At 44.1% G+C, this 284,294-nt stretch overlaps 3 protein-coding genes and 1 long non-coding RNA gene across 16 annotated transcripts; all 4 read left to right on the forward strand.

Moving 5' to 3' along the window:
* The first annotated feature begins 9,059 nt into the window (after window positions 1-9,059).
* Window positions 9,060-88,091, forward strand: BICD2 (BICD cargo adaptor 2). 6 transcript variants are annotated; one of them, XM_032699355.1, is made up of 9 exons: window positions 9,060-9,420; window positions 45,245-45,457; window positions 63,477-63,629; window positions 66,338-66,790; window positions 67,322-68,341; window positions 69,396-69,547; window positions 81,533-81,743; window positions 83,272-83,335; window positions 88,075-88,091. In XM_032699355.1, exons 1-8 carry the CDS (start codon window positions 9,181-9,183, stop codon window positions 83,305-83,307), a joined length of 2,478 nt encoding a protein of 825 aa, XP_032555246.1. In that variant the 5' UTR covers window positions 9,060-9,180; the 3' UTR covers window positions 83,308-83,335; window positions 88,075-88,091. The 6 variants fall into 6 exon arrangements, with proteins under 6 accessions (XP_032555246.1, XP_032555245.1, XP_032555243.1 ...); XM_032699354.1 differs by lacking the exon at window positions 88,075-88,091 and adding an exon at window positions 84,853-86,886; XM_032699352.1 differs by lacking the exon at window positions 88,075-88,091 and having other exon boundaries at window positions 83,272-86,886.
* Window positions 88,092-92,724: 4,633 nt separating this feature from the next.
* On the forward strand, window positions 92,725-98,401 carry LOC116792443. Its single transcript, XR_004359126.1, has 2 exons — window positions 92,725-95,372; window positions 95,676-98,401. It is a non-coding gene; the product is annotated as an uncharacterized LOC116792443 (long non-coding RNA).
* A 1,638-nt stretch (window positions 98,402-100,039) lies between these two features.
* On the forward strand, window positions 100,040-209,217 carry FGD3 (FYVE, RhoGEF and PH domain containing 3). 8 transcript variants are annotated; one of them, XM_032699344.1, is made up of 20 exons: window positions 100,041-100,241; window positions 158,967-159,137; window positions 165,075-165,243; window positions 166,388-166,985; window positions 173,671-173,760; window positions 174,849-174,985; window positions 176,303-176,459; window positions 180,865-181,003; window positions 181,787-181,845; window positions 184,510-184,656; window positions 185,321-185,413; window positions 186,376-186,455; window positions 186,868-186,898; window positions 187,381-187,482; window positions 191,061-191,123; window positions 197,381-197,503; window positions 199,234-199,386; window positions 201,343-201,483; window positions 206,203-206,297; window positions 207,861-208,061. In XM_032699344.1, exons 1-20 carry the CDS (start codon window positions 100,106-100,108, stop codon window positions 207,937-207,939), a joined length of 2,763 nt encoding a protein of 920 aa, XP_032555235.1. In that variant the 5' UTR covers window positions 100,041-100,105; the 3' UTR covers window positions 207,940-208,061. The 8 variants fall into 8 exon arrangements, 7 of the variants coding, with proteins under 7 accessions (XP_032555241.1, XP_032555235.1, XP_032555238.1 ...); XR_004359125.1 differs by having other exon boundaries at window positions 100,042-100,241; window positions 206,199-206,297; window positions 207,861-208,081; XM_032699350.1 differs by lacking the exon at window positions 206,203-206,297 and having other exon boundaries at window positions 100,040-100,241; window positions 207,861-209,217.
* A 40,195-nt stretch (window positions 209,218-249,412) lies between these two features.
* SUSD3 (sushi domain containing 3) lies at window positions 249,413-280,171 on the forward strand. The gene is made up of 5 exons (XM_032699358.1): window positions 249,413-249,519; window positions 265,197-265,385; window positions 266,818-266,965; window positions 269,829-269,996; window positions 279,502-280,171. Exons 1-5 carry the CDS (start codon window positions 249,441-249,443, stop codon window positions 279,707-279,709), a joined length of 792 nt encoding a protein of 263 aa, XP_032555249.1. The 5' UTR covers window positions 249,413-249,440; the 3' UTR covers window positions 279,710-280,171.
* Window positions 280,172-284,294: the final 4,123 nt, after the last annotated feature.

Genomic DNA, 284,294 nt, shown 5'->3' on the forward strand with positions numbered 1-284,294 from the left:
GGGTATTTAAGATGTGTAGATGTGGAAGTTGGTGGGCTTGGCAGTTCTAGGGGAATGGTTGGATTTGATAATATTAAGGGTCTTTTCCGACCTAAATGATTCTATGATTCTATTCTCAGAATAAATTGTCATTTTTAAAGATGTTACACAGCAGCACATAATCAGCTGGTCAAGTAAAATGTTAGGTTTAGTCTTCTTTCCATAAAAATGCCTTCAGGAACAATGTGACATTACTGCTCATTAGTGAGCAGGGGAAGACAGGAAGAGAGAAGAGCTCGGGAAGATAGGAAAGAAACAGAGGTTGGCAGAACAAAACAAATGGGTGAAATACTGATAAATGCTGTACTCTTAAAAACCAACAGCCATAGGCACAATGGCATTAAAAATACAGCCAGTTTTGGTGACATGGTGCATATGTGGAGCATCTTTTTCAAGAGTGACAGATGTGGGATATATATGGGATATATGGAAGCTGTGCTTGGATGGAAACATGCTCATTATGTTCTTGGCATGATATATGACCTGGGCTTTCATTTATGGTGGCACTGTGTCAGCAGACCTTCTGATTGCAATAATGTGCTGTAATTACCATATAATTTGCATTCATTACCCCCGACAAGAATTGCAAGTATTCCAGTCAAGCCTAGGACCATTAACACCTCTTATATTAGTATTACATGTTGAAGTTACCCATATAATAGTGTGGCTTTCTCCCTGACAGGGTGATCGGGGTTGTGGTTCTTTGGATCAGGCTCTCTCTGGCTTCTTCCCTTCCAAATCTTTTTCTAGATCTGGTATGAAAGATACAACTCATGCTTTGGCCAGTCTATGGTTTTTCCTGATAGAAGAAGAAAGCAAAAGTCTAATTCTATTTTTCGTTTATATTTTTGCTAAGTTTTCTTTTTTTTATGTGTTATAGACACCCCATTATCAAATGGAGACATGTAAAACTGCAGTAGCTACTGAATGTGCCCCATTAAGGTCTAGTTCCTTAAATGGCTACATTTAACAAGGGGCAGCTAAATTGAAATGAGCAGTGAGCAGTGAGGCATTTTATTATGTTTTATTACCTTTTAACTGTGGATTTTATAACAGTGAAAATGCTGCCCATTGTTAGAATGTGTTAGAGTTCTCTCTTTTTATACATCAGATGTTTTTCTAGTCTCTTGGTGTTGCCTTTTTTTTTGGGGGGGGGAGCTGGTTGGTGGGGTTTTTTGTTAGTTTTGCTTTGGTTTGATTTGGTTCTTATAGCAGGTGTTTTTAATAAGTTCTGGCAGTGTTATCTGAGGATCAGAACAGAGGGACAGACATCACAGGATAAGGATGAAGTCTATTTCTAACCAGATGCATAAAATAGAAACCTACTGTTACAATCTTAAACCCCCCCAGCAGTATTTCCAAGTGCTAAAGTTGAGCCCTGCCTCAGTGACCAGCTGCTGACATCGGTCACTGTGATACATTTTGCTTCTTTAAAAATTTTAATAGGAACAAATAACAGATATTTAATAGGAATTCACATAGTTAGTAAATAATACAGGCATTTTAGCAAATATTGGTGAAATCTGTGAATTCCCAAACTGTGTAGGTGGAAATAATGTTCTCCAATACCTCTTCCCAAACTGCAGTAACTCTTCTTTGCTGCCAGCCTGCATAGCTTCTCCAGGCCTCTGCTTTTCCTTTATTTAAACCTGATGGGCTTGTCATGTAGGGCCCTTGTATTTATGTAACAGAGGAAATTACCAATGAGCTGAGACCTACTGTGAAGTATTTAGCTGATTAGCTTTCAAATTAATGAAATTAATGCCACAGTTAGGTTTTGGGTTCTTGCCTTTTTTTTTTTTTTCCCCACATTTTTCCTTAATTTAAGGTAGAAAGTTGGCACTGAGGAATGTTTAGAAAGGGCAAAAGGAGTAGAGAAAGACTAACAGCCTTGATGTGCTGCTGAGCGGTGCCATGGGGCAGGAATGCATCAGCAGGAGATGCCATTTACAGCTTGGCTTCCCTGATGGGGAAAAAAATGTCCTGTTTTAAATTTATTCATCACCTACAGAGTGGCATTAAGACCTTCAAAACAGATCAAATTCTGGCCCAGACTGGAGGTGCCACAGAAGTGTGTTTGCTTGGAAGGAAAGAGAAACTTTTGAAAGTGACTTTTCACATGAGCCTTGTCTTGAATCTAAAGCAGATCTGATGCACTTGCCAGAAGCTTGCTTTATACTGGGAAAACTGGCACTGCCAGAGAGATGTTCTAGCAGTGAGAAGACCATCTGACTGCAGAAGTGCTGCCCCACTGTTTCTCTCAGGGTAGCTGTCCAGCAAAAAGGGTGGAGGAGGAGGTGCCAGCAGCATGCTGGGACTCTGGCACATTGCAGGGGGTTGCAGAGGTGATGCTCAAAGGCATCCAAGCTGCTGTGTCCCATTGGTATTAGGAGAACATCCTCTCTGGGGCCAAAACTCTGACGCACTGAGTTTACCCACGCCACATCAAGGTGGACTAATTCAACAGACTCCAGTGAAATGCCTGCTGCATGTCACACTGCAGCCAAGAGCAGGCTCTGACTACACCTGTCTTATTCCAGAGCTCATGAGAAGAGCTAAAATACACAGAGTTCTTTTCTCACACTGGTGGAAGTAAGTAGGAGTATTTCTTACTTCTCCAGAGAAAAGCAAAATCAGTCCCTACTGCATTTCTATGTGCCTACATAAGCTGTATTAGTCCCCTGCAGGTGACCTTTGGCACCTGTGACTCTTTCATGCTTTAAAAAGAAAATGAAAATGGGAAAAAAAAAAAAAAAGAAGTAAAAGAAATAGCATTGCAATGATCCACTTGGTTATACTGGGACACCCTGATGTGCAGACTCATGGCTTGCTTCAGTTTAAACATATGCCTAAATGATTTATCTAAAATGAAACAGGCTTGGTTTAAATCCAAGTAAATGTGTGTTCACTCCATCAAAAGAGAGTAACAACAGCTCATTTATTGCTCATCAGTCAAATTTGCAAAGATGATTTAAAAGGGAACATTGATGGTGAGGAGGAAAGTTCTGGATGACTGGTTACCAGAGGCGGTGCGGGTGCAGTTTAGGGTTGTTTGAAAGACTTAGTAGCTGAAGATGTCCCTGGACTCTGGATTAGATGACCTTTAAGGTCCCTTCCAACCTAACCTACTGTATTATTCTATTCTATGATTCTGTGATTTTCAGCAGCAAGAAGCATAAGCATGATCCTTTACTGCAGTTCCACTGAGAAGATGCCAGCTCCTTGGGCTGACCTGGCCCTTCCTGCAGAGGCTTCTCCAGGTGAACAAGATCAAGGGGAAAAAGTGCTGAAGAGCAAAAGGGCACAGCATGGTCTGCAGAAGCTGCTGGTGAGTCAGAGGGACATGCAGGGCTTGGAGTGCAGTGGGGAGGAGGGAAAAACAGGGAGATGTTTGAGAGGGGAAAAAATCCTCCCTTCCTCTCTGGCTTGTTCCTTCCTGGCAGAGTAAGGAAGTATCCTGAACATGTATTCCCTGCTACGCCTCCCTTGCAGATGGTGTGCCAGACACACTCTTATTTGGATTCTCCAGCCATTCCTGCTTCACATCTCTTGGCAGTGGGCCAAGCACTCTCCAGATCAGTATGTCCAACTGTTCTGGTCAAAGAGCAGCCCTTGTGGCTGTTGTAGGCTCCCAAATCCAGCCCAGACATTCCATCAAATGTCCGAAGTTTAGCTGCCTCTTTCTCCTGATGCTTAGACATCTTAAGAATTTGGTTTCATGGCAAACGTCTCAATTCCTCTGCTCATTTCTTGCATGGAGATGTTACCTCCAGCAGCTTTCTGCCAGGAACTCACCAAACTCCTGCAAATAAATATTATCAGGGTACCTGAGACTTTCAGATTCTTGTTTTGAAGTACGTTTGGTATAAGAATTGTCATTACCACACCTTTACCAAACATCTTAGCAATTCCAAAGTGCTCTAACTCCTAAAGTAATTTGTTTTTTCTTAAATAGAAAACAAGAGAAGGAATTGGGAACAGCTCACCAGGGTTTCTTATGGCTGTTTTAGGGCCAATCTAAAGACCTTCTTGTTCTGATGTTTGCTATATATGAGCTGTACACAGTGCAGTGGCTAAAGGGAGAATGAAATTATGACGTGCTGTACCACCTAACTGTTGTACATCTGAACTATTTCAAAGTAAGCTATGAAAAGAAAGGCATCTTTAAGGATTCTCATGTCTGCAATGACCCCAATTTTAAGCACAGGTTAGGTGGGCTTTCCACAATCAGATACCTCAATGTTTTGCAGTGTTGGATTAGAGTGGCTACCTGCTTTGGGGTTGCCACTCAGGTTAAATAAAACTAACCTTGCAGGGCTTTGCCATTCCTATGACTTGTCCACTGGCGAAATTTTTTCTGTGTGTTAACTCTCACAAGAAGAAACACTACTCAAATTTATTTTAGTATTCAGGATGATTCCTGTGTATCCTGAGCACTTTGTTCTCAGTGGTTAACTCTAAAATCTCAAAAGGAAAAAAAAGACCAATAGTGTCCTCCTTAGCTTTTGAAATAGCTATTGCAATATTTATAATTGCTGCTGGATATTTGCCTTTGCATCTCGGGCAGTTTAGCAAAATAACAAAGTGTGAAACCTAGGAACAGGTTTTTGTTTTAGGAATGACCTAGAAAACTGATAATTACCCAGTGAAGTCCCTTGTGTTATGACGAGTTGATCAGCTTGTCTCTATCAGTCCCGCCCAACTGGTCAGGTCTCACAATTCACTTGTAATCCCAGAAATACTCAGGATGTGAACTGAAGCTTCGTGTCCTGAGAGCAAGCTGTTACTTGCAGATTTCAGTTTAGGAGAGGGAGGAGCACTGAAGGGTAGCTAATTTGTGGTCAAGTTTGGAGTTGCAGAGAACACCCTGAGCACAATGAAGGCTTAGAAAGTATGAAGTGGAAGAAAATAAGCCAGTATTTATTATTAAATATATCTTATTGATGAATCAGTTGTGAATGGGGGAGGGGGAATTAGCAATGCTACCTACTTGGGCAGACAACAGAACAACATAGAATCAGCCAGGTTGGAAAGGACCTCCGAGATCATCAGGTCCAGCCCTTGATCCACTACCACTGTGGTTACTAGACCATGGCACTGATGCCACATCCAGTCTCATCTTAAAAACCTCCAGGGACGGAGAATCCACCACTTCCCTGGGCAGCCCATTCCAATGCCTGATTACCCCTTCTGTAAAGAATTTCTTCCTAATATCCAACCTAAACCTCCCCTGGCACAGCTGAAGACCAAGCCCTCTTGTCTTGCTGATGGTTGCCTGGGCAAAGAGACCAACCCCCCCCCCCGGCTCCCCCCTCCTGTCAGGGAGTTGCAGAGAGTGAGGAGGTCTCCCCTGAGCCTCCTCTTCTCCAGGCTGAACAGCCCCAGCTCCCTCAGCCTCTCCTCACACCACTTGTGCTCCAGTCCCTTCCCCAGCCTCGTTGCTCTCCTCTGGACCTGCTCCAGCCCCTCCATGTCCTTCCTGAACTGAGGGCCCAGAACTGGACACAGCACTCCAGGGGTGGCCTCACCAGCACTGAGTACAGGACAACAATCACTTCCCTGGACCTGTTGGCCACACTGTTCCTGATCCAGGCCAGGATCCATTGGCCTTCTTGGCCACCTGGGCACACTGCTGGCTCATGTTCAGCCTCCTGTCAATCCACACTCCCAGGTCCCTTCCTGCCTGGCTGCTCTCCAGCCCCTCTGTCCCCAGCCCGTGGGGCTGCAGGGGGTTGTTGTGGCCAAAGTGCAGGACCCGGCACTTGGCCTTGTTGAACCTCATCCCGCTGGAATCAGCCCAACTCTCCAGCCTGTCCAGGTCCCTCTGCAGAGCTCTCCTGCCTTCCAGCTGATTGACACTCCCCCCCAGCTTGGTGTCATCTGCAAATTTGCTGATGGTGGACTCAATCCCCTCATCTAAATCATCAATAAAGATATTAAACAGAACTGGGCCCAACATTGATCCCTGGGGGACACCACTGGTGACCGGATCCCAACTGGATGCAGCTCCATTCCCACCACTCTCTGGGCCCGGCCATCAGCCAGTTCCTGACCCAGCACAGAGTGCCCCTGTCCAAGCCTGGCTGCAGCTTTTCCAGGAGAATGCTGTGGGAGATGGTGTCAAAGGCTTTGCTGAAGTTCAGACAGACACATCCACACCTTCCCCTCATCCACCAGGCGGGTCACCTGATCATAAAAGGAGATCAGGTTGGTCAGACAGGACCTGCCCTTCCTAAACCCTAAACATTGAGAGGAAATCCTAAGAGTGAAAAACAGTGAGGAGGAGAATCTGAGAGACAATGCTGTCATCTTCCTCACTTGGATTTAAAATGAATCAGAATAGTTAAACCCCCTAAAAATGTTCTGTGATGGTCATGATGGTACAGCAGCACAAACCCAGTGCAAGAGAGTGAAAATGCCTTTTATTGAGAATTCAGCTTCATGGAAATAGCATTAAACTTTTCACATAACTTCATCTGGAAATGATGGGTTGCAGTTTACTGCTGTTTTATTAATGTGGGCATGTCTAGACAAATCCATGGAGGAAGCACTGTTTTAAAGAACACCACAGCTTGAGCAGACCAGGAGCAGGACATGGCTCTGCTACCTCAGCTGAGTGTGCCTGGGTCAGGATTTTGCAGGTGAGGTCCAGCAAAGGTCCTCTGCCAGGTCCAGGGCTGGCTCTGCATCACTCACCCCCCTGCTGGGTTTCAAGGTATTCTGAGCTGGTGCAAGATTCCCACCACAGAGCTATAGTATGGTTTGAGTTGGAAGAATATGATCTTTTTAATTTATACCTCATTTATGATATATTTTTCTGCCTTTCTAATATGTTGGCTACAGCACATTAACTCCCAGGGACATCTGATTTGGGGGATTAAAAGTAGCTCTAAGGAATTATTGCTGATTTTAGGTGACTTAATGACACTCTGCCTCTTTACTCTGTCCTAATGATTCCTTTGGGTTGTAATACTAGAATTTGCCAAAGCAGGATATTGCCTGAAAAAAAAAACAAAAAACAACAAAAACAAAAAAACCAACCAGTTGAAGTCTTAGGTTTTGGGTAGAAATGGGGTTTCATGGTTTCACATGAAATGGGGCTGCCTGGGGGTTTACAGTCCTGCATTGTCCTGACCTGCCGAGGGCAAAGGTGTGTTTTGCCCCTGTTGAAAACAATGTAAGATCACAGGCAGCCCGAGGTAGTGCCCAAATGTAACAGATGTGGATTTGAAATGAGCTTTGGTACATGCAGCTGATATGGCTTCACAGGAACATAAAAACCTGACACTGACCCAATGCTGACATATTAATCACTGAGTAGGTATGTGAGTATTTTCCGGCTTAGGCCAACTAGATATTTGCTACTGACAAAAATGATTTTCCTGAAAATAAAAAACAAAAGAAATTTCACATACACACATAGGCTGAGGACATTGATTTGCTACTTCTTAGGCCCAGGTGACTGAGTCACATGGGACAAACACATCCCTGCACTCCAGGCAGTGTCAGGGTGCTGAAGAAAAATTGACTGAGGCAGCTTCATGATTCAGAGGCAGCATTCAGCCATTACACAGCTTATTAAAGGGCTAAAGGATATGTGCACCAGGACAGAGCGTGATGAACACAAGCAGAAGTTCAAAGTAGCTTGGAAAAACCCCTGCAACTGTAAGCAAATATGTTGCTTTATGTTTGAAACCTTGTGGAGTGCTCAAACAATGTAATCGTTTTTCTTGTGTTTGGCATTTGCTCACCAGTTCATTACTGATTGGTTTTGACTCTGGAAGAAAGTCTGAGCTGCACTTGCTGCATGAAGGGAGGGTGACAACGGGGGTGAAGCTGCCACCTCCCCACCCCACAGGGCCGTACCCATGCCACCTTTATGGGGCTGCTTAGGAATTGCAATGCTCCAACTAGGAGAGGTTTGTCTGTTCAGTCTTCACTACACTTTAGAAATTAATTAATTAATTTAGACATTCTACCTGTGGTGTCCCAACCCCTGCGCCTTTGCCACCAAATGTGCCCAGGGGTGTAACCTGGAGCACAGGCTGATGGCACCAGCCCCACAGGCTGGCAAATCCTTTCCAGACAGCGCAGCACAGCTGCCCAAAGTGCCACTGTCACACAGCAGTTCACGGCAGCGGGTCTCGCTGCCACCTATCCCTCCTTCCAGCAGGCAGCGGTGCGGGATCATCTTGTCCCATGGCCCTGCTCATCCTCAGGGTGACGCGAGGGGCACGGTTTGGTCCCCGTGGGTGGGCGGAGAACGCCTTGTAGCAGAGGTTGCACTGGAGATGTAGAACACCGGGAACGATGAGGTGCTGGCAGCTCCGGCTATGGCGTGGGGCTGGTGCCAGCCTTCCCCTGGGACCTTTTGTCCTCTCCTGGGTGTCCCGGGGTCTGTGCCCGAGGGGATCCCGGGCTGTGTACCCGGGGTCAGTGCCCGTGGGGGGTGCCCGGGGGTATCCTGGGGTGTGTGCCCGCGGTGTGTGCCCGGTTTGGGTACCCCGGTGGTCCCGCGGTGTGTCCCCGGTGTGTGTGTGCCCGGTTTGGGTCCCTCGGGGGTCCCGCGGTGTGTGTGCGGTGTGTGCCCGGTTTGGGTCCCTCGGGGGTCCCGCGGTGTGTGTGCGGTGTGTGCCCGGTTTGGGTCCCTCGGGGGTCCCGCGGTGTGTCCCCGGTGTGTGTGTGCCCTGTTTGGGTCCCTCAGGGGTCCCGCCGTGTCCCACGTCCCCGCTCCCCGCTGTCTCCGCTCCCCCCGCTGCGCTGCCCGCTCCTCCCGCCAGGGGCCGCTCTCCTCCCCGCCTCCGCCCGCCGCCACCGCCCCTCGCGATGCACGCCGGGAGTTGTAGTCCGCTGTGGCCAGGCGGGCGGCGCGGCGCGCGCTGGGGCGGCGGGCGGGGACTTCCTTTCCCAGCGGGCCGTGCGGCGCCGGCCCGGCCGTGCCTTTTGAATGATTTCACTGCGCTCGGCGCTCGCGGCGGGAGGAACCGGGAGGATTCGCGGCGGGAGCAGCGCCCGCCCGGCCCGTCGATGGCGGCCCCAGCGGGCCCTGCCGTGGCCGCCCGCGGCCCCCGCCGCTGTTAGGGAGCGGGCAGCTGGGCTGCGCCTTCGCCCCTTCGCCCACCGGCCCCCCCCGCCGCCGACATGTCGCTGGCCATGGAGGAGGAGGAGTATTCCCGGCTGGTGATGGAGTCGGAGCCCGAGTGGCTGCGGAGCGAGATCAAGCGGCTCTTCCAGGAGCTGGGCGAGACCACCCGGGAGAAGATCCAGGCGGCGGAGTACGGGCTCGCCGTGCTGGAGGAGAAGCAGCAGCTGAAGCAGCAGTACGAGGAGCTGGAGCTGGAGTACGAGACCATCCGCACCGAGATGGAGCAGCTGAAGGAGGTGAGGCGGGGCCGGTTCGGGGCCCGGGGGTGCCGGGGGGACGGCCGGGAGCCCAGGCCTTCTGCGGGCACGGCGTTTGAGCGCTGCCCCACAGTGACAGCGCCTGGCCGCGGGCCGGCCGGGTGGGGAAGGGATGGGGTGGGGAAAAGAAAAGGCCTTTCTGCCTCGAGCCCCGCCGCTGTGCCGGGGATGTGCGAGGGAGGGGACTGAAGGCTTTTCTTTCTCTTCCCGTCCGGCCTGGGGCTCTGGTGGCTGTGTCAGGCCGAGGAGCCGGGCCGGGGCTGCCTCCCCAACCCTGCCCGGGGCCGGGACCAGGGGGAGGTGGCAGTGCTCTCATACCCCGGCTTTTGTGTGGAGGGAGGAATCTTGTGTCGCTGTTAAATCACTTCCTCAGCTGGGGACCACTGCAAAAATAAACCAGCAGGCTTTAGTTCGCATAATGTTTGGTTTGGTGCAGTTCCGTGTCGTTGGCGTATTTTTTTTATCATTATTTTATTTTTTTTTAAAAGGAAAATCCAGATCTAATCTGTACAGTAGAGTAAGGTTTGTCAGGAGAAACGCTGTATTGGTCAATTGACACATAAAAATTTTTCTCATGTAGAACGTGGGAAGAGTCACAGCACACACAGACTGGTGGTTTGCTGTCCTTGTGAGCTGATCCCCTGCCAATCCACTCCCTACCCTGTCCCTTGGGAAGTTGTCTGACTGCCTGTAGCCTTGGTTGGTCCGGTGATTTGCTGTGCAGGAAAACCTTGTGCTGCTTTTCAACTGATTTAGGCCTTGCCTTGATTGCAGCCTACATGGATTTATTTGGACCCTGCAAACCGTATCCAGTGGGGCTTTACTTTACCTCATTCAGTTGGAAATGGATTTCAAGTAAAATCAAAATACACTATTTCAAAGGGCAAGTAAATACTTGGAATGGACTGGTACAAATTCAGTTGAATCTGTGAATGCTCTCCCTTCCTGCCTCCTGTGGTCTTTTCGTTTTGTAAATAAAGCTTTATTTTGTTTTTATTATGTTAAACCAGCATAAGCAAAGAGGTTAATAGCTTTGAATTACATGGCTATAAACTTGTTAGCTAAATATGGGAGCTGAACTGATTGTGCTGCTGTTCCTAAAGCCACTTGAGGTAGCAGGGTTGCAGCAGCATAACAGGAGTAGAGGTGTGGAAGCCAAGGGCAGTGGCAGTCTTGAAAAGAAGGTAAGAGCTGTAGAGTTGAGCTCAAGGGAACAAAAAGTCAGTAAACTCCTTAGGTGGGTGGGATGGGAAACATGGCATGGAGAGGTGAAGAGGCTGCCCCAACCTCAGTCAGCAAGGCAGTTGGAGCCAGGTTGCCTCAGTCACAGGTGGTGCTTTAGTCACTGGATTGTGCTGTGTATGTTTGGGCATTATGTGTTTTGGCTCTCAGGTAGAAAAAGGCTTGATGATAACGTCTTTTCATCCTTTTAGGGCTTGCACCACTTGAGAAGCTTGTAAAAGAGATAAAAAAAAAAGAAAGAAAGAAATGGCAGGATCAGCAATGATTCACTCCTTTTTGCTTTTAACATGTGGAAGGATTTGCTTTGTGTGTGCATGTCCCATTGTAATTAAATCAAAACCTGGGAGGCAAACAATTCTGGGAACAGCTTGAAGACTGTTAGTTATCCTGCACAGGGAAAGAGCACTGCTCCTCTAGCTCTCTTGTGATGCTGTGGGGGAATCTGATCTTGTGAAACCTTTAGCAGATGCACGAAGCACGCTCTCAGAGGGGGTGTTTATCATCTTTGCTGTTTATGCAACGTCTTGTTTTTCCCAGGCAGGGCTGGGGGAGTGCTGCACGCCAGACCTACCACATGGCAAACTCCAGCCTAAAGGGCCTGGGTCACCTCTTCTTGGGGGATGCAGGGGATTGATGGTGGCATGTCAGCCTAGAACAGGAGTGCTTTCACCTCTTGCTTCTTAACTGTGACTTCATGCAGCCTTTGAAAATACAGCCCTTTTAGTCTCTAGAGAGCTTATTTTGTTCCTCTACGTTGCGAGACGTCGGCAGCACGAGGCCGTGTCAGGCAGGGTGCAGGGCAGGCACGCAGCAGTTTCCTGTCCTGCTGGCTGTTGTAGATTTGGATATGCTTTATTTTGTTTCATCTTATGAAGCACCCTCATGTCATAGCCCTGTTCATACCACAGGTAAATGGGCTCTGAGCATGGGAACTCTGTAGCACGGTTTGTTGCAAGGACAGGCTTTTCCGCTACAGTCATCATCAGGTCTTTCTGGCCAGGTTCTCCTCCCTGCCCCCCATCCCTGATTGTGGCAGATACACTGTTGTATCCCTCTGAGAGCAAAAAAATCCTCAGAGCTGTACCAAGACATCTGTGTACACCCATTGTTTGCAATCCAAGTTGTCCTGGTGAAAATGGAGAGCTGTCCTGTCCTGGCACGGAGGCTCCACACCAACTGGGATTGAGTCTTCCCTAAGTTATTTCTTTTACTTGTATGTGTGCTGACTTGATCTCATATCTTTTATGGTAATTTGGGCTGCGTTTCTTCTATCATTTTCATTTGAGAGAACAAAATTTAAGTACAAACTGTCTCCCCATGTAAACTTACTGGTTATCTTCAGTACCACTTTTGCTTTTGTAAAAGGGAACTGATTTCATACTTCATTGAAGATGATGATAAATGTTTTCCCTAGTTCAGAGAAATGAGCTACTGGCTTTTTTGTAGTGAAATACTACACATCACGTTGTATCCATATAATTTCCCTGATGGTTTGTGGGGGAATGTAGCATGGAAGGTTTGCTTGGAAAAGGGGTTATCTGCTTCACTTGGTACTTTGGAGTTGCTTCGAGGTGTCAATCAGATTTAGGACCAACTACTAGCTCAGCTATGAAACTGGCTGCTGTTCAAAGCTCCTTTCTGATTGCTTGGTTATGTTGTGTTGGTGGTGGTAGAATTGTGTTTAAATCCCTAGGAAAACATAGGCATTGGGATTGATTATTTCTGTAATAATGTAAAGGTTCACAAGTAGACTGTGTCTGTTTTTAAAGTCTAAAAGCACGTGTCAGTGCATCACAGTGTGATATATATGGTTTGTATGTGGTTTTTAAGAGAGGAACAAGCTTACAAGAACACTGGCAATGATCTGCACCGGGCTCTTTATTTCTTTTTAGGCTGACAGTGACTCTCAATTCTGTTTTTCACCTTTAAGGATCATGCATTGACTTTATGCCATGCCATGACATCTCTGTAGGTGATTCCTGGGTAAACCTGGGAGCTGTCTTTGAAAGAAACATTCAAATAACACTCTGCTAAAATGGCTAAGCTGAAGTTACCTAACCAGCCAGTGACAGACTGGGGTTAGACCCTCTGTGCTCATAGTTCAGTGCTGGATTGACTAAGGCTTTCTGTTTAATCATGGTAAATAATGATGTTCAGTAGCAATACCTCTAAGGCCTCAGCTATGCCTCTGCAGCCTCCTAATAAATATTCAGCTGTAATATTGATTCCTGCTGAAAGAGAAGGACTTTAATGACATTTGAGGTTACTCCTAACCTTGCAGCATAGTTAAAATCAAAGGGTTTAATGCATAAAATAAAGGAAATGTTTCTTTAAATAGACCATCTGGGGAGAAGTTTAATTCTGGTAAATCTAGAATAAGAAAAGTGCAACTGCAAATTGATGTTAGGGGACTGATACCAGTTTTGCACATACTAATAGAAAATGCTTATACTTCTGTGAACCTGTCTTGGAGATTTAATGGACTCCAACACCTGCCACACTTAAATGTTAGAAGAGAACACAACTGCTGTCTCTAGTGTCAAATCAGATTGAAAACTATAGGTGGGATGAGCAAGTTATTCCTGAGTAAAATAAACTTCTTATATTTTGATACATCATAGTTGGTTTACATGAAGAATAGAGGCACCTGTAAGTTTAATCTGATATTTGCAGTGTTATAGACACTTAGTGCTGTGTTTTGGGAAAGCTGCTTTTCTCACAAATCCTTCTTTTGCAAAAAAGTAAAGCCTGAAAAATTAAACATTCCAGTTTTTCCTGCTATACTGGAAACAGTAACTTGTAAGGCTTCATGTTACTGGCTTAATTTTCTTTACCAGTGTTCCTTGAACTCCCTTTCTTAAAAATAAGAAATAATGTTGTTGAAGTGACGATTTCCGATTACTTAATGAAACTGCTGAATGTTCTTCTTGGGCTTTCTGTGATAAAAGTTCACTTTACCTTATGTGATGGGACATCCATAAATATTTGGGTGAATAGCAAGGACTGCCAGGTGGAATTAATTTTTTATTTTTTTGTTTAGAAACATATTTCTGGAGCAGTGGTTTTCCGTGAAGCTGCTGTAGCCTCAGCTGGGAGAAACATCATGTTTCACTTTTGGTGCCTTGTCTGTGCCTTGGGCCAGAATAAAGGGCTGGCCCTGACCCTCCAGCAGACATTAGATAATTTGTTTCTAATTTTCTACATTAGAATAAACTCAAGGTTTCAGGAACCCGAAGTTTGGAAACAGTAGTGCAATTTGCTGCCTATTTTTCCCCCGGATGTGTGGCAGCAGTGGGTGTTTCCTGTCCTGTGGAGGGGATACAGTTAAACTGCACTGTGGAACCGAGCCAGATTTGCTTTATTATTTTTCTTCCTTTTGTTTCTGTCTTTGAATTAGGTCACTTCCCCAGTTGGGGTCACTGTACGTGGTTGTGCAGGTACCAGCTCCCCAAGGGCATGTTAAAGCAGCACCAGAGGGGTGATGAGGAGCATCTTAAGCTGCTCTTGGTGCTGAGCACAGTGGGGGACAGCTGTGAGTGTTTTCCAACAGCCCTGAAGGGGAGGGGTGTGCAGCCCCCACTGTGTCAGACATCCTACCTGAAAGTCTCAAACCCACAGCCACTGGTGTTTTGTCACATGGGCTGTTGTGGTTTGCTCCTTACAAATCTTGATTCTTGGTTGTTGTTTCAGCATTTGTGGGAAAGCGCTTGGTGGTTTCGGGGGTAACACCCAATTTATCCCTTTGGATTTAGGGCTATATTTCTTCTAATCTTCAAGAAAATTCTAATGATTTGGAAAATTGCCTGATTTCCCTGGGAGGGGGCAGGCAGGTGGGAATAGCAGTTCTCAGGTCTCTGTGCTGCCCTCAGAGGTAATGGATTCACCATTTCCTCTTTCAGTCTCTGCTGTGTAAGCTTGTGACTAATCTGTAGCAGCGTGGGGCCATAAGATGATTTCCAGAGGGTGATGCATCCTCCAGGCATTCGTTTGCTTGCTTTCTCTGCTTTTGGCAGACTGCAGAGAATTGTTTGTTCAGATCTGGTAACCCAGCAACAGAGGAATATAATGTGGGTTTGAAATATGATCTGCAAAACCTCAGCAGAGGGAAGTGACATAAATCAACTTTGCCATGCAAATGAATGGAGGAGCCTCCATTTCAGAGAAGAGCTGAATTTTAAGTGTAATAGCTGCAGACTCTGGCTTTTTTTCTTAGTTCCCCCTTCTTCCAGCTCTTGTCTTTCTTCTTTCCACCTCCTACTTTCCTCCTCCTCTTCTCAGCTGTTTTCCCTGCTCTGACTGGAATTTCCACCAGGCAGTGGAGTCTGCCTTTACACCCCAGGCTTACCCCTCTTTGGAGTGGGTAGATGGGACTTACCTGAAGAGTCTGCTAAAAGCTGTGGTCCATCTTGCCCATAAACAGATGGATTTGCCACTGGAGCTCTGGGCAAGCAGGGACCCACATGGTGTGTAGAGAGACCTTTACCCAGGACTGGCTTGGCTCTGGACGTGTGCCTGGGCATGGGGCTGATTGGGAATGTTTGGCCCCAGCAGAGCTGAAGCTCAGTATGGGGATGGATAGGGATCCCCTGCAGTCCTGTGGCCATGTTGGGAAGCTGCTGTGCCATGGGAGGACTTGTGCAGCTCTCACTGAAGTGAGTGGTGTGTCTGGTGGGGTGCTGAGCTGTGCTGGATGGCCTGGGCTCTGTGGGAGGCTGCACTTCTTGGTGTCCTTTAATCTTCTCACCCCTCAGTTGCTGCCAATGTGCAGTGTGGAACTTGGCAAGCTCCCAGTGTGGTGCAGAGTGCTGTGCTGTAGACAGGGAGACAGTATTTGGTAAGTTCATTAGGAAATCCCTCTGCATGTCCAGTCTGTCAGTGCTGGACAGAACTGAACCTGCATTTTGACTCTGGTTCCAAGGCAGAGACGTGTATATATATGCCATCACTGGCATCTGACCTGCCCAAACCAAACAAGTCTGTGCACAAAGAGTTTGTTATATCTGATTTTAGTTTCTTAGCAAGGTCAGAATCCTTTGTGTTTCCTGATAATCAAGGATGATATGCATTCAGGGTTTATTCTGTTGTAAGAGGAGCCCCGAAGAAAAGATACAAGGATTCCCTGAAACAACATCTCAGCCTTGGCCACATTGATCATCATAACTGGTCTACTCTGGCCCCCAGTCAGGAGCTCTGGAGACACCCCATCTATAACGCTGCTGATGCCTTTGAGAACACAGCAGGATCACCCTTGAGGAGAAAAGACAAGGCAGAAAGAATCATGTCCTGCAGAATTTACCACCTAAGGAGTCTTTCTGCTGTGCCTTTTGCAATCAGACATGTCTATCTCACATTGGCCTTTTTAGCCACCAGCGTGCCTGTAACAAATGTGGATAGAGCCCTCCCCAAATCTTCATTCACGAAGCCCAGCCATGATGATTCTGTTGTATGAATGGGTAACTCCAAGGCAGAAGGGATTTTCTCACATCCTGTTGGATAAAGCTGTGTTTGTTTGGAGGGAGAAATTTGGTTGTGATGCCCAGCGTGGCATGAGCATGACATGTCTGTAGTCCACTCAGCCCTCTAGCTCTGCTGGTGCTGGGCAGTAGGTGCCCTGCCAGAAACTGGGGATGAAACTCTTCGACAGTGGGATGTCAGGAAGGAAAGGGAAAGAATGTGTTTTCAAGCAGTCAGTATATAATTATATAGTGTTTTTCTCTGATGTCATTTGGAAGGGGCATTTGGCCTTTGAAATAGAAATTGGCTATTGTTGGATGAGTGTGACTGTCCCCAAGAGGCAATGAACAGATAAAAGCAGTGTCATGTAGTGTGTGCCCTCAGCTTTGGTACATGCTATAAAAAGAAGAAAGGCTATTTTGCCAAAACATACTTCCCTAAATAAATTTTGGTCTCTGACTTAGCAGAAATCATCCAGCAGTGGTCCCGATTGAAATTTTTCTTTGACACAGTTTAATCCAGTAGCTTTGTGAGACTTGTATCCATGTGAGCAAAAGCTTCTGTCTGACTCGTGTCTTGGTTCACTGTGTTCAACAGCTGTGCAAAGCAATTCCCCTCGGCTCCCTTTTGGTGATGCTTTCAAAAAGTGTTTGGTTTGAACCAAGAAGTGGTTAAAATCAAATATTCTCACCTGTTATAACTGAGATTCACATAAATAATCATTTCTCACATAAATGATTTCAAGTGGAGAACAGGGATTGATCTGTTTATTTCCAACTCAAACTGTCTTCTGTCCCTTTTGAATTTTGTATAAATATCCATAATTTAATACCTGTAATGCCACTAATGACAAGGCTTGACCTATAACGAGATGTTATTTTCCTTTCAGTAAATATCTGTTGTTCCACATGGTTCTTTTTTTCCTCAAGCTTTTGTGGCCTCCATCTCTGACATTTCTCACTCCAGAAGTCCAGTTTACACACTTGATAATGGTTTTCACTCTGTCTCTCAGCAGTGCTTGGATATTCTCCTACATATCTTAGCAGTGGTGGTAGGCAGAGGGTTATAAAGAAGGATTTGCATTGGGAATACAGCAACATATTTAGTGTGATGAAAGGAGTAAGAAAATGCAAACCTTTGTGCACTCTGAGTACCCTTAAGAAGTCTTTGTGCTGGCCTTGTCCTCTAGAAAAATATACTGATTTTCTTTTCTCCCTGTTATAGTGGAATGATAAACTTTGTGATCTTAAATCAATCCAGCTGCTCTAGCTTTTGTTGGCTGGCTTTGTGGTCTTTCATAACAATATGGATGGTTGCTTTTAAATTTGAATGGCTGGTTGGTTTTGGAGATGAATGAGATCTTGTCATGTTTTAAAAATCTGTCTTATGTGTGCACAGCAGGTAAGGCTGAAGTGAAAGTGAGTTCTGTAGCAAACTGTATAGCTACATGAAATCTGCTTTTAAACAGTGGAAATCAGTTAACTTCAAGTGCCTGACAACCAGAACACTTTTAAGTTGAAAAATCCCCTTACCACGGCAGGTTTACTAGACACTCCTTTTGTGTTTGGGGAGGTGTTCCTTTCCTGATGGGAAGGAGAAGGAATACAGTGCAGTAGATTGCAACTTCAGTCATTACAAGGGGTGAATTTCTTTCATTGTGTATCTTTATTAAGAATTTTACTTAAATACAAAGTTTGCTAGTTTGCTGATTTTCTGTACAGTCATGAGTAAGATCCCTCTACCATCTGATTATTCAGTTGTGACAAGATCTTCTGGGAATTCAGTGGGAACAGAGACCAGTCCAGTATGACTTTGTTTCATAGGTGGGTTATGAAGGTCTTGCCAGAGAAACTAAATGAAGTGAGAGGGACTTAAGAAATCATTTTGTGCCGTATGCTGGGCTTGCATGGGGTCTGTGCTCTTATTTGTGCAACAAATCTGTTCAGGGGAGACAAATGTAAGACAGCTGCCCCTGTAGCCTCAAATACAGGTTTTCCTTGCCAAAATCTTGGCTTTGGGCACTGCTTATTTATTGACAGTGTTGCCAGTCTTAAATGCGAAGATATCAGGGATTGTGCCTTTAAAAACAAAAAAATTACCCCCTGGAATTTTTTTTGAAGTGAGGATAGAGGAAAGAGGAATTGAAAGTTCAGGTGACTTGTTTCTTATGTGTGCCCAGAGAGGCTAGAAAGTACCTGAACTGCCCTTGCATTTTCCCTTCCTCCCATCCTGTAGAGGAGGAATTCCCTGACTCCAGTAGTTGCATTTTGAACGCCGAATAATTTAAGACCTCTGATACTCATGGGACAGTTCTGTATCTGGACATGTGAAGCGTTAACTAAGCATCTCCCCTGGTACAGATGTTTGTGCTCCTAAGCCCCTGGCATAAACAACTGCACCCCCAAACCAAGCCCATAATTCTGCAGCTGCCTCGGGGTTTATGTGAGTTAAGGTTTGCGTGTTCAAAGAGCCTCTGGTGCAGCTTTTCTAAGACCAGCAAAAGAGCATAGTCTGTACTGTGCTTAAACTGCTTACAAACTGGGAGATCTTATGGGAATGCAGTTGAAAAGTAATGACCAGAACTGCAATGACTTTCTTCCCCATCAGCAGGAAAATGATGTGCCAGCATTTCCTTGGAGCTGTGCCCCAGGGTTTGGTAGGAGAGCAGGCACTGCAGCCTGGAGAGGAGGTTCAGCGAGACACCCTCATAAATACTTGGATTTTGATCTGCAGTAGCAGCACCAGATTCTTGTCTTGCTTTCCTCCCTCCTTTATTTTAACTGGGTTGAGAATGTTTTGTGGGCAGAAAATGGGAATGTCAGTTTTGTGAGCACAGCTGTTTTAAATAAACTTAAGCCAGTGGAAGTGTGTTGAACTCTCTCCTTCTGGAAATGGCCAAAACTGTCATGGAATTGGAAGAGCTCATTTGGTTTTTGAAACAGCAAACTTTTAAAACTGTTGCCTTGTGTCCTTAGTTTACAGCATCACAAATTTCCTTAGTGTGTCAGTGAGGCTATTAAGGATGTTTCTCTAGTTCAATTTGTGAGAAAGTAACTTGAAGGAAAGGGATTTTAGATTTTATGTTTTGCTACTGGACTTTAACCTTAAATTAACATACATTCCTTCTTCAATCCTGTTTAGGGTATGAATTTCTAATTCTTGTTACTCTTGTGGTGAAAGGAAATACATCCTGAAATTCCAAAAACCTATTGTCATGTAAAGTTTAATGTACTTAAGCAATTCTTGATGAAACTTCCTTAAATACAGTCCATGAGTCAGTGCTGTCTCTCCCAATTGTGCTACAGTACAGGCAATTAAATACTGAATGGATGGACTTGCCTGCTTTAATGTGACCTTGGTGAACCACATTCAGAAATCTCTTTGAGCACATCAAACCTAATTGTGAACACAGATTTCCCCATGGCACACAGTGAACACAATGCAGAATTCTGCATTTCACTGGAAGTTAATAAAGCATAAACACATGCTGGAATATCTTGCAACAGGAGGCAGCTACTTCTATTCTTATTCCTTTCATGTGTACCTACATATATGTCTGGTAAATTCTTGCGTGATGAGAAGACTGAACAAGCTCGAGTCTCTTTTTTGCATATGATAGCTAAACACAGGAAGAAAACATCTTTAATCTGCTGCTCTTTTTAAGAATGGATTTTGAAAGATGCTTCTGGTCATTCACTTCTTTATAATGAGAGGTCATTCTCTTCTGTAGACCCTGGCAGCTGAGCAGTGGGAAGGGATAAGGAGAGCTGGTGACTGGGCACAGAACTTGTGTACCCTGAGCATGGTCAAAACATTCCCGACTGCCCAAGGAGCATCCTTCCTGGAGCTGTGCTGGGGGAGGATGTTGCAGCATTCCTGATACCTTTTGCTGTCTCACTCCCCACCTGTCTCCCCCAGCCTCCCTACCTCCTTGCCCTTCTAAGTTTTTGACGAGGTTGATGTGTCTGCTTCCCAAATAACATTTCTTGGAGAATTTCATTGGATCTGTGGAAGGCATATTTCCCAAAAGTGCATTGGGTAGTTGTAGAGGTGCCTCTCTTTTTTTGGCTCTTTGTCACTCCCTGCTTGCCATTACATGGAGGTTTAGCCCTTTTGTTCAGATCCCTTCTGATTACAGAAACCAAATTCAATCTCCTAATTTAGTATGTATTTTTGAGGAATTCTGTTTGGTCTTAAAATTGCTTTGTGCTCAGAAGATAAAAGGGAAGGAACACATGGAAAAGACAACAAATCTTTTTTTTTTTTTTGTAGTTTTTTTTTTTCTCAGAGGATGCTGTTTTCTCTCAGCCTCCTCTGCCTGTAACCCCACATGTATTGTGCACTTGAGAGCCACAGTCTTCATGGATTTGAAAGGGAATCTCTGAGATTGGGGGATAACCTAAGCCAGACAGGGTGGAGAACTTGTAGTATAGCAGGTAGGTGTGTCTGAGTTCCCCACTCCCCAGTGGAAGGTGAAACTGGAGTTGCTTAATTCCTCAGCCTCCTTCCTGCCTTAGGCTGGATGCTCCTCTGTAAACCCTTAGGGCTTTGGGGTTGTTTTGGGACTGCTGCTGGTTGTGAAATTGCTGCAGCTGGAGAGCAGGAGACTTGACATAACCTTTATAAAGTTCCTCCTTTTTCTATTCATGAGAGGGTTTTTCCGAAAGGTTTTCAGAAGCGAACACTTGTGTAAAAAAAAAAAATTAAAAAGTAAAAAAATATTAGGAGTTTTATTTGAAATTTAACATTCCTGACCTGTTACCAGCCTGTCATTCTTAAAATGTTAGCAATTACCATATGGAATTGCTTTCAGTTGTGTATGTATGCCAGGTTTTGTCTTGCATGAGTTTATTTATATAATAAACATTACATGATAATTTCTGTATTCACTATATTAATGTTACAGCAATGCCAGGTGTAGAAGTATATGCACAATTGGCTTTAAAAGTAAATTATAAGTTCTGGCCCGGGATACTTTGTCTAAAGCATAATTAGCAGGAAAGAATGTTGTTCTGCCCGAGGACAAGTAATGTCCAGGCAACAGGGCTGCTCTTGTGACTAAATACTCTGAATGCTATCTCTAAATGCTAATCACTAAACTCCAGCTGATGGTGGTCTTACACCAGATCTGCCTGTTCACAGCTTGGGGGTTGTGTATCTTCTCTTATGTCTTCTGGCTCTTGGGTGCAGTTTGAGGGCCTGAGTGTAACATCTGCTGGCTTCCACCTGCAGCTCTGTCAGGGGCTGCATTTCAGGCACAAAATGCAAACTATAAGGCAGCTATTTTTGCAATTCTCTTTTAGAGGTAATTAATACTTTTTTCTTTTTTTTCTTTTTTTTTTTTTTTATGACTGCAACCTATGTTCTCTACTAATTGAGTCCAATATAAAGGTGGGCTGAGGCTAAAATACCCAAACTAATCCCTGGGAAATGAGACCACTTGCACTGAACTGGCTAAATTAGAGCAGCGTTTGGGGAATGGGGTTGTTTTAAAACATTTCCCTCCACCCCCACTGGTTACAATGAAGTCTTGTTCTAAGATCATTCAGTAATCATAGAAATATTTTAAGAGCACATTGGAGTCACTTGGAACAAATCCAGCTGTGGAGTTGTTTAGCTCCAGCTCAAGTGTTATTTGTGTTGCTACAGAACAGTCCATAAAAACTAGAGACTGAGCCATAGGACATACATAAATAACCACAAACACATTGTGCCATGTTGAACTTACTTTCTCATTTTCTATTCTTTGCCCATAGGTTATGGGCTAAAGAATATCTTTGGAGACATTCAAATCCCAGCTGGACAATGTCCTGAGCAGGTTGCTGTTGGTGACAGGTTGGAGTAGGTGGTCTCCAGAGCTCCCTTCCAGTCACCAGTCTCAACAATTCTGCTGCTTCCATGTGTATGTTTCTTGCATACTGTATTTCATAATATGCTCCACAGTTTAGGATGCAGTTCTGAAGTCTGAACTGGTTTTTGTGGCTCACCCCTCAGCTATATATAGTCAGTGAATACTCACTGAAGGGCTGAGTGGCTGAATCGAGATTTTAGCAAGTGGAGCATGTGAGATATGTTACTTGTTTATCTGGATTTCAGGAGGGCTGAAGGAATGCTGACTCCTGTGACACTTGCAGCATTACATCTTAGGAAAGGAATGCAGGGAAGAGTTGTCTCTTGTCAGTGTCAGGCATTTCATGGGCATTATAGTTTTATTCCTACATGTGGGCTTTTGTAGTGATCCTACCAATGGCTCTCACGTTCAGGAGTTTTGAAGCCCTCCTCTCATCCCTGCATGTGTTCTGCATCATTCTACCCTCTGTCCTTGGGAACTGCTAATATAACTCCTAGAACAGTGTGAAGGAATTGTGGTTACCTTTAACTTCTGTGGCGTTCTGGGATGGGAAAAAACCTGTGTTCCAGGATTAATTTTCACTCGAGTGAGCCACTGTGCTTTCCTGTCCTCCTGGGTTCTCAGTGAAGGAAAGCACAGTAGTGAATTGGAGGGAAACTGTAGCTAGAACTGTTTGTGTTCCTCTCTGTGGAGGGATACAAGGAAGAGAAATGCCTACTCATTTCACTTGGAAAACAGGTAGAAACCAAACAATAGGAATACAGTAGGGAATGCAGTGGGAGAGAGCTGCTGGTATCTGCAGAGAATTGTAGCTGTGTGGATATATAGGCATATATTCACACATATATATGTGGAGATATATATAATAATAGCTACTCCACTGGTTTGTAGCTGGTTGTTCTAATCTAGCCTGTGTGGCCAAGTGCCCTAAAATATAAATGAGTTATTGGGACCGAAGCAAATGGACCCTTTTAACATGACACAAAGCTTGTTAATGTTAAAATTGGTCTGATGTTCCCTTTGACCTCCCTATTGTCAGGGGTTTTTGTGGAGCATAGTAAGGCATTCATTCCTTTCATGCTCCTCAGCGTGAGGAACTGCAGCTGGGGAATGTCTCTGAATCTGCCTCATCCAGGGAGGCTTTTGGGGCTGGCAAAGCCCCTGTGAGGCATCTGTTCACTCTTAAGGTTCTTGGCTCTGGGAATTTTGAGAACTGGCCTCAAAGAACATTTATCGTGTCCACCATCACTGTGGCTGTGTTTGCCCTTTTTTCCACAACAGGCCTGTCCTGTACTTGCTCACAATAGGCCTGAAATAGCATTCAGGTTGACACTATATTTCTGTGTGTGCTGTACAAGGAATGTATTTTCTTGTCTTATCATCATTGTTCTCTGTGGCAAGGTCATCTCCATAGAAAGTGATTAATTTGATGGAAGTATTTCCTTGCCCTGGGCTCCATTTGCTGCCCAGTACCATGCTGTGCTGGTCATGTGTCAGCTTTGTCTTACTGCACATAACATTAGGCTTTGTATGAAGAATGTGACCTTAATCTTCAGTGGGGGAACAGAGCTTCCATGAGATGTGGAGTTCAGGCACATCTGAGTTTTGTTCCATTGCCTTGGTTCAAGGAGGCTCTAAAAGCTAGATTTTACTTCTAAAAGAGCTATCAAGAACAGACCAGTACTTGGTGTCTGCATGCACATGAATGCTCTCCAGTGCTCAGACTCAGATTGTTTAACTCTTGGATTGTTTAACTCTTCTTCTTGTGTTTTAAGATCTGTCTTAATGCTGCCTTTGGAACTGGTGTTGCAGCAGAGTGTAGTTAGTGTTGTCCCGTTGGATTAGTGATCTAGTGTCTTGAAATTTCAGGACTTTGTATTTCTCTTCCTTTTTCTTCTTGGAGTGCAGAAAACTGCTGTAATAATGGAAAAGTTATGTTTGAGGAATTTGGATAATATCTGTGGGGATGGCTGGAGTTCCTCTTACTCTATTTCTTTCATTTTTCTTTAACTTTGTGGCCTTCATGTGCCTAAGAACAGTGTCCATTTGTAATGCAACAAACCAACTTGCTCAAATTCCAGCTCTGAATGTGCAGTGGGCTCCTGGAAAGATAGAGAATTCTTCCTTGCAGTCTTAAAAACTAAAACTCGTCTGCATCAGTGTGTCACTGAGTGCACGATGGGACTCTCAGTTCTGTGCTGGGATCATAATTTGATTTTGAATTAATTGTGCTTTAGACATTAGTCCTGTAAAGATATTTGAGAATGAGCAGCAAGGGCAGCAGTGGCAATGAACACAAAGAAGTGTAATACTGTTCAAGGGTATCTAATAATATCCTTCCAAGGCATTTTTGGGTGCAATGCAAGGTTACTTGAACAGAACTTAAATGTTTAGGAAATAATGCCCTGAGCAAATGACGCAATTACTGGTTGGGTTTTGTTCTCCACTAACCCACAGTATTTCAAACAAGTGTGTGCTTCCTTGCTGAACCTGAAGTCTGCCCTTCCACTTTCTCTTCTGTAGCTTTTGCTGCAGCTGAAAGAGGATCAAGACCTTCTGCTTCCATGTGTGAAAACTAGACATGGAGGGTAGTTCTCACATGCTGTTAAGTTTAAACCAGCGCTGTTCCTTGCCCCTGCCAGGATGGTTTCTCTGTCCTGTAAAGTCTTAGGCTGAAATAATGTCCTGAGTAGACTCGTGTCTCTGACAGTTGCTGGTTAGCTAAGTTTGGTTAATATGTGATTAATTTTAAGGACTCTTACACAGCTCTATGGGAGGCCATGCTTTGTGATCTTTACCTTGGACACCAGATGGGAGACAAATTTCAGCCTTAGGCCAAGGGGCTGGAAGCAGTTGGCTGCCCATTCATATCTGAAATGGTCAAGCAGCTACAGGCTCATACCTCTTCTCACTCCTACTTCCTCCTGCACTTGGTTTTGTTCCTCTTCCTCAGTTTCCTGCTGAACCCCATTGCAGTCTCTGATCTCCCTCCTTCCACTGTTCCCCTCTGCCATGTCTTGAGTGTCTTCTTTTCCCTTGGACACAAGCTCTTTGCCTCCTCCTTACAGGATTTGCCTCCTCCCTTGATACTGTTCCTTCTCATGGCTTCTCATCTAATCAGTCCTGTTCTGACAGCTTTCTTCTCCAGCTCCCAGCCTCCTTGCTGGAGAATTATTTCTTCCCTCCGTGGTTCCCAGTAAGTTCAGATGGCTCAGCAGCTGGGCAGTGGCTTCATCTTTCAGGCCTAAGGCCGTGCCAGGCCTTAGGCATGTCTTCATGGAGGGGAAGAGTGTTAAACCTTGGTTTAAGGCCTTATCTGTGCACAGAAATCATTACTTTTCTTTGAACTTTTAAAAATAAAGCTGAGTTGAGTTAAACTGCAGTAAGATCTGGGATGTCCTATGCCAGCCTAAACTGGGATTATTCCAGCACAGACATTGCACAGGTGTTACTGCTGCAGCAAAATCTGTTTGAACAAGGATGACATTTTCCTGGACCCCAATCTGGAAGAGCATTTGGATTTGCTCCAAATTAGATGACATTTTTAACAGGTGACCGGGTGGCAATGAGACTGGGTGGCAATGAGCTACCGGGTCTTGGCAGGGATTTGGCAACCCTGCACTCTGCTTTGGCAGAGCTCTAAAGTACTGCATAACACCTCTCTGCCACCTGCCCCTGCCACCAGGGAACGGGAGCTGTGCCTGTGCTGACCTAGCCAGACTGATCCCCAAAGGAAGGAAGGGGGCATCTCCCTGATGCCAGCTCTCTGCCCAAACCAGCCGGGCCCCGAGCCCTGGGTGGCACTGACAGCTGAGTCCTTGGGAAGGCTGTGGCTCCTCTCCTCTGGTGCCCTGTGGCAGCCCCACACGCCCTCCCTGATCCTCGTGCCCATGAATGAGGGGTTTGTCCCCGCAGCTGCCGGGTGGCCCCGTGGTCCAGTGGCCTGGAGCAGCCAGCTGGGGCCAGCAAGGGCTGGCTCTGTGCTGCTGGCCTGGGAGCTGTCACTGACCGCCTGGAAGCTTTGCAGGATAAAGGCTTTTCACTGCTGCCAGTGTCTGCCAACTCCTATTGCAATTAAAGGGTAATCTTTTCTAAATGGTGCTAAATTAAGGCTAAATCCCTCCCTCATGCCACATAAGAGGATGAATCCCTGGTTTTCTAAAAACAGCTTATTGTTCGGGCCAGTGTCCAACCGACCCGTGCAACAATGGTCTGGATGGTTTGTCTGTGGAGAGGACTCACACTTTTTCATTGGTCTGCCTCTGTTGATCCAACTCTGAAGTCCCCTTTGGAGAAGTAGAGTTAATTACCACTTCCTTGTGTTGCCTTTGGAGTGAAACTTGAGAGAAGGTTTTCCCTTGCCGAAGTCCTTCTCCTGGCTGCCTTGGCCATGTGTGCTGTGCAAGGGTTGTGTTGGAGCCATCAGCCCTGGCAGCTTGGCTTGGTTTGTTTTAATCCAGGTGACTGTGTGCATGAAACTGTAGTTTAAATTGTTGCTGTTTGACATCAGGCTACTGTCACAACATAAATCAACGAGGAGGGGCTTAACTTTTCACCTCTCTTGGAGTTGATTATCTAGATTAATAAACATGATATGCAACAAACTTCACCCTTGGGGGCAGGGGGGACTTCCTTTTGAGCCTCTATGCCTTTCCTTAGGGGAATTACTGTGTCCATAGAGCAAGATGCAGTCAAAAAGTTTATTTGCTTATAAATGTGTGGGTTTGTTTTTTGAAAGGTTCTTAAGTGAGAAAATGCGGTGAAGTAGTATAGAGGGAGGGGGCAGGAATGGGGACACTAGTTTGTGCCCAGCTCATCAGTGGAAAATATTCAGAAGCTTGTTTTGATTCCATGTTGTAACACAAGTTCCTTGGAGGGGGAATAACTTGGGGAATTTTGGTGGGATAATTCCAGCAGTAGGATCTGAAATATACTGTTATATAAAATCTTCTATTATTATGTAAGACTTTTTCCCATCCTGTTCACTTAGGATCTGACATAGCAACGTCTGTAGCATTCCTACAAAACTCAGACCAAGCTCAGGACTAGAAGGCTTCTGAATAGTCTGATGGTACAAGTCTGTAACAAACATTCCCTGTCTTGGAAAACACAAACGGAGGCAAAACAGAAGAGCTGGCTGAGCAGCTGTGCTGGTGACAAGTGGCCTTTGAATGAATCCTTGCAGCAGTTTGAAAGTCACGTTCCCTCACATGTCCAAAACCCCCATGAAGTTTTTCTGTACGTATTTTTTTGAAGATGATAATGACATTTGTTTCTTTTCAGTGGGTCTGGAAGTCAGTGAAAGCACTGCTGAGGAACGTAAACATTCCTCCTGCTTCCTGCTGCTCAGCTCTGCTTTGCTCCAGTCTCCTGCCCTGCTGAAATCAGGGGTGTGATGAACTTGTGAGCACAAGAAAATAAAAGTAGATCCATTCAGAGGAAGAAAAATACTTCCTTTTTATTTTTGAGCAATACTTTAGATATACATACAAAGTCTCAATCGTATTAGTTAGAAATTAATTATTTCATGAAATACAAGATTTATTTATGTTTTGGCTTAGCTTTGGAGAGGTTTATTCCACCTGCTGTTTTAGGAGCTCTAACTGTGATCTGTTTTCAAAGTCTCCAAAAGTCATGGGCTTGATTTGCTGCCTTTTAATTCTGAGTGTCTGGGGCTGTGGAATAAAATAACAATGTAGATTATTCAGGTTCTTGTCTTTGACAATCTTGAACAGATTGCTGGAGCTTGAGCCAGTCCTTTGCTCTGTAATGTTTTTGGTGGTTTGTCACTGTGTGTGAGTCCATCATGCTGTTTGAACATCTTCCTTGCTCTTCACTGGCTCCTCTGAAGCACTGTCATCATTTCAGGTTTCAGATCTTGGCCTTGGACTCCCAAGACAGAGGTTTTTCAAAGACACTCTTCTGGAACTCATTGTAATGATCTGTATTTTTGTTAATTTCTAACTGTAGTTAACTACTCTGCGTGTATTAAATGTCTGCTAAGCAATTCTCTGAAGAGTTTGGTAATTCCATCTTTTCTGTGTTGAATCCTGCAAGTTTCACTGCATCTTTTAACTTTCAAGATTTATTTTTTGTAATGGTTTCCTTCTCTGAGGTGCTTTACAGTTCAGCCAATCACTTAAAAATCAGTATGATTTCACAGTCTTTTAATGAACAAAAAAACCCCCACCCTTTGCCATTTCCAAAAATAATCAGGCTCTTGTCCTTATCATTCAGTCATTTTTTTTAACTAATTCTGCTCTCTTTTCAGTAGCCAGTGGTTGTGTATGACTGTTATGCAGTCTGAAGGCAGTTTTCTGTTGCTTGCTTGCTGCTGCATTGCTGGCAAGGACAGGCTATGGAACATTGGAGGGTTTGTTTGTATGTTTTCTGAAGACCCTTTTTGGGGTTTCAGTGTGAATTTTTTTATTTTGTATTTTTAATGGATAGCTCCTGTGAAAGTTTTCAGAAGCTAGTGTTTATAAGCCACCTTTGGGTTTCTCAGATTACATCCAACTTGGAGAATTCCCGAGTTTATCCTGGTCTTGCACACTGGGCCTTGCTGAGGTGAGCTCTCCCATTGCACTCAGCAGCTCTGTCTTCCAAGTGATGAGACTCATTCACTTCTTCCCCTGGGCAAAGCTTAAATCTGAGAAGCTTCTGTATGAAGAAAAGTCTGGGTTTTACACAGCCCTTATTTAAAATCTTGAGATACATACCAGGTTTTAATTTTCTTAGTGCTGTAGCTGCTCTCAGGTAGAGCAGCTTAGACCAGGCCTCACTTGTTATAAAGGCAGTTTTAGCATTCAGTCCTTATCCTGTTCTTCAGCAATTTGCTTGGAGCTGACAGTAATTCTGGGATTGGACACAAGGGGGAAAATTGTTCACAAGGAGAACAATCAGCCATTGTAATAATCTCCCCAGGGAAGTGATGGATTCCCCAGTGTTGGCTGTTGGTTTCCCAAATTTGGCTGGACAGGGTGCTGGACAACCTTGTCTAGACTGTGCTTGAACCAGATGATCCTTTGAGGTCCCTTCAGACCTGGTGTTCTATAATTACAGGTATGATTTGGCATTTCCTTGCCTGAGAGCAAACCTGCAGTGTGTGGTGTTATCAGTGGACTTCCATCTGTATAAACGTGTGCTGACTAAACTCTGGGACTCAAACTTTCAATGCATGGACCATGCTGACTGGTCTGTCTTTTGTTTTAAAAAAATAAATAAATAAAAGGAATTTGGAAAGCCGTTGAGAAGATGAATTTTATTTCCACTGGCATCTCTCAGTGGAAGGGGGAAGTATCTAAATGAATTAATTTTGCCATGCAGCTCATGAGGACACATTCTAACTTGTATTTGACTGAGAAATGGCATCTGATTTTTTTTCTCATCGGTTTTAATTATGGTATTTATACAGTTTGCACACAGATCAGCTGAAGTGGCAGAAGTCACTTCTCTTGCTGTTTGTATTTATGGGGCTGAACTCCAGGAAGACATGTCCTCCTTCATAAACACTGAGAAGAGCAGCTCTGAAATCAGCCTTTGTCATGGAATTACTATGAGTGTGCTGATTTTTAATTCACCTTCTCCTTGTTTCCAGGCTCACTTGTCTGGCACCATTTTTCTGCTTACTTAATGGGGGCTTAAGACTGCTGTTGAAGGGTGTGGTGCTTTGATTGCCAGCTGATGGCTGTTACACAAGATTATTCCTGCTGTAGCTGTGTTTCATAACGAGAAATTTAGTACTGCTGATGAGCTCTTTTCCTCTGTAGTGCACCCTGCACCTGGCTGCATGGGTTTTGTCTGGTTTGCATTCCAGCTTGCAGCTTCCTCAGCTGTTCACCTGTAGTCTTCTTACCCTGACCTATTTGTCTTTCCAGCAACCTTATTCCCTTGCATTTCAGGCAGGATACATAAACTAACACGAGCTTTGATGTCTCAGTGCAATCCGTTGGGATCGATGCCATGCTGCTGTGTTGTCAGGGAGGAGGGCACTGCCTTTGGGCTCGGTTTAGCTGCTGATCTCAGTGTGCCAGGGTGGGCTCCTGTCACAGGCTGGACATTGCCTGCAGCTGGTGACTCCCCATTGCTCCAGCTCTGCTTTTGCAGTAGCTCTGTGCTGGTGGAGATTCTCTCGTGTTGACAGTGGCAGTTTTTGTGTGTGAGTCAGACTAAAGCCTTGTGGGGAGAGCTCTGCACTTGGGGTAATGGATAAACTGGAAATTCATAAGACTCTGGGTTAAATATAGATCCGACTGAAGAAACATGAATTGGCCAAAGGGGCTGCAAGATTCTATAAAGCAACATGGTTTGGGTTGTTTGGAGAGTTCTAATTTAAGGAATGCTTGACCTTTAAACACAAGGGCCTTGGCACAGTGCAAGAGGGGCAAGCACTAAAGGATCAGTGCTCTTAATGGGGATCTGTAATTCATAGCAGCAGGACCTTTGCAGTCACTGCCTGGAATCTTTTGTAATTCTGAACAACACGTGATGCTTATTAAAATCATTAAGAGCTGAAGAATGAAGACTGTTTTGAATTTTTTTTTTCTTTAGCACTGACCATGGGAAAAAAATTAGTATCTGTATTGAGTGAGGGGTTTTTTTGTTGTGTTTGAGTCGTTTTACTAAAAGCAGCAATGGTAGAAAAAAGTGTAAAGAAATCCCCATCAGAGTGCCATACTTGCACATCTGGGAAAGATTTCAAATGTACTGATTGCTTGGTTTTTTTCTGTGATACAAACAGAATCTAACTGTAGCACATGTGATGGCTTAGGTGTCTCTTCTGATATGGTCCATTTTCTGTACTTGTGTTTATCAGTCAAAATCTTGACTATCTTCCACTTACATCCCTGTAAATGAAAGAAGAACTTAAGCCCTTGGTGTAAAATTTAGGCCAGATAGTGGGAACAGGAAAAATTTTGTTCTAAAGTTGCGTTTTTGAGCCAGCAAATATGGCTGGAAATGGCAAAAATGGGATTTGTCAGTAGTTAACTCCAAGGCTCTTGCTCTTTGCTCCTGGGAGGCTGTGGAGTTACTGAGCAGACTGAGAAGGAATGCCTTTCCCTCTCATCATGACACAGCTCTGACAGCCATTAGGAGTTCACAAAGGTCTTGTTTGGGAATGCCAAGGTGGTTCATGTTAGGTATGCCTTTTGTTCTGGCTTCATGTGGAATTTTGTGGCTCCTTTTGATGCCGTTACATGTCGGGGCACTGAAGCTTCGATGTCAAGGAAATAAAAGAAGGGGCTTGTGTTAAAGTATCATGGTGTTCCTAAACAATTCTTTAAAGTTCTACAGAATTGCATTGGTTTGTCGTAATTGAATGTTTCCTCAATATTAATGAGCAAAGCCCAGTGCTGGAAGGTTGGATTGTTTGTGGTTGCCTGAGTGATAACAGGAAATCAGCTTCTCCTTGTTGCTTGGTGCCAAATGTGGACATATTTTTGATTTGAGTGGAGTCTGTGATGAAGTCAGAGGTCTGGATATAAGATGGGTGAGTACCTGATTATGACTTCTCAGGTAGTTGGAAATACAGTGGTCACGGATGTATAAAATGGAAGTAAATGCATGTATAACTGATATAAGAAATTTTCTTTTTTTATTTATAGTATAGAATAAGAATTTACTTTCTATCCATTTCAAGAATGGCCCAGGAGCATAAAAAGCAAGCAGGAATCTTTCTGATGATAATAATTGCTAACATTCTTTAATTATTAAAACAATATAGCACCTAAAAGAATCTACATAAGAGGTGCTAAAGAAGCCCGTGGTACCATCAGGTCTGGGCTTTGGGGACTCTGGCTTTGCTCATAAGCTGGAAAACAAAACCAGACTTTAATCACGAGAAGTATGAGAAGTATTTGAATGCAACTTAAATCATGAGAAGTATGAGAAGTTTTGAATGTTTGGAGAGAAGAGGCACTTGCTTTGCAGCTGATAGTGTCACGAGAACATGGTGATTTAGGACCCCTCAAATGGCCACAGAGCAGTAACACATCCCAGGACCTGCAGCACCCTCAGCACGTGTGGTGGTGTGCAGGTCTGCCTGTTGTGCTGTCCATTTTAGCAAGCGAGGACAATGCCTGTTATTTCTCTGCTTATTTTGGAGCAGAGTGCTTGTCAAAATAGTGACTGCTGTAATCCTGGCAGGGCTGTGTAAAAATAGCTGCCAGCGTGGTTGTGCTGCCATAATCTGGGGACTTCCTCCTGGTCCTGGTGGGGCCTTCACTTCCTGTTTGCCAGCATTCAAGTCATGCACCAGGGCTTCTTTCCTCCTGTGTTTTGTAATTCTCTCTTCCCTAACCCTCCCCTTTCCTCCAGAAAGTGTCTCATAGAGTGGAGCAGATGGAAATGCATTTGTTTTCCCTTTTTTAAGTGGTGGTAGAATCCTGTCCTTGCAGTTTTTCTGACGCTCACGCTGCTGGCAGCCAGAGAGCTGAGGGCATGGGCAGCACCTTGGTGGCCACATCAAGCACGGATTGACCTGTGTGCTCCAGATTAACTGGTGCACACCAGTGACTTGCCCATGTGGCTGTTGCAGCTCCCTGCACTTGCTCTCTACAGTCTGTAGAAACTGGATTACAAGGAGAAGGCTGGATTTTGTCCCTCTTGCTTTTTAACTCAAACCTTGAAATAGAGGCCCTAAAATGTCTAATGCTTATTTTTTTTTTAGGCAATACACAACCATAACAGACGATGGTAAGAGGCCATGCTGTAGTTCAGTGTGAAGCCTGGGTGTAGGCTGCAAGCAGAACACGTGAAATGGAACTGAGAGACCCCTCTGGAGTTTATTGTAAATACTGTATTAGCTGGACACAAAAGAAAGATTAACTCGGGTGTAGTTGGATGAAACTCTCTGGACCTTTGCTTGGGCTCTAAGGGGAAAGTAAATTTGCTATTCAGGTGTAAGGAGTTCATAATGGAAGGGCAATTAGATAACAAGAAAAAGGCTACTTTAGCAGTGCAGAAATAAGTACTGATGGTACTTTTGATGATATGCCTTATGCAGCTGTGTGTCTCAGAATGACTGAAGACCACTAAGACCAGAAAGGCTGACTTAAGAAGTTTGGTTTTTGTAAAGCTCTTTGTGTACAAGGCACATGAGCAGCCAAGCTCACAGGTGACTGACATACGCAGGAAGCCATTCCTCACTTACCATTCAGTCTCCTTCAGTGATTAAAACTCTGCTTAGGTATTTTAATTAATTAGTCTGAGATTTTTTAAAATTTATTTTATTTGCCCCCAAAGTGCCTCATGTCTTGGTTCATTCTAGTACAAACAACACGCAGGTGTTTACATGGATTGGGCTGTGTTTACGCAGCCGTATTTGTGACTCCTCCTAGAGCAGGGTTTGTTCATTAAAGCCTCTTGTTGCCACACCAGAGGAAGCCACCGTGCTGGTCAACAAGCAGGGTAATGAGCTTTACATTAAATATGTTTTGCAGGATGCAAGTTACTTTCTTACGTTTTTTCCGGAGTGGGTGTGCCCACACAGCAGGCAAGTGTTGTTCTTAGTCAGGAGAATCCCCGGTGCAATGAGATGCTAATCCTGTTAGCTATTGTATTAAAAAAAAAAAAAAAAAGGAAAACATTTACTTGAGTGTCACTGGAGGATTTCATGCTCACTGTCAGCCACACAGATAAAAGGCCCTTGGCTAGGAAAGAAACCCTTGCATGAAGAGAATGGAAGGAGACTTTTGTCCCTGCTCCCTGTGTGTGGGTGGCCCTTTGGTTACCAATAATTAAAGAGTGAGTGGAAGCTGTGTCTTCTCATCCCTATATGCTCAAACTTGCTCCCAGTTAAAACAATCATCTTCTCAGTTCTCTAATTGCAAATGCTGGGTTGGGGCAGAGGAGGTGACAGAGAGGTTAAAACTAATTTCTTGAGACTGGCTGCTGAGCCAGGGAGCAGTTCCCCTGGCGCCGGCTTAAACTCTTGGTCGACCTCTTAGAAACCTGCAATTAAACATTGGTTGCACAAGTGGATTGTGTTCATATTTAATAAGTAATCTTTCTTGTGTGGGAACAAGGACGTTAGATCTTGTGCTTTATTTCTATGCTAATTTTATAGAAAAAATTTTTTATAGTTCATACTAGTGCAGCAACTTCTCTCAATTCTAAAGTTAAGGCCTAACCTTGATGGATGTTCAGCTTTTCCTGGAGTAGATGGGCAGCCTTACACTGCAGATTTCTGCAGTGTCACTTTGTTTCCTTGCAGTCTGCTACTTTACAGGCACCTAAGGCTAAATGAGCTGTGCTGCGGGGTTGTGCTGCAGTGATGCTCTGGAAGGACTAATCCATCTCCAACTGAAACCACATTTTATAGAAAGGCAGTCTAGAATTATTTTGTGTGTTAATTGGGCTTTCACCAAAGAAAGTGTAAACCATTATTTTTAACAAAATCAAAGCCAGATCAAGGGCTGGACTCTTTCCTGGAGCGGGCACAAATCTTCACTGTTGCATCACCTCTTGGAAGAGGTTTGGTGACCTTATGGGGTGGGCTGACATGGTAGGAGGTGATATAATGCTTTGAAAAGCCTCACAATTTCTCTGAAGGTATCAGATCTACTGTGAGCTGTGGTGGTTGTGAATCTGCTCCTGCTGCTTAGCTAAGGATTGCATTTGGCCCTTGGGGATATTTGAGTGTGGGAGAAAGGGCCTGCTCCCAAACTTGTGGAAATGTAAGAGCTTTTGTGATGGTGGGGAACAAATGAGGAGCTCTCTTAAGTATAAGTTGGTTTTTATAAGTTTATAAGTTGTTTTTTGTAAGTTTATAAGTTGTCTTCCTTAAGTATAACTCCTCCTAACTTTAAATACAGTCACACACGTGTTTAGAGGATCGAGATCTCATTTGATTTTTCTTTCATCCCCTTGCAGAAGCTTTTAGTGGTAACAAAAGCCCAGCTGACTCTGGAGTAGCATCATGGTACCCTACACAAGGCTCAGCGTAAAACAGCAAATTAACACATGCACAGCAGGGGAAATGCTGGTGTTACTGAATATTAGTAATTACCTCACTGTCAAATTCTGTGTAGCGAGTCAATAACTACCACGATCCCAGTGGAGGCAGAAAACTAAAATGCTTTATTGGACTCACAAGTTCATACTTAAAGGGTTTAGGATCTACATATTCAACAGGGGGTTGTAACTATTACAGTTATTACAAACGGGGTTTCAGGGGATGACATAAGGGAAAACCCCAGGTTAACAAATCATCATAGGGGAAAACCCGTCTTATTTTAGGGGGATTACATGGGGGAAAGAGGTATTCAGGTTTGCAGAATGCACAGGAACCAGGGAACACAAAGGGAGAGATAAAACACAATAAGTCTTCTGCACTGACTAGATGAAATCAGAGCATGGTTTCTCCGGGCTTGGGCAGGACATTCCAAACCTGTGACATCAAGGGATCCTTGTCCAGACCCTAGGTGGAGGTTTATCCCCAGTCTCTGTTAGTCCAAGGCTTTTGTTTAAACCTAGCAGTTTTCTTTTTCTCATATCCAGATTTTGGAACCCAACAGTTATGTGCATAGGTTGAAGGTGAGGGTAAGAAGGAAGGCAGTGATGTCAGCAGAGGTACTTCCATGATGCATTTGCTCATTTTCCAGTGATATATTGATCATGCTGAATAACAGTGATTAATAACACTAGATGAAAGGTTTTTCTTCTATGAATTATTGTAGCAAGGCTGTGTGAGGCAAGTGCTTAAGATACTCTGCATTGTCCTTTATGAAGTGTGTAATTTCAGTGTGATCTTGTTGAGTTTGAAGGTTCATCACATACCTTCTCAGGACTGTTGGTGGGCTTCACTGAGTTACTCTTTGAGGTCAGCTGCCAGAGATCTAGTGTAATGTTTACAGATCACTGCTCCTGGTTTTCAGTTTCTAAAAATTATTTCCTTGTAGGTAATACATCAAATTTCTGCACTGTCATTTGTAATGCTCCTCCTGGCAGTTGTTCAGCTCGAGTGCCTGCAGAGTGGTGTCAGTCTAACAGGACACCAGCGTTCAGAATCCGTTTGCAGTCACTTCTTAATCCATGTGCAGAGGAAGATGAAGACACAGTGACCTGCTTAACAGGGTCAGCCTGATGTTGTGTACTGCCCTGTACAAATAAATCATTCCATCAAATTTAGCAGAAGGGTTTAAAAACCAGCAATCAATGATCAAAATTTCTGTAGTGTGATTTCTGGAAAGAAGGAGTTTGAGCTGTGCTTCGATGCTGCAGTGGGCAGGTAAGGGCACTCTTTGCACTTTGAAGTAGAAGTGTCTTGTCTCCTCTGCTGTCAAGCTCCTAAAAAGTGCTGATATTCAGCAGCATTAACTCCTTCTCCCACACATCTCCATCTTTCTTTCTTTTGAGGCCCGGTCCGGAGTGTTTGCTGGCAGCACACAGGACCATTAGTTCATTGATCTATTATGATGTACAGGAGAGAAAGATGCCTCAGGATAGCTTGGTTTATGTTTTTCCTTAACCCATCAGACCTGAAATTATCCTGAAAGGAGTATTTTCTTTCTGTCGACTTCTGTGTTGCTTCCTCTCACCTTCCTGCCACCACATGCTCCTTTTCTTTATTTATAAGAAAGCACAAGTGTATGCTCTCCAAAACCCCCATTCCTCTCTAATTTAAGCTCAGTAGAATGCACTTGGGGCCTTTTAATTTTTCTTCCCTGCTGCAGTTGCAGCCATTTTTCTTACCAAAAAAAAAAAAAGAAAAGAAAAAAAAGAAAAAAAAAAAGAGAGAGAGAAAAAAAGAAACCCCAAGCCTTGGCTGAGTGCCCATTGCAGTCACTGAGAACAGCTGGAGCAGCTGCTGGTTAGCACTAACTCCAGGACAGGCTGGGGAAGGCAGCAGCAGGTTCTGAGGTGGCCATGGGGACACCACCCTGCCCACTGTGTCCAGCACAGGACACTGGGGGTGAGGAAATGCTCCACACTGTCAGCAAACATATTCTTGATGTCAGTAGTTACATGTGCTTGTGAGTGACAGTGACCACATGTTGGGAGGATGTGTATTTAGCTGATTTATAGCTCTGGCTGTGAAACAAAACTAGGGTTCACATCTTCAGGGGCAACTGATGCCCGCTGTCCTTCATGGCAGATGAATGAAATACCTTGTGACTAATGTCCTTTGGCTTTTAACTCCAAGCTCTCCAAAACCTCCCCTTGGAAGTCAGGGTGGACAGTAATGAGTCCTGGCAGGGCTGGCTTTGCTCAGTGACACCAAAGGGAGAGTGTGTACTGCCTGCAGCTGGAGGGTAGGATGTGTGCTGATCTCTGCTAATCAGCACAAAGCCTTGTGAAGGGAAAAAAGGCTAGAATCTCTCTTGAGTTGTAAAGAACAACTGAAATAAAATGCCTTGTTTGATGTTTAGTCTTATGACTTTTACCCTTCCTTTTTTTAAAAAAGGACATCTTGATTAATGACACCTTTTCTTATTGGGGCATTGGGTTCTGTTTAATTTTTGATGGATAAACCACTTTTTTGCTGCAAGAGTAGCTAATGATAGCCTTCTAAATGGGGAAATATCTGCAAATCATTCTTGATTTTCAGGAATGAATAAGCAGGCACCTCTGTGTGTGTTTCCTCTGGTGAAACAATGGACATCACTCTGCTTTTCAGACTTGATTGAGCAAGGCAAGGGATTCTTTTCAGACAAGCTCTCCTATATTGCCTTTCTCCTGTATTTATGCCAGCTTTTCTAGTTTGAAACTAATTCTTCTTCTTCCTAACATGCCTCGTGGAGGAACATGTTGTGCACATTCCGTGGCTGTGATAACAAGAAGGGCTGAAGCAGCCCTTAAACATCACTGGGTGAGTGAAGGCGAGGGTTAATGCCTCCTGCTGCTTCATCTGCTGAGTACAATTAGCATCATATAGCAGTGTTTCACTGCAGAGGAAAGGGCAGCATGGCATTTATTAAAGACTGCCCCTCACTGCTTGACATTTGAGCATCACGTGTGGCTGGATGCACAGCCTGGAGGATGGGGAGGAACACACTTCTGGCTGGGTTAGTGCTGCTGGAGGACAGGCACAGGCCAGGGAGGCTTCACGTGAGAAGAAATGAGCACGAGGGACAATGGTGTCCTATTTTCACTCATGATTCCTTTATGGAAAGGTTAAAGAAGAAAAATATGCACACTTGGGTGTGTAGGCTGCAGGCAATCCACCAGTGATACCCTGCCTCTCACTTCCCAGTGACAGTGCTTAATTAGAGCCTGCTGGGATGAGCCCTTCTGACTCTGAGGCATTTGTGGTTGGGCAGGACTTGTGGAGTTTGCTGCCAACATACTTTATGGTGTTGGATTGATCCTGTTTTCATTGTGGTTTTTCAACCCCCCTCATATACTTTTGAAGATTACCTTTTAATCTCAGAAAATTGGTTATTGAAGTAATTGCCTGAGGAATTACTGCTGGGGAATATGCGTTGGTTCCCATGAGCATTATGGTGCTGTTTGCAGGACAGAAGATCCAATTGAAATGAAAAAAATACTCTCTTGTATAAGTGCTTCTCATTCAGTCCTCTGACTCTGGGTGTAATGATGTAAACATGCTCCTTCTGTTGATTACACTTCTGAAGAGACAGCCCTTGCCAGTGGTGTGATTGTGTGAAAATATGTGGGAAATACTAGTCATGGCTCAGAGTGCAGGTCAGGAGTGTGCACAACCTTCTCACGTTCATTATGAAGTCCAAAAGTAAGTGTTCTTCCTGGCAAATTGGGTTTATGACAATGTCAGATGAAGAAAAATTTACCAATGCAGGGATTGCCTTGAAAACTGCTGCAGAGCATAAAAGTGCTGGAGTGTTGTCGCTGTGAAGTTTGTCCTTCCTCCTGTATTGGCTGGATAAATCTCTGCTCAGGATAAGTACATTTTTGGACTAGTGCTCAGGTTGATTTCACCTGCTTCTTCATATAATGGGAGAGTGGAAAAGGTGAAGTATAAAAGCAAAACTTGTTTATTGTGTTCCTGACTAGTTGTTTGGGGTTTTTTAGATTTACTACTATTCCGTATTTCACGGGACATTGGGACTCTCATGTCCCTACTGTAGGTCAGGAAACTGAAGCAGAAAGTGATGGAATGGCTTTTCAAACAGTCATACAAGAAATTTACTGAAGAGCTGGGAATAAAACCAATCTCTGAAGATTTATGGCTGCTAATACTTAACTTATTTAACAGAGACTGCCTGAAGGGAAGGAATTGCAAAAAATTAGATTCCACATTTAATATTAGCAAGCAGTTTATGAGTAAGGGTACTTTAGTTTGTTGTTTGTTCCCCTTGTGCCCAGCATATTTTCTTTAATCTTTGGGAGGGAAGAATTTGGAATGAGAACAGGAAAATTCTGATCTTTTCAGGCAGGATGGATGAAGCTTGTGGGTTTCCTCTGTGTCTGCACCAGACCTGGCTGAGAAAAGACTGCACGACCAGTGTAGGATGACTTTTTTTCCCACTCTTCCTTTTGTTCCACTCTTTCCCTTTCTAGTGCAGATCTTTGTACCTGTGCTAGTTTGGGGTTAGATATGAATTGGTGATCTGGTTTTGTGCAAGTTGGTGTTGTGACACTGTTGACCAGCCTTTTCTCCTCCCCTCTCATGCGTGTCACGCAGTCTGTTCAGCGCTGTGGTGCCCAGGCATGGGCAGGATAGCTGGATCCTGCTGTGCAGGACAGTGTGGAAGCAAGAATCAGTTCCTGGTGGAGGTATTTGCTTGTAGAGAGGCGGAGTAATGAAGTTGAAGGTTGCCAGGTCAGGAAACTCTGCAGGCTTTTGGTTTATTCCTTCTCTCATGTTGATGTTTGATCTTGGGTAAGGCCTTAAATCTCTTTCTGTCTCTGGTTCCTTCATGGAAAATGGGCTGTAACTCCTTTCTATGAGAGGTGAATTTCCAGGATTAGAAAGAGCATGAAAATGTTGCAGGTAGCTTCCAAAGCCATAGTAAACAGCTTGTCACTTCACTTGCTCCAGCATCTTCTGAGAGCAGCAGCATTCCAAGGCATGGCAGTAAATTCCTGCCAGGTGTTCTGCATGTGGATTACAATGAGTGCTTCCACATGGTTCCCTCACCTCCTGCCTTTGTGTCCCCCTCAAGGGAATGGTGGGGCACGAGAGAGGCCTTTCCAGGTTGCATCATCCCTGCTGGTATGAAGGTACAGTTTCAGCAGGATGTGGTGAACCAAGGGGTAGTTTGAGGTAGCTGAGACCTGTGCTTCTCTTTCTGTGTGAGCAAAAGTGTTGCTCTTTGTGATGCCTGTGGGGCCATTTTGTGGGAGGACACGTTCAATATTTTAAATGAGAAGAGAGTAACCTTTTCAACTCCTTAGCATGTTTTATCTGTATACCATGGAGGAGCTGCCTCAAATTTTAACTCAGCAATGGGGTGATGGGCTGGGACAGCCTGAGACATTTCAGCATGGGTCAGGAGTGTCCAGAAATAATTGCTACTTCATACCTGTTGAGTGGCCTTTGTGAAACAAAAGGATGGTTTTGCCATGGGCAGGTGTCCATATAATGACAGCTTTGAGATTCAGAAAGCAGTTTGAATGTCTGAGACTAGTGAGGGAGTGCCAAAGAAGCGGAGCTGCTCGCCTTGTCCAGGAGAGAGTGGGCAGAGGAGTAGCTCTGTCACACCCAAGCTGGGACCTGCAAGGGCAGGTCTGGGAGGGTGTAGGGAGAGACTAATGCTGTGGCTGCTCCTCATGCTGGGTCTTGTGTGTGCCTCTAAGACTCAAGAGCTGTCATGTTAACACCTTTTCTCATAATTCACTTTGGAAGCAAACTGCTTCTTAGCTGCTTCAGCAATTTCCACACCTGAAGCCAAGCTCTCAGCTTCAGTAATCCCTTGGGTCACGCCTATAAGAGGACCCTACATACCAAATCACAAAAGCAGTGGAAATGCAGCAGTTGTACCTGCGAACAAAGAAGTCAAGTGCTGGTGTTTTTAAGTGAAGTGTCTTCTGCATTGCTCTGAGCCATTTCCACTGTCTTGATTTAGACTGTGTTTTATCCCTCAACTTTTTTTTTCTTTTTTTTTTTGAGGGCTCATATCAAAAGAATATTGACTGAGGAAAGAGGCTGCAGCCACTTGCCAGCTGTGTCTGGTATGGCCAACATCTGGCCACTAGTTCTTGTAACAGTATGTGGAGTTGCTGCTTAGCCACTGATGGAGGCACAATTGCTTTTAGCCCTCCAGTGCAAGTTAATGCAGTTTAAGTGTCTAGCTAACTAAACTGACAGGCTAAATTAGACTTTTATCATCAAATCTTTTTATCCCAGCGGCAGTGCACTGAAGCAATATATTCTAAATATAGGCTCCAGTGTGTTTTTACCATTTAAAAAAACGCCATCAGCGGAATGTCTCTCTAATCTGTGAGGAGGATATTGTGATCTTATAAGGCATTTGCATTTCTTCCTGCTGAACCTGAAACCTTGTTAAATCTCGTGTAAGTCTGATGATCACACTGGCTTAGCTCGAATGGAAGGAAAGGAGCATCAAGAGCCAGACCATGCTGCTGCCATCCTGTCCCTCCTGGCATTGCCAGAGCATCCCTGCTGGTTTGCTATGGCTGGTGGCTTGGGACAAGGGAACTCTACAACCAATTTCTCCTCTGCTGTGCTGCCCTCAGATCTCTGAGAACACATAGGAGCCTGGTATTAATTCAAGCAACACAAGACTCTGAAGTCATCTGAACCTTGTATTGTGGTATCAAAAACCTCTTGTTTGGTTTTGGGAGGTTTTGTTTTCTTTTTCCTCTCAAATGGCAGTCTCTTAAAAGCAGGGGCACTTTGTCCTAGCATTATAATGGCACAAAAATGCCTTTTGTGTTTTAGCTGCAGCTTCCCCAGTGCTGCTGAGGACAGTTTGGCAGCAGTGAGGTGTGTGAGGTGAAGCAGTGCTTCAGTGAAAGTTGAGAGAGTGATTTAGAAGCAGTGTGACTGAGCTCAGAGGCCTTGCTGATGTCCAGGACTTCAGTCTCAGCTGTCAGGAAAGGAGGGATGAGCTCTGCTGGCCCACACTGATGCTGTCAGCAGCCCTGGCACCCAGCTGGAGAGAGCCAAGGAGGACTGAGTCAGTGGGAGAGGAAGGTTAGGTCATGCTCAAAGGATTAGGATGTTTAGGGGAGCACATGAAAATGCCTGTGTCTCACTGCAATCCAAGCCTGGTGCATTCATTTGAGGACTTTGCTGAGAAACTGTTTAGTCACAGTGCTGGTCTGCTAACTGAAGAATGCAAGAATGACCACTTTACAAGAAAATTTAAAATGAAAATATATGAGTGCAATGCACGAGAGGAATATACTTTCCTATATTACATTCCTTGTTCCCTGTAAAGATGTGCCAGTCTCTTCAGAGCAGCGTTTTTGTGCATGTTGGTATTACTTTGTTAGATCATTTTGGTCATGATGAATTTGTTATTTTGGAAAATGTGCTATGCTTGGTGAAGCCATGGAAAACATCTCATATTTTGAATCGGATTGGTGTCTTGCTGTAATTTCCTTGAGGCAGCTATTCAGCAGAACGTGGTGCTTTGCAACCCTCAGGTCAGAAACTTTTATTTTGTGGAGAGATATCTAAAGCATATCATTCCAGTGTAACTGTGAGCAGTTTGCTTCCCTAGTAGATGGAACTGGAGTTTTGGAAGAGAGGAAGAGCAGAGTAACTTTGACTTCTCCTTCTGTGTTTTAGGTAACGTTAAAGCAAAAGTGGATGGGTAGATGCTGGACTTGGGGATGTGTGAAGGTTTAGGAGTTTCATGCATAGCAGTAAAAAGTCAGTTTTTCTTTGAATAGCTTGATTTAAAACAGGTCTGAGCTGTAGCCATGGCAAGTAATTGCATTGCCCTGTAATTTTGCACAATTTTGTTAAAAGTTTCCTGTTCTACCTAGTCTGTTGTGATGGAAGTCTCAAAAACAGTGAATGGTTGACAGCAGAGCATGGAATTAACAATGTACCTTCAAGCCTCTGAACAAAAATATGTTCTCTTTTATGAAAACTTGTAAACTGACAAAAACCTATCAGGTAAGGGTAGGATTTTAAATACAGACTTTATTGTTGTAGGATTTTATAGAGGCAAAAAATGCATAAACCTATGAAAAATAAAGAGATGTTTTACATGGGTAACTCAATGTTAATAACTCTTCCAAATTCACATTAAGCATTCCACATCAAGGCTTAAGGCAATCCCCAACTCTGGGAGATTAAGTGGTTTCTTGCACCTTTCTCTGAAGCATCTGGCATAAGACTCTGTAGGAGACAGGATATTGGATTTAAAAAAGCGCCCAGTCTCATCTGCTGTGGCAGTTTCTGTGTTAAAATACTCCCTGTCAATTGTGACTTGGGCAAAATGATGACACTCTCTTTTTCAGCTGTTAAAGGAACCTGAGGCCCAGCCTCTGCATCAGAAGTTTTAAGAGCAAATGGTTCATTATTCCCAAGAATCCTTCCCTTAGTGGCGTTCTGAGCTCCTCGGTGGAATCATGCCTGGACCCTGTGGTCTGGCTGATCAGCTCTGGCTTTGAGTGTGCTGAGCTTCCCTGTGCTTGTTGGCATCCTGCAGCCAAGCAAAGGGGGCCACTTCACTGGGCAAAGAGGTGCCCAGAGTCCCTTCCTCTGTGCCAGCAATTGGTCATAAACGCTGGTCTGTAAAGGGTGGGTCTTGATTTGTTATGGGGAAAAAAAGATAGTGTATTTGAGAAGCTGGCATGATTTTTGTTATCCCTTTAACATTTATGGAGATCTTGGGTATTAGGCTTTTAAGCTGCTTTGTTGAAACTCATTTGACAAGGACTTGCACAGATGGTGCTTTACTTTCTGTCGGAAATGTGTTGCTTTTTATTTCCCTTGGGTCATCTTGGTGAATCTGGCTAGAATTTCTTCAATGGACATTTGCTTATCTGAAATAAAATTCAGTCTGATAGGAGCAATATCTGGGTGTCTTTAATCATAGACAGAGCTAGCATATTTGATCAGCTGTTTCAGCCCTGGTATAGACAGTAGTTTCTGTGCTATTAATATGCCTGCTCTAATATACAGAAGTAATAAAATACTGAAATCTGTTTCTCTTCAAAGCAGATTTTTTTCCTGCACTGACAGTATTTTTTCTGAAGAGCTGTCAAAAGATGATCAATTGAAAATGCATGATTAGACAAGGAGTTTGAGATGCAGCTCTGTCCTTGACCTGGCCTGATATTAATGTTGGCCGTGAAAACTTGCCACATGGACAGTGGCATCCCAAAAGATCTTGTGGCACCTGAAAGCTCCAAATAGGCCTTGGGTTGGATTGTGATGGACGCATGTGCAGCACTTAAAAAAGATGCCATTTGTAATCTCATTGATTTTGGCCCATCTGCCAGGCAGTGTGTTACAAATAAAACTGCTGGAAGTGGTCAGCTCTGCTCTACATCTCCCAGGGGCTGTGGGAAGGAGCTCGCCCATGGCTGTCCCCTCAGCAGGGTTCCCCACATGTGGGCTGCTGCTGCGGGGAAGTGTTTCCAGCAAAATACCCCCCCCCCCCCAAAAAAGAAGCCAGGAGAAGGCAAAATAATGCCATTGTCAGGTCTAGGCAGAGCCAGACTGTGCTGAAGGTGTTGGGTCTGTGACCTGCCTCTAAGTGCCTTTGCTGGCACGCTGCTGGCGATGACATCTCGGAGCAGGGAGTGCAGCCGGCTGCGGGAGCGTCCGCTGACCTACTTCAGCCAGCGTGACCCCGCGGGCTTAGCCTGGTTCTGGAGCAGCCCTGCTGACCCCGGGTGGGAGGGGGCTGTAATCCTCAGCCATGAGCAGCTGCAGGGAGCTGTGTCAGGGCGAGTCAGTGTGGAACAGGCTGCTAATACCGACTGTGTTCGCAGGGATTCCGGTTTTGCGGAAGCGAGTCTGACCCTACCATAGAGAACATGTGTGTGCAGCAGTGTCTGGGCATCTTGCAGTCATCTGGTTGAAAACCAGTCTTGTTTTAGCAGTCAGTACATCGTTGTTCCCTCCCACAAAGGTTCTGTGTGAGCATTCTGTGCATCACAAAATACCTTGGATTTTGGATAATGCATAATTCAGGTGCTGCGGTTTATTTTCACGAGCCCAGTGTTGGCCACTCAATAGCATTTGGAAGTCTGACCCCAGAAGAGGAGAGTGTAGGAAAAGTTTACATTCCTTTGCATCAAAGAAACGTATGAGGGTAAATATTTTCAACTATTAAAAACTGAAGTTACTTATGCAAACTTCTAGGTTTACTAATAAAAGATGTGTTCTCTCTGACTGTCCTCTAGGCTTTTGGACAGGCCCATACCAACCACAAGAAGGTAGCAGCAGATGGAGAGAGCAGAGAGGAGACCTTGATCCAGGAATCAGCTACCAAAGAAGAATACTACATGAAGAAGGTTATGGAGTTGCAGACAGAACTGAAGCAGATCAGAAATGTCCTTGCCAACACACAGTCTGAAAATGAACGCCTTAATTCTGTCTCACAGGAACTGAAGGAGGTGAGTGAAGGTGTGAAGGGGTGCACCACAGCTTGCATTCTTATGTTTTCTTGTGCTATGTAACACAAAAAAGAGGAAAATTCTTGAGCTGAAAGGTGATTTGACAGACAGGTGGCTGCATGTTTTAGCAGTGCTGGTACTGTGAATACTGCACATCAGTTCCCTCAGTCCCAGAACTGCTGCCTTGAAAAGCAGAGGAACCTGTTTAGGCCAAGCACAGGGATCCTTGGATGTACTTTTTCTGCCTCACTCCCAGTGCAGATTTTCTTGCTGCAGAATATTTGTGGTATAATTTCTCTTTATATCAGTTTTTCCACCCTAACTTCTGAGAGTGTGGGATCATAGCAAAACACTGAATTGCATGAAGAGACTGATAGTAAAGTTTATAGTCTTGTGTTTTCTCTCATGAAGTGACAGCTTTTACTTTTACATAGGTTGCTTAACGTACTACCTCAAAGTAGGTTTGACCTTTTTTTTTGTTTTCCTATTGAAACCTCATATTTTTAAGGGGAAATAATCGCTAAGAAATTGACTTATAAAGTTTAATTACTTAAAAAATCTGTAGCTCAGCACAAGTCACTGTGGCACTGGTGCAGAAAAGATTGTTTTGAGAGCTCAAACCATTGCTTTAGTTCAGAGTGGTAAAAGCTACAGAGACTGTAAACCACAGATGGATGGATTAAACAGTCAGCAATTATTACTCCTGAGCTTTCTTGCATCTTCCTTTGAAGCACTGGGGACTAGTCTGGTCTAGTCCTGAGCTAATTGACTGGGCTCCCCTGCCCTGAGGGGAGGTTATCCAAGAGCTCCAGTCTGAATCTCAGCTTACTCCACGTGAGCACAGCTGGAAGTGTCTCATGTAATTTCTTCTTTGTATAGTAACAAATACGTGGATAATATTTGGTGATAAAAGAGGAAATGTGGGCTACTTCTGTGGAGATGTGGTGGTTCCCTAGTACCTCTTGTTGGGGTATGACAGAGAAGATTCCTGGTGCAAGCTGTCACAGGTGATCAAACAGGCCAGTCAACTTCTCCTTTAACTTCCTGGGTCCTGGCTGTGGGATAAGAGAACTGGAATCAGGCTTTGTCATTAGACAGGGAACCAGTTCCTGCAAACACACACAACTCTTGTCTATATTTCCTGACCTTTAAGACTAGCTTAACAGAAAACCTTCCCACCCCAGAGGCAGCCTGGTGTCTCTGAGGGATTCCAGACCCTGCTCAAAGAGTGCTGAGCTGCAGAGTCCCAGTCTGCTCCCAGTGTCACTGCAGCTGTTTCCTTCCAGATACTGCCACATTCCAGTCACTTTTGCTTGGAGCTACATTTTGCTTTATGCAGCCCTGAGATGAGCCGTTTGCAAGGTTTTAAAGTAGGTTTTGTCTTGTGCTTTGTCCTTCCACCTCCCACATACAGCCTTTTGCACAAAGACCCCAGTGAGGATGGAAGAGTGCAGGAAGAGGAGAAGTGGGTGATGGCAGGTTTCTTGAGAAGATTCTGATTTTTTTTTTTTAAGCTTTTCTCTGTTGAAGGGGGGAAGAGGCATTTAGTCACTTGACTAGAAATAAGGGCTGATGATAATTTAACTGGCTGTGACTGACTTCAAATGGAAACTGAGCTCAGTTAAAGAAAAATAAAAATCAAAATATAATGTGATGAACAACTGGAACCATGCAGTTAGGGGTTCCTCTGCCTGTTGCATTGTGTCATGGTGCTACATGTATTCATGCTCCTTTTTAGCCTCACTGTTTCTGCTCCTGCCAGTAAACTGGGGTGGGGCGAAGGGGCGAGAAGGAAAAAAGAAGTGGCATGAAAGCTTTAGTGTTAAAATGAAAACATCTGGGCCAGTTGACCGTGTGTGGTTTGGGATTCTTTTCCTCTGAAGATGCCCCATGTGAGTGTTGCATTCTGTTTTGATTTGCCTTTTATAATTACTGGTAGGAAACAGTGAGGCAGGGGATGTGAACAGAACCTGTATTGGCCTCCTTATGGCCCACAAAACAGCCAAGCCAACGGGAGCAACTTGAGGGACTTGGCTTTTCTCATATGGTGCATCAGAAAGTGGTTCAAACAGTCACTGTTTCACCATTGCTGTCCAGTAAGTGGAAGCAGGAGGGTATGCACAGGCCTCTTGTGATAATGTATAGGTCAAAATTTTTAATTGGAAAGCTTTGTGTGAGAGAAATCAAGGAGAACGTGTGGCTGTAGTAAGCTAGTTAGCAAGAAGAGCAGTGTGGTTTTCCTCAGTCCCTGGTGCCATGCTTAGCTTCAGCCTGTCTCCTGGTGGAAGTTTTATGTTGATATTAGTCCAAGGAGACACTGTGCTGGAAAAAAGGCTGCTGTAGTCTGAAAGTGTTGGGGATGGAGGTGGAATATGATCTGCTGGTTTATACTGCAGAGTGGAAATTCCTTCATTTTTTTCTGACTGCTGGTGAAAGAAAAATTACTGTAGCTCTTCTCCATCTTCTTGTAGAGAATGTTTGTGGACAGACCTAGTCTTTACTGTGTGTGTTTTGGAAGCCCTGTGTTAGTGCCTATCGAGAGCACTGACTTGCAGGATGTCTGGGGGAACAGGAGACTTTACTTCCATTGCAACTGTTCTGGATTTGATCCAAATAAGAGGGAGGATGTGGAAAGTGCTTGTCTGTGTGTCCTCTGGCCAGACAGAGGGCTCTTCCTGTCAAAACCTGAAGGAAGTTCAAAAGAAAGCAAAACAAAACCCCACAGGAAATACCCTACAGGAAATCAACTGAGGCTGAATCTCTGCTTTATTTTCAAGGAAGATTTACTTGTCAGGGCTGGCTGCAAACATTTTTATCTGCTGTTTTGTAGCTGTCTGACAGGATAGCTTTACTGTTGCTAGGACTTTGAAAGAATCTGTTCAGTCCTTAGTAGTGGCACAAGGAGGGTGGTCGAGTTCACCAGCTCCCCTTGAGATGCTCCTGGCAGCAGTGGTGGGTTGAAACAAGATGTTGGCCTGCATCAGTTGGAAGCACATTCAAGCACATCATTCCTTTTGTGACCTCCCAGGACACTTGCACAGAAGCAAGGTGTTGTTTCTGGAAGGAGAAGAGTGATATTTGGCACACCTGGGGTTGCTGTAGCAGACACAAGTGATTTTGATGCCTTCTGTTGAATTATCCAACTGAGGCCTGTCAAGGCAGGCCTACGGGGTGGTTACCCAGGGCGAGTTTCAGTGCTGTTATTAACCAGCTCAGCAGCTCCTGTGTCCTGGAAGAGTCCCTGGAAGGAGAAATTGTTAATTGCTATTCCTTTTTAGTCTGCTTTTGTCTCTACTGTGTTTTAGTGGCACAAGAACAGATTTCACAGGGTGATCGGGCTGTGAAGTCATGAGGCGGCTGTGGCCAAAACAGAGAAGCTGAAAAATAAAGGAGGGATTCTTTACCAGGAAAGGAAAAGGTGTTCTGATCATGTAAACTAAGGAAGGAAATATACTCTAATGTGTGTGCTTTTATATATGTCAAGCTGACATGACATGGTACAATATAATATTAAACGGTATGTTTTAAACCCCCTCAAGTTATCAACCACATATGAGCAATTTTCTCCCTCCAAAGTTGTAAGATGGAAACTGTTTTTCTGAGGTTTGTTCCAAAGAAACTTTCTTGTTCTTCGCTAACATCTAACAGGCTTTATCAAGTGTCTAGACCTGAAGGATAACAGGCACCATGCAGTTACCTGGCCTGCTGTGTGCAGGGGGCTCTCTCTCTTTTTTTTTTTCTGAACACAGACATACAATTGTTTATCATGGGGGGTTCTTTCTTTGCTTTTAACTGTAGAAAAATAGATACCCAGCACATAGACCCTCCATTCTATTCTCTAAACCATGTCTCTAAGCACCACACCCACATGTTTTTTGAACACTTCCAGAGGCTGTGATTTCACCACTGCCCTGGGCAGCCTGTTCCAATGTCTGACCACCCTTTCAATGAAGAAAATTTTCATAGTATCCAATCTAGACCTCTCCTGGCACAACTTGACACTATTTCATCATGTCCTGATGCTTGTTATCTGGGAGAGGAGCCTGGCCCCTACACAGCTATGACCTCCTGTCAGGGAGTTGTAGAGAGTGAGAAGGTCCCCCCTGAACCTCCTTTTTGCCAGGCAGAGCCCCCCCAGCTCCCTCAGCTGCTCCTGATCAGACTTGTGCTCCAGACCCTTTCCCAGCTCCCTTCCCTTCTCTGGACACACTCCAGCTCCTCAAAGTCTTTATTGTCATGAGGAGCCCAAAGCTGAACACAAGTTTCAAGTGGAAGCAGATCATCAGTCACTGGAAGCATGAGATGTGCTGTCTTAAGTCAGGCCACTGGACCATGGCAGCCTTCCACATGCCTTCCCCAAAATAATTGCTAGTAGTCATCTCTCCACATCCTTGGACATGGAATCTGCAGGTTCTTGTATCAGCTTTCTGGGCCTTGCAGTTAAAATACTGCAAACAGAGGTGGGAGAGGTATTGCTGGGGGGCCTGGGACACAGTCTGTCCACAATATCTGACTGCTTAATTGCTAACAAGTATTTATTTTTTGGAGCCAGTGTTTTATCCATGGTAGGCCATTAAGTTGTTTGTTAGACCTACTCTTCTCAGAGTGCTGATGGCTGAGAGTTCTTCTATAAACTGGTAACCCAATTGCTAAAGTTCTCTAGGTTTCCTCAGCATCGTCAGGGAAGGAAGAGTGTTCCTAACAGGTCTCTCTCCCACGAGGATTTATAGCTAAGATACTGAATAGTCCTTTGTATTGCTTTCTGTTCCCCCCCCTTGAACACACTGATAACCCATCCAGGAACACGCCCAGCAGCTCTCCCCTGCAACCCAGTTGGGAAAAGCCTCCGTGTTCTGCATTCCCTAAAAGTGCTGTCGGGAGCCATGCTTAAAGAAGGCATGGGGTTTGTTCCAGCAGAGAATATATGGAAGCAACACTTTATTGTGCTGTAAATTGCACACTGTGCACTACAGGTAAGTGGCCAAAAGTGTTTTCAAATAGTTTATTATAGTATATTCTAGATTTGAAGCCCTCTGGTTCAGGAAGTCTGACCTGTAGTTCTGTATCAAATTAGGAGGACTCTTCCCTTTTTAAATAAATGGAGGAAAGGGAGGATACATTTTCGGTTGAACAAAAATCATATTAAATTCTCAATGTTATTTCTGTGATATTTCTGGATACATTGCACACGTCAAAGAAACTTGAGGTAATGTTAATCATCCAGCAGAAATATGCTTGTAGAGTACTTCTGTACACATTCACATGGTGCAGAGTAAACCCCTGTTCCTATTCTGAATAGTGTCTAATCTGTAATGCTACATATAAAGGTGAATAGCTTAGAGAAAGGGAACTGTTGAAAGATTTATTGTCGTTCATGATAAGAATCTTACAGAAGAAAGGAAGAAAAAATTACTTGATCTCTAGAGATGTTCCTTCCAAGCAAAAAAAAGATAGTAGCAGAGCAGCTTTTGGAAGCTGAAGTGGGAAGACTGGAAAAAGAGGTCAGAGATGTGAATGGCATTAAAATGGTGTCAGATGCATGAAGTGAGGAAAAGACATGTTTTTCATGGAGAATATGACTTGGAGTAAGGGGAAGGAAGATGACTTTAGTGGTAATATTTGAATTGGTAGTGAAGGAGGCTGGAAAGCTCTGAAAGTTGATGGTAGAATTGGCTGCTAAGGAGTGATGGAGCTTGGGGTTTTGGCAATGTGAGAGTTTTGATTGTGCTGAAGGGAGGGGTGAATAAAGGCTTTTCTAGAAACCTTGTCTCTGGAGGTGTAGGATCCCCATGGAGGCAGAATGAGTTGTGAGAGAAACTCATCATGGTCACCAAAGAAACAGGAGCAGGGTTGTTGACCTAGAGAAAGAGGTGAGAAGAAAGTGGAGGGTCGGGGTGGGATGTTGGCAAAGGGCAAGGAGCTCCTGTCTAAGGAGTTAAAACAAAAATAGTAATGTCTTTGTTGCAGAATATGGTGAGCTTTGCTAGAACACCCCTGTAGCAGAACTTTGTGGGTGGCTTTATGCTTCAGCCTGGGGTACCAGAGGAAGCTGCCTGAGGACCAGGACTCGGGTGCAGTCTGGAGGCAGCAGAGTGGGAGAGGTGGATGTAGAGGCAGGTGAATCAAGTTGTTGGGAAAAAATACAAGCAAGCTGAAGTTGTAAGAGAGCTGACTGCTTTAAATAAACTTTTATAAATAAACCAGGTTGTGGGCTGGTGAGGCATGGAGAAAAGGGCATTTTGTTTAAAAGAAAAAAAAGTGTGCCAAGAGGGTCACTCTGCCGGGTCGTGTTGGGGCTGTCTGTGGGAGTCTCCTGCCAGTCCCTGGAGCTGGAGAGGACAGGCTGCAGGAGGCAGGTGCATTTACACATTGTCCTTTTTGCCCTGAAATGTCACAGAAATCGATGTCTTTAGCAGCCCTGAATTTGAGAGTAAAGCAGCAGTGTGACACAGCTTTCAGTGTAACACTCAGCGGATAAAAATGGTTCTCCCCCATTTCTCCTTGTTCAGGGATTCCCCAGCAGCCCTTATCTTCTAATGGAAAAGCCTCTGAGCACACAGGCTCTTGCAGAACCAATTACCTGTGGGGTTTTTGTTACCTTTTGGGCCTTCTTGGCCCACATGTAATGCACAGCAGTGTGGAAGATATTTCTTGGTTCATTGCTGGTTATTTTTAACTATGTGTACAGAAGCGTATAATAAAAATAATAATGCTAAAATACACTGGAAGTTATATCTGAACTGAGCAGCATGGCTGGAAGTCAGCTGCTGGACGTGCTCCAAATGTAAAAGTGGTTCTGTCTCTAAAAGCTGGACAGCAATGACCCTGGTTCTTGAAGGTGCTGAGCCCATCACAGTTAGTGTGCAGGGTTGGATTCCTTGTCCGCTGATGTGTTGAAAGACTTAGAAGGGTCACAGTGTGAATAGGTGGGGTTTGGTTTGGTTTGTTTTTTTTTTTTTTTCTGCAAAAACCTGCCCTCTGTGCAGTGCCAGAAGTTCAAAGGCAGTTGCTCATGGTGTGATAGCTGTGTGCTGGCTCAGCACACTGGTGATGGCTGCGGGTGGCAGCTGCTGCTCTCTCACTCCCTTTTTATTTACAGTGAAGTTGGGTTTTATTCCTTTTTGGTAGTGATTCATTTTTAAAATTTTTTTTCCTTTAGCAAGAGCATAGTATTTCTATGAAAAGGCAGTACTCTATGTAGTTTGTAGCCATTTGAAGCATAATAGAAACCCATTCTGAAGAAGACAAATTGTCGTAGAAACCTGAGTTGATGTGCTTTGCACGTACTGAAGGAGGCATCTGTTCATGATTTCTCTATTGTTGTTGTGCAGTGATATATTCCAAGGAAAGATGTTAACAGCAGTGTTTCCCTTGATGTGGTGGCTGCTGCCTGGAAACTCAGTGTCCAAAATGAACTAATGCTGACAGCGGGGACATTGAAAGTCACCGTTTGAACACTGCGTATTTTCAGATTTTAAAGAAATATTAAAATAAACTCTTGCTCTTCTGACATTATAACACTCTAAATATGATCCTCCAAGTTTCAATCAGCAGATAAGATTCCCAGTTTTCCACTGTTTGGGAATTGACCTGGCAGCACACTTGCTGGGGGAGCTTTTCATAGCTGTGTTATAACAAAGTCGCTGGGCATCTGTGGGTGCCACAGTGATGGCAGGATGAGTCTGTCTCTTCAGTCACAGCTCCTGGTGACCTTTGGTCTGCCCAGGGTTTCTGAGAGTGTGAGCAGTGGAGAGAGAAAGCCTCTTGTAATCTTCTAACAGATGTAAAATCAATCTGCGCAGTTGAGGGGAGCTGGAGACACACTAATCAGTGAAACAATGGCTTAAAGTCGCTGTGCAAAGTGTTAATTAAAGAGGTTTGTGTCGTGTTTGTTGTGTGTGTGGTTCTCCCCCCCAGTGACTGAAAACTTCCTCTCTGCTGGCAGTGGGATTTTAGGATGCAGAAGCAGGAGGTTGCTTTGTTTCTCCTGTGCTTGGCACTGCTGCCACTCAAGGAGGTGATCCTTGGCAATCCATCCAAGAAGGGTTTGTGTGGGTCAGATTGGCATTTTTTGAAAATAGGAAAGAGCATGTGCCACAGTGTGCCTCAGAGCTGTGCTGTGCTTGGCAAAATCCATCCTTTGTTTCATCTTGTGGTGCTGTACAGATGGACTAGTTCAGAGCTGCCCCAAGATTTATTTTCAGGTAACATTTGGAAGGTTTTAAGAATGTGGCTGGTGACAAAATACCTCTTGGGCAGAAGCACAAAGAGCCAGCCCGGGGACGTGCCTACAGTGTCACAAATAGCAATGCTCTGCTGTTGCTGCCCTTGTGACTCTATCAAAATCCATTCTTTTTTTTTTAACCTTATGGTTTGGTTTTGTTTTGATAATGCTCTTTAGCCTTTTCTTGTTTCGTTTTTTAGGTGAAATAAATTTGGGTTGGTAACAAGATCAACTCTCCCTCCATAGCTCCCCATAAATGCCTGCAGATGGAGGGGGTCCAGATTTTTTAATTGGCACTGCTTAGAATGATCTCCCTTTTTTCATTAGTCAGTGGAGCTACTCATTAACCCCTGCTACTTGTTAGCATTTGATTGCTCTGAGGGAGGTGTCTGCTGCTCTAAAGTTGAGCAGATGGGAGCAGCCCAGAGAAATTGGTGTTTTCCTGGACCAGAGCTACCTGTGTGTCAGTCTGACTCTGCTCTAAGCTGTTCCTAATGTAGCCAGAACTGAAGGGAAATGCTGAACCAAATAACACGATCCAAACTGCTGTGTGGGGTAACTCAGGTTAGGGAGCCAGAGAGATGACCTTGGTTTTTCTTATTGGCGTTATCCTGGCCCTCCATTGTTGTGGAGATTGAAAAGACAACTGATTGCAACCTTATAAGTAACTAGTTTTGATCTGGAGTTTGAGACTCTCTGAGGAGGTTCATGGTGTTACAGTTGTGTGGCCGCTGTGAAAGTCGTGAGCAGCTCCAGGAGCAATGTTTGTCGGGACAACTTATGGCTAACTAGCAATATATAGATAGCCATGTCAGCACAACTGCTTCCACCAACAGAATGCCACCACTTCTACTGCTGTGATAGATTCTGGAACTTGCCCTTTTTGTGTCTTAATGATGGCAGTGTATGTTCCCGTGGTTATTCTAGCAGAGCTGTTTGATGTTCACAATGTGCCAGGCATTTGAGTTCAGAGGAGCAAAAGCTCTCGTGGCAGGAAAAGCCAGTGTGGGGTCAGTGACCATGGCCTTTCTCATGGCAAAGGGACTCTTCCATTTCTGCTGCTGCCAGTTTTACCTACCTGCAGGTTTTTATACAGTGTGATTTTAATGTCATTAATCAAAACAGTTCTTAGGAAGATAATCCGTTCTATAAGAAAGAGGGCAGTGTGTTACTCTTATATGGACAAAGACTTTTTTTTGTGTGTGTGTTTTGGGGCACATAACAGGCACAGACCAGCACTTTGTGAGTGGACAAACCAGTATCTTACTAATGCCTGGTATGCAGCTTCACTGTGCTGTATTCTGCATGCAGAGCTTGGCTGCTTCCTGCAAGGAAGGGGATGCTGTGGCTTAATTATATTCAGCACAACTGATCCTGTGGTGGTTTGGGCTTTTCGAAACCTCTTGTAGCTGTAAGATAACAGTCAAGAGGCAAAGGAAATCTCTGGAAACAGTGTTTAGTCATTATTTGATGAAGATCCAGTTGCTGTGTCCCCACTTCATCTCGTTTCTGTAGAATACAGGCTGGACATAACACCCTGGCTGAAGTACAGCTGAGAAAAGGGAAGGAGCTTCCAGCATTTAGTCATAGTACATATGAAGTAATTGTATTAAGTCATCAGAAAGTTATTACAGTCTGTCATGCTGAGTGGTAAACAAGGCTGCTGAAAGAAAGTCTAGGTCCTGCTCCTGTTGTAACCTACAGTTTGTCTGTTGGAGAACAGAACTGCAGGCTGTGGAACAGCAGTGCTGGGGTTACACCCACACTGATCTCCCTTTCTGTCCCTTCTCACTTGATCTTTTACTCTCACTTGGTGTTCTGTCTCCAGCTCAATGTAAGTTATACACAGCAACTGCTTTAAAATAGTTTGCACCAGAGACATTGCAATTTGCACAGTCCAACAGTGTGCAAGTTGGGTTGTTGTGTGTGAAGAGTTAGTAGAAAACATTGCTGCTGGATTAGAAAAACACAATTTTGGATTAGGAATGCTGAGTGGTCCCAGTTGGGCAGCATGAACCTGACAGCAGTGGTGTTTGTAGCTGGTCCTTCAGCCACTCAGATGATGACCCTGGCTGAAGTTGGCTGTTGGTGTGAGCAAAGACTGATAGAACTGTACCATTAGCAGATCCTGCTCAGACAGAGAGTTAAGATGATGGTTTTTATCCAGGATCACAGGACAGAGCTCACTGCATCCATCACTTGTGTGGTTTCTCTTAGGTGATGAGTGCTTGGTGTTTGTGAGCACCCCAGGCAGCAGAGGGCAAGTGGCTGTTCCTTTGAGTTGTACTGGGGATGGTGTCACTTTGTGATTTGTACCAAGTACCTCTCGTTCTTTGGAGCTGCCAGGCATCTTCTTCACCCCTGCTGTGCTCCACCAGGAATGCTATGCCTGTACAGGGAAAATACTTTTCTTTTTTTTTTAACCAGCTTCCATATGATACTCTTTAGTATTAGAGTATTTTCCTTTATTCCATGGATTTTTCTAGAAAGAAGTACCTCTTCCATAGTCTAAATGTAAGCAAAATGTTTCATAAGCCTCAGTTACATATACAGTGGTACCATAGGTGTCATTAATTTAGATAGAGAACTCCTTTGGAAGTCAGTTCATTAAAATTGGCTGAAGTAGTAGTGGAACTGTGAGGCAGTGGCTTTGAGATGATTGTATCTCAGTAGGATTGGGAAGTGTAAGATAGGCACATTCCACATTCCGGAGGTGTGGCACCTTGTGAAAATAGGACACTAATGCTGGGAAGATAAATCCAGCCAAAGCTTTCATCTCATGCTTTATATGTAAATTAGTTCTGGCCAAATTAAGTCAGTAGGAGACTTCTAATCTTTGATAGCTGTACTAACCTCGGCTTTTTGTCAATATTATTTTAATTGTAAATTCTTTTAAGTCTGACAGCTTTGTGGTATCTAGAGCTGAAGTCCCATGAACTTGCAGCTAGTGTTAAGTCTGGCCAAGAAAAACTGTCACCACTGGAAGCAGTTAATGGAAGCTTTAAAATAGGCCTTTAATATTAGAGTAATAAAATAAAGGAGCCTTCAACAGCCCTTGTAACAGAGAAGGGCAGGCTTTAATTTACAAGACAAACTTGTATTTATGATTATTGAAAATAGGTGGTTTGTGGACATTTCTGATGACGCAGGCTTAGCAGGGATTTGACAGGGGACAGAACAGACTTGAATTCTTCAGCGGTTTTGGACTGCAGGCAGGAGGCATGGAGCACAGTGTGGAGCAGTTGTTCTCTAGAATCACTGAAGTGGGAGTTTTTTGAACAGTAATTATCACAGATTAACAGAAGGATGTTAAAATCAAAACAAAACAGAAGTAGCAGCAAAAAGACCGGGGAGAGAAGCACTGAGAAGTTATCAGTCTGTTAGAAAAGTGATTTATGGAAACACTATAATGTTAGCCCGGGTTTAGCTTGATTAGGAAAAAGTGAGACTGTTCAGGACATTGACTGCTATGATGACAAGGGCAGGTCCTTTGGAATTTGATTCCCTGCTGGTCCTTCACCAGGCTCACCCATTTTCCAGAAAGGGAAGTGGGTCAGTTCTGAGTTCGCTACCAAAGCGTCGCAGTGGATTGCATGTGTTGGAGTCTCCTAAGACACCTAGTGCATCAGAAGGATCTAATTTTGGTTCAGGAAATGAAACCCCAAGAGCTTTCAAGGGTCTGAAATGAATTGCAGCACATTACTGGTTCAGAGTTTGCTTTGTGATCTCTCTTTCTGTAACTCCTCTGAGTCACCACGGCTTCCCTGGGCAGAGCCTCACTCACTGGGGTGAGTTTTGTTGCTGTTTGCTGTTAAGAACTGCAGACACAGGGGTGAATGATTCTGGTTATTAACTTTTTAATAAGCAGCCTCAATCTGAAGTATAAATAAATGTGTTTGATGTAACTATATGCTTTTTTTAAAATTAAATGTGACTTAGAGCTACTAATTGAAATACCTCTTTGGTGTGACTTTTTTTCCTGTGCATGTGGGCTGTAGACAAGCCCACAGAGGAGGCAGTGACAGTTCTGTGTGTAAGTATGGCTGGTTTGGTTTCATTTTGTTTTCTGGAAGCATGTTTAACCTTTCCTTGCTGGTTTGCATCCATAGGGATAACTGCTGCAGTCAGAGCTTGAGTTCACAGGTTTATCAGAGTTCAGCTATCCCCCAGGGAACAACATCCCCATGTCCTCCCAAACCTGACAGGCCATTGAATGCAGAGGGCTGTTGTAATCCTAAAGGCTTATTTGGCAGGCCTTGGAAGGGTTAAATGTTTTTCATTGTGGCAGGGAAGGACATGGAAAGCTGCCAGGCATTTAGATTTGAGATTTGAAAAGCAGCTGGAGTTTAACTGCTCTGAGCAAGCAATCCTGTGCAGGAGGGGAAGGCTGAGTAGCAGGGTTACACAGTGCCTTTCATAACACTGCTGTTAGGCTGGGTCAGCATTTTCCACCCAGACTGCCATGATCAGCTGAGGCCCAGGTGCCCAGCACAGGCCCACCTGCTGCCTGAAGCTCCAGGAGGACACACCCAGGTCTCTGAAGAAGGAGGATGGCTGGAAATGCACAGAGGGAATGGGCTCCTCTCTCGTGCTCCTGGAGCTCAGAAATGGCTCAGTTTTATAGGTGATGAGATCACTGTTTGGAAATGAAACCAGTAACAATAGCTGACTTATTCCAGTTTTAAACTGAGTTATTTCAGATGGATTTAAACAGTCATCCTCTGATCTCAGAGCCCTTCCAGTGCCCCCAGCTTCTGATCATAAGGCTCACCCCAGCCCTCCCAGCTTCTTCTACACCATGGATCTGTTTGGTTCTGTAAAGATATCACACTGCTGCTGCTGCCTGTGTGGGCTGCACCAGTGCCAGACACCTCAAGTTTAGTGCCCAGCAGGCTCCTGGGCAAAGATTGCCCACTTGGGTGGGCAGCTACAGCCTGTGGCTCAGGGTCAGGTGTATTTATCCTCACCTGGGGTTCAGCTTGTAGTTGGAGAGCATCACTGGAGCAGGGAGCTTAAACAGAAGTAAATATTGGGACATGAGCCCAGGTGTTAACCCTCCCTTCTCACACAAAACAGCATTGACAAAGGAAGGGTTGGGAGGGTGTGCTTTTGGTTTGGATAAAATGTTTGAACAGGTAGCAAGCAATGAGTTGTAAGTAAGAGGACATATGTGTTGTATCAAGGCTTAATACCGATTTAGTAGTTCGAAGATTTAACTGGCCCCAGGATATGCTGTGGTATCTGTCAACTCTGGTCTCGCTAATATTGTGCAGAAAAAACTCCCTGACAGTGCATTTCTTTGTTCTCCACTGTTGTGATAAACTCACCTGTAATGTCAGGGCTCCTCAAAGGTTTTTATTTAAAGATTTGCAAAAAAAAAAAAAAAATCAGTAAATCTTGAGCTGAGTACATTAATAGAGGTGTACCCCAGCATTAATCACAGATAAAGAGAATCCTGAGACACATAATAAGATACTTTGTCATGGGTACAGAACACAGCTATAGGTGTAGCTGTGTCTGGCTGTAGGTCTGCACCAGCCTCCCTGCATTTAGTGTGGGAGGGGGGTGTGATATACCCTGAATTTTATATGGGGCTTGTGTGGGAAATAAAATTGCTTCTTTTCCTAACTTAAGGTGGTCTGAGCCAAGGTACTGACAGGTGTTTTGTTTCTAAATCTTTCCTCTTACCAAGGAACATCTTATGCTGTAGCAGTATGTGTGTGCACAGGATCCTGGTGTTACTGGGGGCAAGTTCTTCTGTGATGAGTGGGGCAGCAGAGCCAGGCCACTGTGGCACTTTCCTTCCCTTCACGTGGATAAACAATTATTTTTATGCAATTTTATAGTTTCTCTACTGTAAGAACAGAGTGGGTAAAATTTTAAAAAGGAGAAGCTCTTGAAACTCCCACATCTGAGGAAGAAGAGGGAGGGAAGGCCATCATCACGGGGTGCTGCTGTTCTGCATCTGTGCCCCAAAAGATTTGCCCGTTGCCAGGAGCTGCAAACAGCTGTGTCATGCAGGTGAACTTCACTGCAGTACTGAAAGTTCAGGTTTCCAAACCTTTTGCTGATGTAATAAACAGCTGGATCTAATGGAATGGTTTATCTTTTCTTTTTCTCTCTCAAATTAGTGTTTTGATTAGTATCTATGAGAAAACGAGAAAGAAAAGAACTTGTAAGCTTGTAAGTTGAGAACTAGGGGAAGATTTTTGGGTTCTTATGCAATCTTAATTCAATTCTGGTTCTAAAAGTATTTTATATCCCAGCCCTTAATTACACAGTTATGTGATATGTTGCCACGGGGCCCCAGTCCCCACATATGGGGAGGAAATGCCACTAAAGTCAGATGGGCAGCAGGGAATTCCTACACGACTTGCAAACTGCTGGTCTTTGGAGCCTAAAGAATGTAACTTGTTAGCTGTGGTATTGTCTAGTGACTGACCTGAAGCTTTCTTTTCATGCACAGGAAAGCTTAATGGCCCAGGTTTTGACTTCTTAATTTCACTGTTCAGTAGGTCTCTGAGAACGGGACTAAGTTAGGTACCTGAGGATTAGTCTTTCCAATTTTCGTACCTGTATTTATTCAGATGTCTAAGAGATGTTTAATTGATTATTTTGATGGACTTGGCAGTTTTGTTAGTGATAATGATATTAGGGGTCTTGTCCAACATAAATGATTCTATGATTTTATTCTCCCCACAGCAACAGAATATATACATATGAGTTGTTGTCCTGTCTGACTGCACTGTGTTTATTCCACTGGCAGCATCCTTTTATTGTGACTCCTTCCCATGAATAACACAAGAGGGAATGATCATATGTAGATATACTTAAAAGAATTAAATCTAATCCTAGAATTAGTACTACATTTCAGCAAACTAAGCTTTGGCTCTTGATGACGATAGATAAGTAAAATCAGGCATGAGCATGTTACTACAGCAGGGAACTCAAACTGACCTCATGAGCTGGTGAAGTTCAGGGCAACAGAACCCCTGCTAGTGACACAGCTTGGCTTGCAAGATCACCCTCTGGCTGGTGACCTGGAGGCCACTATGCAGTGCCCAGGGCAAAGGAAGGAATCAGCTACCTGAGATTTTTCTCTCAATTCTTATAATTCTTAGGGTCAAATTACACGTAACGTTTATATGCTGGAGTGTCCTAGAAAAAGCAGGCTTCTAGCAGTGTTGCAGGACAGTAGTTGTGCTTTTGACATGCAGGCAAGGGTGAATTCAGACTGGTCCTGAAGGAATTCCTGCTCTTTCTAGTACCAGTGCTACTCAGAGGAGTCTCTTGCAGAACCCTTCTGAGGCAGAGCTGAGAGGGTGCAAATGCTGAAGGCAGTCTCTCTAGCAGCAGGAACAAGGCAGTCTGTGGCCTTTAGATCAGGCAAAATCTCTTACAGATCATAGTCTTTTCTTAGGCAGGATGGATGGGAGGGTTCTGCATAGTGGGAATGTTCTCTGGGTTGAGAATCTGAGGGGTTTGTCAGGTAGAATAACACTCAGAGGGATTTTATGGCTATGAGTTCTCCACACAGCAGTTTAATATATCATTGCCACTGTGTGATCTGCTTTGGGTGGAGGTGTGACCTGCTACAGCCAAGTGCCTGGCCAGACATTCCTGTGTGTTCCAGCCCCTCTTCTCCCCTGTGCTCAGAGGGTGCTCAGGGCAGAGGAGGAAGGAAGATGCCCCTGAGCCACTGAAGCAACAAGGGTCAAAGGAACGTTCGAACTCCCCACCTTTTCTAGAGACCATGTGAAACACCACCTGGGAGAACATATGCAGTGTGTGTGTGTCTGTCTTAAATCACACAAATACCACTTTCTGTATGGGTAATAGAAAAACCTGATCAAGGAAGGATGTAGTAGCTTTAGCTTCTCTATCCTGCAGAAAAATCCCACCATTTGGTCAGTCATACAAGATCACGTGGCACCCAGTTGAACCTTGCAGCTTGCAAGCATGCACATTTATTTGACAGGAGAATGCTGAGAGCAAATTGAATGCACAGCTTGCTAAACAGCCAATAAATCTAGGTTAGATCTCCCTTCCCCGGTCAGGAAACAAGGGAGCTATTTTTAAACCTGGCCTTCCTACACACATGGAAATAGAATGATTTTTCTTGTGCCAGACAAGCACAACAATACTTTCACGTTAAATAATGAGCTCTTGCTGTTGCCTTGAATGAAACAGGCAGGCTTGGACAGAAACCATTCTTTCTTTAGACCAGACAGTTTCCAAAGGTTTCTTCAGGCACTGACCTCTACAAAGATTAGCTCATCCAAGGAGGAAGAGGAGCAAAGCAGCCTGAATGGTGGGGAGAGAAGCTCGCCAGTAGCTTTGTGGGAGGTCTTCCCTTGGGAATGGGGAAAATAGTGGGATGATTTGTTTGATCCAGCCTCTTGCAATCCTGTTAAACAGTATGGATTATCTGGCTGGAGGCTCTTTCTGCCAAAGGCAAGAGGTCTCCATTGCAGTTGTTATGGAGACATAAAGATGTGAACTCATGTCAGCCTTCAGCTTTCCCTGCGGCCCTGGGTTTGTGCAAAGGTAGAGCCAACACTTACTTAGGCATGGAATGTGGGATATAGCAACTCATCATTTGCCTTGGTGTACTGCAGTGTCTGGTTGCAGCAGTTTTGGCTTCTCAGTCTGCCGGGAAGTATTGCTCTGCTCTTTGTTGCTAAAAATAAACAGACAAGTTTATATAATCTAATCTTTAAATGACATGTGAGGGAGCTGTAATTTAAATTTATTGGTCTTAACAGTTGCAGGTGATTCTGTGTCTGTGGACATGCCAGATTCAAGTCTTGGCACACGCTCCTGCTGCAAACATTCCCTTATCTCCATGTGCTGTAGGTGCCTGTCAGTACCTGTGTGGTTACTCGTGTGGATCCCTCCTGTAAAAACAACTGTAGTGCCTGTTTGCCTATATCAATAACTCTGTTGATGTTTTAGAACATAGTTTTCACTTTGTTTTAATGAGGTGTTTTGAAGACGTGGCTTGAAGGAAAATAATACTGGAAAAAATAAAAGCTAAGTACAGTGAGCCATTCCTGTAGCTGGATATGTGCCAGCTCAATTTATTCAAGTGTCTGTGTATATTCATGAAAGATCCAAAGGTCATACTACACCAGCATACTGGTTTTTACTTTTTACCTATTTTGAAACAGTGGTGATTTTTTTAAGTCTTTTTTTAAGGTCTTGCATAAGTCTTGGGGCTGAGGGGAGGGAAGACTTTATAAGTCAACCAAAGCTTCTGTTTTTTTCTACCTGAGATCTTGGATTTCATTTGAGTTTTAACTCAGTGCCTCTCTCCGAAAGAATTCCTTAGAACTCGTTTTCAAATTATTGCTCTGGGCATAAAGAAAATACCTGTTGAAAAGCATCAGCAAATACATGTCCAAATAAGAACATCTAGAGTCATCTGAATCTGTTTTTCTCTCGTGAAAAGGCCGTTCTTGTTAAAGAGGGAACAGATTTAGGCACTAACTTCTGGTCTGGAAAGCTTTTGCCTGTCCTTTGCAGCCAGTGGGACGACACAGGTGGGAATGCTGCTTTCCGTGCTTGTTTCTGGACTTTTTTTCTGAGTCAGTTGTAAGAGAAGCAAGAAAACAAAAATCTAATTATGTATAAATACATAAATGGCTTAGTTTTCTGTAATTTCAGGGGTGTGGGGAAGAGTTTCTGTTTCAGTAGAACATAACTGATTAGTGCACATAAGGAAAGATATAAAATTTTGGAATTCAGTTGAGCTGACCAAAGCACCATCATTTGGGGGTTTGTTTGTTCTTCCAGGTCAACCAGAATGTGGAGATCCAAAGGGCCCGTCTGCGAGATGATATTAAGGAATATAAATTTCGAGAAGCACGCTTGCTGCAAGACTATACTGAGCTAGAAGAGGAAAACATCTGTCTCCAGAAACAAGTGTCTGTCCTGAAGCAAAATCAGGCAAGTTTTTCAACCAGTGAGGTTTGCTTTGGTAGCACCAGTTAGTTCCTGTGTTACATTATGGTTCTGTCTTGTTTGAACATCCAACCACTTCTTTAGGTTTGTACTACTTTTGAGACTAAAAGCTCTATATTTTAGCACCAAGAGTTGTCCCTAAATGTTTAAGTCCTTTCTGACTCTGTTTTATAACAGCCATAATGCTTTATTGCCTCTACTTTGACCTCCAAGTCCTTCCATTGCCTTCTCTCTCTCTGATGAAAGCAAAGTCTCTAGCACTCTGTTTTGTTACTTGGTTTAGTCCTTTTGCTACACTAGTTTTTCAGTGTCTCTTTACAATCCTCTCCATCCATCTATCTGTCCATCCATCCATCCTCCCTCTTCTACAGTATCTGGAAATGGGGGTGTTTCTGAACATATGTTTTAATTATTACTTAATCCTTACATTATCTCTCCAGTTCTGTGCTACTTTCACTAAATTTGCACCACTGTTGTAGTTGCTCTACACTGTCCCACCTCTGTGACTGCTTGTCTGAAAAGTCACATTTAATTGCACAGTTCCACCTATTTTCAGAATTTTAGGAAACTACATTCTTGGAACTTCTTAAGCATTTCCCTGAGTTATCATTTGTGGAGGTAATTAGATTTTATGTGGTCTTTGGCACAGAACACAAAGATGCTCCAAGGGCTGGATCCCCTCTGCTCTGGAGACAGGATGAGAGAGCTGGGCTGATCAGCCTGGAGAAGAGAAGGCTTTGGGGAGACCTCAGAGCCCCTTCCAGTGCCTAAAGGGGCTCCAAGAGAGCTGGAGAGGGACTTGGGACAAGGGCCTGGAGGGACAGGGCAAGGGGGAATGGCTTCCCACTGCCAGAGGACAGGGTGAGATGGGATGTTGGGAAGGAATTCTTCCCTGTGAGGGTGGGAATGCCCTGGCCCAGGTTGCCCAGAGAAGCTGTGGCTGCCCCTGGATCCCTGGGAGTGTCCAAGGCCAGGTTGGACGGGGCTTGGAGCAACCTGGGCTGGTGGAAGGTGTCCCTGCTCATGGCAGGAGGGTGGAACAAGATGAGCTTTAAGGTCCCTCCCAACCCAAACCATTCTTTGATTCTACAATTCCATGATAATGCTCGAAAACAGCAGTGTTAATACCATCTGTTATAGTCAGCACATAGTAAAAGCTCTTTAGGATTTGCTGCAGAAGTCCTTCAGTGTTCTGAATGAAAACTGCCCTGCCCAGCCAGATATTTGGGACATTGAATGCATTTTATTCATCTTCAGGTATAATTCTATTTTGCTGCCCAAAATGGGGTTCCAGGGTGGACCTGTTCTCATCTGCATATATTTGGTCTAATTTTGGGTGCCCTGACATCCTGCTATGGGGACAAAAGGGTCTGTCGTGCTCTGGATGAAGGCTGGAAGAGAGAGGGAGCTGGTAAAATTGAATCTATGTAGTTCTTTTGGGTTTTACCTTCTTTGTCTCGTTCATCATACTCAGAACAGCGAGTGAAAGTTCCCAGCTCCATGTCCATGTTCTAAAATAACAATATTCATATTCAGATATGCTGCCATTCTGGGCTGAGCCAAACCTGACCTCAGATGCTATCCTGATAGTTGCTAGTAGTTATTGACTGCTGTGTTTGTGTTCTGGAATCTCTGAAAATAGACTGCAATCTGAAATATTTTATCTTAGTGGCTGTATACAGAATCCAGAGCTCATTTGTTTCATGACAATGGATTATTTAATTTTCTACCTCAAAGAACTTTATTTGATGAACTTTTAATTATCCTGCTGACATAACTAAAAGCAGCCATCAAGTTTTCCCAGGCTTAACTTGCATCACTGAATTAACATAACATGCTTGATTCCTGGTTTGTAAGTTGGGTGTGGTACAGCACTCCCAGATTGCTCTATGTTGGCATCTAAAATTCATGTAGCAATTGGCAAAAATAAATAGTGTCATATATCATGTGGTATGATTTCCTTTCTTTCAGGGCAAGGAAAAATATTCTTTAAGCTTTCTTCCTCCCTACTTCCCCCAAGTGATTCAAAATTTCACATTAATCGTTGATGTTCATAATTTCAGTGCAAGAGAGATTTTTAAAAATGCAGTTTTACAGGTAAAAACATAATAGCATGTCATCAAACTCATCAGTGTGAGTCTGAAGCGTAGAGTCTGAACTGTAGCCCTCTCAAGATGTGCTGAAACGATGATGAGAAAAACGATAAAACATTTTATTTTGAATGTATAAAAGCAGAGCTTGATTGCAGTTTTAACCCAGTGCTGTGTTCTACTGGCAGTGCAGCACAGTGTCAGAAGCATAGCTTTGCTATGCTGGGTTTGGGAAATGTGGAGCTTGACTTTGTGGGAAGGTTGGCCAGGGAATTTGTTAATTAAACAGAGAAAATGTTTGCATGCTGTGCTAGGAAGGCCTGTTTTGGGATGCCTCTGTATCACACACTGTATCTCCCATCTGTCCTCATTAAGCTGGAATAGATCAGCTCATTTGACAGTTTGCTTGGTAATTTTAGTCCATGGTCTCTGTGAGGGTAAATTCCATAAGCCATGTTTTTTGGCGCAGTCACAGTGCCAAAACTAGACTCCAGAAATTAAAAAAGTGAATTTCACATTTCAGTGAAATTCAAAAGCAAAATGCCTTGCAGGCAGGCACATTTTCTTTAAAGGCTTTTTCCCCTCCATTTGTGGTATCTCCAGGTGGAGTTTGAAGGCCTGAAACATGAAATCAAAAGGCTTGAAGAGGAAACTGAGTTTCTCAACAGCCAGCTGGAAGATGCCATCCGCCTGAAGGAGATCTCCGAGCGCCAGCTGGAGGAGGCCTTGGAGACGCTGAAGACGGAGCGGGAGCAGAAGAACAACCTTCGGAAGGAGCTGTCCCACTACATGAACATCAACGATTCCATGTACAACAGCCACCTGAACATCTCTTTGGATGGGCTGAAGTTCAGCGACGAAGCCACGGAGCCCAACAACGACGAAATCATGAACGGCTTTGAACAGAACTGCCTCAGCAAACTCAGCAACGGCAAGAACAGCACTTCAACGCCCAAGAAAAACGAAAGCTTCCCTCCGGCCCCAAGTCTGGTTTCAGATCTTCTGAGTGAGTTAAACATTTCTGAAATCCAGAAGCTGAAACAGCAGCTCGTGCAGGTAAACGGGTTTCCTTAAGAATTGCGTGCTCCCAAATAGCTCCTAGAGTTTGTTTGGGGTGTAATTTTGGTCTTTTCAATATCTCGTGTGACCACCATAGAGTTCATACTGTATTTGTGAAGGCTTTGATTGATCTAGAATTTGAGGATGTTAAATGTTTTGATATTTCTGAGTCTTTCATGAAGTTCCAAGCTTTCCCCATAGACTAGCTGCACGTTTTGTAATGTTTATTTGATACCAATAAACTTTATCTTGTCTTTAGCTGAAACGATGTTTTTACAATGAGACCGTCAGCTAGGGAATAAATGTGTGAAAATGTGCATTTATTTTAAAGAGGAAATGAGAAAGAATTGGCAGTGAACACTGTACTTGAGATAATTTTAGAACACATTATATAGCCTTTTCCATAATGTGCAAGTGATTGGATCACTGTAACCATATGGACCCTTGGCTAAGTTGCTGTCTCTTAGAATAAAACCATTTAAGTGATACAGTTCCCTTCATGTAAATGTCTGTGTTCCCGCATTTCAGATGGAAAGAGAAAAGGTAAACTTGTTAACAACGCTACAGGAATCTCAGAAGCAGCTGGAAAATACACGGGGGGCCCTCTCAGAGCAGCATGAGAAAGTTGGCAGGCTCACTGAAAACCTGAATGCCATGAAGAAGCTCCAGGCCAGCAAGGAGCATCAGTCTGCCCTTGACAACGAGAAGGACCGAGACAGCCACGAAGATGGAGACTATTATGAGGTTGACATCAATGGGCCAGAGATCCTGGAGTGCAAGTACAAGGTGGCCATGGCAGAAACTACTGACCTAAAAGAAGAGCTCAAAAATTTGAAGGCCAAATATAAAGAATGTGAGTCTAAATATGAGGAAGAGAAGAGTAGATATGAGACCGAGAACCAAGCTCTCACTGAAAAGATCACCTCGCTGGAAAAGTCAAGTAGGCATGACAGAGAACAGGTGGCCAGGCTGGAGAAGGAGCTGAAGAAAGTCAGTGATGTTGCTGGAGAAACACAGGGCAGCCTCAGCGTGGCCCAAGATGAACTAGTCACCTTCAGTGAAGAGCTGGCCAATTTATACCACCATGTCTGCATGTGCAACAATGAAACTCCAAACAGAGTGATGCTGGACTACTACAAGGAAGGTAAAGGTGGGCGCAGTAGTCCAGAGGCCAAGGGAAGAAGGTCTCCCATTCTTCTTTCTAAAGGGCTGTTAACTATTGAGCTGGGAAAGGCAGAGAATGGAAGTGGTGACAGCAGCCCATCCCCGGTGTCATCTCTGCCATCCCCTGTGTCCGATCCTCGGAAGGAGCCGATGAACATTTACAACCTGATCGCCATAATTCGGGACCAGATCAAACACCTGCAGGCTGCTGTGGACAGAACAACCGAGCTGTCCAGGCAGCGTGTCGCCACTCAAGAACTTGGGCCCGCCGTGGACAAGGACAAGGAAACCCTCATGGAAGAAATCCTGAAGCTGAAGTCCCTGCTGAGCACCAAGAGGGAACAGATAGCAACTCTGAGAACTGTGCTGAAGGCCAACAAACAGGTAACCAGGTGTTACAGGTGTGAAGGTCACAATGTCAGGGATTGGGTCAGAAACACAAAGGAATTTATCTTTGAGGTCACACTACCATTCCCTCAGCTCTGTGGGGCTTTGGGTGCTGATGTTTGTCTAGTCTGAGGCTGAAGGAGGCTGTTCATTAGAGGCACCCAGCTCTGTAAAGCTGGAACTGACTTCAGTTGTCACATACTCATGAGACTTTATTGAGACTTCAATATATTGTTTGTCTGAATTAGATCAGGTTATGTTTAATGTAAGACACCTAAAATGAAGAGGTAAATCTTATTTTTCACTTGAAAGAATTCTAGTAGTTACCTTTAAAGAGTTCTGAAGCTTAAGTACTCTTTTCTCTCAAACTGCAAAATAAAAGAGAGCCTTCCAAGATGAGGATGGAGTATAAGAACATGGTCAAAATAATGGGTGAAAGATAAAATTAGTCTTTGGGGATTGGTCTGTGACATTCAACACACGTTAGCAGTGTAGTAGATGAAAATAACTGCCATTAAAATGCCACGTGATGTGCCTTGTCATCTCCTCTGCAGTTAAAGCAATGGAAATTGAAGTTGTCTTTTTTAAAAAAGAAGGTATATAGTGTTGTTTAAGATTGATACATTAAGTTTTCTTTTGCACATTTTAATAAAGGTGTCCCAAATATAAGATAGGCAAAATGCTATATAAGGGTTAGAGAACTGCAAATGCATTTAAATATCAAGATACTAAATAGGCTGTTTCATTCCTTTATGTTGAAGTATATAAACCTTTAATTTATTATAGTAGTTGGAGGTGTCCCTACATGTATATTCTGTAACTTCCTTGATGTTGCTGCATGGTTAATGGGAGTAGGAGGCTCCTATATTTGTTCCCAACGTTCAGAAATGAAGTTTTATTTTATCTGTGTAAGAAAGTTGACCACAAGTTTAACATTCCAGTACAAAGTAAATGTTTCATTATGTGAGTAGCAATTAGAAATCTCTTAGCCAGCCATTTGGTGACGAGTTTCATTAAATGTTACATTTCCATTCTTCCTGGTCACCAACAGACTGCAGAGGTAGCCCTTGCCAACTTAAAAAGCAAGTATGAGAACGAGAAGGCGATGGTTACAGAGACCATGATGAAGCTGCGAAATGAGCTGAAGGCTTTGAAAGAAGACGCCGCCACCTTCTCTTCCCTGAGAGCAATGTTTGCTACAAGGTAAAAAAAAAAACATATGAACTGTGCAAAACGTCGTTCCTTGCTGGTGTGGGGAAGAGTTGGACATCCTCCCCACCCACCCCTGCAGAGAGTGGAGGGGTGGGTGCCTTTTCCCGAGATCCTTGTTACAGTGTGTGTCTGTGACATGCTCCTGTTGATGAGGAACATGCAGGGATATAATGTGCTGCTACAAAACATCAAGCTGTTGTGGTGATATTTACTGAATTTGAGTGGGAGATTATCACTGGTCCTTGAAGCCATTAGCTCTGTGAAAGAGTGACATTTAACAATGCAAAATGAGCGTTTATTATGCACTGAAAATGTGACTCTGCTTGACCCTAATGACCTAGAAAAGAGTGAAGATGTTGCAAATGTATTATTATTCTTAGATTGTCCATCCTGCAGCTGGAATCTATCACTTCATTGACCTGTGTGAGGTGATTTGGTTGCTTATGGCTTTGGAACTTGCTTCTGCTGCTTAAGTTAAGCTTTGTGGTGTTAAGAGACATAAACCCCTGCTGACACATAGAATCACAGAATTATCAAGGTTGGAAGAAACCTTGAAGGTCATAAAGTCCAACCCTCCACCCAGCACTGCCACTGTAGCTACCAAACCATATCACCTGGTGCCAGATCCAGACGTTCTTGAACACGACATCACCAGCTCCCTGGGCAACTTATTCCAATGCCTGACCACACTAACAGGGAAATTTTTTTTTTTTATATCTAATGTAAATCTCCCCTGTCTCAGCTTAAGGCCGTTTACTCTTGTCCTCTCACTGCAGGCATGGTAGAAGAGACCAGTCTCACTCATACAATCTCCTGTCCAAGAGCTGTAGAGAGTGATGAGGTCCCCCCTGAGCCTCCTCGGGTCTAAACAAAGCCAGGTCCCTCAGCCATTCCTCATGTTTTCCAGACCCTTTGTAAGCCTTATTGCCCTACTCCAGACATACTCCAGCCCCTCAGTGTTCTTTTAAAGTGAGGGGCCCAGAACTGAACACAGGACTCGAGGTGCAGCCTCACCAGTACCGAGTACAGAGGGATGATCACTTCCCTAGTCCTGCTGGCTACACTATTCTTGATCCAGGCCATGATGCCACTGGCCTTCTTGGGCACCTGGGCACTGCTGGCTCATGTTCAGCCACTGCCAACCAGTCCCCCCAAGTTGCTTTGTGCCAAACAGCTCTCAAGCCTCTCTGCCCCCAGCCTGGAGCTGCAGGGGTTGTTGTGACCCCAGTGCAGGACCCAGCCCTTGGCCTTGTTGAACCTCATGCTGTTGTCCTCGGCCCATTGATCGAGTCTGTCCAGGTCCCTCCAGCAAATCAACCTTCCCACACAACTTGGTGTTGTCTGCAGATTTACTGGGGGTGCACTCAGTGCCCACATCCAGATCATCAGTAAAGGTGTTAAACAGGACCTGCCCCAGAAGTGAGTCCTGGGGAACAGCACTAGTGACGCACCTCAACTGGATTTAGCTCCATTCCCCACAGCTGTCTGGGCCCAGCCATCAGCCAGTTTTTTACCCATCGAAGAGTCCACCCATCCAAGCCACAAGCAGACAGTTTTTCTGGGAGGATGCCATGGGAGATGGTGCCAAACACTTTACTGAAGTCTAGGTAGACATATTCACAGCCTTTCCCTCATCTACTAAGTGGGTCAGTGTGTCATAGAAGGAGATCAGGTTGATCAAGCAGGACCTTCCTTTCGCAAATCCATTCCAGCTGGGCCTGATTCCCTTGTTGTGCTGCATGTGCCATGTGATGGCACATTACACAGCACATAACATGTCCCAGCACATGACATGCCATGTGCTGTAGCAGTGATAAATGCTGTTTTGCTGTGCATGCTGCTGTCATTGATTCCTTCTTCTTGCATACAGAATTCTTTTGGGGAGTGTTGAGGCAATACCATGTTCCACATTGTGGGTCTGCTTCCCAGCTCAGGAGCATTCAGTTTTGCTCCTGTGCAGAGATAGTCCTGGGAAACAGGAAAAGAGAAACCTTTATCTAAAAATGGGCAGTTTCATCTCAGTAGGATTCACAGGCACAGCCCTGGCAGTGTTGATTTGCCACACATCCCTAAGTGCTTTCCAGGCGTTGCCTTAGGATGCTGTTTAACGTAACCTAGACACCTGGTTTTAGGCTAAGCCACAGGGATGGGGGAGTCTATATGTGCTCTGTGCTGCTTCCTTCTCTGCCCTCTCTGGACACTTGGAAAAAACTAAACAAAACAAAAAGCCACAAAAGGTTTTTCTCTGTCACCTGCTGAGGAGCACCGTGGTAAGGAATCATGAGGATGCAGATGAGGATTCCTGAGACTTTTCTGTGCAGTCATTTTTGGGGGTGCTTCTACAGGAGCTCTCATGTTCCTTGAGTAATCTTTGGCTTCCTTGTGATTCTGCCTTTCTCAGCAGTATCTATGCATGCAGTAATCATGGAAAGTGAAATGGATACCAAGGAATGCTAAAGGTTTAACTGGCAGCTCGTTCTGCCAGGGAAAGGAATGGCCTGTGCAGTCTGTCCTACTTTCTTTCCTCTCTCTCTCCTTTTCTGGAGTGTAATTAATATACAGAAATAGCAATCTCTTTGTTAGTTGTAGATCAGCTTGAAACTGGAAGAAAAAGAAAAAGCATACAGTTAACTTCCAGTTATTTTTCCTAGATCCAGATGGCCAGGTGGCTAACTTCCACCTAACTGCAGTATGTTGATTTTCCTGCCTCGGTATGAGAGGGTGGTCGTGAACTGGTTTGGAGAGGAAGAATTCTCAGAGAAGTGCCAGAGGGGTGATTCTCTCTCTGTCTTTCTCTTGATGTTTTACTCTAGAAGTCAATCTTGCCCTTTTCCTGGGAAGACAGTAACAAAGATTCCTTGGCATGGGGAAATCGGAGGCAGAATAGAAGTTTTCCTGAAAGGAACAGACTCAGGAGCTGTGTCCTGATGTGCTCTCACAGGGAGTCGTGGGTGAATAGAGGAGGAGTGAGCTCTGTTTGGAGATGCAAATGAACAATTGTAATTTCTGAATTTATGACCTAGTACTGTAGGGTGTTGTCACCCCTTCCCCTCCTGATCCCTGGTCAGGGAGCATTAGTAGCTTGGTGGTTGGCCAAGTGCATTCCTCTCAGTGGCTGTTTCATCCAAGTCTCCATTTCAGTTGAGGTGGGTTTGGAAGGGGTGTTCCTAGGTGCTTTAGTGGAGATAAGCTCAAAAACTGTTTTGGAGTGTGATTTTTAGGTGTGTTTCAAATATCAGAGGAATGTAACAGGCTAATTTGTCTTCACTGTCGCAAGCAGCCTGCAAATGGAGGACCTCTCAACAGCCAAGAGGTTTGTACCCACAGAGACTGATAAGGAGGGCTGGAGCCTTTACCCCTCCATGTTTGCTTCGCTGTTGTGTTCAAGTGTGGAACAAAGAAAATATGTATTTTCCACAGGAAAACTCCCATTTTGTAGGATGCAAGAGAGCTGTAACAATACATGAGAGTTGGAGGCTGGGCATGAATATAGTAACTGACCTAATTTCCTTTTTAAAGTAGGTTAATCCCACTAATTTGACAATACCACCAGCTATTTTTAATAAGTAATGGAAGTACAATAAGAGCTCTGCTGGAGACAAGGGAAGGCTTGCACAGCACAGATTAACAGCTCCCAGCACTGAGGGACTGCTGCAGCACCCTAGACAGCACTGTGTGCCTAAAATGGAGTTGTCATACAGAGGAATAAGTCAAGATATGAGTAATGTACAAAGCACACCTATTTGCAGTTAACTCACTTCACTTGGGTCTTTGTTCAAGTATATATGAACCAAGAGGCTACTTTCAAGGTGTTGAGTGTTGAGTTTACTGTGACCAATGCCCTGCAATGTTTAATGTGACCACCAGCACCAATTAGGGGTAAAGCAGTGAGTGTGAACAGGGGGTCCCAGAGCAGGGTTTGGGGCTATTCATGTCATTTCAGAGTGAGCAGAGAGCCAGCAGCTGGTGCTTGTTTTTCCTGGCAAAAATATTTGACCTCCAAAATGTATTTGATGGTAGGTTTTGCATTATTATTGTTTTTAAACTGCCATTTAGTAGGCTAAGGAAATTGGAAGATTTTTTTAACACAGGAGAATATAAATCCCTACTTAAGTGTGAGCAGGAGGGTTAGTGGCAAATTTGACATAAATTAATTCATCCTCCTCTTAAATATTGTCAGAAGAAAGACTGATTCCTTTCTTTGCTAGACAAAGAGCTGCTCCCAAGTGCTTTGAGGGAACTTGAAGTGAATATATCCAGTTTTCTAATGATTTAGGGCAGGAGGGAAGCATGATTTCCATGTCTTGTAGGTCAAGATATGTTTCTGGGTTGCCTGTAAGCAATGTATTCTTCAACCTTACAGGCAAATCTGACCTCAGGTTTCTTAAAATTGATTGCAGGGGAAAAAATAGAGGCAAAACAGATGAGAGAAAATCTGACTTGAAATTTCAGCGTGAGGTTTGTTTTGTATAAATTTTCAGTGAGGAAGAAGAGAGGAAGAAAAGTGTAGGTTTCTGCTAGTTGTTTGGAGAACACCTCTGAAGCTGCATTTTCCAGAGTGCACTGCCAGTGCTGATGAAGCACAGCTCCACAGATTTCATCCACCACCAATTCAGGTTCAAGTCCTTGAAGGATGATTAGATGCAGGGCAGGAGGCCAGCATGGCCATCCCTTCACAGCCAAGGAAAGGATGCACTGGGAAAACTTGTCATGGATTAAGCAAGGAGACAGTTCGAACACAAATTTTGCATTTTAAAAAGCAAAGGTTATTTTATTTTGTTATGCTAGTGTTTTCCTTGAGTTTAATTTGCTAGAATTTGAGTAAGCATCCTTCCAAAAATTCTACTAAATATAGAGAATGGCAGAAACCATACACAGTGCAAGTACAACATGGGGTTTGGCTTTTCTCTTCCCTGTTGTTTTCTTGCTGGTTTTCTGTCTTTTGATATAGCCTACAAGTGTCTTGTCTCTTCACCTTGCATGCTCAGTCCTACATGCACTCATGGAGGATACCAAAATCACTTCTCTTTAGAAGGACCTCCTGTGTGACAGGTTGCAGCCAGTGCAGGATGAAGTAAAGGAGGCTAAAACCAAACAATTACATTCATATGAAGTTGCACTAATAAACCCTGGTAAGACTTACACTGGCTCTGAGAAGTGACTTAGGATACAACTTCACTCCTCTGGTGAAAGGCACTGGCTTCTCAGCTTTGCTGTTCATGTAGTCTCTGGTTCTCTTCCAGAGACTGAGAATAAGCAATGGAAGTAAGAGAACAAGACATTTCTCATTCTTCTAAAATAAAGAAATAAAGAATTTTATTCTAAAGTGAAATAAAAGCCTTCTAGCAGAGCAGAAGGCTTTGGAAAGCAGAAAACAAATGTGCCTAGATGTAATTAATGGCTATCCCCATGTTCCAGTGTTTCATAAACAGTAAATAAAGGGAGAGACAAACTACAACAAGTCAGCAAGGGGACAAGTGGCAGCTGATAGAACATACTGGAAAAACTGAGAGCATGTAACAAGAGATTAAAATGACAAGATTGTACTTTTGATAGAGAAACAAAATCATGATTACAACATATGGAACTAGCAGCGAGCTGTCGTTCTCTAATAGAGAAAAGGTGTTTCAGATGAATACATACATTAGCCTGGAATCCCACTCTTGTCAGTTTTCCAAGAATTCAAAGCATTTGGGAAAATATTCTTGTGTTTGTGGACATCAAAGGCCTGCAGAATATAGAGGAGTTTAAATTCACGTGGAGAACAGGATTGAGAGTTACAGCTAAAGGGTCTTGGCAGTGGACTCCACATGGTAAAGTATTCAACTTTTCTAAAAATATCCCATAGGATAAATGGTCAGAGGAGCCAGACACAGAAAATGTGACTTTAAAAATTTCCAGAATGGGATTCCCAGATGGGAGTAACAGCATTTGCCTCCTATTTCTGGTGCTAGGTCTAGAAGTGATGAATGATGTCTGGAGACAAAAAAGGTCTGGGCTGCCTGCACCCACATGAAAGGAAGGAGACATCCAGGCAGGACAAAGGCATTCACTGTCCTATAGGCATGCTACAAAACCCACGAGGGATGTCATGCACATACTCATGTTTACAGCACTGATGTGCCTGCTCTAGACTCTGTGTCTGGCAATTAAAATGTCTGCTACAAGAAATGCTGGTTATGTTGAGACTCAGCCTTGGTGGAGGTGCCCCTTGTAGACAGACCCTGGACTGGGGTTGCAGCACTCTTCTCCCAGGGATTTGTTGGAGTGGCTGTGTCCACACCACATTCCCATGTGCCTGGTGCTCTGCTTGGTCACTGCTGTTTAGGATGAATATGAAATATTAGTGGTGCAGAGAACTCCTCAGAGTAAAGACTGTGCCAGCTCTTGTTAGGCAGCTGTCTGCCCTTTTGGTTTTAACCAAAGTGGAAAGTGAGTTACTGTAAAATATGGGGCATCACTGCAGTAGCAGTTACTTGTCTCCCTGGTGTTTTAGATTGGCAAGTCTTGGTTTTGTTTGGCAATTCCTAGGAGGTGTCAGTGCTGGTAGGCTGTAAAAAGCAAAGCACATGCACAGTTTGGGTGGGGTGGAGAGAGATGACATGAGTTTGGGATTAGATCCTCCACCCCCTGCCACTCCTTCAGTGAAGAACTGGGGAAAATGTTCTGCATGTGTGATAGCTTTACACTTCTAATCTAGTGGCATAAGACTATTACTTTTAACCTTTAAACATAAAAAAGAAAGGCATTTTCTTTTGAATTCTAGGAGGAGCAACTTTGCCATAGAAGTTTATCATCTCTCCTTGAGAGATTTCCACCTTATTGGTGGAAATTGGGAAGAGCTGTAGTGTCCTGCCCTGAGAGGCTGGTTGCTCTTCTCAGTGCAGAAGGTAATTCTTCCCATATGTTTCAAACTACAGGAGAGATTTGTGGTCTGATTACCTTCTTTGTTAGCTTTTCCTAACACACTTTGATTACACATGGCTGATTATGAAGGTTCTAGAAAACTATAGATGGATATAAACCATCTCTGTTCATAATGAAAATCACAGTAAATTACACAAATAAAGGCACAGGTTTTATTTATTTCAAATAATACAAGTCAGGTGAGTTTTTTTGGTGCAAGGTACTGAGGAAGTAATCACAAATTAGGAGTTGGCTAAAGGTTTCCATTCCCTTGAAGTTGCTTCTCTGTAACTGTAAACTGCCTAAATCTGGGGTGTTGTGAGGAAAGGATTTAAAGCAGAAGTAGATTCACTCCAGTGACCCTGCACCTGGGAATACCAAGACCTGGAGAATATTAGTGTGGGAAACCACATATTATTCCTTCTGTTTATTCTCTGTCTGTTCTGTGAAGTAGAATTTCTGTGTAGAGTGTTTACTAGAGGTGTTTACAGAGACTTGGAGGTGCTCTCACAGACATGCTTGAGCTTCTGCCATTTTGAGTTCCTCCAGAGGAGACCAGCTCAGGCAGATTGCGTGAGATCATAGAAATGATCTGGTTTCTGAAGACAGGCCTGTCCTCTGCTGTCAGTCCCTAATAACCACCTTCTGTTCTTCCACTTCAACATCCAAATGGTGTACAGACTGGCTCCAAATCTCCCCTGGGTGCTGAGGAGCCCATCTCTGGTGCACCACATGTGCCACACAAGGCAGAGCAGAAGAGCCCTTGTGAAAGGAGCTTCTGTCGCTTTGTTGCTGCCGTAACCTTCTCCCCTGTGTTCCTCTGGGAACACAGATTATCTCTTTCTCTGCAGATGAGCTGGTTTTCACCAGGGGTCGGGTTAAGGGGAAGGTGGGAGGAAGATGTTAAAAATCAGTCTTTCATATGAATTACTAATATAAAGAGTTAGAAACAGCACATGGCTGATCTCTTACAGCTGAATGCAGTCAGTGCTCATTTACATCTCATTTTGACTGTGTCTTTGCTAATACATTTCCCAGTTTTTAATAAAGCTGAAAAATTGTGATTTTAATCCTCCATGTTTGAATTTCTTATGTGCATTGACAGTCTAATCTCTCAAGGTGGAAGAAGCTGATGCTTCTCTCTAATGCCTTCTTCAGTCACGTCTGTCTTGCTTCCTTGGAAGTTGTCACGTGGTTCTCATTGATTGCAGAGGAGAGGGAAAAGTATAATTATGCCCAGGTGCATTTGGTTACATCACTTTTTTTTTTTTTTTTTCCCCTGAAACAGACCTTGATTTACTGGTGAATTCAGCTATAAATGGTATTAAAACTAGTACATGCTAAATCTTACATAAACTGGTCTGTAGAATAAGGCACAACTGGTGTTTGTGGGAAGCAGTGGTGTGCAGCTTTGGAAAATGCCACAAACCATTGTTAGGTTTTTCAGTAATTTGGCTTCAGAGAGTGTTTTAGAGTATTTATTTTCTCATCATTATATTTAACACTTAGGATATTTATTTCCTCTTTGTAGATATTTGTTTTAGCTGACGGTCGTTTTAAAAATCTAGTTGAAGTTTCCTTAAGCTTCTTGTTGTTGTTGTTAATTGCCAACAGTAAGAAAATGGGCAACATTAAAGCCTTGTGTTCACTATCCACTTAAAGTTGTGAATGTGTGAAAGTACAACAGGCTTATGCTAATTTCATATCCTTCCTAAACGCATGAAAGGTTCATTATTTTCTTTCAAAGGTGTTTTTAAAACAAAGACATCTTCTATTCTGACTTTATTGGATGCACAGCTGGGAAGTAGCTTAGCAGCTAGCAAATGGAATTGTAAAAGGGAAGGAGCTTTTATTATTCTATCTGCAGAGCAGTGAAAATATACACACACACAGCACAGAGATGTGCTGGCAGAGCTGCTGCTGCCAGCTAAAGCAGTGCCAGAGGCTGTGCTGTCTTAGATGCTTAGGGAGGCTACATTGTTGGGGTTTGGGGGGGTTAAGAAAATTAAATTGGGAGTCAGCAAGCAGCAGGAAGGAAGGAAGGAAGGAAGGAAGTGGGGCAGATCCCAGTCCACCTCTGCATGCAGCTTCTACAGCCACTTTTAGGGAACTTCTTTACCCTTTGTTCCAGTGAATAATTGCTGTGCTTTGCACAGTGGTGTTCTCTGACCCTGGACAGCCGTGCTTGCACTAGGACAAGGTTTCAGTTTTGAGGCTGTATGATTCCTTTTGGCTTAAAGATCAGCAAACCAGGTTCAGGACACAGGGCAGGGCGTAGGCAGAGTAGTTCATACTCCTGCCTCTGCCCAGTCCCTTCCTATGTAGGTGACAAGAGTTGCTCAGGTACAGTTAAAAACTGCAGCTGCTACTGATAACACCTCCCTTGGGTGTGAAAGGAAGTAAAAACTCCCTGAATATAATTTTATGGAAAACTAAGGAGGGGAAAAAAAAAAGCTAATTTAGGTATTTGAAACAGTGAATACCTTGTCATTTCTAGGCACAGTTATTTGATGTTGTAAATCTTTGTGCTAACAGGAAGCTTGATGAGTTAATGACTTGCTACAATAATCTTTTGGAGTCAAAATCCTGGCTTTAATTATAGCTTGGCTCACATAGGAAAGACTTCATTGCCTTCTAAACTCTGCCAGGCATCTGTCTGTGTCACCAGTCAGCCACTGGCTTTGGCACAACTGGCTGTGCTTGATCAGGAGGCAGGAGTGATATCAGAACATGAGCAAGACCACGTGGGCAGTCCCTGCTCTGCTTTACTGCCAGAGTTTTGTTACCTCTTCATCATCTCTTCTTGTTCTAAATGGGGTGGGGGGAAGAGATCTGCCCCCTTGCCATGTCTGGCTTGGATTAGCACCTCTCTGGTGCCAATCAAATCAATAGATAGCAGCAGTCCTGACACTGCTTCACTGAGCTAAAAGTTTTAGGGCCCCGTCTGTACCAAAAAAAGTGGATATGTTTTGATTCACAAGAAAGAAGCTGGAAAAGGGGAGGAAAAACCTCCTTATAATTTCACCTTGTCCAGATCTTTTGGGAGAGTAATAGTGAGAATGAAACAAGGGGAGCAGGGACAGCCCACTCTAGTACCAGATCATATTTTCCTGCAGCAGTCGCATTCTGTTCCTCAAGGAACTGGTAACTCTGTCTGGACATTCCCCTGGTTTGCAGCAGTGGAGCTTGGAAGGAACCAGATTTGAAGTGTGGGCAGAAAAAGGTCACTTTTGATATAACCAGACTTGGCTTTTCACCTCAAATGTCACGAGTGTGTGTGAAAGCTGGAGGGAAACCTCACAGCCCTCAGGCCTCCCAGGAATCTTTAGCCTGTGCCTCCTTCCCACTCCTAAGGGAAGAAAACACCTCTCTAATCCTCTGGAGCAGCAGGGCACAGGGTCACCAGGTGCTTTGAGCTGTTCAGTTTTGTGGCCATGCCCTCCTTCTGGAGATGGTGCTGCCCTCCCTCAGAGACTGTTATGCCCTTTTTAGACTTCTCAGGGCTATTTCAGTCTGTGTTCCTCTCTAGAACTTAAATGGGTTTATGGGACAAGATCTGGCCCTGAGTCTGCTTCTGCTGCCTGGGGTGGAGGGGTTGGTTGTGCCCTGTCAGTCCATCTGGCAGGTGCTGGGCTTCCAGCAAGTTAAGGGTCCCTGGGTTTGTTTTCTTCAAAAGAAAAACCCCTCACAGGGTGGTTTTCCTCTGGGCTGCACAGTGTGGGATAGGCTGTGAGAACTCCAGAGCAGGGTGCCCAGAGATGTGAGGGGACAGATTCCTGTGCATATGGGGGTCCCAAACTCACCAAAACCTCTTGGTCTCTGAAGTTGCAGCACAGTTATAGTTCATGCAGTTTTATATGGATATTTCTAGGCTACTGGTTAATCTCCATGTGTATTCAAAAATAAAATTCTAGGGGTTTTTTCTTTTTCCTTTTTCTCTTCCCAAGCAAATATATTTAGGAATATAGGCCTAATCCTGCTATGTAAAGTCGGGGAGAGCAGAATTAGAGGCTTGATAGTATGAGCACAGCTGATGAATCTGCATATCAATGAAGGTTTTTTTCATAGTGGGTTTTTTTTCCAGTCTGCTTTATGTTACTTAATGACAATAAATATCCCTTAAAGTCAAGGGCTCTTCCATTTCAATATTAAAAGGAACTTCTCCGCTGATACTTTTGTTTTTATGAAGAAGTTGTAAAGGGCCATTGTAAATTCCAGCTGGTACCTATGAATATTTATTTCTCTACCCATATGCATAACTGCCTCTGTGCAGTAAATATGCATCTACACAAAAAGACATTAATTTTTTAAGTTTTTCGTGGTGCAAGCTAAGCAGCTTCCAGGCTCAGTGGCAATGACTGTAGATAGAACAGCTTGAGGCATTCATATAGCTTCACCAAAGCCTTGCCAGCAACACTCAGTTCCTTTAATTGTTTTAAAATAGGTTTCAATGGCAAAAACAATTATATAAAGACCACTCGTTATTGAGAAAACATCGACTATTTGTAGAATTCTTACGTTAGGAATCAGAGTGGGTTAAAGTAGAATTTTATAGATGCTTATTTTTAACAGTTGGTGTTCAGTCACCACTGGAGATCTGTTATTTGGACTCTGTGTAAAGTAAGGAATGGCAAAGGTCAGGTGCTCATCAGCTGGTGTTAGTGGCCATTTTAGCACTGGCCATTTCACAGCGTTCCTGCTGCTCCCTTCAGACCCTTTACAGCCTGAAGCTTAGAACCACTGGGATCTCTGTAAAGCAGAGACAAAAGTAATGTGACTGCGTGGGTTGTACTCGCTGTCAGAGGACATCTCACTGCCCTTCAGACACATCAAACTCCACACTTCCATCCTCCAAGGAGGCTCTGAATTATACTCCATCTTGAAAGCACTTGGAGTGCTGAGCGTGGCATTTTAAGAACCCTGTGAAAACGTGGTTTCCTACAGGTTTGATGAAGTTCCCCTTTAAGGGTGTGTGTGCAAGTGGCTGCACTGCTGGTACAGGCTGGACACCAGGGGTTTGTGGCTTCCAGTGGGGCCGGGCTTGCTAAAGGCTGCTGTGTCTCGTTGCAGGTGTGACGAGTACGTCACGCAGCTGGATGAAATGCAGCGGCAACTCGCGGCGGCCGAGGATGAAAAGAAGACTCTGAACTCCTTGCTCCGGATGGCAATCCAGCAGAAACTGGCCTTGACCCAGCGCCTGGAGCACCTGGAGCTGGACCACGAGCAGTCCAAAAGGGTGCGCACAAAATCCGCCTCCAAAGCCAAGGGCAGTAACCCCAGCGTAAGTCACATTCGGTCCTGCGGAGACAGGGCTGAAGGGTCTGTCCTGAACAACCAGGTGTTCTATAGTGAGAAATATAAAATCTATTGTGACTAGGACAGGTGTCTAGGAAAAAAAAAAAATCATATTCTGCATCTTATTTTATGCTGTAACTGTCAGCATAAATCCCCACTATCTAACGTCGCAGTGAGTTGACTTGTACTAGTATGTTGTGGAACCAGGTAATACTGATTGTATTATGGTGTTCTTAACTGTAACTAATGCATAAGTATGGGGATGCTATTAACAAGTTAATAGTGGAAAGGAACTAGCTTTTTCCACAATTAACATGTCTGGGTTTTGCTGTTTATGGTTAATGTTAAGAGTACACCCGATAGAGTATATCTGGTGTTACTAGTTGTAGTTTGTATAGCACAAATGTGATCCTTTCTCCAGGGTTGCAGCATACTTCAGTAAATGCTTTCACAGGCAGAAACAAACAGAAAACCTTCCTTGTTATTGTGGCTTATGAAGTGGTGAAAAGCAAACATCAAAATTAGAGAGTATTTGGAAACTGGAATCAAACAATTTGCCTGTTGTGAGAGATGTTAAAAAGTTGCTGTCGTATCACCACTGACCAAAGTCCTAAAGCTTTTATAGGCTATAAAAGCTAGAAAAACACTTGGTAGGGTACATTATTTATGCCCTGTTCCCCTCTTTTCAGAGGGATAACCAGAAGAAACTTGCACATTTATATTAAAAATATGCAATATTTTCCCCATCTGATATAAAACTTAAAAGGTTTAAGATTTGGGATCCTACCTGGTACACAGTTCCACTTGAAGAAATGATGTCTTGAAAGGACCTTTGTGGTTTCATGTTGCTCTTTGCAAGCATAACACTTTGGAAAGAACCTGTTTGAGGTATCACTGTAGCCACACAACATGTATGTGTAGAATTGATGTGACTATGGTCTAGCATTGTTGGTCACAAACAGCTTTCAGTATTAACCTAACTAGGTAACATTGCAGAGCTCTGATCATTTTTTTTAAGGTGCACAGAAGATATTGCATTCCGTGTGCAAGCACGTGTTTCACAGGGCTCTACATTAGAGGCACGGGAAATTGAACCAGATCATCCTGCTAAGAATGATTTGTGAAGTAGCTTAGTATACATATTAATCTTTAAAAACAAATAAACCTTTGTCTGCTTTTGAACTGTTAAGGGGCCTTTTTAGCCACTTAATTACAGTAAGTTTGATAGTCTAAAAGTGTACTTCATAATTGGTGCCTGCATAAGAGAAAAAAAAGATTGAAAACGTTGCTTCTAAAATTGTGGAAAATTTGTGGAGCGCCCTGCAAGGCACAGATCTTTGTTTAACCCGGAGTTTCAAAGTGCCTAGCCTCAGACTTTTATTTTAATGTAAAGCCCTGTTCATTTTGTACTCTGTTTCAAAGACTTTTGTATGCCTGTAGTGTTACTAAAAAGCAGTCCCTAAAGCCATTCTAACCCTGTGCTGTGGTTCTGCTCCTCTCCCCCGGCCCCGTAGATGCTCAGCCCTTGCTCCCGCGCTGCCTCTGCGTAGTCAGGAGACATCCCAGTGCTAACAGAAGGTAATAAACAGCACAGCTGGCTTTCCCACTCGAGGGAAAACCACGTGAGATTTTGGCTTCCCAGATATTTCAGGGTATTGGAGGGGGGGGGGGGGAGAAGTCTTCTAAAAATTCATACAGTGAGACTTTAAACAAATGGAACTTTGCTGCAAAGCTGGGAACCGTGGGAATGCCACCACCCAGAGCCAGAATTGTGTTTATTGATACGGAGAGGAGGAAAAAAAACCCAAGTGATTCAGTTCTCATATGTTGCTCAAACATCACTGCTTGGGAAGTTTAAACAAACTGCAATTCTGGGTTTAGAAACTGGGCCCTGTGTGTCTGTTATTACTTTTTTTTAGAAAACACTGAATTCTCCTGAATTTGAGCTTTAATATTGCTAAATAGCAGGTTTGATATTTTAGAAGAGGCATCTTTTACAATTTTCAATCCTGCTTTTCTCTTCTTTGCTGCACAATCTTCCAAAAGGCCTTTATTCTTCTCATTCCTGCATTAAGTACATTTTAAAAATACTTGGTGAAAGCAGGTGTTTGAGTGCTAACCTTCTCTGCTTCAATAGACACAGTTACAATTCTGCTTCCGCTATGGTAGGGAGCTTTAAAACAGTTTTCACTGCTTCCATGTCTCTAATGACAGTATTTTTGCAAAATACTAATGGCAAAAAGATAAACTGGAGAATGCACTGTTAGGTTGCATAATTGAATGCATTGTTAGGGTTTTTTTTTTTCAAATTATCTGGAATTTTCTGTAAAGATTTCGGTGTTACCAGATAGGTGACTATTGCTGTCAGACTGGGCTCATTCTTTCAGTTCCAAGTATGAACAGTTCTGCTATTAGCCCAATAACCTTAGTGGTCCTTTCCACCTTCAGTCATTTCTGTGAATCTTTTAAAAGCCACAAAAGCCAGCCTGGCTGCTCTTCGAGTCTGTCACCATTATGGTTCATCCTGTTAGGAAAAGAACTGAGGGACAGTGTAAAGTGACTTGATCCTGCTGTTTGTATTTTTAGAGAATATTTAAGACTGAGTCTTTTAATTCTTGATTTTTTTTTTTTTGAGACATTCATTTGCTGTGTTAAGTCTTTCCTATCAGTCTTAATGGGTTGGGATAAAGCATGGAAAATTCCTTAAGCCATCACCTACCTCTGCGAGCAGGCTCCTTCTGGATGGTTCTCTGCATAGGCCTGCATGACACACTGACCTGCATGTTTCTGGAGAACCTAAAGCTTCACTGAAAACATTTCCTGTGCACCCATGGCTGTTAACTCGTGCTTGAACAGCAAAGCTTTATTCAGTACTTGTAAGAATCCTTCTTTCTGCAAAGCTGTTGCTTCCAGGCTGAGCCCATAGAGCCTTGTTCACCCAGCTGGGAAGGTGGCCTGGCTGCTGCTCCCCCAGCCAGCTAACAGACCCTCAGCCAACTAACCTGCACATAGGTTTGTGTTTTCAGTTCTTTTAATTGAGAAATAAACACTGATATTTTTTTTTTCTAATGCTATTTTATTTTTCCATTTTTCAGCTGTAGAGTAGTCCCTGGAGAAGGCCTTTCCAACAGTGCAACAGCATTTCTTAGCCTTCCTCACTCTGGTTCAAAGTGGTGGCCCATTGCAGAGTGGAAACCACTGACCTGATCCTAACTTTTGAAAACACCTTTTCCTATATACTACCTGAAACCTTCCCTTTCTGCCTGAAGCTATGAAAAACAAGCTTTACTTATAAGTGCTGCTGCAGTAAGAAACCTTACAAGTGCTGAAGAAACCTACTTCAAATGTAACCATGTTAGTGTGTGCTCTCCTAGAAATGTCGGATGGGGGAATTTATTTCATTGCAGATGCTCATTTTTTTTACCTGATTGTTAAACCTGTGCACTTTTGATATTTTTCTTTAGCTTCTTTAATTCCTTATGTAGAAGAGTTTATATAAATGCAGTGGTTTGTGCTCATAGTCTCTCTCCAATTTGGAACTTGTGATTTATGAATTATATATCAGCATGTGGCAGAGATTTTGGGGGGGCTCTAGATTGTGATTAGAAAAGAGTTTCAACAAAAAACAGGAGCTCTGCTAAACTATGTGCTGTGCTTCAGCATCTTTTTTTATTATTATAAAATGTTAAGCTTTATATGTTTAAATTACTGATTTTCTTTTTAACTGCCATGTTCATTAAGAAATCCAGGGTATTCAAATTCTGGGGTTTTTTTCATATTGTATTATTATTCTTAGGAATAGTTCAATGTAACAAGAAGAAAACTTGACTTTGTTCTGGTTAAAACAGTAATAGGCACTTGAAAAATATTAAATAAGTAGTATTACCTATAAATTCCAGAATTCCTGGGTTTTAGGAAGTTGAAGTATTATTGATTAACAGAATTTTATACAACTATACCAGTGAAATTCCAAATTGGAATTGTTGTGTTACTTTTTCATTTTATTGTGCCAAATTGTGGTACATTTAGAAAGAAAAATTCTAAAGTGGTCAATGATAGGGTGTTATCTATCAGCGCCTTTCTGTCACTCATTATTGCCAGTAGTGCCTTTGATCATTTGAAGGGAGACTCTTAGAGTAGCGTTGGGCCAAGTCCTGTCACTGAGGAGCAATGAAATGGCTGGGTTTGGAATTTATATTAAAGATGTGGAGCAATAAGTGCAAAGTGAACTCCCCTTTCGCACATTTTTAACGCTAGTCTTACTTAGAGAGATTATATATTCGAGGAATTGTAAAAAATTCTGTTAGTCAATGATATTTCATCGTGCAAATTCAGGGGTAGAGAGAAACAAACAAACAAACAAACAACACCACGAAGCTAAACGAGCCCGACTGCGGGTCGGGAACCAAATGGACTCACGCTGGACAGCTGAGTGGCGCAGGGGCACGGGAACCTCGCGGTCCTGGCGCTGTGCGGGCGCGGCACATCCACATCTCCTCTTGCATGTTGTACCCAAGTGTGACTTCAGCAAACAGAAACGCTGGGGAAGCGCCTCAGCCAGCCCTGCTGGGCTTGTTGAGGCTCCTGGGAATGATTCAATTGGTACTTTGCTGGAGGGGGAGGAGTCCTCCCGCTCCTCAAAAAAACAAAAAAAAAAGGACAAATTGAACCAATATTGACGGCGCGGAAGAGATTTCTGTTTGCTGGAAAAAGCATTATTATTCCTAGATGTGGGGACTTATATTTCCATCTTCTGTTACAGTATTGATTCATAAGAAATATTGTTGCATTTAAAAGTACTACATTTGTATGTGGGTATTTATTTGAAATGATGTCAAAGTACTGTATTATGTTCTATGTGCATTACCTTTTAGTGGTGGGTTGGTCTCCATTTAACGTCGTATGCATGTAATCTTGCCAAGTAACCTTTACACAGATCTGAGAAGAAAAAAAAAAGAAGTTAAAGAGAAAATGTGAGAACTTCTTAAAAGGATAACTGTGTGTTAATTGGATAACCTTAGGAGGGGGTAGAGGGCAAAAAACGTTGCTTCCAGATTAATCAAACAGTGTTTAATGTAGGAAGGCAATGTGCCTGCGTAAAGGTGGTCACATTGGCAGGAGCAATAAAAGAGAAAAGGAATTGTGTGTTCTGCCTCTTGGTTTTGTGGTTTAAGTCGTCTGCCAAAGTGATTTTCAGCGTGAGGCCAAATATACAGCGATTTTTGTCTGGGAGAAACGGGATACTTTGCATGAAGTTTGCTGCAGAGCTAGAAAATTAATTCTTTGTGCTCCTATTCAGGGAGAACCGTCCTCTGTTGTTCCATGAGTTCTTCCTGGATTATTTTTGGCCTGGATCAGGCTGTTTTAATGTGTGTCACTGAGTAGCTTTGCAAACACTTGTACCTGGTACATGTTAAAGAAGGGTAGGACTTAATGCTTTGGTGGCAGTGGTGACAAGTCGTCCTGAAATTACATCTTCATTTCTCATCTACTCTCCAAAATACTCATGTACTCCAAGGGCTCCATCCAGCCTGGTCTTGAGCACCTCCCTGGCAGTGTTCCAGGCCAGGCTGGACAGGGCCCTGAGCACCCTGCTCTAGTGAAAGGTGTCTCTGCCCATGGCCCGGGGGTGGAATGAATGGTCTTTAAGGTCCCTTCCAACCAGTCAGGGATTCTATGAAAAAGCATTAAGTTATGTTTGTCCAGTAGATTCAACAAAACAAACTCACAAAAAGCCCCTGAAGGGAGAATGCCCCAAGGCTGAGGTTTGCCCCATCAGTACAAAGATGTTCCCAGATCAACAGAATCATAGAATCAGCCAGGTTGGAAAGGACCTCTGAGATGACTTGATATTGGCCCCTAGAAATATTAAATCTGGTTTTATACTCTAGTTTAACGACTGTTCTGTCCCCAGGTAGGGTTCCCAGAACCATTTGGCTGATTTCTCTACCTGGTAGCAGTCCAGCTGCATCACACCAGCTCTTCAACACAATTTATACCTGGAGAGCAAGGTGCCAGTTTTTCCTTGGACATTGAAAACACTTGTTCAGTGGTGTGCAGTGAACTAGCAGAGCCCTGCTTGTAGAGTTCTGCATTTCTAAAACAGGAGCTTTACCTGCAGGATGATCTAGGGAAGAAACATGGTGTAAATCCATCTGCATTGAGACCAGGCCTCTTAAATAGTTGAACAGTGTGATTCAAGAATGCCTTAGTAAGAAAGAAAATGAGAGAACTAAAGGAGAATATTTAGATTAAAAGCCTGTCTAGTGAATGCCTATTAATTAAAACATCCATTTCTTTGACTCTTTTCTGTGTAGAAAATTCCCTTCCATGCCTGGGGGGAGTGTTGCCTGTGCAGACATGGAGGGTGGGTCACCAGCTGCATTCCAGCTGCAGCTGTGGCTGGAGTCAGTCTCCAGGAAAGGAATCTGCCAGTGAATGTCACACTCCTGCTTGCAGTGGAGTCAGCAATCCAGCTGCAGTCCTTTGTTTCTTGCAAGTAAGGCTTGAAAAAAAGCTGCACTTCCCAGAGGAGGTGCAAGGCAGATTTCTGGATGTACTGAGATGCCTGAAGATAAGAGGAGACCTGGAAGTCCCTTTGTACCTGCTCTTGTGGGATGAAGGCAATGAAAATTAGGACATAGGTGCTTTTTGGAGATCCCACTAGGTAAGATGGTAAAACTCAGCTACACAAATACTTACAGCAGTTATAGTTTCAAAAATATATTCACATTCTTGTGATGAAGTACATTGCCCTGCAGGACCAAGAAAAGGTATTTTTCCACCCAAGAACTTAGACAATTAAAAAATGTGAAGATCACCTCTGTGAGCTCAAACCCAAGCAAAGTGGCTAGTTAATATCATTGATTATATTATTGAGTGTTATTTTGAGTGTTTATCTATAAAAGCTTCAAGCAAACATTCATTAGTGGTTGTTGGGAAAACCACTCATGTACAAACCACTCAAAAGATGACTTCATCCTAGTCCTTTCTTTCCTTCTACAGGCATTACAGTCCTTTCCCAGGAAAGGAGGGGGGGATGCAAATGCAAATTTCCACAAGTAATACCAAGGTAACCTGAGACCTGCTCTGCCCCTTACCTTGCCCAGCCCTGTGACTTCAGGACATGCTGCTCCTGAACTAAGCTGCCAGGTTTCATAATTATCAAGTGAGGGGGTTGTAAAATGTCTTAGGTCCAGTAATTGTGTTAAAAAAAAAACTCCAAAAAACACAGCTTTGCCTCTGAAATACTCTTAACATCTGGAACCAGATACAGCTTGTTTGTTGACTTCTAATATACCGAGTGGGAGCACTCTAATAAAAGCTGACTTTTGGGATTATGCTGAGAGAAAATTTAAAATTTACTTAAAACCCAGTCTATACTGAAGTTTAACTAGGATAATGTTTGTAGTATGCTACTTGCTGATTAAGGCTACCTACACGAGGCAGGAAAAAATTGCAAACTGATTATTTAGTATATGGTTTTAAAGAGATCATAAGAGCCGAAAAAAAAATATTAAAAGAACAGAACTTTTTAAAATAAACTTTTGTTAGCACTTGAATGATCCATTATTCCCAATAACAGTGTTTTCAAATCTTTATTGAAATAGATCATTTCTGTTTTCAAACAGGAATCTATTTGAGGAATTACAATTCTTCATAATTAATTTTAAGGAGAGAAGAAAAAACAACAGTTCATTTAAGTATGCACTGTTTTGTATTGCTTGACACTAAAAAGATAGTTTCTCCTTTATCTTCTCCATGAAACCTTACTCATGGTTTTATACGGAAATTTTAGGGTAAACAGTCTCCCAGCATTCAGGTCCATGTGACCTCAAATTTAGGGAAAACACTCAATTTGGCAGTTCCCTAATAACAAATGTTTTCCCCTTAATTTCCATTGATGAGACTGTTCCTAACTAAGACAGTTTGTATCCTTATTCCTAATTATATTGACTAAACATTCAGGCAGCTTCTACTGATCTCAAATGTTCCTTAGCTTATTTTCCTCTATGCTTTCTACCCTGGAATTCAAAATAATGCAGCTCAAAGCTTTACCAAGGGATAAAGAGTGAAGTATTTGATCCAGCAGTGGAACATCAGCTTCCTGCTGTCACAGAATCCCAGAATGTGCTGAGTTGGAAGGGACCCACAAGGACCATCCAGTCCAGCCCCTGGCCCTGCACAGGCCCATCCCCAGGAGTCACCCCCTGTGCCCCAGAGGATCATCCAAACCCTCCTGGAGCTCTGGCAGCCTTGGGGCTGTGCCCACTGCCCTGGGGAGCCTGGGCAGTGCCCAACCAGCCTCTGGGGGAAGAACCTTTGGCTGAGATCCAACCTGACCCTGCCCTGACACAGCTCCAGCCATTCCCTGGGTGCTGTCCCTGGTCCCCCCAGAGCAGAGCTCAGTCCCTGCCCCTCCTCTGCCCCTGCCCAGACAGTTGGAACTGCACTGAGGTCTCCCCTCAGTCTCCTCTTCTCCAGCTGAACACACCAAGTGCCCTCAGTGTCCTCCCACGGCTTCAAATCAAGGCCCTTCCCCATCTCTGTTGCCTCCTTTGGACACTCTCTGATGGCTTCATATATTTCTTATATTGTGCCAGAGGTTTGCTGTGCTTCACAGCTGCTGGCAAAAAGCTGGGGTTCACACTTTCCTGACTCCAGATGCTCTACCCTGAATCACAGGAGGGGTAACTGGGCAGCCTGAGAACGGTGTGAACGAATCTGATTTTTGGCCACCGTGTAATTTGTTTTTGAGCTGCAGGAACAAAACCACCTTACTGGGTAAGGCCTGCTGGCTGTGTGCTGGGGCAGGTCACGGTGGCTGGCACCTTCTGCTGTGCTGCTGGCAGTCCATCAGTGATGGTGGCACCTTCTAGATGTCTCTGAATTGCACCTTCCTAGAGGCTGCCAGTGAAACTCCATGCCTGACACTGGATGACTGGTGGTGGTGTTTAGGGCTTGTGGTTTTCTTAAGTTCCTGCTTTTAGTTCTGATATTAAAAAGGGAGGGAAGAGGCAAAGTTTGCATCTGTGACTTTTTGTGCTACATGGATGAAAGCCTGGGTGGTTTTTTTTTTTCTTTAAATAACATAAGAAAATATACATATATCTTTGTTGATTGAATGTTTGCCTTCTGCAAGAAAATACTTGCTAAAAGCTTGTTCAGCCTTTAATTGGAACACAGGAGCATGGAATAGCTGAGAGCACTTCTAGGAGCCATGGTGCACAGGCTGCAGCCCCTTTCATTGCCTCAGTACAATATGCAGTTGGGCTCCCAGGGGTGTGCACAGTCCCTCTGAGTCACCAACAGTCCACTGGAATTGCAGCCCAGGGCAGGGATGAGAGCTAAAGGGGGTGTTCGTGTTCTGCCTTTCTGATCTGGCTGCAGAAGCTCGTTGGGTAGTGGGAAGCAAGGTAAGAATCCAAGGCCTTTCCTCCCTTGTGTTGCTTATCCCCCTTAGAGCCACTGTTATCATGAGCTTTTCTCATCCCTTCTCTGACTTGGGTTAGACTCTTCACTGTCTTCTGGGCAGCTCTTCCCAGAGGTGTAAAATGAGACTCTCTTTGCTGCTGTGTCATATCTGCAGAGCCACCTTGTTAAGAACCCTGACAGAACATCTGCTGGCAAGGGGGCACCACATAAATCCTCTTCCATTCCTGTGCCATCTGTAGGGAACAAAATTTTCATTGCTGCTTCTTCCACTCCTGTGAAGGGCAGTTTTCACCAGTGTCCTGTTTCAGAAGGGATGTTACTTTCACGGAGGCGGAAGGAAAAAGCTAAAAAAGCCCATCCCAAATACCTATTCGTAGAAAAATGGATGTGTTCCTGTGGGGTGAGGAGAAGGGGAAGTTGCAGAAGGGGAAACAAGAAAGTAGAGGGAAAGGGTGTGATCTGCACGAGGCAGTTAAAAAAAAAAGAGAGAGGAAGGTATGCAACAGTATGAAAGGGGCAGGAAGGAAAAAATGGCAGCAATGGATGAGGCTGGACTCTTGAGCAGCTTGAAGCAGCTGGATCTTCCACGGGCACGGATTGTTTGGCATAAAGCCTAGGAAAAACTCAATTCCAAAAAAGCAGCTGGCAATTTAGTGTAGTCTGGTGGTACAGCCTGCATAGTGTGCATTTCCCCATGTTAAAGGGATCAGCCACCACGTTCATCAGCTGCCAGGGGGTGGGAGGAGGCCCAAAAACATGAGGCCACAGAAGGAAGGAGCAGTGTGAGAAAAGGAGAACACGTGAGGGGAAAAATATGTTCTCTGACATATTTGAATGTGTTTGTGTGTGGCTTCAGAATGTCTCACCCAAGTCTCCTGGGTTCCAGTAACCCTTGTTTTTAAGCTTCAGTTCACAGGATGATTTCCTGTTGGAAGTATGAGCCCAGGTGTGCCCAGGTGGGCAGGAAGGCCAAGGGCACCTGGGCTGTACCAGCCATGGTGTGGCCACAGGCCCAGGGCAGGGACTGTCCCCCTGTGCTGGGCACTGGTGGGGGCACATCTCAAATACTGGAGGCAGTTTTGGGCCCTTCATGACAAAAAAGACCTTGAGGAGCTGGAGCGTGTCCAGAGAAGGGAAGGGAGTTGGGGAAGGGTCTGGAGCACAGGTCTGATGAGAAGCAGCTGAGGGAGCTGGGAGGGCTCAGCCTGGAGAAAAGGAGGCTCAGGGGGGACCTTCTCACTCTGCACAACTCCCTGACAGGAGGGGGGAGCTGGGGGGGGTCGGGCTCTGCTCCCAGGGAACAAGAGACAGGATGAGAGGAAACAGCCTCAAGTTGCACCAGGGGAGGTTTAGATTGGATATCAGGGAGAATTTCTTCACTGAGAGGGTGGTCAGGCACTGTCACAGCTGCTCAGGGCAATGGTGGAGTCACCATCCCTGGAGGGATTTAAAAGACATGTAGATGTGGCACCTGGGGACGTGATTTAGTGGTTGGCTTGGCAGTGCTGGGGAATGGTTGGACTTGATGATCTTTGAAGTCTTTTCCAACCTTAGCAATTCTGTGATTCTGTAATATTTCTTCTAATTACTATCTGAGTCAATCTAAACACAGCTATGAACGTCCACACACCTGAATGTCCATATCAAGTGTAAGCAAATGCATCTGACCAGCCTCAGGTTAGGGTGCTTTTGAACGTTTTTTAAACTAAATTAGTTTCTGTGTTGTTACATTCAGGAGCTAAGTTTGGTGCCTACAGAATGCTATGTTCACAAAAACAGGCTGCAGGGTTTGTGTAAATACAGACTCCTGGAGCTCCTGACACAAAATACAAACCCTCTCCTGTCGAGCTGCTCATACTGGGCAATGTAAGACTGGCTGAAGAAGTGTGAAGAAAATCCATCCACACGGGCTTCAAGAGACAGGAGTGCCCACCAAATCTGTGAATGTCTTACATTACTGGCTGTGGTTTTTATACTTAGTGCCCAAGCAAATCAAGACATGAATTTTGGAGAGACGAGTTAAAATCTGTCCTAGCAGATTAGTTTATGAAGCATGGCTGGAGAATCTGACCAGCATGGAGGTGTCTATTGATCCTATTCTTTACAAGTCTGGCCACCACTGAAGGTCAGAACTGCTTTTTGTTCTACACGACACTTGTGCTGAAAGCACCAAATTTCCAGCTTAAGATCCCTCGTGCTCTTTAATTACCCAACTGCTCAGTGTCTGGAGCAGCTCCCTTCGGAAGTCAGCTCTAGGAAAGAAGGATTGACTGTGGTCTGCGAGAAGGGAGGAGACTCCATAACGGGGGATAAAAAACGCTAAGAAACGTAAAAGGGGTGTGGCCGTTCCGCCTGGACACGCGATGCCATCGCCTGCAGCTCCGTGTGATCGGGGAGCAGTTCTGGCAGGCGACACGAGGTGGCAGCGCCATCCACACATCCCGCACATGGGACCCTCGGCTGCTGCGGGGAAAGTGGGAGCTGGGAGTGGAGCAAAGCTGGCCACGCTAAAAGATTTTGACTTTTGTCTCAAGAATTCTTCCCTCCCACTCGCTCCTTTTCTCCTCTGTTCAGCTCTGCCGTGGTTCCCCGCGGCTTTGCACAGCTCACCTTGGATGTATTTCTTGCTCTTCCAACAAGTTGCTGGCTTGGCATCTCGTGAATATGAAGCTTTATGAATGGAATTTTATAGGAGCTGTCATGCTTTGGCTCTCTTTCCTGTCATTCCCGTCACTCTTTGGGATCTCACACTGTATTTGGGAGTCAGAGAACCAGGGATCTGCTCTTGCTTTGCAACTGAACGGGATGGGAGAGGTACATTGGGCTGAGCTGCTTCCCATTAAGGAGCAATGGTGAATTCCTGTGTCTCTGTTCTGCTTCTTGGTCCTTCCTTGCTGTTTCTGTTCTATCTCGTTTCAACACACATTTTGGGACAGGTGCACCTGTCAGCTCAGAGCACTGCCGTGCGTGGAACCATTTGGAGATAGGATAGCTTTGCTCATGGAATGTTATGTGCTTTGCTGCCTTGGTTTTGGTTGTGTCCTACTCATTATGCCTTCCATGGCCATTTTCTTACTCACAAATCTCTTTTTAACCTCTTTTCAATGACTGCAGGAAAACCTAGTCTCTGTTCACAACATGATCAACCAGTCTTGAAAAGCTCTGAACAAACATGTGTCTGGCTGGTTGCTCTCTGCTGCACTGGACCTGAGCTCATGGGGTACCTTTCTGGTTACTTATCAGTCTTCACAAAAAACAAGTAATGCCACAGAGGCTTTTACCATCAGGTGAAAAACCTTCCCCAGAGCCAAACACCCTGGGCTCTGTGATAGGACTGGATGAAAACCTAGACTTCAGTGGGGAGCACTGAGGTATGGAGGCAAGAAAAAGTGGATGGAACTTTGCTGCTGAGTCCTGGTAAGCTGCAGATGTGGGTGAAAACTGGCCATGTTTGAAGGGAATTCGAGAAGCACACAGAAAGGACTGATGTGGTTTGCACTACCACTGCCACCTTTTGCTTCTTCAATGATTCAGTCTTCACAGAGGTGGAGTCTTCCTCTCCTCTGCAGAAGGGATTTGCACACAAACGTGTTCTGTTCCTTCCTGGACGCTGCTGGAGAAAAGTCTGAGATTGGTTGTTCGCTTATTATTAATAATAAAAATGGGAAGAAAAACAAAGCTGAACAAATTAAATGGACCAAATTCTACGTACTAAAACGAAAAGCCTGGTTTCATTAGTTTAGGAAGTTTTGTGGCCTAGTGCTAATGTAGAAACTACAGTAATTAATCCCAGTAAAATTAATCCCTGGTAAAACTGGAGTAATTTCTCCATAGGAGATGGACCTGCTACATTAGACATAGTAAGTAATTCTATTATTTAATCAACAATTAAAGGCTAATAGTGCTCCAGGAAGGACTTGATTTCTCTCAGAGATTTAAATTCCACCAGAAACTCCACTCTTGGATCTGCAGTTCAACTGTATGTTTTTCCTCATGAGGAAAGTCATGTGGTAGAACAGTTGCTGTATTTAAGCCTCACAAATGGATTCCTAGTTAAGGCCACACTACTTAAAGGCTGCCTTTGCTCATTACAGTGACAACTAAGAAAATACAGGTATGAAGACAAACAGATGGTCTAACAACTCCTGTCTGTTAAGTACACCCAAAATGCCTGCACAAGGTAAAATTTAAATCTATTATATAATTTGGTAGATAAATACCTAAAAATAACAGTGCTTCAGCTAAAAAGCCACTCACAGATTCTGACTTGGAGGAAGTTCAGGGTTTATATAAGTGCATGTATATATGTATATACACAGAAATATATATGTAGGGGCTGGAACTAGGTGATCTGTAAGGTCCCTTCCAACCCAAACCATTCTGTGATTCTGTGATTCTGTTTTTAAAGGACATGTTTGTGTTCTGGGTGATTTAGTAACAGATTACAAAAATATTGTACTAACCGTTTTGTTTTGTTTTTCAGAGTAAAGCAGTTTTACTAAATATTTTGGCTTCAGCTGATTTGCAGAGTCATCCCTAAGTCACGGAATAATTACATAACTCATGGAATGCATGTAGAATAAAATTAACACAAAAAAAAATAGATGAGAACTCCTTTATCAGAATTCAAAATGAGTCAGTGTTTGTTTCTGAACCCAGATTAACAGTGATAGGGTGATAAAAATCAAGTGCTGTGATTCCTTCTTGCTATTTAAAAGCTATGCCTTATGTCTGCCAGACCACTGTGGCGTGTCTTAAAAGTGAGCATTTCTGGAGTACATTTCTAATCTAATGGTGCCCAGAAAAAACAGTATTTTCTTCTCCTGTTTGACAGAGATTTGGTTTTAATACCTCTGTGATCAAAGCAGCAATCTGACAGGATCTCAGTTTGGCTGATTTCAGGTCACTGCAAACCTTAGGTAAAATCTACAATGCCCTTCAGGTTATTTAATTTGTGAAAAGACTTAACTCTAATCCTGCTCAATGCTAAGGGCACTTTGGTACCTCTGTGCTTTTGCTTTTGAATAATGGGGTTTATGCTCCTGAAAGACATAGACTGTGAAGCACATAACCCTGGATGCATCTGTGCCATATCTGATGATCCAATTCATAAAGCACATCTTGTTTTTGAGGGTAGTGTGAAAGTCAGTGTTGCTTGGAAGTGTTTAACTGAATGGTGACAAGCTACAGCTCCTCATTTACTGTCTAAAGTGATACAGAATAAATGAGGAACGGGGGAGTTGAAAGGACCTTCTGGGTCACTGAGTTCACCCCCAGTTCTGCAGATGAATGTGCACGTCTGACAAGCCTGCAGCTTTCAGTAACCTAAAAATATCAATGCAAAGCCACAGTAAACAGACCCTAATCTGTGCACAGAGGTTCCTGTAACACCGCTGTGCTCTGTCCTGAGTCCAGTCTGCAGCCAGCACACAGACAGACACTCACTGAGAGGTGAGGACCCTGCTGGCAGCCACACACGTTGGCTGTTAGTGGTCAGCAACACCTCCTCACCCTCATCATCCCCTCTGGTGAGTGTGGACAGTCACACATGAAGTGCAGCTTTTCTGGTCGACAAATGAGGAATCCCTGAATAATGCAGGGAACCATCCTCATTTCACCCCAGAGACAGCAGACAGGGAATGGATCCACTGCCCCTGGAGCTTGTTGTTTGTCAGTCGATGGCAGCAGGAGAACTGTTTGCCCCAGCCCAGCACTGAAAAGATGAAGAATGGCTCTGGTGCCCCCCTTGAGGACATTTTCAGTTGTGAAGATCAGACTCTGGAAACAGGTGACCCACTCTGATCACTCACGACCTGTTGTATGAATCTAATTCTGCCTTCAGAGAGGCACAATAACAATTCTGAGCTATATTACCTTAATAAGATCTGCATCAATTTAAATGAAAAGAACCTGTTAAACCAGTATATAAAGCATACCAGTGAAATTAGAAAGTCCAGGACTGGAAATGTCTATTGTTAAAGAGAATTAACATGAATATTTAAGTTCAACTCCTTTATGAAGTGGGGCTAAAATACAGACTATTCCACTCTGCTATAAAAATCACATGCCAGGGCATACAAGCTGCCACAGGATGTGTGTCCCAAATGGAGAACTGCTTTACTCCTATCTGCAGTTCCTTATTTCTATCTGTCTGTTGTTCTGTGCTTTTTTTTCTGTTGGATTCCTGGTTGCTCTGGTAACTGGTGTTCGTGAATATGCAGTAAATTTGCTTTTGCCTAAGGTATAATTAAAAAAGCCGTCATACCCTACCCCAGTAGGGTTTTGGCTTAAAAATATTTTTTTCTGACCTTTTTTTTTTTCAAATTTAAAGTGAAAGCAACAGAATCAGCTTCAGTGCTGCCATAAATTTAATTTTTTTTATTGCAATTGCTGGTTTGATCTCTTTGTAAATGAGAAAGAAAGCAGTGCTGCTTTCTCTGCAAGTGCAAAAGGCTCAGTTTCAAATTCATGGGAACGATATTGCATCAATACTTAAAAGTCATGTCACAGTAATCTTCAAATCTTCATCTCCACGTGAAAAGTAGTGCCTTCAGGAAGGGGAAAAAAAAAAGCTCTGATCAAAATTCCAAGAGTTATAAATAAGGACTCTGTACACAAAGGAACTTTGTGTTTGCAGTGGAGTGTCATATGATGGCAAAAGCACATGAGGGTCACCCTGAGAATTACATCATCCGGAAGGAAACACAACATGCATCTCTCCTACGTGAAAAGCGTGTCAGACAGACCCCATGGGTTTGCAAAGCCTTGGCTCTTTGGTCTCCAATGTCTCATTAAATCCAGAAGAGGTTATTTTTACCCTCACTGGATTTATCTTTCCTGGACATGCAATGGTAATCCTTATTGAACTGCAAAGCCTACCACGAAGGAGAATCACTTTGTGTTGAGACAGCTATTCTTGTACAAGAATTTTAATGTGATATGACAGGCAACTTTTTTTCTTTTGGGAGAGAAAGAGTATTTCTATGAACTTTGCTAACTGCTCACACTGCATTTACTGGCCCTTTTCTCCCTTGCACACATGTGCATTGCTGGTCAAAAGCAATGGCAATTTAAGCACCTTGCTTAAACTGTAAACTGTCTCCTGAATTACTTAAGCGATTCTGGTCAGAGATACAAATTCAATACTGCACATACCCAGACTGTAGATGTTGAGAGCACCTACAATGAAAAATGCTCTAATTCTCTAGGGAAAAAAACCCAACCCAAAACCCAAATCAAACCAAAATGCTGGCTAGGGTGGGGAAAGAACTGGGCAGGAAATAAATAGATAACTTCAAAGGACACTGGTTATTTGGTGTTCTGGTGATATATTAAACACATTTAAATGCTTAAAATAAAGTTTACCTCCGCTTTGCAGTTAATAGCGTGGACCTTGTTTTCATGAGAGCAAAGAACATGGGTAATTTTCAACGACTTGTAAGTTTGTTTCTGCTGAACTCCCATTATACCTGATAAGGTGCAGCAGTGGTTGGTGAGCTCGGATCTGCTCTGCTCAAAGTGCCATAGAGAAAACCTGCCTCGTTGCATTAAAGAACAGGACTAATCTCAGGGAGCCATAACCATTTTGTACAGCAGTAAATATCTAAAATCATTAGCTGCATATTAACAGGTAGGATTTCCAGAGTAACAAGAAACTCAGATTGGTTCATTACTGTAAAATCTGCTTTCTTACGCTAGTTGAACGAGACCCTATCCACAGAGTTACCCTGGAATTATCCTGGAATAATTAGTCCAAGGAAATTAATTTTATGACTGCCATTATAAAACTATTTTTCTCTTACACCACGCTATTGAAGTACTCAAATGTGTATTTCCATAGTGGTGCCTACATCAATGCTGGATATTTCAGGGGGGAAGTAAGGAGCAATGACCAACTTCTGGGTAATAGAAAATAGACTAAAGCTCAACGTACATAACTTCTCATTGTACTGCTTTGCATTTTTTTCCTGGAGGTAAATGCCTTTGTGAAGACCATTTTACATGACTTTGTGCTTTCAGAGATGGACTGATAGGTGCTTTTAAGCTTAATATATTTAGCTTTTTTTTCTCAAGCTGGAGATCTTAACTCTCACAAATGCTCTCCTTTAAAGATGTGCCTCACCTGAGGACGCGGGGCTTTACCTGGCTGCAGAAGGAGCAGTTCAGCAGCGCCGTGAAGGAGGCATCACCCTCCAGCTCAGCCGCTCCCTGTCCAGGCACACGGCAGCGAGTCGGGCGCCCCCGGTCTTCAAGAAGACCTTGTTTCAAAAAGAAAGACCTTGTTGCTTGGGATGGTTCTGGCAAGCAGGAAAGAGGCTGGTTGCCTGAGGGGGAGCAAACAACAGGGTTTGGTCCCCCCTCAGACAAAATTCGTGTCTGAATTGCTCTCTGACACGAACGCGGAGGGCAGGAGGTCGGTCAGGGCAGGCACCCGCCGCCCCGGCTCTCAGCCGGGCTCCCCCCGAGCCCCACCGGCCGCACTGTGGAGCTTTTGGCTCCCAGGGCAGCAGCTGGCGCGGAGCCTGCAGCCCTTCCGTTTCCCTTTCTGCCGCCCGTGACGTGATTTCGAGGTTCGCCCTCCTCTTTCTCGCCCGAGGGACCCCACGATCCCCGTCCCCGCGGCACGGGAGCGGCCTCGCTGTGGGGAGCGCGGCGTGGGGAGCGCGGCGGAGCCCCCGCCCGGCCCGGGACCGCTGCGGCTCCTCGCAGCGCTGCTTCCCCGGGGCAGGGAGGGGTGTCCTCCCCCTCCTCTCGGCCCCCACCCCGCACGAGGGGCGGGCGAGGGCGACCCTTCGCCGCCGCCGGCAGCAGCACCTGGTCCCGCGGCCTCCTGCGCCGGGCCGGGCCGGGGGCTCCTCCCGCCTCCGCCGCCTTCGGGGGCGCCGCGTCCCGCTGGCGGCGCCTCATGGCGCGATGCAGCTGCAGTGGGAGGGAGAGGAAACCCACCCCCCTCGCCCGGCGGCCGCCTTTGTAAGCGCCCGGCCCAGCTCGGCGCGTAGCGGCTCGGGGAGCGCCGGAGCGCGGCGGCGGGACCAGATGGAGCCGGAGGGTAAGGGCGGCCGCGGTTCCGAGCGAGCCCCGCGTTCGCCCGTCCGCCAAGTTCTCCGCTGGGCGGAGGCGGTGGCGGCCGCGGGGAGCCGGGCCGGGAGCGGGGCGGGGCGGGCGAGGGTCCCGGCGGAGTGCGGGGGCTCTGCGGGGCTCCCGGTGTGCGGGGCCCCCCCCGCCGCCTCCCCTCGCTGCGGCACCGGGGCCCCGCTCCGGCCGTGCCCTGCGCGGGGAGCCCCGCGGTGCGGGGGGAGCGGGGCAGCCGGCACCGACCCGCGGCACCGCGCGCAACTTTCTTTCTTCCTTCCTTCCTTCCTTCCTTCATTGTTTTTTTCTTTAATTTTTCAAAAATTTTTTTTCGTTCCATGCCCCCCCCCCCGAGCGTTCTGAGACGAACCCCGTGCCCAGCGGGGCCGCCCCGCCCTCCCCCGGCTCGCCCCGCTCCGCTCCCGCACCCCCGGTGGGTGTCCCGCGTCCCTGCGCCCCTGACAATGCCCAGGGACTCCGCGTTTCACTAAAACACAGCACCGAGCTGTGTAAAAAATATGGTTCTAGTTATCCTAAAGCCACATAAAGCCATTTTCTCCTAAACGCTTCTTTTGGTAAGACTGGCTATTAACTGCATAGATTAAATTTATTTCCTTGCCAGTCCATATTTAGGCGCTTATGAAATGCGGGTTTTTTTCTTTTCTCCCCCCCTCTTCTTTTTAAATACCTTTTGGAACTGTTAGTTTTCGTAATGTAAACCATTTCTAGCTGCAAATTGGAAACCTCTGGGCCATAATGGTCTGTTGCATTTAGCTGGCTGTCTCTGTAAGCCCTGCATTCTCCTGGGAAAAAAAATAGAAAGAAAGGGGAAAAAAAGGCCCTAAAAAACCTTATGAGATTCATGTTTAGAAAATTGGCCACATGCAACGTAGCTGTTTTTTAAACCTCGGTACCTAAGTCACATTTTCCATTCCAAATATTAAGGGTGGTTAAACTATGTTAAAGGGATATACTCTACCTTAGTTCCCTTGCAAGCTGTAGGGAATTTTAACACAAAGGAAAATGGCTCTGCAATATAAAAGAATCTTGCAGTGCCTGATACGCAGCAGCACCAAGGAGTAGAAGAGACTATTGGCAATTGTTAATGACCAGAATTGGTTTTGTTGTCCAAGCAGAGAGGTGTGCAGAATGGAAATGGGTTACGTGTGGTGACCAGTACATTGATTATAGTATTCTTGTATTCTTTATAAAAAGTTTATTTTTCATGGAAAGCTAGTTTTCACAATGGTAGGAGGATGTTTTATAAACTCATCCCCTGTGTTTATAAAATCATGCCCTGAAATAAGCAAGCTGGGTTGTTCCTGATTTATCTCATTTGTGACCCAGTTCTTTCTATTGTATGTCTTCTTACCTTAGTAAAGCTGGAAAAAAGATAATGAGTTTGAGTTTGAAGGAACTCCTTCTTTTGAAGAAATAAGTTCTTGTGTTTAAAAAGTGGAAGTTCTCTGCCCTGTTTCTTGGTTAGTTAAAGTTTGGATCAACCCAGGAAGGGGTTATGGTGAGCTGCTGAGGTTCCCTGTCTCCCATGGATCCAGGAGTATTCAGACAATCTGACTTCTGGCACCTCCCAAACTCCTTGGGTACCGATCTTCCATATGTTGAGTTTGGAGGCTGGTCCTCCTACATGGATAGGAGCCTGCAGTAGCTGGAATGCCTGTGTTAGCAGCCTCCCTCCCTGTCAGTGAAGGAGCCAGGGTTCTCAGGTTAGTTGGTGGGATACATATCCCACTGCATGTGTGCCTTTGTGATTTTGTTGACTGTGGCTGATGCTCTTCAGGGAGTGTTATTTCAGTTTTCAGAGTCAGGGCACTCAGAGTGAGGTGATCTAAGGAAAGCCTGTAGAGCTTCTTTGTGGCTTTGATCAGATGTGCTGGAGTTGCTGTTGGCCAGTCCCCTTTGGTGCAGCTTCTTGCACTTAAATGTATGTCGAAGGCTCTTGCTGGAAGTGAAGCTAGGGCTTTCTCTTTCCAGAGGAGCGCTGCCTCTTTCCCAGTGTGCAGATGCAAGGCCTGTCAGGTATCTTCCACAGAGGCAGGGAAGCCTGGGGAGTTGATACCAGGTTCCTTAAGGAGATCCAGTGTGGTGGTGTGATGCCACAGAAATACTGACCTCCAGAATTCTTGTGGGTGTCCCCCGAACTCCAGACGTTAGCTGAGGTGATAATGTGTGAGGAGGCCGGGACTTCAGAGTGTATTTGATCTTGGAATGTCTCAGAGATGCAAGAGAGGATGTTATATTCAAACGAGTAAAAATGGTGGAATCAGAGTGGTGATGATCCTCATGGCTTTTTGTGTGGGATGAACTTGTGTAGCGTGATCCCGAACAAGGAGGACTATCTTAGGTCAGTAGTGGTGGAAGTGGGTTTTTGAAACCCTGGGACACTAGACTTGGGAATTAAGAATCCCAGGTGATGATTTTTCACTCATGCATTGTTTGCACTGCAGTGTTCTCAAGGCAGGCTTTGTGGCTGGGTTTTCCAAAGCATCCCAATGGTTTTATACTCCAAGCTCCCCATGTTTGGTTTTGGGAAGGCCTTGTTCTCAAACAAGCTTTGTGAGATGGAGTGCTGTGGGCATGTATTTCTTAGTGCTTTTCAATAAAAAATGGACAGCTAACTTCTGTAGGAGGTTTTGAGAACAGCCTTGTCTTCCCATGTGGCTGTAAGCTCAAAGAACACTTAATGTTCCTCACTGACACTTGTCCTTGCTGACCCAGCTCAATAATAATAGACGTATTTTTCCAAATCATACCTTTTTTATTTTTTCAGAGATCTTGCTAAGATTGTTGGGGATCAGTAATATTGGTGCAAATGATCCTGCTTTGGTCAGTGAGTGTGACCCAGTGGTTTGTGTGAGAACTGAAAGGGCAGGGAGTGTAAATGCAGCAGTGATGTGATAAATGCTTTGATTCCTCTCTGAATGTACACCCGTTTCTACTGAAGCTGTAAACTTTGTGAAATGCTTTTGAGTAAGATTAATTTTCTTCTTTAAGATGTTTTGTAAACTAATTTAAATTTTTATTTTAAAATTTAAATTTTTCATTTACTGAAAGCTCAGTTTGAAACTAAAAGAGGTGACTGGTAAAGCCTAACTAATAAGTACTTCTAGCTCCCAGGATACAGATACTGTGTTAGAGATTGGAGCTATTAATTATGTAGATGTTAACTTGTCTGAGTGAACAGTGGCACATTAAAAGCAGTAATAACTACTGTGGTATCCGTTTGTGTCAGCATTATCAAATTTTAATGTGAAATTTAATGTTTAACTTGAGAGACCTCCTGTGACTTGCAATTCTTACATAATGATGAATATTGATACTGTTTTGAAAATACGTCTCTTGATCCAAACTCTGTGAACTGGTTGAAAGTTCCTTTTAAGTGAAAAAATAACTTCATATATTTTTCAGATACAGGAATAGAAAATATGAGGAAAGCCTGAGCTAAGGTGGACTAAGGCCCGAGTGAGAGAGAGGGAAAATAGGAGGGGAGTATTGTTGAAGTTCTTTCCATGAGGTGGCAGCTCTCTGCTGTGTGCCCACCACCAGCTCTCAGGTCTCATTTTCTTGTCCTCTGCCAGCCCCTTTGCAGTCCCCACTGAGCCTGGCTCCCCTGAGCACAGGACCCCGAACCTCTGCTGTGAAAATCCATGTGAAATTGGAAAGAGATGTCTGCAGCTCAGCGTTGTGCTCTCTGGAGTATTTGGGAGGCAGTCAGTCACAGCGTGGAACTCTGGCTGGTTTGGAGTTATGAGTGGTGAAATTTGAGAAGCCTTTGTTGGTGGAACAATAGTGGAGGTACACTGGAAAGTGCTTCCAGGGGAACTTTGTGCCCCTCCCTCTCCTCTCCCCGCTCCCAGCCAGCTCCTAAAAGCAACGTTTAGTATAACTAGATTTGCATTTTACACTTAAAATTTTATGGGTCTTTGTGTTTCATCTCCCAGTTCGTGGCTGTTCCCTGTGTCTGTGCTGACTGTTGTTGGGAGTTGCTGGGTGTTTGTTTTGTTGCTGGGTGCCAGGCAGGTGCTGTGCCAGCCCACGGAGAGATGTGCTGGTGCCTGGTGTTCTCTCCCTGGTGCTGCATGGAGCCTGATGTTCATCTCCACTCCCTTGGTGGTCCACCTCTTGCTTTTTCTGGCAGTAGTCACCATGTGTGAGAAACACCCAGGTCTGCAGTCCTGCCCTGGCTTCTCAGGGTTAACTTTATTTAACTTTTATTTACAGTGCAAAGCCTCTGTGGTCCCTGACCGCTACCTCTCAAAGTGCTGTCCTCCCAGCTTGTTCTGCTGGTTGTCACTGGTTTTCATTGCTGTTTTTGCCTTTTTGAGAAGTGCAGTTGAATTTCAGAGTTTATTGGTATTACCTGCTTCCTTGTTTTCTGAGTTGCACTTTTCTTGTTAAGACCCTGGTGTCGGACAGAAAGCCATTTAAGTGCTGTGGGAAGGTGAAGTGGAGAATTGAGGTGGAAGGGTGGGGAGAGGAGGTTGTTGACTTAGCATAACCTCAGCCATCACATGCAGGACTCCCTGCAGGGTCCTTAGGGGGCTCAGCAAAGTGATTTTATCAATTCCTCACCCCGAGTTGCTCCATTAACAGAGGGCCAAAATTCCTACCTTGGAGCCAGGCTGTTTGAATAACCCTTCAGATATGGGCAGGATACTTTTCTCCCTCAGTCATTCTTCTCTCCCTCTTAGCATGATTAGTGTTATGGTTATGAACTCCTAAAACTCATGGCTCTTTGGCAGTCAACCATCAGCATAAAAAAGTTGCAGAAGTGCTAAAATGGGTTTTTTCTCCTGTGCTAAAGCAGTTGGTACTGCCTGAATGATGTGATGTGTGTTGGTGGTGGGTTAGAGAGAGAGGCTGGTCAGAATGACCAGTGTGGGTCCCACTCTGTACTCATGTTGGGCTCCAACAGCCTGGAGAAGGAGGTTTTGTGAAGAAATATGTGAAGTGTTACCAACTTCAGTGTCTTAAATGCTGGTGATTTTTGAGAGAGCTCAGTGTTACTAAAAGCAAGAATAACAATTTCTAAGTTTTTTAATTGCATAGGCCTCTACAGTATGTTTAAATGTGTTGGAAGTGTTGATTGCAGTTTTGAAGGTGCTCCTGAGGTTGGGTCAGAAGCAGTCACTGGGCACTGAATAGAGTCATGGTCTTCAAATCTGTTGTTAGTCATAGTAAAAAGCATCTTTTGGGATGACAGAATCTTTTAGGTATTAACAGAGACAGAGCAGAGCAGTGAGCATTGCTGTGAGAGGTGAGGAGCTGTGAATCACTGTAGGTCCTCATGCATTTCACCATGGCCATGAGTAATTACATCCCTGAAATTGTATCTTAAAGTGCTGAAGCATCCCCTTTGGAAAGATAGTTCTAGTTCTTTATTTCTTCAGAGGCTGATTTGATGCTGCTTCTTAGACATTCTTCTGTTTAATGGATATTCAAGGAGAGAGCATTTTTATGCCGGACTATCGAGTGAATCAATTACGTGTTATATTTGTCATTTTTCTCTCTTCAGGCATTTTGAATAATCTCTTGCTGGACTGTACAGAGCCACTGCACTAAGAATAGCTACCTTTACTCTTAATTTCTGATGTGCATCGAGCTGGTTAATTAATGTGAGTGGCTAAAACACTAACACAGGGTCCAAAGTTGACACTGGTTAGATGTCAGCCCAACCTTGATCCTTGGGGCAGAGCGTGTGGGTCCAGCATATGCATGTATCTTACACATCTGTACATGGCATCCTGGCAATCTGGATGGAGATTTTTGGAGGATAACAACCTCCATATTAAAGAATCTAATTTCTAAAAGTCCAAGCAACTCAGTAGTCCCAGTATTTTTTTGGAAGGCAGGGCACCGTCTAGATATCGCTTGGATGTCAGAGGTTTCTCCTGTTTATTTTAGACTTCTGAAAAGCAGGCAGGTGTCTGACTATAATGAAGGAATTTAACACTGGGCTCTAGTTTTCTTAAACTCTTGGCCTCTTTTTATTCTTTCTTTTTGAGCTTGCAGGCTCTGAGCAGAAATTCTCTCTTGGTAACTTAACCCTGAGCAAATATTTACATTCATGAGATTCTTGCTACTTCAGCAATCATTTTGGACCTTGAGGTTGGAACAGGGTAAAAGTTACTGTACCAAACACTGGGGATGGGCAAGGAGCTGGGAAAGGAAGACCAAAGAAGCCTCCAAATATGGGCTTACCATGTTTGGTAGGAATCACCTGTTCAGTGTGATTATCACCCCACAGCCACTGCTGTATTCCAGGATGAGATGTACAGAGATACTGTGTTTTTCCTGCCACTGACCCTATGCATCTTGTGATTTGAATTTCACCCGCGGCTTCAAAGTGCTGAATAAAAACGTTTGTGTAAAAACTGAAGTGAACAAAGTAGTAGAAGGGAAGACTGAGATAGAAAACAAGGGAAAAGTAGTGAATACAATGCAAAAAACCTGACAGAGGCATAGGAAAAGATTTTGAAGAAGGAGGGTTTATTAAAAGTTGACATTTGTAAGAAATTTGAAATTTGTAAAAGAGGAAACCTGTACAAAACACTTGTGGAGATTAAACTGAGATTACAGAAGAAGTAAGGGAAAGGTTCTCCAGGGTAATGAGCAGGGATATAAATAAGGTAAGGAAGGAGTGATCTCCCTGCAAACCAATGGACGAAAATACCACCAGATCTCAACTTCCCGTGGGTTTGGTTTTTTCCTTGGATTTTGCTGTTACAATCCAGCAGCATGCCCTGTGCTGGCTGCACTCTTTCTGGGAAAGACAGGATGCCAGTGAACTCTCTTCCCACACCTTTTGGGGCAGAAATAGGCAGGTTTCTCACGGCAGCTCTCGGCAGAGGCCGTGGACACTGATGGAGCTTCCTCTCCCCAGCCCACCTGTGCTGCATGTTTGGAGATATGTTTGGAGCCCCAGGATTTGGTGGTGGTCTGGCCCCTGGGCTGACCACTGCAGCTCCGTGGTGCTGCCAGTGAGCTGCCAGGAGCGCTGGGAGTGAGCGCCCGCGTAGGAGAGCTGAGCGCATAACCCAGTGCAAACTGGGCATTGCATTCCCTCTTGCATTTGACAGAAGAAGGGATTGTGCCCCCACAGGCAGAGTTGGGGTGTTGGTTGACATGGCTGCACTGGAGCTGTGGCTGAACCTACAAAAAAGGTGATTAAGGTCCAGCCCCCAGGCCATAGCAATGCACAGCTGTGTGTTGGAACTCTTAAGGGTTTGCGTTGAAGTAGAGTATATGGGGGTTTCTATTTAATTTTTTCTCCCCTTTTTTTCTCTCTGTTCGTTGAATATCTGCAAAGCCCTGGTCTGGGGGTGGATGAAGTTTGTCCAGAGGAAAATCTCAGCCATTCCAATTTCCTGTTGGAGCCAGGTGTGCCACCTCTGTGCATCGCTCCCACTGGCTGCTGGAGTTATTCACACGAAGTGAAGCTTCCCATGGAGGAACAAACAGTGCTGCCTGCTGAGCTTTTCTAGGTCTGCTTTATTAATTGCAATTGGAATTCTTACAGGCTGTTTCTTGGCTGTAAAAATCCAGAGCCAAATAGCAAAGGTGGGGGGAGCAGTCCCCCCATGGTTATTATTATGCAGTTGAGAAATAAATTTCTTAAAACTTTTTTTCATCTGTAGCAAATACATGTCTTGCCCTGCCATTCTTAGTTTACTGATGGGGGTGCAGATGTTCACAGTTAGGGGAGAGTAAGATTTCCTCAAAATAGTAAAATTTAAAAAAAAAATCCTGTTTCATCCAAAGTGTCTGGAGGTTTTGGAATTGGGTCTGTGACTGGAGTTATGGCTGCTTGATTTTGATGGCTGTGCATTCAAGAAAAGCATCTGTTCTGCATTCCAAGAAGCAACTTTTTTATTTACTTGAAAGGATACTCTGGGTTTTTTTGGTATTTCCCAGACCATACAAGTCCCAAAAGTTATTTTAAAAACTGCTAATCCTCTTCTTAGGACAAAGAAACTGCCCAAGCGAATTTTGAGGGTAGGGAGCTGTTGTGTTACTCATCCATCTAGTCCGGGGCTCTGGCCACAGATAGTGAAAACCTTTGCAGCAAATGGTTATGGAATAGCTGGCACCAAGAGGTGGGTTTATTATTTCTCTTCTTCCCCTGCACCCAATTGTTTACAAATTGGATTGTGTCTTAAAGCAGGAGAGTTCATCAGCCCACAGAACTCATGACCTCCATGGAAACAGAAGTTTTCTTATGGCTGGTAACAGATTCAGGGTTGTTAGTACATATTATTAAAAAAAATAAATTTCTAGTTGTTCAGAAACTGTGTACAGAGTGGTGCCACTGTTTTACTTGTATGTTTGAAGTGATAAAACATATTATGATAATACACCTCGGGGGGATGTTCCACCCCACTGCTCTGTGCCCGGGCAGAGTGTTGCATTTTGGATTTGAGCTGATCCTCCCAGAGCTGTGAGGAATTTGCAGGTGAGTTTTGTTGCTCCCTTTGCTCTCCTCCCTCCTTGTTGGAATAGGTTACAAGCAGAACCAGTATTGAGAATAGAGTGGAATCTCACTGAATGATTTTTGATCATTCAAAGCAGAGCCTCCAAAGGGTGGAGCTTTGTTCTCTGATTGATGGAGGGTCAGAAACCCAGGAGCAGGAGGTGGTGCCTGTAATTTGGGAGTTTGGTCAAACACTCTTAAACCTTGAGAGCACAGGTTTTGAACTTGTGTCATGGGTTTACTTGTTCTAAAAAAAAAACAAGGGGGAATTGTTCTTTTTTTTTTCTTTCACCTGGATTGTTTTAAAAGAAAGATGTTGAACGGGGGAGGGTGGTTTGCCTTGAGTGATTGACCCACACAAAAGAACTAACCAGCAGATCTACATTCTAAGCTGATGGCCCTCCAAAGACTGTGGGGAGGGCTGTTATTTTTTCTTTCTCCACACTTCCTCCATTGGAGCCTCTTAATTTCGGATTTACAGTTGCTTAGAGGGAGGAGTTTGGTCTGCCTCATAACTCATCCTCCTTAGCAAAACACTTCAGTCTCATTAAAATGAGACAACTTGGGTGTTTGATTTCTTCTGCATCTGCTTTTGCACCTCCCTTGCTTAGGTTTCCCAACCGAAAAGGTATTGGCTGCTGAGAGAGATTCCAAACTGGCCAAACACGTTAGATTATCCTGTCTCCTGTTTCCAGCTTCACTGGATGAACATCAAACTCCTTTTGAGTCCTGGTCACCTGTTTGTCCCACTGCAGGGTGACTGAGGAACCCTCATGTACTCTCTTTATGGCTCAGCATCAACCTACCACTTACTTTTTCCCTTTCTCACTGTCCTTGGTCTCTCCTGTCTTCCAGTTTTGTGAAACTTCCAGGATATTACTGATGACATCTCTTTCCAAGATGTGTTTCTGCTGTGATACCTGCTTGGCTGACAATCTGTAATAAAAGTTAATGAACCCTGGGTTACTGCAGCTCCAGCTGAACTTAGCCTTGATCTTGAGATCCTTCTGGGGACCAGATTGCAAAAATGCACATTTGTGCTTTCAGGCCTCTGAAACTTTTATGTTTCAAATTCAAACCCTTGAGACTTAGATAGGTGGTGTGTGTGGAGTTATCATAACTCTGTAACTGTGCTGCTGTTTCCCTGATTTTTTTAAATTTAATTTAATGTAATGCCCCTGAAATTTATGTTCCTTTATCTTGCGATGGAAGAAGTGATCTTCTGTATTAAAACAGACTTTTGAGCCTGTAGGCTCTGGGTGTAGCTTGCAGAATTCTGTGTGTGGTGCTATGATAAATAACAAAATCCATCATTGTTGTCATTCCTTAGAACATCCCTGCAGCCCACAGGTGGTCCCACTGGCACCTACTGAGGAGGTGCTTGGCACTAAAGACTGAATATTTTTTTTTATTTCACTGTGTAGTGGGGAAAAAAAGATGAGGCTTCATTTAATATCTGTTTGATTAATAAATCAAATATTGATCTATTGAAATGCATTAAATGTGTACAAATGTTGTGTGCCTTATTTTCTAAAAATACATCAAAATCATCATTTGCACCGCAGGCCTTAGAATACTTTTTTTGTGGAATATAATTGTTTTTCCTTTTTAAAACGTTGGTTAGGCTTTTCAAGTGGAACTCAGTTATAAAAGGGAAGCAGTTCAAATGTGGTTCTGTAACTTCTGTTTCGATTTGTTTATTTAAGACTTGAAAATCAAGTGGTGATTTTAAGGTTTTCTTAAGTTGATGCTGGTGACTGCAGTGGTGTGCCCTTGCTGAAAAGGCTTTAAAATCCAAATCCTTATTTTTCAGTCTACTTTAGTGATGATGACTGCCATTTATTTCACTTAGAGTACGCAGAATGCTCTGGTTTTAGTTTTTCAGGAACTTTCCCTGCACTCAGCTGGCCTATTCAAAATGCTACGTAGAGTCTTCATTTCAGCTTTCTGGTATTGATTAAACTGTAGTGTCCAATTTTTTTTCTCCTCCTTTTGAAATACATCTCACCACTGCAAGATTTGAGCCAGTTTGTTTAAACAAAAAAAAAACAAACAAAAAAACAAAAAAACCCACAAAAACTGGAAGCCTGCACTTTTTCTACATTGTTATTTTTACATTTATTTAATGCCAGTCGTGATAAAGGCTGATTTATGTAGGATTTGTAGCATAGCTCAGCTGTGGATTTCTACAGCAGCTTACAGATAGCTTTGAAGTGTTTATAGAAGTTAGAGAATGGCAGCATTTGGTGCTGTTCCTCGGCTGAAATATGCAGCATATTCAGTAAAGATACTGCCATCTCTGGTCTCTTATTTGGAGTTGATTTAGGTGGGCCAGCATTGCTGCTCTCTCATCAGGTCCACTTATTCCATCTCTTCTCTGTGTAGTCCAAATACAAGGGCTAAATTCGAGTTAAATGCCTTTTCAGGTTTTGGTGACCACCGATATTAAATCTAACACGGTTTTTGGTTTGGGTTTTGCCCTGTAGGTTTGGATTTTTTTTTTTTAAGTGAATTGCTTTTTGAGAGAAATCAAGAGTATGACTTCCTTCCTTCCAGCCTGTTTTTCAGTGCAACAGTTGTATTCTAAATATTTGGTCCAGACTGGCAGATCCACGCTCCATCAGGCAGACTAACTGTTCCAGAAGGTTAATGCAAGCACAGTTTCTTCCTTAACTTCTGTTGCACTGACCATGTAGAAAAAAACTATTGGTGTTTAAATAGTTTCCCTTTGCTACTCTCCAAATTAGGAGCACTCCCAGAGCTCTTTCCTGCTAAGCCAACTTGCAGGTAAGTCAGCACCTGCATCTTTGGGACTGGCTTTGTAAACTAGGCTGAGATCTGGCCAGGGTGGCTGAGGGTCTGCTGCCTTTGTTACAAGTACTGTTTTGGGGGTGAATGTTTTGCTTTTTTTTTTTTTTGGGTGTGTTTGGTTTTTAAGAAGACCTTCCAAAGTAACATATGTGTTGTATACACACTGGAATAGCTTCATCCCAGAGGAGGCAAACAGCAGATCCTTGGCAGCATGAGCTCAGCTTTAGTTTGCGTTACATATTGGTGGATCCTTGGATGGATTTTCCAGTAGTTCAGTTGGGCTAACCCACTATTAAAAGTGGTCTTGCAATGTTTGTAAGCTTGGGTGCACCATAGTTTTATGCCATGTAGGCAGGGTTATTGTAAAGTGACATTTTTTCTGTTCTTTGTATACTCATGCTTAGTTCTGTGGTGTCGTGGGCTGGACAATTGCCCAATTTAAGGTGCCCACTGAAACACTGCAGCACTAAGCAGACCCAGTATTGCAGAAGACAAAATACCTATCAGTGGCTTGTAAGGGAAAAACCACTCTTCTGAGTCCATTGGGGTTCAGTATATTCCTTTGCACTTAGATCCAGCTTTGTAAGAAAATAGATATTTATTTTATTTTCCTCAGATTTAGGTCATAAGTATGCTCAGAGATCTGAAAAAAATGTAAAGTTTTTACAAATCATGTAATTAGCGTTCTCTCCTCCAAATTCAAATGTTGGGTAATCCACAGATTATTTTAAAAGTGTTTGAGGGTGCAGGTTGTAAAGTAATCTTAGTTTGAGATTTGGAGTGCCTAACAGTTAAGGACTGTCTTCAGTATCTCAATATTTTTAGGAAAAAGCCCAGACTATAACAAATCGGTTTTCTATTATTGTTTCCACACTCTATAATTACAGGCTTGATAGGAGATTTAATCTTTAGACAGCATGAAAGATTTTGATCCATAAGAGCAGGAAACAACAGGGAAAAATATTTATTGCCTATTACACCCGTCTGTTCCAAAGCGAAAATAAAAGTAGGAACGAAGCTTTTTAAATTTTTTTCCCTTCATTTTCTCCTTTGTTAGATGGGGATGTGTTCATTACAGTGGAAGTTGGTTGAAGAGGTTCCTTTAGTGGTTCAGCTTGTGAAGAATATGGGTCCATCTAGAAAGACTAGGTTTCTTTCAGTTTGGGAGATGAGGAAAAATTGCAGCAGTCAAAGGTAACTGTCTTTCTTGTGGCGAATATAAGATGTTTTATGATCAGTGACTCACGTGGTTACATGAGAAGGGCAGTGGGAAAAGTGGGATACTGGATGCTGAAAAGTGGGGGAATTTGGGTTCTGCCAAAGAAAGGGGCTTTGCAGTGGTCCTGTTCTGTGGGGAATGGTCTAAACTGTTCTAAGCTGTTCGGGGGGTCCTGCAGGAACTCACAGTGGTGACATGGGTTGTCTTGGCATCTTATAATGGCTGATCAAGTCTAAGAGAAGAAAAACATTCTCTGCAGTTTCTGCAGCTGCTCACCAGTACTCCACTGATGTTGCAGGAAACTCCTAATTGTTAATATTGTCAGGAATGCTTCCCCTGCCCCCTTCCAGCATTGCAAGCCTGAGTTAATACTGTGCTGGCAGCCAGCAGTCTTGGCACCAACACTAAAGGCCAAACTAGAAAGATGTATGTTTAAGGAATCTGTAAGATGTATGTCAGGAGAAGATGCCTTTAGCTGGGAGCTGGTGCCACGGTGGAGCTACAGCTTTTTGTACTGAATAAACTGGCATTTGACTGAGTCCTCAGAAGACCACAGATCTCCTCCACTGGAAAAAGTGGGTGTTGTAGGAAACTCTAGATACAGCCCTGCTAATTCTTGTAAATCTCTCAGCTTCTTTCCATGCCCCTAAACACAGGGTTTGCAATCCCTAATGGGGGATGAGGACACCACATTGAAGTGGCTTTCCTTGGCACTGTGGGAAGACATTCCTTTGCCTTGAGCCATAACCCTGCAGTTCGTAGGGGAGGGCTCCTCTTATCGTATATGCAGAGTTTGGAGCTTTTTATCCTTCTAGGACTAATAGCAAGACCATCTCTTTCTTCACTTTGGAGCACCAGGGGTAAATCCATGGGTATTCATTTACTCATGGTGTACTGATGGTATGCCCAGTGGTACACTGATTTTTTTTAATTTTTTTTTTTTGACAACTGTTTTAACCTCTTTAGTTACTTAAATTATTTTTAGATTTCACCCAAAACAACTAGGCATGGAACTAGGAGGTTACTGGGAGGTAAGGTGCTGCTCTGTTGTTTTGGCTTTCTCTGCAGTTAAGCAGACCACCTTTTGCACTTGGTTGCTTGGCAGTTTTTAATCAGGAGAATCAGAAACTTGTCCTGTTTCAAGTACTGACTTTCACTGTATAATTGAAGCAACTGAACCTTTAGATGTCAGTATACAGTGCTTGCACTTTAATTGTGACTGTGAATCAGCTACCTCGGAACTGAGCTTTGAGGTAATGCTGTTCTGGTCTTTGTCAGCTCAGTTGGACCTCTGATCTACTGAAGCTTTTTGTATACCTCAAGTGGGGCAGTTGAGAACTTTATTTGGAGCCTGTAAAAAAGAGGATTAGCTTATCTGAACTGACTGGAAAACCCCGCTGGACTTGGGAAGTTCAGCTTTAGGGCTGTGACTTGGGATGCAGAGGCGAGCAGTCCCTTACACACCTTTTTTCCAGTGGGTGCTGCCTGCTGGAAATCCCGGCTGAGAAGCTTGTTCTCACCTCTTCCTGGATAGCCTGGACTTCGTGGTTGCCTTCTCTCTTGTGTCAGGTTTGAGGGGAGACTGGATTTGGCTTGTAAGGGAGGAGTATAAACAGTTCTCGGCATAATTTTGTTTGTGATTCAGGAGTGGGAAGCAGTTCTAGTTGGTATTGTCCTGGTTAGGATGTATCCTTAGTTTTAATGTTTAGCAGTAGGTTTTGCTTAGCGAAAACATTTACTTGGAGGTTAAAAATACCAAAGAAAGGAGAAATAGCTTATGTTGGCTTTGTCTACATCAACAATAACTGCAGCCTATAGAAGTGGATCTATGGAAGGAAGGTGGTGCTGAGGACCACCATCTGCCCAGGGTGTGTGTCTGAAGGGCTTTCACATGAGGTCAGCTCTAGGAAGGCACTGCAGACCACATGCCTGTCAGCTGCTGTTGTGAGCTTGATGCACTCCCTCAATGCCTCTCCTCACTGCATTTCCTCTGAAGGGAGCACAGGTCATGCTTCAAGACTGTGCTGAGCTACAAACCAAAACCCAATAGCGTGAGGCGAGTTGGGACACAGCTTTATAAGAGCTCTCTGGTCAGAGCTAACACGGGGATGGTGACACAGCCACTGTCAGCCCCTGGAAAGCCTGCTCAGTGGGCTTGGACAGCCTCTTGGTAGGGCCGTGCCCCAGGGCTCAAACTGAGTCTTGGCCACTCTTCTCTGCCCACACCTTTGATCTCACACAGGAAAGACAGCAAATTGATTCTGTATCTTTAAGGGGTACTTTGCTCATCAAGTTGCCTTTGGATTAATGACAGAGTTGGTGGACTCTGACTTCATAACCCAGAACGGCTCAGTCTGACTGACACAGAGCAGCCACGGGGCCCGGTGTGTGACCGCCTGCATGGGCTGAGCACCATCCTGCTTAGCCCTCAGGGCAGGATAGGGGGCACTCCTCTGGGAGCACAGGCTGCAGTGGGAGGATCTGCACCATCTGCCCCAGCTGTGGCTGATGCCTCCTCACGGAGGGAGCTTTGAAGGGACAGGATGTGGTGTGGACCTCAGGCTGCAGGCAGTGCCTGGACCCCTCCTCCTCGGGCAGGGATGGGCAGCAGAGCTGCCTGCAAAGAGTGTGTCCAGGTGGAGAATGACCTGCAGCAGGTGGCTGAGCTGAAGGAGGCTCTGAGGAGGTAGTGTAACACTAGGGAGGCCGAGGAGGAGTTCAGCAGCTGCTTCCAAGTGCAGTTTTCAGTGGACACGCAGCTCTCAGCCAAACAGGCAAAATCTGCCCCCCGCACAGAACGCACCAGGGCAATAATGCAGAAGGATGGCAGCTTCAACAGCAAGGACCTGCAGGAGGAAGAGCCTTCCCCCAGAGCCTGAGAGGCCCTTGCAGAACCACTTTACCACTCTGCAGACTGGAGAGGAAAGACCCATCCATCAGGAGAGATGCGGAGCTGAGCGAGGCAGTCCTGTCTACTCCCCATGTCACTGACTGTTAGTCTCTGCTGGTGTTCCAGCACCACTGACATAGCCAGGAGCAGTCTGAGGAGCATCAAGTAGGATTGCAGAGCCCTGGGAGTGGTGGTAGGGGACTCTGAAGCACAGGTAGCTTTTTCATCATTCCTCCCAGTCAAAGGCAAGAGGTTTGAAAGGACCATTTGAATCTGGCGATTCAACAAATGGTCATGGGGCTGGTTCCCTTCCAGCCAGGGGTTCAGCTGCTTAGACCATGGGCCTTGCTTTGGAAACCTGGTCTGCTGGGGGCAGGTGGGGTCCAGCTGTCAGGGAAGGGAAAGAGCATCTTTGCTCATAGTCTTGCCAAGGTGGTGAAAAGAGCTTTGAACTAAGGCAGAGAACGTCAATCCATCCCGCTTCTGCTGCTTTGATGCCAGTACCAGCAAGAGAAGCCCAGAGCCTGCAGAGGGATCACAAGTCAGAAGGAGAGCACCTGAAGGACAGCACAAAGGAATTGCAGCCACTCCAGCCAGTACATTGACTTCACTGGGGCCCAGTTTAAATTCCTCTATGCAAATGAACACAGCATGGGGAATAAACAAGAGGTGTGAAAAGCGTGCACACACCTGCAGGTCTGTGACCTTACTGGCTGGGGCACCTCTGCTCTGGAGACAGGCTGAGACAGTTGGGGTTGTTCAGCCTGGAGAAGAGAAGATTCCGGGGAGACCTCAGAGCCCCTTCCAGGGCCTAAAGGGGCTCCAAGAGAGCTGGAGAGGGACTTTGGACAAGGGCCTGGAGGGACAGAACAAGGGGGAATGGCTTCCCACTGCCAGAGGGCAGGAATAGATGGGATATTGGGAAGGAATTCTTGGCTGTGAAGGTGGTGAGGCCCTGGCACAGGTTGCTCAGAGAAGCTGTGGCTGCCCCATCCCTGCGAGTGTTCAAGGCCAGGCTGGACAAGGCTTGGAGCAACCTGGGCTGGTGGAAGGTCTCGCTGTCCCCGTTGGGAACATCTCACTGAAATGGGATGATCTGTGAGGTCCCTTCCAGCCAAAACCACTCTAGGACCTTAGCAAACAGAGCCATGCTGTGGGGCTGAGCTGCCTTCTCTGGCAATTGGCTTTTGCTGTGGTTTCAAACAGCTGAAACTCACTTTAGTGCCACCAGTGGCCATGACCCTTCACAATAAGGGATGAAATCACTTGACAGGCCAGGAAGATGCTGATGATTTTTCCACTTTGTAAGTTGATTAACACTCTTCTTCCTAAAAAACTGGAGTGTTTCCCAAAGGTATGTGCCCCGTGGTTTACTTATTAAGATTGCTAAATAATGTATTTCAAAATTAATGTCTTTAAAGGAATACATTTTTGGAGGGGGAGTTACTTTTAGAATTGAAGCATTAAAACTGATAGAAATCAATCTTCTTCTTGTGATCCTGGCAAAGTCTTCTCTTTTATTTATTTAATTTTTATTTTCTCTGCAGCTTTGTTAGGAGTTTGTTGTAACCTGTCTTCTTGGCTCAGTCTCTTACTTCTCTTTAGTGATAAGAAAAGAGATGTTTGTTCTTTAAAATCATGATGTCAGAGCTGATTAATGTTGGTTGAGAGAGGAGCCTGGGATGTGTGCTGCAAACGCACAGTAAGAAATAGGAAGTTTGGTTTCTAGTTAAACATTTGCTCTTTTATTTAAAGCTTTGTTGTGTTTTTACTGGCCTTGATTAAGGCATCTGATTATTTTATTATTTATCATTTTCTTCATCAGGGAAAACAGCTTGACATGTCACCCAGGATGACTGTTTTCCTTTAAAGCTTCAGTTCCAGATTCAGGAAGTTACTTATGGATCTCAGATTAAATTAACAAAAAAAAGATAAAAATTGACTGAGGGTTTTTGATGTCTTTGCTGGGGACATACAGCTTTTTAGTAGCTTTAATAATGCTTTCTTGTAGCTTTTGGACAGAAAGTCATAAAAAGCTTGTGTTTCCCAAATTTCAGTGAGGTAAATCCATCAAATCCCTGGATGTGTTATGAGATGAGAGTCTTATGGCTGATCCTCTTCTAAACACCTGCGTCTGAAAGAGGTTTGTGCTTCTATTGTTTGCATCTCTGAGGCTGTAGGTAAATATTGTCTCTACTTAGTTTGTTTATTTCTTCTTCCCAAGTGAAATTTGCTCTGAGAGGTTCTTTGGTGCAGTTCTCTGTCAATCCACCAGATGACACTTGATGCTTAAGGATAAAAAGATGAGTGGTCCTGCATAAAAAAAATAAATCTGTATTCTGGTGTTGATTTAGAAAAAAATTCAGAACATCTTGTTTCCAAAATGTTTTCATATTGTACTTGTAAAATTGAAGGGGCATGAATGGGAAATGTTTATATCCTCTACTTGGGCTTTTCGCATGTCCCATAAGCAAAAACTAAATGAGGGAAGACTTTTTTTCTAAAGGCTTTGAACAAAACTGTGCAACAGGTTAAATCACAGTCATTCTCACAACTCTGATGAATTGTTGTTAGAAATGATGCTCCCCATCCCTGGAAGTGTCCAAGGCCAGGTTGGACGGGGCTTGGAGCAATCTGGTCTAGTGGAAGGTGTCCCTGCCCGTGACAGAGGGTTGGAACAAGATGAGCTTCGAGGTCCCGTCCATGATTCTGTATTGCTATTGAATGAGAGGTTATGGTGAGAGCAGAGACCTCTCAGAAGGGTGTGTTCTTACCCTGTTAAATTCCCCAGAAGGGGTGTGGTTTTGTGATCCATTTGTGTGGTGGAGCCCTGGTGCCTTCGCAGGTTTTACCACAATATTGACTGCAATTACAAATACGTAAATGGTTTGGACACAGATTTGTCAAAGCAAAGTGTTTTCTTGAACACACCCCCATCCATGGTGGAAAGCCAAGTGAAGGTGATTCTGTTTTGTCTCAGTGTGGAGCTGAACTCCCTGTACAGCCGTGGTGTGATAAGGTAGAGGGTTAATATTCAGTGTTAGCACACATCTTCTGTGTGTGTTTTGGTGAGTAGAGGAGACAAAAGAGCCAGAAATGTTTGCTGTAGCAATATTTCTTAAGGCAGTAAAATAATATGTTGCAAAGGTGATATTTTTATTAACCTGGACTCAGGCCATCAGATACCAAACTTGGAGTGAGCACCAGGAGGCTCACGAGCGATGAGAGAAATGGGGCTCAGATGGTGGAGGCACAGACCTCCTCAGTTCTGTGCCTGTACCTGGACCCACCTCTGTGCACCTGCACCAGCTTCTCACTGCTGTTCATCCTAAGAAGCAACTCCTAATTAGAGAGCAGGAACTAGAGATAGGTCGTGTTTAGCTGTTCTAGTTCAAACTGTGTGGTATTTAGGAGGTTTATAGATGTGTGAAAAGGGTTGGTGGCTGGTTTGTGAGTAAAAGACATAATTTTATGTGAAATAATCCACCTCCTGATAAATAACTTAATTTGTTGCAGCTTTTGCTCTCTTCATGTCTTTTTCTTTACTCTCTTCTGAGCCTATAGCTAAAGTACTGTGTTTTTTGAATGTTTGGGAAATACCAAAACGTGGCACCTGACGTAATTCCCCAAAACTCAGCGTGCAAGGTGCAGGCAAGGGGGGGGTGGCAGCACCCATGGAGGTCTCTGCAGACCCACCAGGCACTCAGTGCTGTGTCTTGCTCTTTGAAATGACCTTTTCTGATGAGCAGTAAAGTCTGAAGAAACTAGACTGTTATGGGAAAATTTTGAAATCTCAAATTCAATGCTGGCATTTTTGCTTGTTTTATTTTTAGTAGAAATTGTTAAAAACCCACAACCTGATAAATCTAGTTTACTGTGTCTATTGTAATGCAATATAACCTACTACTCTGGGTGACAAGTAATATGCAAAAAAATCTGCAGAACAGGAATAAAGGGGAGTGATATTTCTTGCCTGGGAATCATCTGCTTAGAGATGTGTGTGTGTATCTCACAGATCTATAATGATATAATGAGAGAGTTCCCCTGATAAAACACTGACATGATCAGCCAGTGACATTGTAGTTTATTTGTTGGCAAGTCCACCTGTGTTTCAAATCTGTCTTAACATTGGGAAAACTGTGGATGGGTCAAGATGTGCTACAAGAGAGACTGTCAGGGTACCTTCCTTTAGATGAGAGGTGGGCAGTCCTAAAGGCAGCATGGAAAGCTGTTAAACATCTGGAGGAACATTAAACTTTGTGTTTGGAAGACTAACAAAATGGAAATCAATAACTGGTACCTTTAGAGTTTAAAATCTGAGCTTCCCTTTGTCTTTTATCTTGTGCCCAGACTAGAAACACATCCTGACCTCTCTTTCACTTAGCCCATGTCTCACACCTGGGTGATACATTAAAAGAGAGGAATTCTACATCTGATGGCACAAAAGCCAAGCTGGGATGAAATAGTTTACAGGCCATGGTATGCATTTGTTATGTTCCTTGCTGCTCTCCATCTTTCCTTTCCATCTGTTCCTCAAATACTTTATTTTTCACTTTCACTCTTCCCCCTCCCCCTCCTTTTCTGATAATGTTCATGGTCAACTCCTTTGTTCCTCTTCAGTTTTGTCTCAAAACCCCATGGAAGAATTATACTGAAAACACAAAGCAGTAATTCTGAGACAAATGGAGCTTTTAAACTGTGCGTTCAAAAGCGGTTGGAAATTAAACGAGGGGAGTTTATGCATCCCTAATTAGAGGCCAAGCTAAGCGAGCATGACAAGATTTATTGATGATAAACCTCAGTCCTGTTTAAACATCTGTTGAAGCTCAACTTAATAAATGACAGGAGATTATTGCTGCCTCAGATGCAGTTCCTGGGTGTCTGTGGGGCTCTGGAGGAGCTGCACTGTAGTGTTTTTGTGGGACCAGTCCCAGCAGTCCTGGGGCTCTGTCTGCTGTCTGAGGTTTGCTGCAAGAGTCCAGATAGTCCCTCATTCTCCTTAAAATCAACCTGTTTCATCACCAAAAAAAAAAAAGATTCAAAATCTTCTCAAGGTGTACTACTGAAGGGGGCAAAAGTTGCATAAAGCTTAATTATTTTCTGTTGGATTCAAGAGGATCCAAACAGGTCCTGGAGGCAGGCAGAAGGCTGCAGCGTTCCAAGAGCAGCAAAGGACTTCCCTGAACGTGAACTTGAAATGACTTGTGTGGAAAATCGCATTTTACAGGTTGAGGGAGAGTGGAGCAGGACACCAGTCACGAGGTGGTTCCGTGCAGTTCTGGTTTAGTGCTGTTGGCATTAACCTGAGGGTTAATGTGGTTTGTTTGACTCTACAGCACACACACATTTTCTCACTGTGGGGAAACTTGGGGCTTCTGCCTTTTCTAGCTTCACTTGTGCCCTACTTTTTTGCCTCTAGCCCAACAGGTCCAAGTTTTGCTTTGTTTTGTAACCAGTACTGTAGTTTTCCACCTTGTCCATACAGGCATCCTCTTTTTTTTTCATATTCATTTAATAATATGGAAAGATACTTCCTTGAGAAAATGTTGTGGTTTTTTTAAGCCAAGACTGCATTGCCAAATATTTGTCTAAAGGATGCCATTAGTATGGACAGAACAAACGATAACCAGCCCAAATCCAAACCTCTTGGCAGCAAACTACAACAAAGAGCTCTTTGGACTGTCTTGTGCTAAACATTTAAACCCGTGTGAGAGGCTGTGCTTAAAAGAACAACACTCAGAACAGAAGTCCTGGGTGCCATAAAACAGGCAAATTCATGCAAGACAAGGGCCTTATAACCTTGTTCCTCAAGCCAGGATGTAGTTTTGTGGCTATTTGAAAAATAAAAGAACAAAAGTAAATCCTTCTCCTGCAAGTTTTGAGCTTGTTCTGTGTCCAGAGCAGCTCAGGCCAGGCTCTAGTCACAGAGAATTGTTGTGCTCAGTGCCCAGAACAGCAGCTGGCAAAAATCAGAGAATTCAGTCTCTTGATTTGTATTTCTTTGTCTGGGTCCCTTCAGCAAAAACTTGCGAAATCTCAGCTGGAAGGAGTTTGAATTTCTGTAACTGATATATTATTTCATGTCAGTGGAAATGTTACTTCATGAAATGCTTCGGGATTTTTTTGGCGTTTCTTTTTAAACACCTTTTGTATAATAAGATTATTATTAAGCCTAATTAATTATGATTGAACACATTACAGAATCCAGGATGAAGGCTTTAAAAGCTACAGGCTTGACTTGATTTTAATTTTGCAGATCTTTGTGCAGGTACTGATTTTTGATCAATGCAATACGGAAATTAATAGGATTTTGTTAATTTTTTTTTTTTTTTAATTTGTGTCTATGCAGTTTTAACATTTCTCTTGGTGTGGAGCAAGATGCATGGATTTTCCATGCCAGGCAAGTGTGCTACTGCTGGGTCCTGGCAAGGAAACTGGAGCATTTTTACCTCTTAATCCTGGTAGAGAAATGAGCAATTGAGTGAATTATAACCTTTCTCTTTACAGCAAAGGATAAATTGAAGGGGAAAAGTAAAAGAAAAGACTTCTGCTTTGTTTTTCACAAGAGCATACATACATACATACAGTTAATTGCAAAAGCTTGGGATAAAGCCTTGAATGTAAAAGCCTTTTTCATAAATCAGAAGTACAGCCATAGCCCATACAAAAATTGCTGATATAATCATGGGCTCTTCGTTACTGTGCGAATTTCCACAGACTAATTTTTTTCTTAACACAAGTTTGGTGTTTCTGAATTAATTTGAAAACAGAGCAAGAGAAGGCAGAAGACCACTGGGTGTTTAAGTAGAGGACAGCAGTGTAGTGTTCTGCCTGCCCCAGTGGAGATGCTGAACTGAGCCCAGGCCCAGCCTCCTTTTGTTCCCCTGTGCTGGGCACTGGTGAGGCTGCACCTCAAATCCTGGGCTCAGTTTTGGGCCCCTTACAACAAGAAAGACCTTGAGGTGCTGGCACATGTCCAGAGAAGGGAACTGGGAGGGGTCTGGAGCACCGGGAGCAGCTGAGGGAGCTGGGGGGGCACAGCCTGGGGGAAAGGAGGCTCAGGGGGACAGGAGCGTGGAGCTGGGGGGGAGTGTCAAGCTCTACTCCCAGGGAACAAGGGACTGGAGCAGAGGAAACAGCCTCAAGTTGCCCCAGGGAAGGTTTAGATTTGATATCAGGGTAATTTTCTTCACCGAAAGGGTGGTCAGGCATTGGAAGGGGCTGCCCAGGGTAGTGGTGGAATCCCCACCCCTGGAAGTGTTCAAAAAATATTGATGTGGCACTTGAGGACATGGTTTAGAGGTGCTGGGTTGATGGTTTGGACTCGATCTTAGAGGTCTTTTCCAACCTTAACAATTCCATGATTCTATTGCAGGGTTCTGTCACCTTTAGTCATGAAGAATAGGCATTAATTCAATGAAACCTTCTGATTTTTTTGGCTAAGACTGCTGTATTATGGGATTTGGATGGGAATTGGCCCTTTTTTAGGGCACCCCATATTTACACGTAGATCCTTATAAAGATATGGTTTCTGTTCTGGATAATATTACTTTGATAAAAATCTCTGTATGAGCCCACCTGCCTCTTTCTATGTGCCAGTGGATACCTTTAAAAGCAATTTTTAATGGAATTGTGAAAGTCAGTCCAAGGCTCTTCTACTTATGGGAGACAAGCCCTTTCAGCTGCTAAACCTGCTATGGCAGCAGTGGATGACCCTGCTTCAGCGTGGCATGAAGAGGAACACACTCTTTGAAAGACCTGAAGTTTTGCTTGGAAGCACCGATTTAAATCTGATTTCTTTGCAAGTACACTTACTGCTCAGTGCAGCTGAATCCAAAAGGGATAATACTGTGTTCTTTTTACTACTTCTTGCATGAAATGCTATTGTGGTAGTAACTTCTCTGCACGGTGTCTGTCTCTGTGTGCTCCTTCACTTTTGTTTTTTCCTGCAGAATTGCATATTCTGTTTGTGCTGGGCTGTGACTAATGTAGCCAGTGATGTTCTGCCAGTGTTCTAGCAGGGGATTCCCACAAGAATTCCCCTGCCTCTCCTGTGTGCCAGCAAGGAGTTGTGTGCACCAAGAACACATGCACTTCAGTTATGTATTTTGTGGAGTGGGATAACAAAGGCTCATATTTGCTTCTTTTTGTCTGAAAGGATGCTACCAGCTCACTAACTGGTGCTGGAGGGGGGTTAGCCCTGTCCCAGGAGCTGGGAAGGACTGGACAGGAGTCCCTGCTACAGTTCTGTTCCCGCTGTGAAACCTTGGCAACACTTTCCTCCCCCCCCCCCCCCTTCTTTCATTTTCAAGCATACTTTGTTTGAACTGTGAACAAAGCCTGTTTTTAGTAAGTATTTGTACAGTGCCTATCTCTCTGAGCCCTGCTTTCCTTTGGGATTGTTGGGTGCTTTTGTAGGAATAATAAAATTAAAATTGGACACCACTCCAACACGCTGCTATCAAAGTGCTCTCACCAAGAGCAGGCGCTGCTGTTCCACATCCCAGAGCTTCCAAAAAACATGTGAGAGCCACAGAAATGTAGGTGGCCAGTTAGCTACATCATATGTGTATAGATATCCAGCTAATAACAGCGATTCCTTTTCCTCACTGATGATTTCAGAACATTCCAGAACCAAGGACAATGTGCTGCCCCTGTGCACTGTCTGCTGTGGCAGCAGTGACAAGAGTTTGGGGAAGAAAATTGTTCATTGATATGTTATTTGTGAGTACATTTTTATTCCTACTGCTCTGAAAGAGATGATGCATAAAATTAACTATGAACAATTACTATAACAGCAGCAAACTGCTTCTTTGTAAGTTTGAAGTTATTAAAGGGAGTGATTGTCAAGGTGTACATATGTACATACATGTATATGTATAATGTATGGATCCATGTATATATGTATTAAAAATTAAGGATTATATATAAAAATTTAAAAATAATTGGCCTGGCTCATGCTCTTGCTAAAGCTGTGCTGTGTTATGCACCATTCAAAGCACACAACTGTAGTTCCCCTCACACAAAGGCTATCTTTGTTTTTTGGGTGAAGTCATGGTCTATTTTAAAACTGTGTTTTAATAACGAAGTTCCCTGGAAACCGGAGGAAATGAGACCATGAGGTTTTGTCCTGATAAAAACCAAACTGGAAATTGCAAAGTCAACTGTGAATAAATGTGCATGTCATAGTTTATGGTTTCAGCTTTCCAGTTTTATTCCTCTTTTCTAAATGTTTCAGAAGAAATTATGAAGCTCCCCTCGGTGACCTCGCAGAAATACGTTCTGCTTGCTTTCAGAGCGTTTTCTGACAGTGGAGATAAAATGAGAGTGGGAAAAAGGCACTTCACACCTTTCATATTTGTTTCTGTCATTGAATTGAAGTTCCCAAGCTCCTCGTGCTCCCCTCTGTTCCTCACTGCATGCCAGCTCTGCTCTGGATTTTCTCCTGATGTGGTTCCACAGCAGAGTGCTCTGGGGACACTCAGCCTGAGGCTGAAAGCCTCTCACAAGTGTTTGTGCTTAAAGGATGGTCAGCACTGCCTGTCTGTTGTTGGGGATGGTAATAGTAATAATAACCTATTATTAGTACAGTAAAATTTATACACTTACTGGATATGTGGTATGAAATGGCTGGATCAAAGATCTCTAAAGACCCATTCATCTGGCTTTATTGAGGAATATTTTATTTTGTTTTAGTAGAAAAACTACCCAACTAAACTAGATGAAGTTATTTGGGTGTTTAATCTTCTTCTGACACCAGTGATTTAAACCTCTCTTTTTTTACTGCAGGATCTTAAGGGGGAGATTGTCAAATAAGTTGCAGAAATTTGTATGACCAGGGCAAATTTTTCTGTTTAGTGTGTTTAAGCTTAAAAAAGCAAAGATGCTGAGCTCTGAAAGGAATGTATTTTGGCAGCAGAGGTGACTGACAGCAAAGTTATTTCCATTTTCTCAACAGTTACTTGGTTCTCATAAGTTTCTCTTGCAACTGAACAGTGATAAAACCCCCTTTGCTGGCTTAATGCCACCAAGGAAACACTATGTGGATTGAAAAGATTGTGTTTTAAAGGTGCAATGCCTCTGTAGTGATTAGAGATGCAGGAGGAAATAACAATTGATAAATACTTTTTTAACTGCCATTCTAAAGCAGCAGTAGGGTAGCACCTTTAAGCCTTGTCAGTGTATATGAGGAATTTTCCTGCTGCTACAGGAGAAGGAAATGCTGGTCATTGGCAGATATGGGGCTTAAAATGTTGAAAACTTAAGGAGAATTGTGAAAAGTCATCTTTTAAAAAACCACTCTGGTTTCCTTTTCAGGTGGCTTGGATTTAGGTTGAAATATGTGGAAAACCCGTGTGGCTCACAAAAGCACCCTGAGTTTTCTGTCTGCCCACACAGCCAGCTCTGCACGAGAGAAAATGGTAAAAATACATATTGCAAACCACAGAGTGTCCCCAGATGTACCAGGTTCCTCTATAAGTCTCCATTTCCAAAGGCTAGTGTACCATTTCACCTTTAGTGGTGTTATTTGGGGACCAGATAACATGGTGTGCTTGTGCAGTTTTCACACAGATTAGCAGTTGTAGGTTTTTTTTTTTGGTTGGTTATTTAAAGTTATTACACAATTCAAAAAAACAAGGCTCTTTTGCTTGTGCCTTTATGGCTTGAGTGATTTATTGCATCTTCTGAGGGTTTGGTTGTGGTTTTTTTTTTTTTTTATTTTTGGTGCATGCAGCTACTGATAGTATGAAAATACAGCAGTGCAAGTGTCTGCATCAGATATCAGTGTTAAAGGTGGGCAAGCTGACTTCTTTCCTTTGTTTTACTGGCAGCTTAATGTAGTTGTCACAGCATTAAAGGGTAAACAAATAACAGGTTCCCTGTTTTCTGGGTACATGATTCGAAGTGTTAGTTTATCCTTAACAATGGCCTCTTTTTTTTTTTTTTTTTAAATTATATCTCTGTTCTTCCAGTGAGAGGTTATCAGTCATCAAAAAGATAGCAGCAAACACGGGATTAACTCTTCATTTCTTTGCATGTGCACAATTCTGATAAAAAGCTTCAAGAAGATTACAGGAGGATCACACAGTAAGAAATAGCTAGTCACTTGTCAGTTTGTTCCATTTATTATTTTGCAATGAAAGACTAAAGTCTGTTTTTCCCCCTCAGCTCTGCACATGTGATACCTTGCCTTGTTACTAGGAGACGAGGTATGATGTGTATCATGTGTATATTCCTCTCCTGGAGGAGTTTTAGCCACGTAATCACAGGAATGCTGGCTGGTCAGTCTATTGCTATTTAGCTTTTAGAAAGTCTAAAATCAGTGATGCTTTTTTGTTTGGCCAGGGAGGCTTTGAAGAAATCTCCTGGCTGCCCTTCCCAGCCATGCGTGTATACATGTGATTTTTGCATATATATTAAAAAAAATATGTATTTTTTGACTTTTGATAATCAATATATGTTCTCCCTGAAATTTCTTGGCCTTCTGCTCTGCCTCAGTGTTTACCTTTGTCTCTCCCTGGCAGCTGCCTTTTCAAGAAAAAAATAATCCATCTAAGCTGCTCCCATGTGAGTTCTCCTGGTCTTGTTGAGCTTCCTTGCTAGTCGATGGTGTGGCTTTTAATCTGGTTTCCTGAGGAAGTGGGGTTTATGCATTGTGCTCTGTCCCTCCTCGCTCCTCAGGGTCATTTCAGAGCAGGTTGAGAAAAGGGATAAAGAGCTCCAGAATAATTTTCTTTTCTTCTTTTTCCTTCCTGTTTTCCCAAAAAATTATCAGGATGGCAGCTGCCAGCTGGACAGTGGACACTGCACTGGTCAGTGCTTGCTGCTGCTGGGAGAGGGGCACAGTGGAAAGCTGGCATGGTGTGAGGGGATATGGCCAGAACCATGTAAGACCAGGTCAGGTGAGCCCTGCAGAGCTGCTCCGTGGCTTCTGGCTGCAGCAGGATTGAGCTGCTCTGGTTTCTGGCTGTTGGGATTTTTAAGCCCTTTCAGCCCTTCCCCGGTGCTTGTTTGTAGCAGTTGCTGCTTTGTGGTGCTTTGCTGTCTTTGCATTGGAAGATTTAATTCTGCTCTTCCTTGAGTTTGTGTAGGAATTGAGATTTTTGCTGTGAGTGAAACTTTCTGTGGGTGGTTATAAAGACGTGATGGTGAGGGCACCTGGAGGAGCCTGGGAAAGCAAGGAGAATCCCTCTGAGTGATCTGGGTTCCTTGTGAGCAGCAAAACCAATTTTTACTGTGGTATCATAAGATCAGACTTGTGTTTACTTGTATTAGAGTTTTTGATTTGTGGGCTAGTAAAGAAATGTTGAAATTGTATTTGGCTGGGGAGGAAAACAGGTAGAAGTGTATGGGTTGGGCTGTTTGCTTTCTGCTTTGCAGGGGTTTTTCCACTCATGGACCAGCAGTGTGTTTTCCATATGTGTAACTGTAATATTACTTCATCTTCCTGCTGTGAGATGATGATGTAAAAAACGTGTTTTCATAATTTTGTCAGCTCAGATTAGAGCAGAAGTTGCTGCAGTGAGAGAGAAGTCAGGAGGGGACCTGGTTTAGGATATTTCTCCCACCAGTTCTCCCCTGGCCCCACATGGGTAGGAGATATCAGCCACTTCTGTCGGGGCACTGGGATTGGTTTAACAACAGGCTGATGCTCCTTATGAAGCCTTCCTGAAACTAGTCAGCCTTGCAACAGGTTCCACTTTGTCAACCAAGTTTTAATTGCAACTGAGCAGCAATTCCCATCTGTGCAAATTCCAGTATGTAAATAAAGTTTCTTCAGCTCCTCTTTGGAGGGCTCTTACACTGTGATTATTTCAACCAGCGTCCCCCCAACATCTTGGGGGAAGTTTCACGCATTTCAGCTCGGTGAAATTTGGTGAAAATGAAAGTAAGTGCAGGTGAAATTAGAGTAGTAATAGTAAAGCACATTTTCTTCTCCTGGAGCAGAGTCCCACGCAGCCTGGCTTTAGAGAATCTCCACCGAGTAGCAGCAGTTGCCATCAGAGAAACCCCCTCCCCTTCCCACATTTATTTCCATGGTAACCCGGGAAAGGCATTCTGCAGCCTCAAAACTACTTTTCCTCTTTCATCATGCAAGCTGGCATTGTCAAGGGCTGAGTGTATTCCTACGGCTTTGAATGAATATGAAAAAAAAAAGGGGGGGGAGGCCGAAAAGCCTGAATTTCGCTGGGCACTTTTGATTTGGGAGGCCCCTGCAGCGGGACAGAACGGGCAATCTTCAAGTGACCTGGTGTCCCTACGTTGCTTAGTAAGGACAGAACATTGAAACCTTGCTCCGTGGGTTGCTGCCGGGGGAGGCTGGGGGTGATGGGGATGCCGTGTCTGGGAGGCGGGCGGGGGGCAGATGGCGTGGGTGCTGTGCTCGCTGTGCTCGCTGTGCTCTGCTCCAGTGCCGCTCGCTCGTGGAGCCCTTCATGCTTTTTTCAGGTATCCTTCAGAAAATGGTGTCTTATTACACAACTGTGCTGTGTGTGCATCAGCCTTTTCCCGCTGTGCAGGCGGGGGATGTTTGGTGGTGGTGGGCAGCGCTCGCTCGGTGCGAGCGGTTTAGCGGTAGCAGAGCGTTTGCTGCGTTTCCATGCCAGCTCCATAATGAGCTGTATTGATCTTATGCTTTTTAAAACCCGTATTTATGCGGCATTTGCGTGTAGATGTTGAGAGGATTTTATTCAGTTTGAGCTGGCTGAGGTCGTCTGCTCTCTGTGATAAACATGTGGAACTGGTAGTACTTGGTTAAAAGAAAACCAATTGCTTGCAAACAGTGCCTGCAAATGGGAAGGAATGAAATGATGTTGTAAGTAATTATTTTTAAATATTCTGAAGCTGGTCCAAGCGTGGTCAGAAACATTTCAAGTAGCATCCTCGTCTTGTATGATAAATGGATTGGACAGATTAATAATTTGAATTTTCTGCCGATGCCTGTTTCCATGTTGTCTGAGTACCTGATTCGCAGTGCAGGGAAGGTATTGATTAAAATATATCGGGGGTGCTGCCTGATCAAAGGATTAGGTTGTCGTTTGAGTGGCGTGGGACAAGCTGGCAGGATTTTTTTTCCTTCCTTGCATTCTTTGGTTGGGGAGGGGTGAAAATGTAGCTTTTTTCTAAATGTATCTGAAGTACATAATGACTGGGGAGTCACCATGACAACATGGGGACCTGGATCAGGCTTTCCCTCCATGCCTTTTCTGTTTTGTTGTTTTTAAAATATTTGTTGTTTAGGCATTCTCTGAGGTAGGTTTGAGGGAGTATCTTACAGCTCCTGTTGCTGTGGGACTTTTAATGATACCCAGCTCTTAAAGTAAATGATGTTTGCAGGATTTTCTCTGATTCAGCCCAGTCCAAAGTATATAATTTGCTGTACAATTAAGGTGGGATCTAAGAAAGGACATAAGCACCTCCAGAGTGAGTTAAGGGTCTGCCTTTCCCACAGTTTCAGCATTGCAAATCTGAAAACTTCTGCTGAGCTCTTCCATGGTCTTGGGGCTTCCTGTGTTCTTCTGGTGTTCCCATGTGGGACAGGGAGCCTGGAGACTTCTGGAAGGTAATATTTTGGGGTGATCCAGCTCAGGAATCTTGTAGATGGCTATTTACTTTGGAGAGTAGACATCTTACCTGGAGATCTCTCCCCTAGTGCTGTCTTCTGCCTCCTCTTGGCAGGTTTCTGGGGTTGGAGAGCCGGTGCTTGTTTTATGCTTGTAACAGCAGCTCGTGTAATCGATAGTGAATTTAGTGGAATTACAAGTAGTAGGAGATGTTCTGTGGAGGTGACATTTCAGTGTCAGCAGAGGAGGGTGATTATATACTTCTAAATTATCATCATAATTCTTGATGGGGAAAAAACATCCACTGTAATTTGGGTCAATGGAAGTAAAAATCATAGCAGTTGTCACTTGTGCCTATGTAAACTTGGAAGGAAAGTATGGTTTCTGTGACATTTTCTGAGAACATATGCATTACTTGCCCTTATGGCAGAGCTGTGAGATGTTTCAGTATTGAGGCCATTGAAAAGTAAGTCCAGTGTGACAGTGACTTTGTCTTATTACGCTGTATCCTGACGTGAGAACGTGAAGAACCATGTTTTCTTCTTCACACCTGTTAACCTAATGTTTTGTTTGCTGCTACATGAATAATATGATGACTTCTTTTAATTTGGAAATATGTTGAGTTCTGTCTAATGCTGGGGCTAAATTTTCAAGTCATGTTTAACAGGAATTATCTGCAGCTGGGTAGGATTGTCTCCTTTGAAGAACCTCATGCCTACGTGACATGGCCTATTTCCCCTTTTCCTCAGTGTTACCTGATGTTATCATTTCAGATATAGCAAATGTGCAGAAAATCCAGTCCTTTGGAAATTCAGCTCAAGTATCTTGAGAAAAGATTTCATTTGAGCCAGAAGCTCAAACAATGAGATAAATCTATGATGAGAAGAACAAGGTTAGGTTATACAGATTTTTGTGTTTACGTACTTTGCTTTCAAGATTGTTACAGTTAGGAAACATAATGCTAGAGGCAAAAACTTGGAAGTCGTGAATTTAGGAGCAGTTAAAAACCAAAATAAACCTAAATTCACCCTTCCCCTCCCCCCCAAAAAAGCCCAATGACAAACAACAAAACAAACCCCCTCTTATTCCCAAGGTGGGAGTCGAGCTTGGTGCTGTAAGGAAATCCAAAGCTCTAATGTATGAAAATCCAATGGGGATAGGGCAGATTGACACTGGTGATGCCATTACAGCATTCTTGGTACTCAAGGGTCCTGGTGGTGGAAATGAGGCTTTTTACTCCCCCCACTCTCAGCAGCAGTGCTCCGAGAGCTCAGTGACAGTCACCTGAAATCAAGGCATTTGTATTTTGGTTTTTCCTATTGCCAATTTCTAGGTGGGGAAAGGAAAGAAAAGAACGTGTGTTTCGCTCCTAGAAAACAGGATTAAATTAATTTGTGGTATTTTATTAGGAACAGCCTGGTTTTGCTGTGTGTCAGAGACTGGCACTAGCTCGCAGTGTAATCCTGCTTCTTGGCCCTTCCCAGTAGGTGGGGAGTGTTGGTGTACAGGCTGCCATGAAGGACTGCACCCAAGATTAAAAAACTCTTTCCAACTTACAGGGTCCCACTCATCACCCCTTCAAAAAAGTGAAGACTCCATTATACTGGGTAAACTCACAATTCAATGTTAAAATTGAATTCTGTTTTTATAGAGCTGTTGTTCTTTGCCTCACTCCCCCTCAAAAGAAGTTTCTGCCTTTGCAAGTTCCAACAGGAAACCAAAACTGAGCCTTTTCACTTAAGCCTGGGATCAGTTGAAGTTTAATTTCCCCTATAAATGCAGATGTGGCAGTAAAAAACCCTTGCCACAAAAATGGTAGAGGTCTGGAAAAAACACTTCACTGAAAAAAGCTCAAGGTCTTGACCCCTTTGGTTATCAAAGACAAGCTGGTTTAACTTGGGTTGTATTTAGTGAATGAGTGGTAAGAATGGCACGGTTTCAGAAGGTGGGAAGATCAAACTAGTTATTTTCCCTGTCATGTTGACTTTGCTGTTAAGAGGAACAAACAGTTTTTGAATATTTCTCTCAGTACTGCTGATTCCCAGTGACAGTATTTTGGTGCAGAACAAGAGGGTTTGATATTTTTTTCCGTGCCATGAGGCAATAATAATGGAGACAAAGTGTTTCTGTTTGCTGGCCAGTTGAGCTGCAGTAAACCATGTCATTCCCAGAGTTTTGCAGAGCACAGGACCTGTCAGAAGAGCAGCCCTGCCTGTGGTGCCACCCACCCCAGGAGGTGTCTCCGAGCCCAGTTCCACATTCTGCTCCCTGTGGTCTCACTGGCTCCCACCCCAAGTGCAACTTTCACACCCTGTGCGTGGGATCAGCTGAATCGACTTGGAGTTGGGTCAGTTTATTGACCTGACAAAAACCTTCTAACTAAGAATAATTTAGATTGAGGGAGCAGGGCAGGACGACTCTTTCAGTGGCAGAATGTTAAGTGGGGTATAAAACAGCACCATTAGTCCCACCACCTGTATCTTGCAGCTGTGCTGAACTCTGTCCTTTGGCACAGGATTTACCACTTCTTTCTGCTCTAGGGTGTTTAGTCTGGTTTGTTAGAATCTCCTTTTTTGGAAATGCTCCTATGAGAATCAGAATGAGTGGCAATAGGTACAACACAGAGAAGACTGACGGAGCTCCCGTGCTGGTCCTGCCACGTGTTGAGTTTCCCTTCCAAAGGAGCTGCCCAGTGCTCTTGTGTTCCTTCTGAGCAGCCTGGATGGAGGAATATGAAGGGCTTCAGGACCGGGCCCTTAATGAGTTAAATACACAGAAGTACTAATCAGTGAATATTTAGGTCATGGAGGACTGAGACAGGAGAAAGATGGAACATTATACTGACAGCCAGGGGGTTTATGTTGGTAATGAACTGGAGAATATCTTCCATCTAGTAGTAACACCAGCTTTTGACTTTGTAATGGTACTTTTTGTTGTGTTTGTGTTCTTAGTTGCACTGCTGTTGCTTTGCAAGAGGTGAGGTGTGCAATGAGTCTCCAGATGGGCTTTCTAGAACCATTACTCATGTCCTTCATCATGTCCTGCAGCACTAGGTGGAGGTGACTTCCTTATAATAGCAGATATTTGAAGAGTAAATGTGGGTAATTTGTTGCCTTTTCTGAGGCAATGCTTACAAAATTCAGTGTCTTACTTTCTGCAGAGCTCTGACCCATAAACCACTTCTCAGCCATGTGGGTAGTCCCAGTTTGAAAACTGTGGGTCAGTGTTTATGTGGTAGCATAATATGTGTTGCAACTGTGAGCAGTGCCCCTGAAATCCATGGGATTACTCATGCTTCTGGCCATGTCCACAGTCAGGCTTGAAAAACTTTGATTTAGCACCCTGAGTAAGGTCTGCAAGAACCAGGTCTGGCCTGTTGTGTCCCAGAAACTTGGTCTGACTGTGCTTGGCTGCAGCTGTACGAGGTTGAAACAGTTCTTGTCAGGGAGACTTTCCTTCAAGCAGAGCGAGGGTAATATGCCCGGAAAAGAAGATGATTAGCACAGGATTTTAAAGTGTGTTGTGAGAAGGGCTGGGTGTCAGTGGTTTGGAGAAGAATCCACTGAGCAGAGCTTACTGAAAATGCTACATTGGTGGGACTTCTGTTGTTTTATGCTTAGTGTCTGTATTTACATGGGAAAAGCAGGGTGGGAGTGAGTAAGGGACACTGAAACAGTGCTGTAGCAAAAATGGGACTGTATATCCAAAGGGCAAATATTTGGGTTTGGAAATAGGTTTATTTCATGTTTTTGGTCATGGTGTTAGAATTTGTAACTTGTCATTCAGTGAAAATAACTATCAGTAATACACTTTTCTTTCCCCCTTCTCACTGGGCTTGGCATCTCTGCTTGGTTTCTTGTCTGCCTCAGTAGAGAATTATCTGTATTTTGGAACGAATTGAGTCTTTTTCTTGGTAGTGTTGAGAATTGCACAAACTATGCTGTTACCATCGATGTTCAAAGGAAATGAAGAGCAACTTTAGTACAGGTGTAAACACTGAGTAGCTCCCACACTCCCTGAACTGATGATTAGAAAGGGAACTTAAAATGTCAAGGAAATACAGGCAATTCCATTAATTTGCATTAATATGCTAATATTGCCATTAATATGGTAGTTTCCTCTGGTTTCTTATACTCCCAGGGAAGTGGAATTACATGCTTTTTTAAACTTCAAGGTAAAATCAGATAACATACCCTTTTCTGTGTGCAACAAGAACTTGCATGTCTTCCTACTTTCAGAATATTTTTTTTGCATGAGTTTTAGCATGGGTCGATCAAGGAAGAGGAATTGCTGGTTAGACTAAATGGTGGAATCTTTGCACTTGAGAGAGACAAATTGTTCTCGAAATTCAAATGTGGCTGTAGGCTCTTGAAGCAAAGAGCTTTGAGAGAACCTTGAGGAGAGCTTTGAATCTGTAACCTTGATTTGAAAGATTGTTCTGTCTCTTCCATGAAAATAAGTAATTTCTACTGTATGGATTTTCTTAGCAGCAGTCTCTTGTGCCTGTTCTGAGCAGGGTATTCTGATATTCTGAGGCAGTGTTTCATTAACTTTTTTCTATTATTCTTTTTAAAAAAAGGAGAAATAGAATCTGACAATCTGGAGCCCTGAAATATTCAGTTGACAGCTAAATTAGCTAATGCATCCTACTTGGGGAAAGGAAAAAAAGGACCTGAGGGTGTTGGTTGATGAGAAGTTTGACATGAGCCAGCCATGGGCACTGACAGCCCAGAACCCCCCCTGTCCTGGGCTGCATCCCCACAGCATGGGAGCAGGTGAGGGGGGGAGATTCTGCCCCTCTGCCCTGCTCAGGTGAGACCCCAGCTTAGTGAGACTTCCCTGTGTCCAGCTCTGGGATTTCCAACAGCACAAGGACGTGGAGCTGCTGGAGCGAGTCCAGAGGATGCCATGGAGATGGGCCAAGGGCTGGAGCCCCTCTACTCTGGAGCCAGGCTGGGAGAGCTGGGGGGGTTCACCTGGAGAAGGGAAGGCTCCAGGGAGACCTGAGAGCCCCTTGCAGGGCCTAAAGGGGCTCCAGGAGAACTGGAGAGGGACTTGGGACAAGGGAAGAGAGAAGACTATTTCAAAGTAGGGAAAATCCTGGGGTTTTTTTTCCTTCATCCTTATGTACTTGGAAACTCTCTCAAATAGTATGTGAATCTGTTTATTAAATTAATGTGAAATGGGTTTTATTTCTAAACCACTTAATTAAATGTAGGGGGACATTCAAGTCTTTCAGACTGTGTGTCTGCTGCCACTTTGAAGTGTGCCCAGGGAGAAGGTCTGAACGCTGCAGGGTCAGGCAGCAGTGGGGTCTGCTGGGTGGGGTGGGGCAGATGAGTGGTGGGGGAAAAGGTGTCTTTACCTTAAAGAAAAGGAGGTAGTGAAAAAGTAAATGGTTTAAGAAGATGAAGCTGTGCATACTGGGAACTTCCTCCAGACACATTTTCTGCTTCAAACAGTGGTGTCCAGCATTGGCTTACCTTTGACTCAGCTACTAAATGGAGCAACCAGAGGAAAAAGGAAGGTGGGAGAAGGTGTCAAAGGGATCCTTACCATGGCAGGGGCTTGGAACTAGATGATTTTTGAGGTCCCTTCCAACCCAAACCATTCTGTGATGATTCTGTGATACATCACATTGTGTCTGTGGTGTTGCTCGTGGTTTTAAGAAATTCTTCAGAATAGCTGATTGAGAACCTGCATTTAAAATGGGTAGGGTTTCCATCCTTATGTAATTTGTGTTGTGTTTATGGGTCAAAAATCACAGTTCAGTGGAAAAAAAGATAGCTATATTGTGCCAATTAGGAGTTGTCCTGCTGAAACACATGCCAGCTGCCCTCCTGGATTTTGTGCTCATAAGGTGTGTTTGGAGGTCATCTCAGGAAAGCAAAGAAAAGGAAAGTGAGGACCAAGAACACAAGTTTAAGATGTCACCAACTTAACCAACATATTTTCAGCAGTAAGGGAGGCAGAAAGAAGACATTGCATCTACTGGTAGGTGAATAATTCCTCTGATGGGTATGGACAGGTCCCTTGCTACATGTGAAGTAGTTCCCTATAACACTGAAAATCATAATTAGGGGGGAAAATGGAAGCATACTGAACATGTGAAGTGCGGCAGGTGTGACCATCAATCCTCTTTAATGTAAAGGAAGTTTGCCTTCAACAAAAAGGAGTATCTTTAACAGGACCTGCAGTAGTTGAAGTGTTTTTCCACCAGCAGGGTTAGCAAGAAGTTACTACAGGATAGTGGCTGTGAATGGCATGATTGGGTTAGCCCAAAACAGGTTTGTGCTGCCAGATCCACCTGAGTTTATGGATTAAAATTTTGATGAGGGAAGTCAAAACATACGAAGAATTCCGATATATTGTTTGCAGAGGTGAGGTAACGATACCTTTGCCATAAGTTTACTTGTAATAGTGCTTTTCTTGCGTGACAGGATGGCAGTGCAAGGTGTGCTTGGTGAGCAGGTCTCTTCTCCCTCAACAATTCCTGGATCTCTTTGTTGTTTTCATCAAACCAGTCCTTGTTCTTCTTGAAGGAGAACCCTAAGGATTCTTCAGAGGACTGCTGGATGCTGTTTTTAATATGGTGCCAAAGTGCTTCAGGAGAGGGGTCTATAGAATCTATAGAATGGTTTTCGAGCCTAGTTTGAAGAATTGCCTGGAATCTGTCTCTCACTGTGGCTGATGGGAGATCGTTAACTTGGAGTCTCCTCCTTGGGATACTGCCCCTTTTGGGTTTGAACTTAAGTTTAAAGTTGAGTTTGCAGCGCACCAGCCGATGGTCTGTTTGGCATTCTGCACTGGGCATCACACGGGTGTGGTGGACATCACGGACATCTGTCCGTCAAACCAAGACATAATCGATGAGGTACCAATGCTTAGATCTGGGGTGCATCCAGGTTGTCTCTCTGTCTCACCAAGACATAATCGATGAGATGCCAATGCTTAGATCTGGGGTGCATCCAGGTTGTCTTCAGACTATTTTTCTGCTGAAAGATAGTATTAGTGATGGTGAGCTGTTGCTCCGCACAGAATTCTAGCAGAAGTTGACCATTATTGTTGCAGTTTCCAACACCATGCTTGCCTAATACTCCTTTCCAGGCTTCAAAGTTCTTTCCTACTCTGGCGTTGAAATCACCAAGGATAATGATCTTATCATCTGCAGGAACCTTTTGGGTAAGGTGGCGCAGGTCAGTGTAAAATTTATCTCTTTCAGCAGGGTCAGCTTGGAGAGCTGGGGCATATATACTAAAGAGGACAACGTGTTCCTTGTTGTGTAGTGGAAGGTGTAGGGAGATAATGCGGTCAGAGTGAGCTGTCGGCAGATTTTTGAGTTTAGGAACAATAGAGTTTTTGATCATGAAGCCGACTCCTGAGAGATGCATTTCAGTTCTGGGCTTACCTGATCAGAAGAGTGTGTAACCGGCACCATGTTCTCTGAGGCTGCCTTCCTCGTGGAGACAAACTTCACTGAGAGCAGCAATGTCCATGTTGAGATGTGACAGCTCATGGGCGGTTAGGGCAGAACGTCACTCAGGATGTCCACTATCTGCAGTGTCAAGATATCGTACTGATGGAAGCCTTTTCAACCTAAGGTGACTGAAGGTCCACACCAAGACCTTAAACCATCTTGTCCAGGAGCTGCTCTATGCTGATGACGCCGCCCTTGTTGCCCACACAGAAGCAGCTCTGCAGCGTTTAACATCCTGCTTTGCAGACGCTGCTGAGCTCTTTGGGCTGGAAGTCAGCTTGAAGAAGACAGAATTTCTCCATCAACCAGCACCTCAGGAAGTCTTCCATCATCCCCACATCACCATTGGCCAATCAGAGCTCCAATCAGTCCAGCAGTTTAATTACCTGGGCAGCCTCATCTCCTCGGATGGTAAGATTGACGGGGAGATGGGCAACAGGTTGGCAAAGGCATAGAGAGCTTTTGGGAAACTCCATAAAAGAGTTTGGCAAAATAAACACCTGAAGAAAAGCACCAAGATCAGTGTTTACAGAGCCATAGTGCTGTCTACTCTCTTATATGGATCTGAATCATGGGTCATCTACCGCCACCACCTGCGACTCCTCGAACGCTTCCATCAACGCTGCCTCCGTACAATCCTGAACATCCACTGGTCAGATTATGTGACCAATCCATCTGTTCTAGAACAAGCAGCAGTCACAAGCATTGAGGCCATGTTGCTGAGAACACAGCTGTGCTGGGCAGGGCACGTCTCCAGCATGAAGGACCAACCACCCCCTCCCTAAGATCCTGCTCTATGGTGAACTTGCCACCGGCTGCCGCAAGAGAGGAGCCCCAAAGAGGAGATACAAGAACTCCCTGAAACAACATCTCAGCCTTGGCCATATTGATCATCATAACTGGTCTACTCTGGCCCCCAATCGGGAGGTCTGGAGGCACACCGTCTATAACTCTGCTGATGCCTTTGAGAACGCAGCAGGATCACCATCGAGGAGAAAAGACAAGGCAGAAAGAATCGTGTCTTGCAGAGTGTACCACCTAAGGAGTCTTTCTGCTGTGCCTTTTGCAACTGGACGTGTCTGTCTCGAATTGGCCTTTTTAGCCACCAGTGTGCCTGTAACAGATGTGGGTAGAGCCCTCCCCAAATCTTCATTCGCGAAGCCCAGCCATGATTTGTAATAATAACAATAATGAAAATTAGACTGACATGAGTGAGTGGACTAATGATGCCACTTGAGGATACCAGAGTTCACATGGTTTTATTAAGCTCTGGATGACCCAGCTCCCTTCATGAGTTTTCCACTCAAATATTTAACTGTTTCTCAACACAGCTAGGCAATTAGATCTTGCAAGAGTACTGTTTTTTCATGCAGTGATAAAATACTGCTTTCTTGTTTATCCTTCACTGCTCATCCCACTGTTAATACTTTCTTTGGGGGTGTACATTACATCCCTTCCAAGCTTGGTAATTACATTGTCTGCAGTGTCTGCCCGGTGAGGGCTGTCTGCTGATGAATAGCTGCATTCTCTGGGACTCCAACTCACTTTAGTTCAGCTGTGAAAAATTGGATTTTGGATGTTAATTATCCAAACAAATCAGCAATTGGTTTAAAGCATTGTTAAGGACAAAGCAAAGAATAAATAGCTTCTGCAAAATATGGCATTGTGAATGGTACTGATCCTATCTGCTGTAATTTGCCTGTCTCCCTTTGAAAGCATTATGCAGGAAGAGGAGCTCAGCTTTTGGAGATAATTACCCATAGTGAATATGAGTACTAGCCTGTTTCTTCCTTGATATTAAAAGACAAAAGAAAAATTCATCATGTTGTTCTGTAAAAATAAACAAACAAAAACAAGCTAATTAAAACTCAGCCCAAGTCCTGCAGTCCTCAAGAGTTTTACCAATTTCAGTGTCTCTGTTCATCATTTTGTGCTGCACAAGTGTTGGCAAGGTGGGAAATCAGCGATTGGACTGTGCTGAAATAAACTATGTGCTGGGACGAGTTTGGGAGTTGATTTATGTCAGACTGGGGCAATGTGTATGTATCAAATAAGTGTCTAGATGCATATGCACACGCAGAATTTAAACCACACTAACAGCAGCAATGAACCCAGCACACCAGATTTATTCTGGTGGTGACAAATGAGGTGAATGTTCATATAAAATGGGGTTTTGGTTTTATAACTAATGAGCGTATCCAGACATGTTTTCTGATATAAACAACTTGAGCAGTTTGTTCATCTAAGAAATGCATGTAAATGGTTTTGTGACAGGTGCAAAATCATTAAACCAATTTTACCATTACCCTTTATGGTTTAATAGCCAAAGATTAGGGCCTGAATTATTTATGAATACCTTTCTGCCAAGCCATCTTGTTTTGTTGTCTTGCCTAATCAGATCTGCTCCCTTATGCCTTGCCTGCGAAGTAAATCTGGTTTAGGAATAGTGAAGTGTTAATTCTTATTTGATTCTGGATGAGTGCTGCTTGTGGGAGTTTTGTTTTTGCTTAATGAGACTTTGCTGTGTTAAGTTCTTTAAAAGAAATTTCCGTTTTTATTGGAAAGCTGAACATTTGAAAAATCTCTTGAGTTATTTGCACCACCACCACCATCCCCTGCAATTTAAACCTCTGAGTCAAGTGAGAAAAGAGAATTAAATGCAGCTTCTGTAGTGCAAGATACAGAATCCATTTGTGCTCTTAGAGCCTGGACCTGTTCTCAGGTAGCCTGAAAATGTTAATTGACTTGGGAGTAGTGAAGGAACCAGTACTGGCCTTTGATATGTTTCTGTTGAAGTTGTGGGGGGAATAGGGGTGTTTAATTTTTTTTTTCTCTTTTTTTTTTCATTTGTCCTAAATTAAGGGATGCACTAAACCAAAATAAGAATTTTAACCTAGTAAGAATGCAGGAATGCAACTCTTTGCAATCAAAATGTGCCAGGACAGTGAGTCACCATAGCTCAGCTCAGATCCTCAGTCATTAAAATGGGAGCACTCAACCTGCCCCAGTTTTGAGATAAAATGTGTCAGTTTGAGGTTTCTTCTTGTCTCTGATCACAAAGGCAATGCTGGTAGGTCTGAGGAGGAGGCAGTCATTTGCTCAGCTGCAGTAACTGGGGGGTGCCCAGTTAAGCACAATTCTTGGTGCTGCCAACCATCCCTCCTGCCTGGAGTTGGCATCAGAGGGGGAAGCAAGACAGTTTTTTTTCTTGGTGTTAAATGTTTACAGGCATTTCTTCCCATTGCTTGCTGACCTCTGGAACGCTTGTTGCTGATACCCATCTTATGGTGCAATGTCAGGTGGAATATGGATTCGTATCTAATGAAAATGCAATGAAAAAAATTATATTTAGTGCTCACTAGCTGGTGCCACCCTGGGGTGACTCCAGCTCTGAAAGGGTGCAAAGTGCCACCCATAGGCAAAATAAAGTACTAATTTCTGCAGCCATTTTGCAAGGGAAAATAAAGATCATCAAAGAAGGTTAAACAGGAGCAGAGTATTTCATGTCATTGTTGGTTCTTACCTACGAATGCCCCTGTGTGAGTCGCAGGTTGGCCTTCCCTTTCCTCAGTTCAATATCCTGTTATAACTTACAATTATTAACTTTTTGTACTGTCTGTTTCCAGGCATCATCTGCTTGTTCTAGAGAGTTCTCTACTTACTGGTCTCCTTCTTTCATTGAACAAGGAAAAATAAGACATAGGGGAAAAAATTCAAGCTAGAATAAATTTCTAGATCCCTCACCCCCTGCTTTTCCTGCCACACCCAGACCCCAGGGAGGCCCAGCACTATCCTTGTGGATCTGTGCTTCCCTCCCAGGACAGCCCAAGCTCTTTGTGTTGCAGAACGAGTGAGCCAAGGCAGAAGTAAGTGTCCTGACTGTGTCCTCGGTGCTGGCTGCAGCCCCTTTGCCGAGGGGATGGGGTGCAGTGTGTTTGGGGCATGTTTGGGATCTCTCAGAAAGGCTGGTTCGAGTTCTGCTTGCGCGGCTTTGCTGTGTCCTCTTGGGCTGAGATTCCAGAGGGCAGGGCTTTCTAGTGTTTCATCTGTCTCTAAAATGCCATGGTGTGATCTAAGTAATGATGGGTTGGCAGTGTGGTGTATGTCCCTGGGGAGAGCAGCAGCTCCTGCCCCACTGTGCCTGGTCCCTGATGCCCAGATGGTGGTGTGTCTTAATAGATTCGTTTGCATTCTCTTTGAACACCAAAACTGCTTGATTTTGCAACCTTTGCCACTTCAGACGCAGTCACTATGAACCCTACAATCTGCCTTTCAGGTGATTTTTGTTTGGTTAGTTGGTTTTTCTTGTTGTTGTTTAAAATTTTTTTCTTTCAAATGCCACAACCCAGCAATTTAATTTAACGTTATTCCAACAGATCTCTGAGTGGGTTGGAATTTTATGTTGTTTGTATTAGGGAGGGTTTGAAACATACCGAATCTTGAAAACCATGACACCGTTAAAAGCTTAACAAAAACCGATATTTATTACCAAGAGGTGGCCAACAAAACGAACAAACCTAAAAGGGAGGAAGGAGGAGAGAAATAAGCCCCCAGCTTATCTCCTCACACACGCATAGTATGCTTTGGGGGTCTTTCTTAATTGAGTCTGGGGGCTTATTTCATCCTCCTCCTCCTCAGTCTCTCCTTGGGGGATTTGTTTGGTTTGATTTTTTTTCAGATATATTACAATATATTGGCTTCAGTGAGCTTTAACTGCTGCCAAGGTCAGGTCACAAGGAGATGAACAAGACACCTTTTCAGAGCCTTTTACACATGAAGTGAGAACCTGAGTTAGCATCAATCAATAAGCAATAAAATAGTAACACTAGTTACTTGGAGGACAATTAGCCAATCACAGAGCACCAATTAAAACAGTTAAACAGTTTATACAAGAAGCTCTCTTCAAGGACAACTTTCCCATTTATCAGTGCTTGTTTTCCCATATCTTGGCAGGGAAAGAGTAAAACTTTCACAGGTGGTGGGGCCAAACACAGACCAAAAGTATCAGCATAATTAACACCACCACCCCCTCCCTCCCCCCCCCCCCGATACAGTTGTTAAATGTAATTACAGTTTAAATTCTATGTACACAAAAAGGCAATGTACCCTGCAACAGGTTTATGTTGAGAAAGGCATAGAGCACAATATGCCCAGCTAAAGACTACTACATTCCATTAAGTAACTACTACTTCCATTAATCTTCCACAAGGAGTTGCATTTGATACAGAGAATGTGTGACTGGCTTAGTGTAACAAACATTGCATGTCAATCTTCGGTTCTTTTTGCATTGACAAGTTTAATTTGGTGACTACCCAGTACATGTTTTAGTAATCTTACAGCTCTGTACCTGTCATTTAAAAGCATCTGAGAATGCCAAACTGGCTGCTCTGTGAGGAGGAAGAGGGATCTCTCCAGTTAAAGAATGTTTTTTGTAGATACTGGGTTGGGAAAATAGGGCTGTAGGAGTTGCACTCACATATCTGGGCAGGCAGAGAAGAGGAAATACTCTGTGAAGAAGAAATAATCTGTGACCAGAAACCTGGACAGATTAGCTTGAATTTTCCATTTGTTTCTAGTTTTATTCTGGTGGTTTTGTCACAAGGCCAGGTTGGATGGGGCTTGGGGCAGCCTGGTCTGGTGGAAGGTGACCCTGCCCATGGCAGGGAGTTGGAACAAGGTAGTCTTCATGGTCTCTTCCAACTCAAGCCATCCTGTGATTCTGTAACTGTGCATCTTGCAGTGAACAAAATACAAGATTCTTCCTGACCATTAGAACAAACGAGCTTTCCAGTTAAAAACCACCGCTAAACAATTATTTTGCTCGACAGGTGTGGTTTTCCCTCTGCCACCGTCCATCACAAAAACCGACCAGAGCATTCCCATTCTGAGAGCACAGCTTCAGCCAGGGAAAGCTGGAGATCAGGGCTGGTCCCTCTGAGTGTGTCTCTGTGGATCGTGTGCAGGAAGGCCGAGGATTGAGGCGGGATGGTCCCACATCCTATGTGGTGGCTCTGTTGCAGTGAGTGGTGGGAGGGACAGCTGGGCTGTGGGCACTGGGCCGTGTGCTTGGCTTAACCTAGAAATTGCCAGCAGCTTCAGCCTCTCTATTTGGGTTTTCTGAGGAGAGCTATCACTCCCAAGCGGGGCAGGTGAGGAGACATTGCTGGGTGCAGGCTTTGCATATATTTATGAATGCCAGGTTCGGATATGGGGGGATGACACCTCAGCTTTCAGCATCTCCTAAGTAGCCTTTGTTTGATTATGAGCAGGATTAACGTGGTTTAAGGTGCCTTTGGAGCAGTAACTTCGTGTGATGACAATCGTCCTGTGTTTTGAGGGGTTGCTCATCACGTGCAGAAGGCAACCTCAGTGCCACAGGTGGGCGTGGGTGGGGACTGTGTGGCCAGTTGGTGTCACAGTTGATGGGCACCGATGAGTTGGTGTCCACTGGTCACTCACAGAGTGGAGCACGGTGGGCTGGAGCCATCAAGGCATGATCAGACTTTACTGCAGTTCGTGTGTGCACACGCTTGGGGTTTGTTTCTTTCTTTCTTTTCTTTTTTGAGAGGGCTCGTGGTATCTGCTGACATTGAGCAGTGTGTTGCCAAGGAAGCACCAAGTGTCCTAGGGAATCTGGAGATGTACTGGTGTTCCTATTTTATTGTTTATTGATTGATGCCATCTCAGGTTCTCACTTTACCTGTAAAAGGCTCTGAAAAGGTGTCTTGTTCATCTCCTTGTGACCTGACCTTGGCAGCAGTTAAAGCTCACTGAAGCCAATATGTCGTAATATGTCTGAAAAGACTCAAACCAAACAAGAATTATTTATCCACAACCCGTGATTGGATTGCGATGAAATAACTAAACTATGCTTTCATTGCATCTGGTGATTTTGATACTCTTATGATTGTAAGCTCTTATGATTGTAAGAGCTCAGAATTCTAAATTCATTACAAGAGTCATTTATTATCTGAAATAATCTTGTAATGATATTTTCTTTTAGTTTTTTTTCTACAGTGAAAATTCTTTGCATTATTCTTAATAGCGTGTAAATTTCTGTAGTGACTTATTTTATTTAATCCCTCCAGTCATCCTTTCTCAATAATGCAGCTTTACCAGCAGGCATGCATTGTATACACTGAGATTTCTCCATCAATAAAAGAATAATATGGACTAATGATTCAGAAATTTCATGGACACCAGTAATTATTGAGACAGTGACTGCCATGTGCTGTTTTATGCAATAACATTTTAAACATAAATATTCAGACATCTCCTGTGCAAGTAACATGGTTTGTAATGATTCCTCTTAGCTATACATTTATATTTGAAAGTGCTAGTTGCCAGTTGCATTTCATGTAATGATAGACCCAATTCTCTCTTAGTTTACTTCAGGATTGAAAGCTGTCACCTAAGGGAGGGAAAATGTTTATTTTCACAGCATCAATCTGAATGCATATTTGGGGTTAATGGTCTGATTCTGAAAAGGTTGCCTGATTTATGTTCAGCTTGAGCTTCCAATTCCTTAAAAATTTCTTTAAAATCATTGCTGGCAGAGCAATGCAATTATGAAGTGTGATATGTTTTTTCTTCAGAATGAAGATTGAGCAGTCAGTCACAAGGATTGTGTTGTAATTTATAACTGTTGTCCCAAATAATAACCTGAGTGCTTGCAAAACGTCCTCGTTTTCACATCTAGTGATGATGGATTGGATGAAAGTACAATTATAGATAACAGGAGAGAAGAAACGGCTGCTACAGATACAAGGAATTAACTGAAGTTTTGTTGGAGAACTAATATTAGTTCCTTTTACTGCAGCTTTCCTTTGTACTCTATGTTTCAGGCATTTGAGCTGGTGTTACTTTCTTTGGAGCTTGCCAGACTGAAATAAATATAAAGGATGCTTTATCCTATTCTTTGTCCGCTCTGGGGTCTGAAATAGTGGAGCCAGTTCAGTGCTTTTCTGTCTCTTCCACTTCATTTATCTGTGTGTTGTTCTCATGGACACCTTTAACCTTTTCCAGGTTCTTTTTCTTGCTCTCACTTTGGACCTTGGAGACTGTGGATCCTAGAGTGAGGAAGCATTGGTTTAGGCTAAGGAGATGGTCGTGCAAGGGGAATAATGCTTTGCTCTCAGCTGCTCCATCTGCAAAGCACAGACTGTGCTTATGTGTCCCCTCAGAGTTGGAAGGGACGTGGAGTTTGACCTCAGGAGCAGCTGTGGGATAACCTGGGTGTGTGGGTCTCTGGTGGAGCAGGTGCAGAGACTGGGGCTGCAGACTTGGGGTAAAGACTGTGTTCTGTAGTCAGCTGAGAAGCCACTACAGTGGCCTGTGGACCTTTGGTCCTCATCGTACGCTGCTTAAAGTCTCCAGAAAGTATCCACTCACCATGGCTGGACCCCTCCACAGCTTCCCTTGCACTGACTTTGCAGTCACTCTGTGGGATTGCTTTGTTGGATATTTCCAACATGAGGAAGGCATCAGGAAATGGCACAGGACTAGGGATGCTTTTGCTTTCAGCCTCTCAGTGCTGTCCAGGCTCTTAAAGGCTTCTCCAAACTGTGACTGCTGCCGTGGCCCCACGTGGCACCCGATCATCCAGTCTATGCAGCAGAGGGACCACAGCAACCTGTCTGCTCCTCTGTAGTTCCTGCCCGTGTTCGGCCTCATCAGTCAGAAATAAAGTGGTTTTTCTGCTTCCTTTGCTCAAAAAAAGGGGGTTCTTACTGCTGAGAACCTTATTTATTGAGAATTTACATTGTTCTTTTGTTACATTTGTATTAAATGGGGGGGATTATTACAGATGTCATATAGTAATATGTTTGTCCATGCTTGGAGCTGGTCGAACCAGGTTCTGAGCAGCCTGATCCCCTCTACTTTGAACAGAGGGATTGGACTGGGTGATCTTCCCAAGCCCCTTCCAACCTCAAAGACTCTGTGGCTTGGTCATTTTCTGTAAAAGCCTTAAACTTCAAGTAGGGAGTTACCCAGCCACACTAAGAGCTGAAATATGTTTTCTTTTAGTGATCATTGTGAAATTGCTCTGGATTTTTAAATGTGCAGCTCTGCTGTCAAAACAGTATAAAAATACCTGCTGTGCTTTTCAATAATGAAGTTGAATTTTCTTGACTTCTGCAGTGTGGAGTGACAGCACGTTGTGGTCACACAGAAAAGATAGTCCTGCCCTGCAGAGTTCACTTCTGTAGCAAAGAACCTGAGCTAGGTTTACATACTTTTATTTAGTAACTAAATAAAGGCTTTTAAATGAGTAGAGGGTAATTATTGGTTTACTAAAACTAATAAAACAATTCAAGATTATAAGAGAAAGCCAGTTGTTGGGACACTGTTGGATATGCATTATATTGCCGTTAAATCTTAAGTGGAGAATAATTTTTACTCTCCTTGCTGGTTAAATGAGATTTTTCACATTGCAGTGTGTGCTATTAAGAAGATGCACAAACACATCAACTGAGCAGTGAGAGATCCTTGCATGCTGCTTTTGTCATTAGCAAAAACAATTTAATAAGCTTCTAGTAAAAGGAGAAGTGAAGCACATGAAGCATTTTTTATGACATGGTTTTGAATGAAGGATGGAATCTCACTCATAGGACTAGACTGGACTGTTTCTCACCTCTGTGGCTGTTAAATCACTGGAAGGAGGACAGTATAATTCTTTTCCCTCTTTTTCTTCCCTCTCCCTTCCCAATTCTGGGAATTGGAGATCTGCCATCTTTCTCTTTGTTCTTGGGAGAGAATCCCGAGAGTAAATCATCAAGGTGCAGGTAACCTGAAAGGAACAAATTGAAATGGCCTTGGCTGTGATTATTTGTTTGTGATATAAATCTCTTTGAGTTTTTACAGTAATGGATTGTTCTGTGTTGCAGTTTCTGTGTTAAAGCCATACAGATGTGAAGTCCCAGCTGTGTTATTAGCCTGAAATATGTTCTTTGCTTTGCATAATCAGTGTAAATATAAATTAGGATTCTTTCATCATAATGGAAAACCTGTTACTTGTCAAGGGAAAAGGGAAAAAGCAGGCTCTCTGCATCATCAGAGGAAATTCTCAGGAATGCTGAATAAGGATTCTGCCTTTATCCCTTCATGGGGTCCAGCATGTGCATCTTAGAGGAGAGGCCGTGTTGCAGACATCTGGCATCACTGAGGGCTCTGGGGTCGTCAGACAGACAAAATAATAGCTTGAACTTAGGAAACCCACGGTGAGAATGCATTTACGGTTGCAGCTACACACTGCACCTCATGCTCAGTGGCCTTTTGGCTGATCCCTGGGGACACTGCATAGGAATCAGACCGTTTTGTATGGGGTGTTCCCTTCTGGGACACCATGCTTACCCTGGCCGAGCATCCCCGTGTCATGCAGGAGGCAGCCAGGCTAAACCTGGAGACCAGAGCTAAACCGAGTTAATAACCAGAAAAAATGAGATGAGAAGCCAGTTTGGATGGGGAAGAGGCAGAGGGAGGGAAAGGTAAGTTGAAACGCTGATGCTGTGCTCAAGGACCCCACAGTGGTGGTGTGCAGGGCTCAGCCTGTGAGTCAGAGAAATAAATGCCCCTGCTTGTGATCACCTGGCTAGAACAAGAAGTGTGAGGGCAAAATTACGATGAGAAATGCTTGGCTGTAAATGAGATTTCCCCAGACAGTGTTCTAGTCTGTGTCATGTGCTTACCTTAATTTTTTGTCTGGGCACGTTATCTGGCCAATACTCAATCCTGAAATCAGGAATAAATTAGAGAGAAGGGGCCATTATCTGCCATCTTCAATTAAAATTTTTGCAAAAGAGAAACGCAAAGCAAAACAAGGTCTTACAAATTAATGAATTCCGGGTTTCATGTTAATTGTAATGAAATATGGGAATGAAAATCCAGTTCTCCTTCCCTCTTCTAAATTAGGCACCTGCAACAGCTTGAGCTGGACTTTGACATCTGGACCTTGACTGCTTCAGAAACTAAGTCTTGAAATCTGGCGCTGAAGTTAAACAAGTTCCTTTGCGTTTCAGAACACAAAAGTAGGGCAAGACTTGTCTGCACTAAAGAGATGAGTCTGGCTGCTCATCTCTTCTTGCCTTCCTTTCTCTTGCAGAGGAACAGTGTGTGACAGCCCCGTCTGATGGCTGAATCTCCTCACTGTGAGCAGCATTCTGGCAGGGCTTTTGTCACCTGCAGTGACAGACTGGCTGACATCTGCCCCAGACTCCTTCTCCTTTACTTTGTGACTCTTTATGCCTCAGTCTTTATATGTCATTTAACCTGCTTTCCTTACAAGATGGAAGAATCTCAGGGGGTTTTTCTATTCTGCCTTTGATCTTGGTGTCACAGAAAGTTACTGTGCTGATTGGTTTAGCCTGGAGTAATTAAATTATGCCATTTGGGGGTAGGGAGGGGAGTCAGCTAAATGCTTCCTCCCAAAGAATGAGCTTTTCAAAGCCTGTCCATTATACTTTGTTAAATCACAGAAGTTTGTAACTGCCTTCCAGGTACTGAGAGTTGCTGTTCAGTATCCCCCAACTCTCTGTGCCTATATGAAGAGCGCGCCGAGTGTAAATATTGAGAAAACTATAGCTAAATTCAGGAATTTACTTATCACTAAACAGTCTACAACACTGGGCTGAGAGAGAATGTTTTTTCAGATTGGAAGCCTTATTTCCTGCGTGCCTTGCATGAATGTCACCAGAGACTTGAAGCTGTATTGCCAGAGTTTGTGACCAGATCTACGAGTTATGTCCAAATTCTGAGATGTGACAGAAATGCTATTGCAAAGGTTACTGCTGGGCACCTGTGTCCAACTCAGCTGAGAGAGGAAACCTACGGCCAGACTGATACAAATACAAGCAAAATAAAAAGAATAACTTTGGTACAAGTTTGTCAGAGAACAAGCATGAAAGAGCTTGAGAGTTGCCACTTAGGTGAGTGTCAGTCTCTTCTCCCGGGTAGCAAGTGACAGGATGAAACAGCCTCACTTAGTGCCAGGGGAGGTTTAGTTTGGGTATTAGGGAAAATTTCTTCATTGAAAGGGTGGTTGTGGAAGTTTGGACTTGGCTCCCTGCCAAGTGCTCAAGACCACAGCAAAAGGCTTCCCCCCCCCCCCTTATTATGAACACTGGAGAAGGAAAGGGAGGGGGAAAAAAAAGCTACCATAAAACCCAAAATAACAGAACCAAAGCAGTATATATATTTACACTTATATACAGTTACAAAAACTATATACATATAAGAAAGAGAATCCCAACACCCCCCCAAAAAACCCTAGAGAAAAACAGATATACACAGCCAATAAAGAACTAGCAAAACAAAATCTTAATACTTTCCTTAAGAAAGTAGAGTCCACACCACCGGATCTCTCCTCTCAAATCGGGAAGAAGCAACAGCCTCTCAAAAAACTCACAGGCCTGCACTCCCACATGAGAAACCCCTCTGCAGAGAGGTGGCTTTGCTTTCTCCAACTCTACCAGAAGAGATCTACCTTCTGACTTCCTCCCCCCTTCTGTTTATATTTCTGCTTACATGAAGAATAGAATGGAATATTGGGATATGGGTACTTCCTTAGTTTTGACGTGGTTGCCAGGAAGAGGCCTAAACCAAACCACTGCAGTGGTCAAGCCCTGGCACAGGCTGCCCAGGGCAGTGGTGGAATCACCATCCCTGGGAGTGTTCAAAAAAAAAAGTGACACTTAGGGACATTGTTTAGTGGTGAACATGGGGGGGTGGTGGGGGCATTGACAGTTCAACTTGTTGATCTTAGAGGTCTTTTCCACAACCATTCTGTGATTCTTTGATAACTTGGAGAAGCACACAATTTACCCTTGTATTGGTCAGGCCATTGTGTGGGTCATCACACTCAGATAGTAGCACTGCAGATACAGGGCTAGAAATTAGTGTATTTGTGTTAAACCACATGAGAGAACATGTATGACTTCTTAAAAAAATAGCCCAACCCCCAAAAATCCATCAGTCCTCATCTATGCTCCAGCAGAGTTTAAATTATAATCACTTAGAAATTTATTAACCAAGAGGTTAAGTGGAGTTTTCCACTCTCAGGACTTGCATCCATCCAGTGCTGGATAACAGTGGTGTACAGCAAGGAGCTTCTTCCCCAGCGAGGAGCTAATCCCTCCTTCCCTGCAGGAGATGGTGAGGTTGGACATGTCCCTGATGCCAGCCTGGATGAGCTGAGTGCCTTCCTACAGAGAGGTTTGGGTACAACCCTGTCATTTGGGGCTGACTCCTGTGACCGAAGGGAGCTGGGGCTGTGCAGGGCTGCCGTGTCCTCAGCGTCCCTCTGGATGTTCACAGAGGGCTCAGTTTGGGTTAAAAACGTAAGAGCTTTTTTTTTTAACTGTTACCAATAACCTCAGGAGCCAAAGGTAAGTGTTTGCTAACTGCAGTACCTCATTCTGTTTCGTACAAGAAAAGAAAATATTTTTGTTTCGGGGCTTTAATGTGCCCATTTTTAGTCCTGGGGGAGAGTGTATTCTGTGGTGCTTTACTTTGGCTTGTTTCTCATTTGCCTTTTAAGTGACTTTTTATTCTGTTCTCAATGTGGTTTTTCTGGTCCTTGCTTCCAAGGCTGCTTGGAATCACCAGGGTGGGGAGCTGGTCATTTCCCCATTCAACTACTGTGTTTTTCCCCTTGCCTCATTTATGGCAAGAATTGGTTGGCAGCCTGCTACAAAATAACAATAAAATAATAAATATCACTTTACTTTTTTACTAGGGAAAGATGACCTTCCATACAGTTAATGATAGATTCTGCCTTTTTGTCCTGGAAGGGTGTTTAAATTTTCAAGTTGAGTTGATCCTGTATTACATCTCAGCAGGTGTTATCACTGCCACTCTAGTGGGAATGTGGGATATTTGAGTGACCTGGTAAGGGTCATTGCTTTGTACTTCCTGTGGGTGATGTGGTGGCCAGTTATATTCAGAGCAACATAAAAAGTCTAAAACTAGGTGAACACACTAGAAGTGACTAGAAGTTTTTGTTTGTTTTTTTTTTTTTTATCTTGCCCCAGTGTGGGGTTGTGTGTAATGACTTTCTAGCAGCAGGATTTCTGAGACATGCTTGTGGGTTTGTGTTTTCTTTACCTTGTTGTGGTATAAGTATGAAGATCTCGGCAGAATTTGTTTTACACACCTATGTTGAGTAGTGCTGTAATACAGAATTAGATGTTGAAGCTCCTCATTTTGGTCACTCAGAAATCTTTTCCTGACTGTGAGGAAAGGGCTGGTGTGGGTCTGGTGAAAAGCTAATTCTTTAAATGAAAGTATATGAGATTAAAAGAGTCATTAAAATTCTGTAATGGTTTCTCTAAAGCAGTTGTGGAGCAATCCCTGGCTGTGGGATCAAGCGTGAAATGTCCCAGAGGCAGAGGAGTGTTGGAGTGGCATTGCACCTGGATTAGGTGCTGTTCTGGACAGGGCAATAAAAACTAGGCTGTAATGACAGACAGACTGCACTGAAATGAGTGTGTAAAGCAGTTTTTTTACTGATTGTATGAAAAAACCTATTCAAGAAGAACAGAAGTCAGAGCTTAAAACTCCTTTGCCTGTTGTGACTCAAATGATGAGAGATGTAAGGTGTGTACCAGTACTGGTGAAGCACAGCCTGGATTTGGATTAGCTTGCAGGAATATGCTTTAGGAGAATCTGATGAGGATGAAGGTGGGAAATCTTGATGCAGGTTTATGGAAGATGCTGTGGCAGTGGTGTTCTGTAGTGACCCTCGAGATGTTATAGAAACATCTGTTAAAGGAAGGATCCTCACCTAAGGCACTTAAAATTAGTCAGAACAGGATAAAAGTACACCAAATACCAAATCCCAGCATTGTGTTTTTCCCATAAGAACCCGAAGCAGCAGCCCCTTTGTGGCTCCTGGGAATGCAGCCTACCCTGAAATGCAGCGTTCATTCAAAGTTTTACATTTTACTTCTTCATCATTTCCCGTGCAGGATTCTGATGGGAGAGCAGGAGAGGGGAAGAAGGAGCATCAAATGCTTTCAAGACTTTTGATGGAAATCTTTTAACCACTCCATCCCATGATGGCTGAATTGCATTCGTTGTCACTTTTGAGGCCCCTCATTTCCCAGAGGGACTGTGAAGCAGTCTGAGAGTTTGAGTGCTGAGAATTGGGGTGTTTTTTTGTTTCCATGACATGTCACTGCTGTCACTGACTGTTCTTGCATTAATATCAAGCTGTATCTAAGAAAAAAAACCCTTTAAAGAGATGAAGGAGGCCTACAAGAGAGCTGGAGAGGGATTTTTTTAGAAGAGTATGTAAGGACAGAACAAAGGGGAATGGCTTCAAACTAGAAGAGGGTGGGTCTTGATTGTATGTTAGGAAGAAAGTCTTGCCTGTGAGGGTAGTGAGGCCCTTGCCCAGGTTGCCCAGAGAAGCTGTGAATTCCCTATCCCTGGAAGTGTTCAAGGCCAGATTGGATGGGGTTTGGAGCAACCTGGGCTGGTGGAAAGTGTCCCTGCCCACAGCAGCAGAGTTGGAGCAAGATGGTATGTGAGGTCCTTTCCAATCTGAACCATGCTGGGAATCTATGATTCCATGATCTAGCTTTCTCTTTTCTACTTCAGAAAGATTCAGGGTCCTAAACCATCCACATCCTCTGTGTTGCCTTTCAGATGGCTTGAAACTCAAACCCAGCAGCAGTCTCCTGTGACTTGTGCTGAGTGCAGCTCCTCCACGGGCGTTTGCCACATTGATATGCTTTGAGTCACCAACCGCAGCGGTGGTGGAAGTGAGCTGGGGGAGGGAGGTCAGTTCCTGTGAGCATGGCATTTAACCCACAAAATGAGAGCTGCAGCAGGAACTCTTCTCCCTGCTTTTTGATTGTCTCACAGCTTGAGTGAGTAAGAACAAACGTGGGGGTCTCTGGTCAAGCAGAAGTAAGTGATACGCCTCTGTTTTGGGGGGGAGTTGCGGTCCATGCCACATTCTTGTTTGCTTTTGAACGTAATGTTTGCTTTGATTGCATCTGTTTCTGAAAGCTCACAGTGATAACTTTGCTGTCACTCTTTTTGCTGAATTTGATGTTTTGGAATGCCAGAAAAGTGTGAACTCACCGTGGTCGGTGTCATCGAGCTGGGTTTTATAGCAGGGAATGTGTGCAGCACTCACATCCCTGACAGGGGCTCTGCTGGGCCGTGGGCAGGAAGAAGAGGTGGGTTCAAGGAAAATGCTGGAGTTAATGAAGCAGCATAAGAGGAAGGAGAAGGGTGTACCTGGTGGCAGGGTGGGAAAGGCTTTGCTCTTTGCTGAGCAGCAGGAGAGGGTTGGGAGCTAGTCCAGCGTAGGGCAAGGTGTGAGACAGCCAAGGAACTAACTGTAGGCTTGCTTTGTTTCAGTGGAATGCTGCAAAATCTCTTCTTCTAAAAGAAGGTTGGAGGAGAAGTCCCATGGATCAGCAAATATAGGGTGTGCCAAACCAGGAGATTGTCATAACACTTCAGGGTCTTGCTGCTATTGCAGACCTTCAAGATATTTTAAACAGGGATTATTTTTGAATACAGCTACATGGGGACTGGGTGCCAAGTCCAAGATCTGAAACTGGCTTTTGTGGTGGGAGGAAAGCCTGGGAACTGGAGTTCAGCCATTTGGGTTCAACTGGTCTCTTTATTACTTCACTCAGTGGAGCACCCAAAATCCTTGTGTTTTATCTTAGTCTAACAGAAAATTATATCGTAGCCTTCAAGTTTGTGACAGCCTCTAAGAGCAATTTTTCAAAAATACAGGCTTTCCTCTGGGTGCAAACAGTGAGGATAACAGGAGACACTTGAGAAAGTTCTCAGTGCCATGAATTTCCTGGTGGCTTTGAGTTCTGTCAGAAAGATTGATGTTATTAGTGAAAATACAAATTGTACCTCAGCTGAGGCATTTCAGAAGTTTTGTTTAGGTTTTACTTTAGTAGGAGCCTTAAATACCTATTACTTTATTAGTATAATGCAAAAATTTACCTCTGGAAAGCATCATCTGTGTCCTTGCTTGCTTGGATTGGTTTTGAACAGAGGAATTGTGAGCAGGCAGCATCGTTCATGTGAGTAGAATCACGAGCCAACCCTGAAGTACTTGAGGTTAGAAGCACAAGGACCGTGCAGAGCAAAGCTGAGTCTCACTGCAGGATTTTATGAGTTTGGAAGTGCATGCTCAGGTTTTTGGAGTGGTGCCTGTTGTGGGTGCCTGGGAGGTGCCTCCAGACAGGTATGATTCTGCCTTGAGCTGTCATCAGGGATAAGATGTGAAGTCAGTGTCAGCCAGGCTCTCTGGGGAAAACCTTTTATAAGGTTTGAATACAAATGACCATTTTTTCATCAATTTGCACATACCACTACACTTCCCAAATGCTTCTGTTGCACTGACAGCTAATCTGGTTGTCCTGGCTTAAGAATGGTATTCCCCAATTCAGTGTTCCCACTGAAACACTCCAAACTCACTCGCTCCCCCTCCCCTGTGGTGGGCTGGAGAGAGAATTGGAGACAGAAAGGTGAAGATCAGGGGTTGAGATAAGAACTTACTGGAAACAGCAATGAGGTATGGAAACAAACAGTAACAGCAACTATATTAATGACAGGGGGTACAAGAATGGTGAATGATTCACACACCAGTGTTCGGCAAACCCCCTCACACCCCACCCAGACTGGGAGGGACCATCCTCCCCACCCCCAGCAGTGACATGAGGTAGTCTAGAATAACCTCAGGGTCCTGGCCATGCCCCTCCTGGCTACTGCAAAAATTACCCCTATCCTGGCCAGAACAAGGACATTACCCACCCGTTATTCCATACCATCTTCGTCATGTCATTTCCATAGTCAGTGGCTGCCCTTCCAAAATACCTGTTGAGTTCATTTAGTCCATGGCTGTGGGTTCTACCCATCCTAGCTGTCTTCCAGGGCAGGAGGGCTGGTGTGCTGTCTGTTAGGTGGTGGCAGGCTGCATCAGCAGCTCAGGACTAGTATATCTGGAGGAGTCCATCCTCATTGTCCATGGCAGTTATGGCACACAGTGGCAGTGTGATTCAGCAACCAGTATTATACAATTCAACATTACAGACTGTTGTCACCCAAAATCACATCCCCTTGAGGTGCACATCGTGTTTCCCTCTCCCTCTGCATTACCCACCAAGTGCACCCAGGTCCTTGAGCAAAAAACAATACCATGGACTGGAAGGGACCCCTTCCCCCACTTCCCCCTGGTATGGCCTGAGGTGATATAGAAAAACCTCTGGGTCCTGCCATGCCCCTCGTGGCTACTGCAAAAATTAACCCTGTCCTGGTCAGAACCAGGACACCGGTCTAGGAAGAGTTTGCCCCATCCAAGGCTGCACCAGAGGTCAAAGAGGAGGCAGTTCTGGTTTGGATCCTGCGGGTTTGGTGGGTGCAAGAGAGCAGGCAATGGGGACCCATCACCTGCTCTCACTTCTGGAAGCACCTGGCAGAACCACAGACATCTTGGGAGTGGTTACCTGGGCTGTGCCTGGGTCCTTATTTATGTTGTCCCTCTTGTTTCCCATTTCTAGGAGCACCCACCCTGGAGTGTGCTTGGCAGACAGTAGGTTTTACTTTCAGGAAATTCCATGTGAAATAATCCAGTGAATCTTGTTTTCACAAATAATTTTATAACACTTGAAAAAATATGTAAGGAAAGTGGATTTTTGACTTGTGTGCAAAAAGCAGCCCTTAGGGTCCACATCAGAGACAAAGAGGGAGAACCAGCTGGCTTAAATTAAATAAAAAAGAATGAAAGCCACTTCTCTGGCTTCACCCCTACATATTTTTCTTGATTCAGGGCCAGCACTACATTTAGGTTTTAAGGCACTTGTGGCTTTCTAGGTTCCTCTTCTGCTACTAATCAGCTTTATTTTCTGCTCTGTGCCCACTGCTTTTTGGATGCTCTTGTTTAATGGGAGGTAACATAAGGCTTCACAAAGTATTTACTCTGCAAATGCCTCTGAGCATGAGTCCTAGAGCTTTCCGAGCCAAATTTTGAGCAAGATGGACATGTTTGTTGAGTAATTACCAGTGGAAGATCTTGTGCCATGGTTGCTTGACAGGATCTTGCAGTAGCAGAGAAAAACTTGTATGTGAATTTATAAAAAAAGGTTCAAAGCACTCTACTTTGCAGTACCATGAGTAGGTCTTAAGAGCTTTTAGCCCAGACCTAAGAGGTGTATGATGGTGCCACACACTTGAAGGCAAGTGAGTAGCCACTGGCTCTTGTTTACAGTGAAAGGTAAGGTGGTCAGACCTGCTTTCACAGCAGTGAATCTCAGTAGAAAAGAAAAAGGAACTGGGTTTTAATTCCTTTTGAAACTTTACAAAATCATACCAACAGGACGGTCCTTTTTTGTGGCAGTGGTTGAAGAAGAATGAGGAATGCTTAGGGTGGCTGGTACCTTATCCCAAGTCAGCATGGAGTAGCTGGGCTTGGCCTAGGATGTTCAGCTGTGCACTATTTTAATTTCTGGCTGTGCTGAGCAACTGTTAATAAGGAAGAAGTCCTAGTCCTTCCCCTAAAAAGCTAGCCCGTGGTGGCACTGCTGCTGTCACAGGGAACTTTCGGTCCCCAGAGCTGAGGCATCTGTGTAAACTCTTTCTGTGATGATGTGTTTGCAATAATCTGTTGATCTGCTCTAATAATCTATTCTACTTTCACTGAATTTTTCTGATAAGTGAAATTATATGTGAATAGAACCTAGTACTTATAATTTCCTGTTTTCAGCTGGAAGGATGTTTTAATAGCTGGTCTCAAATCTGCTGAAAAGCAGATTTTTGTGGTAGAAGTGCTAATGAAGCTTCAACAGCAACAACTGGCAGCCATACACGGGGAATTCAGGGGTTGTATATTTGGGTGGCAGAGATCAGTAAGTAGGTTTGTGTCATCTGAATCTATTTTTTACAACAAAATTTGCTTTAATATTTTATACCCTTTTTTAAAAAAAATACGTATGTGGAAGTTTCTGCATTTTGAGGGCAGCTCTCAGCTAATCTTCCCGAGAGTCTGCACAGCTCAGATTCCAGTGGATTTACTCAAAAAGTCACATCCTGTTTAATACTGTTAGTGCAAACCCAGAATAATTTAGTTGATGTGGATGGAGGGGCTTTTCGTTTCAGGTTTTTGATCTTAATAGGAATCTGGCCAAGAGTAGGTTGCATTTTTGAAGCTAAATCCATGTTCTTGAAGACATCACAGGAAGGCAAACACCGTTTTTTCACTTTTATATGAATCTTTTCTACCTGATGCAGGTCACCTCGCACTCCAGCAAGATGCTGGCAAATTCAGCAAGCCCACTTTAAACAAGGGTATGGAAAGAATGTTTGTCATGTTTTCTTTGCCCTTTTTTAATGCATTCACGTTCAAATTTCTAAATCTGATACATTTTCCGCTTCTCAGTATTGCCGGAAGCATATATATTCATGTGTTTGTATTCAGCAATTTTAAACCACAGTCCTTTTTAAACTCTTTTTTAACCTTCTCATGGCACACGGGTAGAGCTGACACGGGGGTTTTGTGTAGCTGTAGGCTTGCCACAAGTCCAAAAAAACCCAAATCAAAAGCTGCAGTCTCCACTCCATGAAAACCAATATCTGGGTTTGCTTCCCCAGTCCCCACAGAAGTGAATCAAGAATGTTAAATTAAAGACAATCAGTCACATTAATCATTTCTTTCTCTGTGTTCCCACTGAATCATATCTTAACAGCATCTTCTAGACCAGAGCCTCTTGAAGGAATGTTAATATTTTATGTACAGAGGAGTAATAAATAGGGGTTAAATGCAGCTTGAGTGATTAAATCTGAAGGAATGGCACTTGTACCATTCCCACTATGCGGAACACATTTCTAAATCACCCTAATTTAGGTTTATCTTACCAAGTAAAAGCAATGTTCTGTGCTGCAGCACTTGTATTTCTGTTTGGAGAAATCCTTTTGAAATGTTTTTTATCTTTTATATTTGCTCTTTTATTTCGGGTGTCTGTAATAAAGAAGTAAATCATTAATTAAAGACAACATTACCGAAATTCCACCTGTCTTACCAGTCAGTCAGTTTGACAGGATCATTAAGGCTGGATATATTGGTTGTAATAACTTGTGAGTGAATGGCTCACCCCTCTCCTACTCCCCTTCCCCTTCCTCAAGAACTTGGGTGAGTGATATGCTTCTAGAAGTAGCACAAATTTTCTTCAGGATTAATAGAACAAAATAAATATTGACTTTCCCCCCCCCCTCTTCCCCCCAGGTTGCCCTTGTTCTCCTTTTCCAATCAAATGCCACATTGACTCCAGTCCGGTGTTGGAAGCATGCGGGGAACTGCAGCACGTCAGCTCGGCACAATGTCTCCATCAGGCTGGAAGGAAGCCCAAAACCAAAAGTCCACTGGCCAAAATGCATCCTCTGCAGAAACCCCAAGGCAAGTGGCTTTGGCCTTCTAGAAGCTGTACAAGCTCCTATGGCATGGAAAGTGTAATGTTTTGAAATGATTGTTTTAATTTGAGTCCCGGCGAAATAGTTACTTTTATGTTCTAATGTACAGCTTGATAGGGTTTTATTATGTTCATTTTTCCCAATGTTAGATAACCACTTAGGGAGGCCTTCAAGAAGAAATTGATTCAGCAATAACCAATTACTTAACTTGTCGTTTTATATTTTGTGTACTGTTGTTATGCAGCTGTGAGGTGCAAGTTGAATTCAGCAATATGGTTTACATTTTGAATGAATTTTTTTGAAAAGTGTTTTAGGTAATAATAGCTAATTGTCTAAAGCTAGTCTGTTTTCCATTTATTGCATGGCAGCAGGAAATGCCTAAATGAAACGAATGTATTTTAAAAATGAGAAATAGAAGCTAAACCTATCACTTGTGGGCTGTGGTACTTCCACAGACCTGTCAGCTCACGGTCAAATAGGTGGCAATCCCAAAGTAGGGTGGAAGAGGAGCCAGGAAGAAGCGTGATCCAGCTGGTCTCCAGCTGCTCTTCTGGTCTCCTCAGGCTTCTGGGGGGAAAAAAAAAAAAAAGAAGACTTCAGTACATTTCTTGAAAGAGGATCAATTGTTTCCATGTTTCTCCGTTAGTGAAATGACATGGGGTCTGTCTTTATGATGTCAGTTTGCCAAGTGTCCTGCTATCACACTTCCTGCTTTGTAGAATTAATTACTCTTCTGTATGTAATGGGTGCTTGCCTCAAGGGAATTGGGGATGCAAATACCGTAGGGGTGTTAGGAACAAAGGAAGGTGAGCTTCAAGAAGATACTAAGTTCATAAACCAGAATTTTTTTAAGATATGTATCCATGTGATAGACGGTCATTGTTATGTGAAAAAAATGACATTTTGGTGTTGTACACACTGAGCTGCTGCACCATCACCCCCTCCCAATTCAAATGTCTATACAAAAGCAGTTCAGCCTTGAACAACAACAAAGAAAGCACTGTATTTTCTGCTTCTGGAAGCAGACCCTAAACGATAAATTAATATACTGGTTCACACTTTAAATATCCCACAAGGTCTGTGCCTTTATGAAGCTTTCACCCAGAGATCTTGGTTGTTCAGGCTTAATTAGTGGGTGTTCCATGAATGTTGTTAATACTGACAATAAAAAGGCATAAGTGCCTGTTCTGTAAGAACTAGAATGAAGTCAGCTGGTGTAGATACTTTGCTGTTGTACTCGTGGCACTGAGGAAGTAACATGTTTTTTATATGTGAGAATTTCAGAAAAGTTGGAGGGAGCCTACTTGGCTTGATTCAATTTATGCTTAAAAGTTACCTAAGTAGATGAATATGATTTATTTCCATCACCTAGACAGGTACCACTGCTTCTTTCTGCTGCTCACACACCCCCAAGCTCTCTCTGCCATTACAGCCTTAAGCTCAGAACAGAAGTCAGTGTATCTACTGTCTCATGAGGATGGAAAAGGATGGAAATTGTTAAAGAGGTGAAATAAACACCCAAAGGTAAAATGCTTTCTTGACTGGTTACTCTTGCTGTTACTTTTTTTGACAGAACTCATTTTTCTGGGCTTCTTGATGTCACTGTAAAAATAGTTCAGGGAAGGAGTCCTTGTGAAAATTCTCATGAGACTGTTGTGTAGCATCCAACACTTAAAAACCAGGATGAACCAGCTTAGCCAAAGCTACAAATCCAGGTGACAAGTCTTGATTATGGATGTGCCAGCCATCCTCCTGAAAGACACTTCTTTGCCTTGAATTTTAAATAATGATTTTGTTATTTCTTATTATTTTATATATTTTATTATTATTCCTTTATAATAAAACTGCTTTAAGAAAGTATCTTCAATTAGCTTATGTGTGACAGGAGAGAACAATACATAGGATACGTTGCAAGGGAAGATAGTACAATTTTTTTTTGTCTTCACTTTTATTTGCTTTGTAAATTTGAAATGGCTTTTCTCCCTTGTCATTGATCTTCTGTTACTCTATGGTTTTTATACACAGAAAAGAAAGGAGAATACTAACTATACAATACTTCATATATAAGTAATAGTTCAATACTTCCTCTCCAGGAAAATGAAAACATCAAAATTTATAAAAAAAACCCCAAAAGTTTTTATTGAAATTACTCTCTTGAAGTTGACGTTTTTAATGTATAACATCCTTTCTTTTTCTTGGTGGCCATATCCACAGAAAGCAGTTGTGACAGTGTGGTGCAGACAATAAATCTTTCTTTAGTTTTCTGTAGGTATTTTTATGCAAGATCCTTTCTTCCCATGGCTTTCTCCCTAGAGCCACGTGGCTGCCTCACTAAGGCCTGTTTCTTGTTGATCTGTGGGGTGTGATGTGCTGGCATCACCACCTGAGGCTCCAGAAGCAGCTCTCTACCTCCCCCCAAGCCTGTGCTTTTGGGCCATTTATTCTTCTTTTGAGTGCATTTGCTCCCCAGGGTTTAACCCTCCATAATCTCCTTCAGCATCTGTATATTTTTAGATCTCTTCTTGTCCAGGACCTTAACTAAAGTAAGTAAATCTTCCAGTGTGACTCACACCACTAGATTTTTTCTTTATTAGGTCCTCCCAGCTTTCTCAGCAAGTCAGGACAGACCCCCAGACAGCCCCCAGGCTGGGATGGTGGCTGGGAATGTCTCCATCCAGTCACTAATAAATGCATGTTGAGTGTTTGCTTTACTGTAGAGAAGGTGCTTGTGAGAAAGGAACTCATGGCCAGGGGAGATAAAATAATGCAAAGGCTGAGATGCTCATTTTTCAGTGAGGGAAGGGCCCCATATTCCCAGCTGGTTTACAGACCCAGGGCCAAGCCTGGGCTATACCTTGTCCCACTTATTTAAACCTTGCCTTTGAGTTTTCTGATTCTGTCCTGCTGCTTCTCGTTATTTCACTTGTTCCTTCTGCAACCACGATTTTGTGGGTTGGGTTCTGCCTCCTCCAAAGAGCCAGGTTGTTGTTCAGGAGAAGGAGGAGTGGGGAAATAGCATTCCAGCACATGGCTTCAGCCTTCAGGGAGCACCTGAAAATGCTTTGTAATGCTGGTATCTCTTCCATGCAGCAAACTTCTAGCTTTAATTAGAATCAGAGACTCACAGAATGGTTTGGGTGGAAAAGGGCCTTAGAGCTCATCTCGTTCCCCTGCCATGAGCAGGGACACCTCTCACTAGCCCAGGTTGCTCCAAGCATCGTTCAACCTGGTCTTGAACATTTCCAGGGATAGGGAAACCACAGCTTCTCTGGGCAACCTGTGCCAGGGCCTCACCACCCTCACAGCCAAGAATTAATTCCTAGTATCCCATCTAACCCTGTTCTCTGGCAGTGGGAAGCCATTGCCCCTTGTCCTTTCACTCTATGCCCTTCATCCTTCTCCAGCTCTCTTGGAGCCCCTTTAGACACTGGAAGGAGTTCTAAGGTCTCCCCAGAGCCTTCTCTTCTCCAGGTGAACACCCCCAACTCTTCCCAGCCTGTCTCCAGAGCAGAGGGGCTCCAGCTCTTGGAGCATCTTCACGGCTTCCCTTGGACTTGTTGCAACAGGTCAGTGTCTTCTTTGTGTTGGGGACCCCAGAGCTGGAGTCAGCTCTGCAGGTGGGGTCTCACCAGAATGGAGCAGAGGGGGAGATTCCCCCTGCCCCTCACCTGCTGCCCACGCTGTGGGATGAGCCAGGACACAGGGGTTTCTGAGTGCCAGCACACATGGCCTGGGCATGTCGAGCATCTTGACAACCAACACCCCATTGCTTCTCCCCAGGGCTGGTCTCGAAATGTTCTCCACTCAGTCTGTATTTGGGATTACCCCAACCCAGGTGCACTTGGTCTTGAACCACGTCTGCTTTGGTTGAAACTTGCCTTGGTAAGTAGTCCTTGGTAGGCTCAGTGGCTTTGCCTCCATCCTTATGTTTCCATTTCTCAACATTACTTCAGGAGGTAAAAATTCAGAATTAACAAAAGTTTTTGATTCAGTGCAGAGTGTGTTGTCTCAGGTGATTCAGGTGAATCCACTAACAGGAAAGGCATCAAGTGTTTACATGGACAGCAGTGGCACCCAGTGTAAAGGCTTTGGTATTAGTGTAGGACCTTTGGGTGCTGTGGACCAGGGCCAGCTCTGAAGGACCTGATGCAGTATGTGGGGGAGGTTCTGACCTGTCTGCCTGCTACACTGTGCACCTTCTGCAAGGAGCCCAGAGCTTTCCTTTTCTGGCTTCATGGGCATGGATACTTGATTTTGGGTTGTCTTTTGTTTTTACAAGGAGAAACATGGCCAGACACTCACTGGTCACATGGTATGCACACGAAAACCTGGTGAGCAAAACCTAGAGCTCTACCATCCTGTTTATATGCAAGAGGACTTTCTTCTCCTTCTTCCCTGTTATTCCCGTGTAAGATAGGGTTTGTGGAGGTCTCTTCAGAATTGGACTATAACATCTTTATTTGAAGATAAGAATTTTAGATATTTTTGGAGACTGATCAAATCAATCCTCTTATAGGAAGTGTCCCCTTAAAGCTCAGATTCTTCGATTCGATTTTTTTCTTTCATGCTGAAATAAACTCAGTAACATAGGGAGTTTATAATCTGACCTATACTCAGAGCTCCAAAATGCTTTAACATCCCTTCATCACTAATCTCAGATGACTGTTTATGGACTGCTATGGCAGCTCCCCATCCACTGGAGCAGGGTGGCCATCTGGGCTGATGTGGAGCTTAGAACAGATGCAGAGCCTTCTGGAAGGTAAGGACAACAAGAATTGGCTTTTCAGGTGCGTATGCCTCCATTTAGTCTCCTAAAGCAAGTAACCTTGAAATTACATTCAGAACAGTTGCTGACTCAAACTCCATTACAGTGCTGATCACATGTGCTGCATGGACCATTTAGAAGTTGGAAATGCCTGGAAGAAATTGTTCTCAAAAATGTTTTTTAATAAAACACATAGGTAGAGTTTCCTCATTCAATGTATCAACTCTGGATACTCTAGACAGGAGGGGACACTTGGCAGTGCTACTCCAAGCAGGGTGTGCTTTGGGAGCAATCCCACGGTCAGTTTTCCTGCCTTTGAGTGTCAGCTCTGCCTATGGGAGTTGCTTTCCCTATATGAAACTGTGACAGCATGGGAACCTGTTGCCATGGGTTACTGCTTGTGTATGATAAACCATTTACTCTGCAATTAACGGAAGGTCTGGATAAATTTTTAAAATGACATTTTAATGCCAGTTTTTTTGAAATGTTGTGTTAAACTTTGTACCTTGGCTTCCCTGTGAGTCCTGAGGCAGAATGTGTGTATTCTTACAACACGTGTTTTATTTATATCATATGCAACTCAACGTAGAATCAAAAGAGGAAGGAAATTTGTGAAGACGCTACACCACAGAAGAGAGGGGGAAGGCAGAAGGGGAGGAAGAAAAGCCATTATGTTCTGCCTGTGCGGTTTTTGACCAAGCAAACACAAGGCACTGAAATCCACGGTGGGATTGGGTTGTGGTTGTTCGTTTTGAGTTGTCATTCCCCCCGAAGCCCCCATTTTCTTTCACAATATAAGAGATTCAACAGAGTGCCTGAATTTTGAGAAGTCATGGGAGGGGAAGCTCATTGGTGTGACTGAGATGGTGAGCAGACTTGTGAACACGAAACGTAAGCCGTGCATCCTGTTTGGTAACGAGGAAGCGGTGCAGCTCCGCGAGCGCCTTGGTTTGTTTGCACGCTGTAGAAACACAAGGTAGAAGCCCATCAGCTTTATTTAGCAGCTTGCTTTGGTGTGAGCAATACTTCAGGACTGCACCCTTGCAGCTTATGGAGAATGATGGAAGAATGCATTCCCCTCTGTCTGGATTTTGTTCCCAGTTTAGGATAAAGAAGATGGAGATTCATCCTCCTGTTTTTTCCCTTCTGTTTTATTAGTACCTCCTAAGCCTGTCCATCTCAAACCTGGGCAAGAAAGAATTCCTCCTGCACCGTCTCGGCCTTTGCCAGCTGATCCCAAGTCATCAAAGAGCTTAGCACCTGGAGAGGACGAAATACCAATATCAGCAGGAGTCAACACCCTCATTGAGAAATTTGAAAGCATTAGGTAAATATGGCTTTGCGAGATCTGCTCTCATCTCCCTTTTCTGCATTTTTGACTTAGAATATAACAGTAGAAAACATTAACTGTAATGATCACAGAGAAAGTCCTCTTGGGATGTTTTCTACGGGAAGTGCAAAACTTCACTGAGGATGGAGTGTCTTTTTAATAAAAGCTGTATTTCAGCGAGTTTTAGTTTGTAACGTACAGTTGTGCTTAAGGAGCGTGAGACCTGCTGAATTTGGGAAGGTTGTACCAGAGACAAGTGGCCCAGAGTCTGCTTTCTGTAAGTAGGCTTGATGTGGGGATTGTATCATAGGGACTCGATTACTGTAATATAAAATAATCGAATTTTCTGTCTGAGATTCAGTATACATCAGATCTTACTTCTTGGAGGCTGAATTGCAGTGTAGTGTGAAACAATGTCATGTAGAACAGTATTTCAGTGTACTGTGAAACAATGTCATGTAGAACAGTATTTCCTCTGAAACACTGTATATGAGTGACACTAAATTGGGTAAAATATACGTATTTGGCTGTAAAACCAGCTCAGTTTACAAACATATGAAAACTTTCTTTTAAGATCAAACCTGCCTGATGGAGGTAAGTAATTTTATTTTTCTTTTTCATAAAGAGAGAGAGAGAAACAGGGGCACCATACTTGTACCTTGGAGCATGTTGTGATGTGAGTGAACCTGGTGTCTTTCAAAGAGAAAACGTAGTGCCTTCTCGAGCTTCAGTACATCCTCTCTGGCAGAAAATACCTTGCCCCAAAGATTTGGTTCTGCTAAAGAATGAGAGTTCCTGTTTAAACGAGCCCACAACCAAATGCTTCTTTTAAAGGATGATTCCTCCCTCCCCAAACCCTCAAACCGGGCTGTTCTTCAAGGCTACATGGAGAGCACTAAAGGCCCGGGATTCTGGTGGAGCCGTCTCAGTAGAACTTAGGGCTGGGGCGGTGTGTTTTTGTTAGATGATGTTGGGTGATGGTTATTATTGCCATGTGCACGCACTTGCCCTGCTGGGATTGTCACTGGGATGCAAGAAATACAACTTGAATCAAAGCACAGTCAGGCCCTCTCTTTCAGGGCACCGATGAAACCTCTGAGTGTTAACATGAATGACTGTGATGCTTTCTCTTCACCCACAGGCAACCTGTACATATTCTTCAAAGAAACCAGCTAAATTTAGCTCTTAAGATGGAACCTGGCCTGGACTCCTCCAAGCAGACAAGCTCGTGTGACTGTGACACAGTGGCTTCCAGCGGCTCTTCCGTGACTGACAAAGCCGAACCGGATGAGGCTGAGCCCGACGTACCATGCAGCACAGACCTAACTAACACAGACATAATGAAAATTAAAGAGCTAAGCATAGGTGATAACAAAAGCCATGAAGACTGTACTGCTGTGAGTGGGAGCAAAGAGCCCTCTGGAGAGCTTGACAGTAAGGACTCAACTGGGGAACTGAACGGGAACAGTAAAATTCCCAACAGAGACAGTGGCATTGACAGTCCTTCTTGTAGCGTGGCTGGAGAAACATTCCCCAGCGAAGAAGGGGCAGAGCAGAAGAAACCCAGCATGGCTGGGAACCCAGGGGAGATGGAACCTGACAAAAAGGGCACCAAACCTTCCTCTGCAGAGCAGAAGAGAGACTCCACGCAGGATGAGGACAGTGACATTGATGAAGGAAGCAGCGAGGAGCAAGAGACAGCAGAAGTGCCAAAGTTAGAGTATTTGGATGTAAACAAGGTAAGGGAGTTTGTTCATTGCTAGTAAGTGCTCTGAAACCTGACTCTGGTGAGAGATCCCTTGGATCACTTTCATGCGTGGTTTGGGTTATTTGTTTGTTTGGTTTTACATCAAAGGATCGTGACAGACAGTATTATTTCCTGCTTCATGCAGATCCTAGCTTGTTCCTGACTTAGATAGTATCTTCTAGAAAGGTTCCCAGTCTTGCTTTAAAAGGTTTCATTTAAGAGAATCCCTCACAGCCAGAGGTAAGCTGTTAAAATTTAAATACTTTTGTAGGTCAGGACTCACACCTTGTGTCTGTTGTCTGGATTTGTCTAGGTTCAGCTTGTTAGAGCCTGTTGTTTTCAGTGGGGTTTTGTGATGTTTGGGGGGCTAATTGGATCTTGCAGGGTCGGGACCTTGCATCTGAGTAGGACAGGCATGATTGAAATCTCGTCTCACACAGAATTTATAATATTTTTTTATACAACCCTGTGCTTTTATTGGTGTGACTACTTCTTGAGGGCGAAGAAGTTGTTTTGATGGTAGTTACCTCAAATGACTCTTCAGGAAACTGTAGGTAGAAGAGATTTTCTTTGATTCCAGAATAATGTAGCCCAGGCTGTTGGGTATTTACTGCAGCTGTATAAGATTAATGACAGATTCCTTTGATTATCTTTTTATCAAGACAGTTATTTTTAGAAATAGTGCTGATAGAATGGATTCAGTTTCTCCAGAAAAAGAAAACAGAATCATGCAAAATCTCTGCAAGATGTTCACTTTTTGTGGTGAGGTTTTTTGTTTGTATGTGGAGGTGTTTGGGTTTGGGGTTTTTTTTATCCCTCAGCCATCATGACACTAAAGTTAATATACTGGATTTTTGGTGTTTAAAAGAATACAATGAGCACCTGCAAGTAGTGAAGTATAGCTGGTGAAGTGTAGCATCCACACGTGCAGATCAGGTGGCTCTGTTGAAATCACCAAATATATCAGGATTTGTGTCTGTTGAGAGCTTGTCCCTTGGGAAATGTGGCCATTTCTGGGTCGGATCAGCCAGTGACTGTACAAGTGTGATGAAAATGGCACGTGGGTCTGTGGTGTGCAAGAAGTTCTGTCTCTCAGAGCTCAACAAGGGTGTGTTTATACACACACACACACACACAGAGTGACATACTTTAATTATTTTATATTCATAATCTGTGCAACTGAAATATTATTTAAAAGATTGGTTATTAGTTGCAACAGGCCAGTTCCTGAGTTGGAAGGAACCCATAAGGATCATCAAAGTCCAACTCCTGGAAAATAAAATGCATTAAATTAAAAGATCTTTAATCTGGTAATTAAATTTACCATTTGCAATGCTGTATCAAACCAACTGTGGCAACCCCAAGCTGAACACTTTACTGAATGATTAAGAAGTGCTTTGTCGACAAATCCCAACGTTTTGTGAGACATCAAAGCTTCGATGGCTGTTTTTAAGTCTTGTTCCTTCAGTTAAGTGTCCCTGTAGTATGAAATAATGCTGATAAAACATACAGTTCTGAGGTTGTAATTCTCTGGAGCAGGCCTGGTGAGTTTATGAGAGAGGTATCTCTAGAGCAAGACTGGTTTGTTTTGGTGTTTTGTATTGCTCTTCTTCCTGAGGTGCATTTATGTGATGCCCTGCAGAGTCTCCCTTGCATTTTGAGTTGATTTCCCCTTCCAAAAGGCAGTTTTGAGGCTGAGCAAGCTACACCAAGTCACCTTGTTTTTGCAGCCACGTGGAGGGGGAAGGCTGAGAGAGCTGCTGCCTCCTTCAGTGTAAGGATTGTGCCCTCTTCTGGGGATGCAGCGTGTGGAGCCAATTCCTGTGTTAAGTGTGAAATGAATTCCTGTGTAAAGCATCTACATAAAATCACAGCAGCATTAAGGTTGGAGGAGACTTCCAAGATCATTAAGTCCAACCATTACCCTAGCATTGCCAGGCCCACCACTGAACCCTGTCCCTAAGCACCACATCTACGTGTTTTTGGAACACTTGCAGGATGGTGACTCCACCAGTTCACTGGGCAGCCTGTGCCAGTGCCTGACCACCCTTTCAGTGAAGAAATTTTTTTCTGATATCCAATCCAAACCTCCCCTGGCACAGCTTGAGGCTGTTTCCTGCTCTCCAATTCTGTTGCAGATTTGGGGCACTAAGGATTCAGGATTGGGGTGAGGGGCCATAGCTTCCAGCGAGGAGAGCTGGTGTGATTGCAAGTTGTCTTGTTCCATGGTTGTCCTTGGGCTGGAGTTTCACATCACCCTTGACAAACCTGATGATTTCTCAGAAAACCTGCCCTGCTTGAAGGAGGAGAGGAGAGTTCAGTTGGCAGCAGCTACTGGCTTGAGAGCTGGGGAGACCTCAGCTCCTCCAGAAAGCTTTATGTTGGGAGCCAGTGTCTTTTTTCTGCATATCCCTTCCTGCTCCTGGTACCAGGGTTTGCAGCTGCACCACGGAGGTAACCAGCACTTCCATTAAATATGCAAGTTGCTATAGTTGGAGGAGGATGCATAAGAAGTACAGCTGCAGAGTGATTTAATGATGGCTCAGTAACTCCTAGGATATCAGGGTAAGTGAAGCTCATGAATAAACATAATTTTCTACTTCAGATATCTCCCCATCCTCCACCTGAGCTTTCTCACAGCCCACGGCTGAGGAAGTAACCTTGCCTGATACATGGCTGATATTGTTTTATTTAGTCGGTGTAGCTCTGCAGTGTGATGTGGCTTCCTTTGGGAGTCTGCACCAGTCTTACATGGCTCACTATTAGCACAAAATTACTGGAATATGTTTTAAAATCTCAGGAGGGACTTATAGGGATTTCCAGTTATCTTTTATCAAAATGAAAATGAACAAGGGAAGCTTATTAGTTTTGATAATGTCTGTGAAAATGTCAGGAGCTCCAGGAGCTGATGCACATTAACCTTGATGATTACAAAGAAAAGAAGTGACGTGAAAGTGAGACTGAGGGCCTGTCATGCTCCAAAGTCATATACCCAAGGCTTCTCCTGACTGCCTCGGAGCACTGAGTAGCGCTTCTGGGAGGGGTAACAGTGCTGCATAGCTTTTTATTTAGGTATTTTTCACTAAAAGTAACACGTGCTCGTTCATAATCACCAAAAAATGGCTGTCTCCATCTGTCCTGCTTCCTGCTGTGTAAATAGTAACAATGGAGTCCCATGTGGGCATCATGCATTCACTGACACAGGCTTCCATTCTGCTTGTGCGTGGCTGGAGTTTCACTTCTGATTTCATTGTCTGGTGTGTGTTGTAATATTTGGCCTGCAGTGCTGCAAGTCAGTCTTTTGGATGAGATTATCTCTATGTATATTCTGCAAAAAATGTGTATAGGTCAATGTTTTAGTCATAATGCTGGTTGAGAAAATTCAGATATATTATCATCATCATCTTATTTTTAAGTATCTTAAGGAAAATGAGATCTCAGTGCAACAAAGACAACCAAGCATAGGATAACTTTTCCGTATTGTTTTCAGCATTTTTGGGCAGGAGGGAGTCTATAAACTTTCTGGGGTTTTAAAGCATACCCATGTATGATTTTAACCCAGACTCTATCCGAGCAAGATTTGCTGAGAGCCCCTTGTGAGAAAAATGCCGACTGAATATGGTTACGCACACCAGTTGTATGAAAAATGGTTGCTGCAGGACATTGCCCGAGTTTTCTCGTGTTAAATTTTGTATGTACTTTAAATTTTCCCAATTTGCTTTTTGTAACAGCCAGGCCAGTCTTTGCCTCTATGGATCCCTGGCCCAGCCATACGTGTGGGCACTCAGCTGGGTGGGTGAGGGGGTTGGCAGGAATGCACTTGTGTGTCCACTTAACTGCACAAATCAGACCAGTTCATCTGCCAGTCTGTGCCTGTGACTGGGGTGTTTGAGGTGCAGATGCAGCTCCAGGTGTGCATCTGACATTCATGAGAACCTGGTTCTGTCTGTTGTCAGGCTGGTGTTTTACTTTAAAATGTTTTGTGGGACAGTTACAGCTGGAAATGAATTTTCGAATCTTCCACAAGAAGTGAAAGAGCATCATGCTGCTTCAGGCACTGGAGTGAGCTTCCTGTGGTGTAGAGTCAGCACCTCCCTCCTCCTTTTAATGATCTTTCTTGTCACCCCTGCAGCCAGTCTGTTCCATCCAACCTCTTCAGTAGGTGTAGGGTCCTGGCCCAAGCATGCTGTGGCTGTGCCACAAGAGCACTGGGCAGAGCATAATACAGTCCACATCTGGGTTTGCAAATTTGTTTTACTTCTCCTTGAGAAACGTGGACCATGAAATATCTTGTTCCTAGTGAACTGAATGATGGCTCAGGCTTTATTAAAGCTATGCTGCCATGGCACAAGATGAGGTTAGAAGAATGGGACTGCCTCACATTTAATTAATCTACAGTTTCATTTAAAATGTTATGTCCATTGAAAGGCAAATATGTTGCAAATCAGTCTGAAATATGTGCCTATCTGCCTCTAGCAGAGATAGCAACTGAAGATAGAGTCACACTGTAAAACTGAGCTCAAGCTGAGGATCTGTTCAGCCCTTGTTTGGTATTTAAGCAGATGTCAGCAAGTTTTTTTGAAATATAAACTGAATTGCAGATGGTGAAGGTCAGGAGGTTAAAAAGCGCCTGTGCTATGTAAAGATTTACTTCTGAGTACAAACTTATTTTGTTGGAAATAAACATTCTTCGAGTTCTGAACTCAAACAATGTGAAGGATGCTCTTGGTGGCTGGCATGCCACCTTTCATCTGTGTGCTCCTCTGTGCCCAGCAAAACTGGCAGAAAAATTCTTTCTCAGTGGGAGATCCTCATAGTTACTGGTTTTGACTGGCCAGCAGTGCACTTCTGTGTAAGCTGTAATAAAATGTACTTGCTTGTAGCAAGTTCAGAACTTCATTGTGCTGTGATGTTTTTTCTTTTCCCCTAAATATTAATGCATATCACGTGAACAAACAGAGCAGGATGTTGTGTACCGTGTTGAAATAGCTTAAAAGAGTATTTGAGTTGACTTGAAATATTTCAGTAGCGTGGCAGACAGAGTCCGTGTGGAAACTTCACTCGTGGCATGGTTGCCTATCTCCAGATTCATGCCTGGAAGGGGAGGAATTGCTTCATAAGAAGCCTGATGCTGCTTCAAGTGCAAAAAAGCTATTCACTTTCCTTCGAATAATACTTATGTTGTGGAGCTGTGGGTGCTTCATGGCACGTGGTACCTCACTCCCCATAGGACAGCTGTGGGTCTGGTTTGTTTGAGTTCATGGCTTGCTTTGGAAAGCCTTTGAGGTCTTTTGCTTGTACTGCAGTTTGCCTAAATGTGTGTTTGGGGTGGGTATTTAAAATTTTCTTGTCAGCTTTGTTTGGAAACAAAATACGGTGATGTTGAAGAAGCTTAAGGAGAGTATTTATTTAATATTTTCTAACGATCCGATGGCGATATGTCTAGAAATCCCTGCCCCAAGTGCAAGCACCAGAGACAGGCATTTGGGATGGAGCACTGCTGCTGGTGAGGGGCCCAGGTGCCTCCTGAACAGGAAACAGCCCCATGTGTTTAATAGACTTCAGCTGGATTTTTCCGCCGTGGATTTGTCCGTTCCTTTTGTGAACCTGTGTGAAGGTGACCCCCAGCAGCATTGTGTTGCTTGGGGAAGCAGCTCCTGAAGCAGCACCTCGATGATTTTATTTGATGCCCTTCAATTTTCCCATGGAAACAGTGATTAATTACACCCAGTCAGTGCTCTCTGTTCCCTGAATCATTTATACACCTCTTACCTTCATCTCAGTTGTCTTTTTTTTTTTCCGGATCCAGCCCAGTACAGTTTCCCTACATTTGGTCATCATCGCTGCCTGTTTTCCATGTTTGTATTCCTGAACACAAACCAGCCAACCCTCCATTCTGGACTGGTTTGGTTATATGTAAGCATGGCATTTAAACCCTTAAAAAGAGTGCTGGACAGCTAATGCCAGCATTCTAATAATTCAAGTATTTTTAAGCACTTAGAGAGCAAAGGGTCTGTGTAGCTTTTGGCTAAAGTCAGTGCTTTATAACTGTATTTAGGGTTTTTAAGTAGTCCTTTCTCATTTTATATTTTTAAGTGAGCTTAATGAAAGACTTCACTGAGCGACTTGGGTTACATTGCCGAAAATTCTTTCCAGGGAATTGGCCTGTGTTTAAAGCTGCACAAAAATCTTAGAAATATGCCATAGAGAGTAATGCTGTGCTGGCCAGAGGAGAAATCTGGCCAAACAGTCTGGTTTCTAGTTGTTTTCTTTTCAGCTAAAGGACCTGAGTCCAAAAAGGAGAACAGTTGATTTACAGTCCAGTGCCTTATTTTCCAAATAGGCTAGACTTATTTCCAGGTTTTTAGAGGATGTTTCTGGTTCTTTTTATAAAACCATAATGAACTCAAGTGATGTCCTGACCAGCCACTGACTGCATTACTAATTGCTCTTTCAGAAAATAGCTTTAAAAATATCTCTGGAGCAAAGTGATCCTTTGATGAGGGACACAGAGCAGATTCTGAAGTGTGTTAACCTCCTTCACTCCAGGCCCCTCTGCTGGCAAGGATTTTTCCCACTGACAAAATGGAAAAGAGAACAGTTGATGAAACTTAGGGGTGTAGGTGCAGATGGATTGTAACTTGTAACTTGATTGTAATTTGTGATTTGTTTTTCAGTGTACAGAGCCCCAAAAGCTGTTCAACATTGCCAGTGAGCTGCTCCACACGGAAGAAGCGTATGTTAAAAGACTCCATCTCTTGGATCAGGTAATTCCCTCTTGAATTAACTCACCTTTCTTTTCAATGAGCAGCAGTGATGTCTGCTGTCAGGCCAGAGGATTAGGATGGCAGAAAGGGGAACAGGAAAGCAGCAGCAGTTTAAGATACAGGCACCATCAGCATTTGGTTCCTCCCGGGGCTTATGGGGAGATGAAATCACGGGGACACTGGAGACACTGAGAAATGATGAAATCTGTGATTGCTCTTTGATGTGCAAGAGGTTGGAGTCTTACTAAAATCAGACCACAGGGGTCAGCCCCATGCTTAGAGCAAACTGTGTTTTTACTGCTGTGTTTTGTAATTGTTGTCTATCATGTTTACACGTGGGGATGAAGTAAAACTGGTGTGATGAGTCTGAAGTTTTTTTCTTCCCAATAAATACTGAGTTGACTCTACACAGCTCAGGTATTTCTATAATTATCTCAAAGAAAAAACAAAAACATGAATGTGCAGGAATGAAATGAAAATGAGGATGAGACACATTGCTAACAAAGGGCTTTTTAAAAAGGAATGGGGAAAAAAGAGGAAAAATGAAGTTGTCACCTGGCTAGAAATGCTGGTAGAAGCTGTAACTTCAAGAGCCCTCTACCCTCTGACTCCAGGAGCTCTAGGGAAGACTTACAGTGTTTGTTTTACATGAGCAGAGACTGTTTCTAGACCGTAGAAATCTGGGGGGTGTCTTTCCCTTCAGTTCAGTATAGTGTAGTCTTTCCTGCTGAGAAACAAAACAATCACGTGGTTTATTTTGATTTATGTTAATAGCAGCAAGTGCTCTTCAGGGACTGGATGTTCTTTGAAGCTTGCACTCCCAAATAGGAGATGTCTGATCATATCAGTTGTTTCAGTCCTTTTTGAATTGCAGCTCATATTTTCCTAATTTTAGTGATAAATCTAACTCTGAGTGACAGTGGGCTTATGTTTTGTGAACCTCCTGAAAGACCCCAAGGACTGACTGCCACAAATCAAAATCCGTAGCTCTGTTCTAAGCAGTCAGTTTTGCAAAATGACAATCCAAAGTCAGCGTGTCTGGGATTGTTTTTTGTGAATAAATGTTGCTGCTGTCTTGTCCTCTGCAGGTTTTTTGCACTAAGTTGTCTGAAGCAGGGATTTCATCCGAAGTGATAACGGGCATCTTCTCAAACATTTCTTCCATCTATTGTTTCCATGGACAATTTCTTCTCCCTGAGCTCAAAACAAGAATTACACAAGAATGGTGGGTAACTGTCATTACAATTACTTTAAGAATACATTTTCAAGAAACTATAGCAACCATAAGGCCTAGTCTGAGTCCAAATTTTTAATGGTTTAATGCAGTAGTTAATACATTAGTTATTTAATGTATTAGTGTGGAGTCTCTCAAGCTTTTTTGACTTCAGGAATAGGTCTGAGCACTCAAAATTTCCAGAATACGTTCTTTCAGTCCAAAGTATTGCCAGAGCTGTTTTCCTTACTGCATTCCCAACTCTCCTATGACTGCAATATTATGAAATTGCAGTACTTGAAAGGAATGAAATTGCTTGTTTTGGCCTCATAGATGAAATAAATATTTTCAAATACCAATTAAAATTTGGCTACTGTAATAAGTTGAAGGTTGGACTTGATGATCTTGAAGGTCTTTTCCAACCTTAATAATTCTGTGATTCTGTAACTTGTAGTTAAGGCAGAAGTGCAGTGATGGGTAGAAAGTTAATTGTTAGTCAGATCTAGGAAACTTGAGATGACACATTGGTGGCAGGTGCAGATAGTGCTGACCTTTCCAGGTGCCCTACATGACCAAGACAAGACCAGAGCTTGCATCTCTCTTGGCTGAGTCCAGTCTTCACACAGTTCATCACTGACCAGAAGGAATAAATGAGTCTCAGCACCTTTGTGCTTGAGCTTGCAGGGGCAGCTGTAATAAAGGGGAGGAAAACTGGAGAGTCTGGGAGTCAGAAGAGGGTAGAAGCTTGTTCACTGGCTAAAGAGGGTCTTGTGTGGTCAGACTGGGGGAAGAATGGCTGGCTCTCTGTCTGGCCATGAGTTTGGAGGAGAGACAGATGTGTGGCTACTGCTGCTCCAGCCTGGGATGGAGGGGTGGGTGTCTCCAGGCAAATGTGTGCCCAGCCCCCAGGGATTACTCAGCTGAACTGAACCATCTCTTTGCATTAAAACCTCTTCAGATGTTTGGCTGTGGTGGAAAAGATTATTTTTAAAATGTAAAAGTTTCCCACAAGATTTTGTGCTGGGCATAAGAGATATGCAGATGTTCCTTTAACAATGCATAATCAGTTTGAATCTGCCCTTCACTTAAGAGAGTGACAGTGGGGGCAGAAATACCATCCCTTGTACATCAGGATTAATATTTGAGGTTTCATCTGGGATGCTGTATAAATTACTTTAAACTAAACTTAGCCTGACTGTCTTGATTGCACATGTGTTTAAGTGCTTGTGCATGTGGGAGACAGCTGTGGAAGTCTTACAGCTGTGTTTTCTCTCTGAAAACACTTTTGATTTCCAGACATTTCTGTACTTACCTGTCTCTTTCTCACAGGAGTGTCAACCCACGGCTGGGAGATATCCTACAGAAACTTGCTCCTTTTCTGAAGATGTATGGAGAATATGTGAAGAACTTTGACAGGGCGATGGACATAGTGAACACATGTATGCAGAGGTCCTCTCCCTTCAAAGATGTTGTTCAGAACATACAGGTATGTTGTTAATTGGCATAATAAGGCTCGGGGATTGCTGGGGAATGATGCTCCCCAATTTAGTGTCCCCACCAAGACTCCAAAACTACACCTGGCTTCTCCCCCTACAAGAGAGAGAATCCCTTTCCCCCCACCCTGGCAATGACAAGGTGGTATGGAATGGTATGGGAAGGTATCAAATAACCTCTGGGTCCTGGCCATGCCCCCTTCCAGCTGCTGGAAAAAATTAACTGTGTCCTGGCAGGAACTAGGACCTAGAGGTCCTCATTTATTTGTGTGAGTTTGTTTGTTTCCCAGTGTTCAGCTGCAAGACAATACCACACTAATACTAAAAATACACAATTTTAGTGGCAGTCCTTTCTCCTCTTTTACTGTGACACATATTCTTCACGTAGGTAACTTTTCTCCACTCAAGATTTATTTAATTTTTTTGTATGGCTTTAAAGTAACAGAGGGCAGGGTTAGATTGGGTATTGGGAAGAAATTCTTCCCTGTGAGAGTGGTGAGGCCCAGGCACAGGTTGCTCAGAGTTGCTGTGGCTGCTCCATCCCTAGAAGTGGTCAAGGCCAGGTTGGAGCAACTTGGTCTAGCAGAAAGGGGTTGGACTGGATGGTCTTTAAGGTCCCTTCCAACCCAAACCATCCCATGATTCTGTGATTGAAGAGTCACAGAACAAAACTTCACCATTGGCCCGGCAATTCTGGCTCTTTTTGCTTTGTCTTCTTCATTACTAATTTTAATTGTTTTTTGATAAGTACATTTTCATTCTGAGGTGGATGTGTTTGAATTTGGACATATATCACTGGCAGCATCTGCTGTTGGACTGGTTTTCCTGAGGCTCCTGAAGAGGCTGCAATGCAACCTTTCTCGGGATCACAGTTCCACAGGAGGGTGCTTAACAGGGATTTTCATGTGTTTTCTCATCATTATACAAAAAGCTGCTTGGGGAGAGGGGAAGGGCTCTGCTTATGCTGGTGTGTCTGTAAAACTGCTCTATTCCCCTCAGGCCCTGGGCCAGCTGAAGGGATGCAGGAGGCTCCAGCAGCTCGAGAGCATCCCTGTGCCAGTCCTGGGAAAGCAGCTACAGTCCTTTGGAAGGGAAGGGCTGGTGAGGAGAGGGTTAAGCTGAGCAGGGAGCACAGCTGCCTGCCCTAAATGGGAGGATTGTGGCTGGGCCAGCTGTCAGGAATCAAGTAATCCCCCAGCAACCTGGGAGATGAGAGGCCCTGTGTGGAGGCTCAGGGCTGCAGCCATGACTCAGACAGAAGCTTGGAGAAGCAGAGACTGGGGGAGGTCCTCTCCTGCCATGCTGCTGCTCCACAGGGCCTTGTCTTACCCTTCTTCTGCCTGCACCCAGCCTGCACACACGGCAGGGCAGTGTTTTTCTGTCTTCAGCCTGTGCCAAGCCATGTACGTGGCTTTCTGTGGGGTAAATCTGTTTGGGGCTGCTTTCCCTACAGCACAGCCATCTGCCCTCCACGAGATTCATCTCTCTCTTCCCACCACCAAGCTTCCAGCACAAATGATGTGTGATACCTGTCAGTCTGTGCCTGTCCCAGCCTAGGAGAAGTTGTGCTGTTGCTTGAGCAGAACACTTGGCAGGCAGTGTGGGCACTGGCAGTACAGGCAGGAGGTGAAGCTCTGCAGCCTGCTGATGACAGGATTGCACTGTAGGGTATTTACTGGCAGCTTCACAGCAATGCCCGTGGCTGCAGGAGGCAGAGATTTGACCCAGAATGCTTAGTCCACTCATCTGACCTGTCTCTGGACTAACAAAAGCCACTGTTAGTTTCCAGCATACCAGCTGAAGAGTGTTGTGATCCTGCAGGAATGCATGGTCTACCTAAGCTGCTAATGGAATAGTATATATATAATATACAGCTTAAGGCATTCACAGTTACTAATTATGTTAAACTAGGGAAAACAGAAAGCAAAAATCAAATTACTAATAAGTGGATGACTGTGACTTAACAAGTTGATTTTAGCTGACCTTGAAGATAAACATACTTTCTGTTCAGTTCACATCTACCTGCTGGGGCCAAAACTTAAAAGCTGGTGAGTTTATTATGACTTTTGGTTTGTCAATATTCTCCTACCATCACATAAATACTTTTAAATATATACAACATATAATGAATAATGTTTATATATTATATGTATGTGCTTTGTATTCTCACATGAATTAAACACAGAATAAACATTTATCTTTTCCCTAGTAAAGTCATTAGAATTCCAGTGTAAACTCTGTAAACTTTTAAAATTGCATATCATGAACCTTTTCCTATTTGGAACAGTTTATTTTGTCAGTGCTGCCTTTTCAGAAAGGGGCACTTGTGTGTGAATACAACTGACTGAGCCTTGGAGTGACCTCCTCCTCTGCTTCCCTATTGCTGTCCTATGTTAAGGTTCATCCTATTGTAGAAATAAAAAGACCATGGAGAAAGTTATAGTAAGTGGATTTGGAAATATAATCCAAGTGGTAATGGTATGCGGTTTTGTGCCCTGGAATCTCTGATCCTTTCCATCCCACTTGTATTTTTCTGGGAGATATGGTGCTGTAAAACTCTTGAGAGATGATAAATTCACTTCAGCTCCCCTAAACAGAAATACTGCTCACCCTGCTACACTGTGACAAGATATTTTTTGAAAGTAAATTTACACCTTTGGATTTCTGGAAGGAGAGCCAGTATTTTCCTCTCAGGCATTCATCCCATTATCTCCAGGCTTTGCTGTGAGAACAGAGCAGAGTGGTGTGGGCTGGAATATTTATGAGGAAATTGCAGATACTTGAAACAAGCGCCTTTCTCTGAGAAATGCACCCTGAAATTAATGTGGTTGTGGAGAGGCTGTTTACACTAGAACAGGCCACATTAGTGAGCTGATGTAAAAATAATGCTGTGGAGAGGAGCATGTGTGTGTATGTGGTTAACATGCTGCTGTGGAGTCAGATTACATCGCTAGCAGGAACTTCCTGTGTGCTTTAAAGCAAGTTGCTGCTTCTTTCTGAGATTCTCATCTCTCCTTCTCTTTGAAATAGAAACATCCCTTGGCTTTTTTTTTTTTTTAATAGGGATCCTGTGAAAACAGGTACACTCCAACACTGAGTGCTGTTGCAAGCAGAGCACATCGGTGCCTTATCGGGTGATATTTAATGTAATCTGTCTCAACCCCCCCCATGCTTCTTGGTCAAGTGAAAAATAAGTAGAATTTGAGGCAGCTCCTCCTTTCATGGGTGTGAGCAGTGTGTCTGCTGCTCCTACAGTGAGCCCTAGCAAGCAGTATATCTCCAGGGGCATTCTGGTTTTGTGTAGTCTGTGGGGAACAATGCTACACAGGGCCAGGGGGTGACAAGACCTTTTCTGAGCTTGTGAGGAAACACACAGAATCTGCAAGAACATTGTTGCATATCTGCAGAAAATGCCACACATGGGACAAAGGTTCACATGAAACCTGTCAGCTCTTATGTCTGGAGGGCAAGAAGGCTCCTCAGAGGAATCTGGAGAGGCTGGATCGATGGACTGAGGCCAATTGTATGAAGTTCAAGAAAGCCAAGTGCCAGGTCCTGCCCTTGGGTCACAACAGCCCCCTGCAGCACTACTCAGGGGCAGAGAGGCTGGAAAGTGTCCCACTGGAAAAGGACCTGGGGGTGCTGGTGTGGCTGAACAGGAGCCCAGGTGGGCAGGAAGGCCAAGGGCACCTGGGCTGTACCAGCCATGGTGTGGCCTCAGCCTAGGGCAGGGACTGTCCCCCTGTGCTGGGCACTGGTGGGGTCACACCTCAAATCCTGGGGGCAGTTTTGGGGCCCTCACGACAAGAAAGACCTTGAGGGGCTGGAGCCTGTCCAGAGAAGGGAATGGAGCTGGGGAAGGAGCACAAGTCTAATGAGGAGCAGCTGAGGGAGCTGGGGGGGCTCAGCCTGGAGAAAAGGAGGCTCAGGGGGGACCTTCTCACTCTCTGCAACTCCCTGACAGGAGGGGGGAGCCAGGGGGATGTCAGATTCTGCTCCCAGGGAACAAGGAACAGGATAAGAGGAAACAGCCTGAGGTTGTAGTAGGGGTGGTTTAGGTTGGCCATGGGGAAAATTTCTTCACCAAAAGGGTTGTCCAGCCCTGGCACGGCTGCCCAGGGCAGTGGTGGAGTCACCATCCCTGAAGGGATTTAAAAGAGGTGTAGATGTGGCACTTGAGGACTTGGGTTTAGTGGTGGCCTCGGCAGTGTTAGGTTTATGTTTGGACTTGATCATCTCGATGGTGTTTTCCAACCTGATGAGTCTGTCATTCCATGATGGTTGAGGAGTTCCTCTATATTCCTCTGGTTTATGTAAATGGACATTTTTCATTGCTGTTTAACACCAAAGGCAGGAACAAAACCAAACCCTCCTGTGCTTGTTTTCTCTCTGTTACAGAAACAGGAGGTGTGTGGAAACCTGACTTTACAGCATCACATGCTTGAACCAGTGCAAAGGATTCCTCGCTACGAGCTTCTCCTGAAGGACTATTTAAAGAAACTTCCAGAAGAATCTCCAGACAGGAAAGATGCTGAAAGTACATATAAACTCCTCTCTATTTAATGAGCACAATGAAATCTTGGGCACTTTTTTCTTCACATGTTCAGAAACTTACCCCCGGGACTGTAGGAGAAATGGAGATTTTAATTAATCAAATTATTGCCAAACAAAGGGGTTTTGAATGCTTTTGGAGTAGAGAAGAAAAGGGTTGGGGTGCCAGCTCTAGGAACAAAAGGAGCAAATAGGCAGAGACCATATATTGAAGTTTGTCCTGGTAGAACATCTGGCATTTTTGTTGAATCCGTTGTATGGCCAGGGACAAAGATGGACGGACATCCTTGCAATAGCCAGAGGAAGAAAGTAAGAATGGTTTTAAATGTGTATTGTATTTAAATGTATATTTCTTGCCAGGAAAATCAGTTAGACTCTGTTCACACGGAGAAACAGGAGGAATGGACTTCTCTTTGTTTTGAGGAATTTTTGATCTCAGCCAGAACAGGGTCCACATTACTGTAAGCAGGCAAGGCCTGTTCTAGAAAAACAGTCTTAAAAACATGCTTGTAAAGACCTAAGTGAGGCTTAACTTTTAGTAGGTGATTCCTAGAAGATGGAGTTTTTTGTCACTTTGGCTCATCTGGACTCTTAGGAAAGAAAAGTGAAACATTAAACGCACACGGATCAGCTGAATGTGCAGAAGTGATTGTGTCTATAACGGCAATTTTGACAAAAAAATAATAATCAGGGAGGTGAAAAAAACCCCCAAGGTGCTATTAACAGATGTAATGTGGAGAATGCATAACTGTTGGTGCCTTTCTTGCAGAGTCGCTGGAGCTGATATCGACGGCAGCGAACCATTCCAATGCAGCCATCCGGAAGATGGTGAGTAGCAATTCCAGAACAAATTGGGATCTTGGCTGAACTGATAGTTTCTCACTGCAACAGGCTCAGTACAGTAGACTGGGGAGGTATTTCAAATACTGTCAGGCAGGCTTTAAACATCCGTTGGCTCTCTGAGTTCTCTTTATTGTAAATGCAGTTACTGTGTGTTGTTGGGCTTAAATTTCATTTTCCTTGTTTTTAAGGACCCAATGAGTTGAAAAAAGAGATCTTCACAAAACTCATTATTTGCTTTTCCTTGAACAGCATTGAAAGCATTCCAATTAGGTCCATTCATAAGGTGTCCTTGCAGGTTTTCACGCTGGTTTTGTAGTCCTATGGCCTTCAGCAGACTGAAGGTTGCTTTGATTTGATTTTGGCTCATCTTAAATGCACCGAGTGTGCATTTAGCATGTGTCAGTAGCTTTGGAAAGCTGCACTTCAGAAGCTGGGCAGTCAGACCACAGATATTTTGAACATTGGTAAATGTTTTACCTATAGAAGAGCTCTAGTGCATTGCCATAAAAGTAAATGGACTTTATAGTTGCACCCAGGTGTCTCAGGACCTTTTGTATTTAATAGATCTGAAATGCTGTGTGTCCAGCTTAATACCCACTGGCCATTGGTGGGTGCAAGGTTTATGTCCCCTTCCCTCTCAGACTCTTACTTCCTCCCCAGCCTGTGGGGACACCACGAGACCACGTTTCCTGTGGCTGCTCTGGAGCAGTAACCAGCTGATGTCTGTGTATTTTCAGTATGTCTGAAAACACAGTGAGGAAACCATCTGTTTCTGTTTGAGTCTGGTGTGTTCTCTCGATAAGGATATATTTTGGTGGAAATTTTTCTGGTTTGAGGCCTCTAAAAACTTTTTTCCTAGGGGCTGTGTGCAGTGTCTCTGCAGAGAGCAGGAATATGAAGCTACCAGCTCATGGCTTTCCGTGTTGGATGCTTTTTCTGTTAGTACACAAAAACCTATTGGAAAAGGCTGCTGTAATAATTTTGCTGCATGAGGTCCAAGCCAAACCAAAAGGAAAGAGAGTGCTGTAGCAAAATCTCCAAAAGTTAGTGGAGGTTTGAACTGAGTGTTGGCTTCTTCCTCCTGTTGTGGTGCAGTAGAAGAAATAAATCATGCTTCCAAAGCTGATTTATCCTAGAAGTGCAGATGTTCCTCAGGTTTTGGATCTATTCTTAGTGTTCTAGTTTCCCCTTTAAAAAAAAAACTGTATGAGAAGTTCACTATTGGTTGTTTGCTTGTTTGTTTCTTTGTAAATTAGCAGGATCTCTTGCTCATCTTCCCATTTGGTGGAAAAAAACCCTGCCTTTTGATGCTTAGGTGATTTGCATACTTGTTATTAGTCCACATCCCCACCTTCCATTTTGTTTGCAGTGTGTTTATTTTAATGGTAAGAGTTTTTGTTTCTTTTTTTGGTGGCTTTTTTTTTTCACTGTTCGTTTCTTTAATCGTTGGTCAGAAGAACTGATTAGGACAGGAATTGGCATGATACATATTTATGGTGAAAATTCTTGAGTCAAATGGAGATAAAGTGTGTGAAGACCTGAAATTTCAGCTTGATCTATGGGTAGGTAGAGGTATGATTTAGAGGTGTGTTTGGGCATATATTTGGGTATGGATACTGACCATGACCATCAGTCTTGGTCCTGTCTTCCTGACCATTGCTGACAGTGCCATTTGGACCACATCTGTCCAGCTTGAGGTTGAAAGCTAAACCTTTCCAAAGGCTGTAATTCAGGAGCACGGGTTACACACCTTTCTTATTTTAACTTGTTACAGCTTCTGTACTGCTTAATAAAGTGGATGAAGGTGTTACCTTTATCCATTTGAATACTGTATAGAGGGACTTTAATATTTGGATGAGTTAATGTAAAGTAGAAACACTGTTTTACTGGACAGGAAGTAGTAATCCCTTCATAAAAATTTTTGACCAAGATATAGGGATTCCTGTAGTGCATGAAAACTATATTTTAAGAATTTTGGCCTGGCTTATTTCAGAGGTACTTTTGGCCATGGAGGCTCCTGTGTAGGACTGCAACATTCCTCAGACAGCTGAGGTTTTAGGCTTAGCTTAGAGCTGCAGAATGTGACCGTGCTTCCTGATGGAGACCTCCCTCCAACTGTATCAGCAGCAGACACAAGAGGTGACACTTCTCAGAAGCTGAGAAATGAACACACTGTGGCAGGAATCTTAGTCTGAGATGTAGAGTGGAAGCTGGGTTAATAAATTAAAGCTTGGAAATTATTTGGTAATGTATTGGTCTCCAACTTGGCCATTGATTTTATTGGACCCAGTGTCATTGCTTCCGAAGATAATGGTTCCAAAGGGTTTGGACTTGAAGATCTTGGAGATCTATTCCAGCCTTTATGATTCTGTGATACATATTTATTGTTGAATAGTAATGACTAAAAATATCAAATAGATTCATCTCAAAATATCATTAAAATGGTACAATCCTGGGTGACTAATCCAGAGTGGGGAGGAGAACTGAAGAGTATGCAACAGGTATTCATGAAAATGCAAAGCTATAGCAGAAGCAAAACACTTATTTTCTTTCCAACTTATTTACACTTATCACAGAAATGACACAATGGGCAATTGACCAAGTGGAATAAATTTTTAAATTTAAATTGCTGGATTTTTGTACTTGCAGGAGAAGATGCACAAGCTTTTGGAAGTCTATGAGCGCCTGGGTGGTGAAGAGGATATTGTTAACCCAGCCAATGAGCTCATTAAAGAAGGACATATTCAGAAACTTTCAGCAAAGAATGGCACAGCACAGGATAGGTATTTATTCCTGGTGAGTGCTTTAGTTGCTCTTTTCTTTTCAGAGTTGTGCTCAGGTTGGATGGGCCTTGGAGCAACCTGGGAAGGTGTCCTTGCCCATGGGAGGGGGTTGGTATGAGATGAGCTTTAAGGTCACTTGCAGCTCAAACCACTCTATGATTCTATGGTACATTCCCATCTTTCTAAGCCCAAATACAAAAAGCCTTCACCAGCTGAGCCCAGCTACTCCTTCTGAGCAGCAGTTTTCCCTTGAAGCTTTTGCTCGAGGATTTCCTTCCTTCTTCCATGCTGTGATTTTACTGATGCCTTATCAGGTCCAAAGGGGTCTTTCCCATCTCCCTTCCCAGAGGCTGAGTTTTTGTGGAGTGCCAGAGGAGGCCGTTTCCAGCCACCCCACGTTGCTGCAGGTGGTGGCCAGCTCTTACTGGCACTGAGGGAAGAGCTCTTGTGCCCTCAAGGCAGTCAAATGCAGAGGGAGGGGCAGAAGTGGGAAGTGACTGGCTGACATGTTTCTGTCTGCCCATTGCTTTCAGTAATGATCTCTGAGCCCAGCTTTCACCTTAAACCTCTTCTTAAGAACTGCACCTTAGAATAAAACACACCAGAGGCCTCAACTGTCAGAATGCAGGGCGTGTCCAGCATTGAAACCCCTAAGTTAAACTCCTGTCTTGTTGCAGTTTAACAGCATGGTGCTATACTGTGTGCCAAAACTGAGGCTGATCGGCCAGAAGTTCAGTGTCCGAGAGAAGATGGACATTGCAGGACTGCAGGTTTGCATCTCTTCTTTTCCCCTGTTTTAATGCTTCTCCACTTGATAGCCTCAGATCTCTGCTGAATTCAAAATCATAACACTGTATGCTTATAAAAACATAATAAAATTCTAAAATCCAGCTTCGGATCACTTCCGATCAATCCAGCTTTTCCGCTACAAGAAAGACCTTAAGGTGGCAGAGTGTGTCCAGAGAAGGAAAATGGAACTGGGGAGGGGTCTGGAGCACAAGTCTGATGAGGGAACTGGGGGGATTCAGGCTGGAGTAAAGGAGGCTCAGGGGGGACCTTCTCGCTCTCTACAACTCCGTGGAAGGTGGGTGTAGCCAGGTGAGGGTTGGTCTCTTCTCCCAGGTGATGGGATGAGAGGAAATGGCCTCAAGTTGCACAAGGGAAGGTTTAGATTGTATTTTAGGGAAAATTTCTTCACTGAAAGGGCTGTCCAGCCCTGGCACAGGCTGCCTTGATCAGTGGTGGAACCACCATCCCTGGAAGTGTTCAAAAAACCGTGTGGATGTGGCACTTGAGAACGTGGTTCAGTGGCGAACATGGTGGTGCTGGGTTGACCCTTGGACTTGGTGATCTTAGAGGTCTTTTCCAACTTTAATGATTCTGTGATTGTATCTCTTTTTGGGTTTGTTTTTGAATTGCTATAAGGTAACCATTCAAAGGGAAGTAGAATAATGGTCACTGTGTACATGCTTTGATTGAAAGCCTTCCCTGGTCCCCTGGCTGACACAGGAGCCACCTTCTCCCCTGCTGCTCTGGGGACTGCTTGATGATACAGATCCACAAGTTTTGTAGCAAGACAAGTAACTATGAAAACAATCCCTTACTTTTTCTACCTCTGTACCATATTCAGAATGATCCTTTCGACTGAGCATTTCAAAGAATATTTGTAAGTCATTAAAAATGATGGAAAGACAAGGTGGATGAGTAGGAAGCTGACTTGTTCTTTTTACAGGTCCAAGAAATTGCCAAGCAAAACATGACTCATACATTTTCCATAACAGGAAAAAAGAGATCACTGGAACTACAAGCCAGGTATAGTACTTGTTCAGTCTTGGGAGTTTTGTGAATATATATGGAGAAATTGATGATCTAGGGGCTGTGCAAGTGTGACAGAGCTTTAAACCATGAGGGGAGCAGCAGAGATGCATAACTTAGATATGCAAGAGAATGTTGGTCCTAAGCCAAAGTGTGTTACAGTGCTGTGTTGATTGCCTTTATTGAATGCTTTCAGTGTTTATAGCAGTGCTTTTAAGTTCCACTGTATCAGTAATTAAAATATTTTTTACATTTTCTAATAACTGCAGTCAAATATTTTTAATAATGTTTATAAAATAGCGGATAGTAAAGCTAAAATCTTGATGGATATAAAGCTGTGAATTGAATTTACTGAAAATATTGGAAGTAAAATGAGGATGTTTCCTCTGTTTTTCTTTTGTTTTAACAGGACAGAAGAGGAGAAGAGGGAATGGATTCAGGTTAGTACAAAACACTAATGATAAGGGGAAGGAATCACCATGCCAGCAGCATTTAAAATTCACTTTCTGGGGTTTTGGATGAATGTGGCTGTGCAAGGAAGCTGGGTGGGCCAGTCTGGTGGAGATGCTCCTGGAGAGATGTGGAGGCCAGTCAGGGTGCAGTGCTGACCCACTGGCTCCACAAAGTGTCTGGGGGCTCCAAATGGGCTCCCCTTTCCTGCAGTCCTCAAGCTCAGTGAGAGAGGAGACTAAGGTGTCAGACCTTGTATATTCTTGCAGTTTGACCTGTAGAGACCCTGTCTGATGGCAGTTCTAGTTTTAACCTAAACAGTAGTGAATTAACACCACCGCTCAAGATTTTTAAGTTTCCCTTTCATTTATACAAGTCTAAGGGTTTTTCATCAGATCATAATCCTACCCATCTTCCTATGAAAGTATTTTTTTTTATGATGCTTCTCATCTTTGCTGGAATTTTGTCTCAGGTGATTCAAGCCACAATTGAAAAGCACAAACAGAACAGTGAGACGTTCAGAGCTTTCAACAGCTCTTTTTCACAAGAGGAGGAGCATCTTCCTGATTCCTCAGTAAGTACCAGTGCTTCATTCTCGTTTGCCAGAGCAGTTTTACTAACAGTTAAAACCTACACATCTACAGTTACTCAGCCCTGCAGGGCTTAAAAAGACTTAAAATTGATGCATTTTAAAAGGATCTTAAAATTCTTTCTTATAGATAATAAATATATATATTTTAGTCTTCAACTAAATATGCCAAATAATCATGAAAGTTGATTCTGTTTCTCTACAACCATAATGTATCTGTGCTGTGTTTGCTAGGAGTTTTGTTTTGGAAGTATTCACATGAGAACAACAACAGTATCTCTCCATTCAACTAGAAAATGATGGCATTTGCTACGAGCTCAAGAGGAGAGGGCCTGGGAGAGCAAAATAATTAGGAATTTCATGCAGTGCTGCCTGGGACTTGATGATTTCAGACATAGTAGATCTCTTTTCCCAGGACTGATTCAGTGACTCAGTAATCTGGATTTTTATCTGACTGATTTCCCAGGAGCCTCAGGAGAGATGTTGGATATGCCTTTTCATCCCAGTATTATCAGACTGACAGTGGAGATCTTTCCAAACCTCCACAGGGTCTAGAATCCCGTTGCTGGTAGCAGTCAGCAATGAGCCATTTTCAGAATCTGGCATGGCTTACTGCTCCTGAACTATTCAGCAGCTAAAAATACTCAGAAAAAAATTAGAAAATAATCAGTCCTTGCCTGTCTTTTTCACTTAACTCATGGCTGCCTTCAGAGCCAGGGTGCTCTGATGGAGAAGAATCTTTTGCTAATAAGCAAACTAATAAACACACTTTTTTTGTGTAATTAAGACACAGCATCTGTTCAACTTCATAATAATTATCTTGCTTTGTAAATTCTGTTTGATTTCGCTTCTGTGTTCATGGTGTAGCCACTTCATAGAAGTCAAGCAGAGCAGGAGTCTGGTTTATCCTTGGGTATGATATTAATGCAGTCTGCACCATAATTTCCTTAATGCCAGAATGCTAACCTGCATTTTTAGGAGATTAGCTTCTCTAGATAATCAGCTTTGAAAACTGATGTCACGGCTCAATGTGGCAGAAATTGCTGTCAGTTAAAAGGAGCTGAAACTATTTCTGTAAGGAAAACTGGACAAATCCTGAGGGCATTCTTAGTTGCAATACCCTGTGGTAGGCAGCATCCACCATGCATATCTCATCATCTATGGAATATTGGGCAGCTACTTTAGAGGGAAAAATGACAATAATCATCTTTTTTGCTCTCATGAGTCAAGAAATAGATATGGACTCATGGATTCCAGGCTGGATCTGTAACAACTGCTAGAAGTTGGCCTCTGGTTCTAATAAGCCCATAGAAAAAGAGTCAAATTGCTTTTCTTCCATGCTTGGCCACACATTTACTGTGTTACAGTGCTGAGTTGCAGTTCATGATCAGTGCATGCCTTTGCATGCAACTCTGACCGTGCCTCTGTGGCCCTGCTGACTGACATAGGCTCATACCAGCATTATGGGTTGATTTCAGCCTGAAATCTGCCTACAGAAGACTTGTGGGGTTTGGGAGGTGCAGAGATCCAAAATTTGACCTGACTCTTCAAATTATGCCTGTGCAATAACCTTCAGCAATTCATGAACTCTCAGGAGGGGAGTATTCAGTGTCATGTCCAATCAGTCCCAGGCAGGATAAGGGTAGCAGCATTTCCAGGCTATGTGAAGGGTGTTTTTAAAGCCATGTAAAAATGTTCCCAAGAAGAAGGACCTCTTCTACCACTGCTTGGTCTAAGAAGAGTTAAGAGGCTCATGGTGTGGGGAAGGAGCCAGTTTGTGCAGTATTGGAGGCTGGCAGGGAAAAGTGCTGCAGAGAGCTGACCTCTGTGGAAGTGGCATCCCAGAGATTTAAGATTGAGAATACTTCTGTTAGTTAAACTATGATTTTTGGATGCTGAACCATCATTATTTCCTGTCGTAGTTTCTGTCTCTCCCCATAGTTCTGGGTAGTTTTGACAAAAATCTCAATAACTGTGTTCATACCAGATCTTACACACTGTGAGTGGCAATGGTAGCATAACAAGGAGAAGCCCTTTTGAAATATTTTCCAGGTAAGAGTACAGAGTATTTGATTTTTAGCCCATTATTCCAAGTAAACATTAAATGGACATGAGGATCTGAACAGGCAACTGGAGAAGTTTACTCTTCCCTAAACTCACTGGGGGTTTTTTCAATCTCTTCTTCAGATCTCTTTTTTTTTTGCTTTTCTCCACATTTTCCCTTTTCCAATTGCACACAATTTGTGTGTCACAGCACAAAGATGTCCTTTTACTAGGCAGAATAAATCTCTGAATCGATTTAGGATCCCAGTGAAAAGAACCCCTTTCCACAGGACTGAGGAACAGGTGATGTGAAGACCTTAGGATTGCTGGGTTTTGTGGAGGCAGAAATAGCTGGCTAGAGCTGAGGAGTGATGCTTCCCTTTAATGCAGTCTCATTCCCTGAGGAAGTGCTCTGAGGTGTCATAAGCCTGGCCCCAGGGGATGCATTTGCTCCTTTCTTTGTTCTAAAGAGCCGATTGATTGTATTAGAATTGAAATAGATACAGTGAGGTATCAAGATTAATAGCTCTTCAGTTTGGCTGCTTACTCAAGGTACGGGTCATGTTGTTTCTAATAACAGAGGTTAAACCTTATTGCTTTCAAATGGAATGAAGCCAGAGTGCCAGAATGCACTGGCTTTTTGGATAACCTCGAAATAAGAGATGTTGTCTGACTGACAGAGGAAGAATGATCTGTGGGAGTAACAGGGGAATTTATCATAAAGAGTCTCATAGTTTGAGACCCCCCTGTAAACTAGCAGACTCCCTGTAAATTAAGGGCAGAGGAGATGGTTTTCCTTTCTTTTTAGGATGTAGCCTGTGATTTTGGTGCTAAATGTAAACGAGCTTGTTATTTACCATCTGTATCTATTGAATACATATAGATACATGAATATTGTCTATGAATTCTATATGAATATATATGTAGAGGTACCATTTTGCTTTTATTAAGAAATTGAGATATATTGCAATGAAGCAAAGGTTAACTGAGTAGTGTTTGAATGGAGTACATTTTGTTCCTGTCTGAATCCAGTGCCTGCACAGAGCCCTTGCTGGTTTGGCTGGCAGGCTCTGGTGGTGTCCTTCAAACCATGGCATTGGCTTTCTGCAGCACGTGGGGGGCAGGCACAGGTTGCACTCAAAGGCAGGTGGCAGTTGGGTGCCATCTGTGAAGTCATCCACGTCAGAGCCAACCCCCTGTTTGTGGGTGGCTGAGCATATGTGCAACATGTGCACCCAGCCTAGTGGAAGGTGTCCCTGCCCGTGGTAGGGGGTTGGAACAAGATGGTCTTTAAGGTCCCTTCCAGCCCAAACCATCCTGTGTTTCTGTGATATGATTCTATGAATTAAAGTGTATTCAGAAGAGAAGAGATGAGGGGCTGAAAGCAAACTTTTGGTTTTGTTTTCTCTTCTTCTAAATTCTTTTACCCATTTTTCTTTGTTTTGTTTTCTTTTTGATGTTTGATGTATTTTAGGAAGAATGTCCGTGTTGAAACTGTTCTGTGTCGTTGTTTCCCTCAGATAGCCAGCACCAGCTCGGTGGAATCAATGCCAGGAGCAGATGGTGGTGGTGCATTTGGAGGGGTGAGTAATTTGAAGCTAATACTTGATGCAGAGCAGGGATGGGGAGAGTGGATTATGTTTCTTTTGTAGCAGAGGGTTAAAAAAAAATCATACTTCAATATATGGGTTTATATCCTGCTGTCTGTGGCTGCAGCTGTGCTGTCCTTAACTTCTTGGCTAAGTCACACAGCTACTTTTGCAGCATCAGGGAATTTGAATCCTGCTCAGATCCTTGCTGCTGCACGTTTGTCTGAGCCTGAACCTGGTTCTTAAAATTGGTAGCACTGGCTTTTGGCGGGGGGGGGGAGGTGGTTTTGTGTGGGTTTATTACGAGGGGCTTGTGGGGGTTTTGTTTGGGGGTTTGGGTTTGTGGTTTTTTTTAGGTTTTGTTTTGTTGGGGTTTTTTTGTTTGGTTTTGTGTATGTGTGTTCAAATTGTGATAGGGAGCTACACTGAGTGCTTGGAGGGAGGAGGGCAAAAAGAGACCAGGAAACCTGTCTGGTTGGTTAGTACTGTTGCATTGTGTGACTCAGGATTTCATCTCCAGGACCAAATTTTGATTAACAGTTCTTCCATAGTGGCTGCCACAAAAGCAAAATAGACTTTCAAAGGTATGTTTCATTTTGCTCAGTACAGACTGGGACTGCTGCTGAGTCAAACCCGAGGGTTTGAGTCCTTAATAAGGTCTATTTTTTAGCATTTTTACCTCTGCCTTCTAGAATAAAAGATTTTCAGGAAATGCCTCAGGGTCAGCTGAGTTTACTGAAGAAGCCCCAACAAGAACAAACAACAACAACCAAAAAAACCCTTATCTGCTGAGACAGGCTACAGGGTGTTGAGTATTTAGCATGACCTTTTTAATAACAAAGAAGCCATTCAGCAGCTACTCCAGACTTCTGGCCAAGCTTGGAACCTTCTGGTAGAGTGTACAGAGTGTCAATGCAAAGCTGTTAAACAAGCCAGCAACTCAACCTATATAAAAACCAGGTTATTAAAAATAAGTGTTTGTGATTAGTGTGCTCCTTGCTGGTTATTTTTTGTTCACACTTCATATTTTCCCTAAGCAATTTTTTCTTTATTTGTAGTAATTTTGCTATTAGTGCCCCTGTGCCTTGTGTTGCAGATGCTGTAGTGAGCAAGCTACTTAACAAAAAAGATGTTTGAAACTATTAAAAAAAACCCCCACAATAATTTCTGGTGGTCTTAAGTTTCTTCGAGAAATGTAAATTTTATCTGTAATTAAATTAAAAAGTTGTATCTTTTTACTTGATTATGAATAGTAATATCAATGGTTTGCCTAGCATATCTCGACACATTAAGTAATTTACCTTAAGTCAAGTATTTAAAGAAAAAATTAATTCCTGAGATAGAAATAAAAATGGAACTGGTAAAAAAGACAAAGCTAAAACCACCAAAATTGCATAGTATTGATTCTGGGCTCTAATTCTGCTGCAAATTGATAATATCAGCATGAGCAATGAATAAAGATGTTAGTTGCAGCTTCAGAAAATAAGAATTTTTAATGCCAACACCCCTTTCATAACAGCTCAGTGAGAGCACAAGCACCGTGTGCCCAGCAGCTTCACACACAAACCACTTGGTGGTAGTGGTGGTCAGGAAAACTGGGAGCTCCTTCCTGTGCTTCCCGGAGTCTGCTGAAGAGGCTGCTGGCATTTCCTTCGGTGTTCACGTTGGCATAACCAGGCAGTGCAGTCCCAGTGCAGGAAGGATCATCTGCCCATGTACAGCATCGTGGTACCTCTTTGCTGAGTTACTCTGCTGCTCTGCACTTCTGGCACAGTTTAAGCTCAGCCTTCTGTGTGCTGGGGGAGAGCCTGTGGCAAACTCTGACACTGAACCGTGCGTGAATGATGTGGGCACGTAGAGAAAAGCACTAAAAAATTACCAAGTGCCAAGTTCAAATATATAATTTATATATATTATATATATATTATATATATATTATATATATAATTTATATAATATATATATAATTTAAAATAATTTCTTTATTCAGCATTTCCAGAAGCACCTGCTGATGTTCTGCTCCATTATGGGTGGCCCTAAATGTGTAACTTGTAAATGGAAAATACGCCTGTAAGAGCATAATGAGAAAGAAAATGATGGAAACCCCTTTGTTGCTCATGTGTCTGCCCGTGTAAGAGTCTCACCAGACTGTGCTTCATGTTGCATGTACAGCACTGAGGCTGAATTTCTACCTGTTGGCCCAGGCAGAATGAAATACCTGGCCCAGAGAAACTGTGGCTGCCCCATCCCTGGAAGTGTCCAAGGCCAGGTTGGATGGGGCTTGGAGCAACCTGGGCTGGTGGCAGATGGTCTTTAAGGAACCCAAACCATTCTGGGATTGCCTGATTCTGTGACTGTATAGCAAGTAATAAATAATGGAACAGCAGTCTCCCGGGTGCACTGGTTTTCTTGCTGTTCCTAACAACTTTTTGGTGATTCTTCCCTGCTTTTCAGAAGCAAATGGAGGCTCCTGTGGTTCACTAATGAGAAGATGTCTGCTTTCCTAAGAAGGCCAGCCATGGGCCTTCACCTTGCAGTCACATGAGCTGTACCTGTTGCTGGGATATATACTGTTTTCCACCAAAATTATAAAGTTGGAGGAAACTGTCAAGATTTAGAGAGTTAAATGCAGCTGTACAGTAAAAGCAAAGTGGTCAAAAGAGCCTGGTCTGAAAGATCCTGGCTCTGAACAGATTTTATGTCAGTTTTTTTTCCTATCAGACTCGTCAGCTTCAAAACAGAGCTGTGTATATGGTGAAAGATGAGAAATAGGACAATTATTTAAGTGCATTAGTTTCAAGATACTTCAGCTGCAGCTCGGGCAGCTCTGTCTTAGCATCTCTTTTAACAAGCATCAGCAGTACATAAAGTAGCTTGTGTAATAAAGGACACAGTTGCAAAGTGACTGTTAAATTTATCTGTGATGAACAGTGTGAATCATGATGCATGTCCTTGTTTGCTGCAAAAACCTCTGTTCAGATGATGTGTTTAGAGTGTGTGGTCAGGTCAACTGAGCCATCACTGGGTGGGATGAGGGCAGTGCCTGTGCAGCAAGGCATGGAAAGCAAAGTGCTTTTTAATTCTTAATTCTTTCTCAGTGTGAGCAGTTAAATATCGCATCATTGAAAAAGTCTTTCTTCTGTATTTGTTCACTGGAGTTTGCCAAGTCATAAAGACTCTTTCATTTTTGTTATATTTTCTACAGCTGCAATAGCAATGTTTCAAACTCTTGTGTTCTCGCTGTGTTCTCACAATACTGAGAAATATTATGAAATATTGCTGCCGTTCATCAAACACTTAGTACTTCACTAATCCAAAAAGGCCCTGCATAAAGAGGTCTTCAAGTGTTTGTTGTATGCTACAATGCAAGTTAAAATTTAATGCTGTAAAATAGAAGCTCGTGCAGAACTGTCCTAACAAATCTTGCCCAATATAATACATTTTCTCCTTTCTTTCTTTGTCAAATACACGGGTCAGGTATTTCTGGAAGTGGACACTGTCCAGACTGTTCCACACTGAGGAGGGTGTCAAATAGAAGATCCATTAGAGGAAATATTCAACTTGAGTGTTATCTGTGTAATAGAGCGTGCATGTGGGAGATGATGGATATTCCTGTAGGAGTACAAGCCAAATTAACCAATTTCCACATGAAGCAGCCCATTCAATTCGTGGTAGAGGAACTCCAGCATTTTTCTTATGTAGGCGTGTGTAGGTATCAACTGAAAGCCAAAAACTGGTTTTGTTTAGCATTTGTCGCAATTATCTTCCAGTCAGAGCTCACAGGGGTAAATGGTGCCCTCATTTATGCTCTTGCCACCAGTGTAATTGTGGTTAATATAAGAATCATAAGTCTGGTTATGCTGCATGCAAATTTGAACTATTGAGACAAGAAAAAATAAGGCTGACCCGTGAGGAAATGCTCTGATCTGACAGTTTAAGGACAATCCCTCCCTCCCTAGTGGAAGAATAATCAGGTTTCTAAAACGTTAAATAACCTTAACATCAAAATCAGCGTGAGAAATGGCTGACTTTGGCCAGTCTGTGTGATACAAATAAAAAAGTTACTCTGGGAAGCGTTTGGAATCGCCCTAATTATCTGCTTTTCTCAGAGGGGTCTGATAGAGCCTGAAAGGAAAGGCTTGCTAATGACTCATACTAGGCATTGTTCTTTTGGTGTGATTCAGCGTCCTACTGGTTGTAGCTGGTTCTTTACAAGGAAAGTGAAATACTGCTCTCTGCTCTAAGTGTGGGAGCACTTGGCTTTGCCAGCGTTCTGTTTTGCTGAGCAATTAATACGTGTTTATGGGGTTATAGTGATTTTCCTGAATGAACAAATCCATGACTGCGCTTCACCAAGCTGAATTGCCAAACATCCTATGTGCTTGTATACAAGTTTGAAACACTGCTATTGCAGCCATAGAAAAGATAATAAGAATGAAAAAGATTCAGTCCAATTAGAGGTAATTAGTTGTGGTTTTGTTGTGTAATGGCATTATAAGGCGGGGTGGTTCCAGTGGCTCTGCTGAAATACAACATGCTCTCCTCTGTAAACAGGGAATGCAGGGCAGACTTGAGGAGGCTGACACCACTGGGAGAGTGGTGTCAGCTTAAAAAATCGATTTTTTTTTTCCTCTGCTTGGTCTGAAAATGTCTGTTAATGACTTCTGTATGTTAGTTCTAACGACTGAGGTGAGACCTGAGGGTGAATAGCAGGATTTTCCTGACACTGGTGACACCTGCCTGGTGATCCCTGGGCAGGCACTGCTAATTGAGATGCATTTGCTGTTGTCTTGCTGCTAATTGAGATGCTGTTGTCTTTCCTCCCACCCCCACGGGCGCATCTTTGTGCTAAAGAAAAGCATTGAAGAAGGGGAAGTTTGTTGAGCCAATTGTTCTCTCTCAAGTGGACCTGAGTAGTGACTTGGTGTGCAGGCATGGCTTAAAGGGAAGGAGGATTGTCAAGGAGCCCAGAATCTGTCTGTCCTACAATGGACGTGGTCTTCACCTGATTCATTTTCAGAAAACATGTAAAATACCTCTACCCTTTTGTTTTAGAGGAAATGTTTCTTCTCCCAGTAGTTTGTTAAATGATTGAGTCAAGCAAGCAAAGATGAAGAGAGTTATCAAACCTCTCTCATGAAAGGGCTGTGCTGGAGGAATGTGGTGCAGCCAATCCTTTGGGTCTCTGTGTGGATGCTGCCTGGCTGAGGGTGCCCCAGTCTTGCCCACAGGGAGCTACTACTGCTTGCACATAGCCAGCTTGACTAGGGAGGATAAATATATTTATTTTAAAACAGAAAACAGGAATCTGTTCTGTATCTAGTCAAAGCTCCATGTGAAGTTGTATTTTTGTGATCTGCACGTTGGCATGGTAGTCACAGAATCATGGAACGGTTTGGGCTGGAAGTGACCCTAAATATCATCTTGTTCCAACCTCCTGCCATGAGCAGGGACACCTTCCACCAGGTTGCTCAGAGCCCTGTCCAGCCTGGCCTCAGACAAACACCTCCAAGGCATGGGAAGTCCAGTTTATGCTGGATCCACTAGTGCTCATCAGTTTATCAGAAAATTGTGCAGTTGAGTTTAATTATTACCCAGTGACTTTAGTTACCAATTTAGATGCTCGGATTTAGAGGCTTAACTCACCTGGCCACCTAAACAGCAGATAGTGCATGTCATCTGCCTAGAGGAGCTGATAGCAGGTCCCTGTTGTGGGTGTCTGTCCCTGCCTTCCTGAGGAGCTTTGTGCTTTGTTGTGGGCTGAGAGGGAGCCTAAGGAAACTCCTAAATTAAGCATTTGGAGTTTGGGTGGTGCAAAATCCACTGCCAACACCGTTCATTCACTTCTTCACTGAAGCCATTTTTCCCCAAACCTTCACATCTGCTCCCCACCAAGGGAGGGGAGTTTACAACTCACTCATAAAGTCAACATGTGCCTTAGGCAAGGAAGAGGTGAGCGCTGGAAGGGAAGCTCTTCTTGAGATGCCCACGTTGGCCATTCCTCTTCCTCACTGACAGACAGGGAGAGGAAGTCTCTGTGGCAGTAAAAGCACAAGTGGGCAGAAAGGGGCTGAAACCCCCGGGGCTGAACCAGCCATCCAGTTGAGACAAGCAGCAGAACTATGCAAATTCTTTCCTAGAACGGTGTGAATCCCCAAGAGGATCTCTGTCAGTAAGAACTCCGCAAATAATTTTGGCAATTTTTTTTAATTATTGTATTTTTAATCACGTACTTGCACTTTTAATTTCAGAGTGATTCCTGTAGGAAATCTTCCAAATCCAAGCGGGACAAGGAGAAACAGGCTTGCAAGAGCTGCAGTGAGAGCTTCAACTCCATCACAAAGAGGCGGCACCACTGTAAGCAGTGTGGGGCAGTAAGTATCCCAGTGAGCTCAGCTCCTGAGTTTCTTCTGCAGAAATCATTGCAGACAATTTTTTAATATTTTTCAGTGCAGGAACTAAAAGACATTCTGGTTCACGGCAAGTGGTTGACAGAACAGGTTTCCCACTTGCTTTACTCCCTGGGAATCGGGAGGAAGAAGAGCTAAACTGGTGCAAAGTCCCAGGCTATGCTGCTTAAAAGGCAAATCCAGTGTATCTGTGGGTAAAAGGAAAGGTGGTGGGGATGTGCTTGTATCTGCAGAGGGGGTTGTCCCCTATATTTTGTTTGCAGGAGCAGTGACCTTGGGACAGCCTCACTTCACACAATGGCAACTCTTCTAGGATGAACAGCTGAACATATGATACTAAAGATGGATGGGTTGTTCTTTCTCTAAAGAAAGGTTGTGTGAAAGTGGTTTCCTCCTGCTTGAAAAACCAAAATAATCCATCCTAGAGAGGCAAAACCAGGTTACTGAAGGCCCTCAGCCACCTTCCCCAGTGCCATTTACTGAGAGCTGAGCTCTCAGGTGTTTTTCTGTAAATCATAACCATGGCCAAGATGAGATGGATTTCTGCAATGTGACTTGAAACCTGCATTCTGTGCCTTGAGTTTCACGCTTCATGTTCCTAATGTAACTAATACAGAGTAATGTTATTTAAAAAACATTAGTCATTTGAAGTGGAGATTAATTTCAGCTGGATAGAGGCCTAAATGTATAGTTAAGATGTTTAAAGAAACCTCAGTCTCAGCAGTTGAAGTAAAATTGCTGTGGAGGAGGCATTTTTGCCCTAGAGTTGGGATTTTCAACCTTCTGGGTTTGTTTTTATTACTAATTGCTTAAATAATGAAACACATTTCTGGATTCTAGTTTAAAATGTCCCATTGCAAAGCTGAGTGTTACTAAAGAAATGAAATAATGGCTTTCCCCCAGGGACAGAGAGATAACAAGAATTATATCATTAATAATTTATTGTTAAACAGTTGTTTGTTGTGCAATGCCTTGTGGTGTGGAAATAGCATTCAAATTAAAGAAGTTAATTTGTCTTAAGGAAAGACTATCACGTTGTGAAAAATGCTGCCTTGCTTTTGTTTGGATAACTTGGTGCTTCCTAGATTAAGGCAGTTCTCTTCATACAGCAGTTACTGTCCTGCAGTGAAGCATGTATACATATGCCTGAGGGTTTGTGGTGTATTATTGTACAGAAATTCAGAATGGATGTCCAGTTGGGCTGACACCCTGGGAACAGTTTCTCTCCCTGGAGTGGGTGTGCTGGAGACAGATTTTTAGCCTGAAAACAAGTTCTGGAGCTGCAGATCCAGTGCTTTTCCCAAGCACTGCTTCCACGGGCCCAATGTTCTTGGCAGCTGAGACAGACCAATAGTTTTCAATGGATCACATATTGGACTAGGTTCTTAAAATAGTCAGTGCTTTCTGGGTTCCTCAGTTCTCCCAGGCTGACCTCCCCGATTGATGAGGAACCTTCACTCTGAAAATCAGTCCTTCCCAGATCATTAAAAAGCACCAATTGCTTTGTCAACTTAACCCTCTTTTTGCCTCCTAAAGACTTCTAAGAAAAGAAAAGCAAACTCGCATGATTTTAATCATACACTATTTCCCAGAAGGCACGTTTTCTTTGTTTTGGTCTATTGATACATGGGATCACAAACACATTAACCATTAATGCAGGTGACTAAAGTGAAACCATCATCTTTCTGATACAGGTGATCTGTGCAAAATGCTCTGAGTTCAAGCCACTTGCAGATAACAGCCGTCACAACCGAGTGTGTAAGGAGTGTTTCCTGCAGCTGCCAGCGAGCCCCTGCAGCCCTGGGGTTGAAGCAGTTGGAGAACAGAAGAAAAGACTGGCTGCAGAGGTATGATCTTTGGCTATAAACTTTGTGAGGCTCCCTTTTTTTTTTTTTTAAGTTTATTTATTAAAAACAAATCAAATTGGTTATCTTTTCTCCCCCACTGTGCTGTCTGTAGATGGTGAGTGTCTGTTGTAGGGTACTGATCACACAGGTTTGGCAGTTAAGCTCCACCTCCTAAAGTTACAAAAGAAGAGGGAAGAACCTCTGGCTCCTTCTTATTATGGTGCATTTCCAATCTTGAGCTGTGCACAATAACTATTCACAAAATAAGATTTTGTTTTTTCACTTTTAATTCCACATAGTGGATACTTCTGCACTCCTTATTTCACATCCTGTCAAAATACTGTTGAAACCATTTTTTTCTTAGTTGATTGTGCAAAAGAATGGCATCCTTCTGGAAGACCATGGGGATTCACCAGAATTTTCTCAACCCTGCTGTAATGCAGGCTCTTCCCTCCAAAATGTGACTTCCACAAGCTGTCCTGTGTAAACTACCTGCTTTGCCATTGCCACAGGAGTCACCAGGTTTTACAGCTTGAGAGCAGCACATCCTACCCTTATTTTTTACAAGAACAAGGAACATGTTGGCAAACTGAACCTCCTTTTAACTAATGCTTTTTTTAGACCATAGGCAGAGCTGGGAGTACCATTACATGTCACGCTTTTCATGAGCCACCTTGGAGAAAAGGGGTTTATTTACTTCACCTGTGAAACACAGCCAGAAGTCACTGTGTGAAAGAGGATCTTCATCTCAATTAGAAGTGGACCCACAGGGACATGAGGTTTTTGAAAGAGCCACTGACACACTGAGAACTTCATTGCAAGTTGTCCTTCCCCCATAGTCTGACCTTCACCATCCTGCTCTGAGTACCTCATGGAAAACCTGCCAGGTCTGCAGACCATGGAGAAAGTTCTGGAGCCAGAACTTTTTTGGTACCATTGAGATATGGTACCCCTGCCCATGACAGGGGATTGGAATGAGATGGTCTTTATGGTCCCTTCCAGTGGAAACCATTCTGTGGTTCTGTGATGTACACTGCAGCTGTGCCTGCAGATGCTGAGCTCTTCATGGGCATCAACGCAGCCTCTGGTATCTCATGACAAACTTTCCAGCACTGTTTCAGCAGAGATGTTTGTGAAAACCTGCGCCTACTCAGGGGAGGGAGAGCACAGTTAATCTGAAAAGCCGAAGGCAAAGCAGTGAAATGTGACCTATGGCTTTACTTCAGAAAGCAGATTAGAGCAGAAAGCTGTAAAAACCCAAGGAAAAGTGTCATTACTCCCTTCAATGATCAGGCTTCTGTTTTTCTGTTGAACCTTCAAAGGATCAGGTAAAATGCAAGAAAGCTGGTGTATAGAAAGGAAAGATCAGGGTCAGGCTTTTTCTTTTCCTCCTGTTTACATGAAACTTGGTTAACAAGCTTAGTAGCAGCTGAGGACATTGCTGCTAAATGTTATTAGCAGCTGTAAGAAATCTCCAGGAGACTTCTGTGCAAACCCTTAATGTGACCAGGAATTTTGGGGTTTTTTGTCTTCTATCAGAACACAACAATTTCTTCCACTCTTTTTTTGCCCTCTGATCTGGCTCCAGTCTTTCTGCATCCATGCACAAGAGGATCTGTTAAAACACCCTTTGCATTAATTTGAAATAATCTCCCAGCCTACTTTGCTAAGCAAGAAATGAGCTGCATCATCTTAATTACAATTCTCAATCTACTGTGTGGAGGGGGAATTTAACTTCATGTCTGCTGAGAATGGTGGTTCAGCCTCTGCCTCTGTTACATGGAATTGTCTATTTATCGATGATATATAATAATGATTTTTATTCAGTTATGGGCTCTCCAGCATTTGCCCTCCAGTGTTCTTTGACTATGCACAACTTAAATGTTTTCTACTTAATTCTAAATATTTTGTCCAGTTAAACATCAGTGGAAACAGCTCTTTTTTTTTTTTCTTCAGAAGCAAAGCATCCTTGCAGCTGAAAACAGCCTCTTCAGCAGCTACCTCCAGTTCCTTGAAAAAGGGAAGACTTGGTACAAAATGTGGGTGGCCATCCCCAAGACAGAACCTCTTGTTTTATATCTGCAAGGAAGCAACCAGGTGAGATGGGATTTGTGAGGGTTAACACACAAGAAAAAGAAAAGTGTAAGTTTAAATATATCAAGCTGAGAAATGGGTCAAAGGATTTGGCTTGGTTTCAACAACAAAACTGAACTTGGTGTTCTCAATATAGCACAAAGCCTCAGAGATTTCAGATTACCTTGTTGCCTGTCCTTACTGCTGATACTGTTGTGAGCAAATGTTTAAGCTCATCGCTTTTTTCAGATTTTTAAGAAAAAAGGAAAAACAGGGATAATTAGGTTATGTTTTGGCTTTTTTAGGTTTCAGATAGGTATATTCAAAAGTTTTATTATTCTGTCATTAAGGAAACCACTTTCTTGTTAAAAGTATAGAGCTGTGAAGCAGGCTGAATGTTACAATTGCTGGTATAAGCCTTTTTTTTTTTTTTTTAAACCTAGTTCTGGGTTGAGAGGGTGGAGGAATTTGTGAAAATGCCGTTGTTCTTCAGCCTGAGAAATGGTAAAGCTCCTTGTCATAGCATCATGGGATTTTATCTTTACTTGAAATAGTTACATGAATAAGAATTTTTTGTTTCTAAATGTGCTGTTGGAGCTAACTTGTATTTGTGTGTGATGAAAGTCAAGTGATAGAAACATCTATATCCAAGATAGAATATCCAAAATAGAATATCAGTCATGCTTCCTTAGCACTGAAGATAAAGAATGACAATGCTGAAATGAGATTCCCCATATCCAGTTTTGTATCTGGCATTTGACACGTTTATACACAGCTTTGTTTATCTCCTGGGTGGGATGGAAGAAGGAATGGGTCTGAATTCAGCCTGCTATTGTCCTGCTGTAGCTGTAGTGATAAGAAGGTTTGCTTTTTATTGGCATCAGTTTGTGGCTGGAAACAGTCTGGGAACTCAGTTTTCCCCCTGATTTTATAGAGCCTTTCTGAGTAAAGCTCACCCTGTTCAACAAGCACTACATGTTGTCTTTAGAACTCTGTGCATTTTGCTGCTTGTCAGCAAGAGCACCTCTGGCTTCAAACAAGTGTGTGTAATGGTTTAAACATAGTGCTTAAAGAGGCTGAAAGCTTGAATTTGGAGCTTCAGACACAGCCCCCTTGACTTCATCTTTGATTCCAACCCCACACTGGGTAAGCCTCCAATTCATCCCGTGGATCAGCCTGGCTTCTCTCCGAGTCAACAGGAAATGCGTGGCTGAAATTACACGTTGAAAAAGCAAACAGCCTCACACAAGGCACTAAAACAAGGCAACAAACTCAGTCTTTGGGTCTCTCTGGAGTCAGGGTCTGGGGAAAGGAATAAAGCTTTAAAAAGCTAAACAGAGAAAATGGCTTTACTGTGCAGCTTTTCAGCTGATGTACCTGATGATATCACATTTGGGCAAGGGGAGTGGGAATAGAAGGCGAGAGGTCTAAATTCTTTGGCCTTCCTCACCCAAGAGCAATATATGACATCTAAGAGATGTGTCATCTAAGAGATGATCAGAGTGAGAAGCTGAGAGGAAACAACGCCTCTTACCCAGAAATGTAGAATTTCTCCTACTACCCAACTGGCTGTTGCAGGACAGCACAAATAATAACCCGTGGGCATAAATCACCTGCGTTCAGTGCGCGCAGAATGATGCTCAATTCTGCAGGCCCCACCTGACAGTTGTGCAAAGCCAAGGATGGAAGCTGGAGGAGCTTCTCTGCTTCAGTTGCTGCCTACTTTGTCCACGTCCTGCCAAATTTGTTCTGGAGTCTCTGTTGATATTATTGGTAAGATCTTATTTTTTAAGGGAAAAGGTTGCCTTTGACACCAGTTGTCATTTTATGACAGTTAAATTTAGTGGTTATTGTCCTCAGCTATTTCAGGTGTGAGATGAATCTCCCAGTAAAGTGGCAAGAAAGCAACAAGACAAGGCTGATCTATCTTAACATTCCAGAACTGGGATTTGCTGTCAGGAATCACCAGTTGCAGGCTGAGACTATAAATAACTGTCTAAGTTTTACTTGGCTCCCCGCCAAGTCCCAGACCCAACACCGAATTCCCTCCAACTCAGTGCTAAGGAAAAACTATGAAACATCCAAACTAGCCAAACTTATATGAAAATAAATGTATTTATGACATATACAGCTATGTACAGTTGAAATACCATGCACAACTCCAAGGGAAAAGGGAAAGGGAAGGGGGAAGAAAAAAAAGGAACAAAACCAAAATAAAATATACACGATCAATAGCCCAAGATCTAGCAACTAAAAGAATTAGCAAAAGAATATCTTACTACTCTCCTTGGGACAGCAGAAAGTCACACTGGAATGACCGCTGGCAACCTCCACCTCCCCAGGGTTGGCCAGGCCTCACCAGGCCTCACTAGGCCTCACCAGGCCTCACCAGGCCTCACCAGGCCTCACTCCCCAACATGACAGACTCAACAGCAGGGAAACCTGCACCTCCAAAGCCGCTGGAAGGAAAGAGAGCAAAGGCCTCTCCTCCTTTCTTCTTATACTCCTGGCTTACGTAAAAATAGTAGGGAATACTGGGTAATATGGGCACTTCCTTGGTTACAAACTGGTCACCAAGGAAGGCCCAGACTAAACTACTACAACGACAAAAATGAATCCCTTCTTCAAGGGCCTGCCATTCCCATTTGTATACCTCAATTTGCATCCAACTGCAGAAAAAAAAATTAGGCAGCAAATCCTCTTCCTTGATATTAACCCAACATTCTTGTCAGTTCTGGTTTTCATAGGCTTCTGAGGAAAGTCTCTTCCAGAGCTTCTTTACTGGTGTCTGAGTGTCTGAAATCCGTTGGGAACCACTCATGTGCTTGAATGTTATTTTCCCAGGCATAGTTGTGTTTTGTACATCCACCTTGGTGGATCTCACAGACATCTTTAGACCTGCAAAGAAGCATTTCAGTGCCTAAAAGAGGTGCCTTTTGGGAATAATATTGCCACCAATAGTATTAAGGTCTTGAAACACAGAGTAAAGCATGACCATAGGAGTTTGAAAGTTAGGGGATTATTGTTAAGAAGAAAGAGTAGCTGCCTCTTGGGAAGAAGGAGCAAACCAGGCTGCATCTGGAGTTTTGGATACAGTGAAAGCCCTGACAGCTTCTTCCTCTACACCCCTGGCCCTCACAGCAAAGAAGGAATGCCAGTGCAGATGGAAACACAACTCACAGACTTCAAAATAGCAAGAAAACTGCTCTTTGCAGATCCTTGTTCCAGGAGAATTAATTAATCCCCTGATTGTTCTTAGTTTAAGTCTTGCATAAGGCTTTATGCATGAAGATAAATTCCCAGCTTGTTTAGGTTTGGAAATCATACCAATTTGATCTGTTCTCAAACAGAGACAGAATTTGTGTAGCCATCTGTCATGTTTATCTCAGTGGAGTTACAAGAGTTTGCTTATAAGCAAAGGCCACTTCAAGAGTAAGGAGCAGTGGATTTAGAGAAATTAGTCTGTCTTTCCAAGGGCTCCACCTGGAGCTTCTGCCCCTGTTGGCCTTGTAAAATGCACAGCTGCCTCCACAGCTCTGACATGAACTTATCTGAGTAGTAAGTGCAGAGTTAAGGCATCCAGGCTGGGTAGAAAAGTAGTGGATTTTGGAGAAGTACGAAGGGTGAATCTAATATAGTGAGAGCTAGTGTATATATGGATATATATGTATGTAGTTTGGATCGGGTTTGATCCAAGAGAAAATTTTGCTTTATAAAGAAGAAAAATCTTCTGTTCGTTGTGTAAACGTGATTAACTTTTAGAAAATAAGGGAGTAGCTGAGTTTGAAGTTGAGCTCAGGGTTTTAGAGAAGTATTTTTTTGGCTTGCCTGTTGATCCTGTTTAGGAGAAGCTTTACCTGGCTCCACACAAAACTCTGCCTGCCTTTTTTGTGGTGATTGTGATTGGGCAGTGGGTGGAATTTGGGTGGAAAAAAATGGAGGTTTTCTAAGCCTGCTTAAAAGTAGGAGGGGGAATGACCGTGGTGCCATTGGTGGGTCACTGTTGTGTAGGAGAGTTTATACAGTGCAAAGAGCTGTGCAAGTGCAGGAGGGATGTCTGTGTGCAGGGTGCCTGGAATAGAACTGCCTGTGTGGTGGAACTGAGCTGTCCATTCCCAAATCTTAAACCCTGGGTGTCGTAATTGCTGTAATACAGCAACAAATTCATGCTGCTGTAATGACCTAGATAATAACCCATTTGTGTTATGCTGCAGAGAGTCAGGATGGGTGCACAGTGCTTGTGATTGCTGATGGTATTACACAGCCACTAGATTTTTATCTGTCACTCACTATTTGAGGAACATGATTGCAATCAGCCCTAAAGCAAAGCCCTTCTCAGCACTGGGTATTTTGGTTTGATGAAATATCAATATCGTGCAGCCCTACTGTGCTGCATACAGAAATATTAAGGAAAAAAAAACCCAAAGCAGTCCAACCAACCAAATCTGGTAGGCTCTTGAAACTGGAATATGAATTTTGTCTCTCTGTAAGGTCTGTAAATCCTACTTCCATGTTCAGGGTAGAGCTGGAATTCCTCATGGGTGCAGAACGGCCTCTGGATTTGCTGGGCTCCAGGTCAGAGGGAAGGGCTCAGTGTCAGAGGGCATCCAGAGATGCTGCTAGTCCCTCAGTGAGGTCGGGATTTGGGGTGGGGTTTGCCTTGAGGCCGAGTGCTTCGCCTTTACCTGTCAGTAGTGCAGCTTTTCAGAGATAATGTAAATCCCTTCCTTTTGAATTAGGCAGGTACAGACAAAGTGCCAAAGGCAGCATATTAAGAAAAGGGAGGATGCAAGAACCAAAGGCAGGCTGGTTAATTTGCCTGTGTCTGCACATGCTGGGTAGGTGCAACACTGTACAACTCAAACATCAATTTGCTCTTCTGGTGCACTGCTACAAACGACATCATTCGTCATTGTCATGGGCAGCCTCCAGTTCTCCATGTGACAAGTCTGAATGTCTGTTTTTCCAAACCAAGACCAGCAAAACAGGCATGGTTGAGCTTGCATGTGCTCTTGTGCATTTGTGTGCATCGATCCCATGTTTGCTTGCTTGAGCAGTGCCACATGTGCAGGGCTGGAGCTGCTCTGTACATGCCAGTTCTTCTTCTGCATGGGCAAGATCTCCCCATTTATAGGGATGTGGCTGTGGTCTCAGGGTATAGAAGCTGTGCTGCATTTGAGACAACTATTTACACTCAAATGGGAACTGAATTCTTTAGTGTTTGCCCTAAAGCTGCCTTAAATCTCATTGAATAGTGCTTGATCTTCAAGCAGTTGGGCTCTGGCATTTTTGCATGTAGTAGATGAATAAATCAGGAAGCCTGTATTGATTTAACAAACTATGTAGACACATTTTTGACTGGATATTTCTTGCTCCTTTAGTATGTGTTTGAATTGATGTGAGCAGTTTTGAAACTTGAATTACTTTAGTCAAGGTGTTAGAAAAGTAGGGAATTTTTTTGGCCATTGTTCTTAGAGCTTTGATCCTCTTCCAGATTTACCAAGTCATCTGCATTTGGTGTAGGCTGGCGGAAGAATGACTTTGCCACTTCTCTGGCATGTTGGTTAGCTTTGGTAGGAGCTGCTACAGGAGGTGACAGCTTTGTACAGATGCTTGGTGCCTGTGTGGTTCAGACTTGAGTTTGGGGGGACTCATCTTTGGAAATGCGTTGCTGGGAGCAGTTGAAGAGAGTTGCTTGGCCATGGTACACCCTGCCTTGCTAAAATATGTCTTAGAAGAGGAGTTGGTTGATGCTCAGGATGTGACTGTTAGAGAGCTGTATTGCTGCTTAGATCTGTGAATCAGTCTGGCCTTTAAAGGATGCTCAAGAACCTGAGCATTGACTTTCTTGGTAGTTCTGAGAGGCATCATAAATAACCCAAGACCTTCTGTGAAGATTCACTGTTAGACTGAAAATCCAAAAGTGTCTTTTATTTCAGTGTCTTTTCCCTGTCGGTTGTATCTCAGGGTCCAGCTCTGCTTACTTGTTTCCTTTTAACCAATCCTCAAAAATGTCCCATGAAGTTCAAAAGGGAGCTCAGACTCTTCTCAGCTGGATCCCATTGCCTGTACCTAATGCAAAGGAATTTCTGTAAAAGACACATGCATAAGTTACATGAAATTATATGAAAATCCCTGGCCATGTTTAGTTTACAGTGAAGGGAAATGTGTGCAATAAGAAGAATAAAGCACCAGTAAGTCGTTGCTTTTCCTTGGGTGAGGTTGAGCAGTCGATATTGCCTCTTCCCTGCTTTCTGCGCCGCAGTGCTGAATGAGGAGCCAAATGCACGTGTACCTGGGACTGCATCCGTGTGCTTCCTGCAGTGTGTGCACTATGCCCCCTTCCTCCCACCCCACTGGCATTCACTCCTGAATTTTGACATTCCTTCTCTCTCCTTTAGGACGGGCGGAGCCCTCGTCCCATCCCTCTGCCTGGCTACGAAGTCAGTTTACCAGGTTCTGGTGAGAAGTTTGAAGTGAAGCACGTCTTTAAGCTTTGCCAGTCCCACCAAACTCTCTATTTCAGTGCAGAAGATGAGGAGCTGCAGATGAAATGGATGGAAATTCTCACCAAAGCCGCCAAAGGGGAGACTGAGGATACAGCTGAAGGGCTCAGCAACCCATAGAGCAAGTTCCATTTAGTTTCTTTCCTACATGCTATAAATGATCACTTGAATTTGGTATTCATGGCACTTTGGAATCTGTATGGCTTTATATTTTCATGTGTCTGCATAGAAAATTCAGTGGTTTCTTGCCTTTTATTGTACATTTTCCACGTCCAGTAGTTACCTGCCATATAATTATGTTAAAGGAAAAAGTAGCTGTAGTTGTTGGTGGTGTCGATGCTGGTTTTAAAACAAAAGACAAGGAGCAAAGCATTAATTTTAACAAAGGTAATGGAAAACCATCGGTCTTTTGTTTTCCTAAATGTATATTTTCCAGTCCTTTTTATTGCTGTTGGGTGCAGGATGTGTATAGTCTGTGATTAGTTCTATAAATGCTGCCTTTTAAGTTAAATGTTGTAAAGGCTTGTGCTGGCCACTGACATTCCATTCTCTGCCTCTCCCTCCCGGTAAAAGGTCCTTGTGAAGTGTGAGCCATGTACTGAGTATTTTCCCTTTGCTAAAACTATGTCTCTGCTATTTTGAGATGACCTGTTCACAAGACAAATACTGTAGAAGGGACTTGTTAAAATGACTGCAAATGGTGCAGAATAGAACATTAAGAAGCCTCAATGATTTTAAGCATTTATATTATTGATTGTTTTCGTTTGGAACCAGTACCTTCCTTTCTTCTATTGGAACCCGTTTTGATGTAAGTGAACAAACATTTTATACTGCCAACTGGGTAATGATCAATAAACAAGAACATTTTTAGTACACACCATACAAAAAGGTGACTTTTTTGTTGTATTGGTTAATTTAAGTGGGCTAGGTTTTATTTATATAATTTGTAAATAATGTTACATAAGTATTTTAAGAATTTTTAAAAGACTTCAACTGAATAACAGGATTTAGTGCATAGTATAAGAAATATTTGTATGAATTGAATTTGTAATTTACTTTTCCTGTTCACCTGTGTTTATCTTATTTTCAAACTTAAATGCTTATCTATTTAAATAAAATTTCCTGCAGTTAACTCCTGAGCCAGATTTCCAAGGCACAGCAAGGTTTAGGTCAACATTTAATATAGGTTTAAAAAAAAAAAAATCTAAAAAAATCTAAAACAAAAAAAAAAAGGCATGTCTGTTCCTGGTGGTAGTAAGCATGTAGTATCGATCAAAGTGAAATAAAATATGTCACAGTGCTGTATTTTTAAATGGTTTGGTTTAACTTTTGTTTTCTCTTCAGCCTTCTACATTTTCTGATATTGGTAGCGAGGAAGAGCTGCTCCATACAGCCAGAGCTTGTTAGGAGTGTTGAAAATTAGTGATCTGCATGAGTGAGTATATTTCAGACCTACAGAAAGGGACTTATCTTTGTTTGGGGTTTGGTTTATTTTTTACGTTGATGTAATAAATCATGTATCTGAAGTCCATGATGATAAAAAATTAGAATCCATGCATTTGATTTATCTACTGGGAAAATTTCTTCAGACTTGCATTTTCCTTCTCCTCCCTACCCATCACTTCCCATCAGTCAACACGGAAAAGATTTCTTGAAGAGTAATTTATAGCATGAGAAGGAATTGTTTTCAGCGTGTGTTATTTCTTCTCCCAAACTTCCTTTAAAATATAATGGGTTAGAGTGTTTGCCTTGAAAATTTACTCATTTAATAACATTTCCTTTTTGGAGGTGGGGATTTTCTTCTTTCTTTCTTTGGGGAGTTTCTTTGTTCCAGTTTATTTTGTTTTAAAGTTTTTCCTTTTTTTATTCTGCTTGCTTGGTTCTTTTTCTTTGATACCAAGAGAAGAATGGGAAGGGAGAATGGTAAACCAAAACAAAATTGACACAGTCCATCCTCCGGTTCCTGTTTTTATTAACCAAGAAAAAAACCCACTTTGGCACACTCTTTTTTTTCCCCAATTTTTCTCCATTTTGTTATTTTTTTTTATAACCAAGTGTGTCAAAATACACATCTTTAAAAACAATTAAAAAGTAATTATAGAGAATATCTGTAATGTAGCTGCAGTGTTGACACACAATGGCACCCAGGGACATTTGTGTCCAGTTCTCATGCAATAGCTTTGTTCCTGGGGTGTCTGTCTACTCTCAGGGGACACATCAAGGAACCTGCCTGGGAAATATCTGCTCTATCACTAGGCCCTGAATCATCATCATCAGGAGCTTTTGTAGTTTAAAGCCAGCAGTGTAAAACCCTGTCTGCAAAACAAATACAAGCCCATCTTTTAATAATACAGAGAATAATCACTTCAGACTTCCTTGAATCCCTGTTAATTCGTGTATCAAGCATCAGTAGGTGTTTCCTCTCAAGCAGTGCTCTTCCCTAGGGTTTGATTACTGTCAGTCAGGGTGCAGGTTACAGGAAGCAGTGGTCAGTCTCATTTTTATGTTCTGTTGATGGAACTGGAATTTTTAATTAAATGACCCCATTGAGTGGAGAGTTGTAACTGAGAAACTCATGATGTTGGTAAGTGGGGCGAGGGGGATGGTGAGCAGTCCTTAGTAATTGAGTAGCTCAGAGGAGGGTGATGAAAATGTCAAGATTTCTTTTTGATGGTTGAGGAAAGGAGGAGGAGATCTCCTGATTCTCATAGAGGACACTAGCTTTCCAGAATTTTGGCTGTTATTCAAAAAGCATATTGAATGATACAGCTGGAAGTATTATTCTCAAAGAATCATATTATATTGGTTTTGAAGCGATTCTGAAATAATTGAGTATCTTTATTAATTTATTTGGTTATTCGAAAAAAGTCATCAGTTTAACAGGCATTTATCGAGGCACAAAGTGAGCTCTGAAACACGAATATTACCTTTCATTCATATGAAAGGCAGCAATACTTTTTTCACGTTCTTTGGGATGAGGTAACAAATGGTTAGGGGCTTTCTTGCCTATTTTACATCCTAGCCTCCCCCTGCCGGAACCGTGGCCCGGGGCCACCCCAGGGCCAGTGCGGAAAGGAGAGGGGGAGTCTCACCAGCGTGGCTTTGTGCCTTTGTGGGAGAGGAGAGGGGAAGCCTCGGAGCACACAGAGGTTTGCCGGCCCGGTTTGGGGGAGGGGAAGGGGGCAGGGCAGGCTGTGGGTGGGTCGTGGGGGTCCTCCGGACTGGCAAGCGGGAGGGCCAGTGGGACAGCTCTGCATGAAGTGTCACAGGTAAGCAGTGCATGGGAAGATATGAGGTAACACGGTTGACACCATATGGTGCCAAAGTGCTTCAGGAGAGGGATCTATAGAATGATTTTTGAGCCTAGTTTGAAGATTTGCCTGGAATCTGTCTCTCACTGTGGCTGATTGGAGATTGTTAACTTGGAGTCTCCTCCTTGGGATACTGCCCCTTTTGGGTTTGAACTAACCCCAAACTGGGGCAGATGGAGCTCGCTTAGCCCTGTGATATGGTTTGAAGCTGGCTCCCTGCCAAGTCTCCAAACCTTACCACAAGAAGTCCTGTCCCCCCCCCAAACCTCAGGGAGAAGAGGGGAAAAAAAACAACCAAGAAAACCAAAACGAGAGACAGCTAAAGCAATATATATAAATATATTTACACTTATATTACAGTTATATACAATTGAAATATATATACAATTTCACAAGGAAAAGGGAAAGGGAAAAAAAGGAAACAAAACCAAAATAAAATATATATAAATATATATACCAGTCAGTAGCCCAAGATCTTACAACTAAAAGAATTAGCAAAAGAATATCTTACTACTCTCCTTGGGACAACGGAAAGTCACGCTGGAACGATCGCCGGCAACCTCCATCTCCCAAGGTCAGCAAGGCCTTACCAGGCCTTACCAGGCCTCACTCCCCAACACGACAGACTCAACAGCAGGGAACCTGCACCTCCAAGCCGCCGGAAGGAAAGAGAGCAAAGGCCTCTCCTCCTTTCTTCTTATACCCTGGCTTATGTAAAAATCATTGGGAATACCGGGTAAATTTGGGCACTTCCTTGGTTACAAACTGGTCACCAAGGAAGGCCTAGACCAAACTACCACACCCTGTAAGGCCATCCATCTAAGAGAAGGACACTCTAATCAAACCTACGTCCTGAGGACCTCGCTGCCACCATCCAAGCTCGCTCGGCCCTGGCAGATGAACCTTAGGATTAAAGGGTGGGTTCGGTTCTGTGCATGCTGCATCTCACCTAAAAAATCCACTGCGCTATAGCAGAAGGAATTCTACCTGAAAGCCAGTGTGGTTTCAGAGCCAACAGGAGTACCACAGGCATGGTATTTGTTCTCAGACAACTGCAAGAGAAGTATAGGGAACAGAATAAAGGTCTCTGTAACCTTTGTTGATCTCACCAAGGCTTTTGATACTGTGAGCAGAAAAGGTCTTTGGCAGATTTTGGAACGTTTAAGATGTCCCCCCAAGTTCCTTAAAATGATCATCTCACTCCATGAGGATCAGCACAGCCAAGTTAGATATGGTGATGCACTTTCTGAGCCCTTTCTAATAACTAATGGTGTGAAACAAGGCAGTGCTCTCACACCAACCCTATTCACAGTCTTTTTCAAAAGGATGCTCCAAAGGGCCACAGCAGACCTCGATGATCAGGACGGTATCTACATTCAATACTGTACTGATGGAAGCCTTTTCAACCTAAGGTGACTAAAGGCTGACACCAAGACCTTAAACCATCTTGTCCAGGAGCTGCCTTATGCTGATGACGCCGCCCTTGTTGCCCACACAGAAGCAGCTCTGCAGCGTTTAACATCCTGCTTTGCAGACGCTGCTGAGCTCTTTGGGCTGGAAGTCAGCTTAAAGAAGACAGAAGTTCTCTATGAACCTGCACCTCAGGAAGTCTTCCTTCATCCCCACATCACTATTGGCCAATCAGAGCTCCAATCACTCCATAAATGAGTTTGGCAAAATAAACACTTGAAGAAAAGCACCAAGATCAGTGTTTACAGAGCCATAGTGCTGTCTGCTCTCTTATACGGTTCTGAATCATGGGTCATCTACCGCCACCACCTGCGACTCCTCGAACGCTTCCATCAACGCTGCCTCCGTACAATCCTAAACATCCACTGGTCAGATTATGTGACCAATCCATCTGTTCTAGAACAAGCAGCAGTCACAAGCATTGAGGCCATGTTGCTGAGATCACAGCTGTGCTGGGCAGGGCACGTCTCCAGCATGAAGGACCAACCACCCCCTCCCCAAGATCTTGCTCTGTGGTGAACTTGCCACCGGCTGCCGCAAGAGAGGAGCCCCAAAGAGGAGATACAAGGACTGCCTGAAACAACATCTCAGCCTTGGCCATATTGATCATCATAACTGGTCTACTCTGGCCTCCATTGCCTTTTGCAATCAGACATGTCTATCTCATATTGACCTCTTTAGCCACCAGTGTGCTTGTAACAAACGTGGATAGAGCCCTCCCCAAATCTTTGTTCATGAAGCCCAGCCATGATACATCCTAGAAGAGTTTCCCAGAACCAGGTGCCCACCCATACTGAAGCTGGAGATGAAAGCCGGTGATTCAGCCTCTCCGACAGCCACGTTACGTCCCTTGTGGCCTTTCACGAGCACCGTGGAACATTTCCCTGCTAAATATAAATGACTGTGTCCCCTGAAAACAAGCACCTTCCCTTTTTACATACCTACCATTTCCCTTTTTCTGTTCTTCAGCCCATGTGGGGCATGGCGAGGGTTTTCACTGGGCTTGGACTCTGCTCTAGGTGCTGCAGAAGTCTTGGTGGAGGTTGGTGGAGGGATTTCATGCTCCTGTAAAATGAAATCTTGCTCAGACAAGCTTTTCACAGAGCCAGTTGCTGGCTGTGCTTGCAGATCATGTGTGATCTGAAGAATTCTGTTTGGAGTCTCCAAAACAAGAGTTTTGGGGAGCTGTAACTAGCTTTGGGGGTGACTTGCTCAAATGCAGCAAAACAAACCTTGGCCGCCTTAGAATTACTGCATTTGAGCATCAACAGTGCGCAGGAGTGTTACTGAGACAAATCTTGTCAAAGTGATTCTAAATTCAGACAACAAGTCCTCCAACCTGGAATAATCTCTATTAGCTTCACCAATGCATTTAAAGGAACTTAGGAAAAATCTGGTTTGAGAGCAGTGTATGTATGGAGTGTGCACTGATCAGTGGGAGTCATGTGCAGCTTGGTAAGGAAACAAATGGAAATCCCAACAATTTACAGAGACACTGTGCTCCTGTGTGTAGACTGCACACACTCTGTGTTAGAAATCTGACTCTCAAGTCCCCAAATTTGTCATGTGGGCCTGCTATGTCTGCAAATGTTGAGTAACTTCCCTATGTTTCAGGAACATGCTCTGCAGACATGGGGGTTTCTTAGTTCCCCAGTCGGATCTAAGAGGTTACGTCTGGTCTGTAATAGTGTCTTTGAGTCTGAAAAGGAGCAGGCAGTTATCCCACCATCTCAGATTGGGCAGGAATCTGTCAATACTTCTACCTTGTGTTACAAGAATTAGCCATTTGCCCTATAGCTGTTGTGCCATGGTGGTCTGTGACTTGCAAGAAGAGGTTAAACTGGAAAATATGATTTTGTCCCAGTTCTAGTGCTGAAGGAGATGCTTTCAGATTCCAAGCTGAAGCTGGCAATGTTTGGTGTGAAACTGGTGACAGCTGACTTCCAAGTTGGGTAAGAATAACTAAGCACCATGTCTTGGCCCTGTGAATGAGTTATTGATTTCACTCTCCATGTAGGGCAGCACATTTTTCCTTTGATAAAAGGCCCAGTATTGACTCTGATTATACTGAAGCTGTAAAGGGATCTCTGGAAGTTTTAATTTTTCAACACTTTGAAGTTGCCTGTGGTGTTAAGTTATAGTAGTCTAGGTGCTTTGGGCAAATCTGGAAGCATTGGGACATTTCCACAGGCAGCCATGGGTAGGAATTTGTCTTAGGAAGTCCAGTGCCATAGTGCTGTTCAAAGGATGGACAGTCCGCTTAATTTTTTGACAAGGAAAATTGTATTTTGGAATTTTGTATTTTAGAATTCTTTTTTTCATTACAGTAAATACTGATGAAACCACACCATGGAGAAAGGGAGTAACACAATGATAGAATTAAAATAGGGAGACCTTTCTACTGGAAACAATGTGAAAGGGAAATACACTGAGTGTGTATGCAACTCTTAGAGTAAGGTGGAACTTCAGGGGTTGTGGTTCAGCAGGTGGGGAGAGGAAGCAAGACTAATTTTGGTAGCAAAATTGGTTGTTACAGAAGAGAGAAAATCTGATGCCTGTTTCTTAGGCTGTGCCAGAGACACCCATTACTAAATTAATCACTGGTCCTGTGCACGTTCAGTTCACCTGGGCAGAGCTGGACCTATTTGCAGAACTTGAGTGCTCAAAGAGTGTATGGACCACGTGCTCGTCAGTTCATGTGAGGAACTCCCTTTTGATAATCAAGCTCCAAGTCCCTCTGTTAAACCAGTGCCAAGAAGTATCAAATTCTTGGAGCTGGGTGGCAAAAGGTCTCCTTGAAGTCATGTTCAGTGACAGGGTGAGATTGGATTGATTTAATCAGCCACTGCAGGCTTGTCTGCCTGAGTTTGTCAGTAGTGTGTGACACAGGGCTGTGTCCACGTGCTGCTGTGTATCAGTAGGAAGGGGACTTGCCATACTGCTTGTGTTCATAAAAGCAAAGCTTAAAGGTAAGTGGATGGCAAAGGGAGCTGGGGCACACCTGTAATCATCTCACAGTTGTTGCACAAAATGAGGCAGCGGAGAGTCACTTCCTCAGTTGTGTGGATCTGAATCTTCCTTGGAGCAGCTCATTCTGTGCACTTGAATGCATCTCCCAATACCTGTAGAGAGGGAGTTAAACATCTACAGACGGGACATTCTGAACATGGCCCAGTTCTGAAGTCTTTTGTTTTGCAGTGCAATGTTTCTCCAGTAATTTCAGGACAGGGGGACAGGGTTGAATGATTTCTGCTTAGAAAAATACTGTCTTGCTCCCATTTTCATTATCCAAGGAGTTGGAACAGCAGAGATTTCTGCTGTAAGCCAATAAATGGTATCATTATAGGATGTTATCAAATAAATTGCTGGTAGGGATTTGAGACAGGGAAACACTGCCAGTGGTTTTGCTGAATTAATGGTCGTGTACTTGTGTGTGACTGGAACTGAGGAGTGATCGGGCCTGGTAACGCACAGCCTGTGGAGGAATTCCCAAAATCATGGTGGTTCATGACTTTTTAAATAAACCAGAAGGGAAGAACCCTCATGGAGCCCTTGTGTCCATAGTTAGGGCTTAAGGCAGTCAGATGAGGGAGTGTGCTACAGCTGGGGAAAAGGGGTGACCAGAGTTCCTAGATACGTGTTTTAGTACAGCATTAGGGAGTGTATTGCCAGGTAAGAAACCAATGGGGCTGTGTTGTTTTCTACAGCCTGCTGATCATCCACAAGGATCATCAGATCCTGCTGGGGCCAGTCCAGAGGAGGCCACGAAGATGCTCCAAGAGCTGGAACCCTTCTGCTCTGGAGCCAGGCTGGGAGAGCTGGGGGGGTTCACCTGGAGAAGAGAAGGCTTCAGGGAGACCTGAGAGCCCCTTCCAGGGCCTAAAGGGGCTCCAGGAGAGCTGGAGAGGGACTTGGGACAAGGGCCTGGAGGGACAGGAGAAGGGGGAATGGCTTCCCATTGCCAGAGGGCAGGGTCAGATTGGATATTGGGAAGGAATTCTTCCCTATGTGAGTTTTGAGGCCGTGGCACAGGTTGCCCAGAGAATCTGTGGCTCCCCCATCCCTGGAAGTGTCCAAGGCCAGGTTGGATGGGGCTTGGAGCAACCTGGCAGGGGGTTGGAATGAGGTGGTCTTTAAGGTCCCTCCAAACCCAAGCCATACTGGGATTCTGTGATTCTAGTTAAAACTAGACGCTTGTGTGATTTTTAAAGCCACAAGTCCCAGGGGATGTGAAAGAAAGGTCAATAAATTATACACAGAGAGAGAAAAGGGAAGAACTGAATGAAGTTAGAGGGGAGAAAAAAGAGATCCTGAGGACAGGTGCTCACTGGTGAAAATAAAAGTGTGTGTGTGCCCTGAGAAGAAGTTTTTCCTTTTGCTTCAGCCGTTGCAAAGAGACACTTCACCCCAACCCAGTTGTAGATTCCAGAGAGATCTCTTAAGAAGGTGTTTTACTGGCTGTTATAGATGATCTTGAAGGTCTCTTCCAACTGTGGTGACTCTGTAATGGAATGAGCTGCTGGATTTCATTAGTATTAATTCAGCACAGTATCGGTCACTCACTGAGGATCTGTTGTAAATAAGGCATCTCTCTGCCTTGGGGAAGGAAGGATCTCTCAACCTCAGGCAAGGAATCTCCAACCTCCCAGCTCAGGATGGGGGATCACCACCAGGCAGCCACGCTGCTGGGCAGGGAGAGCTCAGGGAAGGCTCACTTAGGCTGACGTATTTATGGGGTAAAGTGGCCGGCTCGAAGTCAAATCTCATATGGTGGGAAGGATATGGATGAGACTCCTCATACCCACAGCTGCCTTTGTTCCTTGATAAACCAGCATTGGGAAAACCACCCACTGCTGATGTGTTAAACGCATGATCCGAGCTCACGTGCACTGTTGTTTAGGGGGTCACTCTGCCCCTTTGTGGGTTTCCTGGGGGAGTTCATGGCCTGGCTGCAGCTCAGGCCTTTTCCTCCTTCAGAGCCTGTACCAAACCATTTCTGGTTTGGTTAAGGGGGTCGGCTGCATCCAACCTTTAAAAACCTTTCTAAATATAAAAAGAAGACAAAAGGGGGACATGGCGCCTTGCTGAGCCAAGAGCTGGAACCCTCTCAGAAGGGAAAGATTTTCTGTGAAGGGACTGATAAAACTGTGGTGCTACCCTTGCAAAGCCTTGTTCCTTTAACAATCAGCCGGTCACAGCAAGCTGAACAAATATAAAAACTGTAAATTTGCTGATGAGACAAATCTGGAAACAAAGATGATGACAGGGGTCTCTAAAACATGCCACATTCTTGCTGCACTGCCAAGTAGGGAAGAAAAATAGCATTCTAGCAACAAAACAGTGAAGATGCAATAAACATCTTCAGGATAAGCAGGAGCACACAGAAACAGAAGAATGCTTCCATCCTCTTTGGGCCACACACTTTCCATTGCTTTTATTGTCCCTGTGCTTTGACTTAGTTCTTTTTCTCATCACTGCAAGCAGGTTACTCCTCAAATCTCCTTTCTTGTCCTTTCCCTGAGTTGCACATGTCCCGTTCCTGCTGCCACAGGTGTGTCCCACAGATCTTTCAAAGGTCCCTCCCACTGTGTGCTGCTTCTCAGACTCACTGATTTAAACAGTTAAGTGCTGTGTGGTGCTGGTTTAGTGTCTTTCATAAGATACTTTAATAAGCCCCTGTTCATTAAATACACTCTGTGGCTGCTAATGAGGTCTCAAATTAACATCTTGGTAACAAATACCTGATGCTGCTCCTTGCTGTGTGCAAGTGCATAACTGTGTTGTAAAATGGGAGTTCTTCCTGATGAAAAAAATAGCTTTTGTCTCTTTTAACCTGGGTTACTTTATGCCTGATGCTGCCACTTAGTCGTCTTCTATTTGCTCCTCCTCTCCCAGCAACACAAAGTAGGAAAGAGGAATGTATGGCTGAGCTCTGCAAGGTGTTAGCATTTTATGGGCCACAGTTAGCTGAGCTTTCCCCCATCACAGTGCAATGTCTTGGAGTTTTACTTTCCAGCAGGGAGCTGTTAACCACCGTGCAGCCACAGACATGTGAAAGCCAGATGAGAGTTCAGATAAAACCTGTGCCCATCCTGCTCCATCTGAGCACTGCTCTTTGTGGGTGCTGGCTGAAATGAGGGCGGATTGGTTTGAGGTTTCTGTTTTGGGGCTTTTCCCTTACCACCCTGAGTAGCCTGTGCAGATGGGAACCTTCTTCCACTGTGATGGGCAGTAGCAGTAACTTCATCTGCTGTAACCATGCCCAATGAGGTGGTTGATGCCCCATCCCTGGAAGTGTCCAAGGCCAGATTGGACGGGGCTTGGAGCAACCTGGGCTAGTGGAAGGTGTCCCTTCATGTGTCAGGGGGTTGGAACTGGGTAATCTTTAAGGGGCCTTCCAACCCAAACCTTTCCATGACTCTGTGAGTCTTTCCTCCTGAGGTCCAGGTCTCTAGAGGCACAAATTCAATGCCACTTCCTTTCCCAACTCTTTTGTGTTTACACCCATGAAACAATTGCTTGCAAATTAATAAGATCTGGTTCATGAGCTGGCCCAGGAGAGCTGAGCTGCTCACAGTGCCTGGCTGAAGGAAGACCCTCAACAGTGTACTTGAGTGCCTGTGGCCAAAAGTCAGATGTGCTCAGGAAGCTGGCAGCTTCTGGCTGGTGATAACTGGTATTCCCCACCTCAGTACTGTCATACTCCCAAAACTACCTTAACTCTGAAAAATGTCTCCTGGATGCCTATAAGTCCTTTATTATTCAGCAGTGTCATACTTGAAAGTGAGTAGTTGCTGAATATTTGCACTTGTGTTTTGACAGTGGATTTATTTTTTCAAATTTATGGATATACCCCACTTTGATCTAGTGAGAACCGACAGCATGTTGTTTGGATATTAATCACAGCCATCCCACCGTGACAGGCTGTTTAAGCTTAAGCTCTTTTATTTTTATGTTTCTTTCACCGATGTCTATAAAAATCTGTCCTGGGCATGCCAGTTCTGCATAGGAGAGCTGAAATAACTGGCTGCAGTTCAGCTGGGTACTAAAGGCTGAAGGGATCGGGAATGAAGAGAAAATAAGAAGCCCTGGGTGCACCGGGGGTGCTGTGGGAAGCTGTGGGATGTGCTGGGGTGAGGGTGTGCACCTCACTTCTGCACCCCATCAGTGGCACTGTCCCAACACCATTCACTCACACCTACTCGCCTTTCAGGTGAGTATATTTCTTTCCCCTCCCCCCACCCCGCCCCAAATATATGAATTTTGACATGGAATATGTATGGAAATTGGGTAAATAAAAAAATTAAAAATAAATTTAAAGGAAATTATCACGAGCGCTGCTGACAGAGATCGGGTCAGATGGGGAGGCTGAGCTCCCGTCCTTGCCTTGTCCCTCAGCCACCACCTCCATCCTGCTCACCATTTGCTCATGGAGCAACTCTGTGCCCTCAGGGAGGGGTTCCAATGCTCACCTTCACCTAGGGAGAGGAGAGTCATCCCAAAAGTGAATAACACATGAAAAAGGGTAAGATTTCCAGCCTATTTCTCATTTATGAGCCTTAAAATCGTTCCAGGTGATGGTATTGTCAGAATGTTGCTGCCTTAGAGCTCACCAATAATGGTATCTCAGTAAGGAATTGCCAATAATCTAAATGGTGATTTCTAGTAACTGTCAACAATCAGGTTTAATTACCACCATTAGCACTTTCTGTACCGGCAGGCTTCTTAGAGAGTTATGCACAAGCTTCAGATAAATGGGAAAGATAAAAGGAGCTGGCAGTGGAAGGAAAATAATCGATAATTAAAAAGTGTGGAGCTTTGTTTTATGGCCGCTTGCTGAAAGAGTTTCCTGTAAACACGGTACCTAATGAAACATAGAACGTGCTTTAGGTCTAATTTATTTTAGGTGGACTAGAAAAAATAAATATCTTTTTACAATCAGTGGTTCATGCTCTGCTTCAGCCTCACCAGTTCTGAAACCGTGTTGCATTTACAGAAGGAACAGCCTCATCTTGTCCACAGTACGACCTTGAATTCAGCACTTCAGTGTCAATTCAAGTTTGCTTTTGTGCTCAAGGAGCTTTTTGGTTTGGGTGATTAGTTCACAGCTACAGTAGAGCTCGAATAGGATCTGTGAAGGCTGCTTGAATCACAATCAATCTGCATCCTTCTGGAGAGCACTGCAAATGGTATGTTTAATAGCATTTTTAATAGATCCAATTGCCTGTTACTCAGAAATTCATCAATCTAATGCTCCTTTTGGTTAATGCAGAATGCAGGAATTGTGCAATCTGCCCACACTGATAACAGACCAGACCAGGAGAGGAAACTATTTTGAGCCCTGTGGTTCAGCTTAAATTAATGGCTTTGTTTGCTGAAATGGGGGAAATGGAGGTATTTCCCTTACTTGTAGTTTCACAGTTTGAAACCATATCCTGGCTGCTTCGTAATCCTGCGATAAAATTCCTTTTGACCTCTCTTTAGACCTGTTTTTCCTTTGTGAAATACGACATTGCATGTCATTGCATGTTCGAAGTTCCCCAGCCCAGCAAAGTGGGGCTTAACTCTATGGATGAATGTTCTCAGTCAATAGAATTCCCAGCCTATGGTCAGAGCCAGGTGGAGGAGTGAAGTGTGGCTTAAATAAATCCTGAAAACTCCAAATAGTTCTTGCTCTTCTTAATTTCCAAAGTTCTGATGAGGTAAGCCTTGAGCACTTTCTTTTTCCTTATTTTTTTTCTTTTAAAAAGATACAGAAACACCTCACTTTCCTCATTGACGTGTTGTAGTGGATCTTCCCCTACTTTGGAGTTGCTCAGTAAGAAAGTAAGTCCTTTTTTGCTCTGGGGAATATGAGTTTATTTTAGTGAACAAGCCCAAGGGGGAGCATATCACCAAGAGGGGAAAAAAATGCTGATGGGTAAAGGAATAACATAATTCATTTTTTCTGATGCTTCAGTGCAACTCTGGACTTAAACCTCTGTGAGATGACCAGTAAGAACTCACCTCCCTATCTTTCTGTGAGATTGTGAGTTTCATGGATTTTAGGCTTTATTTCTAATTCTCTGCAGCACTAACATGGAAATTTTGTCACCTCCTTCCCAGCACTCACAGCAGACACTTGCTGGTCTGGTTCAAATAACTGGTTCCCCAGGGCAGTGATGGAGTCACCACCTCTAGGGGTTTACAGGCATGTAGATGTGGCACTTGGGGATATGGTTTGGTGGTGGGCTTGGCACTGTTAGGTTTACTGCTGGACTCTATGATCTTTTTCAATCTAATCAATTCTATGATTCTGTAGTGTCAGGGTTTTTTTGGAAAGTGGATCAGTGTCCTTGTTTTGGCTGGTACAGAGTTAATTTTTCTAGTAGCTGGCACAACACTGTGTTCTGAATTTAGTGTAAGAATGATGCTGATAACACAGTGATGTTTTAGTTGATGCTAAGCCGTTCTTACCCTAAGCCAAGGACTTTTTCCATGCACTGCCAGTGAGCTGGCAGACAAGAAGCTGGGGTGGAGCATGGCCAGGACAGCTGCCCTGAACTGACCAAAGGGATGTTCCATATAACAGAATGTTATACTCAGTGTATAAAGTGTGAGGGGAAGAGGAAGGAAGGGACATTCAGAGCGATAACATTTATCTTGCCAAGTCACCATGACACCTGATGGAACCCTGCTGTCCTGGGGATGGCTGAACACCTGCCTGCCCATGGGAAGTGGGAATGAATTCCTTGTATTGCTTTGCTCATGTGCACAGCTTTTGCCTTCCCTGTTAAACTGTGTTTACCTCTGTGAGCTGTCTCAGTTTTACCCCTCCAGTTCACTCCCCCATCCTGCTGGGGGTTGAGTGAGAGGCCATGTGGGGCTGAGTTGCTGGCTGGGGTTAAACCACAACAATCACCCAGAACTGTTAAAACACAAAGGAATAAACTCTGCCTCTCAGTGTTGTTCACGACAGCCTTGTGTCAGCATCCCTCCCTTGCCTTGTGTGCAGTGTCATCCCAGTGTGGAGGTGCAGAACCTGCCATGACTTGCCCACCAAAGGCTGCCCCTGCTTTTGGCTTGAACCCCACGGACCTGGTTCTTCAGGCAGTTCTGGAGGGGTTTGTGAGGTTCCTCTCACCTTCTCAGGTGGTGAGTTACAGAGCACCACTCTACAATCTCTGCCTGCCCTTTCTGGTACAAGCAAACAATAGGATTGGGGCTTCCTCATCCAGCAGATGTGGCAAACCAGACTTGATGATCGAAGTTATTAACTCGTCACCCATCTCAGACCTTCAGCAGTGGAGCAGATGTTGTAGTGGAGGGCGCAATGAAAGTTGAGTTCTTTTTTGCATCATTTTTCTTTCCTTGACAGTGCAGTTGTGCTCTGAAAAATTAATGTGGCAGGGGGAGAAATTACCCCCTCTTTCTCAGTAGGTCTGCTCCCCATGTGGGAACCCAGATTTCAGGCTTTAGCAACTCAGATATGATTTATTGCATTTAATCCTCGTTCCCTCTCCTCAGCAGAGCCAGTGCTGCAGGAGGGGCTATGGCAGAGCTCTGGGGAGTCTGGTGCTCCCCACCTGGGTAACATGCTCTCTCTTTCTTCATATTGATTTTTGCTTCAACAACACTGCAGAAGGAAGAAGATCTGATCTTTCTCTGTCCTCTAATCAAGCAAAGACCAGTTCCTGCTAACAGCATCTGCTATATTTATACGTGCAAGAAAACTCAGTTTCATCTTTTGTACTACGTGCCAGTGTGGAAGAGCGGGAAGGGATTACAGCAGGACAGATATGGCAGGAACAATATTCCTGTAGTTTTCTTCACATAAACCAAATTTCTATACCAGAGACTTCTTACCTGTGATTTTTATTTGTATTTTTAATGACTTTAATTTTTACAGCTGGCTCTGAGCAGACACCTTAGAGGTAAACTTGAACTGAAGCAATGCATTCATATTTAAAATAATTACTGAATATTCAGAACCTTGTGGCAAACTGTTGGACAAGAGATTTGTTTTCCCTCATGTTATCATCATCACCACTGTTAATAATGCCTCTTTTTATCTCTAAGCCATGCTACTGAAATCAGTCTGTATCACCAAATATATCTCACATCAGTATGAGTCAGGCTGGGAAGCACAGGCACTGCCTGTTTCATTAGGCTTTCCTAGAATCTACTACATTGTTAGATGCTTTTTTGGGGGTAAGGGTAGTTGGTATTCTTCAGAAAAGTACTCCAAAGAAAGCAGAGTTTCACTGGTTTTCATAGGACCAAGATAAAGGTCTGTGCTGATGCAGATACCCCATTTGGCTTATAATTACAAGCTGGAAGAAACACCTTTTTTGACATGCAGATTTTTCGCTTATTCCAAGTATTCAAAGCATTTTGGAGAAGGAAGTGCTAGATTATGAGTTAATTTTGTTTTAGGCAAATTCTCTGGAAATAACTAATTCTGGTAACAGCACAAAGGCTCCAGGCAGGTCTAAGCAGGTTTTGCTCAAGTGGAGAGTTGACATGGAGTACGTTTGAGGCTAAAGAATGCCAATGTGTCTACCCATTTCCAGCCTGTTTGGTGACTTGTGACACCTCTTCTAATCTTTCCTTGCTCTTCCTCCTTTTGCCTCTCTGTTTTTGAACATGGACCCTCTGCTTTGCCTGTGTGTCTGGGCTGTCTGCCCTTATGTGCCTCAACAGCCCAGGACACTGGTTGAAGTCTTTCGGTGCTGTTGTGTATGAATTCAAATCTATCTGCAAATGCAAGTTAGGTCAATAAATGAGGGGTTAAATAAATGACCTTAACAGGTCATTTCCTGTTCAGAGTGCTGATGGCCATTTGAAGGTGGGATACGAGCTTTGTTTTATGTTTACAGAAAGACGACTGAGAACTGCCTGCTCATCTCATTGAGGAACTGTGGAAACCACATCACTTCCTTCTGAAAATATCCAAATGACAAACCATACTTTCCAAAAACTTTTTATGTCTTCTTTTGTTTTGTCTTTTTTTTTCTTTCAATCTTAGGAATCATAGAATCATGGAATGGCTTGGACTGAAAGGGACTTAAAACGCATCTTGTTCCAACCCGCTGCCATAGGCAGGGGCACCTTCCACTAGACCAGGTTGCTCAGAGCCCCATCCAGCCCAGCCTTGAACACTTCCAGGGATAATGAACCACTCCAGTCACCTGCTAGCAGGCAAACCCTATTTCTTATGAGGCTTCCTGGCTTTGCATTGCTGTTCTAGCAACCAAATGCACCAAGAAATGCAGGAGACCTGTATCTCGTTTGCTGTGACTTCATTAATACAAATCCCTGGGGGAGGTGCCTGTCCTGCATGACTTTCTTGTCTCTAAAGTGGAGGGATGTGGATTGGATGGATGGAACACTCAGTGGACAGGGAACTGGGTGAAGAAGTGGCTGAGAACAGCCCTGTGGAGAAGGACTTGGGGGTGATGGGTGATGATAAACTCACCACAAGCCAGCAGTGAGCACTCACAGCCCAGAAACCAACAGAATCCTGTGCTGCATCCAAAGGAGCTGGGGCAGCAGGTTGAGGGAGGGATTCTCCCCCTCTACTCTGCTCTTGTGAGACCCCACCTGAAGTCCTGCATACATTTCTGGTGCCCCCAGCATAAAAAAGACATGGAACTGTTGGAGCAAGTCCAGAGGAGGCCACGAAGTCGGTAAGAGGACTGGAGAACCTCCCCTACATAGACAGGCTGGAGGGTCAGGACCTTTGTTTCATTGTCTTCTCTCATTTGGAAGGAAGTGGGAACTCCCAAAGCTGAAGAAATAGGAGTCACTGACAGTATTTGTCATAAAAGTTATAAGCTTTAGATCTTCCTTTGTCCTAAAATCTGTTCTTCTGAGCTCAGCTTGTTTCTGTGCAGAGGGCTAGCACAGGGATTAAGCATCCCATTAGTCCTACTTATGCCTTCGTATTAGTGCATAAATAAGATTTAAGCCACTAATAGCTCCTTTCTAGCTCTGCATAGAGCTGAATTTTATATGCTGGCCATGATAAGACCAGATAAAAAAATACAGTTGTGGCAGCAGCGGTGAATTTTAACCAGGGGACTGAATTTCAATGAAGTGGGGATTAAAAATGCAGGAGCTATAGCTGGGATGTCCTGACATCAGCACATTTCAGAAGTGGGGCCAAAACCATGCAATAAGCCAAGAACCTTCTCTGTGCATGAGGGACGTGGCCTGTGGAGCTGCACCAACAAACCATCTCCACTTTGCTGGTTGCAACTGTGAAGTAAAACACACCAAGGCACCAGACCCTGCCTGCCTCACAGCCACATCACACCTGCTCTCAGCGTGGCTGGTGCAGAATTCAACCAAGCTGTGGTGCTCTGAGCTCTCAGGCACTGCAGGATCCCAAAATACTGCTGTGCCTGGGAGCTAAACCTCCGGAGTCTGAGAGTTTGCTCGGTCCTTCTGGTCAGCGGTTGGGTGAGGCTTTCCTTTGGCCAGCTGCTTATCCAGGAGCTGCTGTCTCTCTCCAACATGCCTATCATCTCTTTTCTGCAATTAATTAAAGTGATGTCTGCCATTTTTTATCTTTTTCTTCTTTTTTTTTTTTTTTTTTTAATTGAGAATCACAGATTAAGGGTTCAAACAACCCCGGCTTTCTTTCAGGAAGCTTTCATTAACAAATCAATTAGCTGTACTTAGTCCCATTCCCACACAATTTTGTCTCCGTGCTTTTTTGTTAATTTTCCTATTCCGCTAAAATGTGCTGATTACACTGGTAGAAAGACAACCTGGCAAAGGCAAAAACACAAACAAGGAGCAAAGGTAAAAGGCAGTGCCAGGGCAGGCAGATGGGACCAAGCTCCAGTTATTTTTTCCCTTCCCTAGACGTGGGATGCACGTTGGTAGGTGGCTAATTCTGCACATGATGAGCAGTGCAGTGATCAGGGTGAGGAGTAACACAATTACAGCTCAGAGAGTCATAGCATTCCAGAAATGAGCTGGATCCAGTTGGAATCTCTCTTCTCCACCTACATTTGAGCCTTTGGTACTGGAGAAGCCTTTGGTACTGCGCAAGTGATATCTGAGCTCTCCACAGCCCACTGTGATCTTTGGAGCTTGGACAAGACCCAGCTTGGACAATTTCCTGCACTGAGACTGCAGGAAATGAAACCAATCACTGTCAGTGCAGAAGTTCTGTTTTTGCTAAATGATGTGTGACCTTCTAGTACCCGTGGCCCCAAATTGCTCGTGGGTATCTAAAAGATCAGGTATATTGTGCACAGGGTCCATCAGGGCTTGGGCAGGGACAAACCTACTGAGAAACAGGAAAACAGGGAGATGGATGGTCCTTACCTGCTGTGCCTGCTGGGAACCATCAGCACCAGGGAATCTGGGCCAGGTTTTGATAAAGGCAAATGGGACTGATTTCACCTTAATCTTTTATAAAATGTCTGGATTTCAGTGGACTTGATTGGTTTATTCCTTCTCCAGCCTCTGTGTTGGCTATGAGGGGGTACACGGGGTTCATTTGACTGTTTTTCAAAAAGAGAATGAGGTTTTAGGAGAATTAGTGCCACCATTTCAATGTTTTGTTGTGAGCAAGTGAGGGCTTTTGCTAAATCATTGAATTGCAGAATTTTTGGGGCTGGAAGAAACTTTATGATCATCTTGTTGCAATCCCCTACCACAGGCAGGGACACCTTCCAGTAGCCCAGGTTGCTCCAAGCCCTGTCCAACCTGGCCAACTTCCAGGGATGGGGCAGCCACAGCCTCTGTGGGCAGCCTGTGCCAGGGCCTCCCCACCCTCACAGGGAAGAATTTTTTCTTAAATCTGAGCCCCACGAGGTGAGCACAATCACATACCTGTGTGTAAAACTGCTTCTAAAGGTGATGTGAAGCAGAGGGAATGTTAATCCCAGATTCTTTTTCCTGTGCTCCTGGAATGCCTGGTCACTGACAGACAGTCACGGCTGCTTCAGAGAAGAAGATGGCAAAGCTGTGAGTTTTTTGTTTGATGCTGGAGCTGCTTAGTGAGGTGAAATAAGGCAGGGCAGTGAAAATGAGGAAGACATCTTTATGTCCATTATAAACATCTTTAAAGATGGAACAAAGTAATCCCTGTGCTGGAGCACACTGGGGCTGTGTTTGTGCCAGTCTCCCTTCTCCACCAGTGATGTGGAGCTGAGGGAGGCAGATCTTGGAGGATGTCAGCTCCTGTACCTGCCCAGAGCACACAGCAGAGCCAGGTGAGGAACCTGCTTCCAGGCATGGCCAAGAGCAGGTGTGAAGGATCTATGGATGTGCACTACATTAGTGTGACTGCCTGATGCTCACAGATATCCCAGCCTGGAAGTGGCACCCTGCCTTTAATAACCCCTTAGAGGACTTTTGTCCTAGAACTTAGCTGATGGTTTTTTTCACTGCATAATTTTATCTTTTTTTATTATCCAGAGTGTCCTGTGTCAAAGAATTCTGTAGCTGAACTCCAACTTGGCTAGAAAATGTCTTCTTTTTATTTTCAGGCTGTTGTGCTGGCACCTTCTATGTCCAGCAGTGAGCAGCACTCCCATAACCTTCCTTGGGACCTTGAGGCTGTACAGAACTCTCCTAGAGGTGTCTCTCTGTGGTTAAGGAGTCCAGACTGCTTCCTCATCCCTTGCTGGGTAGCTCTGATCACATTTGCTTCCCCTCCTTGAAGCTCCTTTCTTTGACCACACAGGGTGTGAGGTGGGTCAAGGGCAGGGGCTGGGGCAGGGAATTTCTATTTTTGTGTTTCTGTCCCAGACAGCTCGTGTCTGGGGCAAAGAGTATTTGAGTATTTCCCCTCTTCATCATCTTGTGCCATTTTGACTGTCTTGAACAAGAGTGATGTGTCAGCACTTTGCTTGTGGGCAATATTTCCCTTTTTCAGTCCCTTAAACCAACTGGAAGAAAAAATATTAACCAATATCGGTTCAGGCTGTTTTGAAGTCAATGCTAGACAGGTACTTGCATATCCTTCAGGCACTGCCCTTTGCTAAGTGAGCATATTGACAATGTTGCAGAGCATCTGTGCAATTATATTTGAATGCACCACTTAGAGACTGTAACAAATCCATTACGTGACGTGAAAAGGGCAAAAGGTTAAAATGAAAATGGCTTAATAAAACGATTCATTGTGGCAATCCATTTAAAACTGCACAGGGAAATGCAGAACTATGAAAAGCACTGAGCATCCACCATGAAAAAAAAAAAAATCTGTATTTGTTAGAATGGACAGTGGGCAGCTCCTTGGCTGGTACAAATAGATGGATTTAGTTACAACTCTGTTAAATTAGCTGGGGATCTGACCATATAGCTTTGGTTGATCTTTAAGCATGAGATCATACTCTGCTTCTATGCAGATACCAAGACTGAAGCTACTGAAGACTTTGAAGAAAGATGTAGTTAAAAAACAAATGATGCTTTCTTTGCCAGGGCATTGGGTACTAGGAAAGGCTGGAGAGAGCTGCCTTGCTGTGTCCAGGTGTGAATGGGAAACTACTCACAGCATGTGCAAGACAGGAAGGTGGCACAAGATGTTGGCAAGAAGAGAAGTCTTTTAGTTCAAGTTGGCACCTGAGCCAGGAAAAGTCATTACTTCCCTTCAGTTAAATTTGAGAACTCCCAGAATGAGAAACTGAGGTAGCTTCAGGGTCTGTCACCAGTTTCAAATAAAAGTGTGATGGGTATATGGTTGCCCACAGGAGGATGAAATTCAGTGGCTGTCAGAGGCCTTGGAAGTGAGCTTTGGGGACCAAACTGAGCTGAAGTCAAGCTGAGCTTAAAGACAGCCACAATGTACTTGTAGGGCTGAGAGAATTTCATTGGTGCATCAATTAAAAAAACCAGCCTTGGTATCAAACTGCTCTTCATCTTCTCAGAGAGATGTGGTTTTAAACTGGGAATAGCAATTGTAGTGAAAATGTGTTTGTGGCCCATGGGTTTTCCATCAGGAGGAGATGGAGGGGTCACTGAAGTTGTGTCTTAGTCTCCAAGCAGGGAGCAGGGCACAGGAGCTGGACATGGGGGTGCCCTGCCAGGCAGGAGCAGGGAGTGAATTCCAGCAGCTGCAGCTGCCCCTGGGGATGCCCACTCCCCCAGAGTCATTTGGAGACCAAGGCTCAGCAGGTTTCCATTGCTCTTGGCTTGCAAATAGCTCTGTAGTTAATTTTCTCCATTTTCAGTGATTTTCCCCTCATTTCTATTAGCCCAGAGACAGCCTGACACTACAGTTTTATTGTAGTAGCCACTCTTTTTTTTTTTTTTCCCTGAGAGATCAATTTTGTGTCAAATTTGTGGCATGCTAGCACTTCTTCCCTGATTTCTGAAGTAAGCACCAGGCTTAGGATAATAATGAATTCCTGTAAGTCTGTAATGGAGCCATCACTCAGGAACATCACACTAATGCTTTGCTGTATTCCTTGGAGATTGCTCCCTGTTGCTGTTTTGAAGGGATAAAAGCAAATCCAATATGCATCTCATGCAAGAAGTGTCTAAAGCAGTCGTTGGTATCACATGGGCTCAATCCTCTTCTGAGTTACGCAGATGGAAATCCCTGGGACTCGTTTGACCCTTGGGCTTGGCATGTGTGCCAGCTTCATCACACAAACCTTGCCCTAGCACTGTGGTTTTGGACAGGCCTGGCCAGAGATGGGTCAGGTTCCACCAAGGGTGTTTCTCTGAAATCAGGGTGACTTATTTGATATTCGTGGAGTGACAGGACAAGTGGGAATGGCTGTAGGCTGGGAGTGGGCAGTGTTACACTGGGAAGAAATACTTACCTGTGAGGGTGGGGAGGCCCTGGCACAAGTTGCCCAGAGAAGCTGTGGCTGCCCCATCCCTGGAAGTGTCCAAGGCCAGGTTGGATGGGACTTGGAGCAACCTGGGCTAGTGGAAGGTGTCCCTGCCCGTGGCAGGGGTGGAACAGGATGGTCTTTGAGATTCCTTCCAACACAAACCAGTCTGATTTTATGAAGCTGCTCATGTGCCACCTTTGGCTCCCCAAAACAGAATAAAATCTGTAAAAAAATAGGATGAAAATAAAAAAATAAATCTGCTCTCTGTATCCTAACATTGGAACTAAAATTTGGTTAAGAATTTCTAAGAAAATCACGACAAATTTTCCTCTGGAGGAGAAACTTCAGCCAGACATTACAGTTGGACAGTTTTAGGTAGATAAAACCAGAATCTAATAACAGCATGTGTCAGGGACAGCAGTCTTTGCCCATGAGAGCCAGAGCAGTGGCTCAGGTGGCAAATGCTATGGCTTGGGTGGCTCTTCCAAACTGAGATGCTCTGAAGCTCTTTCCAGACAATCTGCCCATTTATTATTTGTAGAAACTCACTCTGGATCAAAATTTAAGTATATTGGTCCAAGAGACCAGAGAGACAATCTATTCTAAAAATATACAAATAATAGTAAAGAAATGACATTTCCTGTCAGCCGAAGTCAGAGTGGATTATGAAGTGATGGACCATGGCTCTTGAGATGACAAGGTGACAGCTTTCCTATATATTACTATTATAAAAGCTCTCTGCACCTGAATTTTTGTGGGAGACTGAGGTGACTCGAGGTTTTGTGCATTTGCTTTAGAAATTAAGCTCTGTTTTAAAATATGCCTATGTGACTGTGAAGAACTGCAGTTATGGAGAACATCCTCACCTTATTCAAGGCAACACAAAAAAATTATTTTCAGTTTTTGTAGCAAACATGTATGAAAACAGACATTAATGCTTTATAAACCGGTACTCAAATCCAGAGAAATTGGAATCTGGGAAAGTAAACAACAAATAATGAGGTTTAGCAAGGTGCAGGTGATCTGTGTCAGGGAGCTGCAGGACCACAGCAGCAGGCAACTGTGGATATCCCAGTCGGGCTGTGTGACCCCAGCCCAGTTAGGGCAGGGCAGGGGCAACATTCCCAATAAAATCCAGAGCAAGAGTTGATTCTTATTTTAGCAGTAAAACTGTAACACCTGGGTGACCATTTGTGTACGATTTAAAACTGTCAAGCTCCAGCTCTTCAGCACCAACACTGTCATTGCAATGTCATTGGTATGGAGTGGTTTAACCAGGGAAACATGGAATTGTGGTCTGGCAGGTTTGTAAGGCTGGAAGGAAGTATTATCACCACTGCTTATGCAGGCACGGACAAGGCTAGACTTCCCTTAGCTAGTTTCCTTTAGGAAAGCATTCCCTCCTTCTCAAGGGGCTGCAGATTCACAGCCAGAATTGGCTGATTCTCACTGATGGTCCCCACATGGGTGCAGGTTTTGTCTCACCCCTTTGCGTGGGCTCTGCTGGGCCAGCTCTGATGTAGCTCATTAGAGCAAAGAGCCAAATCATGTTTTGTCCCTGTCCTTTGTTATTTATAACCATCCATGAAGTAACCCCCTTACTCTCCCCTCTCTCTCCCCTCCAGCAAATCTATGACATTTTATTCTGGTGATTCTGCCACACTTCCCCAAGTCTTTCCCAAACCAGTGTTCTGCCTCTCATCTTGATGCCAGCACTAGGGCGGTGCTTCAGGAGCTGGCAGACTTCTGCCAGCTACTGAAATAATGGGATTTTCCAGCTGTTTCCCAGCAAGAGAACAAGGTCAGGGGTTTCTCTGTTTGGACACTCCAGCTGCCTTCAGCCACAGCTTCCTGACATCCCCTCCTGCCATGCTCTTTGGTCACAGAGCTGACACGCCACATTTTCCTTGTTGTTGCATCCAACTTAACAACTGAACCGGATTTCTCTGCACCAGGTACCCATTTTCTTCCACCTTTATGCCATTAGAAAACTAACCATGATGATTTTGTATTTTGTCATCAGTAAAAATATTAAATGGTTTTGAGCCCACTCCAGCAGGGATGCACTGGGAGCAGTGATGTGCCACTGATGAGCCCCCAGTTGCAGGGGATGCACTGGGAATAGTTACAGTGCCACTAATGAATCCCAAGTTGAGCTGCCTTTGAGCGCTGTCAGTCTGCCAGTTTTTAATCCATGTTAATCCTCCTGAAAGTAGGATTGGGATTCAGGAGTACAGCTTACCCTAAGAGAGGGGTCACATGGGAATTCAGCATGCTGTAACTCCTGAGTGCTGACTTCATTCCTTTAATGAAAGGACCATCTTCATTTCCCAAGTGTCCCTGTGGCACACTCCAAGTAGATTCCTCCATAAAATATGCTCTTTCTGGGGTGGCTGGGATAGATTCGGGCCAAGTGATGCTAAACCTGGAGGGGGTGAAGGAAGCTGACCAGGAGAACAGTGTTTGGATAAACTTTTGCTTTTGCCTTTGTTTCTGTTTCACTAGCAAAGCACTGTATTAACTCTACAGGATTACTTCTCCAGGAAAATCAAGCTCATAAAAAATTAACCAGAAGTATGATTCCCTTGTTTCACAGATGGAGGGGTGCAAAGCTGTCTCGGATTTGTGAAGGTATTTGCATATGTAGCTCCTGTGTGATAAATGGTAGATACTTAAATAGGAATAAGGCATCCATGTGGCTTTGTAGAGCTAAGCCAAAATTCTCGCCCTTGACTAGAGAAGGAAGGCTTTGGAATGATAAAAAACCAAACCTGTCTGTCCCCGTATTCAGAGCTGTTATCCCATCATTTCATCTGTGCTGTGAGTGCTTCAGGGTCAGACTGTTACAGGAATGAGACACTGACTGACAACAACAGCCCAAAAAACTTGAAACTAAAAACTTTTAAAAAAAAAGGGAAAAATATAAATCTATAATCAATAAATCTTTCTGGCATTCAAACATGAACCCTAGAACTGCATCCTGCAGCAAATATTTAGACCTCATAACAACCCTTGAGTGCTTCTGTGGAACCCACTGGATACATCTCAAACACTGTCCTGAAAGATCTCTGCCTTAGTGAAATATTTAATACGTTTTATTGATGTTGTCCACTGCCCACTCATTTGCCCACATTAACTGAAATGATTATTTCATTGTGCACCGAAAGTATTGTATTATTGGGAAAAAAATGCATGTATAAATATATATACACTATGTGTCTGGTGCCCTGTGTGATTGTGCATACATATTATATAGAATATATACAATATGTATACAGCGTGTGTATATTATGTATATAGATAGAGATATGGATATATAAATAAATGTAAATACATTGACAAACACACAGACCACCAGATAGAGCTGACAAACTGAAGTGCTTTTGAAAGATTATCAAGTTCCTGAGCAGGGTGCTCTAATGCCTGATATAAATCACCACCATGCCCAGCAGAAGAAGCCATCCAGAAAACAAAAGGAAGTTAAATTGTAATTGTCTGTTGGGAGAGAAGGGAACCTGAAAGGTTCCCTTTCTTTTCTGAACTCCCTCATGTCCTCCAACCCCAAGGAGGGGGTGGTTGGTAAAATGCAGAATGGGTTAAAAATGCATCCCGAGGTGGTTCTGCTCTTTTATTAGTTCCCAGGTCCCAAGAGGGTGTGTTGTATAATGCAGATATAACAGGGAAACATCCCTAGGTGTGAGTGAGGGTCCCACTGTGTTACACACTGTGTGGGAACGAGCTGCCTGTGCCTGGGAGGGTTTGTGTTCTACACGGACAAGATAGCAAATGAGAAGCCAAATGGGGACAAACGGCGTCACAATAGTCTTGGTCTCTGCAGTTTCCCTGATATTATCATGGTATTTGTACCAGCACTGATGTGGCAGCAGGACCAGGGCAGTGACTGTCCCCTGTGCTGGGCACTGGTGGGGTCACACCTCGAATGCTGGGGTCAGTTTTGGGGCCCTCCATGACAAGAAAGACCTTGAGGAGCTGGAGCGTGTCCAGAGAAGGGAATGGAGCTGGGGAAGGGGCACAAGTCTAATGAGGAGCAACCTGGGGAGCTGGGGGGGCTCAGCCTGAAAAAAAAGGAGGCTCAGGGGGGACCTTCTCACTCTGCACAACTCCCTGACAGGAGGGGGGAGTTGGGGGGGTCGGGCTCTGCTCCCAGGGAACAAGGGACAGGATAAGAGGAAACAGCCTCAAGCTGTGCCAGGGGAGGGTCAGGTTGGATATCAGGGAGAATTTCTTCACTGAGAGGGTTGCCCACAACAAGCTGCCCAGGGCAGTGGTGGAATCACCATCCCTGGAAGTGTTCTAAAAGCACGTGGATGTGACACTAGAGGGCATGGTTTAGTGGTGACCGTGGTGGTGCTGGGTTGATGGTTGGACTTGGTGATCTTAGAGGTCTTTTCCAACCTCAATGATTCTATGACTGATTTAAGGACTGGACTCCTGGGAGCAATTGGAGCATCTGTAGCTCTTTTACTGGTACTCTGCCAAGTGATCCTGCTTTCTGTGGCTCTGAGGGTAACTCACTGCTTTGGGTTAGAGGGACTTCTGCCTGAGGCGGAGGGGGCTTCTGCTACACCAGGTAAAAACCTGGGGTTTGAGGCAAAGTAAAAATGTAAATCACAAGAGCACATTCATACATACTGTGTTATATAAACACTGGCTTTTTTTTTTTTTTAAGGAAAAAACTATCCTTTTTTAAGAAAAAAGTCTACTTTTTTTAAGAAAATAATTTTTTTTTCATTTTTAAAAGAACCTCCCACCCAAATGAAACTCCAGTTGAGGTGTGGTGCAGGCTGAATGATCTCTTTGCTCTGGTTTTGCCTTGTCACCTGTGTTTGGCTCAGGCTGCACCCCTGTCTGAGAGCATCACACGCTGTGTGCTCTGTTAGAGCAGATAAGACAAACCTCACCCGAGCACTTCTCTGATGTTCAATCTATTAATGGAAAAGTGAACTTTGTAATTCCTGTTATTACCATCTGGAAGCCAGGGATGGTGCCCAGTTTCCAGCCTCCGTCACAAGGACTTTGAAGCCTGTTTGCCACGGGGGGGTACCCAGGGGGGAACCTACCACCTGAATGTCCCCAGTGTGAGGCCCTGGGGAAGGTCCCCTGAGTTCCAGGTCTGCATGGGGGATGCAGGAAAGCCAGAGCCCTCCCTAAGGAGAACAGAGTGGGTGGATAGAGGAGATGATGACAGTGCTGTTTAAGATGATCTCAGTGCTGTTTAACTACAGCACTGAGAAGGAGCTGTTTGGTGTGTGAAAGGGGGTGAAATTGCACTCCCCCTCCCCAGTCCCTCTGGGCAGAGCAGCTGTAGCTCAGGTTTGGTTTCTGCAGAGCTTACCTGTCACCCCACTGCACCCCACTGCCTCAGGAGACGGTTCCTACAGTTCCCCCAAGGCAAACACAAGGCCAAGTCCCATGCCTTGCTTCAACACTGCAATTTGCTCCTTCAACCTGCTTCTTGTGCCATGTATTTTTTGTAATTCTCATCCTCACCCTGCCTGCCAGTCGTGTTTTATCACAGTGATTTGGAAATGGACTCCTCAATCTTCCATATTGTTAAGAGAATGATGCCAACTTCACTTCCCACTTCACAGCAAGCAAGAGGTGAATGATTACTACTCTAAAACGTGATGCTTGCTAAACTGGGACCAGATCAAACCCCTGCCAGCAAGCAGTTCTCCACTTGAGCTGATGGGACTGGGGAGACCGAGGCTTTCTCAGCTACTTTGTTTCTTTCTGACAAAGTTGCTAATATCTAAAATTATCACTGCTAAAATGTTCAGATTATAAACCACAGACTATGATTGCTATTCATAAGGTGACCCAGTATTCAAGAACAACCAGTACTTTGCTGGGCATAAAGCAAGCCTGTATCTGCCAGTGGACTCTGCAGAGCTCCTGAAGAAAAGTGACATGAAATTTAAATAATTGGATCCACTCTAATTCAGGTCTATCAGTTGCTGGAGCGATGACATATCCTGTTTTGAGGAAAGATAGTGATTTTTGTAAGATACAAGAAAAATGCTCTCATTCACTACTTCTCTCCACCTGCAACTTAATCTAGTACCAGCTGAGATTCCTGACCTGGAACAATGGATTAGTTTCTAGATAACTGCCCCTGAGACGAATCTTAAGTAACTAACCTCCTAACACATTTAGGATGAAGTTTTGTCATTGGTGTCTTTATCCCATGTAGCTGGAAGTAGCTGAGTGCATCTCAGTGCTTGTGATACCACTCTCTTTGGGAGGCAGTCAAAAGCCTGCTTCTTCATCAGTAATTCCTTCTGTGGTTTTCTGAGGGATCTGCTGGAACACAAAAGCACCTCCATAGCAGATTCAGGGCTGAATGAACAGGGCTGCATTTTCAGACAGAGGTGAGGTGCATGACTGTGTAACACCAGGAAAGAGTAGGACCATTTACACCAGTTGTGAGCACTCTGGCTGTGGGATATATTGGTTAAATGATACTCGAGTTCAGTAGCTGTAGTACCTGATATTTAAGGTTTGGATTGGTTACATTTTTCCTGGCTTCTGTATGTTCTTGCAGTTTTAGTTTTCTGGATGAAAAGTTTTCATCCATCAGCTTTGGGTGAAGGTTGTACAAGGGAGATGCTGATGAACTGGAGCAAGGCCATTGAAGGATGAATGAGATGGGGAGAAAACTAGAAGAGGCAGCCAAGGGAACTGGACTTGCTTAGAGGGGACTTGATATCCAGCTTCTGGCACAAGTGAAGGAGAGCCAGGCTCTTTACTGAGATGCACAGCAGAAGAATAACAGATAGTGCATATAAATTGAGGCAAAGAACCAGAGATAAAGAAAAATGTTTTTCATTTAGAGGATAATTAATCAGAAGAACAGAAGCCCACAGCACACCAAAGACATCACTGGACTTCAAGGTCTTCAGCTCCTGTCTGGGTACTGCACTGAGGTCTGAAATCAGGTCTGATCTGAAAGCAGGAGTTTGGAGATCTCTCAAGGCTCCTTGCAAGTTCAAAGAGTTGATGAATCTGCAATAGTTTCTGTTTAAGCTTGGCTCTGTTCAGCATCACTCAGGTTTCTCTAGGACTGGGGTCAGAGTTAGACCAGAAAGGACAGCAGAGTAACAAGTGCTGCCTATTGCTGGACCTTCCAGGGCTTGAACTGTTAGGGACAGGATGGTTTTGATGGTACTATTACATGTCTGCCAAAATAAGACAACATCTTAGGCCACGTTGTTTTAAAAATCTTGTATGGGAGATTGTCTGAGGGTCACAGATCAGAACCTTGTCTTCATTTTACTAATGGGTGACCGAAATGGCAGGATGGAAATGCCATTGCCCACTGTTCAAGCAAAGTTGTCTTGAACTATATGTAAAGATAGATGTATATATAAAGATATATATATATGTAAAGAACTATATATAAAACATTTTAAACCTATATATAAAATTCAGAATCAAGGTAACACACTGTGGGAGGAGCAGGGTCAGTCCAGTGAGTCACCTCAGTAGAATTTATGTGGAGCTCTCAATGGGAGTGAAGAAGCTGGCAAAGTTTGCCTGCAGCAGTTTGGACAGAAGACCTAGTCCTGACCTTCCAACTGTTTTGTGAGGAGAATTGGTTTATCCCTGGAGACTCACACTGCCAGCACCAGGCAGTGTGACATACAGAAAGCAGCTGTCATTTGGGATTTAATCTTTTATTGTCTGTCATCTCCACGGGTGAGAGTCTCTTTCCCACAAACTCAGGGGAACAGACTTGCAAGAGTCATCTTACAAGAACAAACCTACTAGAAAATAAGTTTCCCTTCCTGTTGATTTAAATGAGGAATGAGAAGCAGAAGGTCCTGTGTGTAGCCAGAGCTCACATCTCTTCTCCAGCACACTGTGTTATGTGCTTCATTCATATTAACATGACAAAAGTTTGATTCTAAAATATCAGATCTAGAGGAGAGTCTGTGACCATGAGAGCTGGAGGTGACCATAGTCCACAGAAGAACTTACAGTTATGGTACCTAAATACTGCTGGAAAATTCTTAGATATGGCAGTGAATGTTTCCTGTATATGTGTGCAATACAGGGCTCAGGGATATTGCCCTGAGCGAATTCTCTGCAAAACCACTCTAGAGCATTAGTGTATGGAATCTCCTTTAAATTCCATTTCTTTCAATTTTTCAAGTAAATACAGCAAGCAAGTGCTGTAGAGCTGCATTGGTGTGTGCAGAGGGCCTGTCAGCAAGAACATTTATTCTAAATATCCTGTTTTGTTCTTGCATCTTCCAGATGTGCTCTCCTGCCACTCCCGGGCTCTGGAGAAACTTTGCCAGATACAAAAGGCTCCCACAGAACTTTACTCTCTGTTTTATTGTAGTGGATTAGTTAAAACTCAGAGAGCTCTTCTGGAAGAAATATTCATTTTATATTCGACTTGTTTTAAAAGAAAATATGAAATAGTCTCTTAGTTTGTTGTTTCTTACAGCTACAGAACAGCATCGTACAGAACACTTGTGGCAGTGAGGGAGGGAATTTGATTTTGTGTTGTTTAAAAACCCACCAGGCACAAAATGGCCACCACACTTACACACTTAATCCAGATGTGAGGTCTGTTTGTCTGTGATGATGCTGTGTGAGTGTGCATTTGTACCCAGGTGTGTGCATCTGTCTCCAGAGAAAATTAATACTTGTCCATTTATCATTTGAGTATTTCAAGCACATAGGAGTGAGACTGATAAAAAGCTGAAATGACAAAAATAATCTGCCTGCTCAGATTTGGGTTATAGATTGAGCCTCCCTGTCTAGAGAGACTTTGCTGATAGACTCTGATTTTGCTGTTATGGAAGCAACATGTCTGGAGCAGGCTGAGGCTCCGGTGCAGAGAGTTCTGTTTCTGTCTGTGAGGAGAACACTAAGGTTTGCAATTTGGACATTTTGCTGCACTAAATTTGATGCCAAATATTGAATACAGAGGTTAAACCTACTGCCAAAGCTCCTAGGGACAGCAGTATTGTCAGGGACACAGACAGGCTGGCAGCAGCCTGGTTCTGTCAAGATGCTTGCAAAGTCAATCTCCTCCTCTCTCAGTGCTCACGTGTCTGCAGGCTGAAGTCTTATCATCATGGTGAAGACTTATCATCTTGGAGGTTCAATGCTTCACCTGCCAATGAAACATCAATATTGCCAGAGTTTGTTTACACTGATTGATGGCTTGTGTAATCATCTCAGACATTAAGATCCTCAAGTGGCTGCAATGGGTAATAAATGCACGTGTGCAGTATAAGAAAATTGATATATTCTGGTGTTTTCTTGAGAATACTGTCAGTCCCTTCTATACCTTGCTTTGCACTGGTCAGGGCTCTGTTTTTCTCAGCTGTGTGTGGGTGTTGTGCTCCCCGTTGTGGCCAGCTCTGATCTGCCAGCACTGAGGAGCCAAGGGCTTTGTGGTGGCTCTGCACAAACCATGGTGGGTGCTATACACAGGCTATACACATGGGAGTACGTGGGTGAAGTTTCTCTCTGAAAGTTTCCTACAGATGCTAGAGGTCTTTCAGATAAAGCAATGACAACAAAAAGGAAGTACTTGCCCCAGGGACAAATGCATAATGGTTTCTTCCATCACTTTTTCAATACAAGGAGGAGAGAGGCTCTGGAAATCCTCTGTGGACCTTCTCATTTGGCAAAATGTTCCCTTCCCTGAATTTTTTGTCACATCATTTGTACCCTTTCTGTTTCTTTAAGTTATGTTTTACTTTCATTACTCTGCAGATTACCATCTTCTCTCTTCCCAAATTGGAAGGCTAATTTAAAAGAATGAGACATCATTAAACTCCATTGGGTCTAGAATTCTGGTCAACTAATTTTGGATTTGTAGGAAATTATGTTTTCAACTTTAACTTTCCAAGTTCAATGGCAGCAATGAGTCAAATACTTCTCACAATTCTTTTCAGATTATGTTTGTTGCCTTTCATGTAGTTCTTTTAAAGATAAGATGGTTTAGGATATAGAGATCTCATCCTGTGATAATAACCCAGCCCAAGATGAAGGCGCTGTGCCAGCCAGCAGTTCTTAACCTTCCAATTTCTGTGGGGCCATCACCTGAGGAGATCACACATGGGAGCACTAAGGACCACCTATTCTGCTGGCTAAGGAGTACATGGGGATTTTTCCTATGTCCAGCAGCTAGAACAGAATTTTCCTTCCAGCTGTGTTGGTTGTGTACTAGTCCATTGTGGTTCTCATGCTGATGGTGTTATGATGGGACATAACTCCTACACAGATCAGTGCTCATGGGGGAAATTCTTAGCAGAGCACAACCCATGGTACAATACAACTGAGTAAACAGATGCAGAAACAAGGAAGGGGGATTTGGAGTCTCAAAGCTTTGTGATCCTGGCATTAGCAATTTTAGACAGTGTATTTTGGATGTGAGTTCTCATTTTCTGCTTATTTTGGGATCAGGTTTCTGAATTCTGGCAAGCTTGATTATTTATAATTTTTGCTTGCTAGATTCCTGATTGAGGAGAATCATGATTTGTGGTTCACCTCTGTGAACCCAGATGATTAATTTGCAGAGAAGTCTGAACATATGCAGTGTTTCCACATACTCCATGGCTGAAATGGTTCAGTCTATAGGTAACAAGTACTTGAGGACAAGAAGCTGTGGCTGTGATGGGAACTGTGCCATTGCCTTTGCTGAGTGCAGGATCTCAGCACATAAAACTTCAGCTTTGTCGATCATGTGTCTGCAGAATGAAGGAAAGATGGATGTGCTGCTTCAGCTGTACATGGCTTTTAGATGGAGAGTTTATCATTTTGACTGGCTAGCCTGAAATGTGTCCAGTTCATGGTATTTCTGGGACATACTCACCACTCAGCTGAGTGGCAAGAGCAGCTTTATTTCTTAACCCTTTTAGAGCCCTGAGAGATGCCCAGCAGGAACTGGTCATTCCTTCAGGCTAACTGGTTTAACAGGGTGGCCTGGCTGCCTCGGTGGGGAAAAAAAATTTCAGCAAATGAGTTCAGTTTTCATTTTATTATTTGATTTTCTTAGCTTCCTTTTTCTGTACTTGTTCCTTACTTTTATGTTCCTTGCTTTATGTGTTTCTGTTCCCTCTTTTTCTCTCTCATGTGCTGCTGTCCTTCCAGTGTTTAGGTTGGAAGCATCTGAGATCCTGTGGGTGTCTGGCAGCCAGGAAGAACACAGTGGATAAAGGTGAGTCTTCTGACACTGCTTTCCTTGGAACTCAAGAGCAATCTCCTGGAAGCTATGGACAAGTTTTTACAGAGCCCTTTTTTGCCTTTTTAAGCTCTAATATTCCATTCATGCCTGCGATGTCACTTGCAGATCCATTCTTCATATTGCTCTGGTATTAGCACATTCCCAGATGATTTTTGGGGTAGCTGGGATTGGTTTGTAGTGCTGCTAACATGTGAATAACTGGAGTTTTCTCCTAACAAACAGATTAGATCTCCTGGCACTGCCACCCCACATTTATCTGAGAGTGGAGCTGTTGGAGGGCTGTAGACAAAGCCCAGCAATTCTCAATAAACTCAAGTAAGCCGTGATATCACTTGCAGAGTGAAATCTTTTCTGTAAACTGCACACCTGGCTGACCTGGCTCAGAAAGACTGCTGTTCTTCTTGTCTGTTTTATTAGAGGAAGTTATTTCTTGCTGTAATCAGATGAACTTAAGAGCATCTCACTTAACAGCCCTTGTTAATAGTGCAATATACAGGTAATTCTAACAACAACACACATCAGGTTTTCGCTTCAGGCCAAATGTTTAGGCTATAGTTCTTCTGTGCATGCTGTTACATGGCAGGCTCTAATAAATGGTTGTTACAGAAAACTGCCTGCATAAAGCTGCTGCATAGAGTTCTGCTGTATTTTATACAGAGCAATAAGCAGAACAAGTAGATCCACTCGACCTCCTCGAGCCACCAGCAAATGTAGGGCTTGCACTTCCACAAGGTGCTGATGTCTTTCTTCATAACTCCTGTCAGGAATATAATTTTCTTCATCACTCTACCCATTAAAAATGAGCACCTGAGGTTTCAGGGAGGCTCAAGGTTCAAAGACTGAGGGGATGCAATGAAGTAAAAGGTACTAATTACAGAGGGAAGTCAGTGGGGGTTGGAGTGCTGCCAGATCACACAATATGTTTTGAATGACTGTGACTCCAGGGATTAGTTTGTGGTGGGAAAATAAAATGAACATAAATATTCTAGTAATTACTTTCCTTGTCTGTGAAATCAGATTGACAAGTCCTGTGGGGGGAAGTGACTCCTTTAACAGCCTTTCTGAAGGTGATGACTGCTGTGCTTGTTCTGACTGGTATAAATTTGAACTTTGGGGAGTACATTGTGTCTGTCCTGGATACTTTTTATTTTCAAGATAGAAAACAGGACATAGAAGTTGTGCATTTATTTTCAGTCTAAACAAAATAAGTACATTCAGGAATACATTTCATGCCTTTGCTCAGAATCCATCTTAGTGGAACACATCATGCACGGGTAAGATGTGCAGGCTCCAACTCAACAGCAGTTGGAACCCAAGAAAAAAAGGGAAGGGAAAGGAAGGGTAAGGAAGGGAAGGAAGGGGAGGGGAGGGGAGGAGAAAAGAAAAGAAAAGAAAAGAAAAGAAAAGAAAAGAAAAGAAAAGAAAAGAAAAGAAAATAAAGAAAAGAAAATAAAAGAAAGAAAAGAAAAGAAAGAAAAGAAAAGAAAAGAAAAGAAAAGAAAAGAAAAGAAAAGAAAAGAAAAGAAAGAAAAGAAAAGAAAAGAAGAAAAGAAGAAGAGAAGAGAAGAGAAGAGAAGAGAAGAGAAGAGAAGAGAAGAGAAGAGAAGAGAAGAGAAGAAAAGAAAAGAAAAGAAAAGAAAAGAAAAGAAAAGAAAAGAAAAGAAAAGAAAAGAAAAGAAAAGAAAAGAAAAGAAAAGAAAAGAAAAGAAAAGAAAAGAAAAAGAGAAAGAAAAGAGAAAGAAAAGAAAAGAGAAAGAAAAGTCTATTTGTAGGAGCAAATCTCAGTCTGAGCAGTACCCCAGTATCTGAATGTCCCATCTTTTGGAGTGTTCATATAAAGGATACCTAATGTGAATCTAGCTCTATTACAAATCCTATGGGAATGCAAATAGCTTTCTGCTTTGAAATGTTCATCTTCCAGGGGATGGGGTTGAGGGAATCCCTGCAGTGGGATCAAGAGGCACTAAAGGTAAAGATCACAGGTTGAGATAAGAACAGTTTACTGGAAATGGCAATGAGATAAGAAAACAAGCAGTAACAGCAACAACATTAATAACGAAAGTGTAGAGAGAGGGTGATTAAAAATTAACCCTGTCCTGGCCAGGACCAGGACATCAGCAAACCCGAGGCAGCTTTGCAGCATGCTCTCACACATTTGTAGAAGGGCCTAGGGCTGTCAAACCCACGGTGTGATGCAGCTTGTATGTTTGTAATGTAGGGATTTGCATGGGTTTGCCATTCATTTTGTTCTGTGATTCCTATAATCAGCACAAAAAATTTACATGGGGAAACAGAATTATCATTATTTGCTTTCTATTACAATGCTAAGAAATGGAGCTGGAGAAGAAAGTGTGACATATGCCAGATTACCACAGGCACCAAATCCCAAACCAAACATGAATTTGCAAGGCCGTGTCTCCTTAGCTGGAACTGTGCTGATTAGCCCTGAACAATGCTGGAGGAGATAGCTTGTGAGTGTTCACAGCAACGTTTTATCTTGGATTGAAGACACAAATGGTTGTTCTCAGAATGTTTGTTTTTCCAAGCTACTGACAAAACTGGTATGTGTATTGATGCCACTTGGCCTGTCACACTGAACAAAAACGTTCCCTCTTCAAATTAGCTTAATGTTTTCAGGCTCTGATGGGATAAATGTAGCTGTGTTTCTCTGTGGTATGGCACTGTACTGCACTGCACCTAATAGTAGTACGAGAAAATAGTTCCTGAGCTGTGGCACCAAGCTGAATCCACCACCTCCCCAACACCTACTAGACAAAAGGAAAACACGCTGGGGGTTTGCAGCAGGCAGCGGGTCACTTGTTATCACTGCATGAGCACCACAGAGCTCTGTGCCACTGATACCCCAAGGGGTAGCCAAAATGGAGTTGGACATGGGCAGACAGTGTGTCCTTGGCAGAAATGACTCTCCAGGTCCCTGTGTGCAGTATTCCTCGCCCCAGGACCAGGTTGGTTTGCCCTGCACTGAGGAGTTCCCAGCATCGCCCCTCCCTGAGAGAAGCAATCCTTCATTCCCACCTGTCTCATAGAATCACAGCATGGTTTGGGTTGGAAGGGACCTTAAAGACCATCTCATTCCAAACCCTGCCATGGCAGGACATCTTCCACTAGCCCAGGTTGCTCCAAGCTCTGTCCAACCTGGCCTTGGACACTTCCAGGGATGGGGCAGCCACAGCTTCTCTGGGCAACCTGTGCCAGGGCCTCCCCACCCTCACAGGGAAGGATTTCTTCCTAATATCCAAGCTAAATCTACTCTTCTTCAGCTTAAGGCCATTCCCCCTTGTCCTGTCCTTGTAGGCCCTTATCCAAAGTCCCTCTCCAGCTCTCTTGCAGCCCCTTTAGGCACTGGAAGGGGCTCTAAGGTCCCCCAGAAACCTTCTCTTCTCCAGGCTGAACAACCCCATCTCTCTTAGCCTGTTTTATTTGTGCAAGGTCCTTTCCTGTTATGCCATAGCTGTTCAAGGTCATTTGAGAAGAGATTGTGTTGAAATCCCTTTTATGAAAACCCATGTAGAAAATATCAACTAGATTTCCCCTATCTTCTGGCCAGCTGACACCTCTAAACATCTCCAGAAGATTTTTGAGATATAATTTACTTCCCTTCAGAAAATCCATGTTGACTTTTCCATGATATATTAAATGTACTAATGTGTTCTCTGATCTTATTTGCTAAAACATTTTCTGTAATCCTAGCTGGTACAGGCTGATTTCAGGCTTACCAACGTGAGGTTTTTGGTGTCTAATCTGAAAGGAATGCTTCAAAAAACCTAGTGTCCCATTTCTTCTATTTCAGACCTCGTGTAATCAAGTAGATTCAACATGAGAGGTTACATACCACTGTTTAAAATTAATTTGGTTGTTTCATCTTGAGTTTCTTTTGCACTCTTGCTGAATGCCTCCTGCTCTACTCCTTTGTCTGCATGTTCCACAGCATCCTCTACCACCACAGGGACTATCCTGTGCATCGCCTCAGAGAGACTCTGGCTTAATTTACCCTTTCTGCCATGACCTTACCTTCTTTAAATGTTTCTTTCAGACCCTGACCAAGTACCCTGCCAGTTCTCTGACAGACAGACTTCCTGCCTTTGGGTCATCCAGAGGCAAATTTATGATCTGTTTTGCAAATAGTTCTTCCACTTTTTGGCCTTTGCTTCTTGTGCCTTTCGCCTTTCATCTGCCAGATCTTCTACTTTCTAGATCTTTCTACTTTACTAGATGATCTTTAAGGACCCTTCCAACCCAAGCCTTTCTATGATTCTATGATTCTTTCCTCATTTGGGCACATCTTCAGATTTCCAGAAGGATAGCTACTTTCTATCACAACTTTTTCTCTCTGCTGCCTGATTTTCCAGCTTTTTCTTTATAACCCTTCTCAAGTCCTTGCTGATCAGCAGGTGTGTCCTGTACCTCCAGCCTGGTGGCCATCAACAGCCTCTGATCTCTCTGTGAGGATTTGACTCTCTTGGCTCTTCCTCAGTGACTGTTTTCTAACAAGGTCCTGTTGTCCAGTTCCCTTTCTTAGGTCAGTGCTGTGGTGGTGAACTGTCTGGCTCATTTCTCTTGCAAAGAGAGTATACCACAGGCAGCAGACTCAGGTAGATGGTGTGCTCTGGGTCCCTTCTCCTCTGGAATGTTCCTCCAACAGCTGTCCCATGCAGCAGTCTCCTTGAGTGCCCCTGAGAGCACAGGCAGGCCCTATGCCATGCATGGGGTGGTGCTGAGGCCATCAGTAACTGCTGCAGTTCAAAGGAAAGGGGAAAACTTCAGGTTCCAGTTCCACAGAGCCTGGATTGTGATAACAGCCCCCTGCCCAAAGGAGAGGGGCCACTTTCCCCCTCTGGATTTGCTGGGAAGCAGGTGTCTGTGCACACCTTGCTGTCAGAGCCAGCAGAAAGTCAGAGGTGAAACCTATGGCTGGGAGGAGGAGGAAGAGGAGAAGCTGGGGGCAGAGTGAAGCCACCTCCTCAGGGCAGCAGCACACCCCTGATCCAGCACCCTGTGGGATGGGAACAGCTCTGACAACGCAACAGATCATTTCCCAGTCACTTCTAAGGGTCAGGTTTTTCTTTAGGGAATTGCTGAGCTTTTAGCTATTACATCTATGCATGTGTGATCTGATTAAACAGGAACTGAGGCTGAGAGCTACTGTTCTCCTTTTCAAGAGGCACAAAAAAAGCAGCAGGATCTGCCCGAGGCTCTGAGCAGAGTAGGCAAACCTGAGCATCACTGCCTGGGGCTGAGGGGCTGGTGCTCAGCTGGAGCCAGGCAGCTCCTGTGGCTCAGGGAAGAAGGGGGTAGAAGCAGGTCTGGCTGGGAGAAGAGAAAGGGGATCAGCTTGCTGCTGCTGGAGGGCTGGAAAGCTGGGCTGGGAGTCAGGGAGCACGTCCCTGCCTGCAGCCAGGAAAGCCCTGCAGTCACCCGGGCAGCTCCACGGGGAACTGTTGCTTCAGCAGTCTTGTGCCCTTGGCATGCCTGGAGCCAGCCCTAATAACTGGGATTAAGGAAAGGCAGTGCCTTAGGGCAGCTTAGTGAAATCCAACAGTTAAACAATCCCTAAGCAAAGGCAGCAAGTGTCTGGTTGCACCGGCTTTTCCTGACTCTGAAGGTGAAACCAGGGGCCTTAAAGATTATGAGCAGCTCTGTGCTGCAGCCCAGTGAAAAGTTTTTAAGATGTTCTCCCTGTTCTCTTCCTTCCCCTCTCACCTTTTTTCTTTGTGCTTGTTTCCACTATACCAGTGAGATACTTTTTGCTAAATTCAAAGCGTATTTCCATGGGAAAGGTGGCTTTAAAGGCAAAATCATGTCACTGCCATTGATGATGGCAGATGACAGCATCTGATTTGGACAAAAACCCATTTTATGACAGCTGGATTTTAAGTAGGGTCTGTAGGCTTTGAGGCAATGGAATTGGCCACCTTCTCCGTTAAAATCATCAGCAAGACTTCCTCTGATGGCAAGCACTGAATCCCCACAGCTTTCCCATGAAAGCACTCAGCTGCAGCTAGGGAGGTGAGTGACCTCCTGGAGGGTCACAGGCAGAGCCAGGGCTGCCAGTGGTGCTCCAGGACATGCAGAGAAAACTACTGCTGCTGGGTTACACTTTCCATTACAAAGCAAAACTGAATGCTGCCGTGAGGTGAGTGGGATCCAGATGCTGCTGCTGAACTTGCTTCTGTGAGCGCCTGTAAGGAAAGATTTAACTTGTAACTCAGTTGTGTTCAACGTGAATTGTATAATAGCAGCTGCAGGGGTAGTGGCTTACAGAAAAAAATTAATTCTCTGTTCTTTGGTATTCCTCTGGCTTCACAGACATGAGGGACTTCACTGCGGGAGTCTTGTTGGCTTTAATTAGATTGATGAGTATTTGGCATTACTGGAAATACAAACCTAAGCTGTTGCATTTTCAAAAATGCTATAATGTGACCAAGCTTTACTTCTAAAATGTGGTTTAGTTGTGGAGATGGAAATAGCAGTCCTTTATATCTACAATATTTCTGTGGGCTCTCTGCCAGATAAGCTCACAGGGAAGAGTGCTATGGCCAGGAGCACAGTGAGCTGTGTCACCATTACCATGGGCACAATCCTGCTCCATTTGATGTTGCCAGAAGAGTCTTAAGAGATTTTTCAGTCTATTTGGGTTTGGTGCATCTTGGAATTTCATCTCTGCAGTCTGCTTCTGTGGACTATTTTTTCCTTCTAATTCCATGTGAAAAAAATAATGAGAGGGTAAAACAAGTGGAGAGTGTGTTAATAGCAGCAGTGCTTGGTGTGGGCCCCAGACCATATGCTCGGCACCAACACACAGAGCTCCTTCAGCAGAGCAGGTTGTTCCTCCTCTTGCTTTTCCTGAACACGTGGTGCAGACCACCGAAGGCCTTTTCTGGACCCATTGTTAGTGTCAGCAAATCAGGGATCTCACCGCACACTGTTGAGACCCAGCCTCATTGCAGTAACGCTGCCAGGGCAGCAAGTGACAGGGGGTGACACGGCCGGGATGTGACAAGCACAGAATGACACATGCGGTGCATGCAAAGCGCTCAGGTTTCACTGAGTAGCCTATGCTGCCCAGCTCCGGGTAGGAAGATGATGGATCTGGGAAATACCCAGTGGGTTTCGCTGCAGATCCCAGTGAAAACAAATACAACTTTGCAGACCGTGAGCTGGATGTATGTGAGAATATAACAGCATAGAGAGCAGTAGACAGCGTGTTTGAGAGACCAGGTCCATGAGACCAGACCGGAGGACCTGAGGCTCCGCAGGCTGTGAGCACCAGCCCGGGGACTGAGGGCAGGCAGGACAGGAGGGCAGGCAGGGCAGGCAGCAGGCAGGGGCAGCCCCTGCCCGGTGCCACAGGCAGTGCCGCATCCCCGCCAGGCCGCTCGGGGAGAGCCGCGGGCCGGGCCGAGCCCCGGGAGTGTCACGGCCGGCGCTGCCCGGTGCTCCGGCCCCTCCTCCCGGCCCTGCCCTCCTCCCCGCCCCGCGGGGGCCGCGGGGAGGGCGCCCGGCGGGGCTGGCGAGGCCGCGGCTCCCGCGGGACGGGCCCCCCTGCCCCGGCCCGGCCCCGGCGGAGGGCGGGCGGAGGCGGCGCGGGTGCACCTGCCGGGCGGGCTGGGCTGGGCTGGGCTGGGCTCGGCTCGGCTCGGCTCGGCTCGGCGGGGCCATGCCGGCAGCCACGGCGCCCGCGCTGGACGCGCCGCGGACCCCCGCGCTGGGGCGGGACAGCCCCCGCGGACACACAGGTACGAGCGCGGTCCCACATCGCTCCGCGCACAAGTTCACTCCCGCGCCGCAGCGGAGGGGAACGGGGATGCCGGCGGGGGTAGCGCCGGAGCCTAGGCAGGGTGCGGGACCCCCCGGCGCAGGGATGCGGGCTGGCCGGGGCAGGATGCGGTGCCCCCGGACAGAGGTGTGTATACCCGGGAAGGGGTGCGGGAGATCACGGCGGGGCTGCGGTACCCCCCGCTCAGACCCAGACCCCCTCCCGTCCCACTCTCTGCGGCTCCGGGCCGGTCCCCGCAGTCGCGGAGGGCCGGGGGGACTCTCGCCCGCACCTTGGAGCTCCCAGGGACGCGGCGGCTCGGGGCGGGTGTCCCGGAGCGGGTCCCGGCGACCCTGGGACGGCTCTGCCAGGGCGGCGCTCGGGGGCAGCCCCAGGGCCGGGCACCCCCAGGGCCGGGGGTCGGAGCGGGGCTGGGCAGCAGGCCGAGCCCGGGGGAGCATTGCTGTCAGAGAGGGAGCGCTGCGGTTCACTGCTGGGAGTTTGGGGTTCATTCGCTGAGGTGGCTGCGGGCACTGGGTCCGGGTGCGTGGGTACGGAGGGAAATGTCCAGGGATGGGAGCTGCTGGTCCTCAGAGACATCGTCCCTGGGCACATGTCGCTTGTCTGAGTAGGAAAGGAAGATATCCGTGTTTTAATGGGATATGATAATGTACTGGGGGGTGGAATGAGGAAACGATCGAAGCGGTTTGCTTCCTTTTCTTTCTCTTCCCTTGAGTTTTGGTACTCAATTCGATTGCACAGACCATAACATCCTTTCAGAACCTCTTTGGCTCGAGTGGGTCCAATAATTTGGGGATAGTGGGAGATGACAGAGGGTCTGCCCCTAAACTGGTGGGGCATGCCTAGTGCACTGGCCGTGGCCTTGGTGGATGCCTGTGCCCGGAGGGAGCAGAGCCATGACCTGGACCCGCTGGCCCGGGCAGTGCTTGGTCCCAGCCACAGCCGGCTCTGGAGCCTGGGAGCAGGGTGGGATGGAGGAATGCTGGAGCTTGGTGCAGCTGTGGGGAGCTCCTGGTCGCTGGAGTTTCTTTCTCCATAGTGCAGATCACAGGGCTTTTTCCTGGCTTCAGTGCAAGCATGGCTGTGCACTCCTGAAATCCAGGGTCCTCCTTCTCGTGTGCAGCCTGTCCCCCCATATCCCTGTGCTTGAATCTGCTCATGAGGTTCTAACAGACTTTAAGGCCTGATTTTGTTGTGCCCATAGAAGTGAGCAAACATATTTGGGCTACCCGTGTAGTGATGCTTTAAATTGCATCCTCTGAATGTACTTAACTGTGCATTTAATTTGAATTTAATAGAGCAGTTCATTTGAAAATGCAAAACAAGTTATGGGAAACCTACTTAGAGAATTAACTCAAACCCAAGTGTATACCCTGTTGCTCTAGTTTGATAATGTTGCTAATTATTGATTTTTTTTTTTTGAAAGAATGTATACTTGGCTGCTTTTATCTGTTGTGTCAAAGTCTTGTGGGAATGGGTTTGCCCACACTAAGATGAGTTTTGGAAGCAGCATGTGCTGTGTTATACTCAGTCTTACTGATTCTTTATAGGTTAATCTGTGGCAAAACTGCCACAAGTGTGGGATCCAAAAAAATATTTGGCGTTCAGATTAGAAATCCACCCCCAGTTAATCCCTCAGGTATCTGTAGACTCTCATTCAGGATGCTTCATTTAAATGCGACCTTGTTATTTATGCATCAGTGTTTGCTGCCAACTGTATTTATACAATATCTTCTATTGCATCGTGTTATTATTGGTGATCCTTTTTCATGCTGAGTGCCCCCTTCCACTATTACAGGCCGTGAGCAATAGGGTGATAATAAAGATTTGCGTGGATAAACTCCCTCACATGTTCCTTTTGAGAGGATGAAAAAAAAATACGGCAAAATTTCCATTTGAATTAATGTGTGAATGAGAGAGAAATTAAAGTAAGTTCCTTGGCACACCCAAGGAACTTAGAGGGTCTTTCAGCTTCCTGAGACACAGCTGTGAGATTCAAACACCCTCTGCTTCTCCTGGTCTCCCTCTGACAAGGAGCAGGGAGAACGATCCCACCCTGTGTTTGGGGAGGGTTATCAGGGCACCTCCCAGAGGAGCTGTCAGCAAATGTGCAGGGTGGGAGCACAGGGCAGGGGAAGATCACAGCAAATGTCTGGAAGCTGAGAAGGAGCATTCTGCAGTTCAGCCTCTTACATTTTGAAGCTATACAGATGCTGTTATGTGTTCCTACTGTACTGTGGTGGTTTTGCTGTCACAGCAGCGTTCCAGTGTTATTGCCTTGCTGCAGTAGTGCACTATGGACACTCATTGACCAGAGCTTGCTAGGCTCCTTAAATTCTCCACAAAAGCCTCTGGCATTCTGAACTGCTTGTGTCAGTGGTGCCCTGAGCACTCTCCTGCCCTCTGGGAATCCCTGTGGAGCAGGGTGCTGTCATCAGCCCACCCTCTGCCTTGCCACTGGGATACTGGTGCCTCTGAAGCTGCTCAGATTATACTGGGGGCATTTTGGGTGAAATAGGAAGGAGTAACGAAGGTGTATCATTATTTTTAGTCTCCATGTTGCTGAAGCTGAAGGCTCTGGCCCTCTGGTTTGCCAGGGTGGTACCTTGTTTTTGCTGTGATTCCTCCCTTGTTGCTTATGCCATCCTGTAGCTCTTTCAGACCAGGCAGCACATACCTCTGTAAACACAGAGAGGCATCTGCAACTACAGCCACAGACAAAGGGAAAAGAAATGCAGGACGTGGCAGAAAAACTCATTTTGACAGGTTATAAATGAGTAGGTCTCTCTGCTGGGCTCTTGTCTGTAGCTGTGTTTCTTTCTCATCCCTCTGCTTCCCGAACCAGGGAGGGGGAGAGGTTTCTCAAGGTGGGACATGCTGCAGGACGCTGTGAATGCTCCAGGCCAAGTTGTGGAAGGAATTACCTAGCACACACTGCTGAAGGGAAGAGGCTGAAGGGTCTCTGGCTTAGGACAGACACAAACTGCAGTTTGCTGGAGGATGGAGGAGGGATCACCACGTATTGGCTAAGTTGTCCCCTGCATGGCTGTTGGTGGCTGTCGTGGGGTGCAGGTATCAGGATGGATGTATCTGTGGTGTGGCTTGAGGTGTCTGTTCTTTTCTTATGACAACTTTATTTTTCTGAAGTGAGTTTCCTTGCCAGTGCAGAAACTGAAATTGTGTTGCTAAGAACTTACAGTTTCTCTTCCAGGAAAGCGAAGGCAAAGTTGTTCTTCAAAGCCAGGAGCACTGTTGTTCTGCAGAAAGGCTGCACAGGGAGTTTCTCACCTTGTCCCTGCCATCCTGACATTCAACTCAGATTTTAGGCTTCAGCAGAAAATGTTGATCCCGAATTTCTACTTCCACAGGGCAGAATGTGACACAACTTGGAATATACGGGCTTGAAATTGCTTCAGGGTTGCTTCTCCTTTCTTGTTCTCCCATAAAATCAAAGCCAAACCTTGTATTAAGTAAAGTAAAAGAAGTGACAGTTGCACAGTGCCAGCTAATTGGTTTTATCTCCTGTACATGCGAGATCTTAATCTGGGTAGTTAGACATTTGCACCAGGCATTGATACTGAGGGTAGGAAGGGGAAGGATTTCTGTGCTTGTCATTAAGACTCCAGAACAGTACAAAATAGAGAAGGAAAACGAGTTATTGGGTTTTCTGAGTCCTCCACAGTGCAAGATTGTTCCCTATGGTGCTCTCCAATGCTTCGTCCTAGCTACTCTGAAATTACCTGGGTTAGATTATGATGAGGCTTCTGAATTTCAGCTAGGGAATGAGGTGAGCTGAATGCTTTAGACCCAAAACACTGATATCTAAAGAAATCACAAGTCAGTTCTTAAAACACAGAAACAGAACACCCCAATGCCAGCAGTTAACCCAGGACTTTCTGGGTTAGCTGTGACCACAGATGTGGTCTATTCTAAAGGACCAAGCTGCTGATGGTTTTTCTGTTCCCACCATGGCAGAACCAGGAGATCCTTGGACCTTTCCCACGAAAAAGCGGAGCCTCCCCATGCACCTCTGTGACTGCATAGCAAAGAGATTTGTAACTGTGCTGGAATTAGCATGATTTAGCTTATTAATCATGATTGCCACTGGCTTTTTATGTGCACTGCAGAGTCTTGCCTTCAATATTGTAATGGGGACAATCCAATGAGTAGGACAATTGCTAGTTTTCATTTAGGCATTTTATTGACACGCTGCCTTTGAAATGCGGCCGTAGATGAGCAAGCGTGTTATTCTGAGGAACAGTTTTGACTAGCTCAGTGGATCAGGATTGGCAGAGAGATGATTTTGCAGTCTGCATGGAAGTCTGCCTCTCTCACATTTTGGTTGTCAGATGTCAGAGAGAAATGCAGAAGTTGCAGAATGAGCAACCGCTCCCCAAAATAAATCAATTCCTGTATCTGCTGAGGGTCTCGGGGATGGGGCTGAGCCGGTGCCTGGGTTATGTTGGATCCTTTGCCAGCAGAGCAGAGCAGAGCCCCCCGTGGCTCAGCAGCATCTTTAGGGGGTCTGTAGCTGCTAAGGGAGGCAGTGCTCACAGCTGCCTCAGCCCCAGCTGGAGCAGCAGCTGCTGGGGAAGGAATGGGTTAACTGCTTGCCTTTCCTCCAGCAGACCTGGGAGCAACGACTCCATTATCATTTCTGGGATGAAATAAAGCCAGATACAATGCTGCTCATGTGTGCCAGACTCCTAAGTAGAGGCACTTTGATTTGGAATGGTTTTGAGCAGAGGTGAAAATGGGGGCAGAAGTCAAGTAGGGTGAAGGGAAGAGATGATGTACAAAATTCCCTGAGTGCATGCGTGGGCTGGGAACAGTGTGTGGAAGGGTGATTTGGGCCACGGTGGCTCAGAGGGGTGCAAAGAGCACGTTTTGGTTTTTGATTCCTCCTGTTCAGAAGAGCAGAAGATTGTGCCTTCATGTAAAAGAGCAGAATTACACCCAGGAGGGTTTCTACCCAGAGCTGCAGTTATTTCCAAGACCTTTGGTAGCTGATTGGGTCAAAAGAGTCATCTGGACTGGGCACACAGGTTCTGCTTTGCTCTAAAAAGTGGTGCCCCATGAAGCCTGGGCAATTTTGCATGGACAAGAGAGCTCTGGTGTTTGGCCCATTGTTATTAATACATGCAGAAATTTAGATTAGGACTAAGTTTTTCATTCATTTTAATCTGGCTGCCCAAAAACTGCCAGTGCTTTAGCTGAATTTTCAGGTGCAGGTCTGAGTTCCCCAGCCCTGTGCAGTACAAAGGAAGGGGAGGGCATGGGCTGCTGTCCTCTGCTCTACTTTCTTGAGCTATTTGTCATTCTGCATATAACTCACCTGCAATCATTGACTTTTTTGATGGGAAAAAGTGAACACAATGGACTTGTTCCCTGTCCTTATACTGGCATTCCTGTCAATCTTCATGCCATCTTTCACCAATTCCTGTGGCTGGGGAGGCTGAAAGCAGATGTGCTTATTGACTCATGCTGTTAATCATTGCTGGTCCTGGCAGGAGGTTGCATGGCTTTCACACCATGCAGTTTGCAGGTTGCTTTGGTGTCCATGGCCAGGCACTGGCTGCACCCCCCTCTGGGTGAAGCCCAGGAATGGCAGAGCCAAACCCCATCAGGAAAAGGACCAACCAGGAGAGAAGAAAAATGAAAAGTGATAAAACTGCAGAGGAGGGTTTTAAATCTGGCTGTTAGTTTCTCAGCCCATGAATGATTTCTGTCACCATAATGGAAGGCGTGCTATTGCTAATTTTTTCAGACTGGTGTCTAAAAAAATCAATTATTCACAGAAATCCTTGCTGACAGTTTGTGGATGCCAGGTCACAGCTTTGTTGTTTTTGCGTTTCACAGCTTAGCACAGCAAACCAAGGGCAGGAGCAGCTTGAGGTTGCTGTTGGGAAGGAAGAAGGACTTGGAGAAGCCAAAGTGGGCCAGCCAGAGGGAGTGAATGCAGGCAAGCTCTGTAGCATTCAGTCTGGTTTTGCTTAACAGGGTGGTTGGAAATTGTCCATGAAAACTAACAAATCTGTATTCCATAGTCCATTTTAAAACAGGAAGATTTCAAAGAGAAAAGTTGAAAAGTTTCTATGTTCTTTACAAATGCATATTCTGTGCAAATGCAATTCCTATGTTTTGAGGCTTTTTGGCAAAAAATGAGTATATCACCATCAAATAGGGTGCAGTTCTGATCCACCTAAAACTTCAGGTTTGGGGTGGATTTTAATGCCCGAAGTGTTTTTTGTCCAGCTCTGGACCTTTCCCACTTGAGAATTTTTTGACCAAGGCAAGTCAGTGCAATATCCCCCAACCCACAGGGCTTTCTACCCTCCACAGAGCTTGTGCCCAGGGTGACAAACATCACGCAGGAGCGAGAGGCCACTGGCTGCATCTCCGGGGCACATCTGCTCTTATCGGTGCCGTTCACTGCACGTCGCAGTGCACGACCCAGACCCAACAGTTGCTGCAGGCAGATAACCTGGGGCCAGGCAGGGCAAATACACAGCCAGGCTGAGCTCTGTGTCCTGCAGTGCCCAGGGTAGCTGGAGAAGAGTGTTGGGGTGGAGAAGAGTGGAGAAGTGTTGGGGTGCAGGTGGTGGCCGCAGAGGGATGCTGCCCTCCCCACGGCTACTGCAGGGCACAACCAGCAGCCTCTGCCCTGCCCACTGGCTGATGGGGCATCCTTGGTCCTTTCTCTATCCGTAGGTCCTAACAGACATGCATTTTCCCTGTGGAAATAGGTGGGGGGGTTTCTTTTGTCTTCTCTGGTGGCTGGCTTTCCAACAGAGTGCTGGATTTCAGCCCTGCCTGTTGAAAATTAAATAGAACATTGAAAACCGTGTTAAAAGCAGGAGATGTCTGATCATATTCAGACTCAGGTTTGCATCAGGTGTGTTCAGATAATAATTTTCTGTCCTTTACCTTTGTGTCCTTACCAGCCACAGTTTCTCTGGGCAACCTGTGCCAGGGCCTCACCACCCTCACAGTAAATTGCTGGGGGTACAATATTGAGTTGGCTGCTGAAATCTGTATTTCCCAAAGTCACTGGCTTTCTTTAGCATATTTGTTTAACTTTTATTAACATTTGCAGTGATTGTTTTCTTGTAGAACCTGAGGTTCTTAGCACTGCTCGTCCGTGCAGCCCACTGAGGGTCACCAGAGGCACCGGTGGTTTATATATTGAACCTGAAGATCCAGAGCTTAATGGACAACATTGCTGCTGATTTCTCTCTATTTTAGTTTCCCCATCTGCAAGAAACAGTAAAATCCTGTTCAGTCTATCAAAAATCTCTTAAAATGTTTAATTTTGGCCACAAAACTTCAATAATTATCACGGGAGGCCAGAAAATGGTGGATTTGTTATTAGTTGGCTTTTGGGTTAAATATAAATTAATCCACTTAGGTGTTACAGAAGATTGTGTGCTATAATGAGAAAAAGCCAAAGGGTTTTGCAGAGATCCTTAGAGGTACCAAGCCACTCAGTAAGTGGAAATCCACAGAGCTGAAGCTTTCTTGACAGTGAGCCCTTTTCTAGGCCCATTGATAGGATGGGTGCTGGTGAGATGTTTGTATTAGAACTGGCCAGACAAGGTGGGCTTGACATTTTTCTTCTTTCTGTGTTTTAAAGGGAACAAAAGCAAGAGGGTGGATCGTGTCAGACCATCCCCTTTCAGACAAAAGGGTCAGGTTTTCCAGTTCAGTTTCCTACAAGCAAGCACCCGCAGCCTTCCCTAGACCCTACGTGCCCAACATCATCTCTGTGAAGGGAGAGTGCTGAAATCAGTTTGTTCTTGTAAGCTGTTGTTCATTCTCTCTCATATTGAGCTCCTGTTACAAGCATGGAGAAGGTCTTACCCCAGGCAAACACTTGCCTGCTTTCCTCTTGATACCTGATCCATGTTAGCAAGGTGCTAAATCATAGAATCACAGGTGGGAAGGGACCTTAAAGACCATCATTCCAACCCCCTGCCATGGGCAGGGACACCTTCCACTAGCCCAGGTTGCTCCAAGCCCTGTCCAACCTGGCCTGGAACACTTCCAGGGATGGGGCAGCCACAGCTTCTCTGGGCAACCTGTGCCAGGGCCTCACCACCTTCACAGTAAATTGCTGGGGGGACTGTATTGAGTTGGATGCTGAAATCTGTATTTTCCAAAGTCGTTAGCTTTCTTTAGCATATTTGTTTAACTTTTATTAATCTTTGCAGTGCTTGTTTTCTTGCAGTTATTGTGATGATGAAAAATGCTTTGAGCATTGGCCCAAGATCATGTTTATCTTGACTGTGGAAAAGGGAAAATTATGATCATCATACTTTCCATTAGAAAATATACGAGGTGTGAATCATGGAGCCCATGGATGGCTTTGCACCATCTGCAGTTGGCTGCACAAGGTTTAACAAATGAGAGGTTATTCATGAGCACTGGGCAAAAACAATGGTGAAAGTTGAAACTATAAACTACAGACTTCACCAGCCCAAAGAAGGACACTTCCACCAGCAATGACATATACCTCTCAAAACCTGGCTGAGGACAGAGGAACCTGGGGGCAGAGAGAAGGTGGTGCAGGGATGCTCCTACTCTTTGTTATTCCCCGGAGAGAAGGAAAATTACAGAGAAACATTCCTGACCTGCAAATTCCAAATTCAGAGTAGAGCTGATGGATTCATTTGCCTTGCTTTGTGCTTCTCACGTCCCTGATTCTGCTTGGCTTTCCCTAAAGATGGGGTGGCAGATCCTGGGGTAACACTTGCACGTTGCTTTGAGTTTGAACCTCTCGGAGGCTGCGGGTGTAGAGATGCATGGGGGAGGCTGAGGACCATCTGTAGAAGACTGTGGAATTGTGTAACCAGTTACTTCTGTTCTCCTTCTTGTGAATACCAATGCTCATTATGCAAGAAGCAGTGCTAGTAGGCGTTGGAGGCAACAGGAGCCAGGGCTGATCCCTGGCTGCCTGCTGGGACTGGGCTCTGGGAGCCTTGGCCTTTGGTGGCATCCTGCTGAGATCACCTGTGGGACACCTGATACACTCAGGGTCTCGGCTGAAGTGCAAATGAAAAGCTCATTTCAAGCTATTCCTCTTAATTTTATTCTCTTTAGGATCTTGATTTTAGAAACCAAGCCACAAAACTCTGCTTTGTACAAATATGTAATTTATTTATTATCTGGTTTAGAATGCCAAAGAGGGGAACCATCAGCACTAATAGCTCCATTCACTGAACTATCACAAAACAACTGTTGGCATTACTTCTATGGGCCATTTTTAATTGGGAACAGCTTGAATTAAGCATCATTCTGGTGTGCTCCATTGTGGAGAGATATATAGATAATAGATAGATAATAGATAGATAGATAGATAGATAGATAGATAGATAGATAGATAGATAGATAATAGATAGTTAGATAATAGATAGATAGATAATAGATAGATAGATTTAGATAAAAAATTACCTCATTTTTCATTAGTTCTTATTTGTCATTCAGTTGGTGCCATAAGAAGAGAAATACTCAGTGTTGCCCTCATTTCTAGACCCAGAAGTAGAATCTACAGATGAGAATAACCTGACTTTGATGTAAATTGGCAAGATAAATCAGTCATGGTGAGGATAGTATGGTGACTGGAACAAATCCTGTCCTAACAGAGTAACATAAAACACATTGGTAAGAATGACTTTACACCAACCCTACCCATTATTTATGTTTGAAATCACAGTGGGTGGCACATGTTGCCATCAAGCCCTAATCTAGCACTTGGGTGATAGGTAGCTTGGATTTTACAGGGATTAAAGTTGCTTGCAGCCCCTACTATTCCAGAGTAGAGTTGGGAAGTGTTTAGTGCTGGCTCCTAAATCTTGGTCCATCAGTGTTGTAAACAAGACAAACTGAATTTGTCTGCTTCAGGCGTGGATGTAAGATTTTGCAGCAGGGTTTCTTTGGGAGATGGAAGCCAAGGATTTGCTGCTATCCGATAATTGTTGCTGCCTTAGCAGGCATGGAAAGGTCTCAAAGGAGGCTTCTCCATCCTTCATCCATCAAAGCCCAGGTGAGATGGGATACTGGGAAGGAATTCCTCCATGTGAGGGTGGGGAGGCCCTGGCACAGGTTGCCCAGAGAAGCTGTGGCTGCCCCATCCCTGGAAGTGTCCAAGGCCAGGTTGGACGGGGCTTGGAGCAACCTGGGCTAGTGGAAGGTGTTCCTGCCCGTGACAGGGGGTGGAATGAGGTGGTCTTTAAAAAGAGTCACTCTAACCCAAACTATGCTGTGATTCTGTGAAAGCAATGCTGCCCAAAATGCACAGATGAGACTCAGTCTGACATGGGAGTCTCAGCCCCCCTTCATGCTGCAGAACCTTCGCATGTTGTTAATTGCATGTGCTGAAAAATCAGTTTTACCCACAAGACAGACCACAGAATAAAATGAGGGCAATGGGTAGGAGTGAGCCTGAGGTGTCTGCTGTAACAGAGGTGTGAGCAGAGAGCTTATTTGAGCATGGATATGTAAAGACAGAAGGAAACTAATTTCAAACATCTTTTTGCTCTCCTTCCCTCTTTCTCTCTTAATTGCACGGAAATTCCTTATTAATGGGAGAATAAGCTTTTTTGGAAAAGCATTTTCAAAATGGTCCATGAGAATGATCAGAAATTGGGTTCCCTCTTTCACAATTTAAAAGTTAATTATATGAATAGAAACCTGGAGTGTTTTATTGGGAGTATTTTCATTTGGAAGTGCTTACATCAGGAGGGTACCACCCCTGGACCTCCAAGACCTTCCCTAGGGAGTTACTTCGTAGGGCTGTCCCTGTGTGTTGGAAGGCAAACAGGTCTGTAAGAGCTTTCCAGCATCTCCACAGCAACTTTCCAGTGGCTGCAGCACAGCTGGGGACCTTGTTCAATCTCTGCAGCTTCAAGAGCCTCAATCTCCCCTGCTCTTTTACTGCTGGTCTGGTGTCATGTTTAACACTAATTTCTTAAAAAGCCATGCCAGCATCTGGATTTTCTTGTGGGAGGATCATCTCCTGGGTAGCCTTTTGTTGCTTTAAAAGCCCATCCCTGGCAGGACTCGTGGCCAGCTCTGCAAGGGAGCAAAGGCATGGCCAGGGCCAGACAGTTTCACTCTACAAAGATGCTTTGCTGCATCTGCTTTATTTCACATTTCACTTCTAGCTGCTTTTCTTTTGCTTTTTGACATGGCAAGCTCTTCCTAGAGCTCTTCTGTGAGGCTGCTGTGCATACTCAACATCATGGCTGTGATTTCAGGGACACTGATTTCTGAGGTGTGTTTCTGTAGGAAAAGGGACTCGCAGAACTAATATTGGAGTGTTTATTTTCTGCAGGGTTGATAGAACCTTATGCCTCTTCCTGGCATCTGGTTATTCTAGCATGTTTTAATGACATTAGGTAGCCAACAATAAGCAATGCAAAGGGGTGAGCTATGTGTGTTTGGGAATAATGAGGCAAAGGCATGGATCACTCCCTTTCTGCACAGACAGCGAGTGGCAGCCTTGCTGATGTGCTTCTAGATAATTACTCCTGTAGTTTACATAATTCTGGTAGATACTTATGCAGTGTATTTGATTTTTAGTCTCTGTTTCACATGGAAGGAGCACAGGAAATGTTTATGGGGCAGGTGTGCCTGGGTTGCTCTCTCATTTCTTTTTTCTTATCAGCAAAACATAGCCATAAACCCACAGCTTGCTGACAGTGAAACCATATGGTTCCTCTTTTTGACAAATTGATTTTGCAATACAGATAATCCTGGCTGTGCATGAGAAGAGATATTTTGGATTATTTTGTTTTTAGTTCTTGCATTACTCTCTATTTTTCACTGCCTGGAAATTATGTGTGTGACTGTTTCTAAACCCAGAGGTTGGGGTGAATTAAGAATTTATGGAGGACTCTGTGCCTCAGTGTCTTTGCTTTGAGGACAGTTATTTGTCACATGCAATAATCTGTTTGCTGTAGCCAGTGCTGCTGTGTGCTGGCAAACAGCAACATCAGATTCAGGGACTTTCTGAACACTGGATATGTGAACACTGGATATGTGAACACTGGATATGTGAACACTGGATATCCTCTTGGCGTGAGGCCAAGCTGAGAAATGCGTTTGTGTAAAACAGCTCCTACTTTACAAGAAGCTGCAGAAGTAGTTGAAGGAACCTGAATCATAGAACCTTAGAATCACAGCATGGTTTGGGTTGGAAGGGACCCTAAAGCTCATCCAGTTCCACCTCCTTGCCATGGGCAGGGACACCTCCCACTAGCCCAGGTTGCTCCAAGCCCTGTCCAACCTGGCCTTGGACACTCCCAGGGGTGGGGCAGCCACAGCTTCTCTGGGCAACCTGTGCCAGGACTTCCCCACCCTCATAGGGAGGAATTCCTTCCCAGTATCCCATCTAACCTGCCCTCTGGCAGTGAGAAGCTGTTCCCTCTTGTCCTGTCCCTGTAGGCCCTTATCCAAAGTCCCTCTTCAGCTCTCTTGGAGCCCCTTTAGGCCCTGGAAGGGTCTCTCAGTTCTCCCTGGAGCCTTCTCTTCTGAAGGCTGAAAAACCCCAGCACTCCCAGCCTGTCAGAGGGGCTCCAGCCCTCTAATTAGAGTGTTTATTCAATTTTACAGTTTTTAATTTTTACATTTCTGGGTGCTAACAGTTACTGCAAACCAAGATCTGAACATAACATTTCCTAAATATTTATAAAAGAAATGCAAATCAAAATGTAAATCTGGTCAGCACAAATGTTGGTGTTTTGCTTGAGGCAGCAATGCAGCCTCAGACACCTGTCTCAGCTGAAATAAAAAATATAAATATATTAATAAAAACAATAATAATCTTGATTGTGGTAGATTTAGTCAGATAAACATGCCTGAAGTGTATTCAAAGGAGAAGACTATGTGGAACATCTGCTTACATAATTATGAGGATGGAAGCTTGCTTAAACATGATTTTCTGGAGATGGAAAGGTAAAATTAACCCAGCAGAAAAATGAGTGCAGTGGTTGAGCACAAAAATATTACAGATAGTTAATAGTGAAGGATGCTAGAGCTAACAGGAAGGGGTTTCCAAATGAGTTTTCAGAAGGCAACTGCTGATGAAAATTAGGGCAAATTTTATCCGTAGATGCTAAATCTCAACTTGGATGAAATTCACAAAATCATCCTGGCAAAACTCCATCTGGGCATTTCAGTAAAGGCATTTGTAAAGAGCAAAAAGCAGCAGCACATTATTGCTTTGACTTCAGTGGGAAGAAATGGTGTTGAGAAGCTCTTAGAAGAAGAAATGGTATTTTTCCTCTGCTCAAATGCAGGTACATTGTTGATGAACTTTCAGCTCAGGTATAGAAGCTTTTGGGCACGTAGCTTTCTGTTAAGCTATTGTGAAGATGACCCTCTGGGGTTCTGGCCCCAATTACATTCATATAGGAATGATCCTCTGGGAATTATTCACAATCCTGTTGCAGCCCAGGCCAGAGCAAGGAAACACCCACGGTTTTATGGGACATTGGCTGTTAGAAATCTTTGTGGTGGTTAACTGGAGAAAAATATTTTAAAGCCCACGGCTGAGGAATGATGCTGACAAGGTCACTGACATCCAGAGGTTTTACCACTGGCATAAACTGTCATGGGCAAGGATAGGGCAGGGAAGGGTCAACCAGCCTCAACCAGCCACAGCTGCACGTTACTCAGGATGGTCAGTGCTGGATTAAATGAAATATGTCTTGAAAGAAAGGATCCAGGGACAAATAGTCTGTTCTTTGGAGAGCAGAGGGTGAGTAACAAGCCCAGGTAAACTGGCAAGTCTGCTAAATGCCTCTCCTGAGGCTGCTGTGGTGGCCCAGTGGGTGTGCTTTGAGTCAAATTCGGCTCTGAATTACTTTCTACATCTCATGAACTCTAAGAATGTGATCTCTAAAATCGGCCTTGAAATTGTAAAATGCAAAAAAAACCCCAAAAAACCCCACCCAAAACCTATATCTATATGTAAAATCTTCATTTTCCAATTTAGGACAGTGTATTTTTGTGGTAAGTCACCAAGTGATTAAAATAAAAAGCCCAAACTCTTAACACTCATCTGGAGTGAGAAGGAAAGTTGTCCAACGCATCCCATGCGTTCCAGGAATGAGATGTGGGCAGGAAGGACAAGAGATGAAGAGAAACCACCCCCTAGAAAATGTATGCTGTCATTGTGGCAAATTGCTGCCATAGTAAGCTGCTGAAGGAAGTGGCAAAACAAACAGAAATAATCTGCGTGGAATTAAAGAGGTGTGGTTTAAAAAACTAGTGCTTGGTACATATATACTCAGTAGATTAGCACGGTAATTGCCTCTGTGGCTTTTGTTTGGTCTTTTGCTGAGATTCCTTTGGGTTTGTTTGCCAGGGGCAGGGGTTTTAAGAGCATGAATTGGAGACAGTGAGGTGGGCAGCCTGCCTGCTGTAGTGTCATCCTGGGAGCTTAACGAGGGTTAATGACACAGGGGAGCTTTAGCATTAAAAATAAAATAGACTTGCTAACAACATGTGGTTCTGTCAGGATGTTCTCAAGGAGGCTATCATTTGGGAAGTGTATTTTCCCCCATTTAATATTTTTGTGTGTGTCATCACAGTGCTTGCAGCCTGGCCTTGCAACTGCAGTCGCAGTTGCCTCTTAAGTCCCCTCAAATCCCTTGGAAATCCAGTCAAAAATAGGGAGCTTGGGCTCTGATGCACAGGCAGTGCTGGCATTTAGTAAACGTTAAAAAACCACGAAGATTATATAAAACAGTTTCCAAATTCTGTCAATGCACATGTGCAGAACCAGCAAATATATTTACTGTTGTTACCTTTGAAGTTATCTGGATGTTTTGTGTTGTCTTAATGACACGTCACTAAAGTTTGTGTTTAAAATGAGCGTGAACAAGGAATGTTGTGACAGTAAAACTCAGTGTATAAAGTTAGTGGCTGACATTAGGTGGCCCAGGGGAGAACAGCTCCATGGCTCAAAGGACAGCTGTATGAACAACAAAGAAATAGAAAGAGAAAAGCTGAATGAATAAAAATGTACTTAAATTTAATGACCTACTGTAAAGCAGAGTTTCTCACTTGAAAAGGAAGATAAGTTGTATGTGTATGTCTCTCTCTGTGGTTTTGACCCCCTTGACACCTTTCAGCCAAGCCAAACAGAGGTACAGTGCTCTTAAAGATAGGGATTTTCTGTAGGATCATGCCAAGATGCTACCAAGTAGTCTGAAGTATGTGATCAATCCATTGGGCCTTGGAAATTTGCACGGGGGAAGATGTGTAATGAATACTCCCAGCATGAAAGATGCCAGCCTGAGTGCTGAATTAGAGAGAATCCAACAAGACTGGGACCTGCAGGAGACCACACCACTCAGATATTACTCTTTTTTTAGCATTTTAGTGTTCAGTATGTACCAATGTGAGCAGATAATGTCACAATATGAGTTGCTTTGCACTGGGCGTCGGGGCAGAGGAGCTGTTGGATGGCACTGATGGGGACTGGCTGTGGGCTGGTGCTTGGCAGAGCAGCCAGCATCGCCCACCCCGAGGTCTGGTATTTGTTCTGGCCGTTAACTGGCACTGATTTGCAGTCTGGCATCACTAAAACCTCAGTGGACCTTCACTCTTGGCTGTGTGTTTGCTCTGCAGGGCAGTGTCGCCACCTCCTCCCGCCCCAGCTTGGCACACTCCAGGTTGTCCACGGCAATGGCACAGACGTGGGGACTGTGGTCATGTTCCAGTGCTCCTCTGAGCACCAGCTGGAGGGACCAGGCATCATCACCTGCGTTTGGAAAGGGAACAGCACCCAGTGGACAGCTGGAGTGCCCTCCTGCAAGCGTAAGGTTCTTCCCAAACCATTCCCTGTTTTGCCCTGCCTGTCTCCTGCAACATTAGGATTCATTCTAAATATCTGTGCAAGGAAAAAGACAGATTCAGTTTTCTTCAGAGTTGCCCCGCTGGTGGTAATCACACTCCATATGTGTTCTGACATCAGTCATTATCGTGACACAGATTGGATTCATCCCTGATCTCACATCATTGCCCCCAGAATGACTGTGGCTCCAGCTAAAAGCTGTACCCTTCCTTAGAAAATATATGGGTATGACCAACTAATGTGCAAGCATATGTGCAAACCTCTAATCTCCTGACAGTCTTTTCTGACAATGTTTTTGCTGTAAAAGAAACACAGTGATATTTTTTGAACAATTCTGGGTTGTTGCCTTTGGGCAGACACGGGGGAAAGTTACCACATTGACAAATCGTGTTTGAATGGCAACAACATTAACTACCTTTCATGCTGTGTTCCTGCTTATTTGTTACAAGGTTGTTACCAATTTGACTAGAAGTAGACCCAAGCAAAACTTGGTACCTCAGAGCTTTGAGCACCTCAGTTTGTGTCTCAGACCTCGTGTCACTTCAAATCCCCAGTGGATAGATTGCTCTTACAGACACTTAGTGTTCTCTCACACACTCAGTAATTCTTACCTCTTGTTTGAGAGATCCCATAAAAGAAAAATGAGAGAAGTCCTTCCCTCAGAGGAAGGATTCCCTGCAGAATGCAATGCTTTGTGTGGAGCTCAGCTGAACCCTTTGTGGTGCTGGTCATTGTGACACTGGGAGAACTAGATGAGTTTTGAAGCAAGACATGCTTACTGCTCCAGGCGAGTTGGCAGAGATCTGCATTAGCTGTGCCACACCACATTCCCACTCCTTTTGTCTGGATAACTCACTTCCAGCATCAGATCCCTGTGAACACTCAGCCCTGCAGGTCATTTCTTCCATCCCGCATCCTTCCCCAAACAAACACCTGCTGTTTGCTGCCTGCCAGATAGGATGTGATTTACATGGAACTGGCCTTGCTCTAAAGGGCTTCTTTAAACCCATTTACCCCATCAGTATTTGGTTTTGCAGCTCCAGTTCTTGTTAATAAGAGTCTGCAGCTCATCTACATTTGGTCTGCCAACAGAGTTGTGCTTTTTAGCTACTGCAGCTCTAAAGGCACTGTGTTTAATTAATTGCAGAGGTGAAATGCTTGTGAACAATTCATTAGTAACTTATAAACAGGAGATTTTTAAATAATCCAGCTTGAAGCTTGCATAGCTCCCAGCTGAAGCCAAGATACTCTGGTGTCTTGACACATACTAAAGTGAAAGTCCTCACTGAGGAGAAGTGTGAGGCAGGTAGGTTTCAGCATGGTTTAATGAAAATGTGAATGATAAATTTTGTGGACTGATCTTAGAAACATGGTTCTGTGTTTGCTTTGCTGCAGCTATACCAAAATACGAGACTTTTGGCTTTAAGGTCGCAGTAGTTGCCTCCATTGTGAGCTGTGCTGTCATTCTGCTGATGTCCATGGCTTTCTTAACGTGTTGTCTGATCAAGTGTGTGAAGAAAAGTGAGAGGAGGAGGACTCAAAGGTATGTCAAGAAGAGGTTTTTCAAAACGGTGTAAGAGTGTTCATCATACATTGCTGTGATAGCAGACAACTTCAAAGGATTTGCTGATTGCAGCACTGCAATTATGTTAATTACTTAAAATCCTTAATTAGTAGGTCAGGCTTTAGGCATAGAAAGACTTGGAATTCCAGAGTATTTAAGCACCTGATGTCTGTTAATATCAGATAACCTCAGCGGGCCTGGGCAGATCTGGATTTACCCAAGATTATGCAGAAGCTGAACACACAAGTATTGTTTTCTGGCCCAGACTTCCTCTCCTCAAGTTATTGAAGACTGGCAGTGCTTCCCCTTCTTCTCTCTTTCTTTCCTTTTTTTCCTTTGCTTTCCTTGAACACTGCTGGGAAAATTAATCTCTCTGTGTCACAGCCATCCAACCCCTCCCTATCTGCAGAGCATCCTTAGAACTATCACAGCACAGTGCTGGAAGGATGGAGGATTTTGTCTTCTGGCACAGAGTGAAAGTCAGTGGGCAGGATTATAAACAGGAATGGGAAGAAGTCAAATCTTCAATCAGTCCATTGTAAAAACTCAGTGTGGAGAGTGGCAGCAGGAGAACATCAGGCTGGAGGCTGGAGCCAAGCCACTGTTGCTCACAAGAGCATCCACTCACAGTCACTGCTGCAGAGAATTTTGCATGGTCTCTGCTTCCTTCTCACTTTTCCTGCTCGTTATTCCCACCAGTCTGTCTGATGGAGTGGAGGGAGAGTGGGGAAGACACTAGTGAAGGTCTCTGCTCCAAGCTGTGCTTTATCTGCAGCTGTGTGGGAACCAGCTGAGGGGGGGAAATTCTGTCATTTGAAATCCGAGTGTATCCAAAATACGGATTTTCTGTTTCCTTGGAAAGGATTTTGTGAGTCAAAAAATGAAAGTCCTTGGTGTGATTCGTAATATTGGGGTTTTACATGATAGCATGAAATAAGTTTTGAAATGAAAGGGTTGATCGACACTTTTGGGATCACCACTTTTCTTTTTGATAAGACTATTCCTATCAAAGGCCTTGTTTTTCATTTATTTTAAATGAAGTTTTGTCAAAATTAGCCATTCACGTGACTGTGATGACTTGATATTTTTCTCTTACAAGAGAAAAGCCCTTCACACTGGATATTATGACCTGATTCTGTCATCAGGCTGTAAAATTATTCCCTTTGCTGGGAGCTTCCCAGTTCTCTGCTGCCCTCTGTGCTCCCTTCCCAGGCTCCTGAAGGAGCTGCTTCATCACATCAACAACTGAGCCCTGCTCCAGGGGGAAACCTGGGGGCACTGCAGACATTGTGTGGCTTATCCCCTCTGTCAGAAAGAATGGAAGTGATGTACAAACTGTCCATGCCACGGGAGAAAGAGTAACACAGCCCTGTGTGAAACTCTCTGGACCCTGCAGGAGTGCCAGGTGTGGTGGCTGCATCTCTGTCGTTGATGGGGGTGGAAAAGTGGATTGACTTCTGGATGCACAGAGCATTAATCTGACTAAAAGCTGCAGGCTTCATAACTTAATACAAAGTGAGAACTCCTGGGGGTGGAAATAGTGAAATAAGTATCTCTTAGACCATCTCTGAAAGACAAGGTACCTTGGAGTAGGGAGGATATCCTCACTTTGCCTGGAGCTCTGAAGTCTGCCTCTCTGCTTTTTTTGGCTCTTTTAGTTGGCAGAGATCATCTCTGCCTACAAACCTGTCTTGCAAGGTGTCTAATGATCTTTGAAGTGCCATCTTCTGTTTTATAGAATTATAGAATCATTAAGGTTGGAAAAATCCCTTAAGATCATCAAGTCGAACTGTCAAGAGAGCACCATCACCATGTCCACAACTAAACCATGTCCTCATGTCCACATCCACGTGTTTTTTGGAGAGAAAAAGGACAGAGGCTGCTGAAAGTCCTCCCTCTGTTCAACCTCCTCACAGATCTTGTCCCACTGAGTGAGCAATGCTGCCGTTTTCTTTGGAAGGAGCAGGATTGCAACCCAAGAGGACAGAAATGGCACCAAAATCAGTGTCGTCAGCTCTCACAATTTAATCTTGACCCATCAGCTAGTGAAAATGCCTGTAAATCTTAGACTTCTTTTAAAAACAGGAAAAGAAATTGTGATTTCTTTTTTTCTTGCCCCAGAGTTGTAGAGAGCAGCATGAAAAGCACCCTGAGCATTTCCAAAAGGGAATCCTGAAGGCAAGGGAATATGCCCCGTGCTTAACAAAGACAACGTTACCTGTCTCCTCCATTTTTAAGTCAATTCATCTTTTCAACCTGCCTGGTGATTTTGGAACCCTTAGGAATGGCAGTGCTGCAAAAATTCACAGAAAATCCTTCTTTTTTCCCTGAAATAGTTTATTCCATAAAATGGAGATGGTCCATAGTCTTTTCACACACAACAAGGTGTGGTCTGACTTGGCGTCACTGATGAAGGTCCATGAGAACATTGGCACATCCCACTTTCATGGGACTTTTTTTATTACCTGTAGTCTCAAAAACCACTGTATCAAATTGATTTAATTACTGGGGGTTTGTTCCTTTGAACTGTCCACAGATGCTTATAAGAAAATTGCCCTTTTTTTCATTTGTTTGCTGGGTTTTGAGGAGTGCTGGACAATACTTGAAATAGCACTATTTTACAGAATAATATTTATGCTGTTTAAGAACTCTCCACTGTAAGGTATTATTTAAGTCTCTAGAAGTTTGACTTACACGTGAAGTTCACCATGTGTTTAAGTGCTGTGTTCAGTAAACCTGGAATTAGATTCAAACTCTGGAAGTCGGGGTTGTGGTCAGATAAGAGCTCAGCTATACAGCCATATATCACCATACTCTATTCTACCCCTTGCTGTATTCACAGAGATATGCAGCTGTGGTACCAGCTGAGAACTGAAGAGCTAGAGCACATGCAAGCTGCTTACTTTGGTTTTAAGGGAAGAAACAATAACAACAACAATAAGAAACTCTGGAATCAGTCTGTGTTTGACGACGGGACTCGCATGGCATATGATAACCAAGGCTTCTACAGGTAAGGCCGGGAAAATGGGGTGGGTTTGAAGGAGTTTGTGGAACAGATTTTACAAAGAGGATTCCTTGAAAATGCATTTTAAAAGGAGGCCCCTGAAAGGATGTGATGCCAGTGGGTTGTCAGGGCTTGTCCTTGAACTTGCCCATCACATGGAGAATTAATGTTGTGAAAAAGTGAGACAGCAGAGGATTGAGTGTGACCTCCCCTCTCACAGCTGCTTCCTTCCCCAGCAGTGTCTGGCTGAGCCTGGTCTGCAGGGGAGGTTGCATCAGATTAGCTGGAGAGAGGTTTTTAATTGGCTTTGTTAAATTGATGCTAAACTGCAGCAGGGAAGTCTCTGCTCTGTGGTGGTCAGTGGGATCAAAGTGCTTCTCTCCCAGGAGCTGTAGGAGCAGAGGCAGCCTGGACACCGGAGGCTGTGGGGCAGCCCAAGGTGAGCACTGAGCACTGCTGTTCACCCTGCAGTGAGCAGGAAAGCTCCCTTCAGAACTGGTTGTCAGGGGCTGCAGAGAAAACACAACAGGATCCTCATCCCCAAGGCAGCGAGAATTCCAGTGTGGGAACCCTGGGATAGCCCAAAGACCTGCCCTCACTGGAAGAAAGTACATCACATACTGTGGGTGTGTGGATGGTGAGCACAGGTGTTCTTTGTGCTAGTTCAGAATCAGCTCTCTATGTGTCCAGGTGTCTTACACTGACTGTGGTGGTGCTAACAGAAGGAAAACAGAAAAATGAGTATGTGTTAAAATCTAATCACTGTTTTACTAATACTGTTCAATAACACACATCCTTGTGTCTTTTACATCCTCTGGATTCTGCTTTGTCATCGTGTGTGATGATATACAGCACAGTCCTTGTTTGCCTTTAATTCACTGCTCAACTGTACAGCCTTTCTGTGCAGCAGCATCAGTGACTTCTAGTGCTTACCTGCAGAGAACAATCTTATGCAGATTATAAACCTGGTTCTGTGTCACAGTGCAGCTGGAAACCATGTTCAAATGGAGTTCAAATCATGCACAAAAGTCTGATGGCTGCTTAATTAACTTCTGGCTTTGTGTGATTTCAGAAAGATGTATAAAGGTAATTAAGTGCTGCTTATAACCTAAACGATTTTCAGAAGACTCAAGATGCAGTTTTTAATTTTGGGTAACTTCAATCTACTGTGATGTTAATGTTTTGTGTGAGTGTTATCTGCTTTTAAAATAGCATGGATAAACTTCTAAAGGGCTGTAAGCAGAGGTGAGAGCTGTCATGGAGCCTTGAGCTCCTTCTGGGTCCTTACCTTCATGGAGCAGAGGCTTGTGTGTACTGAATTCTGCACACCTTTTCTTGTCTGAGGGTAGCAGGGAATATGCCATTGATCTGGATGAGCAGCTTCTCTGGGCCAGAAATCAACAAGTTTATTATTTCTTTAGAAAACTGGAAGATGTATAAACTTCAGTGGGGAATGGCAGAGGCAGGAGGAGGAAAGCCCAGGAGTTGTGTTTTTCCTAGGTAGAGCAATGCACATGCTGTGGAAATCCTAGTGCTCATACCTGGCTCTTAGTGCAGGAGGTCAACTAGTAATCAAGGTCTGCTTTATCTCCAGCGTGCAGAGGTGATGGGATCCTGGCTAATCACCAGCCAGAGCTAAAACCAGCTAGGAGAGGAGGTGTATTAGTCTGTGCACCCTCAGCCACAAGTCTGGCTGTTTTGCACGTGGAGAGCAGGCGCTACTTCTGATCAGAGATGGAAATGGCATTGGAAGTGATTCTGAATAAAGCTGTCCTAGAATTGCTCTTGGAACAGATGTGACCCTTCCTTATTTTTACCTTGTTCCCTTTCTCCACTCAAATAAGAGCTGTTTAATCAACATTAGTAAAAGATGCTGATTTCTACTCCCTAATTCAGTTACATGGCTATATGTGCACCATGAGATGTGGGAATTCTGCTAACGGGTCTCTTGAAGGCAAAAAATGACCTGTCAGCTTTGTGTTTCACTTGCAAGTCTTATTTTTTGTGTGTAGCAAATTAGGCTAAGTTTCCTCATCCTTTGCTTATCCAGCTTACTGGGAACAGTGGGACAGTGTAGGCAAATCCCTGGGGAGGGGCAAACATGTGCTGGGAAGACCAGCATGAAAGGACATGTTCCCTGGATGGCTGATTCTTGAGGTACCTTTCTCCATCTAATGTGAGGTGGACATGTTAGAGGAGATCTCTGACCCTGTAGGTGTTGCTGTGGTGGTGGGGCTGTTACGGTGTTGATTGTCCAAGGAAATAAATACAGGCACATGGCATGGTGAGAAAAAAGCAGCAAGACTGAGGGCAGGCAATCCCAAAGGACACATTCTGTATATTGCTGCACATCCACGGTCAAGAACAAACCAGAAGAGAATTTAACCAAGGCCCCTCAAGGAAGGTTCAGTCTTGACATGAGGAAGCATTTGTGTATCAAGAGGGTGGTCAGACCCTGGAACGGGTGGTTGGTGCCCCAGCTATCAGTGTTCAAGGGACATGTGTACAATGCCCTTAATAATGTGCTTTAATTTTTGGTTATCCCCAAAGGGGTCCAGCAGTTGAACTGGATGATCCTTGTGGGTCCCTTCCAACTGAGAGATTTTAGTCTAATCCAGTCTAGTCTAGCCTAGTGTAGTGTAGAGTAGTGCAGTGTGTAGTGTGCTGCTCTACCCTACCCTACTCTGTCCTTCCCTATCCTGTTCTTTTGTTGATGTTTCAGACATTGGGAGGAATTGTGAAGTAAATCACTAGACCTCTGAGCAAATCAGCAATCCTACTTGGTTTTTCTAGTCAGGAACTGTCCTAGGCAGCACAGGAGGTAAATTGTTTTGTCCTTGCCTTCTTGAGGGCTGCAGTACCTGCTGTTCTCTGCCATCCAGCCATGGGAAGTGGCTCTGCAACCCACTTAGAAGGGGAGGCTGAGATGAGGGGTTCCCATGTCTGAGAAAGGAGTGGGTGGAGGCCTGACAGTTTCAGTCATTTTTGTGACAGTGTTTCCTTTTCTTAAAGAAAACTACTCTGCTGCTTCTTGCAGCATATGAAGTATCTGGAAGAGTAAAAACTCCTCCACACTTGAAGAAGACCCTCTTGAGTATATCTTAGCTTATTTTTGGCTAGAAAAGAATGTAGGTCATGCTGCTTTTCAGATTTAATTGAAATAGATTTAGAGATTAACCTTTTGATTCACCACTTTAAGGATCAAAATACTTTAAGTAGAGATAAAATAAAAAGCCAATTCTTTCAGGCAGGTAAGGTATTTGTTATGGTTTATGGAGAAATTTAGGATTAAGGAACATCAGTTAAGGCAATGCCTTAGTATGCTGATGAGATAATTTTGGTGCTATGAGGTGACATGATGTGGATGCACAATGCTGATGTATAGAAGTTATAAATAATGGAGAAGCCCAGCTGTTTGACAGTAGAGGCTCCAGTGTGCTGTTCTGGATCTGACTGCCACAAAACAAGATCTTTTTGCCCTCATGTTTGAAGCATAGAACAAACATGATGAATATGTAGTTTTGCAGGGAAACATTGAATTTCAGTTGCAACTACACTAATTATAATGAGCCCCATTCTGACTTCTTGGTTGCTTGAACAAATTGCCTTAAAGTGCTGAGAAATATGTGTACAAATACTGGGATCATTAACTACAGAGTGCAGTCACTGCTGATGCCTCCTCTTTCATTTGGATGTAAGGAATCACAATGAGGAATTTTTAACAGAAAGTCTTATATGCAGGTGCTGTAAGTATTTACAGCATATTTGCTCTTTTATAGTAATTAAAGAGCTAAATAACGTTAAGCAGGGAAAAACAAGTTATAGATTATGGGGCTGCTGGGAGGGAGGTGTTTCCCCAACGTTGCTTCTCAGAAGTTCAGAGCAGCCAGCAGAGATAGCAGGTTGCTCTGTGGTGCAGAGGTTTGAGCCAGATTAGCTGAAAAAAGGGTCTGTGTCTATGGGAGGGAGATTAGCTGCAGCTCAGGGCCACGTAGTTAGAGGAGAACAATGTCTATGAACCTCCAAAGCAGCCCCCAGGAGGATTGCTGGGCAGAGGGCTTGTCAGTGTGTTGGGAATAGCTCTCACAGCCTGCAGGATGTACCAGGATATGTTGGTTTTGAGTCAGTTAATTTCTGATGAAGAATAATACCTGATCCTGCAGTAATTCTTCTCTGGAATAATTGCTTGGGGCACCCACCACCTGAGATGAACAGTCCTCTTCCATCCCAGCAAGCAGCCACATGGGAGAGCTTGGATCAGGCAGCTACCTGAGCAGGCAGGTTGTCCTCTGGCCTCTGCCCCATGACACAGGGCACAGGGTAAAATATCAGTAAAGAGAAACTTAAAGGTGGCTGTCCTTTAAGTTGTGTGTACCTCAATTAAATTCCAAGCATCCATGCAGGGATGGGTCTATCTTGAGCTTGTTTCTGTAGTTGTAGCATTTTCACTTGTTCTTTAAGTGCAAGCCATCAGTCCCCTAAAATACACAAGGAAATGCGAGTGTTCTGTAGCAGAAAGGGGAGCCTGAATCCAACTGGAACCACTGGAAGGTAAAATATGCACAATCTAGTGTAACACAGTGAGAGCAAACAGCAAACCCTTCTGGCATAAAGGGACATTAAAGAACCAGGTACTCCACTGTTGGGACCTATTTATATATGAACATGTGTAGAAGATAGCTCTCCCAGGAAAAACACAAATAGCCAGTGGAAAAAGTGCTGAGGAAACTCGTTTCAGTGTGCATCAACTTCCTAATGATGGTAAGAAATAGCCACAACTTGGCTCTGTTGCTTTGCTCTTTCAGCATAACAGTGCTGTAACCTGTCCTGGAATAGATACTCCCTTGACTCAGAGATGTGCTGATTTTTTGTAAGGGAGACTTGATGGTCCAGCATTTTCCACACTCGGGGAGAACTGAGTCTAGCTGTAGATTAATTCCTCTTCATCCCCTGTCAGCTAAGATAACAACCAGAAAGAAATTAGACCAGCTCAAAAATACACCTAAAAAGTATCAAAGAAATTTAGTGTGGGGGTTTTTTGTCTGGTGTGGAAGCATTTGGAAGAAGTTGTGCATTCCAGGTTTGGACTTTTCAGAGGTGAATTATTTTACACAACTCTAGACCAAGTTATAAAACATTCTCTATGAAGTGGTTGATCTGACTGCAGGAGCGAGTCAAATGGAAAAGCCCATGTCTCAGTAGGTTTAAAATCCTCCTTTCAGCTATCCACACAGCTGGAGCATATTACCAAGAAGAAAAAAATCTCTTCTGCAGAGAAGCAGGCTAGTGTGTTCTCCCACAGAAGATATTTTTAGTAGCTGAAATGTTCGTACCAGAGCTCTTCCTGGCTACAAGATGCTTTACCAGTGTACCTGGTGAAAAGCAAATAAGGACAATCCAACAACAAAGAATTCCAAGTGAAAAGGTTTTGCAGAAAAACCCAAAGCCAGCATGCTCTTAGGAGAGGCAGCTCAGCATTTTCGGGCAGTCCACGAAGTGACATGCAAGGTTGGTGAGACGAGCTCGTGGCTTTGACCTCTGCATTAAAATTAAATAAGTTTTCTTTTCCCCTCTGATTTAGTGGCTATAATGGTGGAAATTTTCCACTACTTTGTGTAAGGAGTTGTGAGGAAGGCACAAATCAGAAATACACGTTGCTCTGAAAAATGTTGCTGAGCTCAGCTGTGAGCCAAGGGACCTTCTACAAGTGTGAACAGGAGGGGATGGGACACCTGGCTACGTTCCTGCCTTTCCCTCTGTCCCCTTGAGGGCACTTTCCCAGCTCCTTGTCCTCTGAACACCTAAGTAAAGGATCTGATGCCCTTCCGTTAGCAGGGTAGTGTGGTGTGGATTTACCACAGTGAAAGGAGACAACACTTGGAGAAATACCCATGTTGTGAGACAAGCTGCTACAAAGCTCGATGGAAAATGTCAGTAGAACAAAAAAAATGCATCAGGACACCTGGAATGACTGCAGGACCCCTCATCACTGCAGGGTTTAGTACTGCACCACATAAAGCATCCAGTGAAAGGGCTGCAAAGGGCAAATGACCTCTTTGATACAACTGTGTGGAATTAATACGGTTCCCTACAGGAGATGTTTGATTGGGTGGCACCAAGGACTGGAGGGGAGGAGATCCAGCATAGGAGAGGGGCAGATTTCCTTTCCCTGCTTTTCCCTGTGACTTGTCCAACCTTGAGCTTCTCTATTCATGAAGTTGTTCTTTTTTTTCTCTTGTTTTTCCTGTGCTCTGTGTTCCCCACTGCCACCTTTCAGAGACTAAAATCTTCCTTGTACCTTTTGACATGCAGGTTTCAAAGAAAGCTGAGACAAGGGAAGTGAGCTGTGGTTTCACCTCGGGGGCCTGTCAGAAGGGGTAGGATAGCTGGTTTCTAAATTACTCCCATTTCTGAATTTCAATCTTAATTGTCATCTCAAGAGCATGAAGGGGGTGTGTACAGCAACATGTGCTTTCAATAGAGCTGCTGTTATTGTTTTCAAAATACTTTCATGATCACCCCAGGGTCTTGTACAAAGCCACCAGACATACAGGAACAAAAAAAAAAAAAAAATCCCTTCCCGTCCTCCAGTGTAAAATCTGTTTTCAGAGGCAGTGCCAGCACCAGGCACTCTGTGGCAGCCCCACTGCTCTGCATTCTCACACGTCTCGGGTGTCCCCTTAACAGCATTTTCCCTCCAGCAAGGAACAGCTCTCAAGTCACACAAAACAAAATTCTTGTGAATCCTCTAAACCCCATTGATAAATGCTGTGATGGCCATTCTTCTCCCCAGATGGGAACTCTGAATTTATCTGCCAGGTGAAGGCTGCCCTTCTCAAATGTACCGTGTGCCCAGCCTGGCTGTGCAGCATCAGGGGGTGGCTTTGCATTGCCAGATAAAGGTACAGGGAGGGCTTCTAATCCTCTTACCAGGATGTTTTGGAGTAGCCCAGCTGGGAACTGGAGTTAAGGGAAGTTGAAGTGCTTGAAGAAACAGTCACACTTATTCAGGACAAAGTACAGAGCTCCCAAGGCTGAGAGAGCAAACTGAAGGCTGTGTCTGGCTGAAGACATGCACAGAGAGCAGAGCCCACTGCGTGCACAGTTACCTGTCCTGGTGACACTGTGACCCCCTTAATAGCTCTTCGTGCCCTCTGCTGAGGTGGAACCCCAGCTTGGTGAGCTGGCTTCACTGTCCCTCTGATGGGGAGGGTTCAATGTATTGCAGGCAAGGGAGGGTGCCCACTGTTTCCTCCTCCTATGCTTATAGAATCACAGAATCATAGAATGGTTTGGGTGGGAAGGGACCTTAAAGACCAGCTAGTTCCAACCCCCTGCCATGGGCAGGGAGACCTTCTACTAGACCAGGTTGCTCCAAGCCCTGTCCAACCCTGAACACTCCCAGGGATGGGGCAGCCACAGCTTCTCTGGGCAACCTGTGCTGGTGGAAGCCAATGGAAGTTTAACAGTTCCTGAAATGGGAGGAAGGGATTGCTAAGCCAGGAGTACAGTTGTCCTCCAAGTATAGTTTTAGCCAGTTTGGCTTCCTGAGTTGGTGGTGGACTGTGGGTAATTGCAGTGTTTCACAATGTGAAGCTTTAGAGGGGAAAACGTCAGAGCAGGATGATTTCTGCCCAGGTGAGCTGTATTTATTGCACCATAACCAGAGTACCTAGATTTGAGCTATAATCCTGGCAGGGCAATTTGAAAAGGCTTTTTTTTTTGCAAAGGCAGTTTTGCTGGCCCATGCAAAACTTTATCCCAGTTCTTCTCAGTGTTATGCTGCTTTGATTTGATTTTTATTTTCATCATTGATCACTACCTCAAAAAGATGGAACTGAGTTCCTCACACTATAAAAAAATAATGAAATGCACAGCAGCAAGTATCTCAAAAAGATTTCTTTTGGCAGTGAGGTGTGCAGCATTACTCCATGTAGTTTCTGTTCCCTGACGCAGCTCACAGGGGTGCTCAGACAGGTGTTCTGGTGCCCAACACAAAGATACTTGAAGGCTTGTTGAGGCCCCAGAATTAAAAGGCACAGTTAAAATAGTGAGGTCAATACAACAGAGGTGATGTTGCCAGACTGGTATTTTGAGAAATACGTTTGTTGTTGTCTGAATTATAGGTGAGTGAATTCTGCTCCTCTGAGGACCTCCTTGATGAGTATGTGCAGACTACGCTGATCCAGTGTCCTCTCACATCCAGTACAGCACTGTTCTGAGATGCCTGTACACTATCTGACTGTAGCTCGTGCCCCAACTAGTTTTGTAACACAGCTTTCCAGGGAAGAGCAAGATTTAGTTTCCTTTACGGGAGAGATGTGTCTGCAGCAGACCTACTCTGTACCAGGACAACAAGACTTCAGTTGTTTAGGTTTATGTTCTGTTATTTCCCTGCGGTTCCTCTGTGTTTGCACGTTTTGTGTATGAGCATTTCTGCTGGTTTCTGCAACTGATAACTGCAGAATGTGACTTCTGTTTCCTGACCAGCTTTTCAGGTCTGAAAGAGTAGGACTGTGGACGTGGGTGTGCAGGCTGCTGCCTGCAGAGGCCTCACCGAGGGTTCAGAGGAGGCTGGAGGAGTTGGCTCACCTGCAGTGAATGTGGGGCAGAAACCCTCAGCCTTCCCCCTGCCTGCACGAGCTGCTGATGTTTTACAGAAGCCCCCACATTCAGGCTGCAGTAATTTGGCGTGGCCCCAAAGGGCTGCCTTACCTGCCTCTGGTGCACAGACCGTGTGTGTACAGCCCACTGCATCTGTCAGCAGAGTTCAGGAACAAGCTGATCCCATCCCCTCCATGCTCCTGAACGAAGGGGGTGTGGTTTACTGAGCATCTTTTCAGCAACTCTGCCATCTCCGTCTGCCACTGCTCCTGCTCTGCACCATCCACTGCTGGGGTGTTGCTGTCTGGGGCAGTGGCCCGTGCTGGCTTCCCCCACAACTGGGCAAACCCTTCCTTCCTGGTGGGGAGTGGGGTGCATCAGTGACTGCCAGTGCTGCAAACACAGCCTGAAGTCCCTTCAGTACCAGGGCAGGCAGCCAAGAGCTACCACGAGCCCTAATGCAACCACTGGCAGCTCTGCAAATAACACCTCAGATCCCACTGAGCACAGCTGGCTCCTGTGCTCCCAGCAGTGCTCCACTCCAAGCAAGGATGTTCCTTCTGCACCAGGCTCACCATTCAAGTGCTCTCAGTCACATTCTGCCAATAGCATGGCACTACATTGAAGCTGGGGACTCGTTTGATGGCAAACAAACAAAAAACATCTGCCCCAATGACAAGAAAAACCAACCTCACAAGTCTTTTCAAGGTCTGCATCAGCTTTTACAAAGACAGGATTATTTGCCCCAGTGCTGCCAAGTGGTTTTGATGCTGGGAGAAGCAACTCCTTATGGTACAGCACAAGTGGTTTGTGAAATGCCTGATGTGCAAATAAAACAGATTAGGAAGTTCTGTTTCCTCACGAGAATTAATGGAACAGGAATAACTTTTTCCTCTGTTGCTTACAGGTTCCAGGAGGAGTGGACTCGGGATGTGGTGGCTCCTGGGCATTGTAAAGGCAATGATCAGGTGCTAAAGCAGAGCAGTGGTGCCCCTGGGCCACGGGCTATGCCCAGACACACCACCACGGTGCAGACAGTGAATTCCATACACGTTGTTGAAGTCTATGGCCATAAAGATAGTTACAACAAACCAAGCTGCCAGATCCCTGGATAACTGGTGTCTGAAACACAACTGCTCCTCCGGACCAAAACAAAATTTGGATAGAAATATGTGCCTTAAAGACAACATAGAGAGTTCGTTATTCGTTTGAGTTTGAAAGTTTTCTATATTCCAAGATGGTTGTTTAACAGAAGTGCTTCAAGGTCTGAGACAAATAAAAACACGAATGTTGGGGCTGGCAGTTTGTAGCTGTTCTCTACAGTTTGCAGCTGTTCTCTACAGTTTGCTGTGCACTGGGACCATGGCAAAAGCACAGTGTCTTTCTATACAGCTGGAGAGGTGGTACCAGGTTTGTATATTTACCTCTTACAAAGTCGCTGATGATAATTCTGCACTCGTCTGATGTCAGCCTTCTCCGGACCCGTGGGTTTTGTAAAGCATTCCAGAATGAAAAGTCCCCTGTATTTTTACACAGTAACGTGATAGAACTACAATAAAATTTTGTTTTTAATGGAAGGCCGTGTTTTGTGTCAGGAAGGTCTTTTTCTTTAATTCATCTGCTCTGCTTTTAGAGACCCTGTGAGACTGGCCCATCTCCAGGTCTGCCAGCCTGTGGAGAGGGGATGGCACACAGAGAGATGTGCAGCCCTGCTGTGTCCCACACCACTGACCCTCTGTAGCTGCTGCAGGTGTCGCAGTGTGGGAGCAGTGCAGCCTTCCTAGAGCTCGGGGGATCACTGCAGCATCCCTGTGAGAGCACTCAAAATAAGGGGCTGAGGGAGCTGTTGGAAACCTGCCTCTTTTCCTATTACTGATCTATTCCTAGTGTGAGAAAAAAAGGTGTTTTCTTGTTTTGTCCATTCTGAATAGTTAAGTAACTGATATGGATGGCTCTTATTCTGCTGTTTATATGCACATAGATGTATATCTTGTAGTTATGGTATAGTTATTTTTGTTCGAGTTGAAGCCTTATTTATTCTGTCATCAGCTGCCTAATAGGTATTGTCACATCCCTCTCATGATGGAAATAGGACCTTACAGCAAGCTCCAGTAATTGTTTTATGGCATATCCCCTTGTTATGAATCAGGTATCCTCTTAAGAGCCTCAGTTTTGAAGCTTCAGTTTTGAAATTCAAATTATTGTAGCTTGCTGGCAGGCCTAGGAATGCCCTCTTCTATCCTGGCCATACTCTGCAGAGATCAAAAACACGTGCTTGAAATTCAGTAACATGGAAGTTGCAGCAAAAGACCATTTTTACTGTTGCTAATGAGCTCAGTTCTTCTGTACAGTACACCACAGTGCCCCCTGCAACACACTTCTTGGGATGAGCTGCACAAAGGAGAATGGATGTACTTCTCATCACTCCACCCAATTAAGTTGTCAACTAATTCAGTTAATGCTAGCCATAGTTGTGCTGTGAACTATTTTGCCTGCAGTTTTTGGTCCCCTGCCAGACCCAGCCAGCTCCTGTACCCAGCAGGGTGGGCAGCAGGTCAAGGGAGGGGATTCTGTCCCTCTGCTCCACTCTGGTGGGACTCCACCTGAAGCCGTGTCCAGCTCTGGGAACCCAAGTCCAGAGGAGGCCACGGAGATGCTCCCAGGGCTGGAGCCCCTCTGCTCTGGAGCCAGGCTGGGAGAGCTGGGGGGGTTCCCCTGGAGAAGAGAAGGCTCCAGGGAGAGTTGAGAGCCCCTCGCAGGGCCTAAAGGGGCTCCAGGAGAGCTGGAGAGGGACTGGAGACAAGGGATGGAGGGACAGGACAAGGGGGAATGGCTTCTCACTGCCAGAGGGCAGGGTTAGACGGGATATTGGGAAGGAATTCTTCCCTGTGAGGGTGGGGAGGCCCTGGCACAGGTTGCCCAGAGAAGCTGTGGCTGCCCCATCCCTGGAAGTGTCCAAGGCCAGGTTGGACGGGGCTTGGAGCACCCTGGTGTAGTGGGAAGTGTACAGTGTACCTGCCTATGGCAGGGGGTGGAACAAGAAGGTTTGTAGGTTTGTAAGCTTCCTCCCAGCCCAAACCACGCTGTGATTCTATGATTCTATGCACTCCTGCATCCCATGTGTGGCATTTGCTTCTGTCTGTGCCTGGCATTGGCACCGTCCCGTCAGCTCCAACTGTGCCAGGCAGCTCAGCCGGTGGCTGCCAATGTTTGGAAGGGGCCAGAAAGTTTTTAAGAAGGTGGATTATAAAGTCTCAGCATAAGGCAGCCTTTGATCCTGCCTCTCTGCATCTCCTTTGAATTTCCTTTCTCTTCCCCTTCTCTATGATTATGTTAACTGGATTTCATAATTTAGCTCCCTGGTGTTTTAATTTTATAATGTGCCTTTAAAATGCAATAATATGGCTGCAAGTGAAATAAATTCCCTTGTTGGGATGTCTGGGTCAGCACACCACATGAGCAGGGAGCCTGTTCTACACATGAGGCCAAGCTGAGATGTTGGATGGGAGAAAGTACACCCTTGAGATGACAGGGATGCTGGCAGCCATGGGAAGCACCAGAGAAAGCAGGTCAATTCATTGTGCCTTGTGCCAGAGCACTGGCTCACTATCATTTGTTTGGGCATAAGAAGCAGCAAAGTTACACCAAGATAAGGAAGCAACACCCAAACTGTTTGTATAAGATTTGTGGCTCGGCTCCCTCTGGGACTGTGCTTAGTTCTGATGGCTGCACCCCCTGGAGTCAGCCTTATTGCTCATGCAAACATGATTTATTGTCAGAAGGGAAATAAGTGCTGTGCAGGAAGGAGATGAAAGCAGCTGAGAATATAAAATAGACTTTTAAAACCTCGTATTTATTACATTAGTCCTTAAATGTTTCTCAGCCAGTGGTTCCAATTGGATTCTGCTACAGGACACTTGCATTTCCTTGTATATTTTGGGGGACTGATGGCTTGCACTTACAGAACAAGTAGAAATGCTACAAACTACAGCAACAAGCCCAAGACAGAGCCCTCCCTGAATGGATGCTTAAAATTTTAATTGAGGTACATTCCAGCAGGACGGGATAATTCTTCATGGATTTTAAAACTGATGACAGTATTTATCAGCCCAATTGCTTCTTTGCATTTTTCTCACCTTGTACTTTAAAACTGTTTTCCTACAGCAGCAGCTCTGCTGAGGCTGTTGCACTGCTTTGCTGTGAAGCTTTGCCTGCTTGCAGAAAACTAGAAGGCAGTTTTTAAGATCTGTGAATTTTGGGGAGGTTTAGGTTGGATATTAGGAAAAAACTCTTCATTGAAAGGGTTGAGAAGCCCTGAAACAGGCTGTTTGAACACACCATCCCTGAGAGTGTTCAAAAAAATGTGTGGATGTGGCACTTGAGGACATGGTTTAATGGTGAACATGGTGGTGGTGCTGGGATAATGGTTGGATGGTGATCTTACCTGCCCTTTCCAACTTTAATGATTACATGGTTCTACAATCTTATGTGAAATACCAAACAGGGAATGGTTTCTAAGGCAGCTGACATGCTATAGAGGGTATCTGATTGTACTTTCTTTGAAATGAAAATTCATTCCTTGAGACAAGGGGAAGAATGCATTTGCCACCCTGGAAACTTGGAGTGCCTCAGCCTGCAAAGTGCCCAGTGCTTCACCTGGGAACCCCCTGCAGCAGTAAATCTCTGAGATTTGTGGGATATCAGAGTACAGTGTTGCCAGAACCTGTGATTTTTGTCACAAGTCTCATGGTATTTCTCATTTTCTTAATCCACAAATGGTAGATTTGGACGATTATGTGAAAATCACAGCTTCTATTTAAAAATCAGTGTCTCATGCTTGTATTTGAATGGAGAAGTCTCAGTCATGAAGTGTCAAACAACAGAAAAAACACATCTCTAAAGTTTCTTTGATGGTAATGACATGGTTTAGGGGAAGCCTAACTCATGATTCACAAACAACTGAAGCTGTCAAGTGTATGTATGACCTCTCTTCTGCGGTTGAAAGAAAGAGAAATACTACTTTTTGATCTGGATGGAACAGTGAAGCTTGGAAGGAACACCAGAGTATCTACCACAGAGTTAAGATTGCTTTCATGGAGCCTTCCACATGGATTTTTGGCATGCAGGCTTTCTCCTGGACCCCTGCCCCTTGAGTATTAACCTGGAAGTCTCTAAAGATGCTGTTTCCTCAGCACACTCTGCTGCTGTCAATCTTACTTTGGGTTATGGCATAGTATTGGTAAAAGTTTCTGAGAAGCCCAAGACCCAGAAAAGAGGCAGAGCTGTAAAATTCATGGAACATGACAACCTGCAGGATGTGGCCAATACCAGCGGTCTGAAACAAGAGGACACAGGAAAGCAGGAGCCCTCTGGTTACACCAGACATCAGCTGAACAAGATCTAAGTGACTGATGGTTTGGGGTGGAGAGGATGCAGGCACCTCTAACAAGTTTGTTTCCAAAACATCTCAGTCATTAGTGATGTCTTGGAAGGAGAGGAACTAAATGAATCTGTTATCACTTATTGTCACATGTAAAAGGCTTCTGCAACTAGTTTTTTAAAAAATGTCACATGACTCAGCTTTTTAACAACTTTAATTAAATGTGACATTTTAATAAACTCCTGCTGTGGGGTGGAGCAGTGCCTTTCCAATTTAGGGTGGTATTTGCAGTTACACCTCATAATACAGAACTGTGTGAA

Source organism: Chiroxiphia lanceolata, chromosome 11 (assembly GCF_009829145.1).
Source record: "Chiroxiphia lanceolata isolate bChiLan1 chromosome 11, bChiLan1.pri, whole genome shotgun sequence".
Lineage (NCBI taxonomy): Eukaryota > Metazoa > Chordata > Aves > Passeriformes > Pipridae > Chiroxiphia > Chiroxiphia lanceolata.

Coding starts and splice junctions, on each gene's coding strand:
- BICD2 (XM_032699351.1), top strand. CDS start 9,181: ATGTCGCTGGCCATGGAGGAGGAGGAGTATTCCCGGCTGGTGATGGAG. Junction 45,458..63,476: donor TCTCACAGGAACTGAAGGAG/GTGAGTGAAGGT, acceptor TTGTTCTTCCAG/GTCAACCAGAATGTGGAGAT. Junction 68,342..69,395: donor TGCTGAAGGCCAACAAACAG/GTAACCAGGTGT, acceptor GGTCACCAACAG/ACTGCAGAGGTAGCCCTTGC.
- FGD3 (XM_032699350.1), top strand. CDS start 100,106: ATGCAGCTGCAGTGGGAGGGAGAGGAAACCCACCCCCCTCGCCCGGCG. Junction 173,761..174,848: donor GACTCCATCTCTTGGATCAG/GTAATTCCCTCT, acceptor TGTCCTCTGCAG/GTTTTTTGCACTAAGTTGTC. Junction 176,460..180,864: donor ATGTTGTTCAGAACATACAG/GTATGTTGTTAA, acceptor TCTCTGTTACAG/AAACAGGAGGTGTGTGGAAA.
- SUSD3 (XM_032699358.1), top strand. CDS start 249,441: ATGCCGGCAGCCACGGCGCCCGCGCTGGACGCGCCGCGGACCCCCGCG. Junction 249,520..265,196: donor CAGCCCCCGCGGACACACAG/GTACGAGCGCGG, acceptor TTTGCTCTGCAG/GGCAGTGTCGCCACCTCCTC. Junction 266,966..269,828: donor GAGAGGAGGAGGACTCAAAG/GTATGTCAAGAA, acceptor CTGTATTCACAG/AGATATGCAGCTGTGGTACC.